Genomic DNA, 275426 nt, shown 5'->3' on the forward strand with positions numbered 1-275426 from the left:
GCAGGACAGGAAGGGAATCATAGAATCACTGAATTGTTATGGTACAGAATGAACCACTCAGCCTATCATGCTTGCACAAGCCCTCTGAGCATTTTGACTTAGTGACAAACTCCTGCCTTTTCCCCATAACCCTGCACGTCATTTTGTTTAAATAATCATTTACAATCCTCTTTATTGTCTCAATTGAACCTACTACCACCACAGGTAGTGTAAAGATGGTTTATGTTTTATCCATCTGCATTTTTGGTTGTGAACTGAAGTAGAAAAATGACTGTTTTAAAATCAAGACTTGTGAAAGGGATTACTGCACTTTGTAAAAAGAAAGTCTGCTGCCAACATATTTGTAAGCTATGTATACATTTTGCTTGTTCAAGAAGCGGAAGGGAAGTTACTATAGTTAGGCTGGAACCAGGTTGGGGACATGGGGTGGTATATATGAAGAGAAATTCAGCGGGCAACAAGTACCTGATTGGTCTGTGATGTGGTGACTAATTGTAAGTGTCAAAGACCTTCTGTCTATCAACAACTATATGATTAGCTCCCAGGTGGTGAACAGTTTGTAGGTGGGAACAATAGGATAAGAAGTCTTTGAACCTTCAGAAAGGGAGGCGCTATCTGTTTCTCTGCAGTAAAAAAAATTCTTGAAGAAAGCCAAGTTATTTTCCCTTACCAGTGGCTGTAAGCTGTTGCTTTTATTCAATAAGTCAGAGACTTTATAAGTTGTGAACCAATCAATCACTCTGTGACTCCTGTAAGCAAATGAAAAGACTTAGAGAAAAGGGACCAGAAAGCAGCAGTTCTCTGCATACCATATAGTATGGGACTATTGAACTGCCTTTCCAGTTTTCCCTCCACCCATACAGCCAATTTGTTTTTGTCTGCATGTGTGTGTCAGGAGAGTTTTGTAGAGTTGGCTTTACCTAGTAGAATTATATATTGACAGCTCATAATTATTTCCCTTGTAGGTAAAATCTATTCATTTCTATTAAACAGTGCTTCTTAAGTACAGAAAACTGGTCCATATTTTCCACCAACATGGGTCTACAAGGATAGGTAAATTGGGGAATTTTGTATACTTTTGTAAAACCTTTAAATTTTGTGTTAACTCTAGAAACAGCAGGACTTTTTTCCATCATGCTACACCAGTGAGGTGTGACAATGCTTGGGGACTTGTCTGGGACCAAATTTGAAACAGAGGGAATAAGGTTTTGGATATGATATTAGTAAATAACACATATAAAGGAAAATGTCAGGGTCTGCACTGCATTTAAGATATGACATTAGAAACTGCAAAGGAATTCCTGCAATAATTTAAAACAAAGAACTGTGGTTGCTGGAAATCTAAAACAAAATGGAAATTACTGGGGAAACTCAGCAGGTACGGCAGAATTAGTCGCCAAGGGAAAATAGTTATTGTTGAGTCCAGTGAGCCATCTGCAAAGCTGATACAGAACATAACAGGAATTCTTGCACGTGGCAGTCTTCAACAAAGTTTCAAAACCCAGGTTTTCTGAAGTCAGGGGTAAACTGGAAGCAGAAATGCCCAACAGAGCTATGAAGGCAGATATAATCAAGATATTGGCGTAGCATTTAGGTAAGGAAAAGCAGAGAGACTGGGTACTCCAGGAAAGGGAACGTCAGAATCAAGTCATACTCATTTAGGTCTAAAATAGCCCAAAAATGAGGAGAAAATGAAATAACTGGAAATAGAATTCCAAAGGGAATAAAGAAAGAACAGAAAAAGGAAAGGGGAGTGGAATTGAAAAAAATTGACATGAGATAATTAGTATTAGAGTTGCAAAATGAAAGAAAAGAAAGAAAGACAAGTGAAAGAGAAAGAGAGAACACATGAATGTCAGTATAAAATTAGGCAGTTGAAACAGGAGAAATCAGACTCTGGTTGGGTCATTATTTGAAGGCCAGTAAGGAAATGTTCAACTTCAGAGTGCTGAAGAAGAGTCATACTGAACTTGAAACATTAATTCTGTTTCTCTCTCCATAGCTGCTGCCAAATCTGCTGAGTTTAGAGCCATAGATCCGGAGACAGCATTGAAACAGGTCCTTTAGCCCGCCATGTCTATGCTGACCAACAAACACCAAACTACCTAATCCCATTTACCCGCATTTGGTCCATAGCCTACTAGCTGTGGCATTTTAAGTGTTCATCCAAAAGTTTCTTTAATGTTGTGAGAGTATCTGCCTCCACCACTCTCTCAGACAGTATGTAGCATATTTCTAACACCATCTAGGTGAAAGAAATTTTCCTCAGATCCCCTCTAAACCACTTACTCCTCACATTAAACTTATGGCCTCTCTCCTTTGACATGTCTGCTATATGGACAAGATTCTTACGATCTACCTTATCTATGTCTGTCATAATTTTGCATCCATTGTGGTCTCTGTACTTTGGGAAGACAGAACGCCAACTCATGGAGCGGTTCATGGAACATCTCTGGGACACACACCAAACAAACCCACCGCCCTGTGGCCAACCACTTCAACTTCCCCTCCCACTCCCCCAGGACATGAAACCCCTTCTCCACCACCAAATCAAAGCACCCCCCCGACTGGAAGAAAAATGCCTCATATTCCTCCATGGGACCCTTCAACCTCACCTTCACCAGTTTCTAAATCTCCCCTCCTACCACCTCATCTTAGATCCAATCTTGCAGCTCAGCACTGCTCTCTTGACCTGTACATTTTCCTTCCCACCTATCCATTCCACCCTCCCCACTGACCTATTACAATTACCTCCCAGATGCATCCACTTATTGCCTTCCTACCTACCTTCCACCCAGCTCTAGCCCCACCCCCACATTTATTTCTCAGCCCCTTTCCCCTTCTACTTTCCTAATGAAGGGATTATGCCCAAAACATTGATTCTCATTCTCCTCAGATGCTGCCTGAACTGCAGTGCTTTTCCAGTGCCACACGTTTGCACTCTGACTCTTCAGCATCTGCAGTCCTCACTTTCTCATAATTTTGTATACCACAATCAGATCTCACCACCCCCTCAGCCTCCTATGTTTTGGGGAAAACAAACCCAGTCTATCCAGTCTCTTTTCATAACTGAGGCCTTCTATCCCAGGCAGTATTCTGATGAATCTCCTCTGTATCCTGTCAAGTGCAGTTCTGATAGTGTGGCAAACACAACTGCACAAGGTATTCCATCTGTGGCTGAACTAATGCTTTATTAAGTTGTAACAGGACTTCCTCACTGCTATCTTCTACACCCTGGTTAAAGACAGCAAGCACCCATATGCCTTCTCCACCACCCTGTTTATCTGTGCTGATAATTTTAGGGATTGATGGATTTGTGTCCCTTTATTGCTCAGTATTCCCTAGGCATCTGCCATCAGTCTATGTCCTTCCCTTACTAAACCTCCCAAAATGCATTACTTCATACTTACAAGGATGACATTCAATATGCCATTGCCACCCAGAGAGTGGTGGCTGTGTGGACTGCTCTGCCCCAGAGGGCATTGGAGGCCCAGTCTCTGGATTCATTTAAGAAAGAGTTGGATAGAGCTCTCAAGGATAGTGGAATCAAGGGTTATGGAGATAAGGCAGGAACAGGATACTGATTAAGGATGATCAGCCATGATCATATTGAATGGTAGTGCAGGCTCGAAGGGCAGAATGGCCTACTCCTACACCTATTGTCTATTGTCTATTGTTCTGCCCAGCTGATCAATTTCAGTCTGTAACATGAGACCACCCTCCTCAACCCCACAAATTTTTGTGTCATCTGAAAACTTAGTAATTACACCTACTAATTCACACACAAGGTGTTAACGTACTTAGCAAACAGCAAGGGTCCTAGCACTGATGCCTGTGGTACACCACTTATCACAGGCTTCCAAACATAAAAATATTCCTCCACTATCACCTTTTGTCTCCTATTTGTAAGGCAATTTTGGGTCCAGTTTGCCAATTTTCTCTGGATCCTATGGGTTCTTTTCTTTTGGACTAGCCTTCCATGTAGGACATTTTCAAAGGCTTCACTGAAGTCCATGTAAACCACATCAATGATAGTACCTCATTAATATATTTAGTCACCTTTCAAAAACTCAATTAAATTAGTCATACAGGATCTTCCTCCAATGAATCTGTGCTATCTCTGATCAATCCTTTCCTTTCTAAGTGTGGATTAATCCTGTCCCTCAGTATATTTTCCAATAATTTCCCACTAACTTGTCTGTAACTATCTGGCCAATCCTTGTTGCCCTTCTTGAACAAAGGAACCACATTCGCTATCCTCCAGTCATCTGGCACTTGTGGCCAGCAAAATATTAACTATCTCTGCCAGAGGCCCAGCACTCTCCTCCCTTGCCTCTCATACAGCCTGATATACATCTCATCAGGTCTTGGGGATTTGTGCACCTGACATACACTTCCTTTTTTGTTAATATATATCCTTTTTATATCCCTTGACGTCCAGTGTTCCGTGGACTTGCTGCCCTTGCTCTTCACTGTTAAGAGAAACAAGCTGGCACTGAACCCTCACAAGTCTATTTGTAAAATTCTCCCACTTTCCAAATATAGAGACTTACCTGCAAGAGGCTGCTCACAGTCTATGTTTACCAGCTACTACCTAATGATATTGAAATTGGCCTTTCCGCACTTTAGATACAACTTTTGCACTATCGTTATCCATTCCACAATGACTTTGAAACTGGGAGTTATAGTCACTATCTCCAAAATGCTCGCTGACTGAAACTTCAACCACTTCACCAGCTTCATTCCCTTGTATAAAGTCTGCGATTGCCCCATGTCTGGGAGGACTAACTATATACTGACACAAAAAGCTCACAAGGATGCATTTTTAGAAAATCCAACTTGTCTAATCCATTCACACTAAGTCGACTCAAGTGAATGTTGAACTCCCCCTGCAATTATAACACTATTCCTCTTGTATCTCTCTGTGACTTGCCTTCATACCTGTTCCTCTATCTTCCTCTGACTGTTGGAAGACCTGCAGTATAATCCGAGCAAAGTGATCATCCTTTTTTTTATTTCTAAGTTCTACTCAGATGACTTCATTTGAGGAGCCTTCTAAGACAACCTCCTACATTACTTTCCTTCATCAATAATGCAGCGCCCCCACTTCTGTTACATCACCCACCCATCATGTCTGAACCTTCTATCGCCTGCAATATTGAACTGTTAGTCCTGCCCTTCCTTCAAACATGTCTCAGTGATTGCAACACTATATTCCCATATGCTGATCAATGCTCTCAGTTCATCCACCTGATCAGTCAAGCTCCTTGTATTAAAATGGAAATAATGCAGCTTTCCTGTCTTTCCATGTGCCTTATCACGTTCATGTCTTCTCCACCTGCTGGATTGTCCTAGTATTCCTTCCATATTTTATTGACCTTGTCCCCATTTGGCATCTAGTCTTGCCTGTCTCCTGCCACATTAGTTTAAAACCTCCCCAGCAGCACTAGCAAATCTCCCAGCAAGGATATTGCATCCATTCTGGTTCAGGTACAATCTTTACAGCTTGTACAGATGCGAATTATGCAAGAAACTGTCTCCATGATCCAAACATCTAAAGGCCTCCCTCCTTCACCATCTCTTTAGCCACATATTCATCTGACCCATCTTCCTACACATACACACAGTAACATGTACCTCTAGAAGTAATATGAAGATTATATCCTTAGTAGTCCTCCAATTTAATCTACTACCTAACTCTATAAACTCCTGTCGCAGACCTCAATTCTTGTTTTTATCCATGTCATTGTTCCTAACATGAAATGGCAGCATGGTGGCTCAGTGGTTAGCACTACTGCCTCACAGCACCAGGGTCCCAGGTTCGATTCCAGCCTTGGGTGACTGTCTGTGTGGAGTTTGCATATTCTCCCGTGTCTGCTTGGGTCCCCTCCAGGTGCTCCAGTTTCCTCCCATAATCTAAAGATGTGCAGGTTAGGTGAGTTAGCCATGCTAAACTGCCCATAGTGTGAGGTGCGTTAGTCAGCGGGAAATGGGTCTGGGTAGGTTACTCTTCAGAGGGTCAGTGTGGACTTGTTGGGCTGAAGGATGTGTTTCCACACTGTAGGGAATCTCATCTAAAAAAAATTACTACTGACTGTTTAACCTCCCCCTTCAGAATGTCCTGCAGCCGCTCTGAGACATCCCTGATCCTGATGCAAGTGAGGCAACATGCCATTCCAGAAGCTTGTTTGCAGCTACAGAATCACCTGTCAACTCCCTGTACAATTGATTTCTTTATCACTAAACCATTCACAGTCTTTTTCCTCCCCTACTGTACAGCAGAACCAACCATGGTGCCTCAAACTTGGCTGTTTTCCTTCTCCTGAGAGGGCATTCTCCACTCACCCCTACCCCTAGCTAACAGTATCCGTATTAGGTGTATCTGTTTGAGAGGGGACTCCTGCATTACCTGTCCACACCTACTAGTCTTCGTGGTTGTCCCAAACCTTTTCTGCCCAAATAGCCTTACTTGTGGTGTGACCAACCACTAAATATGCTGTCCATGACCTCCTCAGCATCATGTATTCTGCACAGTAAGTCCATTCACAGTTCCAGTGGCCAATCAGGAGCTACAGGTGAACGGACTTCCTGCATACATGGTCATCATGGATGCTGGAAGTCCCATGGGGTTGAATTCTCTCCCTATTGTGATCATTGCCAGCTACAAACAATTCTCCAGCACATTGTTTTAATTTCAGATTTCCAGTATACACAGTATTTTGCTTTTATTAAGGGCATGTTTATAAGGATGCACATGGCCCATGCTAACTTTACTCATGCAATCTTTTACTTTTCTCATTAATTATGTAACTGAACTCTTTAACTCTCGCAGAATTATGTGGAGGAGACAGGGAAGTGTTTGCCACTACTGAGTGTTTACTATCCAGACCATGACCATATTTAAATCCCAGCTGACACCACTTCAGATGCTGCAAGCCAAGAACTGTGATGGAAAAGGATAGACCAGATCTAAAAGTTGAAGTTCTAAATTGGAGAAAGGCCAATTTTGACGGTATTAGGCAAGAGCTTTTGAAAGCTGATTGGAGGCAGATGTTCGCAGGTAAAGGGATGGCTGGAAAATGGGAAGCCTTCAGAAATGAGATAACAAGAATCCAGAGAAAGTATATTCCTGTCAGGGTGAAAGGAAAGGCTGGTAGGTATAGGAAATGCTGGATGACTGAAGAAATTGAGGGTTTGGTTAAGAAAAAGAAAGAAGCATATGTGAGGTATAGACAGGATAGATCGAGTGAATCCTTAGAAGACTATAAAGGCTGTAGGAGTATCGTGAAGAGGGAAATCAGGAGGGCAAAAAGAGGACATGAGATAGCTTTGGCAAATAGAATTAAGGATAATCCAAAGGGTTTTTACAAATATATTAAGGACAAAAGGGTAACTAGGGAGAGAACAGGGCCCCTCAAAGATCAGCAAGGCGGCCTTTGTGTGGAGCCACAGAAAATGGGGGAGATACTAAATGAATATTTTGCATCAGTATTTACTGTGGAAAAGGATATGGAAAATATAGACTGTAGGGAAATAGATGGTGACATCTTGCAAAATGTCCATATTACAGACAAGGAAGTGCTGGATGTCTTGAAACGGTTAAAGGTGGATAAATCCCCAGGACCTGATCAGGTGTACCCGAGAACTCTGTGGGAAGCTAGAGAAGTGATTGCTGGGCCTCTTGCTGAGATATTTGTATCATTGATAGTCACAGGTGAGGTGCCGTAAGATTGGAGGTTGGCAAACATGGTGCCACTGTTTAAGAAGGGCGGTAAAGACAAGCCAGGGAACTATAGACCGGTGAGCCTGACCTCAGTGGTGGGCAAGTTGTTGGAGGGAATCCTGAGGGACAGGATGTACATGTATTTGCAAAGGCAAGGACTGATTAGGGATAGTCAACATGACTTTGTGCATGGGAAATCATGTCTCACAAACTTGACTGAGTTTTTTGAAGAAGTAACAAAGAAGATTGATGAGGGCAGAGCAGTAGATATGATCTATATGGACTTCAGCAAGACGTTCGACAAGGTTCCCCATGAGAGACTGATTTGCAAGGTTAGATCTCATGGAATACAGGGAGAACTAGCCATTTGGATTCGGAACTGGCTCAAAGGTAGGAGACAGAAGGTGGTGGTGGAAGGTTGTTTTTCAGACTGGAGGCCTGTGACCAGTGGAGTGGCACAAGGATTGGTGCTGGGCCCTCTACTTTTTGTCATTTATATAAATGATTTAGATGCGAGCATAAAAGGTACAGTTAGTAAGTTTGCAGATGACACCAAAATTGGAGATGTAGTGCACAGCGAAGAGGGTTACCTCAGATTACAACAGGATCTGGACCAGATGGGCCATTGGGCAGAGAAGTGGCAGATGGAGTTCAATTTAGATAAATGCGAGGTGCTGCATTTTGGGAAAGCAAATCTTAGCAGGACTTATACACTTAATGGTAAGGTCCTAGGGAGTGTTGCTGAATAAAGAGACCTTGGAGTGCAGGTACATAGCTCCTTGAAAGTGGAGTCTCAGGTAGATAGGATAGTGAAGAAGGCATTTGGTATGCTTTCCTTTATTGGTCAGAGTATTGAGTACAGGAGTTGGGAGGTCATGTTGTGGCTGTACAGGATATTGGTTAGGCCACTGTTGGAATATTGCGTGCAATTCTGGTCTCCTTCCTATCAGAAAGATGTTGTGAAACTTGAAAGGGTTCAGAAAAGATTTACAAGGATGTTGCCAGGGTTGGAGGATTTGAGCTAGAGGGAGAGGCTGAACAGGCTGGGGCTGTTTTCCCTGCAGCATCGGAGGCTAAGGGATGACCTTATAGAGGTTTATAAAATTATGAGGGGCATGGATAGGATAAATAGACAAATTCTTTTCCCTGGGGTCAGGAGTCCAGAACTAGAGGATATAGGTTTAGGGTGAGAGGGGAAAGATATAAAAGAGACCTAAGGGGCAACGTTTTCACGCAGAGGGTGGTACGTGTATGGGATGAGATGCCAGAGGATGTGGTGAAGGCTGGTACAGTTGCAACATGTAAGAGGCATTAGGATGGGTATAGGAATAGGAAGGATTTGGATGGATATAGGCTGGGTGCTGGCAGGTGGGACTAGATTGGGTTGGGATATCTGGTCAGCATGGACAGGTTGGACCGAAGAAGGGTCTGTTTCCATGCTGTACATCTCTATGACTCTATGACTCTAGGTGTACCCTAGGATTATGTGGGAAGCTAGAGAAGTGACTACTGGGCCTCTTGCTGAAATATTTGTATCATCGATAGTTACAGGTGAGGTGCCAGAAGACTGGAGGTTGGCTAACGTGGTGTCACTGTTTAAGAAAGGTGGTTAGGACAAGCCAGGGAACTATAGACCGGTGAGCCTGACCTTGGTGGTGGGCAAGTTGTTGGAGGGAATCCTGATGGACAAGATGAACATGTATTTGGAAAGGCAAAGACTGATTTGGGATAGTCAACATAGCTTTGTACGTGGGAAATCATGTCTCACAAACTTGATTGAGTTTTTTGAAGAAGTAACAAAGAAGATTGATGAGGACAGAGCAGTAGATGTGATCTATATGGACTTCAGTAAGGCATTCAACAAGGTTCCCCATGGGAGACTGATTAGCAAGGTTAGATCTCATGGAATACAGGGAGAACTAGCCATTTGGATACAGAACTGGTTCAAAGGTAGAAGACAGAGGGTGGTGATGGAGTGTTGTTTTTCAGACTGGAGGCCTGTGACCAGTGGAGTGCCACAAAGATCGGTGCTGGGCCCTCTACTTTTTGTCATTTATATAAATGATTTAGATGCGAGCATAAAAGGTACAGTTAGTAAGTTTGCAGATGACACCAAAATTGGAGATGTAGTGCACAGCGAAGAGGGTTACCTCAGATTACAACAGGATCTGGACCAGATGGGCCATTGGGCAGAGAAGTGGCAGATGGAGTTCAATTTAGATAAATGCGAGGTGCTGCATTTTGGGAAAGCAAATCTTAGCAGGACTTATACACTTAATGGTAAGGTCCTAGGGAGTGTTGCTGAATAAAGAGACCTTGGAGTGCAGGTACATAGCTCCTTGAAAGTGGAGTCTCAGGTAGATAGGATAGTGAAGAAGGCATTTGGTATGCTTTCCTTTATTGGTCAGAGTATTGAGTACAGGAGTTGGGAGGTCATGTTGCAGCTGTACAGGACATCAGTTAGGCCACTGTTGGAATATTGTGTGCAATTCTGGTCTCTTTCCTATCGGAAAAATGTTGTGAAACTTGAAAGGGTTCAGAAAAGATTTACAAGGATGTTGCCAGGGTTGGAGGATCTGAGCTACAGGGAGAGGCTGAATAGGCTGGGGCTGTTTTCCCTGGAGGGTCGGAGGCTGAGGGGTGATCTTATGGAGGTTTACAAAATTATGAGGGGCATGGATAGGATAAATAGACAAAGTCTTTTCCCTGGGGTTGGGGAGTCCAGAATTAGAGGGCATAGGTCTAGGATGAGAGGGGAAAGATATAAAGGAGACCTAAGGGGTGACATTTTCACACAGAGGGTGGTACGTGTATGGAATGAGCTGCCAGAGGATGTGGTGGAGGCTGGTACAATTGCAACATTTAAGAGGCATTTGGATGGGTATATGAATATGAAGGGTTTGGAGGGATATGGGCTGGGTGGGAACTAGATTGGGTTGGGATAGCTGGTCGGCATGGACAGGTTGGACCGAAGGGTCTATTTCCATGCTGTACATCTCTATGACTCTATGACAAAGCAGCCCACTTAATAGGTAGCAATAATCACCTTAAATATTCACGTCCCCCAACAGTTGCATAATTAAAGAATGTCTGCCATTTACAAGATGCATTGCATCACCAACAGAGCACTTTTCAAACCTGCAACTTCTATCATCCAGAAGCACAGAGTAGTAGATGCATACGGACTCCACCATCAGCAAATTCCCCTCCAAGCTACAAAGCATTCTGACTTGGAATTCCTTTATTGCCACTCAGTCAAAATCCTGGAACTTCATTTTTAAGTGCACTGTCGGCATAGCTACACTACATGAACTTTCAAGAAGGCACCCTTTCGCACAATGAATTCTGGGCAAATTACTGCCTCTGCCAGTCCTCACTCACTTAATGAACAAAAAAAATCCAGCAGTCTTTTAATATACAACAGCAATAATATATTCAAAATTCTAATTGTTTAAAATTATTTATTGTTGACCAAGTACAAGTAATTGTGACAACCCTATTAAGATTTAGGGACCTAAAGCCCTTCAGTTCACAAATCTGGCTTTGTTAGAATAGAGACAAACATGCCATCTAAAATTTCAATGTTTCTTCCCTAACTTTTAGTATGTAATACGTGTTAAAGGAATACTGTATTGATTTTGAATATAGGAACAGGGATATCTTGCTGTAATTACACAGGGCATTAGTGAGTTGACACTTGGATGGCACGGTGGCACAGTGGTTAGCACTGCTGCCTCACAGCGCCAGAGACCTGGGTTTAATTCCCAACTCAGGCGACTGACTGTGTGGAGTTTGCACATTCTCCCTGTGTCTGTGTGGGTTTCCTCCCACAGTCCAAAGATGTGCAGGCCAGGTGAATTGGCCATGCTAAATTGCCCGTAGTGTTAGGTAAAAGGGGTAAATGTGGGGGAATGGGTGGGTCGCGCTTCGGTGGGTTGGTGTCGACTTGTTGGGCCAAACGGCCTGTTTCCACATTGTAAGTAATCTAATATTGTGTGCAGTTTTGGTCTCCTTGTTTGAGGTGGGGGTTGTGGGGGAGTGATCTTTCACTTTTGTGAGTGCAAGCTTACCAAATTGATTCCTGAAACGTCATATGAGGAAAGTCAGTCAGGATTATGTTCACTGGAGTTTAGAAGAATGGGGAGGAATCTCAAAAACATAAAATTCTAACAGGACTGGTAGGAACAATGTTCTTGATGGTTGGGGAACCACAACCCAGGAGTCATAGTTTAAGTATAAGTGGCAAACTTTTTAGGAACTTATGTCAGGTGATCTTGTGGAACTCACCACCACTGGTAGTGTTTGAGGACAAAACAGTGTGTTTTCAAGGAGAAAGTAGATATAACTAAAAGTATCAACAGAATGGGGGTGGAATTAGGTTTTGGAGCTGAATGAGCAACCATCGAGTACCCATCCAAATGTCTTTTAAATGTTGTAACTGTACTTGTGTCTACCACGTCCTCTGGCAGTTCATTCACTACCCTCTCTGTGAAAAAGTTGCCCCTCAGTTCTCTTTTAAATCTTTCTCCTCACCTTAGAAATATACCTCTTAGTTCCGAACTTCCTCACCTTAGGGAAAAGAAATTTCTAACTATGGTCATATTGAATAATGGAGCAGCTTCAGGGGTCGAATAGCCTATTCCTGTCTATGTTTCTATTTTTAAAAAATCACCTTAACATAAATCACATCAGTAAAGCTAACAGCATTGTTTTTGTTTTAATCCCAAACTACAATACTGCATTCACAGAGTTTTAACTCAGACTAATTTTTCTTCAAATTGCTCTGGACTTAAACTATTTGCATCAGAATGATTCGTTTTCAGGTTAAACTTTTAAAAAAATTCTGATCTTTAAATAAGGAAGAGTGAACACATAATCTGTTTGTTGTATTCAGATTTGTAAAGTTCCCTGATTATCCGGAACAGTGTGTCATGATAGCAGTTTCCCCTGAGTCGAGCTGTTACACATCCTGTTGTTGCTCTAGTTTCATTGGTTTGTCTGAGGGACCATCACTTCCGATAATTAATCTGTTTTGACCAAATTTAAGTCAGGCGTCATTTCTGAAAATGACGGAGATTGAGGATGAGAGAAGCCCGCTATTACAGACGGAGTCCCGTAGGTGAGCGATATTTAACAAGGGGCTGATTAATTAATGCGCCTCCTCTCCTCTCTTTCCATTTCCCCACCTTTCCTAAATGCTTTGAACCAGAAATAAAGATCTAAATCTTCATCTTTTTTGAGACAGTTTTCTACTTATTAGTCTGTAATAGCAATTACTGTCTGTGGCTAAGCAACTTAAATTTATCACACTTGAACACAAATTAAGTTCACGTGTTTAGATTATGAGCCACAAATGATATTGTGGAAAATCAAACTTGCTAGTAATTGAGATCTTATGTGGTTTCAAGACAAATTGATTAAAGTCAAAAGTAGAGTATTTAATTCTTTTTACTTTCAATTTATTCCTTATCTGCCTTCACAATAGGATCCTAGAATGGTATATGTTTGTTGTTTGCAATCATTCTCTTCTTCATCCAATCCATAGCAGTGCTGATATGTCTCTCAACTTTTGTCATTTCTGCTGTATCAGTATGTTTATAGTTTTCATCCTAAATGTAATAGCATCGATAACATGCAACAGCCAGTGCTGAAGAGATAGCAACTAGTTTTACTGATTTTTCATCTTCTATATCAACACACTCAACACATACATGTAAGGCTGTGTAAACACCTGATATTAAATCAGAAAATAGTCGTACACAGCAACATCTGAAAGGGAAGAATGGTATGGCCTTGCAGACCTATCACCCAGTTTGCAATTATTTTAACCAAGAGTCAAAAAGTGTAGTGCTGGAAAAACGCAACCAGTCAGGCAGCATCCGAGGAGCCGGACAGTCGATGTTTCGAGCATAAGTTATTCCCTACGTTCCTGGTGAAGAGCTTATGTTTGAAATGTCGACTCTCCTGTTCCTTGGATACTGCCTGACCGGTTGTGCTTTTCCAGCACTGCACTTTTTGACTCTGATCTCCAGCATCTGCAGTCCTCACTTTCCCCTCTTTATTTTAACCAACCTGTTGACACACATCTGTAGAAGGTGGGTCTTGAGCCTGCTTGCATTTCTGTTTTTAATCAACCTATTCAGACATGTTATAAGATATATCCATGAAAGGTGAGACTAAAATCCAGAACTTCTGAACCAGAGGTACCAATTGCACCACAAGACCCTTCTCCCCCAGTTTGGACACTGACCATGTTTACCATTTTTCCATCCTCTGCAAACTTGAGCTTATCTGAAGCACTGCTGTCCCTGTCCTGGCTCCTGTACACACTGATCTGCAATGGCTGGCAGTCTAACATTAGCTCAATTTCAAAGTTCTTGCCTTTACTTTGAAATTCCACCTGCTCTCCTCATTAACTCTTTGTTCTTCCAAAACTGACCTACATGTATCCATGATTTGTACCTCTATTAGCAACCATATGTCCAACTGTTCCTAGTTCCCAAATTCTAGAATTCCCAGCTAAACCACTTCTTCCTTACAATTATCCGTAAAACCTGCCTTGTTGGCCCAAGTTTTAGTCACTGTTTTTAATATTTTCTTAGGTGGTTTACTGTCAAATTTCGTTTGATAATGATCTTGTGAAATGCATTGGGCATGTTTCACTATGCTATTTGTCGATATGTTAAAAGAGGCTGTTGGTGTATGAGTTGTGCTTGAGTCCCAGAGATTGTGCACAGACTAGGCTTCCCTTCTATCCTTTGCAAATGCATAGGCCAAGTGGTCATCCAGGTTTTCAGGTTCTGATTGCCTTAGTGACACCTCAATGTTACCTCTTGCCATAAGATGCACTCTCTTTGTAACTGTACCTCTATCTTTACGTGGCTCAACTTGGTTGAAGTGAAAAGAAAATATTTCTCCTTTTCTCCATGTTTGCTGTGAGGCTAATGTACCAAAATAAAGTCTACTGGAACAGATTTGCTATTTAAACTAGTTTAAAATATTCTGATAGGAATTGACACATAACTGGAATAACTTTGAAGTTGAAATATGATCTTCTACTTCATATATCCATGGTGATAGACAGCACTGGCTTTGTTTCCCATCAATGCAGAAGTATGCAAATGTATTCTTAAAATTAATTCTTGGGAAACTGGCATCGTTGGTGTGGCTGGCATTTGTTGTCCATTCCTAATTTCCTGAAGAAAAATATGGCATGCTCTCTTTTTGAATCATGTGATAGTTTTCATAATGGTTTGATACAACTGTGTGGCTTTGCTGATCCACTTCAAAGGGTAGGCAGTCAAATATCAATTACATTCTTTTGGATTTAAAGTGTGTTATTTTAAAATTATATTTCACATTATCCTGTACATCGTTAACAGGTTTTAAAAAAAATGTCTGATTAGAGGCTTAACAAAGTGGCTGTTCACAAAAGAAATCTTAAATCGTCATACTCACTTAATTTTTAAAATTTTGTTGTCTAAAATTTAACGGATTACCCTGGAAGGCTGAGTTATCTCAAAAATTAGAGCAAGCTGTTTCACTCTGCGATGCTGCAGTAGCAAGATGAGTAGATTTTTGCCACGAACAGACTGCTGTCATCAAGCCAAAAAGGTATTTACCTATCCTACAAATGAGAAATATGGGTGTGAATTTCAGTACTGGTGTGATGCCAGTTGTGCTGGTGACTTGGCCACATGGATTCAGAATTGAATTGCCCATAGAAGACAGAGAGTAGTGGCAGAAGGGTGTTTTTCAGGCTGAAGGTCCATGATCCATATATATAAATGACTTGGATGAAAATGTAGATGTGTGGGTTAGTAATTTTGCAGAGGCATAAAGATTGGTGGAGTTGTAGATAGTGTAGAAGGTTGTCAAAGGATACAGCAGATAAAGATCAGTTGCATATATAAGCAGAGAAATGGTAGATGGACCTTAATCCAGATAAGTGTGAGGTGCTGCACTTCGGGAGATCAAATGTTAAGGAAAACTATAGTTATAGAGTCATAGAGATGTACAGCACCGAAACAGACCCTTTGGTCCAACCTACCCATGCCGACCAGATATCCCAACTCAATCTAGTCCCACCTGCCAGCGCCCGGCCCATATCCCTCTAAACCCTTTGTATTCATATACCCATCCAGATGCCTTTTTAAATGTTGCAATTGTACCAGCCTCCACCACTTCCTCAGGCAGCTCAAACCATACACACCACCCTTTGTGTGAAAAAGTTGCCACTTAGGTCTCTTTTATATCTTTCTCCTCTCACTTTAAACCTATGCCCTCTAGTTCTGGACTCCCCCACACCAGGGAAGAAACTTTGCCTATTTATCCTATCCATGCCCCTCATGATTTTATCAACCTCTATAAGATCACCCCTCAGCCTCCGCGCTCCAGGGAAAACAGCCCCAGCCTATTCAACCTCTCCCTATAGCTCAAATCCTCCAATCCTGGCAACATCCTTGTAAATCTTTTCTGAACCTTTTCAAGTTTCACAACATTTTTCCGATAGGAAGGAGATCAGTCACAGACAGTTGAAGAGATGCGAGGCAACATGGGCTGGATTTTATGCAACCCAGAACTGTAGGCACCATGGTTGCTCAGTCGATTTAAATAGAGGAGAAACCCTGCATCAGTTTCCTATCTGCAGGAAATCTTCATTGATCAAACTGGAGGGTGAAAAGGATTGACCCAGAATTCCCAGTGTTGGTGCTAGCATGTTAGTAAGGCTCAGTGGTCTAAATGACATCTATTATTTCTGTGCCACTGCAATTTAGTGATACCTGGAGTCTAAAATGGACACCATCATAGCTGCCAACAAAACAGAAAGGTGGAACAAAGTCAGACTTTTCCTACAGGACTTGATGACAACTTCAACTGCAGCAAAGTCAGAAAGCTACAATTGCAAAGGGTAAAATACTCCAAATTTGTTTCCAGAAGTTTCTAACCTCCATTCCCTCAGTGGGACAAAAGAGAATCAATAGGTCTACAACGTTTCAAACTTTTATCTTGACAGACTTGAGAATTAATAGTGGCTTCTCAGACTTTTGTTTAAAAAAAAGTATGTGCATCCTCTTCTAATCGCCTTTGTTTGTTTGTCTATGTTATAGTGGTGCCATTGTGATGATATTTTGGATTGAGAATTAAATACTTGTCTTTTCCTTTTTCTAAACTTATGAAAATTGGCAAGACTCTGAACAGTATTGATGTACAGAAGGATTTTGGGGTTCAAAGCCATAGCTCCCTGAAGGTGTCCATGCAAGTAGGTAAAGAAAGTATATGGCATGCTTGTCTTTATTGGTCAGGGAGTTGAGTACAAGAGTAAGGATGTAATGTTGCAGCTTTATTAGACTTAATGGTTCTGTTAGGTTCTATTCCCGAGGTTTCACACACAAGATGCAATTTGCACACACCAACTTCTACAAACCGTTAAGGTTTATTAAAGCCTGTGTAAGCGAGGTGACCCCATTTGACCCTCTTCGCTGGAGTGCGAAGTTGAGTCAAAAGAGGCCCCGAACAAAGAAAACACGTCCCCTTTATACAGGTCAGTTGGTAATGTTCACAGCTACTCTGGCCATTTCCCCCCCACCATAACTACATGTTACCCCAGGTACAATGGTAGGATGAGATCATCCTCTGAAATAATGCAAATATAAATGCCCTAATCCTGGGGAATCGTTTTGCAGATGATTTCCTGACTCCGTGATTTCCCAAGACAATGTAGGTGTGATAGGCTTCAGCACTGGGGATGATCACACAAGTGAACCTGATTGGCTGTGGGATGACTATGAAAGTATTTCTGGATGGAAGGGGCTGAATGGTAGTTTAATTTGATAATAGGAGTAGAGTATTAGCAAATGACTTTCTAAATGGAGTGGGGATGACATTCATGCAGGAATGCGGATGACTCCCACTCCATTTAGAAAGTCATTTGCTAATACTCCTCTACTATTATCAAATTAAACTACCATTCAGCCCCTTCCGTCCAGAAATACTTTCATAGTCATCCCACAGCCAATCAGGTTCACTTCAGAATGTTCAGTCAGTTCTGTTTAATCCTTTAATATTACGTTAATGTCCAGAGAGAGAGTCCAATTTAATCTTTTATCATTCCATGATAACCCCTCTAAATGGAGGCTGAGAAGGGTCTGAGTAGCTTATTCATAATGATCCTGCAGCATACAATGAGTAAAACAGCAAAACTTACTGGTCCCTGAAGCAAATAGGATTCCCAGGATCCCCCGAGCCAGTCTTTACATTCCCAGGGCCCCTGTCTGAAATCATCTAACTGGTGCTGAATGGCCTGTGTTACGTTGTATGATTCATCCATAACATGGACAATGCATTTATTTTCCATAATTGTACAGACACCTCTTTGTTGGGCCAGTAAATAGTCAATGGCAAATCTGGCCTGTGTGCATAGAGCCTTAGTTCTGCCAATTCATGATTAACTGCGTTTAGTCCCCGTACGGTACTGTTTCCGAGGATGGTCGACCCATAAATAAGGTAATTTCTGTTCTTTGCTGTGATCATCCCTGCCAATGCCCCTAGGGACAGCGCTCCCAGGAACTCCCAGTCCAGGGATGATCCCAGAGTTACTGGTCCCTTTAGTCCACACAGAATCTCTCACGAACCGATCAGGCTACTATCCTACTATCCTACTTTTTGTGGGCACGGGACAGTGAGTGGTCCTACTGTTCCTACAGTGAATAGGAGGGAGTGTTTCGGGGTGGCCATTGTGAAGGTCCCATTGAGAAGGAACACAAACCTGCTGTTGGCCCGTTAGCACTTAATTGCTTTGTGGCTGTCAGTCGTGAACTGAGTATATCACCAGCTCCTGTCCTGGTTGGAATATCCCCCTGATCCGATCAGCTGGTAATCTGAAAAAGGGTATGACCAAAAGGCTGAGCTGACATGGATACTGTGGCGATGCCCGCAAATGAACTGCTATCCTGCAGTGATATTTAAGCACCTTTGTTCATCAGTGTTTCTGGGCACAAGAGGCATTCGTGGGGACCAAGGCACAACCCCGGAGAAGCAAAGTGGATAGCTTGTGGGGTTGTGGGAAGCAGGAAGTTCTCTTTCCCGGGTTCCTGTGTAGTTGGGGGACTGAGTGTTATCTGGATCTATTAGTTCTACGCACCGACCCAAAGCCATCCTTCTGAGCCTCCTGCTCTGGCCTACACAGGGGGCATCAGATGTATCTGCCGTATATAGGTTAAGAGGGTCCCACCTGGGGATGGCAAGAAACAACGCATCTACTGACTGAGGAAGTGGGTAATGTACTGTCCGATTACTGTGCAAACGCTTATGAGTCTTATAAAACAAATTGTCCTCTTGGCTGAATGCTACAACGGTGGCTATGGTACCATAGTCTGCGAGTACAGTTGTCAGGCTGTTAGAGGGGACCAATGTTTGCAGTCACTTAAGCAGTCAGCTGCATTGTCCTTGAATTTTGAATGCAGTCGGCGTTCATAGGAATATCTGGTCCTTTCCACCTGTGTCCGTGCCTGGGGCGGTCCCAGTTTTTGGGCAGCGTGAGCTCTCCTGTCTGCAGGTTAGAAAGTTCACTGCTTGTGGTGGTGATCCAAAGGCATTCCTGACCTGTGAGTGTAGGAACTTTAGATATGAGGTTAGCTGCTGAAAGTATGCCTGCATTTCCTCTCCCATAATATTTAGGTCTGTGCGGGTGGGTGGGTTTGTGTCTGCATCCCAAAGGGTCCTACTGGGTCTGCCGTAGATTATCTCAGATGTTGACAGCCCAGTGGTCGAGTATTGGGTAATCTTCATGTGATACAGGGCCAAAGGCAAGTCCTTCAACCAATTCAGGCCCATTTCACATGTTAGTTTAATTAATTTGGTTTTAAGGGTCCTGTTTTGCCCTCTCCACTATGCCTGACACCTGGGGGTGGTGGGCACAATGGAATTGCTGCTGGATATGCAGCACTTCACACAGCTCTATGTTAACTTTCCCGGCAAAGTGGCTGCCATTGTCTGAACTAAGCTGCCAGGGCAGCCCAAACCTCGGTACGATCTCCGTTAGGAGTAATCGTATCACCGTTGAGGCTGTGTTATTAGTGGTGGGAAAAGCCTCAATCCATCATCTAAAGACATCAATAACAACAAGGCAATATTTATAGCAATGTACACATGTTAGTTCAATAAAATTAAGCTGAATACATTCAAATGGACTTGCTGGCAAGGGTGTTTTTCCTGTTACACACCACACCTGCATTATTTTGCTGACATATCAAACATGATCTGATGCGCTTCTGAACTGCTCTGGCCAGTCGGGCGTGCCACCAGGTCCACAACATGATACTAGTCATTCCCCCCTCGCCAAAGTGTGTATCGGTATGAAGGCATTGGTAACAAGCTATCAGGTTTACTTGACTGGAGTGATTCAGAGGCCTCTTGATGCAGAGTGTGAGCCCACATGTGTCTTCCATATCGGCTTTTCTGAATCTGGGGCATCCCCCTGTAAATGCTGCACTGTGACAATGTCTGGAATGCCTTTTGTTTTTGAGGCAGGTTTTTGGTTGGGTGCCTGCCGGTTAATAGTGGACACAATTGAATTGTGAACCCTTGCCATGTCTTTGGCAGCTTGGTCAGCTCTGGCATTGCCATGTCTGACGTCTGTATTGTCCGTGACATGAGAAGCACATTCGATTGTGGCCAATTGCTTGGGGAGGAGAATGGCCTTAGGGAGGTTTTGGACATAGTGTGTTATGAATAGGGGTGTTTGGAGAGGACAGGAATCCTCACTGGGACCAAAGCTGGCCAAAGTTGTGGGCACTAAAGGCGTACTGTGAATCTGTGTATAGATTGACCGTCGTCCCTGTGGCCAGGTTACAGACTTGTGTCGGCGCAAAGAGTTCTGCTTTCTGGGTGGAACCTGGGAGGGGGGTGGGAGAGTGGTGGTGGTGGTTGAGGGAGCTGCTTCTAATGTGTCCGTGAGGGTTATGATTGCATGTCGTGAAAGGGGCACTCCTAAGGGTGATATTGACCATCTGCAAAGAGGGTTAAATCTGGTGTGGGCAATGGTGCGTCTGAGAAGTCTGGTCAGGGGGATGTCAAGATGTGGTTGCGCAAAAGGCAGTCATGGGAAATTTCGGAAAGCTCCTCTGGAGGGACACTGATGAAAGTTGCCGGGTTAATGGTTGAGCAGTAGGAGGTCAGAAGAGGGTTGTTCAGAAGGCCTGCCTCATAACGGCTAAGTCAAGCCTGTGTAAGGTGTTGAGTCTGGTGGGAAATCAGTAGTGCTACGATTTCTGGAGGGTTATATTGGACGTGGCTGTCACAAAGGAGTAGATACCGGCAGAATTTGTGAACAAGGCAGGAGTCCCCTGGCGACAGCGTCAAGGCGAGTTGAGTAATAGGCCACAGGCCTCTGGTGATTTCTGCAGGTCTGGGTTAAAACAGCGGTTGTGCAGTCCTCTAGGATACTGGCATACAGCTGGAAGGGTCTGTCATACAGTGGTCTCCCAAGGGCCGGGGCACCGGCAAGGCTGCTTTTAATTCGTTGAAAGCTGACTTCTGGTCTTCCGAGAGGGTGAAGGTCCTTGAGACCTTATTGGAGGCTAAAGTGATTAGCTGCTTGGTAAGTAACGTAACATTGGGGACCCACTGCCGGCAGTAGTTAACCAAGCCTAAAACGGCGCGCATCTGCTTACCGCTCATGGGTGGAGGGGTTGCCAGGTTGGGCGCAATGCAGTCCGGGGTCAACTGCCATTTTGATGCGCTGAGCAATGTCCCCAGGAATGTAACTTGCTGGGTGTGCTGAACCTTGTTGGATGGTATTCCCAAGAGTGGAGGGCGTTCAGGAGACGGTTGGCATCTGCAAGGGTCTAGCTAAGAGTAAGTTGCCCATATACTGGACAACTGTGGAGCTGTCCGAGAGCTAAAACTCAGAGAGCTGCTGGTGCAATACCTGGGAGAATAAATTAGGCGAGTGGACAAATCCCTGGGGGAGGCACATCCAAGTGTGCTGCTGACTCTTGAAGATGAAAACGAACAAATACTGAGACTCCACTGCCAGGAGGAGAGCAAAGAAAGCGTGTTGCAGATCAACTATGGTGAAAACACAAGCGCTGGCAGGGATATTGCTGAGAATGGTTGCATGGTTTGGCATGACCGGGTGTAATGGCTGTACAGTTTTGTTGATCTGTTGGAGATCTTGTACTAACCTCCACTCTGGGCGTCCTGGCTTCAGGACTGGTAGAATAGGGGTGTTTCAGGGCGATTGGCAGGGAACTAGAACCCCTTGTTGGAGGAACAAGTCTATCAAAGCTGGTAACCCTTATGTGGCTTCTGGTCTTGGGGGTATTGAGTATTGAAGGCAGTTCTGCTCCTGGTGTAATTTGGATTTTGATAGGATCCACAGGACTGCACCCCACTTCATGCTTAGAGGCTGACCAGAGATCGGGAAAGGGTTTTTCTGAGGGGTTGTGTCGGGACTGGTCGTGACGAAGTAAACCTGTCATAGTGTAAGGAGTAGAGAAATAAGTTAACTTCCCATTGGTCAGCACTTGGGTCTGGTCAGGGATACCAGGGTCTGACTGTTGCTGTAACTGATGTGTTTAAATTCCCAGGGCCTTTGCTTTGTCACCATTCACAGACAAGGTAATGTGGGGGGAATCCAATCCTGGTTGGTTCCAGAGGTGGGCAGGAATGTCCACTTAAAAGGGTGGATCCGTGTTTACCTTCAATATGCTCCATTATGGTAACAGTGAGGGTGGACTGTAGGAAGAGGACAAAGATGGCTGCTAGCTCAGTGGAAGCCCCAGTGGAATCGTAACCAAGGGTTACATAGGGATCAGGGACCTGTAGAGAAAGCGGAAAATCCTTTTGGCTGCAATTCGACAGCCCACCATCGGGGGGGGGGGGGGGGGGGAAGGTGGCGCAATCGGTCCAGAACTGTCTCTTGTTAGAGTTACTGGATGAGTGGTGCTGGAAGAGCACAGCAGTTTAGGCAGCATCCGAGGAGCAGTAAAATCGACGTTTCGGGCAAAAGCCCTTCATCAGGAATAAAGGCAGAGAGCCTGAAGTGTGGTGAGATAAGCTAGAGGAGGGTGGGGGTGGGGAGAGAGTAGCATAGAGTACAATAGGTGAGTGGGGGAGGGGATGAAGGTAATAGGTCGGGGGTGGGGGGAGGGTGGAGTGGATAGGTGGAAAAGAAGATAGGCAGGTAGGACAAGTCATGGGGACAGTGCTGAGCTGGAAGTTTGGAACTAGGGTGAGGTGGGGGAAGGGGAAATGAGGAAACTGTTGAAGTCTACATTGATGCCCTGGGGTCGAAGTTTTCTGAGGTGTTCCTCCAGGCATCTGGTGATGAGGGAGTGGCGGTAAAGGAGACCCAGGACCTCCATGTCCTCGGCAGAGTGGGAGGGGGAGTTGAAATGTTGGGCCACGGGGCGGTGTGGTTGATTGGTGCAGGTGTCCCAGTGATGTTCCCTAAAGCGCTCTGCTAGGAGGTGTCCAGTCTCCCCAATGTAGAAGAGACTGCATTGGGGGCAACGGATACAATAAATGATATTTGTGGATGTGCAGGTAAAACTTTGATGGATGTGGAAGGCTCCTTTAGGGCCTTGGATGGAGGTGAGGGAGGAGGTGTGAGTGCAGGTTTTCCAGTTCCTGCGGTGGCAGGGGAAGATGGGAGGATGGGTTGTAGGGGGGCGTGGACCTGACCAGGTAGTCACGGAGGGAATGGTCTTTGCGGAAGGCGGAAAGGGGTGGGGAGGGAAATATGGTGGGGTCTTTTTGGAAGTGGTGGAAATGTTGGCGGATGATTTGGTTTATGTGAAGGTTGGTAGGTGGAAGGTGAGCACCAGGGGTGTTCTGTCCTTGTTACGGTGCGGTCTGAGGGTGGAGGTGCGGGATGTGGATGAGATATGTTGGAGGGCATCTTTAACCACGTGGGAAGGGAAATTGCCGTCTCTAAAGAAGGAGGCCATCTGGTATGTTCTGTGATGGAACTGGTCCTCCTGGGAGCAGATACGGCGGAGGCGGAGAAATTGGGAATACGGGATAGCATTTTTGCAAGAGGTAGGGTGGGAAGAGGTGTAATCCAGGTAGCTGTGGGAGTCGGTGGGTTTGTAAAAAATGTCAGTGTCAAGTCGGTCGTCATTAATGGAGATGGAGAGGTCCAGGAAGGGGAGGGAGGTGTCAGAGATGGTCCAGGTAAATTTAAGGTCAGGGTGGAATGTGTTGGTGAAGTTGATGAATTGCTCAACCTCCTCGCGGGAGCACGAGGTGGCGCCAATGCAGACATCAATATAGCGGAGCAAGAGGTGGGGAGTGGTGCTGGTGTAATTTCGGAAGATCAACTGCTCTACGTAGCCAACAAAGAGACAGGCATTGCTGGGGCCCATACGTGTGCCCATGGCTACCCCTTTGGCGTGGAGGAAGTGGGAGGATTCGAAGGAGAAATTGTTACGGGTGAGGACCAGTTCAGCCAAACAAATGAGAGTGTCGGTGGAAGGGTACTGTTGGGGACGTCGGGAGAGGAAAGAACGGAGTGCTTGGAGGCCCTGGTCATGACAGATGGAGGTGTAGAGGGATTGGATATCCATGGTGAAGATGAGGCGTTGGGGGCCGGGGAAACGGAAGTGTTGGAGGAGGTGGAGGGCGTGGGTGGTGTCTCGAACGTATGTGGGGAGTTCCTGGACTAGGGGGGATAGGACAGTGTTAAGGTAGGTAGACATGAGTTCAGTGGGGCAGGAGCATGCTGAGACAATGGGTCGGCCAGGGTGGTCAGGCTTGTGGATCTTGGGAAGGAGGTAGAACCGGGCAGTTCGGGGTTCCTGGACTATGAGGTTGGGAACTGTGGGTGAGAGATCTCCTGAGGTGGTGAGGTTCTGTATGGTCTGGGAGATGATGGTTTGGTGATGGGGGGTGGGGTCATGGTCGAGGGGGCGGTAGGAAGAGGTGTCCTCGAGATGGCGTTTCGTCCCAGCAATGCCTGTCTCTGTTGGCTATGTAGAACAGTCGATCTTCAATTTCCCTTCCCACGTGGTTAAAGATGCCCTCCAATGCATCTCGTCCACATTCTGCACCTCCACCCTCAGACCCCACCCCTCCAACCGTAACAAGGACAGAACGCCCCTGGTGCTCACCTTCCACTCTACCAACCTTCGCATAAACCAAATCATCCGCCGACATTTCCGCCACCTCCAAAAAGACCCCACCACCAGGGATATATTTCCCTCCCCACCCCTTTCTGCCTTCTGCAAAGACTGTTCCCTCCGTGACTACCTGGTCAGGTCCACGCCCCCCTACAACCCACCCTCCCATCGTGGCACCTTCCCCTGCCACCGCAGGAACTGCAAAACCTGAATCTCAACCCACAGGGCACACAACAAATTACAGGTTTGAGCGAATTGGACAGTACAGGTTTGTGGGCCAAACTGAACCATGAATGGTTCTGTTAGGGGATACTGCCTCTCCTGCCCAGTTAGACCACTAAGGCGCAGAGAGCTGGGTGAGACCCCAACCCGTGTTGGCGCACACAGGAGGTTTCACATGTTGAGGCAGTGGCACCGGTATCAGTCATGAAGGGGATTTCTTTACCCTCAACAGTCAAGTGGACTACCAGTTCAGCCTCGGGGTCTTTAGTCAGAACAAGCTAAAGTGGAAGGGAGGTTAGTTAGGCTGGGAAGGGGTCTTCAGGTGGTGAGCTTGCCCCGTGCCTGTGGCTCTGTATTGCGGGTGCAATCTTGCTGCCGTTGACCATCTGTACCACAGTGAAAACAGTTCTGCATTGGTCATGTCAATGTCCGTGGTGGGGGGGTAGTGGACCACCATGGGACCAAGGGCGGCCATGATAGTGGTGGAAAGGGGGTGGAGGGGTGTAAGGGGAACGATGAAAAGGTGGACTGGGGCCATTCGGGGAGCGGCATATGCATAATCCTATCCATCGACCCACCCCTGCGGACAGTGCTGGGGTTCAATCGGATGGTTCCTGTATTGGGGTGGAGGATGCTGGTGTTGTATCACTTCATGTTTGAAAGTAGCCTGTTTAGGGTATTTAAGACTATGCCAGTAATAAGTGAGCACTCTTCTCATTAATGGACAGGTGTTATCCGGCCAATCCATATTGTTGGTTCTAATAAAGCAGCTACTCCCTCTGGGATACATTGTAATAGTACGGTATTAAACTGGGGCGAGGGAGTTCCTGCATTATAAGCAGTATCCCCTGCATAAGTGGAGTATGTGGAGCCAAACCGGCCTGCTCCTGCTTTGGGCGGCACTCCAATACCCTAATTATATCTAGTGGTTGTTGCAGGGTTCTCTGGAGAGCTCCCTAATTGCCTGGATTTGGTCCCTGAGCTGGTAAACGGCTCTGGTACAGGCCTCCCATCATTGTGACCCCCTAAGTGGGTTTTCCACCTAGAACCTCGCTTGGCATCAAAGCCATGCAACATAGGTTTAAGAGGTCTTGAGGTGTGGCTTGATACATTAGAATTGTACCAGTAACATAAGCAACAAAATCCTCTGGACTCGTCCTTCGATTGGGGGCATGGGACATAACTAAGCACATCTCTTGGTTTCCAGCAGGTGTAAAATTGTATAGTGGCCTCTTCCCCCTGCGCCAGGGTTTGGCTTAGGAACTGTCCAGGTAGGGAACTGTCTCTGTTTGCGTTTATGGGCAGCGTTGCCATTTCTGTTTTGGTTAGGTGGGATGGGGTTAGCTGTTCCATTTGTGAGCTCTCTGGGCCAGTCCTTGCTCTCAGGATTGTAATAGTGGGGCCTGTCACCTTCGCTACCGCTGTCTGTGTTGGAGTTATAGGACGATGTACCCTGTTTTCTGTGCGTCTGAAAAGGGCCTGTCTCTTTGTCTTTTATAGTGTTTGATCGCGTCCTGAAAGTCAGTGGGTCAGCGATGCTGTCAGGAGCCTGGGTCTGGTCAGGATGTGGGGGGGTCAGGATGTGGCTGAGAGTTAGAGCATGGAGGACGGGCAGCAGTGAAGGAGATGGTGAAGGTGGTAGTCGCGGGTCGGTGGATTGAGGTTGGGGTCTCACAGCACTAGCAGGGTTAGTAGGGTGCAGTGGCCGATGTGGGGTTGGGGCGCTATCTGGGATTTGCCAGTCCTCCTGCTGCTCATTTGTGTCATCCATTTGGAACAATATCGGCAGACCAGACATGTCCAGGGTACCTTCATTTTCCTCTCGACTGGCAGCTGGATTTGGCGTTTTAATCCTGGTTTGTTAGTCTGTCTAGTGCCTCTTAGCTTTTCTTGGTTTCTCTCATTTTAGATCATTGTTCTCGCACTGACTCTTCAGCACTGCCCAAGGCTGAGGGTTACCCTTGTTATCACATAATCCAATCCCTCTCTGGTGCGCGCTGTTCTCCCAGCTGCTCTGCTTAGAGTTGTCTCTCAATTCCTCAGCCGTTTTTTGCCACGCAGTTATTAAAGTTTTCCACTGAGTGCCCACATTGCACTTCCAGATTGCCTCTTCAGCCTTTAAACATTTCTCTATGTCCCACATGCCTCCTGGTGGGCAGATTTCATTGCCCAATTTCTTATTTAAACCTCCTGAGCCGTTCTTTGTTCTGGGGGTCATCCCAGCTTAATCGATACAAAGGGGTTCCAGCCCCTGACTTATCTAATGCTTGCCCCATGTTATTATGTTTTTTTCTTTCTCTTGCTGACTTCTTTGGAACAGTACTGGCAGTCTCTGCACTCACTTTCAGGTTCCTGACCCTCGCGTGGGGGATTTCCCCTCTTAACAACCAGTCTAAGGCAGGGTGCTGAGACAGACACAGTGACTCCACTTTATATGGTGTACTGTATCCCAGGGCTCTGAACTTTTGGCTTCCTAGGAGACTCCAACCCTGATTTAAAACCCTGGGGACTCTAACCCCGATTTAACCCTGGTTCATGCAAAGTGACCCATTGGTGTGCAAGTATGCGGGTTACCTCAAAGGTTCCGTCGCCACCCAGTTCCAGGAGAGGGGGCAACTGAGTGTTAAATTTAGAGAGAGAAATCAAGGTGAAGTTTACCTTTGTGGGCCCATCCATTTCACGTAACCAATACTCAGACGATCGCTATTTCAGTCTGCCTGGAAGCTCAGGGAGTGTTGGAATCCCACTGCTGTCACCATGTGTTAGGTTCTTTTTCCGAGGTTTCACACACGAGATGCAATTTGCACACACCAACTTCTGCAAACAGTTAAAGTTTATTAAAGCCTGTGCAAGCCAGATGATTCCCTTTGACCCTCCTCACTTGCATGCAAAGTAGAGTCAAAAGAGGCCCCGAACAAAGAAAACACATCCCCTTTTTACAGGTCAGTTGGTAATGCTCACAAATATGTTGGCCATTTCCCCCCCCCCTCATAACCACATGTTACCCCAGGTACAATATTAGGATGAGATCATCGGAGATAATGCAAATGTCCTGGGAAATTGTTATGCAGATGATTTCCTGGCTCAGTGATTCCCCAAGACAATGTAGGTGTGATATGTCCTAGCTTCGGGGCAGCCCTGCAAATGAATTCTGACACCGCTATTTCCCCAGACAACGTAGGTAAGATAGGCCTCAGCATTGGGGATGATCACACAAGTGAACCTGATTGGCTGTGGGATAGCTGTGAAAGTATTTCTGAATGGAAGGGGCTGAATGATAGTTTAAACTGATAATAGTAGGGGAGTAGTGAGAAATGACTTTCTAAATGGAGTGGGAGTCATTTGCATTCTTGCACGAATGTCGTCCCCACCCACTTCCAGAATATTCAGTCAGATTCTAAAAAGAGACAGTGCAAGATAGCAGACGATGACATATCCCTCCCAGATCGTCTCAACGCCTTCTATGCTTGCTTTCAGCAGAATTTCAGTTAACACCTAGGTAGGTAACACAATAGGCAACACACATTCTGACAAGTCTGACAAACCTATCCCAACAGTCACTGCATCAGACGTCAGATCAGTTTTCTTTCGTGTGAATCCAAGGAAAGCGATGGGACCAGACGGAGTACCAGGCGGTACACTCAGAGCATGCACAGATCAACTGCCAGTGGTCTTCACAGACATCTTCAACCTCTCCCTGCTGCAGGCCCCTGTCCCTGCCTGTTTCAAGAGGGCCAACATCACTCTCCTGCCTAAGAAGGCTCATGCAGCATGTCTCAATGACTACTGCCCAGTGGCCCTAACTTCGGTGGTTATGAATTGCTTTGAAAGGCTGGTCAGGGCATTAGCTGAAAATGTGTTGCTGGAAAAGCGCAGCAGGTCAGGCAGCATCCAAGGAGCAGGCGAATCGATGTTTCGGGCATGAGCCCTTCTTCAGGGCATTAATCAACTCCAGCCTCCCCACTACTCTTGACCTACTCTAATTTGCCTATTGGACCAACAGATCCACATCAGATACCATATCACATGCCCTTTACTCCTCCCTAGAATATCTTGACACCAAGAATAGCTACGTAAAAATTCTACTCATTGACTTACAGTTCAGCCTTCAACACTATTATCCCCTTGAGACTGATTACTAAACTCAGTGATCTCGGACTAAGCCCCACTCTCTGCAACTAGGTCCTCCGTTTCCTGACCCACAGGCCACAATCAGTGAAGATTGGGGACAATATTTCATCCTCACTAACACTCAACAATGGAGCCCCGAGGGGTGTATACTCAGCCCCCTACTGTATTCACTGTCCACCCATGACTGCGTCGCCAAATACCAGACTAATGCCACTTACAAGTTCGCTGATGACATCACCATAGTCGGTCAAATCTCAGATAGTGACGAAACAGACTACAGACGGGAGGTTGAAGACCTGGAAAAATGGTGCATGGAGAACAACCGAGCTCTCAATGCCGGCAAAACCAAGGAACTCATTATTGACTTTCGGCAGGATGTTACTCATGCCCCCCCTACACAGTATTAGCACAGAGGTGGAACGAGTGGAGAGTTTCAAGCTCCTGGGAGTAGTCATCTACAACAGACTTTCTTGGCCTCTTCATGTGGACGCACTGGTTACAAAGGCCCAACAACGTCTCTTCTTCCTCAGGCAGCTGAGGAAATTTGGCATGACGATGAATACCCTTGCAAATTTTTATAGGCGTGTCATCAAGAGCATTCTGTCTGGACGTATCACTATCTGGTACGGCAACTATACCATTCAAGATCGGAGACGGTTACAGAGGGTGGTGAACTCAGCCCGGACAATCACAAAGGCCAACCTCCCATCTATAGAATCCATCTACCAGGCCCACTGTCCAGGAAAGGCTGCTTGCATTCTTAAAGATCCATCCCACCCTGGCAATGTTTTTCTACAATTCCTACCATCGGGGAGAAGGTACAGAAGTCTGAATACGCACCAGCTGGTTTTGCAACAGTTTCTACCCTACCTTTGTTAGAATACTGAATGGACTCACAAACTCTTAGCATTTGCCCGTACCTGTGTTTTTGTTTTTGCTGCTGTTTAACTATTATTTACTGTCTATGCTACTTAACTCTATGATTTGCCTGTATTGCTCGAAAGACAAAGCTTTTCACTCTGCCTCGGTACACATGACAATAAATTCAATTCAGTTCAATTCAATTCAGTGCAGTTTGACCTTTTGATATTACATTAATGTCCAGAGAGATAGTCCAATTTAATCTTTTAACATTACAGTTCTGCCACATGTGGATTATTGCATTCAATTCTCACATTACTGGAAGGACATGGAGACGGTGCAGAATAGATTTACCAGGATGCTGCCTGGATTAGAGGGTATGAGCTATAAGGAGAGGCTAGAAGAACTGTGTTTTTTCTCTGGGGCTGAGGGGAAACTTGATAGAAGTCTATTAAATTGAGGTGCATGGATAGAGTTGATGGTCAAAATCTTTTTCCCCAGAGTTGAAATGTTTCGTACTAGTGGGCATGCATTTAAGGTGAGAGAAGTTTTTTTACACAGTGTGGTAGGAGTCTGGAATGCTAAAGGGGTGGTGGTGGAGGCAGACCCAATAGGGGCATTTAAAGGACTCTTAGATAAACACGTGAATAGGCAAGGAATGGAGGGAAATGTACCAAAGGCAGAAGGGATTAGTTTAATTTGGCACTATTCTGGTCTTCAAGGGCCTGTTCTTGTGTTATTACAGTTCTATGTAGGACATGCTGGCGGATCATATCAAACAGCATGTCCCTTCAGTTGTAGGCTGTTGTGACGTAGTGACTTCTGTGTCAAACGTTCAGGAACAAACCTCGCCAGAGATGTGTTGTGACATGCCTGATTTTAAAAATGTCTATCCCTTCGGTTGTTCAGAACAAGTACTGACCATATCCAACCAGCTGGCTTTTGCAAAGTGCCCAATGTTAGATTAGATTCTGCAAATGGGCGAGACTTGCTGGAGAATATTGGACAACCAATTCAGGATTGTCAGTTATGGTGTCATAAGAGCTGTACAGCATGGAAACAAACCCTTCGATGCCAACCATCCATGCAAACCAGATATCCTAAATTGATCTAGTTCCATTTTCTAGCATTTGGCCCATATTCCTCTAAACCCTTCTATTCGTATACCCATCCAGATGCCTTTTAAATGTTGTAATTGTACCAGCCTCCACCACTTCCTCTTGCAGCTCATTCTGTACATGCACCACCCAAAACTCGAGGGTATAAGTTTAAGGTGAGAGGGAAAGATTTCAAAGGGACCTAATGGGCAACTTTTTCATGCAGAGGGTGGTGCGAATATGGAACGAGCCAGAGGAAGTGATAGAGACTGGTACAATTTAAAAGACATTTGGGCAAGTACATCTATAGCAAAGCTTTTGTGTGATATGGGCGGCACGGTGGCACAGTGGTTAGCACTGCTGCCTCACAGAGCCAGAGACCCGGGTTCAATTCCCGCCTCAGGAGTGTGGAGTTTGCACGTTCTCCCCGTGTCTGCGTGGGTTTCCTCCGGGTTCTCCGGTTTCCTCCCACAATCCAAAGATGTGCAGGGCAGGTGAATTGGCCACGCTAAATTGCCCGTAGTGTTAGGTAAGGGGTAGATGTAGGGGTATGGGTGGGTTGCGCTTCGGCGGGTCGGTGTGGACTTGTTGGGCCGAAGGGCCTGTTTCCACACTGTAAGTAATCTAATCTAAAAAAAAATGCGGGCAAATGGATTGTTCAGTTTCGGAAACCTGATCAGCATTGGTGAGTTAGGCCAAAAGGCCTGTTTCTGTGCTGTATGACTCTATGACTTGATGATGCTATGACTTACTGGATTTGCCATGTCTAGAACCACCTCATTGCCATGATGGCTGAATTCCTTCTTCCACAGCATCTACTTTCCCCTGCTTTACTTCACCTCTAGTGTAGCTGAATTTTAGAGTCATTTACCACTCACATTGAGAAGATTTCCCAGATAGAGGCAGTTTTCTGAAGAGCACTCCTCTGTCTTTTTGTTTTCTCTCTCCTCCTCATCCCATCCTTTGACCCATCTCCTCCTCCGCTCCACTAAATGCTTTTCCCACTCTTTTCTGCTTCCAACATCTCTGCTATTTCATCCTTCCCCACTTCTGCATCTTTTTTCCTTCTTTGTACTTCACATTGTCCGTTATTCCCTTGTAACCACCCCTGCTTACTTTCCTTTTCACTCCTCTCATTTCAGTCCCCCACCCCCAGAACATAGACTATTTTACCTCGGTACTCTTTGCAGTTATGAAGACTTCTTATTACCCTGCCATGAACACAAGACCGATTCCGCCACAATCCAATCAATTCTTTCATTTTTGAGCCCAGGTTACCTCGCCAAATCAATTGCTGGGCTGATTTAAATAATTGAGTATTTTTAGGGCTGCCTGTTGGATGATGAACAGTGGCCAATGTCTTATTTAAGGCTCCAGAAAGTTTTCGCAGGTTTTCAGACTTTACCGGACACTTCCAATGAAGAAGGCAGATCTTCCGTCTTATCTATATTATCACCCATCTTAAAACAACCTTCCTTTTATAATCCTGACTTACGACCTTCACTAGTCAATAACCTGACAACAAACAATAAAACTAATGATTTACGCAAACCCGTCTTGACTTTCCAAAATCCCTAAGGTAAAAACAATGACTGCAGATGCTGAAAATCAAATACTGGATTAGTGGTGCTGGAAGAGCACAGCAGTTCAGGCAGCATCCAACGAGTAGGCCTGATGAAGGGCTTTTGCCCGAAACGTTGATTTCGCTGCTCGTTGGATGCTGCCTGAACTGCTGTGCTCTTCCAGCACCACTAATTCAGTATTTCCAAAATCCCTGACAGTCTCGTTATAATGAGCACAGCAGGTTAGGCGACATCCTTGGATGCTGCCTGACCTGCTGCGTTTTTCCACCAACACATTTTTCAGCTCTGATCTCCAGCATCTGCAGTCCTCACATTATAACAAGACTAGGAGAAAGTATCACGAACAATTTGGGAATCAATTTAGACACCAATTCAACCGAATCTGAGTCCCCGACTCATTTGAAGTACTTCCTTATTCAGGTCCCCGACCTGTTAGTGGAGTCCCTGACTCTTTTTTTTTAAAAGAGTCCCCAACACTATTTCGGATGCCCGATCCGCAGGTCCCCGACCTGGTAATGGAGTCCCTGACTCCCTTTTTTTTCAATGAATTCTTACCAGGACCGATCCCTTTTGGGCTAAAATTAGACGATAGACAGTGAGGAGTCGAGTCAAACGCGACTTGAATGCAAGGAAAACCAAACGGAGAAAATACTCAATCTGGCTGGCCGATTCCTCTGCACTCAATAGTGGAGGAGTCAAGGCTCTTGCATCACTGTCCAAAATCTGTCCATACCGATCCGAGTCATGGCACCAGATGAACATCTGGACCCCGACGGGGTCTCTCGGTTCTGCGAGCGGTCAATAAACACTCTCTTCGTACAACCGGGCACAGAGTGTCCAGAAACATAGAGGTTGTGCACTTCTGTGTTCCTTGGAGGAGCTGCGCACTTGTTTCAAAACAAAGACATTTTAATACTTTTTTTAAAGAAGAATACAGGCCATGATTACATGTACATTCAAACAATTACCAGTCAATACACAATATTGCTTTATTTGACAGTTACTTGGTCCAATGATATTTCCTGGGAACCAACTTTATTTTCTAATACTTAGGCCACCCTTATCTCACTAACTGAGCCATTGCATCTGCATCTGAAGGTCAGTTAGAATGTCTTATCCAGTAGAGTTATTTCTATGCTTTAAAAGTGTGCATTGTCTGCTAATCTCTATTGAAGCAGACTATGGTTAATCACTTATACAGCTATAGCAGAATTAGTAGTTAGTAACTTAAAAGCCATTTTATGCAGCTTTAGCAGAATTGTCAGTTTGCAGCCTAGAAACCATTTTGTCAGTTATTTGCATCAAGAAGCCATCTTGTTGCTGCCTGAGTTATTAAGAGCGTCTGTTAAGTGATTGCCCCTGACAACCACTAGTTACCTCAGCCTATATTCAGGTTTCAGATCCTCATGGACGCCTGTTTTTTTTAAAAAAGAGATCACTGAAAGGACTTTGATACATTATTTTTACCAAAGCATTTCTTGTAAGTTACATCTTTTTTACTGGAGATCATGTGCTTGGAGCTATGACAGTCAGGTTCCAGTTCCTGCTTTGGATATTATTTGGAGTAGTTTGATACTCCCTGACAGAAGTGTCTAAGCCTGGCTCTACCATTTCTAGAGTAGAATCCTTGCTGTGGTTCCACTGTAAATCTGGAGATATGGTCTGACTGGTCTCAAATAAAAAGCCTCCAGAAGCCTCAACTGGTATTTCTTGAATGACTGATTCTCACAGCTACCCATACACAACCACGTGTTCAGCAACATCTATTTTTGTCTACCAGAATGTCAGACCAACAGCCATCTGAGCATTTAAAACAAGGTTTTTATGGGCAATGTGGCTGAGCCTGCATTTATTACCAATCCCTAGTTACCTTTTGATATCAAAGTCATTGGCAGAAAAAGGGATGAGGTCCTGGAGAGTGAATATAGGAAATTAGGCAAGAGGTTAAAAAGTAGGACATCAAGGGGGCAATGATTCAGATTTTTGAACCATTGGAATCTTCCAGGGCAGAGATGACCTGTACGAGACGGGGGAACTAATATCCTTGGGCTACTAGTCTGGCACTGGGAAGGGACCCTGAACAGCAGTGAGACAAAAGAGAAAATTAAGGTTAGTTTAGAAGTTAAAGAAAGTAAGTTAAATAGACAAGGTAGGCAGAGCACAGCAGGAACGAGGGAAGATTGATTAATTAAACTGCATTTATTTCTATACAAGATACCTCACATTAGAATGTGTATAGGGTATAAGCAGGCAGGGAAAGAGTTAAGTTCTGAGTTTTGTGAAACAAGAGGTTCAGCTGAGCATGACTCAGATCAGATAAGAGCTTACAGTTAACAATGGGGTGCTGCGGGTTATGGGTTAACAAGGTGGGAAAGCAGTTATTATGTAGAGCCATTTAACAATATTGGAAGCATTCAGTATGCAAGGTCAGCGACAAGGGGAAAAGTATTCATTGTATGAATCCAGTTAACATTCATTGTATAACACTAAACGGCTTGATCACTGCTTTTGATACTCATTAATTGTAACGGTCCACCAATTAATATGTATGTTGCCTTATCTGGATGCTCCTCCCCGTGATATGACTATATAGTTCATTGAGAAACTGCTGTTCCAGAGAAGACTGTGACTTCATGTCTCTGCGCACATGGGTGATCGTTCCTTCTCCCTCTAGGGCCTGGGATAAAGATGAAGGACGTAAAACTACACAATGTCTCTGATCATTTTGCTTCGACTAAGGAGTGGGGGGGGGGGGGGGGGGAGGAAATGGGACAACAGACAGGTAAAGCAAATGCATTCAGGGCATGAGTGGGTATATGCGAGTGGGATATCATAAGTAGTACAGAAACATGGCTGAGGGAGGAACAGGACTGAGAGCTCAATGAACTGCAGTACAGATGCTTTAGGAAGAATAGAGAGGAGGCAAGAGAGGATGAGGAGTGGCGGTTTTGATTAGGGAAAACATCAGGGCAGTACTTAGAATATTTCTAAGGGATCATCCAATGAGGCTAAATGGGAGGAATCTGAGAAATACGAAGGGGGTGATCACTTTGATAGGATTGTACTATAGACTCCTCAAGTTGTCAGCAGAACATTGAGGAGCAAATATATAGGGGGATTGCAGATATCTGTAAAAATGATGGGGTTGTGATACTAGGGGATTTTAACTTTGCAAACATAGACTGGAACTGCCATAGTGTAAAGGGCTTGGATGGGGAGGAATTTAAATGTGTCAGGAAAAAATTATCAGTCAATACGTAAATGGCCCCTAACAGAGAAGGGGCAAAACTCAACCTCCTCTTGTGTTCTGAGGCAAGGCAAGTGACTTGCGTGTTAGCGGGTGAGCACTTTGTGACCATAATTCTAGTAATTTTAAAATAGCTATGGATAAAGATAGGCCTGGTCCACAAGTTAAATTTCTAAATTGGGGCAAGGCCAATTTTGATGGCATCAAACAGGAACTTACAAAAGTTGAGTAGGGGAGGCTATTTGCAGGTTTGGCAAGTGGGAGGCTTTCAAAAGCAAGATAACGAGAATTCAGAGACAGCATGTTCCATTAGAGAGAAGGACAAGGCCAACAGGATTGGAAACACTGGATGACTAGAGATATTGATGTTCTGGGAAAGAAAAAAAAGGAGGCATATGTCAGGTGTCGTCAGCTGAGATCAAATTAATCCCTTGAGGACTATAAGGAGTGTAGGATCACACTTAAAAGAGAAATTAGGAAGGCAGAAAAGGAAAATGAGATCGCTTTGGCAGATAAGATAAAGGAAAATCCAAAGAGATTCTACAAATACATTAAGGACAAAAGAGTAACTAGGGGGAGAATAGGGCATCTTAAAGATCAATGCAGCCATCTATGTGTGGAATTGTAGGCTATGGGTGAGATCCTATTTCTCATTAGTATTTACCCTGAAAAAACACATTGAAGTAAGGGAACTTTGGGAAGTAAATAGGAACGTCTTGAAAAGAGTCCACATTACAGAAGAGAGGGGACTGGAGATCTTAAAACATATAAAGGTAGATAAATCTCCCAGGGCTGATCAAGTGTATTGGAGAACATTTTAGGGAGCCAGAGAAGAAAGTGCAGGGACCCTAGTGGATTTATTTGTGTTTTGACAGCCATGGGTGAGGTCCAGAAGACTGGAAGTTGATGAGTGTTGTGCCATTATTTAAGAAAGGCTGCACGGAAGAACCAAGGAACTCCAGACCAGGAAGCCTAACATCAGCGTTAGGTAAGTTGTTGGAGGAGTTTCTGAGATACAGGATCGACATGCATTCGGAAAGGCAAGGGCTGATTAGGGATCATCAGAATGGTTTTGTGTGGGAAGTCGTGTCTCACTAACTTGATTGAGTTTTTTGAAGAGGTGAACAAGAAGATAGATGAGGGCAGTGTGGCAGATGTTGTCTACACTGACTTTAAATTGGCCTTTGACAAGGTCCTGCATGCTTGTTTGGCTAGCAAGGTTAGATCACATGGCATCCAGGGACAGCTATCCAATTGGATTCAAAATTGGCTTGATGGTAGGAGACAGAGGATTATGGTACAGGGTTGTTTTTCAGATTGGAGGCTTGTGACCAGTGGTGTGTCACAAGGATCCATTCTGTTGTTCATCATTTAAATTAAAAATTTGGATGGGAATGTACAAGGCACAGTTAGTAAGTTTGCGGATGACTCCAAAAGTGTTGGTAAAGTTGACAGTAAGGAAAGTTATCTAAGAGTATAAGGGGATATTGATCAACTGGACCAGTGGGCAGAAGAATGGCAGATGGAGTTTAATGCAGATAAATGCCAGATTTCGCATTTTGTTAAGACAAACCAGGACAGGACTTACAAAGTTAATGTAGGGCCCTGGGAATGTTGTCAAACAGAGAGACCTAGGAGTGCAGGTACATAGTTCCTTGAAAGTGGCATCACAGGTAGACAGGGTGGTGAAGAAGGCATTTGGCATGCATACCTTCATCTGTCAGAGAATTGAGCACCGGAGTTGGGACAGCATGTTACAGCTGTACAAGACATTGGTGAGGCCACATTCTGGTCATCCTGCTGTAAGAAAGATGTTGTTAGACTTGCCAGGATGCAAAAAGGGCTTACAAGGATATTACTAAGACTGGAAGGTATGAGTTATAAGGAGAGGCTGGATAGACTTTGACTTTCTTTCTTGGAGCATTGGAGACTAAGGGGAGACCTTAGAGATTTTTAAAATCATAACGGTCATAGATAAAGTGAATATCTAAAGTCTTTTCACCAGGGTGGGAGAGTCCAAAACTAGAGGGCATAGGGTTAAGGTGAGAGGGGAAAACTTTAAAAGGGACCTAGGGGCAACTTTTAAGTTGGTGGAGTGTATATGGAACATGGTGTCAGAGGAAGAGGTAGAGGCAGGTACAGTAACAAAATTTAAATGACATTTGGATAGGAAAGGTTTAGAGGGATATGGGCTAAACCCAGGTGAATGAGACCAGTTCAGTTTAGGAAACTGGTTGGCATAGATGAGTTGGGCCAAAGGGCCTGTTTCCATGCTGTAGACTTCTGACTCTAACCAGGAAGCCCTTCAGTCCAACTAGTTCACACCAACCATGTTCCTAAACTAAACTAGTCCTACTTGCCTATGTTTGGCCCATATCCCTCCAAGCCTTTCCTATTCATGTACTTATCTTTGAACATAACTTCATACCTTCTAGAAAATATTCTTTTACTGTCCAAAATAGATAGCCTCACACTTTCTTACATTGAAATCCATCTGCCAGTTTTGCCCATTCACCTAGTCTATCAATATGCCTTTGTAATTTCATGTGATCATCTACACTGTCCATAATGCTGCCTAATGGCTGATCTGATTATGGCCTTAACCTCACTTTCCAGCTGGTCACTATCACCATGACTGCTTTTTTGATCAAGAATCTGTCCAACTCAGCTTTGCATATACTCCAAGACCTGATACTCTCTGGGGAAGAGAAGTCCAAACATTTGTGACCACGTCAGAGGGAGTAAAAACGGCCCTCCTCATTTCAGTTTTTAATGGTAGATATTTCATCCTCATCTATTCCCCTGGTTGCAGAAAAAATATTCTCACATTTCCTCTTTTGTCTGCCCTTACAATTCTGTATCTTTCCTTACACCTTAAAATTCCATTGAATACACAGCCAATGTGTTCCAACTTTCTACAAAAGATAAACTTCTGAGACCATAACTTCAACACTTATTTAACTACTACCAAGAAGCATGACATAAGATAGAAACTTTGGAAATTGCAGGGCTTCAGCAGAGACAGGGTCTTGTTAGTCTTTTAAGATTAAAGGGAGTAGGGATCATGAACAGCTAATGAGCATTTCTAAATGGATACAAGGCCAATGCATTTCATGTTGCCATGAGAGAAACGTATTTTTGAGATCAGGTTGCAGGCTTCCCTGTAAATCAATGAATATCACATGCAGAGAGCAGAAGCTGCTTGGCTCTCCTAATTACCTCAGGTAGATGTGAGAGGAAGACATCTCTAGTTATAAGAGATACATCCTGCAGCTATCTAAAGATTCTGGATAATTTTTACCTGATAATGGCCATCAGGGGAGAATTGTCAGGAGAGGGTTAACTACTGGTGGTAGACTTAGGAAACAGTCCAAAAAGCTAAAGTAACTTTGAAGAAGTTCACATGAAATTACTACTTTGTAAATGAGAAAGATGTGAGCTAATTTGAAGCAGGATGCATTTGTGGACTTTTTAAGGACTGTAATTTGAAGGAGAGTGTGATGGTGTGATAAGTATAGTACAGAAGAATTCTGTGCTTTTAAAGTAGAAGTTGTCTATAAAAATAATGCAGATTTGTAATGTTTTTAGTAATTTGTTGCAGTAAGAATCTTAATCTTTATGATATCCTTTTCAGCTACTAACTGGAACTTCAAATCTCTTTTTAAACATTTTCAGTCTCTTTGGAGATCACAACAAATAAAACACAAGAATAAGTCTTAATTGGTTTATTTTGCAGTGAAGACACATTAGTTGAGACACTGCAGGAAAGTCGAAGCCGCTGGAGATCAATCCGGATCATGTATATCACCATGTTCCTCAGTAGTATAGGTAGGTACCTTTCTCAGAGTTAATCACTGAAGCCCATCTTCATTTTAGATGTAAAGATTAATTGTAACTGGACCACTCTTTATTGAGTACAAAGATTTAACTGACATTGCAGCGTAGTAATGAGGGAGTTCTCAGTCAGAGATATTATCTTTTGGATGAGACATTAAACCAAAGCCTTATTTGTCTTTCACTTGGATATAAAAAAATTGACACATTTCAAAGAAGACCAGGGGAATTATCACTTGTGTCAATTATCTATCATCCAACCTCACTGAAAATCACAATGCATTTGGTTACTGCTGTTGCTGTAGTTGTGAGGTTATATGTAACTTGGCTGCTACTTTTCCTATACTACAACAGTGACTACAGTTCAAAAGTACTTAATTGGTTGCAAAGAGCTTTGGGATATTCTGAAGTTATGAAAAATACCACATAAATGTAAGATTTTTCTGTAATCTTAGGACAGCAAACATATTTAAGAATGTACTTCCATATTCATTCCATTCTATTACTTTTTTTACATCATTGACCTATTCTTCTTTCTGGAACTCGATTAAGTTGACAGTTTTCATTAGCATTTAGTTTTTTTCTTCCTCCTGCTCTGTTTATTTTCAAAACCTTCTGTTCTTATGCAACCCAGGGAAAAGACGGAGTTTTTAATCCCCTGCTTTTCAGGTGATCGTATTTAAGGCAGGTCTGCCATCTAATATATTTAACTTTATAAAGTCCCTGATTGCTGAAAAATTATCATTGTTGCTCTCTAACATTCCAAACACTTTGTGGGCGGCACAGTTCCTCAGTGATTAGCACTGCTGCCTCACAGCGCCAGATACCTGGGTTTGATTCCACCCTTGGGTGACTGTCTGTCTGTGTGGACTTTGCGCATTCTCCCTATGTCAGCGTGCGTTTCTGCTGGGCGCTCCAGTTTCCTCTCACAGTCCAAAGGTGTGTAGGCTAGGTGAATTAGCCAAGCTAAATTACCCCATAGTGTTCAGGAATGTATAAGTTAGGTGCAGTAGCCATAGGAAATGCAGGGTTAAAGGGATAAGGTAGGGAATTGGTCTAGGTGGAATACTCTTCGGAGGATCGGTGTGGACTTATTGGGCCGAATAGCCTGTTTCCCCACTGTGGGAATTCTGTGATTCAATGTAGATTGCACTGTATTTTGTAATGTACCATGTATCCTTAATTCTTGATGCATCTTAAAATGAGTGACTTGCACTGGAGCACCAATGAGATCTCCGCACTTAGACAGAAGTAGCCATTAGGGGCAGTTGGAAAGGAAATGTTGGACCAGGATCACTGTAAAATACTTCCTCAGAGTCTTTGAGTCATACAGCACAGAAATAGACACTCCAATCATCCACGTTGACCAAGTTTCCCAAACTAAACTAGTCCCACTTGTCTCCATTTGGCCCATATCCTCTAAACCTTTCCAATTCATGTTCCTGCCCAAATGTCTTTTAAATGCTGTAACTACCTGTATTTACCACTTCGTCTGGTAGTTTATTCCATCCTCTGTCTGTAAAAGATACCCCTTTGGTCCCTTTTAAACCTTTCTCCTCTCACCTTAAAAATATTGAACTCACACACCCCAGGGAAAAGATCTTTGCTATTCACCTTATCTATGACCCTCATAATTTTATATCCGACTGGTCTCTTATCCAAGGCAGCATTGCTATCGTGCAGGATTGCTGAGCTATCACCACAAAGACATGTGTTTCTTTACCCCCCCCCCCCCCCCCCAAATACAGAGGATGGTATTTTAAAGACCTGGATTTTTATGATATTGAGAACACCTCACAGATGTCTGAAAATGGTAAGCAGGACCTGGATATGGAGATCCCGCCTCCTTTTCTGACATTCAAGTTTTGGTTGCAGAGAGAAAGCGACACACTGTGATTCAAACATAGGAGGGAAATCTATATTCAGCAGGGCCATTTGAATTTTGTGCTAAGTTCAAATAGAACCTAAATTTTCCAAGGGTCTTAACCTGCAACTTGGAAATTACAAATTAATGGAGTGCCCATAACTATTCTTGAAGGACAGATTACGCCACCTCTTTTTAAACAACCCCTGCTCTTTAAAGTTGAACTAAAACAGGATTAATCTGCCAGTGAAAGTTTTTAAAGTTGTCTGCAGACTGCTTTGATTGACAGACCATTGGTGTAGCATAGAAAAAAAATTACTATGCATGTCTGCAGTTCCAGAAGGGTTTTTTTGTTAACAGTTTTGAAGGCCTATCATTATGGATGCTGGTTGAGTTTCAAAATCTACAGTTATCTTGGCAGGGGCTAAGATCACATTTTGATTGACACTTTAAAGAGACTATTAAAGGAATAGCTGTCTTTGTGAATTAAAATTTGTTTTTAAGATCGATTGAATACTAGAGGAAATCTGAAAGCTTTGACTGGATTTCATAGTTCAGGATGTTTTGTCACTGTCCAGTGTGTAAGAATGCAAGCTCTGTTAGACTGTTATAAGTTTATTATTTTTTCATCTCTGCGTAGCTCATGAGGTCTGATCATAAGTGATACTGGATAGGTGGCTATGGAGGCACCTTGGGGATATGAGGGAGTATAGGGGGTGGGTGGAAGGGGTCAAAGTCCTAGACACCCAAGACAGGCCTTATTGCCTGCTCACCCCTGCATTTGCAAGCCCAGGATCAGCTTCTGGGGTCAGTAGGCTTGATTTGAGCTTGCCCTGGCCACTCTGGAATGAAAATCAGGCCTGATGGGGGCCATTTTAAACCATGGTGGATCTGCCATGTGGATGAATTTCCCTCCTTGAGTTACCTGTCTCGGTAATGAAAATCTGGTTGGTGATCTTAAGATACTGTTGCAATCTTGTTTAGTACCATTTAGATTTAACTTTCCCCTATAGTTGACAACTTTATATATTATGAACTCAGGTTAATCTTTATTACTTACCACCAAAACTCTTGAAGGTTCATTCTACATCTGTAAGGTCCAACCCAAGGTTATCCATAGTTTTCTGAAATTAGTTTAATTTTCCTCTGTATTCCAACTTCCTTCATGTTGGAAGATTTATGGGAATCCTACGATTAGACTTTGTTATGTGACCTTAAAGTTTGCCAAAAAAACCTCATGTGAACTCTTCAGTCCTTGCCCTTGCTTTGAACATATGGAGATTGCATTTTCCCCTCTCTATTCCCACATCTTCTGTATAGCTCCTTCCAAGTTAACTATTAAAGTTAACTGCTTTCTGCCTTAAGGCGTTGAGGATTTCTGTAGATTTCCTCCTCCATCATCCACCTGCCTTCTCCCTCTCAAATTCCAAATTCAACTTGCTTCTCCCAGGCAAATTCTATGCTGTAGGTGATTAAGTTAGTATGTTGTCTGCTTAAATGTAGATCTGACTCTGTAATTGGCAACATACACCAAGACCAAAACTACAACTGCCTCTCTGTCCCCAAATTGAACTATTTTCTTCTGTCAGGGTGAATACACACAAGCAAGTTAAACAAAACAGCCTTCTATCCCTATGCATCATCTCCATGATTACATGGCAAGGTTTGGGATATTCTTAAGGGAAATGTAAACATATGATGTTAATTTCAACACAGCGCTCTCTGACTCTGTAACTCATACGAGTAATTTATATTGCTCATGGAGTTTTATGACCATTTCTTCAGCATCCATGGATCCATACAAGCTCAGAGATGGATTAGTCATTTTTTAAGTTTTTCCAATATCAATTGTGACACTATGAGCAAACGCAAGCTACCTTTAAAGTGAAATAAACCCAGACTTGCATTTACACTGGAGTTGATTTTACCAGTTTCTCAACTGGGTACCCAGAGATTCAGTGATGGTAATGCCATTGAATTTCGAGTAGCAATGATTAAAATCTCTCTTGTTGGGGATAGTCAATGCCTGGCAGTTGTGTGGCACAAATAGTACTTGCCATTTATCAGCCCAAATCTAAATATTGTCCCGGTCTTGCTGCATTTGGACATGGACTGCTTCACTATCTGAGAGTTACAAACAATGCTGAACATTGTATATCATCAGCAAACATCGCCACCTCTTGCCTTTTATGATGAAGGGAAGATGATTGTCAATTGACGTAGGCCACTGATTTCTGAGATGGTAGGACTGACGTATGAAGAAGGTCCTAACCAATCCAGGCTATGTTCACAGGAGTTTAGAAGAATGAGGATGCATCTCATAGAAGCCTATAAAATTCTAACAGGACCAGACCAGGTAAATGGAGGATGTTCTTAATGACCAGGGAGTCCAGTATCTGATTCACTGTCTAAGGATAAAGAGTAAGCCATTTAGGACTGAGATAAGGGGAAATGTCTTCACCCAGAGAATGGGGAGTCTTTGGAATTCTCTAACACAGAAAGCAGTTATAGAGTTATAGAGACGTACAGCATGGAAACAGACACTTCGGTCCAATCTGTCCATGCCAACCAGATATCCCAATCCAATCTAGTCCCACCTGCCAGCACCAGGCCCATATCTCGCCAAACCCTTCCTATTCATATACCCATCCAAATGCCTCTTAAATGTTGCAATTGTACCAGCCTCCACCGCAGCTCATTCCATACGCTTACCACCCTCTGCGTGAAAAAGTTGCCCCTTAGGTCTTTTTTATATCTTTTCCCTCTCGCCCTAAACCTATGCCCTAGTTCTGGAGTCTCCGATCCCAGGGAAAAGACTTTGTCTATTCATCCTATCCATGCCCCTCATAATTTTGTAAACCTCTATAAGGTCATCCCTCAGCCTACGACGCTCCAGGGAAAACATCCCCAGCCTGTTCAGCCTCTCTCTATAGCTCATGTTTTCAAAAAGAGGTTAAATATGTTTATTAGAACTAAGGGATCAAAGGTAGATGGTTGCTTTTCGGACTGCAGGCCTGTGACCAGTGGTCTGCCACAAGGATCGGTGCTAAGACTATTACTTTTCATCATGTATGCAAATGATTTGGATATGAATACAGGAGGTCTGGTTAGTAAGTTTGCAGCTGACAGCAAAATAGGTGGTGTAGTGGACGGTAAAGAAGATTATCTCAGTACAACGGAACCTTGATCAGATGGGCCAATGGGCTGAGGATTGGCAGATGGAGTTTAATTTTGATAAATGTGAGATGTTGCATTTTGGTAAGGCAAACCAAGGTAGGACTTGTCCAGTTACTGTTAGAACCATGGCCTTTGTTACCAAACAAAGTGACATAGAGTGTAGGTGCACAGTTCCTTGAAAGTGGAATTGCAGGGAGACAGGATGGTGAAGAAGGCGTTTGGCACACTTAACTTCATTGGTCAGAATGTTGAGTATAGGAGTTGGGATGTCATGTTACAGCTGTATTGGACATTGGTGAGGCCACTTTTAGAATACTGCATACAATTCTGGTCGCCCTTCTATAGGAAGGATGTTGTTACACTTAAAAGGGTGCAGAAAGGATTTACAAGGATGTTGCTGGGATTGGAGGGTTTGAGTTAGAGAGAGGCTGAATAGGCTGGGGCTATTTTCCCTGGAGCGCGGAAGCTGCTGGGTGACTTTGTAGAGGTTATAAAATCATGGGAGGCATGGATAGAGTGGGGAGAGTCCAAAACTAGAGGGTATCGGTTTAAGTTGAGAGAGGAAAGATTTAAAAGGATCTAAAGAGCATGTGTATGGAACAAGCTGTCAGAGGAAGTGGTGGGGGTGGGTACAATTACAAAATTTAAAAGGTTTTTGGATTTGTATGTGAATAGGAAGGGTTTTACAGGGATATTGGCCAAATGCTGACAAATGGGACAAGGTCTGATTGGGATATTGGGTCGAGCAGGACCAAAGAGTTTGTTTCCGTGCTGTATAACTCTGACTCAATGACTCTTTTCTTTCCGTTTAAATTTTAATTCCTAAAACAAAAGTTATATTCTAAAAGATATGAATTATAAACTAGATTTGCCCAAATGTAAAATGTAACTGTATTAATTTGAATTATATATTTAAGAAACATTAATTTTAATATAAATGCGTTTGTTATTTTAAAAAAAGGCTGTTCTGCTAGATCTAGTAAATGATCTCTTTTCCTGCAGGTTTCTCGATTGTAATATCTTCAATCTGGCCATTTCTTCAAAAGGTTTGTTACTTTTAGGCATTTCTTATAATGGAGCTCTCTGTGAATTATAGTTTTCAGTAAGTTTTTAATGTTGAACCTATTTAAGCTGTCCACCTCGCTTCTGAATATATCTTTGCCTGTACGTCAGAATATTATAGGTGCTGATGTCCATTGCAGAGTAGCTGTTATGAATTCATGTGGTACAACAGTGACTACAGTTCAAAATATACTTAACTGGCTGTTAAGTGCTTTGGGAAATCCTAAGATTGTGAAAGGTGCTCTTAACTGTCCGTGCTTTTCATTTTTTTCTCTCTTGAATTTCTGATATATATCTTTATTCGAAAACTATGTTACACCATATGAATGCTTCCTTTTTATTGAAATCCTTGATTATCTGGAGGAGGCAGGGCTGTTTAAAACACATCATGTTGACTTTCCTTTATACCATAGTGCTGCCACTAGCCTGTGCTTTGAAGATTGCTGTTTGAAAGTGAGCCTGATTGGCTGTCACACAGTTAGTAATGATACTAACATTATGCCTAAACTGGACACCCATTGCTGCCAAAATTAGAAAAATGTCATTAAATATGAAGTGGTAAATTTGTACTGAAGTGTTCAATTAGAGTGAAAATAGATGAAAAAATGTTTAATAGCGAACCTGATAAGACATCATTTTGATAAGGCATGAAATTGAGTTACTTTCAGAAAGTTGCTTTAATGTTGTCAAATTCTTCTTTACTACAGGTGGATAAAACTGCAGACACTAGTTTCCTTGGATGGGTTATTGCTACTTACAGTCTGGGGCAGATGGTTGCTTCTCCATTGTTTGGTGCATGGTCGAATTACAGACCAAGAAAGGAACCACTTATCGTATCAATTTTTATTAACGTTGCTGCAAATGTACTTTATGGCTATGTACACACCTTTCCATCGCATAATAAGTACTATATGCTGCTTAGTCGGGCATTTATTGGATTTGGAGCAGGTAAGACCAAGCTTGTGAAAGAAAAACAAATAATGCTACTAGGAAATTTAACAAAATGGACAAATTCCAGTGTAAAGACTAAATTTATTGGGATGAAATATAGGTTATGTTAGTTCTGTGGGTTTTGATGTACAATACAAATAAACAAGTACTCTGAAAGCTCGTTAGGCTTTAGTTAGAGGCTTGACTATTTGGGTTTGATTTATATATCCTTCCCTGGAATTATTATTATCCACTTGTTTTTCTCAGTGTTTTTGTGTATCATCAGAACCATTTCAGCTCCAAAAATAGTTTTAATTGGTTGCTTTGCTTATGATTTCCACAGGCAATTCTGCACACAGCTTAGGTTAGTAGTGTGAGATTTTGTAAATCATTTGGGCGGCGGCACGGTGGCACAGTGGTTAGCACTGCTGCCTCATAGCACCAGAGACCTGGGTTCAATTCCCGCCTCAGGCGACTCTGTGTGGAGTTTGCATATTGTCTGCGTGAATTTCCTCCCACAATTCAAAAATGTGCAGGCCAGATGAATTGGCTATGCTAAATTGCCTGTAGTGTTAGGTGAAGAGGTAAATGTAGGAGAATGGATCTGGGTGGGTTACACTTCAGTGGGTCGGTGTGGACTTGTTGGGCTGAAGAGCCTGTTTCCACACTGTAGGGAATATAATCTTTTCTCCTGGGTGATCAGACTCTGAACATGATGCTAATAGGTCTTTTCTGATTTTTAGTCATTGAGTTTAACATATATCATGAGGCCTCAGAGCCAGGAGCAATATTTAAATTTCTTTATTCCAGGAACTTTTACAAAGAGAATGTAATGCCTACATGAACTCATTAACAATTTTATAATCATATGATGGTGTAGTGTTAGCATAAGATAAAATTAAACTCATTATTTCAGATTTTCTAATTCAGTTGCAATTCAATGCAGGAGGGCTACTTTTGAAAAAAAATTGAATTTGTGCATTTTGGGCCCACTCAGGCATATTTGTGTATAGATATTAGACTAAGTGTTAAAACACATTTCTGTTTCTTGATATATTGTTTTTTGTTTTAGGAAATGTGGCTGTTGTACGATCATATGTTGCTGGTGCAACTTCACTTCAGGAAAGGACCACTGCCATGGCAAATATCAGTGCTAGTCAAGCACTGGGTTTTATACTCGGGCCAGGTACAAACCTTGAATTTGGCTGTTAGCAAGTAGGTACTGATAAAGTTCTCAAGTGGATACATTACCATCAACACTTCCCTTTCCTCTTTTTATCTTGCTATTTGTTTCCTTCTAATCCATCCAATGTACTCGAGTTATGATTTCCAGTCAATGTTGGGGAAGTTAAAATACCCCATAATGGCCAGCCTGTTCCTTTCACTCCTACCCAGAATCTTTTGCCAATCCTCTCCTGCACATCCCTGGAACTTTGTGGAGGTCTATAAAATGCTCCCAGCAGTGTGACCTCTCCTCTCCTGTTTCTAACCTCAGACCATATCACCTCAGGAGACGAGTCCTCGTCAAAAGTTCTTTCAGCCACTGTTGTGCTATCCTTGACTAACAAAGCCACACCTCCCCCTCTTTTACCACCTACCCTGATCTTAATGAAAGATCTAAACCCTGGAACCTGCAACATCCATTCCTGACCCTACTCTATCCATGCCTCTAAAATAGCCACAACATCAAAGTCCAGGTGCATCCATGCAGCAAGTTCACCTGCATTATTCCAGATACTCCTGGCGTTGAAATAGACACACTTCAAACCAGCTTGCTGTCTGCCAGGACACTCCTGTGACCGTGAAATCCTGTCCTTGTCCTCCCTACTGTCATCCTCCTGTGTACTGGAACTACACCACAGGTTCCCACCCCCTTGCTGAGCTAGTTTAAACCAACCTGAATAGCACTAGCAAATTTCCCAGACTGTCCTGTTTGTAGAGGATGGAAGGATGAAGCCAAATTTCTGGAGGCAATGTTAAAATTTAGGAATTGCAAACGATCCAGTGGAGATAATGAGGCAGTCAGAAGAGGTATATACTGCATGATAATGGCAGGGTGAACAACTATAAAAGGCGATTGTTTTTATACCATTGGCTAATTCCAATATGGAGTGTTCCAAATAATTTGGAGATTCAGACTTAACCTATGGATTATTTTATTGCTTTTGAGTACTGAACTAGAGGGCATAGGTTTAGATTGATCGGGGAAAGATATAAAAGGGACCTAAGGGGCAAACTTTTCATGCACAGCGTTGTGCGTGTATGGAAAGAATTGCCAGAGGAAGTAGTGGAGGCTGGTACGATTGCAGCATTTAAAAGGCATCTGGGTGGGTATATGAATAGGAAGGGTTTGGAGGGATATGGGCCAAGTGCTGGCAGGTGGGACTAGATTCGGTTGGGATATCTGGTCGGCATAGACAAATTGGACCAAAGGGGCTGTTTCTGTGCTGTACATCTCTATGACTCGATGACTACATGACTGTTTGAAGGCTCAAAGGTGAATTATTGTTTATTTGTGGTGGGTTTTCACTTTCAGAGAAAGTTATGTTCACTTGTGCAATCCATTTTTAATAATTGTGCACCATTTCGCATTATATGTTAAGTAAATTTTTTTTATGTTGATGGTCAGCAACAGGAGAACCAGTGTTCATTACCTTTATATGCTAATGATTATGAAGATATTTAAATAGCTTTTCTAAACTTATTTTGGTTTAGCTCTACAGGCTGCTTTGACAAGCATTGGACAGACAGGAGTATCTTGGCATTTAATTGACCTTGAGTTGAACATGTATACTGCCCCGGCATTCCTTGGAGCTTTCCTGGGTGTGGCGAATATTGTACTTATTGTTGCTTTATTCAGGTAAATATTAATGAATCCTTTGTTTTACCAATTTCCATGATATTCATAACAAGGTGGTGGTAATAATTATATTCTGGGCTTGTGTCTGCAATTTTTTCTTATATAATGCTTTCCTATAATTGTTGTTAAAATTTTATTAGAGGATTTTATGAGCAGAGACTTTATAGCAAAACCTGTTTTTATATATATATATCCCCTCTTCAGAGAGTCTCTTCCCTTGGGTGAGATTTATCATGGTGTGTGCTCCTTTCAGAGATCTGTTAATTCTCACCTGTGTTCCTTTGTGACCAGTTACCTGATGTGTAGATGTGTAATAATAATCTTTCCTCTCCAACCCCTCTTAATACGATTATGTTCCATCAAAAGGATGTGGGATTGTATCCAAGACTCCTCTGCTTTTTGAATCCTTTTGGAGAAGAAAATACATTAAATGGAATTGTATTTCATTGCCTGGTGTTTGAAACAAGGGTAGAATCCAAGAGTAAATAATCTGCAGACAGTCTGGTTGGGAAAAGGAGGATGAAATGGTCTGGTGCAAAATAAGATAGACATGTGAAACAAGTAAAGCTGTTGAGACTTAAGATTGTGGCTGTGGCAAGGCAGCACAGTTAATGTCGGAGATTAAATTTAGTTCGCACTGGTGTAAAGAAGCCTTTTTCACCTTACTTCTTGCCTGTGAATTGTGTTTGAGTCATTATCAGCTAACAGGAAGGGATCCACATCACAAAATTAGTAACCTTGTTAAGGATGCCACATCAGTAGAGTTCAGTGTTTTTACATCCAGAGGAGACGTGCCAGGATGTTATCCAGGATGGAAAGTCAGTTATGTGGAGAGACAGAACAGGCAGGATTTGTTTTCTCAGGAGCAGATGACATTGGGTGGGAGTGAGGGGATATGAGAGGCATAGATAGGGTAGGTTGTGAAAATCTTTTGCCTGGAGGACATAAATTTAAAGTAAGGTTAAGTGGCTTAGAGGGGATGTACGGAAAGATTTTTTTCACCCAGAGAGTGGTAGAAATTTTGAATATACAAGCCTGAGAGGGTGGTGGAGGTACTCTTGGAACATTGAAGAAGTATCTGGATGAGTACTTAAAATGTCAGGGCCCAGTAGGCTATGGACCAAATACAGGTAAATGGGATTAGTATAGTTTGGTGTTTGTTGGTTGGCATAGACATGGTGGGCAGAAGGGCCTGTTTCTATGCTGTATTACTTTGACTCTACAATTGATAAGGAATGCTCAATGCTAATGTAGAGTCTAAAATATGTTCCATTTACCACCTCTAACACTTTTCACCTTGAATATAAAAGTACAAAGATCTTACACACATATGCACACACAAATGCGCACGCACACACAATCGTGAAAGTTGGCATTGTTGTATCCAATTTATCTCTTAAAAGAAGAGATTTCATGGGATTTAAATATTTTAAAATTCTAAAAAATAACTTATAATCTCGGTGTCATTACCTCTGAGGCTTTCCATTCTCTCATTATGTTGAAGCCTGTCCTATAATGTTATGGTCATTAAAAAATTGTGAATTTCATTTTAATACAAAACAATCCATCTTTGCTCTTCACAGAAGCAGCTGCTTTGTTCCCCCACAGTCTGTTTCCGTGTCTCAAAGTAGAGTTGTTTCAGATGTGAAAACTGTTTGTTGGTATTTCAATAAGTTTCTCGTCCATGTCAACCATGCTACAAATGTTTATCTCGGAGCTAGAATGCTTCTGCAATTCTTTGTTACACATTAAGTGAAAGAAAACTTTTTAAAGCGTAACTCTCTCTTGTCAAGTCCAGCATTGAAAACATATTAGTTCAGTATTCATTGTTGAAATGGAGAAGATTTGACAGAAATGTGTGGAGTACACACAAGTAGAATTAAATGCAGTAACCCAAAAGCTGTTGTCAGAGATGCTTGAATTTCTCCTCACAGTGTGATGTTGTTGTTCTTGCAAATGGACTAGATATTGATATAACTTTAATTGTGCAAATTTGAAATACTTGTACTAGTAGCCTGTTAATGCATTTGCAGGTTTTTGAATTTTTAGCAGCCTGATAATTACTACTGAAGTGCATTCCTGCATTTCAAAATTACTGTGGTGTCTCATTTCCTCAGAGGAGAATTAATGTTATAGTGTCAAACATGTTAGGAATCTTTTTCAGGCTTCTTCTTTTATCTCTTTGCTAATCTACTTTATATTTTCTGCTTGATATCATCTCATTTGGATGCTGTGTGGTTCATTGAAGGTATTTCTATCCACTTGGTTTAAAAGCCTTGCTAATGCTTGTCCTGTTCATACAAACATCCTATAACTGTGCTGGAAAAGATGTGTGATGGGACAGATTTTCTACCGATGAGCCCACAAAACATGTGGCACCTGTCAGCGAGGTGAATGGCGAGTGACATTCCTTTGCTGGGGAGTGCAAAATCCCGACCTTGTAGCAAATTGGCCATAATAGACTTTTAATTTCAAAGGTGTCTGTACCAGTTTTCAATTTTAAAATGTCCTTCAATCCAAATTACAATCCTTCAAACCTCTTCAAGAAAACAAGCTTTTATTTAGAACAAAGGTTAAACTTTAAATATTTGTTTTTCTCCCCAGGGAGCATTGTGTTGTCGATTTAGATAGAATGAAAAGTATAAATGGCAATATCCAAGGTAACTCATTCACATTTCCCTGAGGTTTTTGCACTGTCAAATTATTAATGTATGGCTAGTGTCTACTGGAGTGATTCTTTGTTTTTCTTTGTAGGCAGTTCTGAGGTACTTGAAAATTCCTACGATGGAATTGATCTGATTGCAGTGGTGTCATTCAACATTCTGTTCTTCATCATCCTATTTGTATTTGCTATCTTTGAAACGTAAGTGTTATCTGTCCTATTTTCAGCTAGCTAATTAGTTTCTGTTTAGCCTGGAATCTTTTCTATTAATTCCTGGGATGTAGGTGGTGGTGGTGGAAAGAATAGCATGTATTGCCCAACTCTCTGTTTGCCCTTGAGAAGGTAGTGATGACCTCTGTGATAGTCCATCGACTACAGATAAACTCACTGCTGTTAGCAAGAGTTTCCAGGCCTTTGAGGTAGCAACAGTGATGGAAAGGTAAAATTGTTCAAAGACAGAATGAGATGTTTGGAGGGGTATTTGTGTATAATTTTGATCCCATGCGTCTGCTGTGTTTACTCTTCCAGATGTTAGAGGTTTTGGGTTTGAAAGGTAGTACTGAAAAGGGGCTTGGTGAGTGGCTTGCACAAACCTCAAGGGTTGTACTCAGGTTTTCCTCAAGTTTTCTCGAGGCTTCATTTACATTCTCATTAACACAATCAATTAATAACTGTACCTTTTGTGTTTGTATTTGGATGCTATCAAAAACAGAATTAGAAGAATTAATCAATTTTCTCAATAATTATCAACCCTCTATTAAACTTAATGCTTTCCTTAAGCGTTAAGACTTTAATTCACAACACAGCGCAGTACACAAGACAATAGAGAGGAGTTAACAACACTTGTTTTGAAAATAGATGATGCACATTTCTGCAGACAAAATAAACCATCACCTCGAACATACCTTCTGTAGACCGGTGAGGTAATAGCTAGTGCATTTCCATCAACAGTACACAAAAGAGGAACTTTTTAACCAGGCAGTCATCACCCATTTTACTGCCTCCCTAACCTTAATCTTAGATTAAAAGTTAGCAATTGATACACAGGCCCAGATTTGCACCATGTCTGTAGAGTGTCATAGGGTGGCATATTAGGTCTCATGGGTATGGGGCATTGTGGTGTGTGTGGGGTGAGGGGATATGAAGGATGTGAAATGGAGGAATATTTTCTTTATTCAAAATCTAAAATATAAGTGTTGAAGCCTACAGGCAAGCTTTCCACCCAGCCCACCACAGAAATTGGTAGCATCCTTCGCATTACCTTGACATACCAATCCTGACTTCCATTCGAATCACCAACTCCCACACCCCCATGGGATCATATCCACGACAACTTTTCCCCACATATTAGCTCCTGAACCTATTCAACTTAATTTAGAGATTCCATATCGATTTGTTTGCAAAGATTTTATTTCCTCATGATTACAAGTTTTCCTGCTCCAAGTTAGCTGAGTATTTCATTGTTGATGGCTTTAAAACTTTTATCCTCTCTCCTTTGTGGCTTTTGTTTTCACCTTCTTGCAGCCTCCCTGTCCAGCCAGTTGCAGCATCCATTCCCCTGCTTCTCTTGCAGCCTCCTCCCTCATCTCCATCCCTGTGTCACTCCTTTCTCATTTTCCTCCCCCCAACACCCTCACACCCTTGGAGCTTGCTATTTTCACTTACTGCTCTTGTAGCTGCCTTCTCGCCCTCATCCTGACAGATGCCTCATCCCCTGCATCACAGATCTGGCGGATGCCGCCCCTTAGAGCCTGGCAAAAGACCAGGTCCCTGGAAAAAGGAATGGCTCCAGGTAAAGGGAGGACCGTTGGTAAAAGGCACAGCTCACAAATCTATAAACCGTAGGAGCAGAAGTAGTCCATTCAGCCCATTGAGTCTATTCCACATTCAGTGAGATCATGGCTGATCTGATAAACCTCAATTCCATTTTCCTGCCTTTTCTCCATAATTCCTGATGAAGAGCTTATGCCTGAAATGTCAATTCTCCTGCACCTCGGATGCTGCCTGATCTGCTGTGCTTTTCCAGCACCACACTCTCGACTCTGATCTCCAAAATCTGCAGTCCTCACTTTCTCCGAAATTTTCTCCATAACCCTTGATCCTGTCACTGATTCAAAATCTGTCTGTCTATTTTCAGTCTTGAATATACATAATGATCCAGCCTTAACAAATCTCTGTGGCAAAGAATTCCACCAATTCACTAAACTGAGATTATCCCCGCTGGTTCTAGATTCTTCCCTCAAGGCAAAACAACCTTTCGGCATCTATTCTGTTAAGTCCCCTAAGAATCTTGTACATTGCAATTAAAGTCACCTTTCGTTATTCTATATTCCAACAATTGTAGGCCCATTCTACTTAAAGTCCTCTCATAAGACAGTCCCTTCATTCCTGGTACCCTCCATTCCTAGTTAACCTTCTGTAGACTTCCTCCGTTATCAGTTTATCCCTCCTTCGATAGGGGACCCAAACCTGTTCTCAGTATTCCATCTGTGGTTTGGATAGTGCCTTATATAGTTATAGCAAATCCTCTCTACTTTTATTTCAAAGGGAATGGAGTATAAAAAGATGACCATTCTATTTGGCTTCCTAATGCCAACTGAACGTAGATGCTAGATTCATGAGGACTCCCAAATACCTCTGTTCCATAGCGTTTTTCCTCTTAATTTTTTCATTCCTTGCTGTTCCTTCAGTCACAGATTGTTCTCTTCCACATTTGCTCATGAGAGACTCACTAATCATGGCCTTCAATTATGTGAATGTGGGGATCAAATATATTATATTTTTCCAGGTGGATGGATAGCAGAGAGCAGGCTGGGAATATGTGCTCTGAGGAAGATACAAAGCACCCTCTGGAGGCTTTTGGCCAGATTCTGTGAATGGGCAAGAGCATAGCAAATGGAATAAAAATGTGAGGTTATCACTTTGGTAGGAGGAACAAATGTGCAGACTATTTCTAATCTCTTAAAGTGTAGATGCACAGAAGGATTCTAGGTATCCTTCTCAATAAGTCACTGAAGGCTAATATGCAGGTGTAGTGAGCAATATTGGAAGGCAATTGATATGTTAACCTTTATCACAAGAGGATTTGACTTTGGAAGTAGTGAAGACTTACTTCACTGGAATGCACTTGGAGCACTGTAGTTTTTGTCCCTTTGGCTTAGGAAGGATATTATTGTCATAAAAGTAGTACAAAGGTTTCTGGGATGAAAGCGAGAATGGGGAACCTTGCCTACGTACTCGAGAATGATCTAATTGAAACCTACAAAATACTTAGAAGATTCAATGCAAGCAAGATCTTTGTTCTGGTTGAGGAGTCTAAAACCAGAGGACAAATTAAAAACAAAAGGAGGAAGCCATTTAGGACTGAGATGGTGCAATTTTCTTTTTACTTGGAGGGTTGTGAAACTTTGGAATTCCCCACCCCAGAGGTCTTTTGGCAAATCAGTCATCGACTAATTGTGAAGTAGAGATTGAGTGACAGATTTTTAAATACCAGTGACAGAAAGGCATATGGGGTCATTGTGGGAGAAAAAGGCATTGAAGTGGATGATCAGCTATGATGGTATTGAATGGTAGTACAGACTTGATGGGCTGAATAGCCTAATTCTGCTCCTGTGTTCCTATGTTCATCCAAGGGTCTTAAACAAGGTGGCTTCTGAGATAGTAAATATTACAGGCTTTAATTTTTCCAAAATTCCTTAGATTCTTGAAAGGTTCCACCAAATTGGAAAATAATGAATGTGACTCCTCTGTTCAAGAAAAGGAGATCAGAAGCAAGAAGTTATAGGCAGTCATCTGAAGATCTCTCCTATGGAAAAAGATGGAGTATGTTAATAACTGGGGACTTGGAAAATGTTTATGTAATCGAGCAGTGTTAACATGGTTTTATGAAAGGGAAGTTATTTGACTAATGGCTAAATTTTATTGGAGGTCTTCAAGGGGAAAAAAAAGAGTAGACAAAAGAGAACAAGTGAACGTACAACTCTTAGATTTCAAGAACTTTTGGGAAGGTGCCATATTAAAAGTTAGTATCAAAAGTAACGACTCATGGTGTTGAGAGTAACATATTAGCATGGACAAAAGGATCGGATAGCTAACGGGAATAGAGTTGGCAAAATGTGACAAGTGGAGTGCCACAGGGATCAGTGCTGGGACCTCAACTGATTACAGTTTCTATCAATGACTTGGTCAAAGGGATCAAATGTATGATTGTTAAATTTGCTGATGTCACAAAGATAGGTAGGAAATCAAATTGTGAAGAAGGCACAAGGAGGCTACCAAGGATATGGATATGTTAGGTGAGTGGGGAAAGATATAGCGAATAGAAGAAATGTGAAATGTCCTATTTTGTCAGGAAGAATTAGGAGCATTTTATCCGATTGGTGGGAAATTGCAAAAAAACTTTCAGCTGCAGGAGGATATGATGGCAAAGTGCATGAAATGTAAAAGTTTCATGTGCAGATACAGCAAGTAATTAGGAAATTTAATAGAATGTTATTTTTTATTACAAGGAGAATTGAATACAAGTAGGCAGGCAATGCTTCAATTACACAGGGCATAGGAGAGACCATATCTTGAGGTCTCCATACATTACAGCCTTTTTATTTTTGAGCTTTTTAAAAAAAAAATTGGGTACCAAAATGAGAGACAACAGTTTGAAAAACCAAGTAAATCTGTTACCCATGTGCCAAAAAGAACTAATTGTAATAAAATTTCTATAGATCTGTTATGTTCAAAGCTGCCTGGGACTCTGATATGAATCTGGAAGGAACAGACTAAAAACCAACAAGCAGCGTGAAAACATAGTTAAAGCAAAATACTGTGGAGATCTGTAAATAAAAAGAGGAAGTGCTCTCTGGTGGCATTCGAGGAGTGGGGAAACTGTTACAATGGAGTCCAATTTGACTACTTGTCATAAGTACAGAACTGAAGAGATTCACTGAATAAGTTACATATTTTAAGAGATGTTTCTAATTATACAGTAAGATTTTTCAGGTTTTATATGGCTAAATATTTCAATATGTTTGTAAAATGATTTCCTTTTTGAATTCTTTACAGGATAGCCACCCCATTAACCATGGATATGTATGCATGGACTGCAAAGCAGGCAGTCCTGTACAATGGAATTCTACTGGTGGGTGTTGGTGTAGAATCCATTGTTGCTTTTATGATAACAAAGCTTCTTTCGAAAAGGTAGCTATATAATGATTTTTTTGAAAATAATGAAACTATTTTAAAATTTTGGTTTATTGTAATATCTGTTTGCTTTGTCTGCTTTACAGATTCAAAGATCATTTGTTGCTGCTTGGAGGATTTGTTATCATTTTCCTTGGGTTCTTTGTTTTGCTGCCTTGGGGAAATCAGTACCCTCCAATCCAGTGGACAGGTACCATTTGATTTGTCTTCAACTGCTGAAGGACCTAGTATTTCCTTTTTAGTATTAGTGTATGTGCAATATGCCTTCATGGTTATTTCTGTTAAATGTGCTGATTGTTTTCAGGTCTTTTTGGTGTATTTTATATGTTTTACTTGGCTCTTTGGCCAGTAAAACATTTTTCAAATTGCTGGAAATTTTCAGGATAGTAAATACCAGTAAAGCTGATTATCTTTTGACTAATTTCTATTCAAGAACATTTTCTGAAAATAACTCAAAGTACTTCTGAATTCAGTCAAATTGGCACAACATTTAAATTCACATATCTAGGGGAACGCAGGCAAAATAATTTAACCACACTGTTGTTGAGGAAGGAGATCACCTTGCTAGCAAAAAAAAAATGGTACTTGTTTCATTTGTTTGAAAGGGGATGGGCTTTTGATTTTCAGCTAGATTCCTCACTATACAATGATTATGCATTTGTTGGAGTTAAAAGGTGAATTACTCTGATTACTGTTTAGAAGGACATTATTTTGTTAAGTGCCAAAAGTGCGCTGAATTGTTAATTTGCACAAGTGATTTCTTTTTGTGAACAGCCATGATTCCAGCTTCTCTCGATTATCTTTTGGCTCATCTGGATATGTAGTCATGAAAATATGATTTATAGGGTAATTTAAATAACCATTAATTTTAATTTGCATGGTAAAATGCACCAGCAACACTTGTTTGAGATCTCTACAAGCAATTTCCATTGCAGAAGGCTGCTTTTCTTTTTGTGATATGGTTTGGGAGTCTGTTTGAGGCCTCAGTTGCTTATGTGAAAAGTTCACTAAGCCTTGGGTACAACCACCTGGTGAAGGAACAGCGCTCCAAAAGCTCATCTCTCCAAATAAACCTGTTGGATTATAACCTGGTGATGTGTGATTTTTAAATTTTGTCCACCCCAGTCCAACACCAGCTCCTCCAAATCATGACTTGGGCGTAACAAATTTTGAACTGTTGTAGAGTAGAATTTCCCAGTGTTTGAATAAGCAGGATGATGGCTATAGTCAAACAGGTTTATTTGGAAGCACTAGCTTTCCAATTACTGCTTTTTCATCAGGTGGCTGAGGAAGCAGTACTTCCAAATAAACTTGTTGGACTATATTAGCGTTGTGCGATTTTTAAACTTTGTCCACCCCAGTCCAACACCAGCATCTCCAAATCAAGGATAATGGTGAGAGAGTTGGGAAAATAGTGGAAGAATGAGAAAAGAAGTCTTGAAGTTGAGAAAAAAAATACAATTTTCTGCGTAAGAGTTCAATGGCCTGTATTCACAATAAAAGAGGAGGATAGCTAGCCGGAAGTCACAAAGAAATCAATTAGATCGGGGGACAGGGACTGAATAAAACTAAATTTTTTTCCGAAGAAATTATTGGAATTAGAGTGACAAGTCCTAGGATTTGACTACTTCGACTCAAGGGTGTTAATGAAAATAGAGGAGCACACATTGTAGGTACCCGAAGTATAATCTTTCTAAGTTCCCAGATCCAGGAGTTATCCCTCTGGATTGAAATTTGCACATACCACTCTGCTTTTTAAGAGCAGAGGAATATCAGGGAATTACTGACCAGTTAGGCTAACACCTGCAGTAGGGAGATTGTTGGAGTCTATAACCAAGGATTCAGGGTAACTGAACACCTCAAATTTTCAACTAATTAGGGAAAGCCAGCATGGATTCATAACAGGTAAGTCATCCCTATAAAACCTCTTTGAATTTTTTGAACAGGTCACTAATGTATTGATCTTACCCTGTCCACTACATTATATTTATCAAATGCTTTCTGGAAGTTTAACAGTCTGTTAAAAGGTAGAAGCCCACAGAACTGAGGACCAATTGCTGACATGGCTGGGAAATTGGTTGAGTGGAAGGTGACAAAGTAGATATAAAGGGTAGATACTCAAAATTGGCAAGCTGTCAATTATGGTGTCCCACAAGGAATTGGTTAGGGCCTTAATTATTCACTATTTATTAATGACTTGAACTAGAAGTAGAATCCTTAGTGTGGAAACCGACCCTCGGGAGAGTAACCCACCCAGACCCCTTTCCCTACCCTAGATTTACCCCTGACTAATGCACCTAGCCTATACATCCCTGGACACTATAGGCAATTTAGCATGTTCTATTCACCTAACCTGCACATCTTTGCGATTGTGGGAGGAAACCCACACAGGTAGTTGCCAGAGGCTGGAATCGAACCCAGGCACCTGGCGCTGTGAGGCAGTAGTGCTAACCACTGAGCCACCATGTGACTTGGGTAATGGCATTGAAAGTCATATAGTAAATTTTGCTGAGGACACACAGTTCATGGTGGTATTGCCAATGTAAATGATAGCATAACTTTACAAAAAGGGGTATTAATCAACTAAGTGAATTGGCAAAACTGGCTGATGGAATTCAATGTAACCAAGTTAAATTTATCTATATTGGATCAAAAACAGATCAGGGTGCTTTGTAGATGGTATGACATTAACTACAGTGGCCGTCTGAAGTGATTTTAGCATGGTGGCAGTGGTTAGCACTGCTGCCTCAGCAGCAGGGACCCAGGTTCGATTGCAGCCTTGGGCGACTGTGTGGAGTTTGCACATTCTCCCGGTGTCTGCATGGGTTTCCTCCACGTGCTTCAGTTTCTTCCCACAGTCAGAAGTTGTGTAGGTCAAGTGAATTGGCCAGACTAAATTGCCCAGTGTTAGGTGCATTAGGCAGGAGTAAAAGGGGGTCTAGATAGGTTACTCTTTGGAGGGTCGGTGTGGACTTATTGGGCCAAATAGCCTGTTTTCACACTGTAGGGAATCTAATCTAACCAGAGATTTAGGGATTCAAGCACACAAATCTTTAAAATACCACACACAGGTGCAGAAAATGAGTAAGGTTAATGGGATGCTGGCCCTTAAATCTAGGAGACTATAATAAGAAAGCAGAAGTTATGTTGCAGTTACCTCATTTGGAGGACTAAGCAGATCAGGCACCACATTTCAGGAAGAATATATTGGCCTTGGAGGGAGTTCAGTGGAGGCTTACAAGAATGATATCTAGACTTCAGGTATTAATTATGAGGAGAGATTATGCAAATTATGCCTGTTTTCTCAAGTAGTTTGAAGATTAAGAACTGATCTGAAAAAGTGTGCCTTCAAGATATTATTATGAAAAGACATGATAGATAAAAGATAACTCTTTCCACTGGTTGTGGATTCTAGAATTGGGCTGCATAGCCTGAGAATTTGGGCCCGATCGATGTAGAAGTGCTTCCAAACACAGTGATAAAGATTTGGAACTCCCTTCCACAAACAGCAGTGAACGCTTGCTCAATTGTTAATTTTAAGTTAAAGATAGTTTAAATTTTTGCATGGGCCAAAATAGACAAATGGACTTAGGCCACAGAATGGCAGGTCAGGCTTGATGGGCTTACTCCTGCTCCTTTATTCCTGACTGAGAATCTTGCTGGTAAATGGCAGGGAACTGATTAGCTAATTATTTGATATCAAAGCATGCAAATCTCACCTCATTTACACGTGGGTTGAAATTTTCCCAGGTAGCAGATACAGCTCACTGGCATCTTTTGTAGGCTTGCATTTTGGTCATGGTCCTCAATATCTCAGAGGCATGTTGCATGAGCAGTTAATGCCTCTAGCCTACCTGCAGAGGTTGGCAACAGCAAAGCACCAATCTCATCACATCTATATTCTATGCTCTTCACAGTCATGGCACATCTTTGACTCACGTTTATAAAAGTTTAGTACATTAATACTGAACTTTAAAGCCTGCTGATATATTACATTGCAGTGCTGCTGCCAGCCCACTTTGCAAGTAGGGACACTAACCCCTCTCACCCTGTGCATCGGAGATGTTAGCTTGCTTTCTTCATGCTCACTGCATTTTGTCCACACACATAGGTAGGCAGGTTGTCATGGTTATCAGCAGTCATGCTTTTAGTGTTGTATTGTGTCAGTTTGGCACTGCACCACATATCAGCTTGACAAACATATACTTCAAAAGAGTACTCATTTTGTACACGCACAAAGATCTAAGAAATATTCTACACAAACAATCTGCCATTGTGCAAGGGGTGTCAAATCCTGCGCAGTATTCAATTTATCAAAAGAAAAAGTTAGAGGTGGGGAAATACTGGATCAAGCTGGTGAACAGAACATTATTTAAACAGAGAAAAACTGCAGAAAGCTGTAACACAAAGGGACTTGGGAGAATTTGTTATGAAACATGAAAGCTAATGGAATATTGACCCTTATTTCAAGAGTTGAAATATAAGAGTAAGGAAGTCTGACTGCAACTGTACAACTTGGTGAGGCCACACGAACAGTATTAGGAGTATCTGGGATGTAACCATTGAAGCCTCCTTATTCTGCACATGTCTTTTTTCCATAAATTAACAGGTTACCCATTATAAGCATGAAGCTTACATGGTGAGAAAATGACTAGGGCTGTAATCACAACGTTGCCAATAAGATTGATATTTAGCATGTGGAACAATGTATATGTTGACAAAAGAACCCATTGGCAGATTTCTCAACTAAGACATTGAAGAAACATGGTCCATACATACATGAAAGCAGTGAGCCATGAGAATGAATCCCATCAATCATGTTTGTCACCACTCTTACACAAGTCCCACACACCTCTGCAATGTGGCTTTGCAGTCATGTACAGTGGCAGGTCGTTTAGATATAAAATCTGGAATTGTCATTGAGCACAGAATACATTTTGTTCATATAGTCCTTAAGATTGTAAGATGTAAGAACAGAAATAAGCCACTCAACCTATCAAGAGATAGTGGCTGACTGATTATCCTCAACCCCACATTCCTGCCTTTCTTCTGGAACCCGATTCTCTTACAGTTTAAAATAAAATCTCTCCATTTCAGCTTTGAAAAATACTTAACAACTCAGCCTCAACAGTCGTCTACAGTAAAGAATTCCACAACTTACTATGCTCAGAAAAGAAATTGCCCTCTGATTTAAATGGCCTCTTAGTCTGGGATTATGCCCTGTGGTCCTGGATTCTCTTAAAAGGTGAAACAACCCTTTCTACCTACCTTGAAAAGTCTTGACAGAATCTTGTATACTTCAGTTGGTTGCCTCATTTTTCTACACTAATGAATATAGACCCAAGCTACTCAGCCTCTCTTCATAGGATATTTCCTCCATACCCAGGATCAACTTGGTGAACCTTCCCTAGTTACCTCCAATACCTACATTGGTTCTTGAATAAACAAGGAGCCAAACTGTGCAAAAGGTTCTAGCTGATATCTAACTAGTACCTGGTGTTTTTAGCAAGACTTTCCTATTTTTATACTTCATTTTCTTTGAAATAAAGGCCAACTTTCCCTACGACCCACTGAACAATCTAATGCACAAGGGCTCTAAATCCATCTGTACTGCAGCTTTCTTCATTTAAATAGTTGCTCCCTCAATTCTTCCTGCCCAACGCCTAACTTCAAATTTGCCCTAATTATATTCCATCTATCACTTGTCTACTTGCTTAACCTATGTATATATCCCTTTGTAGATTGGGTCACCTTTAATCAAGCAAATTTGGAAAAAACAGCAAATCTAATTAATGTTTATGATTTATACCCAGTCGTCTTTGAATCTAGCCCCCACTCTCACATAGACAAACAAAAGTAAGTAGCCACTTCACTTGTCCAGTCTTTATGATTCATAATGTCACATGCACACAGGATTGTATCTTGATTTATTGCTGAAGACACTGCTGAATGTAGATAGCTTCCAGTGGGTGCAGAATATTCAATTAATTTTTAAAACAGACTCAATAAATTGATAATGAGCAGATAATCAGGGAGAAATTAAATCTATGTCCTGAGCTTTAACAGCCATAATCCTTCTGACAGAAAACACTTCAAACTTTGACTCTGATTGCCACCAATATCCCTGCATGGCACCAGTTAATATCCAGACATTAGTCAACTGTTTTGAGCAGAATGCATCACATCTGAAACACCTACAGTTTTCTTTGAACAAGAATTAACCTACAGGCTTGGCTTCAAAGAAAGCAGATTTTTTTAAAAAAAGAAAGCTGTTGTTTACAGCTCAAAAGGTAAACTTCAGCTTCTAGCTCCAAGCCAAACAGTGATAAAAAAAAAGGTCTCGATATATGATAAATAACTGTGGCCCTACCACTGAACCCTGTGACACTCCACCAATTACAGCTTGCAATCCTGAAAATGACCCCTTTTATCCCAATTCTCTATCCATTTCAGTATACTACTACTATTTATACTATTGTTAAATAGACTAACATATAGTACCTTACCAAACAACTTCAATAAACCCAAACATGTCACATGTACTGGTTTCCCTTTATCTATTCTACTTGTTACCTCTTCAAAAGAATTTTAAAATGATTTTTATCTTCTTGAATATATGCTAGCTTTGCTAGTTTTTCACTTATTTCAAAACACTGTACTATTACATCGATTATAACAGCTTAAAATGTTAGTCTAACTGGCCTATAGTTACCTGCTTTTTCCTCTGATTTTTGAATCAAAGTGTTACATTGATAGTTTTCCAGAATCTAAAAGGTTTTTTTTGGAAGATTATAACCAGTGCATCCACTATCTCTGTAGCTACTTCCTTTAACTTGTCTAGGATGCATCCCATCAGGTCCAGAGCCCTATCAACTTTTAACACCATTGGTTTTTAATTTTCTCTCCCCCTTCATTAAAAACTATTGATTGCAAAAGCACTAAATAGTGCCCTCTACTGGGAAAAATACAAAGTATTTATTCAACTCCTGAACTCTTCAGAAACTTTACTATTTTCCCATTATTTCCCTGGCTTCATTCTACAGAAGCCTACATTCACACTGACCTTACTCTTCAATGTATTTGTAAAGAGTTCTTGCTGTCATTACCCTCAAATTCCGCCCCCCCTTCCCTGTTTGCTTTAAACTTGACCCAATTGTCCAGATTACTAATCTTTGCCTTTTTATATTTTTCTTCTTTCAAACTTGAAGCAATCCTTACCTTCCTCTATTGGAATACCTGGGTTCGCATATCCCTTTCTTAGAACCCTTCTTTCTCACTGGTATATCTTTGTTATTTTCTTCAATGTTTGCCAAGTACAACTATCCCAATAGGATGTTGAGGATACAAATGCAGTTTCTCAAAACAAAAGGTAAATTTAGGCATTTACATGCACAAAAATTACTGAAAAGTGCATCAGATGTAAGCTACTTTAGTATGGTATTTCATTTTTGTTTGCCTTCTTGATGTAGCTGATGGCAATCAATTGCATGTTAAAAAATAACCCAATTGTTTTTCTCATTTACAGATATTAAGAACACTTCCAATTACAATTCTACTGAACTAAAGTATGAGTCTTTAACACAACCTTCACTATACCTCAGTGCTGAGAGAGTAGGTTGTCCTGTGCAGCAAGTGTGGTGTCAGCATATTCCCAGCATCCATCTGGTTCAGTACATTCTTTCCGCTGTACTGATTGGCGTGGGGTACCCAGTCTGTAATGTTATGACTTATACGTTGTATTCAAAAATTCTTGGACCAAAGCCTCAGGTAACAGATGTTTAATTAGGTTACAATGTCAACAGGCAATGAATAAAATGTGACACTAGATTTCTCAATAACGTGCTCTTCTAGCATGTGCTTGGTTGTATTATCATATGTTTTCTAAGTGTAGTGGTGATCGTTTGCTTTCCAGCTTATATTCTTGCATCTTATTTTAAATTTGTGTAATCCAAGACTATAGTCAGAGAAAGTACACTAACTGCTACTTCAGTCTTGTCATTTGAAAATTAGTGTCCTCAATTTCACAGTTCATCATTTAATTTTGAATGAAAGTATTCAAACATTCAGCATCAATATACTGCCTTCCTTTGACCAAGTAGCATTGAAGTAGTTTGCATTTGGAGTCTTTAACAACTGGTTTAATAAAATGACAGATGTTCCACCTGACTGACCAATTAAAACAAAATCTAGATGAGAATCAGAGTAAAGCCAAGCTCATGCTAACTAGTCTCAAGAACTAAACATGTACCTGGCATTGGTTTGCTCACCAATAGAGTATATATTGAATTGAATTGAAGGCTTACTCACAGTCAGATCAACTATGACAGAAACCAGGCTGAAAGGTATTTCATTTGTTAGCTATGTAGTGGAAGGTAGCCTACTAGAAGGAGTTGGAATAAAACTTCTGGGCAAAAATAAGTCTCCTACATATGCTTAATTTGACAAATTTAAAAGCTAAAATTATTTTAACAATACTTGCTATTTATTTTTCAACTTAATTAAATTGAAGCAGATGCTGTGGTTAAATACTTACTTGATCAAGAGTGTATGACATCGAAATTTTGTTCTCACTTTTAATCTTATAGGGTGTTTATATGGGCTGGCTAACAGCCTCTGGAAGTGGAGCACGCACACTTGGACCTGTATTTGTTAGTCAAGTTTACACTCATTATGGACCTCGATGGACATTTGGCCCCATTTGTGGGATTGTGATGGCAGCTATAATACTTATGGGTCTGATATACAAGAGACTCTCACAATTCTCAATCCAGTATCAGAGACTGCAGTAAAGATGCGCTAAAGAGAATAACCATTTTGTATCCAGCCTTGGGAAAAAAGCACACTGATGAAACCTAATTGATTGCACTTTACATTTTATATGGGCTGCTTCAAATAAGTGGTAGGGGAAAAACCGCAAGTGTTATTTTTTGCTTTGTATCTTGTTGTATATTAAATAAAATCAAGTAAGTTACAACTTACCTAATGGATTAACAACTTTTACAGTAAAATTGATGCATTGATAGTGAGATTTTGTGATAGCTTTAAATAAAGAATTTTAGTGCGAAGTCTGAAATTATGAATAAAGTATTATGAACATTTGATATTGTATGAAATAGATTAATATAATTTTGTCCATATACAGGGCATTCAAATCATTGTTATAGACAGAAAGGAGACCCAATTTTAAAAAAGGTTTAAGTAACTAGCATCTCATCTTTTATCATAAAATTGTTTTAAATATATGGACATGAAAGGAAAATTGAGAGAAAGTATTCTAAGTGGTGCATATTTACCTCAGTGCATTTATTTGTACATACTTCACCAATGCTCAGACCATTCCTCCACTCAAAAAAAAACCAAGTGTCTAAAATGACTTATTGTCGATGCAAAGTGCTATTTGAAATCACTGAGTGTAGCAAGTTGGTTTAGAACTGGAGGAAATTGCATGGCAACCATGGGTTCCAATCCACTACACAAACACAACCATTTTGAAATTCAGGGCTTGTGCAATAACAGAAATAGTGCATGTCCCACAATTATCCCTAATTGACAGGTTTCACTATGTTACACATTCATATTTACAAGCATGTGAAGTGGTTACTTGAGTTTATGCAAATATTCCATGTCATGGAAATACTTTACAGCCAAAACAGCATAGAAGTCCCTGGAAGTTTAAATGAGAGAGAGTTTCCCCAATCTATATTCCTATCTTTTTATTGAGAAAAAGTGTGCAGGAAGCCTCCTGTTCTATCAGACTGGTGTTTAAATACATTAAAGCATCAGGATAGCTCATTAATCTAGGTAACTGCTACTAATTAAAAATTTGGATTCACCATAGGTAACTTCTGTGGCTCACTGGTAATATTCATCTGGGTATACATTAATGAATGTTCAGTACGCATACACATTTGACTTCTGCAACATTGTGCAAATCTTGATTGCATTAGGAATCACAGACCATATATATGATCTAAGTCCATCAGATAAGAGGGAAACCATATCTTTCTGATCTGGATTGAATATTTGTGGGTATTATGTATTTCAGTCTTTAAGAATGTGAACCAAATACATATTTTCCTTTAGTCTCACCAAATACTGCACAAGCCAAAAAACCTTGAACAAAAACACCAATATCCATTAAACCCAATTCAAATATATCCAAAGATGCTGCCAGACTTAAACATTTGGAGAGATTAGGCCAGATACAAAATGTTAAGCTGCTTTAATTCTCAGTAAGGAGAGCATACAGAATAGCTGTAAAACTTTAAGAATCCAATCTGTATGGTTGGTAGAAGTTTGAAAATAACTGATTTTAATTGGGTCACTTAAAATAGTGGTTTTTAAACTTATCCTCCAACAATAAAATTCACTTCTGTAAAACCTCTCATCTTTTCTGACCCAGCTATTCTTTTTTGACACAGTCTTCAACATCTGTTTTCTATTTCATGGTTCATAACAGAATAGGATTCCTGAAGAAGGGCTCATGCCCGAAACGTCGATTCTCCTGCTCCTTGGATGCTGCCTGACCTGCTGCGCTTTTCCAGCAACACATTTTCAGCTCATAACAGAATAGGGAAGTGAAAACTATCCAGTGGAATGGATGGGTGATTGGATTGTTGAGATAGTTACAAGTTAGAAAACATCATGAATGCCAACTCTTAAACTACCTTCAGTTCAGCCTCTTTGTATTTAAAAAAATGATACAACACCTACAGTAAATTTTTAAAATTGCAAAAAAGGGCAAAAGATCCTGAAATGTGAGTTTAAGGGGAATTCAGTCAAACTATTTTTTTATATATAGCAGAAAACTAGAACAAAAGTACAAAACAATTGTATTAAAATAGTCAACTATATACAAAGCAATATAGTACAAATATATGCACAATATACATAATTTACAGTAATGACAGGGAATGATGGCAAAGTCTAGACTTGTTTCTGTAAGACAATCATCAATATCACAATATAGAAACAATTCATGCTATTTCAGCAATGGATGCTAGTTTCATTCACTTCAGCAAATCATTACTTTTCAGGCGTGTACTCAAGGTTGGACCCCAGATATTAAAACCAAATTAGTAAATACTTATTGACTTTAAAACCAGTCAAAATGCATAAGTACTGCAGCCAAATTTTCATAACATTTTCCACATTAGCATGTAATGTTATATTTTCTGGTATTTTGCAAATTGCTTTGTTTCACCATTTCAAGATTTCAAAATGTGTTAAAAATCCAGGATTAAAAAGGTTCCATGATGCTGATGTTGTGTAACAGGATAGAGTACAATTCTGAATTTCATTTTGGAAGAGGAATAGAAAGAAGTGTTCTACTTACAATAGATGAAAAAGTGTGAAGCTAGAACATGCCTCAAATAGATTAATGCTAAAGTGGTTGAAATCAAAACAGTAACAGAAGTATATATAATGCCTATATAAAATTGTCTTTCAAAACCAAAGTTCATGAACAAGTTTATATAGTTTGTATAAATCCCTTTTATACATAAAGCAGACAAATACAATTCAACAATCTACCACTTCAACATTTTAAAAAACTGTTTTAACATGACATTGATGTTCATTCAAAATACACTTAAATGAGCAATAGAAAAATAAAAGTCTTCAATGTACATTAACAAGCATTACAAAATATACAGACTATTTATAGCATATTTACACTTTGTTTTATAAACTTCAGCTTGAACTTGGTTAGTTGTTAATCAAATTTCATACTTTTTAGAAAAAGCTCAGTTTTTCTCTGAAAACATACTGTATGACAGTATACGAGTAGAAAATGTTGTTAAACTTCTGACTTCACATTATAGCAGGTGAGCTTGCTTACTGAATTGTATGTTGGTTTGTTTGATTTGCCAGTAATCCTAGGATTGAAGAGAGGCACTGTAGTTTCCCTTTCACATGGTCTGGAATCTTCTCATTTTGCCCATACCTATTAAAACATAATGTATGTTTTTCATGAAGGGGAGGATGATGTGGTCAGTTCTACTTAAAATCAAAATGAAACAAACAACAAAAAAAAACTTGTAGATAATGGACACCTGAAATAAGTACAGAAATGTCTGGAGAAACTCAGTAGGTCTGGCAGCATCTACAGAAACAAAACAGTTAAATGTTGAGTCCAATGTCCAGTTCTGAAAAAGGGTCACTCGAATCAAACTGTTCACAGTTTTCTTCCCACAAATGTTGCCAGGTCATAGTTTCTTTAGCAAATTCTGGTTCTATTTAAAATCATTACACTTGACAGCTTTAAAAAAAAAGTTAGTATACATTCCAAAATGTATATGACATGGGAGGACAAAAAAAGTGTTGAGACAAAAATTAAAGACAGGTGGTACCAATAAAAAAAGATGCGATACTCAGTTGTTTGCATCAATAGCAAGATACTGGAGCAAGAAAGGAATTTAGAGGCAGATTATAAATGCAGCATGACTACATAATTTGAATTATGACAAAACCATAAAATGAAAAAAGGTATAGATCAAAAAGTCTCTTTTCACTAATGCATTTATAATTCCAATCTTTTACTTAAGCAGATAGTTTAAAACAGATTTATAATGGTGCAAGTGTTGTTCAGCTCTGGATGAGCATCATTGACTTGGTGCCATTCTTCTACCTTTGCCTATAATCCCAAATAATGTTTCTATATAAATAATTATCCAATGCCCGCTTGAATGTATCAGTTCAGCATATCTCCATCTCAGGCAGTGCATCCCATGCCTCAATTATCATGAGTCTCTCTCACCACATTTACTACTTTTGCAAATTACCTTCATTTGTGCAATTTCATTGTTCATCCTTTTGAAAAGGGGTATGGTTTCTCACCATGTACTCTAACCAGCCCCCTCATTTTGAAATCTTCCATCTTACAGCATGGAAAGAGACAGTTTGGTCCATACTGACAAGAAGCCCAAATTAAACTCGTTCCACCTGCCTGCACTTGGCCTATATTCCTCCAAACATTCATCTACCAATCCAAAATGTCTTTTAATCATTGTAACTGTACCCACATCCATCATTTCCTCTGGAAGTTCATTCCACACATGAACCACATGTATAAAAAACATTGCCCCTCATGTCTTTTATAAAATCTTTCAGCTTAGCTTCTCTCCAAGGAAAAACAGTCCCAACTTTCAAGTTTATGTTCATAACTGAAGTTACCACTCTAGAGAGGGTGAAAGAGGTTTATTAATGTGTTCACATCCTTCTAAAAAGAGTGCAGCAGTCAGACAAAAAAAAAGTGTAATATCATCCACATTGAGGTTTATAGAAATGTCAAACATTTTACTATTTAGCACAACAAAATTCAAGTTTTGTAAAAAAATGCTAGTTCCATGATAGAGTTCTACATATACAACTTGCATAACAGCCGTTTGCAGTTTGAAGTTCATTTTCACTAGGTCTATTTAACTTCAGCCTTTTTAAAGATTTATTCAGTCACAGAGCAGAGTTTTTAGCAGTTTCATGACCACTCATACGGAGTATAGAGAACTCTGCTACAGAGATTTTGCACAAATCCATCTGTTGAAACACTTAAGATAGCAACTGTTACCTTTGAAGAGACCCATTGACAGAAGAAAATATTCTAAAATGTATGTTCCATACAAGGATTAGTTTGATGAATCTTTAGATCCTCAGGTGATTTGTTTTCTTCAAAACTGCTAGCCCATATATAAAAAAGGAGCTGTAGCATGATAATCAGTTCATTGCTGGGATGCTGAATTTGCTGAAATGTTGTAAATAGATGCTTGTAGTCAGGAAAAGATAAATTGTTATCACGCCATTACGTAAGCTAACCTTTGAAAATATCCTTCCTGGGATGGCTGTGCTACTGGCTGGGCCTACATTTAATGCCGAGCTGTCCATGTGTTAGAGGTAGACCCACAATGCTATTAGGGAGGGAGCTTTGAAAGGCGAACTTGCAGGTGGTGGTGCTCTTACCACCTATCTGCTGCCTTGGTTCTTCTGTTTGGAAGTGTTGTCTAAAGGAATCTTGGTTAATATCTCCAGTATATCTTGTAGCTGTTACACAATACTGCTGAGCACTGGGAGCAGAGTGAGCAGGTGTGATGCCAAAAAGGGGGCTGCTTTGTCTTGAATAGTGTCAAGCTTCAAGGGTTGTTGGAGCTTTTTCCAAGTAAGTACTTCTGACTTGTGCAAACTTTTGACCGGGTTTGGTGAGTTAGGAGGGGACTACAGGATTCCTTACCTCTTATCTGTTCTTGTAGCCACAGTATTTGAATCCAGTTCAGCTTCTGGTCAATGCTAACATCCAGAATATTTATAGTGGGAGAGTCAGTGCTGGTAATGCCTTTGAATGAGAAGGGACAATGGCTACATTCTCTTGTTAGAGATGGTCATTGCTTGGCATGTGTGTGGCGTGAACTTTATTTTGCTACTTTTCAGCCAAATCCTGCAACTGAAATTGGCAGATCTTCTCCAAACAATCTTCCTTTGTGCCTGGTAGCACGTCAACCAGTGTCTGGGACATTGTAAGGTGCAGTCACATGCATGGAATCATATCAGGCTCCTGTTCAATTAATCCGAGATAGCTCCCTCAATTTTGGGACTTGCTCCCAGATGGTACGAAGGAGGATTCTGCAGCATAGACATAGCTATTTACCATTGTAATTTCTAGTTTTTCGTTGATGCTGTCCATTCGGTTTCATTACTTTTGAGACTTTCTACTGATTATTACAAATAAGTACCTTGCTCAGCTATTTGAGAGGACAGTTAAAAGACAACCATGTTGCCGAGATTGGAGTCAAATGTAGGCCAGACCAGGTTAGGATGGCAGTTTCCTTCCTGAAAAGGGCATGAGTGAATCAATTGGGTTTTTCTGACAAAAAAAATGGTTTCATGGTAGTCATTTGACTCTTAAAATTTCAAATATTTTAAAAATTGATTTCAAATTCCAACTGCCATGGTGGAATTTAAACCTGGATCCTCAGAACATTCTAGGCCATTACCTCCCCATACCCATTTGGGGTATATCATCTGATAAATAGAGTTTTTTTTTATTAGGTTAGATTACTTAGTGTGGAAACAGACCCTTCAGCCCAAAAGGTCTATGCCGACCTGCTAAAGTGCAACTCACCCAGACCTATTCCCCTACATTTACTCCTTCACCTAACATTACGGGCAATTTAGCATGGCCAATTCACCTCACCTGCACATTTTTGGATTGTGGGAGGAAACTGGAGCACCCAGAGGAAACCCACGCAGACACCGGGAGAATGTGCAAACTCCACACACACACACACACACACACACACACACACACAGAGTCAGTCACCTGAGGAGGGAATTGAACCCAGGTCTCTGGTGCTGTGAGGCAGCAGTGCTAACCACTGTGCCAAAACTTGTTCCACACCTGTTTTTTTAAAATCATGGAATACAGTTCTAACTAATCCATATAAGTGAGCATGTGTTTGTCATACATAACTTTACAACATTAAAAATAATTACCTGATTGCTTGGCCCTGAGGAGACGTGTAAATAACAGATGCGACTCCAGCTTGCACCAGGAGCTGGGAACCATCGTTAAATTGAACCCAGACTTCACCACTGATTAACTATCAAGTAATAACAAACATTTATAGGGTTAGCATTTTATCCCATTATTTCAAAATACAATTCAATAATTGAAACTGTGCCCTCAACTTCTATTTTGATTCAAGGCCAAAAATCAAAATCTTTAACTTTCTGATACTTGGTGCTAGAAGTGCTCATTTCACTCTTTACAGGGGACTGCATATGAGCAACTAATACTTTCAACAATTGCTTTTCAAAATAAACTCATCTACTAGTATAGTAACTCTCCAGAGACACCTGCCATTCCAGTTCATAGCTTATTGTGCTTTGGCCTGTCAGCCTCTTTTCACTGTAAAGAACTACAAAACAGTAAACTACAAAACAAAAGTCCAATAAAAAAACATCCCTGGCTTTTTGTTGACACCCAATGTTAAACAAAGGCACTCACTAGAGAACTAAGACAGTTCTTGGAGATAAAACACATATGATCTAACTGGCCACACGCTAGTAGACCAAAATCATAAAATAATGTGAAGCTGGCAGTACAGAAAGAGGCCATTCATTACACCATGCCTATGCTGACTGAACAGCAGACAGGTGTCATTCCTGATTCCAGCAGTGTGTCTGTAGGTCAGCTCTTTATCCTCAGTTACCTGTCCAATTCCTTTCCAAAAAAAAAAGGACTTTGTGGCCTACTTAATTTCTTAAGAAACATGCCTACTTAAAAAGTTACCTTTACACAGGCATCTGTAGAAAACTAATGCACAGAAAAAATGATTCTATATTCATGATTGTGATACAATAAACTTCAGAACTTTAATAACTGGTCATGGTTTGAAAGAAACAAAGATAAACTGCTTCACCTGGAAAGCAGCAGCAATAATGGTGTCTGGAATAACCTATTCCAGGACAAGGACAAACTTGTACAGGAATTGAAAGCAATTGGCAGTGTCTGGGAAAAGGTGGTGTGAAGATTACATGAAAAAGTGTTTTGGCACTTGCTTGATAACTGGATGCCTCATGCCACAGTGACAGATGATTCCCCTGCAGAGCAATTTAAGGAGTTAACTGCAGAAAAGCTATGTCTTCAAATAGTTAAAGCCAAATGTAATAAGGATCAAAGAGCCTACTTCTAATAAGGCAAGCTGCAGACTTGCAATATTTTGGATGAAAGGACCTTAAAGAATTAATAATATTACATCATAGACCTGAAGAACAAAAAGAACTGTACAAGAATCCAACACCAGAACAATACAGAAGTAGAATTTTGAACAGTACTGCAGGAGGGTCAAAATCTGGATACTTGTAGAGACAGACATTGTTGGTTGGAATTGTAGCGAAATTCCACCATTAATCAGGTAATAGCAAGTTGACTTGGGAGATAAACTTGCTTCCTGGAAGGATCTTATTTTGGTTGCTACATGCAATAAAGTTTAAACAATTATTTCAATATTTGATTGAGAGATTTCTTAATAAGTAGCTGAATTAAAAAGTAACAATAATTTAACCACAACACTATTGACAGCTCATGTATTAACATCCATTCTTACAAAAGTTAAAAATACCACCAATCTTAAATTTCAGATTTCAAAGCAAGTATCAGGACAAGTTATCTGTAAAACGGAAGTTTAGCTGGACATCCTTGCTACTATGGGGGAGCACAAGGCTTTCAAGTTTTGCCTTCTCCTACCACCTTGTGCTTTGGAAAATCATGGCTACAGACCCAGTGTTGCGAGTCATAAATAAATATCGACCTGATTGCAAATTCTGTAAGTTTTTGACATTTCAAATGAACTTTGAAACATTGTATAGCCAAAATGTCCTCATCGTAATAGCACTGACACACAGCACACCTTTAAGTCTAGACACTTTAACCTCACAATGCTATTGCATCTTTCTGCTAATTGCCAACACAAACATCTATGTATAAATTTCAGAGCTAAAAGGAAGACTAGAAGTGTTCTAAATTTAATGTTTAGAGTCTAATTAATTTTAATCAATTTTCTGCAAAAAAATTAACATGACATTTTCAAAATTCAAGAGTTTACTAATGGAAAACCGATGAACAAATAAAACTTCAAAATTTCACTATGTTGTATTTGCTTCCAATATAATGTGAATACTTTACAATGCTGGGATGAATGTTTTACCAGTTTTGACATTCTAATTAGAAAGCTATCCTTAAGAAATTGTCAACTGCTAAGAATACAAGTAGTCAGTTGAGAGAACACATCCTGGATTTCCTATCTTTGTGATTAGTCAGGAGTTGGATAAGTAACATTGAATACTGGATTAGTGGTGCTGGAAGAGCACAGCAGTTCAGGCAGCATCCAACGAGCAGCGAAATCGACGTTTTGGGCAAAAGCCCTTCATGCCCGAAACGTCGATTTCGCTGCTCGTTGGATGCTGCCTGAACTGCTGTGCTCTTCCAGCACCACTAATCCAGTATTTGCTTTCCAGCATCTGCAGTTATTGTTTTTACCTAAGTAATACTGAATATCCTTTTCAAAATTCCTTCATTTTTCACCTTCTTCTGGTAGGCATGTTTCCTGCCTTTGCACAAACATGGAGAAAGTGAGGACTGCAGATACTGGAGATCAGAGTCGAGTGTATGTTGCTGGGAAAGCACAGCAGGTCAGGCAGCATCAGAGGAGCAGGAGAAATGACATTTCAGGCATAATCAGGAATGAGGCTGTGGGCCAGAGCTGAGAGATAATTGGGGGATGGGTGGGATGGGTAGCTGAGACATAGATAGGAGAATGAAGGGGAGGGAGAAGGTTATACGTCGGGGGGGTGGGGGGGTGGAAAGATCTAGAGGGCGCTGCTGAGTTGGGGTAATGGTGGGGTGGGGGTGGGGGGTCACAAATGAGGAAGCTGTTGAAATCCAATTTATTCCGTGTGGTTGCAGGGTCCAAAGGCAGAATGAGGCATTCTTCCTCTCGGCATTAGGTGGTAACGGTTTGGCGATGAAGGAGGCCCAGGACCTGCATGTCCTTGACTGAGTGGGAGGGAGAGTTGAAGTGTTCAGCCACAGGGCAGTGGGGTTGGTGGGTGCAGGTATCCCAGAGATGTTCTCTGAAATGATCCACAAGAAGGCGTCCTGTCTCCCTGATGTAGAGGAGACTACACTGGGTGTAATGGAAGCAGTAGATGACATTGGTAGAGGTACAAGTGAATTTCTGACTGATGCGGAAGGATCCCTTGGGGCCTTGGACAGAGCTGAGGGGAGTAGCGTGGGTGCTGGTTTTGCACTTCCCACTTGGTGAGGGGCAGGGAAAGGTGTTGGGAGTGGGGTGCGTGCTGGTGGGGCGCGTGGACCTGACGAGGGAGTTGCAGAGGGAATGGTCTCTCCAGAATGCCGAATAGGGGTAGGAGGGAAATATATCTTTGGTGGTGGAGTCTGTTTAGAGGGGGCGGAAGATGATGCAATGTATGCAGACATTGGTGGGGTGTAAGGTGAGGACAGGTCCTGTTTTTGTTACCTTGGGAAGGGTGGGGCTCAAGGGTGGTGGTGTGTGAAGTGAAGAAGTTGCGCTGGAGGGCATAGTCAACCAGGTGGGAAGGGAAGTTGCGATCATGGAAGGAGGCAGCCATCTGGGACTTTGCAGTGGAATTTGTCATCCTGGGAACAGATGCGGCGGAGGAACTGGGAACAAGAGATGGCATTTTTACAGAAGGTAGGGGGGCAGGAGATGTCATCTAGGTAGCTGTGGAAATCAGTGGGCTTGTAGTAGATGTCTGTGGTTAGTCAGTCGCCAGAGATGGTGATGGAGGGGTCCAGGAAGGGGAGGGAGCCGTCTGAGATGGTCCAGGTGAATTGAGGTCAGGGTGGAAGGTGGTGGTAAAGTTGATGAACTGTTCAACCTTATGGGAACACAAGGCAGCACCAATACAGTCAGTCATCGATGTAGTGGAGGAACATGTGGGGGGGATGGAGCCGGTGTAACTGCAGAAGATAGACAAACAGGCAGATATAGCTGGGTCCCATGTATGTGCCCATGGCTACGCCTTTGGTTTGGAGGAAGTGGGGGGATTAGAAGAAGTTGCTGAGGTTAAGGACCAGTTCAGCCAGGCGGATGAGGGTGTCAGTGGAAGGGTACTGGCTGGGACAGCGTGAGTGGAAAAAACAGAGGGTGGTGGTGAAGGGCTTGGGTGGTGTCATGAACGTAGGTGGGGAGTTCCTGGACTAAGGTGTCGAGGTAGGAAGAGATAGGAGTTCAGTGGGACAGGTGCAGGCTGAGGCAATGGATCGACCGGGGCGGTCAGGTTTGGTGAATCTTAGGAAGGAGGTAGAATCGGGCAGGGCAGGGTTCATGGAAAATGAGGTTGAGTCCATCTTCCGCAGTTACACTAGCACTACCCTCCATCTGTTTGTCCACTAGATCGATGACTGTATCGGTACTGCCTCGTGCTCCCATGAGAAGGTTGAACAGTTCATCAATTTTACCAACACCTTCCACCTGGACCATTTCAGGACATCTTCCCTCACCTTCCTGGACCTCTCCATCACCATCTCCGGTGACTGACTAACCACAGACAACTACAACAAGCCCACAGATTGGGGGAGGGGTGGGTGCGGGATTTGCTACAAAAGTTCACTAAACTGGTTTCTCAAGAGAGGGATTATCCAATGATGAGTGATTTAAATCCTGGTATGTTCAAACATGGGACAGCTGGAGAAATTGCCAAAAATATCACAAGTAGTCCACACAAAAAAAACAGACAGGAAAGTTTGTCAGTAATAATTAATGTTGGCTCCTGAATAACTGCAGAAATATTTTCACCAAGAAAACATGCAAAATGTGAATGGAAGAGCACAGACATGGAAGAACTGGAATCGGAGGTGGGGCTCCTTCAATCTCCTATTATATCACTGTCTCAATGTCTCCTGCCTAATTGCTCCAGCTCCTAATTCTTCGACACTTGCTCTCCTTTAGAGAGACAATTTAAAATTGGGTGAGTGAAGGGTGGAAAGGAAGTAATTTATCAGAGGAACTGGAACAGCAGCATGAAAATGACAAGAAATTTGAAAGCAAATGAAAACAAACAATTTGAGTTGAGTCAGGGCGAGGGGGAGAAAGAAATGAACAGTAATAAGATTCTCCAGATGAAATGCTCAGACGTTTAGAGTTAAATGAATAAGTTAAAAACATACACAATAGGAATAGCACACTCAGACCCTCAAGCCTGACCCAAGTACACAGCTAATAATTACTCCACATTTCCAAATATCCCAGATAACCTTTCATCCTCTTTCTTATGCTAAATCTGCATACCTCTTCCTTAAACAATGTTCAAAGACCCTGCTCAAACACTTGAAGAGCATTTCAAAGATTCATACACCCTGAAAAAGACTCATCTGCCTTATATATCTGATCCCTAAATTCTAACAGTGATGCCTAATTTTAAAATTTGCCCACTACATAAGCATACCTTTCACACTCAAGAACACTCAGGATCTTTTGTTTCAATCACGTTGTTTCTTAATCCAAACTTCAGCAAATACAACCCTAGCCTGTCCAACCATCCCTCATTAAACAACCCATCCATTCCAGATATTAATCAACAAATCTTTTCTGAACTGCTTCCAATGCATTTACATCTTTCCTTCAACAAGGCAACCACTTTTGCACACACTACTCCCACATGAAGCATACCCACCTTACTTTTACAGTCATTTTTCCTCCTAAATGATAACAGCCTATTAGCTTTCCTAATCACCATAGCAGCTTTTTGCAATTCATGTGCTAGGGCCACCCAGATCCATCTGCATCTTTCACCACTTAGCGTGCAAAAGGACACTTCCTAAGAGCCAAAATGGACAATTTCACATTTTTCCAAAGTGATGTCCATTGGGCAGATTTTTGCCCATTCACACTCCCTCTTCACAACTTAAGCTATGTCTCAAAAGGCCATCAGCATATCTCCAAATCATACCTTTGGTCCCTGCATCACATTTTATACTTGGTACTAGGTAATGATTTGGGTCAGGTATTAGATTTAGAGGTAAGAGAGCACTTTGGTGATCGCGACCACAATTCAGTTAAGTTTACTTTAGCGATGAAAGGGACAGGTTTATACTGCAGGTCAAGATTCTGTTTTGGGGCCACTGTCGTTTGTCATTTTAATAAATGACCTGGATGACTGCATAGAAGGATAGGTTAATAACTTTGTGGACAACACCAAAGTCGATGGAGTTGTGGACAGTGCAGAAGGATGTTGCAGGTAACAGAGGGACAAAGTCAAGAGTGTGGTGCTGGAAAAGCATAGGTCAGGCAGATTCAGAGGAGCAGGAAAATTGACGTTTCGTGCAAACCCCCCTCATCAGGAATCTCGAGGGATTTTGCCCAGACATTTCCTGCTGCTCGGATGCTGCTTGACTTGCACCTAAGAGAGCTGCAGAATTGGGCTGAGAGGTGGCAAATAGAGTTTAATGTGGAAACGTGAGGTGATTCACTTTGAAAGAAGTAACAGGAATGCCAAGTACTGGGCTAATGGTAAGATTCTTGAAAGTGTGGTTGAGCAGAGAGATCTCGGTGCCCATATGCATAAATCCCGGAAAGTTGCCACCCAGGTTGATAGGGTAGTTAGGGAGACATACAGTGTGTTAGTTAAGTGTTTCAGTGTCTGAGGTAAGTGTTGCAGCGGTACAAAACTCTGGTGTGGCTGCACTTGGAGTATTGCATATAGTCCTGGTTGCCGCATTATAGGAAGGACGTGGAAGCATTGGAAAGGGTGCAGAGGAGATTTACCACGATGTGAGGGAACGGAGGCGGTTTTTGTTAGACAGAAGGTTAAGAGGTGAGACTTAGAGACATACAAGCTGATCAGAGGATTAGATAGGGTGGACAGAGAGAGCCTTTTTCCTTGGATAGTGATGGCTAGCACGAGGGGACAGCTTTAAACTGAGGAGTGATAGATATACAGATGTCAGAGGTAGGTTCTTTACTCAGTAAGAAGGGTGTAGCATGCTCTGTCTGTAACAGTAGTAGACTCACCAGCTTTAAGTGGATTTAAATGGTCATTGGATAAATACAGAGGAACCTTGATTATCTGAATGAGATGGGCAGGCACTATTTCATTCGGATAATCGATTTCCTCTGGGGCTCGGAGTTTTCTGTGAAGTCTGGTCCCCATTCAGGAGACTAGGCAGCAGCACACCACGCGTGAGCCCTCACCCCAACCCCTGCCCACCTGCCCCCGGGGCAGCCAGACTGGACACCAACAGTAAGACTGCTGCTGCCTTTGTGGGGTAAGTCTCCAAATAACTAACCAACTACCACACATTTTTTGACAGGTTCCACCTCTGCTCTGTACAGGACAGTGTTGGAGAGATTATCTGGGGAATGGGGTGGGGAGTTCACCCCTATGTAGAACTCCAGGAAAAAAGAAGTATGTGTGTATGTGTGCATGTGTGCATGTAAAAAAAAAAAAGAGAGAGAGAGCGAGCAAGAGGTCAGTCATTTAGAGACGGTGCCTGGACTGGCCAGGACTGTTCTCGGCAGCATTTCAGTGAGCCAAGTTAGTTTTTAAATCATTGTACTTGTAAACAAAAGACTGAATCAGGGTTAAAAACAGATCTGTGATGTAATGTTTCTATCGGGACCTTGAGATTCCCTTCGGATAAATGATATTCGGGTTATCGAGGTCCCTCTGTACATGGATGATAATGAAACAGTGTAGGTTAGAGGGTTTGCAGATTGGTTTCAAAGGTTGGTGCAATATAGAGGGCTGAAGGGCCTGTACTGTGCTGTATTGTTCTATGTTCTATATAAATTATGAAAAAAAAAAGAGACACCCCAGAACAGATCCCTGTGGCACATTGCCTTGGAAGGCAAGATCAGTTCCAGATTCCAATTTGCCTTGTTGTTTCATCCTTTGTATCTTCAAAGGTCTTATTTAAAGAAAAACTTTTAGAATTATGCTATAGAGTGTGGAGGTGGACCAGAAGTTCTAGTAACTGCCAGGATGCAGCATCTCTTGCATTTTGTTTCCAAATACTAAGTCCCTGTCTCACTCTTCTTCCAGTTACTAACTTATCTTGTATATTCAAATAGGCAAAAGAATTGGAAATCTCAGCAGTACTATGGACAGATCAGGAGGAGGGATGGATGAGGGGGCAGAGGGGCAGAGGGGGATAGAGGGGGAGGGGAAGGCAGTGGAGGGGGAAAAGGAACATTTTTCTCCTGCCATTATGCCATTTCAATTTCTCAAAGTGTAATGATAATGAAATTAAATCCTAAAAAGATTACATTAGACTTCTTCCTTTTATCAGCTTCCAAGAAATAGCGGTTATAATTATAGGCAAGAGAATTTTTCTTTACATAATAAAAATAAAGGATGTCCTACTATTTTACTGAATGATATGGAGACATATCACAAAATTCTACTTGCCTAACCATTACAAAACCATTTGTCCACAGGCACACAGTTATAAAACAAAAACCTTAGCATTGAGATGATTTGATCATTATGCATACATACCTGAGAAGCCCAACCAACATTAGGTACAAACACAGATTTCAGCACCTGCCCAGGACTTGGAGATACCACAGTTTGAGTTGAAGGTGCCGATTTATTTTTTTCAACAGTGATTGTTGTTAAACTGGAGCTTTCACATGAACAAATCTGCAAGATAAGCAAAATTTATCTTATGATTTGAAAATCATTTTTCCATAACTCAATAAATACAGTGTGTACAAAGCATGCCAGAAAAACACAAGCACTTATGGAAGTGTATCTCAGCATTGATTGGCAGCTTTTGAAAGGTGAAAATTTGAGTTGAGTAGAGGTTTATTTTAAAGCATTAAGTAGCAGCAATTATAGCATATAAAAGAATTTGCAATATATAGACATCACATATAATACACATCAAATCAGATTTGGAGATACTACCAACACGAGAAACCATTGGACCCATACACTTATGTCAAATTTGAGCCAATTCCAGATTGGGTCAAGAGCAGTATTATTTAATTTTTCCTTCTGAAATCAGTTTCCTCTAATATAATGTACAAAGGTACATCCTTTGTGTGAGGCTAGACCACAAAGACCAACCAACCAAACAGTGGACAACATTGGTGGCGTGATTGCCTGGAGTTTCTGGATGATAGCCAGGGAATACAATTTTTGATAATTTCCACTTTCTAAGCTAAGAACCTTCATATCTTTTTGATAAAGAGCATATAATTTTTTTTTAAAAAAAGGAGTTGTTTCCAATTACTGGAAGGCATAGATTTAAAGTAATTAATGAACCAGAAGCAATACAAGAAAATGTTCTTTGAAGAGATGAGTTTTCTGAAACCAAGGAGCATGCATAGTAGCAGCTAAATCTGAAATGAAAGAAACCTTACAAAACCCCTAAAAATAAACAAAACAAAACAGATGAAAGAAAAACCACTTAAAATAGATGTTTTTAGAAGTAGACTTTATATTGCAAATGCATGTTTACAATAAAAATCAGGAGGTGAGCAGTCAGAATTTATAATAGATGGTGTCAGATGACATTCTTTTTGAAGCACAAGTAGGTAGGATTTGGAATGCCAAAGGACTGGAGTTCCAGTCAAGGGTTTTTAAGACTGGAAATGTCAACTACTACTTGCTCTTCCAGACAGAATACTCTCACTTGGAAGAAGTTAAATTTATTTTTTTTAAAATGAAATTGCATTGCTACAACTGTAGTGCTTAACATTAGAGATCATTTCTGCTTCATTTGGAAAGTTATGTAAACTGCCAGCCCAATTAAGTGAGATTCCTGACTTTATACTCTGAAGTTCTCCTCATGAATCAATTCCAAGATTAATAATAGTTTCAAACACTAAACATCTTTTAGAACAGTTAGATACAGGTGGCAAAAAAATAAAAACCAGACAAAGAGAAACTAACTCCAAACTAGCAAGAGCCAGAGAAAGTACAGGCCATTGTGTTATGAATTACCAATTATCCTTACGAATTTGGAAGACTGGAGAATAGTTTGTTTTCCAAATACTTTACTTGCTGAAGAATTTAACTTGTGCTAAGTTGAGTAAATAGACACTTCAGCTGGACTAGTGATCTCAATAGCCATTCATATAGCATTTATAAAATGTTACTTTACCAAGTAGTGTAGCTTTTTATACAAGACAAAATCCAGAATGTATCTGTGCTCTTTGACCTTTTGTGTCCTTTACTCCTTAATTGACAATTATCAGCTAAATTAGCATGGGACACAAACAAGATTGCTGGATGATTTTCTTTTTGAAGATTTGTAGCTCAGGTTGAGGTTCAGGTTGTAAGTTTGCTCGCTGAGCGAGAAGGTTTGGCTTCAGATGTTTCATCACCATGCTAAGTAACATCAGTGAGCCTCCGGTGAGGCACTGGTGTTATGTCCTGCTTTCTATTTATGTCTCTTGATCTCTTAAAGAAGGTGGGTGATATCCTTTCCGGTCCTTTTTCTCAAGAGGTTGGTAAATGGGGTCCAAATTGGTGTTTATTGATGGATTTCTGGTTTGAATGCCAGGCCTCGAGGAATTCCTGTGCGTGTCTCTGATTAGCTGGTCCTGGGATGAATGTGTTGTCCTAGTCAAAAGTGGTGTACTTCTTCATCTCGATGTAAGGATACTAGTGATAGTGGGTCATGTCTTTTGGTGGCTAGTTGGTGTATCCTGGTGGCTAGTTTTCTACTGTCTGTCCGATTTTGTTTGTTACAGTTCTTGCATGGAGTTTTGTAAATGACATTTTGCTGGTTTATATAGGGACCTTTAGTTCATCAGCTGCTGTTTAAGTGTGTTGGTGGGTTTGTGGGCTACCATGATGCAAAGGGGTCAGAGTAGTCTGGTAGTCATTTCAAAGATGTCTGGTGTATGGTAACGTGGCTAGAGTTTCTGGGCACGTTGTGTCTGCTTGTTTGGGTTTGTTGTTTAGGAATCAGTGGACTGTGTTTATTGGGTACCTGTTCTTCTGGAATATCTGTACAAGTATTTTTCTTTTGCTGCCCACAACAAACCCTATACCACAAAACAAATGTCATTACAAAATACCATGCAAGGACTGTAACAACTATTACATTGGACAGACAGGCAGAAAACTAGCGACCAAAAGACAATGACCCACTATCACGAGTATCTTTACATACAGATGAATGAGGACACCACTTTGCCTGGGACAACACATCTATCCTAGGACAGGCTAAACAAATATTCACAGGAATTCCTAGAGGTCTGGCATTCAAACCAGAACTCCAAGAAACACATCAATTTGGACCCCATTTACCAACCTGAGAAAAAGAACAGAAATGATATCACCCGTCACAACAGACGAGGCACAAATAGAAAGCAGGACATAACACCAGTGCTTCACCAAAGGCTCACTGATGTTACTAGCATAGTGACGAAATGTCCGAAAACAACCCTTCTAGCTCAGCGAGCAAACTTAAACTGACGATCACTGGACTTCCACAATATTTTGGTGGGAGGGTTTGTAACAATAGAGAAATCAAAATTTAGCACTGAATGATGGCGGATGTTTGAGTAAAAAATACAAAGTGCATTATAAAATATTTGTTACCCAAGATCCTACACAACTAGAATGGAGAAACCATAACTACATATGATAAATCAGTAATTTCTAAAACAAGCCAGCTTTAATTGCACGAGAGAAAAAAAAGATTCAGTCATGCAGAAAAGCATGAAGCAGGAAGAGGCAGTATGTGCACAAGTATGACAATCAAGGAGAGAGGCTAATTGCGCAGATCACAGCGAGGGGCGGGGTGGGGGATCATTAACAGCATGGAACCTACCTACAACAATTCAAAGAGTCACAATGGAACACTTTATACCTGAAGCATAGTAATTCATGATGTCTACAGAGCAACCTTCAGTCAAAAATGACATTGTCCAAATCTCAAATCTGTACCAAACTAATTACATTGACTTGCTTTAATTCTTTGAATGCATTTTATTCAGCATCCTAAATTAGATTAGCTATTTATTTACTCTGAAGGGTTAAAAGATCATTCAGGCAAACAGCACACACCTTATGCTGCACCAAAGAAAAATAGCTAGGACATTTTTACAGATGAGGTATATAGTAAGTGATTGAAGTATTGTGCTCCCAATTTAAAACCATGTATCAACTCTTTAAAACACAAACACCACATTAGGAAGTGAATTACTGGTAAACAAATTAGCTTCAAGGAAGTAATGACTATATCAGAAGCATCCAAAATGACCTATGTTCAAAATGCCATTGCTGTGATAATTCAGAACAAAAAGATACAGCATTGGCAAAAAGGGTCGTTGCTTTATTAGATCCAAAATATTTGAATTGACTACTTACAGAAGGAGTAATGCTTGTAGCCTGGCTAGAAAAGATATGTTGGATCTGTGGTTGCTCCCCTACTGCAGATTTTGAGCCGACTGAAGGAGCTGGAGACAGCATCGGGTCTGTGCTGGATGGCCGTCTACAACAAGAAAGCATAAAGAATCATCAGGCAGTCACCAAATGACCACATCCTGTTGGCCTGGTCAAACTTCAATAGTCGTTCTACATATGTACTCAAATTGCAAAACAACTTGGAAATAATAATCCCTAAATCAATGTTTTACCTTCCAATGATAATTGGAAAAAATGACACCTGCATTTCCTTCCTCTCATCTTGTACAGCAATAATCGATTCCAGTTCAAGGCAAGTCTGATGAGCCTGTTAAATACAAATAGCTATTAACAATCAGGTCAGTAAGCTATTTTAAAAATATAGTTTAATAGTCATTTGTAGTACAGCAGTTGAGTACTTCTGAAGAAGAGATTGTCAAAGCTTTTTGTTTTGCAATTAATCAGAAAAATTGGCAAAAAAAATGCCAATATAAAAAGGGAAAACATTTATGCTGTGCAGTGTGCCAAATGGTTGATAAATAGTCTGACTAGTACGCATTAAATAGTAGATTCTCCATATAATTAATGGCAAGATTTGGTAAGAATTAAAAACACCATGGCTGGGCAGCAAGGTGGCTCAGTTCTTAGCACTACTGACTCACAGCAACATGGACCCAGGTCAATTCCAGCCTCATTTGCACATTTTCCCTGTGCGTCCCTAGATTTCTTCCTCTTTCCTCCCACAATCCAAAGATGTGCAAGTTAGGTGGATTGGCCATGCTAAATTGCCCACAGCAGTGAGGGATGTGCAGGTTAGGTGGACTAGCTATGGGAATAGCCATGGAAAATGCAGGGTTATAGCAAAAGGAGGAATGAGATGAGATGCTCTTCACAGAGTCGGAGAAAGGTCTGAATGGCCTGCTTCCACACTGTAGGGATTCTTGACTGACAATGCTGGTTTAAATTGCAAACCAGGCAAGTTGCCTCTGACTAGTCAAGACGTTACTGTGAGCAAGACTATTACAGATTTTGCCAAGTTGAAACATGCACAATGTGTATTCTGTCTGCAAAGAACAAGATCTTGTATATTCATAAACGTACCACACTGCGGGGCGACTGACAATGCCAAATTATTTTACAAAATAATTCTTAGCTCATTCAGGGTTATTTATTAAGTGCTATCCAATTTCAGAATCTCATTGATCATTGAATGCTGTTGTTGAGTTTGCAAACCTATGCTGGCCATTAAGCTAAAAAATATGTTCTGTGTAGTCAAGTATATGAATCCAGTTCTAATATTATGCTAGGTTTGTAGGTTGTATGTGCAAGACCAGTAAATTTTATCAACCAAGTTGACTGATCATTTGTTTGTAACAGGGTAGTGTCTATCCAAACGCATGCATTTTGGGAACTCAGAGCATTAATATACAGGACCCTGGACAGAAATGGGTCAGGAAGAACATACATATATATTCAACTGTTTCAACTCAACAAAGTGACAGTTATTTTTTGATTCATTCTTCTTAAGGCATTGTCTGGTTTTAAAATTTAAACAAGGCTTGGTCGTTAACTGTCAATCAGCATTGATTGACGCAGTGTCCATGGTAATCTCAACCAGAGTCCATGTTTCAACAATCAGCATTGTTCTCATGCAATATTTTCTCACAAATTTTCCTGATCAATGAAAAATTAAAAACTTCAATAACATTTAAAAAATACTCAATTGATGAGATTTCATTTTTGAACTTTCCAAAAGCAATTTAAAAAGGTTACTTTATATACCACTATATACTTTGCTCAATTCTTCTGGTTGTTTTGCATTAAGGAATTAGAATCCTAAAAATTATTCAAACACCCCGCATGCACATTATCCTCAAATGCAAGTTGATGAATTTGTCCAACCCATCAAGTGTTTCCCTATCCTCAGCAGAGTTTCTGAATTGACTGTCAAAGTAGGCACTCAAAAAAAAAAAATTAGTAATGCAATGCCCAGAGCACACAAGGGAGAACCCAAAGTGTCAGGAGCTATTAAACAAAAAGTGATTTCCGACCTGCAGGAAACCAATTGCACTGATGTGGAATTTAATAATTACTATTGCCCCATTTTGTTTAGGTATTGGCTTCTATCACTATTTCACTGTTTTAAACCAACTTTTTTGACTGGAGTAGCATTTAATCTTACTAATGAGGATGTGGCTGCACTTGCTGTCACTGCAAAGGGCACATTCACCACTCATTAATACTTGTGACTTCACTGCTGGTTTTTATGCAGGCCCTGCAGTATTGACTTCAATTTTTTCAGGGCTCAAGGTTGTTAAAAGAAAATCATCTAGGAAAACATTCAGAAAGCACCCTTAGGGGCCACAACCAAAATGTTTCACTAGCTACCCAACTTCCCTGGTGAAATGGCAAAGCCAAGCAGTGAACAGAGCAGAGCAGAGATCAGGGTGGCCATAGGATAAGCACTTCAGATTCCACCATTCCAGTTCCATGCAGCGTAGGTGCACAATGATGAGGAAGTGCATTAGAAGGCTCAACTGCAAATGGAGTATGTCTTCCATTTTTAGGGCAAGGCTAAATTTTCAAGAGTAACTGAAAACTTGTTTTGTGTATTTGTTTCTTACAGCAGATATCTTTTAAGAATGTGTTAACAACCCGGATTCACAAGATTAAGTTATTGTGTATTTTCTGATGCGCATCAGTAATTGGAATTGCTTTTCAAAATTACAGTTTTAAATGGAATAAATCTTCAACACATTTTAGATCAAATTAGCATAGCGTCAATTTTCCAGTGACATCTTACAAGACACTAAAGTGAATTATCCCAGTTACAAATATCCTAACTAGGTTAGAATTTCTAAATAATAAAGTCTTTGATCAATTTTTTTTTAATCAGTATAGACAGTTATAACATTTCACAAGTTACAAATAATGATTTTTTAACATGTAAACTGACCAGCAACATTACAAATAACACTTTTACCTCATGTGCATGTTCCATATAAGAATTTATTTCTTCGCTTGGCCCATTTATTTTGGTTCCTTTGTAAGTATGTGATTTTCCAGATTTCTCTATGATTCGAAGAAACTCTGATGATTTGTTAATTTTGGCTCCTGTTAAAAAGGAATTATCAAAGTAGTAAAAACCCACTTGTTACTGTCAGTATCATATTGTAAATCACATTTAAGTGCTTCAGACTCACCATCATAAAAGCAGACTTCAACATCAGCTTGTGGACTGTTCTCCATCAGCATGCATTTGGCATATTTAGTGTACAGTGTGACCTTTGGAGTTTTGGATCTCACCAAATGGACAAACTTGGATGCATATTGATATTTTTTCCAGTACTTTTCTGAAATCAAATAAGATACAAATGAAATAAGTGTAAGGCCAATCATTTCAGCATTTTAAAAACTCAGCATAGTCAGTGAATAGAAAACAGTACATCTTAAGGAAATCAAATTAAAACAAAATGCTCAGCAAGTCAGGTAACATCTGGAGACAGAAACAAGTTAGTGGACAGAATTTTAGTTACTAATGGGAGGCAGATTCAAGGCAGGAGCTAAACTTGAAAAAAATGGCATCAGATTGGAAGCATTTAACATATTCTGCCTTTAACAGCCAGCATTCAAATTTCTGGATCTGAATGGAACTCGCTATGGTCAACCAGGCAACAAGACAGTGAGGAGACCTTAATTTCATTGATAGATTGGGAAAGAATAAAACTGAATAGCCCTGCTTAAAAGCTGGGATCATATCACTTTGGAGTGCACTTTCACTACTTGATAAGTTTGACAATTTCTTGAAAGTAATCCCATTAGCTTAGGTTTCACTCATTTCGAGTTGTTCTTCAGAAGACTAATGTTTAGGAAAGTACAAGAGGAGCAGCATCAGCAAAAGGCATCAAGAACTAGGACAGCAGTAGCTGCCTTCTCAGGCACAGGCTGTGCCAGAAGACAGACAGATCCAGCAAGGACTCCCCAGTGGATCTACAAATGGAAAATCTACTTTTGACAAATGAGCAGTAGTGCCTCAGAATGCAGAAGCTTTCTTCTAAACTCATTGCTGCTGTATGCAGCCCCCTGGAATAAGGAAGTCTTTCCAATGGGCCAATAAAGCAAGGGTTGCTATGGCTGAGGCTCCAAAAATGGACAGTTCAGTTATTTCAATCCTTATCTGGGGTCCCTTTAAGTTGCAATCCTATCTTTGAAAGATGTGCCACATGAGAATGCCTGCTTGTGTGTTGTGTTATCACTGGAGAAAGCAGGCAACATAGCGATAACAAAAGCTGCTTCAATTATAAATATATTTGAACCATTACAGCAGATTCCTTTACTCAACCCTCTCCCATCCCTTTCATAGGTGACTTTTCTCTAAGGATTCTGCTCTGAAGTTTTAGGTTGATGACCATTCAACAGAATGTAAGGGTGTTAAGATGAATAACTTGCAATCAGATCTTTTTAAATGCTTTCACTTAAAAAGTGGTTTATTTCTAATAGTTAGTTCTGATGGAATGTCAAAATATTAAATCTCACCACAGATACTACGTGAACACTAAGGTCTAGACTTTCCTTTATGTTAGAGACACTTATCCTAATGTTTTTCAGAAAAAAAATAAGCTTTTTACATTGTGGTATTTATTTAAAATGATTTTATTTTTCTAGAACTCAGTTAATACACAGTCACATAAATCCAATTTGTCTGTTATTTGCAATTAGGAAAAGCAAATGATAAATTAGAAAATCAAAAAAAACACCAAATTTGAACAACTATAACAGTAAGCTATATTTAAAGTCAGTATGCAGTACACATCAACATAATAAAACTACTCAATTAAGCCAATTAAAATTATGCTCCAAATAATTTCTTATAAACAAAGCTGATTTCATATTTTTTTAAAATTATAGACTGCCAATGTAGGTTAAAGAAAAATTCACAACATTGTCTATTAATATTAGATACCTGGCAAGTTGTCAAAACGATAAACAAATACATCCTCAGGTGGAGACGGAGGCCTGTCATCCAGTGGGAAACCTTTTCCCTCATTTGGGTAATAAATATGGATCTAAGGAAAGTAAAATTTCAAATACCTATGATTTTGCAGATAATGTATTATCTGGACAGTAATCATAACATTAGCTTCATTTGAAAGAAACACCATGAAATCAAGCTACAACGAGTTAGATTTGTGAATGCCTGACTTACAACCCTATATGAATATGGTTGAGGTGGGAAAAAAAAAAAAGGGTCAAATGGGACTAGATTAATTTAGGATATCTGGTTAGCATAGATGAGATAAGGATAAGATGAACTGACCGGTCTGTTTCCACGCTGGACAACCTATGATGTGACAAATGCTTGTACTTACAAATTGATCTCATACAAGGTTGCATTGATAATTTATGATAAAACATTTCCTTGTACGTTTGAACAATATCTTATAATTTCCCACAGTGTTCTGCCTGGAGTACAAAATTGACTTGCTAAAGGGCTCAAGAACAGAATCCGCTCGCAACCCGGGGATTACACATGCTGGTTGCTTGTAAGTGATTTTAAGAAAAAAGATTTCTTGTAGATTAGTGGACAAATTTAAATATAGTTACTAGAAGATATTAGATTAGAACATCAGAACCACCAAAATTGACAAAGGTTTGATTAAAAACTGCCTGGGGTTTGTTAAGAAAGACATCCTACACTCCATATTAATACAAACATTGAACGTCCGAAAAAGGAAGATGTACTAATGTAAATTCTCACATTCAAAAATAACTTACCATGCTTCCATCTGAGGATATTCTAAGTACCTCCTTCACACGCTCTTGAGTGCCACTCCCTTTTAGAAGTTCCATACATACTTCTTCAGAGTCGAGAATGCTCACCTGAACAAGGATTTCAATTTTGTTTAACAGTAGGTCAAAAAGGCATATTCAAATTCATGCAGAATATTTTTTAATAGAAAAATTCAGATCAACTAGTGTTTATACTCACCTGCCAATTCACCTCATTTCCACTTTTTAATGTATCTTAAGTCCTATCATATACTCATTTTGTTTTATTTTGAAATCAAATCTATTTGACTCCACTTTGTGGTGATAAGCTTCAAACAATAACCACTTACCAGGTGAAGAATTTTCTGATTAGACTTAGTTGTAAGCTACCTTCTATATACGGACAAAATCCAAAACTTGGGGACCATGAGTGCAAAGCCTCTCCTCAGTGCAAACCATCCATAGAAAAATTCTGTCAGATCACAGTCAAGATAAACATCTTTGACCTGCTTCCCTTTTGGCAACAGCTGTAATCTCAGTCTCAGCACAAATTTTGAACACTTGTGCTTACTTCAAGGCTTCTTCGCCTTTCTTAAAAAGCCCCCACAAAAAACTAGACCAAAACAGTGCACTGAATTGTGGATCGCCTGACCAAAGTCTTATACAAGCATAAACATAACTTTACTAGTTTTAAATTCTAAACTCAAACACTTCAGTCGAGATACTGAAAAGTATAGGGTACACAGGATGATCAGTGTGTTAATTTTATCATACAAGTAAGCCTTTGACAACCATATTTTGGCCTAATGCATTGTGCTAATCAGATCAGTGGATGACAGCTGACATGCTCTCAGCTGATTAATATTGGACAGTTCAAATCCAATGAAGTGAAACTTGGATTGACAGATCATAAGTTTTGCTCTTGCTATCTTGTTACTGCGAGTCAGTCACCAGCAGCCTCTTCTTGCAAAGACAAAGACATTCAACATACTTTTAACAAAAGGAAAGAAAAATACTTATCACATACAAGAGGGCGGGGACTATTTTACCCTATACAAGAATTATTTGCAGTGAAACTATTTCAATGTTAAAAACAAAATTCAATCATTTAACCTTAAATTATTCCAGATGCTCAAACCACAGCGAAGGATTACCCATCTCCATTCAAGTTCTTTGTTGAGTTGACACAGCTGCAATTGAATATCTTCATGCAATTTTTTTTCCTTCATTTGTCTCTTTTATGGATTCTTAAACCAACAATCATTTATTTCTTAACAGGGCTCCCTTAAACTCATCTTCCTGGACCTTTTCTTATGCTGACTATAAGATACCCAGGACTTGATTTCTTCTGCCAGATTGTGATCAGACGGCCTGTTGTAAGGATTGGTGCGGAGTTCACTGTTGCATTTCACTTATTTAAAGGATTTAGATGAGAATACAGGAGGCATAATTATTAAGATTGTTGATGACATCAAAAGTGGTGGTACAGTGGACATTGAAAAATCATTTCAGGGTGCAACAGGACCTTGATCTGGATGTACTGACTAGAGAAGGTGCAAAACTTGTAGGAGAAAGTGAGGACTGCAGATGCTGGAGATCAGAGGTGAAAATGTGTTGCTGCAAAAGCACAGGTCAGGCAGCATCCAAGGAGCAGGAGAATCGACGTTTCAGGCATGAGCCCTTCTTCAGCAAGGTGCAAAACTTGACCTACTCTGGGAAATAAGGCAGGGCAGATGCCTGAGGTGTCAGTTGGGAAGCACTTTGTGGCCAGCGACCATAATTCTATTAGATTTACCATAGTGATGGTAGAGGATAGACCGGATCGAAAAAGTTAAATTAGAGGAAGGTCAATTTTGATGATTTCAGGCAAGAACTTTGAAAGAGTTGATTGGGGCAGATATTTTCAGGTAAATGGAAAGCATTCAAAAAGAAAAAGGAGATAACGTGAGTCCAGAGACAGTATGTTCCTGTTGGGGTGAAGGGAAAGGGTGGGAGGTGGAAGGATTGCTGGTTTACTACAGAAATTGAGATTTTGGTCAAGAAAAAGAACATATGTCAGGAATGGACAGCAGAGATCGAGAGACTCCCTAGATGAGTATAAAGGCAGTATGAGTGTACTTAAGAGGGAAATCAGGAGAGCAAAAAAAAAGGGGACAAGAGATAGCTTTGGCAAATAGGGTGAAGGAGAATCCAAAGGGTTTTTACAAATATATTAAGGGGCAGCACAGTGGTTAGCACTGCTGCCTCACAGCACCAGGGTCCCAGGTTAGATTCCAGCCTCAGGCGAATGTCTGTGTGGAGTTTGCACATTCTCCCAGTGTCCCACAGTCCAAAGATGTGCAGGTTAGGGGAATTGGCCATGCTAAATTGCCCATAGTGTTAGGTGCATTAGTCAGAGGGAAATGGGTCTGGGTGGGTTACTCTTCAGAGGGTTGGCGTGGACTGGTTGGGCTGAAGGACCTGTTTCCATACTGTAGGGAATCTAGTCTAAGCTAAAAGGGTAACTAGGGAGTGAAGAGATCCCCTTAAAGTTCAGCAAAGCAGTCTGTGTGGAACTGCAGGATACGTGGCAAGATACTAAAGGAGGATTTTTCATCACTGTTTACTTTGGGGAAAATAATAGTGACATCTTGAAAAATGTCCATATTGCAGAGGTGGTGGTGCTGGATGACTTAAAACGCATAAGCCTGACATCAGTGGTGGCTAAGTTGCTGAAGGGAATCAGGAGGGACAAGATTTACATGCATTTGGAAAGGCCAGAACTGATTAGGGATAGTCCACATGTCTCACTACCTTGACTGAGTTTTTTGTTCTAGTAACGAAGAGGACTGATTACAGCAGAGAGGTGGACGTGATCTATATGGACTTCAGCATGGCATTCGATAAGGTTCCTCATAGTAGACTTGTTAGCAGTTAGTTCACATGGAATACAGGGAGAATTAGCTATTTGGATATAGAGCTGGCTTAAAGGTAGGTGGTGGTGTGCTTTTCAGACTAGAGGCCTGTAATCAGTGGTGTGTCATAAGACTTGGTGCTAGGTCCACTGCTTTTTGTAATTTACATAAATGATTTGTACTTGAAAATAGGAGATATAGTTAGTAAATTTGTAGGTGACACCAAAAGTGGAGATGCAGTGGTCAAAGTAGGTCACTTGAGTACAAAGAGATTTCGGTCAGATGGGCCAATAGGCCAAAAAGTGGCATATAAAGTTTAATTTAGATCAATGTGAGGTGCTGCATTTGGAAAGACAAATCTTAGCAGGACTTATACTCTTAATGGTAAGGTTCTTGGAGTGTTGCTGAACAAAGGGACCTTGGAGTACAGGTTCCTTGAAAGAAGAGCCAAAGGTAGATCGAATAGTGAAGGCAGTGTTTGGTATGCTTGTCGTTAGTCAGAGTAATGAGTATAGGGGTTGGGAGGTCATGGACATTGGTTAGGCCACTTCTCGAATACTGCATGCAATTCTGATCTCCGCTATAAAAAGCATATTGTGAAACTTGAAAAAGGTTCCAGAAAAGATTTAAGGATGTTGCCAGGGTTGGAGGGTTTGAGCTAGAGGGAGAGGCTGAATAGGGTTATTTTCCCTGGAGTCTCGGAGGCTGAGAGGTAACCTTATAGAAGTTTATACAATGATAAGGGGCACAGATAGCCAAGATCTTTCCTCCAGGTTGGGGGTAAAGATTTAAAAAAGGAACCATAGGGGCAACTTTTTCATGCAGAGGATGGTGTGTGAAGGGAATGAGCTGCCAGACGAAGTGGTAGAGGCTGATACAATTATAACATTTAAAAGGCATCTGGATGGGTATATGAATAGGGAGGGTTTAGAGGGTCATGACCAAAAGCTGACAAATGGGACTAGCTTTGTGTACGACATTTGGTTGGCATAGACAAGTTGGATTGATGGGTCTGCTTCTGTGCTGTACATCTATGACTATGATTGCATCAATGGGCTGAGGGGCAGATGGAATTTCAGTTAGATAAGTGAGAGATGTTACATTTTGGGAAGACAAACTAGAGCAGGTCTTACAGTTAATGGAAGGGCCCTAGGAGGTGTTGTCAAATAGAAAGTCCTAGGGGTGCAAGTGCATAATGCCTTGAAAGTGGCATCACAAGTAGTCAGTGGTGTAGGGCCAGAGAATTGAGAGAGAGTTAGGAGCCAAGTTAAAAAGTAGGATCTCAGAGGTAGTAATCTCAGAACTGTTACTAGTGCCACGTGCTAGTCAGAATAGAAATGAAAGAATAGGCAGAATAAATGCGTAGCTTGAGAGGTGCAGGAGGGAGGGGTTCAGATTTTTGGGACATTGGGACCGGTTCTGGGGGAGGTGGGACAAATTGGACCTTCTACACCTGGGCTGGACCGGAACCAATGTCCTTGGGGATGTTGTTGCTTACTATTAGGGAGGGTTTAAACTAACGTGGCAGGGGGATAGGAACCAAATGAGGTGGTTAGTGGACAGTGAAACTAAAGCCTGTAACTAGATCATGAAGTCAGCATGACTAAGGGGAAAAAAAAAGTAGACAGGGAGCAGATAAACACAAAAGAAGGGACTGGTGGTCTGAGGTGCATTTGTTTAATGCAAGAAGTGTGGTAGCTAAGGCAGATGAAGTTAGGGCATGGATTAGTACCTGGGAGTATGATGTTATTGCTATTATTGAGACTTGGTTGAGGGAAGGGCATGATTGGCAACTAAATATCCCAGGATATTGATGCTTCAGGCAGGATAGAGGGGGAGGTAAGAGGGCTGGAGCAGTTGCATTACTGATCAAAAGAGGATATCACAGCTGTGATAAAGGAGGGCACTATGGAGGACTCAAGCAGTAAGGCAATATAGACAGAGCTCAGAAATAGAGGGGGTGCGGTAACAACGCTGGGGCTGTACTACAGGCCTCCCAACATAGAGCGTGAGGTAAAAGTACAAATATGTAAACAGGTCATTGTAGGGTGTAAGAGCAACAAGGTGGTGGTGATGGGAAAATTAAAATTTCCTGACATTAGCACTGTGAATTCCAGTCAGAGGTCTAGATGGAGCAGAATTTGTAAGAAGCATTCAGGAGGGTTTTCTAGATTAGTATGTAAAGAGTCCATCTCAGGAAGGGGCCATACAGGACCCAGTGTTGGGGAATGAGTCCAGCCAGGCAGTTGAAGTTTTAGTAAGGGATTACTTTGGGAAATAGTGATCACATTTTCGTAAGTTTTAGAATACTCAGGGACAAAGACTGGTCCTAATGGAAAAGTGCTAAATTGGGGGAAGGCCAACCATACCAAAATTCGACAGGAGCTGGGGAATGTGGATTGAGAGCAGCTGTTTGAAGGTAAATCCACATTTGATATGTTGGAGGCTTTTAAAGAGACGTTGATTACAGACATGTCCCTGAGAAAATGTGGGATAGAAATGGCAAGATTAGGGAATCGTGGATGACAGAGGAAATGGAGACTAGCCAAGAGGAGAAAGGAAGCATACACAATGTCTAGGTGACTGAAAAGACAAAGCTTTGGAAGAATATTGGGCATGTAGGACCAACCTGAAACAAGGAATTAAAGGAGGGCGAAAAGGGGTCATGAAATATCTTTCATTCATATATAAAGATGCAAGACGGTACCTAGAGGAAGAGTTGGCCCACTCAAGGACAAAAGAGGAAAAAGTCACACGTGCAGTCAGAGAAGAGTACTTTGCATCGGTATTCACTGAGGAGAGGGACATGACGGATGTTGAGGTTAGGGATGATGCTGACTTGACCAAGAGTAATCCAACATGAGAAAGTAAGTGTTGGGTATTCTAAAAGACATTAAGTTGGACAAGTCGCCAAGTCTGGATGGGATCTATTCCAGGTTTATGAGGGAAGCAAGAGGAAATAGCTGGGGCCTTAACACAAATCATTGCAGCATCCTTGAACACGGATGAGGTCCCAGAGGACTGGAGAATTGCTAACATTGTCCCCTTGTTTGAGGCGGGTAGCAGGGATAATCCAGGTAATTATAGGCCAGTGAGCTTGACGTCATCAAGTGGTAGGGAAGCTATTGGAGAAAAATACAAGAGATAGGATCTTTTCCCAGTTGGAAGAAAACAGGCTCATCTGTGATAGATAACATGTTTTGTGCAGGAAAGGTCATGTCTTACCAACTTAGAATTCTTTGAGGAAGTGACAAAGTTGATTGATGAGGGAAGGGCTGCAGATGTCATAGACATGGACTAGTAAGGCATTTGATAAGGTTCGCCATGGTAGGCTGATGGAGAAAGCGAAGTCCCATGGGGTCCAGGAAGAACTAACTAATTGAATAAAGAACTGGCTGGGCAACAGGAAACAGGAAGGGAGCTTCTCAAAATGGAGGAGAATTGTGACCAGTGGTGTTCCACAGGGATGCAGGCTAGCTACGAAGAGAGGTTGAGTAGATAAGGATTATTTTCATTGGAAAGACTGGAGGTTGGGGGGTGGGGGCCTGATTGAGGTCAATAAAATCATGACAGCTAATAGACAGAGTGGATAGCAAGAAGCTTTTTTCTGGCAGAGTTGGGACTCAATTAGTACAGGTCACAAGTTCAAGGCGAGAGGGGAAAAGTTTAAGGGAGATCTGCGTGGAAAGTTCTTTATACAGAGGGTGGCGAATATCTGAAATGCATTGCCAGCAGAAGTGGTAGAAGCAGGCACGATAGAGTCATTTAAGATGTATCTAGACAGATACATGAATGGGGAGGGAACAGAGGAATACAGACCCTTAGAAAAAAGGTGACAGGTTTAGATGGAGGATCTGGATTGATGCAGGTTTGGAGGGCCAAAAGACCTGTTCCTGTGGTGTAATTTTATTTGCTCTTTGTTCAGGAAATTATAGGCCAGTGAGCCTGAGGTCGATGGTGAAGCGAGTTCTTAGAGAAGATAATGAGAGACAAGATATATGCACACTTGGGAGAAAATGGACTAGCTAGCAACAGACAGCATGGTTTTGTATGGCGAAGATCATGTCTCATGAATCTGCCAACTCTAAAAAAACTTCAAAGATAATTGATGAGGGAAGGGCTGTGGATGTAACGTATGAACTTCAGTGAGGCATTTGGTAGTGTCCAACATGGCAGATAGGGGCAAAAACTAAAATCACATGGGATTCAGGGTGGACTGGCTAGATGGATACAAAACAGGCTAGGTCATGTAAGATAGACTAGTGGTGGAAGGGTATTTCTCAGATTGGAGACCAGGACCTGGTGGTGTTCCACGGGGAACAGTCTTAGGTGCTCTGTTGTTTGTAGTATATAGAAGTGATCTGGAGGAAAATGAGGGTTGTCTGTTTAGGAAGGTTGCAGGTGACACTAAGATTGGTGGAGACGGTGATAGTGCCGACAATTGTGAAAGGATACAACTGGATAAATAGATTGACAACTTGGGGATAGAAATGGTGGATGGAATTTAATCAAGACACAAGAGAGATGCATTTTGGAGGATCAAATTTAGGCGTGAATTACACTAGAAGAAATGGCAACATGCAGGTCCACAGTTCCCAAAAAGTGGCAACACAGGTGGCCAAGGTATGTAAGGAGGCATATGGCATTCTTGCCTTCATTGGCCAGTGCACAATTGTCAATTGCTGGAAAAACCCCATCTGGTTAAATAATGTCCTTCATGGAAGGACACTGCCATCCTTACCCGGTCTGGTATACATGGGACTCCAGACTTACAGGGTTCTTAAGCAGACTCTGGGTAATTAGGGGTGGTCAATGCACATTGGCTGAGCAGTGACATCCTTATCCCATGAATGAATTTTTTAAAAAAGTGAGTGATGACCCTGGATAATCCAAAATAAAAAAAGTACTAAATTTCTGTTCACTGTAACAAGTAAGGGTATTTGCCTCATATGACAAAGTGTATCAATAAGTTAAAACAAAAAGGGGAATTTGGATAATACCACAAAATTGCACAATATTCAAAGGATTTTTTTCCCCTTCAACAGCATGCTTTATATAATGAAGTTGACAAGCTCAACAGTCAAATCTTTTTCTAAACCAGAAGCGAAAGTCAAGCCCTGCACCTGAAGTATCATTTCACATTTGCCATCTTCTGGTAAAACAAGAAATGACTCAGATGGCAAAGTAGTTAAAAGCAGCAATAATTGACTGCTGACTCATTATTAGGAGACTTTTGAGTAAAAGAAGAAATGACAAAAGCATTAACCCAGTGAATGTCACTCAGTGCTTTCACAGTGGTCTACAACAAATTGAAAAAGTATGCGGTGAAGAAAAACATTCCAATAAAGAAACTGGTTTCCATCACAACTGATGGTGCACCAGCCACACACACAACATAAACAAGGGCTTTGTTGCTTTTTGGACAAATGGTCCTGGCTTCCTCCCTTTGTATAGTGGCATGTAACAATCAACCAGTGAGTATAGCAGGTAAAGTCACGGACTTGTCAATGAAAATTGTTAAAACTGTAAACTTGATTAGAGCAAGAGCACTTCAGCACCATTTATTTAAAACCTTATTTGTTAAACTCAGGTGCCACCTGCAAAGATCGAACACCTGAAATTACCATTTCTTCGAAGAAAAATCAAGAATGGAGTCTGCAGACTGATCAGACAGATCAGTTGCAGATCACAAATCTGCTCAGTATCCAAGCTGTTACAAATTAGTAAACTGCCCGAGACAGTCAACCGAATGCAAATGAAGGTGACTAACTCTGAATATCTTTAATTAGAAGTGTTCTGACAGTCTAACATCTAACTCAGAAAACATAACCCAAAAGGTGTAGTGATAGAATCTTTTATGAACAGCATGGGACATACTGCATGTATGTTCCTTCGATCACACCAAAATACAAGTTTCCAATATTTAGTTTTGAAAAGAACCCAACTAAAAGATCAATTCAGGTTTCCCCAGTCTAGCTCAGTGATGCAGGGACTAATTTGTGTGACATGGGTTGTCTTTAAGGTCAGTTAACAATACAGAGGATTCTCTCATGTGGATAGTATTTTAAAAAAGCAGCAGTACCCTTATCCAATATTAATTTTTACTATCAAAAGAAATATCCTGACGTTTTTGTTTTAAACTTTATACAGTTAAGAAGAATTTGAAGCTGCAATTCTTACCACTGCATTTTTGGTTTTCTGACGGATCGGTTTAAGTCTGTGGGCCCTCAGTGGTGACACCAACTCTTGCAACATCTTCGACCGATTCTCAGAAGGCTGTCTTTCCTGTTGGATGAAGCCTTGTGGTTTCAAAACTTGACGACAGTTGTACGGGACGTCTGCTTGCTCATTACCTGCTTTGGCAGAATGTGGTCGAAGAACCCCATCATATTTCCGAATTCCCATCTGTACTTTGAAACAGCTTTCTTGATAAAAACTATCATTTTTCACTTGGTTGCTAGGATGTTTTCCCCATGTACTTGCTGATATTACTTCTTTCATAACCTGTTGTTTTCTTCCACACTGGAAACTTCCACTAGTGCTGCTTTCGGCACTAACATCCATAACTGTTTTGAATGGAGCTAGAAGATAAAATGATTCATGTATTAAAGAATAAAACTTGGCAATCAAACATTTGCCTAAATATGGTCCAAATTTTATCTACATTACCAGAGATATCCTTGGGGATGCTCTTCAGAAAATCAGACACTGCTACAGGAACTGAAAAATGTTCAGAAGAGGATGCTCAAACACTATTGCAGTGCCAAGTGGCTATGTTACAAGAAGGCCTAACCTGCACGCAATTTTATGGGAGGAGGTAAAAGGCAGCCATTTTATCCTAAGTCAGGGAAGGCTGCATGGGTCCTTACACCCATGTAAGGAACTAGACCAGCCATGTAAATATGATAGCTAAAAGAACAGGACAACTGTTGGTAACGTCGTGGCCAACACCATCTGCAACAAATCACATTCACTGGTATCACATTCACTAATAAAAAAAACATTCACACTCTTTGGCACCACTGCAGTGCAAGACATATTGCTGCAACTTATCAAGACTCATTCATTAGCAGCTACGCCCAATTACCTCTATCACTAAGGACAGTGGCAGCAAGCCTACGCCATCGTGGCTTGGAATGATATCACCATTTCTTCTGTCTAGTGGGATTAAAATACTTGAAGCCCCACCCAGCAGCACTGGTTATACCTGCACCAGGTGGATGACAGTGGGTCATGAATGCAGCTCGCCAGCATCTTCAAAAGAGACAGACAACAGATACTGGTCTCGTCAAAAGCACAAGTAGGACTAGCAGTAGAATATGCTGGCAGTACCTTAGCCATCATCTCATCTTAAAAGGGGTGGCTCACACAAATATGGTACAAAAATTTTAGCAAAACATGAAGAATAATTTTTGAAATGTCTAAATTTTGTTGCATACCATTATGTGCCTGACCATCTTCAAACCAGCGATGCGTCATGCCAATCTGAGACAACTGCTCCAAGAATGGCCCATTGGACTCAGCCTCCTGAGTAACTTTTGATCTGTGAGTAAAATTTGGAAACCAAGTGCATTATTAGCAAGATGTTGAGCTGACATATGGTGAACTGCTGATGATCCTGGGATTGTATTCATTAGAGTTTAGAAGATTGAGGGAGATCTAATAGAAACTTACAAGACAGTTCATGGCTTAGAAGGAGTGGACGCTGGGAAATTGTTTCCAAAAGGCAGGGATACTAAGACCCATGGGCACAGCCTTAGAATTAGAGGGGGCCAATTTAGAATGGAAATGGGGAGAACATTTCTTCAGCCAGAGTGTGGTTGGCATGTGGAATTCATTGCTATGGAGTGCAGTGGAAGCCAGGACATTAAATGTCTCCAAGGCAGAGATTGATAAATTCTAAATCTCACTAGGAATTAAGGGACACGGGGAGAGTATGGGAAAGTGGCATCGAAATGCCCATCAGCCATGATTGAATGGCAGAGTGGACTTGGTGGGCTGAATAGCCTTACTTCCACTCCCATTTCTTATGGTTTTAATTAACAAACTTTAAGTGCAAAAATTGAAGAAAGCATCTTTTAATTTCACATAGATAAACTTTTACAGAAACAAATGTGCAGTGGAAAAGGCAAGAGATCAGCACTAACTAAAAATGCTCACAGCATGCCTGCAGTCATGATAAGTCAGATGTCCTTCTTCTGCACTTTAACAATTAAGAGATTAGAGTGATAACTGCAAAAATCCCATATGTGATCTTAAATTTCACGATACGTTTATTCAAAAAAAACTATCAATACATTATTTTGCCACAGATGGAGACAAGATAATGTGCTTGCAAAATGCTTTTTGACAAATTACCATCTGAAGAAAAATTATGCAGAGTTTACTCTAAGATTTTGTCTACAGTGCTGTCTACCTTCTTTTATCAAGTCAGGTGCTCAGCTATACCCTGATTCACTGCAACTATATTTTGTAACTGTCTTACTTCATAGCTACTGTCTTTCATAGTCACCTAGAGCTTAGGCTTGATCCTACCAGCACCAGTGTTATAATTGCATACATATCCCAAGAGTTTCCAATCCTCATTTTCAATTTAATAACCAAATAATTTAAATCTTATTTTCCTTTTAAAAAAGGTCAGCAGCTGATTTGTTAATAACTGTTCTAAGATTTGTGTTTTATTACAAAAATAACTTGCTATCAATTCTATTCAAGCTTTCACCATCTTGCATCCTACAGCAGCTACATTTAGTTTATAACAGAAGACATACCATTTTGAAGAAATACAAAATACTTGTACTTACTTTGCTGCCTGCTTGACAGGTGGCGATATGGTGGATTTATCATGTGAGCCACCAATATCTGAACTGTCTTTATTGACTTGCTGATTATCTATATAACCATCTCCATACAGATTTGCAGGACTGTACATTCTAGGTCTGGCAGAAATAGTCAGCGCGTCAACAGAGTGACATCTCTCCAAAGTACTACCGGGCTTTTCTGTAATCTGACTTTGAAAGGTACCAGATCTATCAGTGGAGTGTGCCCTGCGAAGCCAACGAGAGTGAGGTCGTTCTTCTTCTGCAATTTGTACAATTCTTCCTCTGTCAGCTCGGATAATTTCAGAGTTTTGTATACTTTTGTCACTAAAGACTGCGCTGCCTTCCATGGATGAATTATTAAGTCTATTGTGAGAGGTGATGACTGCCATTTTGTTAGGAAGAAACTGTCCTATAACTTGTTTAGTCTTTAGTTGCAAGCGTCCCATTGTACTTGCACCAGAAGATCCTGTTCCTGTGGTATATCCTGTTGAAATCGTGGCATGCCCACTATCCATTGAATCCTCCACAGTTTCTGAACTTTTACTTCTGGATGAAGGGCATTTTAACATGAATGAATGATCTAATACACTAGAAAGACTGATACGGTCTTCTGGATTTTTTCGAAGCAGTTGGTAAATGAGATCTTGAGCCTCATTAGAGATAAATGTTGGCATTTTATAATCTGCCAGCATTACCTTATTAAGTGTATGTTTAACTGTGTCAGTATCAAATGGCGGCTTTCCCACCAGAAAGGTATAAAACATGCAACCAAGAGACCAGACATCAGATTCAAGGCCATGAGCACTGTGGGTTGCAATCTCTGGTGCAATGTAATTGGGGGTCCCACACATAGTAAAATGTTTTTCATTTGGCATTTTCAGTTGTGTTGCCAATCCAAAATCAGCAATCTTTATGTTCATATCACTTGTTAGGAGGAGGTTGGAAAGGGTGAGGTCCCGATGCAGTATACCATGCGAGTGGAGGTAGAGCATTCCAGTAACAATATGATGCATGAAGTGTCGAGCTGTTCAAACAAATAAAATGCACACAGGATTATATCAATTAGCTTATTGAGAAAATGCTCTTCAAGTTACTTCTATCCCCTTCCTTCATCACTGGTGTGCTTCATCTTAACTCTACTTTCCTGCCTTCTCCCTCTAATCCTAGACTCACTTGCTAATTAAAAATCTATTTCAGCCTTGAAGATCTTTAGCATAGCCTTCACAGCCTTTTGCAGTAAAGAATCCCATAGATTGACTGCCTCAGAGAAGACATTCAGCCTAATCAATTTTAATTGAGCAACACCTTATTCTGAGATTATACCCTCTGGTCCCAATTCTCCCACACGGGAGAAACGACCTTTCCAGATTTACCCTGCCAAGTCCCAAGAATCTTGCATGTTTCACTAAAATGTTTCTCATTCTTCTAAACTCTATCAAGTACAAGCCCAACCTACACAACTTCTTGTAAGAATAGTCCTTCCATACCAAGCATCAGCTCTGATGAACCTTTGTTGGACTGCCCCCAATGCTCGTCTATCATTCCTTTGATACAAGGATCCAAAACTGCTCATAGCATTTGAGCTGTAGTCAGACTGGTACCTCTTACAATTTTTGCAAGATTTCCCTAAATGTTATATTCCACTCCCTTTGAAATAAAAGGCCAACATTCCATATGCTGCTTGCAGTCTTTCTCCATTTAAGTAATATTTAGTCCCTCTTTCTTCTTGCCAAAAAGTGTAACATTACATTTTATTACATTATATTTCATTTGAGGTCTTTTCACATAACTCATTACCTGCCTTTACCCTTCTGTAGTCTCTAATCTTCACCACTTGCACAAAAATAGAAGGCACTCCCCTCATCCAAATCAGAGTCACAGATGTACAGCACTGAAACAGACCCTTTGGTCCAACTCATCCACACTGACCAGATATCCCAACCTACACTAGCCCCATTTGCCAGCAATTGGCCTAAATCCCTTTAAATTCTTCCTATTCATATACCCACCCAGATGTCTTTGGAATGTTATAAATGGTACCAGCCTCCACCAATTCCTCTGGCAGCTCATTCCATGTACGTACCACCTTCTGTGTCATAATGTTGCCCCTCCAGTCTCTCATATCTTTTCCCTCTCACCCTAAACCTATGCCCTCTAGTTCTGGACTCCCTGACCTCGGGGAAAAGACTGTCTATTTACCCTATCCATGCCCCTCATGATTTTATAAAACCTCTATAAAAGGTCACTCCTCAGCCTCCGAGGCTCCACGGAAAACAGACCCAGCCTACTCAGCCTCTCCCTATAGCTCAAATTCTCCAACCCTGGCAACATTCTTGTAAATCTTTTCTGAACCCTCTCAAGTTTCACAACATCCTTCTGATAAAAAAGGAGACCAGAATTGCACACAATATTCTAACAGTGGCCTAACCAATATCCTGTACAGCTGCAATATGACCACCCAACCTCTGTACTCAATACTCTGACCAATAAAGAAAAGCATACCAAACACAGTCTTCACTATCCTATCTACCTGTGATTCCACTTTCAAGGAGCTATGAACCTGCACTCCAAGGTCTTTGTTCAGCAACACTCCCTAGGACCTTACCATTAAGTGTACAAGTCCTGCTAAGATTTGCTTTCCCAAAACACAGCACCTAGTCATTAATACATTGTAATTAATTGTGGCCCAGTACAGATTCTTTTGCTATGCAACTAGTTATAGGTTGCCATCCTGAAACATCCCCTCCATTCCAACTCTTATTGGCATCTATTAATTAGCCAATCATCTAGCCACACAATATACTACCTCCAACACCATGGACTCTTAAGTAGCCTCATATGTGGCGTCTGATCAAATACCTTCTGAACATTCAAATATCTTATATTCATTGCTCCCCATTTATCTATCTTGCTGGTTATCTCAAAAGAATTTTAATACATTTTTCAGGAGTGAATTCCTCTTTATGGCTCTGCTTGATCGTACGTATTTCTATCAGTCAGTCAGTCTTCTAATACATCCTGAATAATAGACTCTGATATTTTCCAAACACAAGAAATTAAGCAAACTTGTCTACAGTTACTTTCTTCCCTCCTGCTCATTCCCTTTTTAATGGAGGTGTTACATTTGCAGTTTTCCAATCAGCTATGACTTTTCCAGATTCTAAGGATTCAAACAACGAATCATTCAGATTTCTGTTTTAAAATGGAGATTTTCATGTATAACATAGCCCTCTTAAAATGTTTTCAGCTGGCTGTTACCTTCATCTTCAGAAAATGTAGCTTTCCTGTTCTTCAGATATCTGCTCATCTCTCCATTATGACACATTTCCAAGACTAAATAGACATAATTGTCATCTTCAAAATAGTTGTAAAGCTGAAAGAAAACAAGAACCATCGTCAAAGTATTTTAACAGGTAAACTAAGTCTTTCACTTATCTGAAAAGTAGCTTTACCTCCAATATAGAAGGATGCTTCAACTGACAGTGAATCTCCACCTCATTACGGACTCTCTGTACCATTCCTACTTTGTGCATTGCCTTTTTGTCAATCTGGCAACAGAAAACATTTGAAAACATCAGAAAACATCTTTGCATCAAATTACGCAGAAATTAGATCAATTATGCCAAAGGCCATCTATGCTCAGTAGCTATTATTAAGTTACCAGCATTGCTGGGGGAAAAAAAAATTAACTGCTTACAGACTTAATGCAACAAAAATTATTACAACCTCGTAACTTCTATCAAATTGAAGTAGACAAAGTTACGTCATGCTCACTCCAGGAATATTTCACAACTATTTTAAAATTTCAATGGAAAACAAAATTATATAGTTGGCCTGGCAAAGTGGTTATTCATTCTTATTGTGCATAAATTCAGTTGATCGGAGTGGATCTTATGTGACTAACATAGTAGGGCAGGAAGCTGGAGTAAGAGAGCACATATTGGCAATTCCTCTTGTGCCACCCACAAAATCCCCCCCTTCAAATCAAGGAGACATCTACATGCAAAAGCTTCAGATATGATGTACTGGCTTCTCATATTCCAAGGCAAATCAATAACGAATGGCAAAGGATTTTTCTTTTTAAGGCAAATATCTAGCTCATCTTAAGATTAGTTGGAGATGGGTAGAGGTAATGGCAAAGACTGAAGACAGTAGCTTCTCAATATTGAGTTGGTGAAAATGATCAATCATACAATTAGCTGAGCACCATTTTGACTTGATCCTTAATCTAGAAACCAAGTAGTGGAGCTGGGTGGTCATTACCATTTGTGTGAAATTTACAAAGATGTTGCCAGGGTTGGAGGAATTGAGCTATAAACGAGATGCTGAACAGGCTGTTTTCCCTGAAGCGTCAGAGGCTGAGGGGTGACTTTGTAGAGGTTTACAAAATTATGAGGGGCATGGATAGGATAAATAGACAAAGTTTTTTTCCCTAGGATCGGGGACTCCAGAACTAGAGGGCATAGGTTTAGAGGGACAGGGGAAAGATAAGAGACCTAAGGGGCAACTTTTGCCACACAAAGGGTGAGGCACGTATGGAATGAGCTGCCAGAGGAAGTGGTGGAGGCTGGTACAATTGCAACATTTAAGAGGCATTTGGATGGGTATATGAATAGGAAGGGTTTGGAGGGATAAGGGCCGAGTGCTGGCAGGTGGGACTAGATTGGGTTGGGATATCTGGTCGGCATGGATGGGTTGGACCGAAGAGTCTGTTTCAATAGACAAGAGGTGCAGGAGTAGGCCGTTGTGCCCTTTGAGCCTGCACCACTATTCATTATGATCATGGCTGATCATCCTCAATCAGTATCCTGTTCCTGCCTTATCTCCAGAACCCTAGATTCCACTATCCTTGAGAGCTCTATCCAACTCTTTCTTAAACGAATCCAGAGACTGGGCCTCCACTGCCTTCTGGGACAGAGCATTCCACACACCCACCACTCTCTGGGTGAAGTTTCTCCTCATCTCTGTCCTAAATTGCCTACTCCTTATTTTTAAGCTGTGTCCTCTGGTTTGGGACTGACCCATCAGTGGAAACGTGTTTCCTGCCTCCAGAGTGTCCAGTCCAGTAATAATCTTATACGTCTCAATCAGATCCCCTCTCAGTCTTCTAAACTCAAGGGTATACAAGCCCAGTGGCTCCAATCTTTCAACATAAGATAGTCCTGCCATTCCAGGAATTGACCTCGTGAACGTACGCTACACTCCCTCAATAGCCAGAATGTCTTCCCTCAAATTTGGAGACCAGAACTGCACACAATATTCCAGGTGTGGCCCCACCAGGGCCCTGTACAGCTGCAGAAGAACCTCTTTACTTCTATACTCAATCCCTCTTGTTATGAAGGCCAGCATGCTATTAGCCTTCTTCACTACCTGCTGTACCTGCATGCTTGCCTTCATTGACTGTGTACAAGAACACTCAGATCGCTTTGTACTTCCCCTTTACCTAAATTGATTCCATTTAGGTAGTAATCTGCCTTCCTGCTCTTGCCACCAAAGTGGATAACCATACAGCTATCGACATTAAACTGCATCTGCCATGCATCTGACCACTCACCTAAATTGTCCAGGTCACCCTGTAATCTCCTAACATCCTCCTCACGTTTCACCCTGTCACCCAGCTTTGTATCATCAGCAAATTTGCTAATGTTACTATTAATACCATCTTCTATAAATCATTAATATATATATTGTAAAAAGCTGCGGTCCCAGCACTGATCCCTGCAGTACCCCACTGGTCACTGCCTGCCATTCATCACTACTCTTTGTTTCCCGTCAGCCAACCAATTTTCAATCCAAGTCAGTACTTTGCCCCCAATACCACGCGCCCTAATTTTGCTCACTAACCTCCTATGTGGTACTATATCAACAGCTTTCTGAAAGTCCAGGTACACTATATCTACTGGATCTCCCTCGTCCATCTTCAGAGTTACTTCCTCAAAAGATTCCAGAAGATTAGTCAAGCATGATTTCCCCTTCATAAATCCATGCTGACTCTGACCTATCCTGTTACGGCTATCCAGATGTGTCGTAATTTCATACTTTATAATAGACTCCAGCATCTTTCCCACCACTGAGGTCAGACTAACTGATCTATAATTTCCTGCTTTCTCTCTCCCTCCTTTCTTAAAAAGTGGTACAACATTAGCCACCCTCCAATCCGCAGGAACTGATCCCAAATCTATTGAACTCTGCAAAATAATCACCAATGCATCCATGATTTCTCGAGCCACCTCCTTCAGTACCCTGGAATGTAGACCATCAGGCACTGGGGACTTATCAGCCTTCAGACCTAACAGTCTCTCCAACACCAATTCCTGGCAAATATAAATTCCCTTTCGTTCAGGTCCTTCAGCTACTGTTACCTCAGGGAGATTGTTTGTGTCTTCCCCAGTGAACACAAATCTGAAGTAACAATTCGACTCTTCTGCCATTTCTTTGTTCCTCGCAATATATTCCCCTGTTTCTGTCTTCAAGGGCCCAATTTTAGTCTTAACCATTTTTTCGCCTTTCACATACCTAAAAAAGCTTTTACTATCCTCCTTTATATTTTTGGCCAGTTTGCCTTCGTACCTCATTTTCCCTCTGCGTATTTCCTTCTTAGTAATCCTCTGTTGTTCTTTAAAAAGCTTCTCAGTCCTCCGTTTTCCCACTCATCTTTGCTATGTTATACTTTTTCTCTTAATTTTATATGTTTTTAACTTCCCTCGTCAGCCACGGCCACCCCTGCCTCCTCATAGGATCTTTCTTCCTTTTTGGAATGAACTGATCCTGCATCTTCTGCATTATACCCAGAAATATCTGCCATTGTTCCTCCACTGTCAGCCCTGCTAAAGTATTACACCATTGAAATTTGGCCAGCTCCTCCCTCATTGCTCCATAGTTCCCTTTATTCAACTGAAATATTGTCACTATCGATTGTACCCTCTCCCTTTCAAATTGCAGATTGAAGCTTATTGAATTATGGTCACTACCTCCTAAAGGCTCCTTCACTTCGAGGTCCCTGATCAATTCTGGTTCGTTGCACAATACCAGATCCAGAATTGCCTTCTCCCTGGTAGGCTCCAGCACCAGCTGTTTGCAGAATCCATCTCGGAGTCTCTTTCTTGAGGTCCAATACCATCCTGATTCTCCCAGTCTACCCGCATGTTGAAATCCCCCTTAACAACTGTAGTAACATCTTTGCGACAGGCCAATTCCAGCTCCTTATTCAACTTACACCCTACATCCATACTACTGTTTGGGGGCCTGTAGATAACTCCCAAGAGGGAGATTCTACCCTTAGAATTTCTCAGCTCCACCCATACTGATTCTACATCACCTGATTCTAGGTCGCCCCGCGCAAGGGACTGAATATCATCCTTTACCAGCAGGGCCACGCCACCCCCTCTGCCAGTCAGTCTGTCCTTACGATAGCACGTATAGCCTTGAATATTCATTTCCCAGGCCCTGTCCACTTGAAGCCACGTCTCAGTTATCCCCACAATATTGTAGCTGCCAATTTCCAAAAGAGCCTCAAGCTCATCCATCTTATTTCTAATACTTTGTGCATTCATATATAGTATTTTTAATTTGGTACTGCCCTCACCCTTCCTATCAACCTCTATTTCACTCAACCTTAAGGCATGATCCCTTCAAGTTTTCTGCTTCACTGACTTCCCTTGTTCTAACTTTCCCTTCAATTTCCTTCTTAAACTTCCAGTTTGTCCGCTCCCCCCTATTTAGTTTAAAACGCAGCTGTGTTGCACTAGCAAACCTACCTGCCAGAATGCTGGTCCCCAACCTATTAAGGTGCAAACCGGCTCTTTTATGCTGTACATCTCAAATGACAATGACAGCTGACCCATGCCTTATACCTCAAAAAGGGATAGCACGCAAGTTGGCAGGAGCAGAACAAATGATGGATTCTTTCAGGATTTAGGTGACAATGGTGGAGAAGAGGCAAGACAAACTATTGCCTGAAATGAGTTGACTATGGGGGGTCATGAGCATCGGGGTAGAAAGATATGGTTGTGGTGGGGGTGCAAAACGGAGGTGACGGTGAAGGGCCTGTGCTTTAATACAAATAGTGATAAGTTGTTGTGAAGGACATCACAAACTGCAAAGCGAAGAATCGGAACTGATCTTAGCCAGAAAATCATTCCTCTAAAGAGGAAACAGAGGTTAACGAATGAGCAGTTTGGAGTATGGACCATTGCTTTACAAAGCAAACCTATGACAGTTGCAGACAGCATTGCCCAGGAAGATGACAAGTTATGATGGTTATATAGTTTCAAGCTGAAAGCTCAAAACAATTTCTGTTTATACAAGATTACTATATTTTAAGAAAATATATTTCAATGAGTATAATTGCTTCTTGCTGTTCAGGTATTGGTTTCAAATCATGATATCTATAACAATTTTCAAAAATCAATCTTTACCTCGCCGGTTTAAAAATCAATACTTAATTTTCAACGCAGTAAGTACTCCATTATCATTGATAGACGATAAGATTACATTAGGCAAATTTAAAAATCATTGTAAATTTACCATTTTTATCGCTACTTCCAGACCTGTACTGACAGATTTTGCTCTGTAAACACATGCAAACGAACCCTTCCCCAAGAGCGTTAAAACCTTGAAGTCCTGTAAAAGAAACATTTAAGATTAATTGAGTGTCGATTTTAGCAGCACCTTTTCCCTCAACGATTACAGCACTCCGACGCGGTGGGACGATGAAACTAACAGTTAGTTTAAACAGCTCCGTAAGTGCTCCAACCTGCTCACCTCGATTGTGTTCTCGCCATCTGTAACTGACATCCTCACATCGCCCGAGACCCCATACTTGCACTTTAAGAAAACGTAATTCAACACTCGATCGAACATTTTAAAACTACCGGCAGGAACTCTGACAATTCGTTTGACTGCATTAGCAGCCAGCTGACGATTAAACTGAACCAAAGGCAATCTGAGTGTCACTCAAACGCAAGCCCGGCTTTATTCCCGCGTTACAACCTAAATAACGGCTTGTCATCACCCAGCAACAGCGTTAAGTCTAGTTACAAGCTCTTCAAGCAAAACATCAACTGTCGTTATTTAGTATTTACTACCAAATATAAACTGCCACCTTAACTAAAAAGGTCAATTATAAAAGGATAATCATGTGGCTCTCATTGGAATTTGAATTGCCTTTTTTTTCGTAACTTGATCCTTTTATTTGCAGATTTTCAAAAGTGCTAAAGTTTTTTGTTAATAATTGGAACTACCTAGTCTCCTATCTGCTGTCTCGCATTAGGCTCCACCGTACGCACGCAATCCTATATACTGGTAAATAATTTCCTTCATTTTAAATTTTAAAAAATTATCCAGGGTTTCCGAACACATTGGCCATTCAATAAGAAAATCTAAATTTCTTCACAACTTTTGTCACAAAGGACCCGAATGACTTCTAGTGCATTTTTAAATGTGATCTCTCAGGAATCAAATTAAGATATGTCCTACTCATTGTATATTAATTTGATCGTCTATTCACCTCATAGTTCCTATATTCAACAGAATGTGGCATTGAAAGTAATCTACAGACCAACACCTTTTGGAGGTCTTGCTCTTTAAATAAACCCTGCCTTCATGATCTTCAATCTCTTTCCTACATTAGCTTAAACATAGTGCAGAAGTGCTGTATTCCAACTCTACCCTGAAAGTTCTGCACCCATTGTGTTACCTTCTGTCCTTGGACTGCAGTTAAAAATGCATTCTGAAAGGTCAGTGGTCACCCAGCATGATGAGAAGCAGCAAGCAGACCAGGGGTCCTTTAAAAGTTTAGTATTTTTAGAGACATTAAAATATACAAGAACAGGCAACAAGCGGAAGGAAGCTTGGAAAAGTGTTGTTGGACTGTGATCGTTGTCAAGGTATTTTGTAAGTTGAGGAAATTGAAAAATACATCTGAAATTGTTAGTAGAATTTGCTAATGTAGGAATGTGTGGACAAGGAAAAAGTAGTCAAATTTATATTTGGCTTTTGACAAGAAAGCTGAAGGAAGCTTACTTAAGGTTGAGGAGGCAAGGATCAGACAGGGCTTTAAAAAGAGTTGCAAGGTAGCCAGGAAGGAACTGAACGGACTTAGAAGAGCTAGACAGAGGGGGGGGGGGGGGGGGGGGGATGAAAAAGTTTTCAGGTAGGATTAAGGAAAATAAAAGGTGTTCTACACTTTAGTGAGGAAAAAGAGGATAGTCAGAGTGAGGGTAGGACTGACAAGGGATAGTGCAGCCTGGAGTCAGAGGATGTAGGGGGAAGGGTCTTAATGAATACTTTGCTTCAGTATTCACTACTGAGAGGGACTTTGACATTTCTAGAGGACAATGTGAAACATACCAATTAGGTTAATGTTAGGAAGGAGATGTGCTGAAAAATTTCCAACAACAAAAAGATAAATCCTCAGAGGTGATATACCCTAGGTTACTACAGGAAGCGAGGGAAGAGATTGCTATACCTTTGATAATGATTTTTGCATCCTCACGGTCTACTGGAATAGTGCCAGATGATTGGAGGATGGCAAATGTTATTCCCTTGTTCAAGAAAAGGGAATAGCGATAATTCGGGAATTACAGACCAGTCAGTTTTATGTCAGTGGTGGGCAAAGTATTGGAGTGGATTCCGAGAGACAGGCTTTACAATTACTTGGAAAACTATATAGCTTGATTAGAGATATTCAGCATGGCTTTGTGAAGGGCAGTTCATGCCTCACAAAATCTTATTGAATTCTTTCAGAATGTCACAAAACACGAAGGTAGATCAGTGGATGTAACGTACATGGATTTCAGCAAGGCATTTGATAAGGTTCCTCGTGGTAGGCTCATTGAGAAAGTGAGGAGGCATGGGATATAGGGAAATCTGGCTGTCTGGGTACAGAATTGGCTGGCCTATAGAAAGCAGAGGTTGGTGGTAGATGGAAGGTATTTAGCCTGGAGCTGAGTGACCAATGGCGTTCACAGGGATCGGTTCTGGGACCTCTGCTTTTTGTGATTTTTGTAAATGACCTGGATGAGAAAGTGGGTTAGTAAGTTCACCAATGACAAAGGTTGGAGGAGTTGTGGATAGTGTGGAGGGCTGCTTTAGGCCACAAGGAAATATTAACAGGATGCAGAACTGGGCAGATAAGTGGCAGATGGAGTTCAACCTGGAAAGTATGAAGTCATTCACTTTGGACAATTAAATTTGAATGTAGAATACAAGGTTAAAAGGAGGATTCTTGGCAGTGTGGGGAACAGAGGGATCTTGGGGTCCACGTCGATTGATCTGTCAAGTTGATTGGGTTGTTAAGAAGGTATATGTTGTGTTAGCTTTCATTAGCAGAGGTATTGAGTTTAAGAGCTGCAAGGTTATGCTGCAACTCTACACAGTCCTGGTTAGACCACACCTGGAATATTGTGTTCAGTTATGGTCGCCTTGTTGTAGGAAGGATGTGGAAGCTTTAGAGGGTGCAGAGGAGATTTACCAGAATGCTGCCTGGACTGGGGGACATGTCTTATGAAGCAAGGTTGAGTGAGCTAGGGCTTTTCTCATTGGAGTTAAGAAGGATGAGAGGCGACTTGAAAGAGAAGAAAATAAGGACTGCAGATTCTAGAGATCGGAGTCAAAAAAAAAGTGTGGCACTAGAAAAACACAGCCTGTCAAGCAGCATCCGAGGATTAGGACAGTCGACATTTCAAGCATAAACTTTTCATTGGGAACGTGACTCTCCTGCTTCTCGGACACTGTTTTTCCAGCGCCACACGTTTTGACTGAGGTGACTTGATAGAGGTGTACAAGACGTTGAGAGGCATAGATAGAGTGGATAGCCAGAGACTTTTGCCTGTGGCTGAAATGTCTATCATGACGAGACATAATTTTAAGGTAATTGGAGCAAGGTTTAGGGGAGATGTTAGAGGTAGGTTCGTTACACAGAGTGGTGGGTGCATGGAATGCACTGCCAGCAATCAGAGTCAGATACATTAGGGACATTTAAGTGATTCTTGGATAGGCACATGGAAGGTAGAACAATAAGGGTATGTGGGTTAGTCTGATCTTAAGAGTTGGATAGAAGGCCAGCACAGAGGGCTGAAGGGCTTGTAATGTTCAAAGATAGTTAACTGGAAGAGGGTCAAAATTCAGTTTCAAAACTGAATGACATAGATGGATTGAAAGCAAAAATGAGTAATTAATTCAGTAAGTGACCAACGTAAAAAACTTTGAGAAATAAATTTATCTACTTTAGCTTTAAAGTGCGACTTTAGTATGTGAAATAAATCCAAGTGATTTTAAAGAAAGATTAAAATGAAACAGGGAAAGGAAAGTTTTTGATTAACAACATCTGAGTTGAGCTATACAATATGATAAAAATGCATAGGCATTACCATTTGGACTTTAAAGTAGAAATATGTTGGATGCGTGCTTTCAGTTCGATAAAAAGATATTTTAAATAAAATAAAAGTTGGAATAGTGAACTAAAGATAAAAAAAGTGCTTAGCGGGATATCCACCATGTTAAATGAAAACAGACTAGGAGCATGAGTTTTTCTTTTGAGTTTAGTTTAATAAAACCAGTAGAATTTACTGGGCTCATTGCAGAAGAACAGCATCATCCCAGAAGAGCAACATGTTATTCTGTTTAAAACAAAAATCTCCAGAGTGGGGGAAGCTTAGTTTTTGGAATCTCCAAATTGGGACAGAGTTTGAGAAGTCTTGAAGCTGTGAATTTGTGTACAAGTTTTCAAGCTGTTAGAGCTCAAGGGAAGTTCAAGCCACAGGAGCAGGAAAGAAACTATCAATGAGAGATAGGCAAGTTAGGAATTGAACAATTAAGATAGGAGTATTACTTCACTGGACTGAGCATCAATAAAAAAAAAAGGTAAAAATAATGACTGCAGATGCTGAAAACCAAATACTGGATTAGTGGTGCTGGAAGAGCAAGCAGTTCAGGCAGCATCCAACGATCAGCAATCAGGATACTGCTGGGGAAGGTTTGAAACGGTTTTAAAAAAACGTTTACGTTAAGATCTTCCTAAACAGTTTCCAGCTTGGTTTCTTTTTCGTACAATAAACTTACATTCTTTTGTTAAAAGTGTGTAAACATGTTCAACGACCAACTACAATAGTTAAAAATTTATAGAAGCAGTGAACTATAGAAGTGATATAGGACAGAAGGGGGCTATTCAGTTCATCTTGAGCATGCTGACCTAGACACCCTGCCTTTTCTAATCCGATCTTCATGCACACTGCATTGGAGGTCCAGATCCAGTACATTTAAAAAAAAAGGCCTCTATCTCCACCACAAGTTAAGGTAGCAAATTCCAGACACCTATCACTTTCTGCATAAAACAATGTAGTCTTTCTACCACTTAGATTCAAGTCAAGACACACAGTTTTTGAACTCTGCCAAGGGAAACTAGTTCCTCCCATCTACTACTCTACTCCTCACAATGTTGTATACTCAATCATGTCACTACCTCAGCCTTTGCTACAACCCCAATTCTCCAGCCCTGGTTCCATTCTAGTCAATTGTCTCTGCATTCTCTCCAGAGCAAATTATGTCCTTCCTGTAGTGTGGTGACCAGAACTGCACACAATACTCCACTTGTGGCCTCACTAGTATCTTGTAGAGTTCCATCATTCTACCACTTTTCTTTTATATTCTATGCCTCTGCCAGTGAAGGAGAGCATTCCCACTGCCTTTATCTACCACTCAGTATATTCTCATTTATTGCTTTCCATTAACTTTGACCTCCCTAAATGCATTACCTCACTTATCAGTTGAACTCCATCTACTATAGAGTCAGAGATATACAGCACAAAAACTCATCCATGCCAACCAAAAATGCTCAACTAATTGAGTCCCATATGTCAGCACTTGGCTCATGTCCCTCTAAACCATTCCTATTTGCGTACCCATCCAGATGGCTTTTAAAATGTTGCAATTGTCCCAACCTCCAATTCCTTTGGCACCTCATTCCATACACATACCATTCTCTGCATTAAAGATTTGTTCCTTAGGAGCCTTTTAAATTTCCCCTCCTTCTAAACCATTGCCTTCTAGTTCTGGATTCCCCCACCCCAGGGAAAGACCCTGTCCATTTACCCTATCCATGCCCCTCTTTAAACCTTGATAAAAAGGTCACACCTCTGCCTCAGATGGTCCAGGTAAAACAGCCCCAGGGCATTCAACCTCTCCCTACAGCTGAAACCCTGCAATCCTAGCAACATCCTTGTAAATCTTTTCTGAACCCTTTCAAGTTTCAAAAACATCCCTCCTATATGAGGGAGACCAGAATTGCACACGATATTCCAAAAGTAGCCTAACCAATGACCTCCCACTCCTATACTCAATACTCTGACCAATAAAGGAAAGCATACCAAACACCTTCTTCATTATCCCATCTACCTGCGACTCCACTCTCAAGTAACTATGAACCTGTACTCCAAGGACTTTGGTCAGCAACACTTGCCAGGACCTCACCATTAATTGTACAAGTTCTGCCCTGACTTGCCTTTCCAAAATACAGCACCTCACACTTATTTAAATTAAACTCTGCCATTCATGGACACATTGATCAGATGGGCCAAGATCCTGTTGTATGGAGGTAGTGGACAGCGAAAAAGGTTGCACCTCCAAATTTTGATGTCGTCATTTGCAAACTTATTAACTGTACCTCCTATGTTCACATCCAAATCATTTATGTTAATGACAAAAAGCAATGGACCCAGCACTGATCCTTGTGTCACACCACTGGTCACAGACCTTCAGTCTGAAAAGCAGCCCTCCACCACCATCCTGTATTCTACTTTCGAGCCAGTTCTGTATCCAAATAGCTAGTTCTCCCTGTATTCTATGAGGTCTAACCTTGCGGATCAGTCTACCTTAAAAGAACTTAGCCGAACACCTTACTGAAGCCAAAACAGATTACATTCACCTATATCATTTGGGAGCTGAATTATCCTCTATATGGCCAATTTGTGTCATCTGCAAATGTCTCCAATTGCACCACTGCACACATTCAATTCCAGATTATTGTATACAATAAACAGATGTCCTAACACCAAGCTCTGTGGAACTTGAAACAGCTTTCCATTCACATTCCTTTTTTTGTTCCCTGCTACTAAGCCAACTTTGAATCCAATTTGACACATTCTCCTGTATCTATCGGTTTTTACATTTTTGATCTAGTTCACCATGGGGCACCTTGTCAAGTTCCTCACTGAACTCCATGTAGACAAAAATCCACTGCGCTACCCTTGACAATTCTCCTTGTTGTCACATCCTCAAAGATGTTCATCAAATTTCCAAGGCATGACCTGCTCTTAAAGCCATGTTGACTATCCCATGTCTTTCTAAGTGACACAGTTTAGCCAACCTCTGAGGATTGATTCTAACTTTGGCCCACTAAAGTCAGACTAGGAGGCCTATAATTGTTCAGCATTTTCTTTGTACCCTTTTTGAATATATGAACCACAGTTGCATTGCTCAAGTGCTTCACCTGTGTCTGGTGAAAATTGGAAATCAATTTCTCATCGCTTCTCAACTATCATTGATTCTTTAACCAATACTCGCTACGCCACCTCCTTTTGTCACTCCTTGTCTGAAAATGTCATATCCAGGGATACTGAGCTGCCATTTTTGCCCCTCCTTTAGCCAGCTTTCCATCATAGCTGGAATGTCATGTGGCCATGTGCCTATCTGTGCCCTTAGCACATCTGCCTTGTTTGCAACACTCCCAAATTGAAGTAGAAAAACAGGTCAACCCCAGTTTTCTTGGTTGAAATGCTTACTAATTTTGTCTTTCTGAGTCACTGGCTACATTAACTAATGCTCTACCTCCAATTTCCTGATCTGAATCTGACCCAAAGCAGTCACTTTGGTTCCCATTTCCCTCTCATACTACTAAAACCTCACCAATGGAACTGGCAGCAGCAATGAAGATATTTATCCCCGTTTTATCCAGGTATAACTAGTCAGGCTTCTACAGGTCCCATCTTCCCCAAAAATGGTTCCAATGCCTCAAGAATCTAAACCCCTCCTTAGTTCACTTTTTCCCGAAGTGTTACACCCAAAATGTTGACTTCACCTCCGGATGCTAACCTGGCTTGCTGTGTTCTTCCAGCCTCCTGCTTGTTTACCATTTCTCCAGCCATACATACATTCATCTGATCTATCCTTATTCCTGCTCTTGCTAGAACATGGCACTATAGAATTATGAAATTACTACATTTGAAGTCTTGCGTGTTAGTTTCTCTCAACTTCTGATACTCCGCTTTCAAGTCTTCATCCTCCCACTCCAAAATATCTCGAAACTGCTTGGTGGAATCCTCCACTCTGGCACTCAGGAGGCAACATACGTTCTTGGATTCATGTCTGCAAACACAGAAGCACCTGTACGTATCCCTTAATATTGAATTCCCTATGACGATAGCCCTGTTGCTTGTTTTCCTCCCATTCCATATAGCACCCGTGGTGCCACGAATTCCATTGATGCTACTCTTTCCCCAGAGAGGCCTTCCCCTGGAACAGTATCAACAGTGGTATATCTATCTGTTTGATGGGGGATAACCACAGGGAATTCCTGCAATTCCTTCCTGAGCCTTTTATTTTGCCTCACGGTCACCCATTCAATTTCAGTATGTGTATTCCCTCAATTGTGTGACCAGCTCACTAAGTTGTGTTCTCTACGATATTCTCAGCACTGCAGATACTCCAGTGAGTCTAACTGCAGCTCCAGCTCCAAAACGTGGTTAGCCAGTAGCTGCAGATGGACAATTATTGCACATGTAGTTGTCAGGGACACTGAAAAAGTGTCTCTTACTTGCAAATTGTGCAAAAAGAGAATACCACAGGTCTGAGGGGTCCTGTCATGAATTCTCTCTAGAAGCAGCTACTTACTCCCTTGAAGGCACAAAGCTAGCTAAGGATCTTCCTTCACTTCCAAACACCTCTATTATAATCAAAAGTTCCTACCATTATTTAAGTTAATACATTATGCTTTAAAAACTGTAAGAAAATACTCAGAGGTAAGATTTACCAGTTGGCTGTTTCTGTTGGGACTATCATTTTCTGAAGTGCCTAGACTGAAACGGAGCACCACACTCAGGCTTTCAGCTTTGCCCAGGCAATATCTCACCCAACTCTCAAACACTTGTTTAGCCAAGCAACGTTCACAGAAACCTTATAAAGCCAAGTTTTACTCTGGGATCAGATTTGTTCAGTATTAGCATCAGCTGTGATCATAAGTAGAGAAAGCCAGCAGAATACAAGAGCAGAAGAAATTAAAAAAGGGAAAAAAAGCATGCTAAAGAATGTGCTGAATACTAGAACAGAAACTGAAGTCTTCTACATACATTACAAAAAGATAGATTAAAATAAAAAAAGGTTAAAAACTGAAAAAGGAAACTCACCATGGAGACAGGGCATGGCTGAAGTTCTGAATGAACATTTTGCACCCCAACCCAGAAAGGGTCCACTTTCAGAACTGGAAGTAACTTATAGCACCCTAAATGCCATGAACAAATCGATGAAGATCAAACATTAAACCCCTGGGACTGCCAAGTCCTTGTGTCTTAATACATAAGATTTTTCTGCATGCTGGGTCATTTTCTGGACTGGCATGGGGCTTTCCTACTTGCAACCACAGGATCAAATGCCAGGTTTCCATTCAGGCATTCTGTGCATTTCTTTCCAGTTTGTTTTGCATGTAATTTCTTAATACCCATTATTCTTCAGCTCCGTCAAAAAAGGTACAACTGAGTTGAGTTCATTTTGAGTCATTGTGAAGTTATTTGGAACTACTGTTTCCCAATTTTAACATTCTGCATTACTTTTATTGCTCTGACCAAGCGTCCAATCTGCAAGTGAATTACAGAATTAAGTACCTTTTCATTTGTGTAAACAAAGCAATAGCAATTTCAGCAAATTATCAATCCATGAACTCATTAGACTTTCAACTTTTAAAAAAATCATTGATCTTACTTTGACATTTTGTACCTTAGTCCATGTACAATTATTGCAAAACATGCTTCCCCATGTGGTTCAAGAGCAAGGGACAATTATTTGATCACCTTAATCTTGAGATCATGATTACAAGATTCAAGGGACAAAGTAACAAATTGGAAAAAAGTAATGATAACTTTAAAGATGAGAATGAAATTAGGGAAAACAAACTGGAAAAAAGAGAATTGATAGAACAGCAATGGAAAACAATAAAGAAGTAGGATTCAGGAGAAAATCCAACAATTAGACATAATTAGTAATAGATTTTAAATGTGGCAAGAATGCAAAAAACAAAACAAGTAGTAAATCAAAAAGGCAGACAAAAATAAAAAGACAGCCGAGTCAAAAACGTTAAAGACTACAAAACTGTGTCACTAAGCAATGTAAAAGTTATCTTGTCGAGACAGAAAAGTCAAGATAGCAATACTAAAGGGATAGAAACAAACTTGTGCATAATGACATGAAAGATTAGTTACATTATTTTAGTTTCCATGGTAAACTGAAATAATGTGAGGAAAAGAAAACAAAAAAATTAAAACACATTCAAGATTCAAAGTGAGGAAATAATTAAAGTATTAAAAGATCGCATCCTCCGTTTCAGAGTTCATATACATTCAGAGTTTAAAGAGATGTGAAAGGCACTATTACATGCATATTAAAATATGAAATGGTGGTAGAGGGCTGACAAAAAGCCAATGTAATTCTTATATTTAAAAAGAACAAAGTTCCAGTAAACAATACACCAATTAGATTTGCATGATGGTAGGAAAGGAATCCTTACTAAGCTTTGATTTATTGTGGTCAGGATGTGATGTTAGCACACAAGATTTGCATTGCTCAGTAAACACTTCAATTTCTGCACTTGAGCTGTTTGCTCAAGTCTCTGCATTACTGCCTCTGCTAAGAACCCTGATATCGGAGATCCCATGGGTGTTCCATTGGTTTGTCTGTAGGTTGTTGTTCATAGCAGAGGCAGTAATGCAGAGACTTGAGCAAACAGCGCTGCCAACCATCCAACCCAAACTCTGGGTCTGCTACATGGATGACACCTTTGTCATCACTAAACGAAACAAGTTAGAGGAAACCTTTAAGACCATCAATAATACCTTTTTACTGGCATAAGATTCACTAAAGAGGAGGAAAACAACATTCCGAGATGTCACAGTAGAGCGAACAGCCAATGGGGAACTTAAAACCAGCATCAACAGAAAAACAACACATACTGACCAAATATTGAACTACAGAAGCAATCATCCCAACACCCACAACTGAAGCTGCATCAGAACATTATTTCAACAAGCCAACACATTGCAGCACAGAGGAAAATCACCTATATAGTGTGTGTGTGTGTGTGTTGATTTTAATAAGATGGATCTGGCCAAATTGAAAAGATAGCAGCTACTTCCAGGAAAAGCCAGAGCAGTGAGACATTCATTAAAAAAAAATTTTTTTAAAAAGGGACAGAGTACATACAGGGCCAATATCTTCCCTTAAAAGGTGATGGGTGGGTCAGAACCGTGAATGTGAAGTGATGAGCAGAATTGGACAAAGGGAAAACAAAAAGGAGTCTCATGGTATATACCAGAGGCTCAAAACAGTAAGTGCTCTAGTGTATAGAAATGCATGGGCTTACTTAAAATAAAAATTAGGAGAGCAAAAAGTGGACATGCAAAATTACTGACAGGCAACTTTTAAGAAAGTCCAAGAGCTTTTTAAAAATCAAAATTTTTAGGGACAAGAGAACATTCAGGGAAAAAGTAGGGCTGTTGGGGACCAATGTGGTAATTTGTGTGGATCTTTGTCTTGAAGGAGATACTTTGCATCTGTATTCATTGTAAAGAGGGACAGCGTAGGTATTAAGAAATTGGGGAAGGAGAGACAGGATGTATTAGTGACTTCAGCTGGCTTAAAAACAGGTAATCTTCAGGCACAGATGAAATGTATTCCAAACTACTATGGAAGACAAAGAAGCAGATTGCAGGGGCTTTGGCATTAATTTTCAAAATCATCTTTGGCCACATGATGTGTAGAGGACAGCTAATGTGATACCATTGTTCAAGAAAGGTGGCAGGGATAAGTCACGAAAATATAGGTCCATGAATTGAACATCTGTGGTAGAGAAACTATTGGAAAAATTTCTGACAAAGAAAGAATTAATCCCCACTTTGAAAGCTAAGGATTAATCAGGTTTAGTCAGCATGTCTTTGCAGGATGAGCTCATGTCTAATAAATTGACTGAATTTTGAGTTGAAACAAACATCAAAACTAGGTGCAAAACAGGTCAGCTTTTTATTCCTGATGAAGGGCTTTTGCCCAAAACGTCAATTTTGAAGCTATTTGGATGCTGCCTGAACTGCTGTGCTCTTCCAGCACCACTAATCCAGAATCTGGTTTCCAGCATCTGCAGTCATTGTTTTTACCTAGTTGATTCTTCAAGCCTGGTCCACCATTCAATATGAAGATGATAAGGATAGTGCATTTCTATATGGACTTCAGCATAGCTTTACATAATAGCAGACTGGTTAAGAAGTTACAAGCCCATGGGATCCAAGGTAATTTGGTAAATCGGATCAAAAATTGGCTGAGTTGCAAGAAGCAGAGAATAGTGGCTGTTTTATTTTATGAACATTAGCCTGTGTTCAGTGGCATATCACAGTGTTCTGTGCTCAGTTCCTTTTGTTTGTTGTGTACAGTAATAATCAGGATAGGAATCAAATCAGTAAGTCTGCAAGTGACATGGTAAACAATGAGGAGGAAACTTCAGACTACAGTGGTCAGCACTGCTGCCTCAGTGCCAGGAATCTGGGTTCGACTCCAGCCTTGGGCAACTATGTGCACACTCTCCCAGAGTCTGTTTCCTCCAGGTGCTCCAGTTTCTCTCCCACAGTCCAAGGATGCGCAGGTTAGGTGAATGCCTATGGTAAATGCGGGATTACAGGGGTAGTTGGATAGGTGGAGTGTGAGCAGAATGCTCTTTGGAAGACATTGCGGACTTGATGGGCCAATCGGTTTCTTTCTGCACTGTAGGGATTCTATGATATAGATAGGTTAAACAGTATCAAATGGAATTTAATCCTGAAAAGCGAAGCGATGCATTTTGGGAGAACTAAAGGAAAGGGAGTACACATCGAATGGTCAGGTGCTAGGAAGTACAGAGGATCGGAGAGATGTTGGAATGCATATTCACAGATTCTTTAAGGCAAGAGAACAGAATAAGGGGTCTACTGTGGTAGATGGGATACTTGCCTTTAGTAATTGCTGTATTGAATACAAGAGCAAAGAGGCCATGAAGAAGCTTCATATACCATTAGTTAGGCCAGATCTGGAGTACAGGGAACAAATGTGGGGACCAGAATATGGAAAGGTTGTGATTGTATGAGGGATGGTGCAGAGGAGATTCACTAGGACATCACTTAGGCTGGAGCGATTTAGCTGTTGACGGAGACAAGTCAGGCAGAGTAGTTTTCCTTAGAGCAGGAAGTCTGGGGGGAGGGGGGGAATTGATTAAGGTGTACAAAGTTTTGATGGACATAGGACAGACAGGGGAGAAATGTTTCCCCTCAGGGCCAATAAGCAGGGAGCAGAGTTTTAAGATAAGAATAATAATAATAATAAGAATAAGAATAGGAATTTGAGGAAAGTATCTTTCACCCAGAGGGTTGAGTATTTTGAACTCGCTGCCTAAAAGGGTTATTGAGGCAGGAACTCTCAGATATTTATGGATTACTTAAATGAACACTTGAAACATCATAGCATATAAAGCCATGAACCAAGTGCTGGAAAATGGGATTTACAATGGATGGATTTTGATCACCAGTGCTGACAATGGGCCAAAGGGCCTCTTTCTGCACTGTAAAACTACAAGGCGAAGTCTCTGAAACCCTGCTTCTAACTTCTTGATCAGAGACTCCCCCATCATACAAATAGAAATAGCAGATGAGCAGTTTTGCTTTGTTCCTTGAAAAAGAGTACAATAAACTACTTGTGCTCAAAACGATCAGTGAAATGAGAATAAGTGGGAAGCCCAGTTTCTGCTCATGTTGTTGGACCATTTTAAAAAAGAAACTTTCAACAATGGCCAGCATGATGTTTTCTGGAAACAACAGACTTTTGCAGACCCAAACTTCTTGCATGCCAAATACAGGAGCTAGATAAGAATGCTTCAGGAAAGAGTTGGTGATGGGCATACAAGCTAATTCCAGGTTAAAAAAAGGAAATCAAGCAGGCGAGCGTTGTAGCTTCCATGTTACTAACACTCTCAGGAGAACATACAGAGGATGGCGATACAGAAAAATGTTGTTGCATCATACGTCTAGAAAAATGTAATTAAGTGTGCACAGATGATTGCACACTCAGGGCTACAGTTTAAAAACAATGGTCAGGCCAGTCAAAGATAGTGAGCCTTCTGAACAGAGCATAAATTAAATATTAGACTCTAAACAATAATGGGAAAAGGAGTGGGGAAGTGAATGTTTCGGAGTAACCCTTGTTTTGGACCAGAAGGGTGACACCCGAAACCTTGACACTCCTGCTCCTCAGATGCTGCCTGACCTGCTGTGCTTTTCTAGCACCACACTTTTGGACTCTAAACACAGTCAGAGTAATAAAGCATGGAAACAGACCTTTTGGTCTAACTTGTCCATGCCTAACCTAATCTCCTAACCTAATCTAAGCCCATTTGCCAGCGCTTGCCCCATATCCCTCCAAACCCTTCCTATTCATATACCCATCCAGATGCCTTTTAAATGCTGCAATTGTACCAGCTTCCACCATTTCCTCTGGCAGCTCATTTCATACCTGTACCACCCTCTGCGTGAAAATATTGCTCCTTAGGTCTCTTATGTCTTTCCCCTCTCACCTGAAACCTATGCCCTCTAGTTCTGAACTCCCTGACCCCAGGAAAAAGACTTTGCCTATTTACCCTATCCATGCCCCTCATAATTTTGTAACCCTCTATAAAGGTCACCCCTCAGCATCCGACACTCCAGGGAAAACCTAGCCTGTTCAGCCTCTCCCTGTAGCTCAAATCCTCCAACCCTGGCAACATCCTTGTAAATCTTTTCTGAACCCTTTCAAGTTTCACAACACCTTTCCGAATAGGAAGGAGACCAGAATTGCATGCAATATTCCAACAGTGGCCTAACCAAAGTCCTGTACAGCTGCAACATGATCTCCCAACACCTGTACTCTGACCAATAAAGGAAAGCATACCAAACACCTTCTTCACTATCCTATCTACCTGCGACTCCACTTTCAAGGAGCTATGAACCTGCACTCCAAGGTCTCTCTGTTCAGCAACACTCCCTAGGACCTTACCATTAAGTGTATAAGTCCTGCTAAGATTTGCTTTCCCAAAATGCAGCACCTCCCATTTATCTAAATTACACTCCATCTGCCACTTCTCAGCCCATTGGCCCATCTGGTCCAGATCCTGTTGTAATCTGAGGTAACCCTCTTCGCTGTCCACTACACCTCCAATTTTGGTGTCATCTGCAAAAATTACTAACTGTACCTCTTATGCTAGCATCCAAATCATTTATGTAAATGACAAAAGGTAGAGGTCCCAGCACCGATCCTTGTGGCACTCCACTGGTCACAGGCCTCCAGTCTGTGAAACAACCCTCCATCACCACCCTCCGTCTTCTACCTTTGAACCAGTTCTGTATCCAAATGGCTAGTTCTCCCTGTATTTCGTGAGATCTAACCTTGCTGATCAGTCTCCCATGGGGAACCTTGTCGAAAGCCTTACTGAAGTCCAAATAGATCATATCTACTCCTCTGCCCTCAATCTTCTTTGTTACTTCTTCAAAAAACTCAATCAAGTTTGTGAGACATGATTTCCCACGCACAAAGCCATGTTGACTATCCCTAATCAGCCCTTGCCTTTCCAAATACATGTACATCCTGTCCCTCAGGATTCCCTCCAACAACTTGCCTACCACGGAGGTCAGGCTCACCAGCCTATAGTTCCCTGGCTTGTCCTTACCACCCTTCTTAAACAGTGGCACCACTTATGCCAACCTCCAATCTTTCAGCACCTCACCTGTGACGATCGATGATACAAGTATCTCAGCAAGAGGCCCAGCAGTCACTTCTCTAGCTTCCCACAGAATTCTTGGGTACACCTGATCAGGTCCTGGGGACTAATCCACCTTTAACCGTTGAGACATCCAGCAGTTCCTCTGTAATCTGGACATTTTGCAAGATACGCTATCTATTTCCCTACTTTCTATATATTCCATATCCTTTTCCACAGTAAATATTAATGCAAAATACTCATTTAGTATCACCCCCATTTTCTGTAGCTTCACACAAAGGCCACCTTGCTGATCTTTGAGGGGCCCTATTCTCTCCCTAGTTACTCTTTTGTCCTTAATGTATTTGTAAAGACCCTTTGGATTCACCTTAATTCTATTTGCCAAAGCTATATCATGTCCCCTTTTTACCCTCCTGATTTCCCTCTTAAGCATACTCCTACTTCCTTTATACTCTTCAGGATTCACTCAATCTATCCTGTCTATACCTTACAAATGCTTCCTTCTTTTTCTTAACCAAACCCTCAATTTCTTTAATCATCCAGCATTTCCTACACCTACCAGCCTTTCCTTTCACCCTGACAGGAATGTACTTTCTCTGGATTTTTGTTATCTTCTTCTCTGGCACTTCCATAGACACACCACCCTTTGCGCGAAAATGTTGCCCTTAGGTCCCTTTTAAAAGGTTTCCCCTCACCTGAAACCCAAGTCCTCTAGTTCTGGACATCACCACCCCAGGAAAAAGACTTCATCTATTTATCCTATCATGTCCCTCGTGATTTTACAACCCTCTATAAGGTCACCCCTCAGCCTCCAACGCAGCAGGGAAAAACAGCACCCAACCGATTCACCCTCTCACTATAGCTCAAATCCTCCAACCCTGGCAACATCCTTGTAAATCTTTTCTGAACCCTTTCAAGGGTCACAACACCTTCCTATAGGAAGGAGACCAAAATTGTATGCAATTCTATGATTATGACTCTATACAGCCGCAACGTGACCTCCCAACTCCTATACTCAATGCTCTGACCAATAAAGGAAAGCACACCAAATGCCTTCTTCACTATCCTACTTGTGTGACTCTACTTTCAAGGAGCTATGAACCTGCCCTCCAAGGTTTCTTTGTTCAGCACCACTCCCTAGGACCTTACTATTAAGCAAACAAGTCCTGCTAAGATTTGCTTTCCCAAAATGCAGCACCTCACATTTATCTAAAATCTATTCCATCTGCCACTCTTCAGCCCATTGGTCCATCTGATCAAGATCCTGCTGTAATCTGAGGTAACCTTCTTTGCTTCCACTACTTTGCATCATCTATATCAGTGATTTGGATGTGAGCATAAGAGGTACAGTTAATAAGTTTGCAGATGACACCAAAATTGGAGGTGTGGTGGACAGTGAAGAAGGTTATCTCTGATTACAAAGGGATCTTGATTAGATGGGCCAATGGGCTGAAGAGTGGCAGATGGAATAGATTTTAGATAAACGTAAGGTGCTGCATTTTGGGAAAGCAAATCTTTGCAGGACTTGTACACTTCATGGTAAGGTCCTAAGGAATGTTGCTGAACAAAGAGACCTTGGAGTGCAGGTTCATAGCTCCTTGAAAGTGGAGTCGCAGCTCCTTGAAAGTGGAGTCGCAGGTAGATAGGATAGTGAAGGTGGTGTTTGGTATGCTTTCCTTTATTGGTCAGAGTATTGAGTACAGGAGTTGGGAGGTCATGTTGCGGCTGTACAGGACATTGGTTAGGCCACTGTTGGAATATTGCATGCAATTCTGGTCTCCTTCCTATCGGAAAGACGTTGTGAAACTTGAAAGGGTTCAGAAAAGATTTACAAGGATGTTGCCACGGTTGGAGGAGAGGTTGAATAGGCTATGGCCGTTTTCCCTGGATCAGAGGCTGAGGGGTGACCTTATAGAGGTTTATAAAATCATTAGGGGTATGGATAGGATAAATAGACAACATCTTTTCCTTGGGGTGAGGGAATCCAGAACTAGAGGGCATAGGTTTAGGGTGAGGGGAATAATTTAAAAGGAACCTAAGGGGCAACTTTTTTTGCTTACAGGGTGGTGCATGTACAGAATGAGCTGCCAGAGGAAATGATGGAGGCTGGTGCAATTGCAACACTTAAAAGACATCTGGATGGGTATATGAATAGGAAGGGTTTGGGGGGATATGGGCAAGGTGCTGGCAGGTGGGACTAGATTGGGTTGGGATATTTGGTCGGCATGGACGAGTTGGACTGAAAGGTCTGTTTCTGTACATCTCTATGACTATGATCTCCAATTTTGGTGTCACCTACAAACTTACTAACTATACCTCCTATGTTCACATCTAAAATCATTTTTATAAATAAGTGGACCCAGCACCAATCCTCTGGCACACCACTGGTCACAGGCCTCCAGTCTGAAAAGTAACCCTCCACCATCCTCTATTTTATCTTTAAGCCAGTTGTATCCAAATGGCTAGTTTGCCCTGTATTCCAGGAGATACAACCTTGCTAACCAGTCTCCCATGGGGAACCTTGTCAAAACACCTTACTGAAGTTTATAGAGATCACATTCACTGCTCTGCCCTCAATCCTGACTTTTTTGAAATAGTAACAAATCAAGTCCATGAGACATGAATTCCCATTCACAAAGCCATGCTGACTATCCCTAATTAGTCCTTGCCTTTCCAAATACATGCAAAGTAATGGGCAAGTCATGACTGAAAGTACCAAGTCAGAGGCAGCGTACAATTTCAAGTACCTTTCCACATTCATAAACACCAAAGTTACATCCAGGAACAAAATCCAGGTCAGAGTAGGAGCAAGAGACACAACTAAATAGCAGCTGTATACCAAAAAAAAATCCGTATGGAACTTAAAAATACTAAATACAGTAATTAGTGCAGAGTGTGCACTCTAAGAGGGAAAACGTTAGACTCTTGAGAGAGGATTGGAAGACACCACGTTTTGGAATGCAGGAATTCCAACACCTGATCAGAACCAGTCAGATGGATAACAAGACAAATGGAGTGAACTTTACATTCCTGACCTACGATTTGACAGACAGGGAGCGGAAAAAAGTTAGCCAAGTGCAAATCTCTAAGAAACAAAAATTCAGCAACCTCACCCTACGAAAATTAAATTGGCTTAAAAGCAATATTTTAAAAAGGAGAAATGTCAGCTGCGTGGATAAAATTGACGCATGGACTGAGAGAGGAAGGACAATCCCAATGCTCTCATTATCGCTGAAGTGACCTAGGCTGGCTAAGTTGATAGCAATTTATTAATGTCTCACACTTGGCATATATGGAGTTTTATCACATACAATAGTATCATTTTGACATTTCATCGGCAAGCAAGCGATCTCAGTTTGTATCACATATTTAATGCAAAGCATAACCAACTCTGGCATTAATACCCAGAAACTGCTAGCTTATCATCAAAACCAAACTCACCGGTTCATTGATGTCTAAGAATTTGCACTAATGGCCTAAATCTTAACTCAGTCCACACAAGCTGGTTGACTATCTCCCCAAAATAGCATAAATAAGGTATTCAGACAAAAAAAAAGGACAAATCACCGTCACGAACAAGACAACGAGCATCCGACAAGTGCCAATTCTTCTGACAAATTTTCTAGAGTTAACGGAGATAGTGATTACTTCTTACAGAGAAACAGAACGAGCAAGTTGCGTGATTTGCTCGCGAGCTTGATAACTTAAGCTTCCGGAGACATCAGGCACACGGCCCAGCCCAACTCCTGGGGATAACAAAACAAACCTCCGCGGAGCATGGTCAGAGAGAGAGAGAGAGAATTATGTGACCCGTTACCAGAACACGATGTTACAAACAAGCCCGGGACACGGAACAGAACCTGCCGCCAACAATCGATGAAGGGAAAGCCCAAGGGATGAACTGCCCGAGGTCCAGGCCGGGGCTGCTGACGCTAATCCGAAATATGACTCTCACTGATACATTGAAACGAACCAACAACGACGGTCACTACCTTTATCGTATCGCCGATGCAGACGGTCGCCATACCATTAACCGCCGCCCCTCCCCAGGGCACGGAATAACTAGTCAAAACACGGGCCACTTCACGCCATCCGCCTCGAAACACAATCCCCCCATTTTCAAAAAATCCGCCGTTTACACCCACAACGAGGCTCTGCTGACGTCATCGATGGGCGGAGACGCCGAGGGACAACAAACAAAAGTATACAATTTCTAAAATAATAAGTGACGATAAAAGAGATTAGGATGCATGAAGGTATATGTTCGACTCGGATTTTGGACTTTTCAAGAAGTATTTATGATGGTATTGTATCATGTGACTCGTTCCGTCGACAACGGCGCATGCGCAGATCGACAGCACCGAAAATAGTTTTGAGGGACATTTATAGAAATGGTTCTTGGGAAAGAGGACGTACATTCTTATAGCTCCATGTTGGCTTTGGGGTTGATCTTTATATAAGAAGAGTAACATAGTTGTGCTTGATATTTAAAAGCTTAGTAAGGCAGATATGGTTGTAACTTTTTTTCCCCCAATCAATAAAATTATTTGGTGTAGATATCGTGTTGTTGAGGTAGAGTGAGGTTTTGTTGGAGCAGGTCTTTATGCTTTGGTGGGCTGATTCTCGTTTCTGTATTATTGTTGGAAGACTTATTGTTTAAGTTGTTAAATCGAAATGTCATTTTCTTCTACCAACACTTCCTTTTCAGATTGCAACGGCATTTGTCTTCAGTAATCTTTTAGCAGTTTATAGATTTATAGAAGCTCTTGCAGTCTACTTTTATGTTCCTTGCAAGTTTATATTTCCCCATTTAATTCAATGTATTGACCCTCTTTTTACTGAATTCTAAATTGTTTACTCCTCAGGCTTGCTACATTTTCTTGCAACATTAAATGACTCCTGTTTGGATCCACTGTTATCCTTGATTTCTCTTGTTAACCATGGTGTCCACTTTTGCTGTGTTTTCTCACCCATATGCATAACTGTAATGATGCATTTGTTCTTTAAATGCTAACTAGTGCTTGTCCACTGCCAGGTCTTTTAATGAAGATTCTCAGTCTATAACAGCCAACTCATTCTCATACATTTGATGTTTCCTTTGTTTAGATGTAGGATCCCAGTTTTGGGTTTGATTACTTTTCATCCCAATGAAGAATTATATCATGTTAAGGTCACTTTTTACTCCTCAAAGATATGGCATAACACTCCTATGTACATTATGAAATCTTGGTTGACTAGACCACTCTGGCAGCAGTACCAATTGCTGGCTGCTGTGTCCTCTAAGCCCAATTCCAGCCCCAGCTGTTTGAATTCTTCATCCAGACTTTCTCAAATAAAAGTCTGACAGTCCATGAGTTCTTATCAAATTCTTCTCGCAGGCACTATGAGGCTTTTAGACATTGCAGTGCAGAGGCTGTTCATTCATCCCTTTAGTGTTTCCCACCTATCATCCATCAAGGTATACTGTCCATGAAGCAAACTGCATCAGTTAACTCTGCACCATAGTTTGACCACCTCAAATTTCCATCATTGTGGCTTGTAGTTTTAAGGTCATTGAATAGAACAACTTTATTTTGGTAAATTTAACAAGAAGAGGGAAGAACAACAGGTCAGAAAAACCAAAACTACAGAGGAGGCATTGAACAGGGAAAGTCCACAATTAAAATTAATACTGATTATGTAATTGATTAGAAGTTCAAAGTCTGCAAAGCGACTTTTTAAAATTTTCAAGATGAAAGAAAACAACACAGGGAAACCCATTCCAAAAGCACAAGCTTTTGATAAGTTGCTTGCTTTTTCATCCTTTCAGATAGTTTTTAGTTCTTTGCTGTTGACTCAAGGTTTTTTGTATACCAATGCTCTCTGTTGAAAATTTATCCTTTCACTTTCTTTAGAGGCATTTTATTTCCTCCTTCAATGGGAGATTTGCAAAGTTAGTGAATGTACGACAGTTAGCTGTTACAGGAGGTTTTCTGGTACCTGTACATAAGAGAGTGTGTTGGAGAGTGTTTTTTTTTATGCTTTTGTTTTGCGGACTAGGTGATGTTATACTAAACTACATGCAAGCCATGATCACCTGATCAGGAGTCATTGAAAATAATGTTGTTGAGCAGCCTTCCCTTAGTTCGGAAGCCATTGACTCCATTTGCTTTCACTGTTCCAGAAAAATACAACACTGTACACTGCTAACAACTTGATCCAGTAAACTGATTTTTCTTTTAAACTGCAGCCACTCCTTTGTACAGTGTCCTTGCTTTAAAACAGTATCCTCTTTTTAGTCCACAGTCCAAAAATAAAGAAAATAAAAGATGTGGTCTTTACGTGCTCGCTAGCTTTAGGAAAGGTGAGACTTCATTTCAAAAATCTGTTTTATCACAAGACATGTGACAGAGACAGCAAAGTTCCTAAGACTTAAGTCCTGTTATGACACTGATACAGACAGCTGAACCAAATCAACCTTTCTGCATCTGTATTTGCAACACAGGAGCATTAAAGCCTTCAAAGACTCTCAAAATTGACCACAATCATTCGGAAACATTTAAATAATGAATTCCAGTTTGTATCTTAAACAAAAGCAATTTGTTAACAATAGAATAACTATAGTTGAGCAGAATTACGCAACAAAGTAATCTAACTGGTCTGTACTATAAACCTAACAATGTTTGTTTTCAGCCCTGTTCACACAAACAACGGACAATCAAACACAGTTAAGGAATAAATAATAGAAAACAGCAAACCTAGCCAGATTACTGAAATGGTTTTTCACGACATGTTGTTCCACAACATGATGGTTTCTCACCCAATTGAAGATGTCGATCAGAGTTACCTTTACATTTGCTCAGATAAAGGCAGTAATACTTTAAACTTAGTTTTCTATTTTCTGAACTTCCAAAAGCTGTTAAAGGAGGTTAGGCAGGAATCTTTCAAAGCTTCATACAGTAGAATCAACAGCGAGATTCCTTTTCTGAGAAATCCCAGGCTAAAACCCATTTTACACTCTAAACACTTCCTGACAGACTGATCGTTTCCTAAACCAGGTCCCAGACCCCATACAACACCTGCCATCTACGTGAACATAAATGTTTTTTGATGTTCTGGAACCAGACCTTGTTAATAGACAACTTCTGCTGTTTGTTTAAAAGTAATGCTCTTTCCCAGTCTATGAAGCATCTGCAGAACGTTTTGATCAGGAACCAACCTACGTTTAGTTTCCAGGCTTGGCCTCCTGAGTAAACAAAAGCTTGTGTCTGTTTTCCTTTTAACACAATTTAAAAGTCAACTTTAGCTCACTGTTCCCAGTTCACAGCTCCAAACCAAATCTGATAAAAGAATAAAATAAAAATAATTAAAAATCAGCGAGGGTTCTAGCAATCCATTCATCCTTTCTCTCCCCTTCGACAAGTGTTGTAAAATATTTTATCATCTTTAAATCCTTAATTGATTTCATTTTACATTCAGGATAAGGCATCTGCAATCACATTATCTTTATCAGCAATGTGGACAATCTTTACATTGAATGGTTGAATCAATGGACTCCATTTGATCAGTGTTGCATTTTGAGTTTTAAATTTTGTGACAAGAAATCTTTCTCAGAAATAGGAAATTCTGTTAGCTCTGTGCATGCAGTCTTTTATTGCAAATAGAAATGTTAAACTAGGATAATAACACTCAATATCTGTATCCCAAATCTTCACTCAAAACAGAAAAATATCCACTTCATTTGGTTCCACTGTGAAATAATATTTCAGATTATATTGATTTAACCTTGTATTGATTTGACATTCTTGGCTTAGAGGCCAGAGTTTTCCCACAATTCTGACTTAAATAAATATTTTGAATTAATATGCTTTAATATGTTCATCGACATATGACCTTGAAATATTTTCCCACATATCTGCCTTCAAGACCACTTCCCTACTGCTAACTACACTTGTTGGTTTTGTCATAGTTACTTCATTAATGTCCACTTCTTCAGAAGAAAAAGCTACTTGCTTCAAGTAATTGATCTGTATTTGTGTTAAACAAATGTACTTGAAGGAACATGGCTTGTTTTTAACTGTCATATCAGACTGAGAATTCACCTTTGGAAAACTTACTTTGTAACTGCTGTTCTGAGCTATACATATATCTGTTGTTTCTGAAGCAACACCATATAAACATTCCGATTCTTTCATTTTATTCAAAGCTATCAAATGTTTTTGCTCATTGAAGTGAAAATCATTGCAAAATCAATATGAGGAATTTGAATCTGAGTTGCTGCAGGACCTACATCTGAATTTGCTGATTCTCATTCAATGTTAATTTCTTAATCTCAAATTCAATTAAATTCCTACTTTATATGAATGGAGGCCCTGCTTCTCTTCAGTGTTCACAAGAGAATTTCCTCATTTCAAAGCCTATATTGAACACCCTGGGAAATATTGATACATCCTGATAATATTTTGACAAATCCATATTGGATTCTAAATGAGAATTTGCAGCTGGAACCTCAAACATTTTAAATTTTTTTAGTTGTACAGGGAATGTCTTTATATCCTTAGTTTACATTGCCATTTTAAGAACATAGTATGAAATACTTGGACCTTTGGAGATTGTTAATGGATGTTCAATAATATTATGTTGACCTAACTGCATAGAATTTACCTGTATTTTCTTCTCTACATTGAACAAAATTACTAATTTGTTAGCAATACAATCAAAATTTAAACCTGATGGTATTAGATGAATCTGCTGTAAGACACCAAACCATTGTTTAATATACAGCACTTCTAACTGAACAGTCATGTGTTGTCCATCTTTTGTTATGATAGTGTTATGCAATCAACATTCCTGAATTGGGATCAGATTCTGTAATTTATTTCTTGTTTCAAGCAAAACAATGCTTTCTTCATCACAGTTCAAGTTTTCCTACAGAATAAATACTTCAAAACCTGGTATGGGTATTAAAGATGCAGCTTTGATTACATATTGAAGTTTTTCTACTACCTGATGTGTATGACATTTTTTGCAGAATTGCACGAAGCTATTTATGAAGTCTGGGTCAGGTAAAACATTACTTGATACTTGCATTTTTCGTATATCTACTCACAATATTTCTGTACAATATCTTGGCGAGACCACTGCCTGATGAATAACTGGAGTCGAGTGGTGCTGGAAAAGCACAGCAGTTCAGGCAGCATCCGACGAGCGGGAAAATCGACGTTTCGGGCAAAAGCCCTTCATCAGGCATCTGCAGTCATTGTTTTTACCTCTGATGAATAACTGTCTGTTCTGAGCGAGTCTGTATGCGTGTCTCTACTTCCTCATCAAGGCATCATTCTTAATGTAATGGCACTCTGGAATTCCTTCAGTCTCTGCCTCTGTGTGAGCTGCCTGTGCTAACTTCTTTAACCCTGGATCTGGTTTGTGATCTCAATTAATGAAGACATGCCAAATGCATCTTTTGAGGTATTATCTCATGAACAAGGACAGCTACTCTAACGTCTGCCTGTTGTATTACTTGTCTGTCATTACTATGCTTGCCTAGCAGTTCCAACCATTATTTCTACTTACAAAAGGTAGTGAAGTTTTAAATTCTTCCAAGAGAAAGATCTCTATGGGAACTTCAAACATGCTTTCAAATCCTAATGCGTGTACATCCACCTGTCCAAATTAATTTACGTAATGCTTTGAAAATTTCATTTAGGTTTGCCCAGGCTGCTTTCCTAAATTTCAGCACCTTTGCTTGTATGCTCTGGAGCTAACTTATATGTATGCAGTAAATGTTTTGTTTTAAAGCTTCATAATCCCTACAAACCTCCCTTTAGACTGAAGGGTAAATGTTTGCTGCTTTACCAGTGAATTTGTTTTGCGTGTTCAGTGTTTTCCTTGGGTCAAATCATTTGTCTCACTATTTTCTCAAATGACACGAAGACTGCCTCCATATTGTTTTTCTCAAATTTTGACAGGGCTCATACAGAGATCAGTATTTCTTTATGGAGTTTAGATTGTGACTATGATTTTCCCCATCAGAGACTGCTTCATTGTCTGACTGCTATTTTTTGAAATGCGTCATTCTGAGCTTAAATCATTTTTATATTCCTCTCTTTTGCGCTCTCTACAAACTCAAGCATTATTTTATTCTAATTCTCTTTTTATTTGCATTTCAATTTCTGTCAATTCCATGTCCAACTTTTAAAATCTTGCCTCATGCTCAAACTGCTTTAACTGTAACTCAATATGTGCTGATTCTAATGTCTCACTATTCGGAGTACCTGGTCTCACTTGCAATTTTATTGACCCCAAATGATGTGCCGATCTTTCAATTATCTTTGTGTTCCTAGCTCTGGCAGGGAATTCCACTTGTAGTTCACTTGTCAGCCTGGCTTTTGTGATCTCTTATAAGTTTGACAGGGGCATCTCTTGCACCTGCAGGAAGGCTTTGGCATTTTCTAATGTGATCTTATTTTTGACAGTCCAACACCTAGTGATTCCTTTTGTCACTTAGCATCCTACACCTAATCTTACATTTTCTTTGCTGCAAAATTTCCTAAAGGTATCCCCAAAATTTGTCATGACTTGCTGGGATGGTACACTGGAAATTAAGCACTGCTATTCCCAGAATCATCACAAATGTGAAAAGATTTAGTCAAAGAGACTCCAGTTAATCTGAGTGATGAACTCAGGTTAAAACAACTCACCAGGCTGTTGTATTTAACAGGAAAATAACTTTTTTATAAACAAGATGCCCTCAACCAATAAAAATTAGGAAATAAATATTACTAACTTGACAGCATCAGTGTGGACTATAGCATTCAATGGGTTGTTTGATTTCTTTTACTTGCAAATCATTTTCGGACCTTACTGTTGACACTAGTTTTTTGCTCAGCCAAGCTCTCTCTAATTCAGTGGCTGAAAATTTGTTCTTTCTTTAAAGACATTCTATTCCTTCTTCAACAGAAGATTTGCAGGAAAAGTGAGTGAAAGACAGCCAGTGGTGACTGGAAACTTCCCAATACCTCCACATAGAAGAGGGAGATTTTTAAAGGCTTTCTCATTGCAGATTTGGTGGTTCCCCACTGCACTGTCAATACAGTTAAAAATCACATAACACCAGCCTATAGTCCAACAGGTTTATTTGAAAGCACTAGCTTTTGGAGCGCTGGTCCTTCATCAGGCAGCTTCATAGGCATGGTCACCTGACGAGAAGCCAATTATTGCTGTTGTCAAGTAGTTCTGATTGTGTTCTACCAAGCCCATCAGTTCCAGTCCTCATTGTAGCCTTGGCTCAAACATGGACACATTGTTGGAATGAGATTAAAAGGACTGTCCTTGATATTAAGGCAGTATTTGATAAAGCAACCTTAAAAAAAAGTAGTGGGAATCAGAAGTAAACTTGCCACTGCTTGCGGTCGTACAAAAGGGAGATGGTTATCATTAATGGTTGTTGCCTAATCATCTCAGTCTCAGTACATTGCTGAAAAGATTCCTCAAGATAGTGTCTTAAGGACAACTATCTTCAGCTGTTTCATCAAAGACATTTCCCCCATCATAATGTTAGAAATAGGGTTGTTTGCTGATGATGGTATTATGTTTAATACAATTTACAATTACTTAGATTTTATTTAGTAAGTGTCCATAGTAAAGCCTGGTCAACATTCATGTTTAGGTTAAAAATTGGTAAATGACATCAGCTTCACGCAATGACCATCTCCAATCAAAGCAGAATATGATCATCTCCCCTTGACATTGAACTGCATTGTAATTACTAGATCTCCCATAATCCACATTCTGGGGGTTAACATTCACCAGAAACCTCACTGCTACAGTCACATTAATACCACGACTTAAACTTAAAATATGAGCCAGAATAATTAAGCTGGGGCAGTGTTTTGCAGAGGAATAAGGCAGTATTATTTTCTGGGTCTGTAGATTGTGAAGGAGCAAAAATGACCTTTAGTACAGTGATATGTACTTCTTGTCAGATGTGGGAGTTTAAAGAGAGTTTAAGGGTTACTGCGCATTATATCAGCCATAAATGCTGTTGGATGCGAATCTTATCAGATCGAATGGATCGGTTGGAGAGACAGTTAGAAGCGATGAGGAATTTGCAGCAGCAACAGCATGTGATGGATGGCAGTTATAGGAAGGGGGGAAAGTCTCAGATACAGTCACATAGATGGGTTAACTCCAGGAAGGGTAAGAAAGGTAGGCAGCTAGTGCAGGTGTCTTTTGTGGATATACACATTTCAAACAGGTATGCTGTTTTGGAAAATGTAGGGGTGATGGATTCTCAGGGGAACGTAGCATGAACAGCCAAGTTTCTGGTATTGAGACTGGCTCTAATGCAACAAAGAGAATCATCTCTTGGCTTCCAAGAGATCAATTGTGTTAGGGGATTCTGTAGTCCGAGGTACAGGCAGATGTTTCTGTGGCCAGCAGCGAAAAAGCAGAATGGTGGGTTGTTTCCCTGGTGCCAGGATCAAGGATGTCTCAGAGATAATGCAGAATATTCTCACGGGGGAGAGGGGCCAGCAAGAGGTCATTGTCCACATTGGAACCAATGACCTAGGAAGGGAAAAGATTGAGATTCTGAAGGGAGATTACAGAGAGGCAGAAATTTAAAAAGGAGGACCTCAAGAGTAGTAATATCTGGATTACTCCCAGTGCTATGAGCTAGTGAGGGCAAGAATAGGAGGATAGAGCAGATGACTACATGGCTGAGGAGCTGGTGTCTGGGAGAAGGATTCACATTTTTGGATCATTGGAATCTCTTTTGGGGTAGAAGTGATCTATACAAGAGGGAGGGATTGCACCTAAATTGGAAGGGGACGAATATACTGGCAGGGAAATTTGCTAGAGCTGCTCAGGAGGATTTAAACTAGTAAGGTGGGGGACCCAGGGAGATAGTGAGGAAAGAGATCAATCTGAGACTGGTACAGTTGAGAATAGAAGTAAGTCACAGTCAGGGCAAGCAGGGACAAGGTAGGACTAATAAATTAAACTGCATTTATTTCAATGCAAGAGGCCTAACCGGGAAGGCAGCTGAACTCAGAGCATGGTTAGGAACATGGGACTGGGATGTCATAGCAATTACAGAAACATGGCTCAGGGATGGGCAGGACTGGCAGCTTAATGCTCCAGGATACAAATGCTACAGGAAGAATAGAAAGGGAGGCAAAAGAGAAGGGGGAGTGGCAATTTTGATAAGGGATAGCATTACAGCTGTGCTGAGGGAGGATATTCCCAGAAATACATCCAGGGAAGTTATTTGGGTGGAACTGAGAAATAAGAAAGGGATGATCACCTTATTGGGATTGTATTATAGACCCCCTAATAGTCAGAGAGAAATTGAGAAACAAGCTTGTAAGGAGATCTCAGCTATCTGTAAGAATAATAGTGTGGTTATGGTAGGGGATTTTAACTTTCCAAACATAGACTGGGCATAGTGTTAAGGGTTTAGATGGAGAGGAATTTGTTAAGTGTGTACAAGACAATTTTCTGATTCAGTATGTGGGTGTACCTACTAGAGAAGGTGCAAAACTTGACCTACTCTTGGGAAATAAGGCAGGGCAGGTGACTGAGGTGTCAGTGGGGGAGGACTTTGGGGCCAGTGACCATAACTCGATGAGATTTAAAATAGTGATGGAAAAGGACAGACCAGATCTAAAAGTTGAAGTTGTAAATTAGAGAAAGACCAATTTTGACTGTATTAGTCAAGAACTTTCGAAAGCTTATTGGGGACAGATGTTCGCAGTAAAGGGATGGCTGGAAAATGGGAAGCCTTCAGAAATGAGATAACGAGAATCCAGAGAAAGAATATTCCTGTCAGGGTGAAAGGAAAGGCTTGTAGGTGTAGGGAATGCTGGATGACTAAAGAAATTGAGGGTTTGGTTAAGAAAAAAAAGGAAGCATATGTAAGGTATAGACAGGATGGAACGAGTGAATCCTTAGAAGAGTATAAAGGAAGTAGAAGTATACTTAAGAGGGAAATCAGGAGGGCAAAAAAGGGGACATGAGATAACTTTGGCAAATAGAATTAAGGATAATTCAAAGGGTTTTTACAAATACATTAAGGACAAAAGGGTAACTAGGGAGAGAATAGGGCCCCTCAAAGATCAGCAAGGTGGCCTTTGTGTGGAGCTACAGAAAATGGGGGAGAGACTAAATGAATATTTTGCATCAGTATTTACTGTGGAAAAGGATATGGAATATATAGAAAGTAGGGAAATAGATGGCGCATCTTGCAAAATGTCCAGATTACAGAGGAGGAAGTGCAGGATGTCTTGAAACGGGTAAAGGTGGATAAATGCCCAGGACCTGATCAGGCGTACCTGAGAACTCTGTGGGAAGCTAGAGAAGTGATTGCTAGGCCTCTTGCTGAGATATTTGTATCATCGATAGTCACAAGTGAGGTGCTGGAAGACTGGAGATTGGCTAACATGGTGCCACTGTTTAAGAAGGGCGGTAAGGACAAGCCAGGAAACTATAGACCAGTGAGCATGACCTTGGTGGTGGGCAAGTTGTTGGAGGGAATCCTGAGGGACAGGATGTACATGCATTTGGAAAGGCAAGGACTGATTTGGGATAGTCAACATGGGTTTGTGCGTGGGAAATCATGTCTCACAAACTTGAGTTAGTTTTTTGAAGAAGTAACAAAGATGATTGATGAGGGCAGAGTGATAGATGTGATCTATATGGACTTCAGTAAGGTGTTCGACAAGGTTCCCCATGGGAGGCTGATTAGCAAGGTTAGATCTCATGGAATACGGGGCCATTTGGATACAGAACTGGCTCAAAGGTAGAAGACAGAGGGTAGTGGTGGAGGGTTGTTTTTCAGACTGGAGGCCTGTGACCAGTGGAGTTCCAGAAGGATCAGTGCTGGTATTCTACTTTTTGTCATTTACATAAATGATTTGGATGCGAACATAAGAGGTACAGTTAGTAATTTTGCAGATGACACCAAAATTGGAGGTGTAGTGGTCAGCGAAGAGGGTTACCTCAGATTACAACGGGATCTTGACCAGATGGGCCAATGGGCTGAGAAGTGGCAGATGGAGTTTAATTCAGATAAATTTGAGGTGCTGCATTTTGGGTAAGTAAATCTTAGCAGGACTTATATACTTAATGGTAAGGTCCTAGGGAGTGTTGCTGAACAAAGAGACCTTGGAGTGCAGGTTCATAGCTCCTTGAAAGTGGAGTCGTGGGTAGATAGGACAGTGAAGAAGGCATTTGGTATGCTTTCCTTTATTGGTCAGAGTATTGAGTACAGGAGTTGGGAGGTCATGTTGCAGCTATACAGGACATTGGTTAGGCCACTGTTGGAATATTGTGTGCAATTCTGGTCTCCTTCCTATCGGAAAAATAGTGTGAAACCTGAAAGGGTTTAGAAAAAATTTACAAGGATGTTGCCAGGGTTGGAGGATTTGAGCTATAGAGGGAGGCTGAACAGGCTAAGGCTGTTTTCCCTGGAGCATCGGAGGCTGAGGGGTGACCTTATAGAGGTTTACAAAATTATGAGGGGCATGGATAAGGTAAGTAGGCAAAGTTTTTTCCCTGGGGTCGGGGAGTCCAGAACCAGAAGGCATAGGTTTAGGATGAGAAGGGAAAGACATAAAAGTGACCTAAGGGGCAACTTTTTCACACAGAGGGTGGTATGGGTATGGAATGAGCTGCCAGAAGAAGTGGTGGAGGCTGGTACAATTGCAACATTTGAGAGGCATTTGGGTGGGTGTATGAATAGGAAGGGTGTGGAGGGATATGGGCTGGGTGCTGGCAGGTAGGACTAGATTGGGTTGGGATATCTGGTCGGCATGGATGGGTTGGACCGAAGGGTCTGTTTCCATGCTGTACATCTCTATGACTCTATCACTCTAAGAGCAGGTCAAAGGCCAGGCACCTTGCATTCTGTAATTTATTTCCTGTATATCTGAAAGGTACAAATCTAGAGTGTAATGTGATACTCTCCTTTTTCCTGGTTGACTGTGGATCCAACAAAACTCAAGGAACTCCATCATCCAGGACAAAGTATCCCATTTGATTTGCATCCATCTGCAACCTTTAAAACATTACTCCTTCTATCAGTGTCTGGCCTTGCCAACCCAGTATGTATCATGTATAAGTTGCATTTCAGCAATAGTATCTTCAAAACCCAGTACTTTTGCTTCCTAGAAGAAAAAGAAACAGATGAATGGGAACATCGTCATCTTCTAGTTCCCCTCCAAGTGTGTACACTCTCAACTTCAACTCTGTAGCTGCTCCTTTTCTGTTATGGAGTTAAAATCTTGCAGCTTCTTCCTTGAGACCATTGAACTGTAGCAGCTTCCCATTACCTTTACAAATCCCAGTAGAAATAGGAAAGAAATGGTGCGTTCTCAGAAACTGTCATATGCAATAAATGATTTTATGGTATAAATCTATGCCTAACCTTCCTGTTTGCATCTCTCCAACATGTTTCTGTCTCTGCTGCAGGTCTGAAATGGCTGTTGGCAGGGTCACAAAGCATCCTAAGTGACTGACCTGTTTGCATTTTTAACGTAGCCCTAACCCAATCCTTCTCGAACCTCTCCCGATCATCAAGCTGGTTGGGATAGCCTTCACTTATTTCCATTCCTACTTGTATAGTCATGACCAGAGTCAATTGCTTTTTTTTTCCCTTTCTGCTCTCCCATCCTTACTTTTAGACCTCTCTTAAAAAGGCATCCTTTGTCAGTTCTTCCGACTCATCTATAAGCTGTCCCTTGGCTAAAGATATCATATTCTACATAAATGATAAGAAACAGGAGCAGAAGTATTTCAGCCCTTTGACCCTCTTCCATCATTCAATAAGGTCATGGCTGAATGGAGATAACCTTAATTCCATTGTCATACCTTTCTGAAGATGCCGATCTACAGATCAGGCAAGGCATGCAGGCTATTCTGCTGGTCTTAGAACCATTCCAGGCAATTAAGGGACCATGCCAGGCCCAGCATTGGGGGACTTGGAAGAGGAGATGAAATTTCGAACAGCTTTAGGATTTGTTAAGAAAAGTCAAAAGAATTATGTCAGTACTTTTAGCGATGGGGACAATGTTGGAGTATTGATTGATTAGCCAGAAAAGGCTGTGATGAAAATGCATCATCATGTGAAGAAGTATTAAGGGTATTTGATATTCACTTAAGTGTGTATAGAATTTCAGTCATAGATCATGCAAAGCTTAATAGAAGAAATCTGAAGCTGGGGAAAGCACAGATTTGATCATAAACCATCTTTTCTGATTAGAAGAGAATTGCACAGGGCTGAAGGCAAAGTTAATTTATTAAAAGTCATTGTTGGAGCATTGAATAATGCCTTGTCAGATGCATTACAAGCTAGGACCTAATGGTGGAGAAAACAGTGCAGATCACTCGGCTAAAAAAAACATTGGAGGCAGACCAGGATATTCAAGGGGAAAATAAGATGCCATGAAAAAGAAAGTGAGGCAATACGGAAGAAAGCACAGAAGAACAGAAATGAGGTTCCATTTAGTCAACTTTGCCATTTTGAATTGTCTGAGATGTAGAGGAGGCAAGCCACATAGTCTGGGATAACGCAGTGCTGCAGTTGTGGAAAAATGTTTCATTTTTAAAAAAAGAGCATGGAGCTTCAAATGCAAAGTAAAGTAGAAGGGAAAATCTGAAATGCTGAGACAGATTCAAGAGGTGGAAACAATACAAACCAGAAAAAGAATCTTTTTGGTAGAGTCCAACAATTCTGAAAATCAATACTGTAGTGTCTAATTGGAAATAAGTAGACAGCGTACAAAGTTTAAATTTGATACTAGAACCAATGTCATCTCAGTGTTATCGTATTAATTTAAATGGTGTAACAAGTTTAATTTATAGCCATCTTTAATGAAGTTGCAGAGTGAAAGAAGAGATACAGGACAATATAAGTCTTCTCATAATCACAATTAGGTACTGTATTTAGAGTTAGAAGCTGTGAACACGTTATGATTTGATGGATAATATAATCAGATGTATTAGTTTGAGTATGATAGTACACATGACTATAGTGTCTGAACCTAGAATACAGACAGTATGAAACTGTTGTACAGAGATATGGTTGAGTAAATTGGTTGGAAACTTATTATTTGTAGAAGTAGTTAAATGGAAACTGTTATCTGTACAAATAGTATAAAACCATTGCTGGAGTAACAAAGTTTTATAACAACCCCATGCATGCATGAATAAATTTTCAAACAAAAGAAAATCTATGTTTCACCTGCTCTGTAAGAGAATAAAGGTTAAAATCACTCTTTCAGTGGCAACATGAACAGAATTAGCTTAGATCGCATTAAAAGCAGACAATGATTTAGTGAGTATTTGTTTTAATATCGTCATTAGTAATTGCTATGCTGGAACACTGGCTCAATAGGGTGGCCTGGAGGGGTGGTTGTTGCTGTGTGGGCTAAATAAGGGATTGATCCACTGGGATGTTAGGAAAAGGGCAGGGACCCAGCATGTATTGGGGCAAGTAGCACCAGTTTGGAGGCAGAGGGCAGGAGGCAGAATGGTATTTGGGGCCAAGTTGAAGACTCCGACCCATTGAGGTGGCGGAATGACAATAAATGTATGATGAGTAGAGTGCACTACGATGATATGGATGGATTATTTGTACTCTTTATGTATCCACAATGTTTTCAAAGTTTGTGAGAAGATTTGTAGCTTGGGTGCTCGTTGTTGTGGTTCTGTTCGCCGAGCTGGGAATTTGTGTTGCAGGCGTTTCGTCCCCTGTCTAGGTAACATCCTCAGTGCATGGGAGCCTCCTGTGAAGCACTTCTGTGATGTTTCCTCCAGCATTTATAGTGGTATACCACTATACCACTAATGCCGGAGGAAACATCACAGAAGCGCTTCACAGGAGGCTCCCAAGCACTGAGGATGTTACCTAGACAGGGGACGAAACATCTGCAACACAAATTCCCAGCTCGGCGAAAAGAACCACAACATCCACAATGTTTATTTGCTTGTTTTGTGACTTAATTGCAGTTTTTGAATCAGACAAATTTAATTGGCATGTGAGAGAGATTGAAGAGACAGTGAAAATGTGATGCATTAAGAATGGATCTATATGAAACTTCTACATAGTTTAAAAACAATCTAAATTTACTTGGATAAGATTACTTTTTATAAGTTTAGCTTAGGGAGTTTCGCTCTCAATTGTGTTGGAGAATAAAAATGGATCATATTTCACAGTAATTCTATATAGGTCTTAACTTCATTGGTATGGGCATATGGTAAAGCAAGATTTTAGCTCTGTGCTTAATCTGAAAGGGACTTCAAGCTCATGACTGAGCTCAGCAGGATTTTTCTCTGTTTAGTTGTTGCTGAGATATGTTGCCATAGTTGCATGTAAGTTATCAAGAAGTCTCATTATAAGTGATGTTTTAAGTGCCAGTAACACTGTGCTTGAAGTGGATGTGTTTCTTTATACTTTCTAAGTACTAAAATTAACCAAACTTGCAATGGAGGAAATAACAGACAGAACATCTTACATAAATCAAGATGAACCTGTAAGTATTGTTGTTGTGTTAAAATGTGGTAGCCAGAAAGCCCTGTACCTGAATTATTACAAATATGTATGTTCTGTCATAACTTTTTCTATAGATCTCCATTATTTTGACAGTGTATAGCAATAATAGACTGCAATAAACTGATCAGAGGATTGGAGAGACATAAACAACTGTGGAGGTTTTTGGTTTCATGTAGTTGAAGGCAGATACTAGAATTGATCTATTAGGAAAAATTGAACATGCACGGGCGCTTTTCTAGAAGAGAGAAGGAGATAAGACAGAGCACTTTAAAATTATGAAAGTATTTGATACACTAGAGATAGAGAAAGAGAAACCAGAGCCAAAGACCATAAAACTAAAATAGTCACTAATAAATCTAATAGGGAATTTGGAGAAATGTTTTAACCAGAGAGTAAAATCTAATTCAACAAGTGTGAGGTGATGCACTTGGAAGAAGTAACAAGACAAGGAAGTATTCAATGAATGGCAGGATTCTAGGAAGCTTAGAGGAACAGACGGATCTGCGGTGCTAGTCCACAGATCCCTGAAGCTGGCAGGACCTATTAACAGTTAAGAAGTGTGATGCTGGAAAAGCACAGTTGGTCAGGAAGCATCCGAGGAGCAGGAAAGTCAATGTTTTGAACATAAACTCTTCAGGAAATGTTGACCCACTTCTGCTGAAGAGCTTATGTTTGAAACGTCAACTCTCCTACTCCTTGGATGCTGCCTGACCAACTGTGCTTTTCCAGCATCACATGTTTTGACTCTGATCTCTAGCATCTGCAGTCCTCACTTTCTCCTAGGATGTATTCACAAATTATAAGTGCAAGGACATTATGTTGGAGCTGTATAAAACTTTGGTTGGGCCACAGCTGAAGTACTGTATCACTAACCAATAAGAAGGATGTTGCTTGGGGTGGAACTATAATTTAGCAATGAAGAGAGGCTGGATAAACTCAGATTGCTTACTGTAGAGCAGAGATGGCTGAGAGGGGATCTGTATAGGATTTTCAGGGACATGGACATGATGATGAGAAAGTAACTGTTCTCCTTAATTGAAGGGTCAGTAACAAGGGATTATAATTTTAAGGTGGGAGGTATGAGATTTAAAGAGGATTTGAGGAAGAATGTTTTCATTCAGAGGTTGGTGGGGATGTAGAATGCATTGACTTGGAAGGTAGGTAAGCTAATACTACCCCGAAGCCTTATAAGGAAGCATTGTATGTCAATATCAGCTCTCGCTTGGGATCATAGTGTGCCAACAACACAGGGGATGATAGCTGCTTCTTCACTTCCCTGGCTTGGCTTGGCTATGTGACCAGTTCCAAGGTTGACAGGTTTTTAAAAGCTGATGAAAAGTTGCCAGGGTAGAGGCCTCAGGTTATGTGTGACATTTCCTTAATAATTCACCAGCCCAAGGAAAGACCTAACTTCCAGTACAGACATGGGAACTGGGGCACCTTTGATTACCCTTACTTTGTTTTCCAACAGGTGTAACCCAAACGCATTGATGCTGTAGCCCAAGTAGGTCATTTAGGATACCTGGAACACACATTTTTTCCCTTCTACGGCATACACCGGTCTGGGAGAAACATCTGAGGACCATGTCTAAGTTCTATGAGTGCTTCTTACCTGGTCTTCATTGTTAGTAGCATGTTTTCTACATAAATAGTGACCTGGAGTAGACCTTGTAAAATGTTCTCTTTTATCCATTGAAAAATTGCTCAGACTGATGACCCAATGTGGCAATCTAGTAGATTGGTACAAATTAATGGGTACCTTATGGGTATTAATTGTAACATACTTCTGGTAATCCTCAACTAACCACAATTACAAGTACACATAGTTTATGTCCAGCTTCATGACGGATAGCCTCCCTGCCAGCTTTGTGTATAAATCCTTTATGTGATGGATTGGGTTTCTATCCAGCTGTGAGAGGCAGTCTACCATTTGTTTAAAATCCCCACAGAGGCAAAGCTACCGGTCACACTTGATGTGACTGGTGATGTCTATTCCACAAACTAGACTGGTTTGTTGATTCCTTTGCTTTCCAGCCTTCTGATTTATGCCTCTACTTTTGTCCATAAGGCAAATGGCACTGGGCAGGCCTTGCAGAATCATGGAATTGCTTCCTGGTCAACATGTAAGATGGCCTTGGCACCTTTGATAGTTCCTAGACCTTCCTGAAAAACATCTGAGTATTAAACTAGGACTTCACTCAGGCAGCCATTTTCTAACCAAAAAGTGCTGAGCCAATCTAGGTCAATCTTTCTCAACCGGTTTCACCCCATCAAACTTTGGCCGGAGCCTTTTACTATAATCAATGGTAACTGACCCAGCAGTTTCTCATAAAAGACAGGGACCAATGTTGTACTCTTAATCTGTAAATGTTCTGCAGTATAGGTTCTCAATCTAGCTGTGGTCTTGCGTAAACTTCACGGTTGGAGTTCAGAGTGAATTTTGTTAAACTCTGGTTGTGCAATCACTGAAATAGCCGTGCCGGTATCAACCTCCATTAGAACTGGGTGACCATTCTGATGTGGATGTTGCTAAGCAATTTAACTGTTCCAAACCAAATGTAGGCAGATTTTCCAGGGTGTGCATTCTCCTATGAATTCCGAAAGTCAATTTAGGTCTCGTGCGATTCTTTTGCAGTGTTGAATCTGCATACTACAAGCAAGTAAGAAGCTATGGCAGCATACTATAATGGCTTTCTGGCCGGATCCTGAAGAAAATTTTAACCGTTTGGCTGAGGATTTGTTTTGTTTTGGGATTTTGCTATGGGCTGACCTACATTTCCTTTGCTCAGGATATGTCCTGAGCAAAGCTATGCAATTGCGTTCACTCAAGTGTTGTTCTGACTGGCAAGGGTGTTCATTTCTGTTGGAATACTCTGCAACTCGTGTGCTCCACATGCTGCATTTTCTAATGATAAAGCCAGTTGTAGTACCTGTTTAAAGTCTAGTTGGACTTTAGCTAGTAGGTGTTTTTATATGATTACATCATTAATTCCACATACCAAACAGTCTCTTAGCATTTCATTAAGAGTTAAACCAAACTCTGCCAGTGGTTTTAACCTAGTCAAAAACCCTGATATAATTACCCTGTTTCTTGAATTGCTGAGTAAAACTGAAAGCATCTCAGAATTAGAGGAGGCTTGGTGTCGTAAAATTCCTTAACTAAATCCGTCAACCCTTGAAAGGTTTTAGTTTCTAATGGTAAAAACAAAGACTGCAGATGCTGGAAACCAGATTCTGGATAGTGGTGCTGGAAGAGCACAGCAGTTCAGGCAGCATCCAAGGAGCAGTAAAATCAATGCCTCAGGGAAAGTTAGGCTTGTAACAACTAAAAAAAAGCTGCAGTCCACAAGCTGTTAAGAGAATTACTTTTTGCTTTTCATCTGCCCTAATGTGATTGGCCTGGAAAAAAATAACACATTCTTTCCACATAGTGGGCCCAGTCTTTGGTTGCAGGATCAAACAAGTCAAGCTTCCCAAATAGGAGCGTGATACCAGAAATGCTTACCCCAATTCAAAGATGATTGTTGGGAGTGAATTTCTTGAGGAGCATGCTTTTCTCTTGTTGCTATTGAAATAACTCCACACAGGTCAGTATCCCGTCACCAAGTCATCCTTTATTTACATGTGGACATCCTTGACACTGATCCAGCTTCCTCAAAGCCAGCTCTCAACATGACCAGAACCTTTGACACTCCTGTTTATATCTGGTCTGAATTGGTCCTGAACTTTATTTTAAAATAACAACGAGGCTGATAGTGTATATTGTTACTCACGGGCGAATCACATGACAACTTATGGTGATGCCAGATTTTCAGGTAAACACAATAATCTGAAAGCTGGTGTCTGAGATACTCCATCACTAGTTTTGTGATCTCCCTGTCTGACTTAACATTTAAATGAATTGAATGGCATGACATTTCAATACTTGATCAGCAAATACAAATTAAACCGATCGCAAAAAGTTGATGATTGTCCTTTTCAGTTTAAGTGTCCTTTCAGTGGTAAGGTAAGTGTTAGGTACAGTCAACCTCTCTTGAACTGAAAATGTACCTCGTACATTTGTTGACTCTTTTCTTCTTTTTAAATTTTTTTTATTAATTTTATCTTTACTTTCTTTACTCTCCCTTTATTCTCACTTGATGAAATTCTCTTTATTCCTCTTTCTGTATTTTATTTAACATTGAATTTGCTATTCAAACTTACACTTACATATTCAAACCATGTGATGTTGGTTGCTGTCTGCTCTTACTCAGATCCCACATGCTTTATGTCATGCTATTTTTATCATACTGTTCCAGCAACTCGGCAAATTATCATGGAGATTAAAAGAATTGGTAAATCTCATGGATGTCTAATGAAAGTCCAAATTATGTATTTATTTTGCTAGGCATGGCAATATTTGGATCATTAAATCTTAAATCAAATTTTCTATCTGTCACTTTAATTAAAATATTAAATGGATTAACAAATACAGGAATTTGATACGTGTAAAATCTGAGAGAAGCTTTGTGTCTGAAGACGTAGTGTTTAAAATCTGGGAATACTATTAAATTGTACATTATATATGATTTATGACAGTAATTCACTTTCCACAACTGATTTAATTTTAACTCATCAGCTCTAATTCAGTTTTCTGCTCTGTTGTTGTGCTGTGTCTTTCTCAAAGCTTTAATCTCATTGATTAACTGTTGGTCCTGTTTATTAATGTCCCAGGTTTCTTTGCTGCAGTTATCCACTCACATTTTCAGAAAGTTATGTTTGAGGATGTCAACCATGGTAATAGGTTCAGATTCCATTCCAGGATTTGAGCACAAAAAAAATCAATGTTGATGGTTCAGTGTAGTTCCAAGGGATTGCTGCATTGTTGGAGGTGCTGTCTTTTAGATGAGATATTAAACCCTCAGAAGTGGATTTAAGAGACCACATATGGCACGACTTAAAGCAGCACAGAGAAATTATCCCTTGGGTCCTAGACATTTTTTATTGCATATCAATATCACAAAGATATATTATCGTTTGCTTTTATGAATTTGCTGTGCACAAATTTCATTATTACGCTAGTAACAAAGCGCTGAATTTTATTGTTACCTTGGTCCTTGCTCCTTTCCTCATCTAAAAAGAAGACGGCAGCTCGCACACAATCCCGACAGCTGCTCTGCATTGGTTTCCCACTGGGAGTAGTGAATACAGCTTTAAAGCAGATTTCTCTTTGGAGGAAATTGCACTTTTGAGAGATTCTGGATATTCTGATTCTCTGGTGGCTCCATCATTCCTGCAGCATCACTGCTGGGACTACAGGCTTGCTGAAGAGTTCATGAAAGTCTGGCATTGGGGAATCTCAGAAAGGGGTATGGGGGTAATGTTCAAGAGGCTCAATCTGAGGGAACTGTTGTAGGAAGTTTTGACCTTGGGTGCGAAATAGGTGTATACCTCTGGACTCAAGGGCCCCCCAAATAAGGCTCCACTGTCTCTTAATCCAACACCAACCTCTAAAGCTCATGGGCTTCCTGAATGGTCTATGCCCTACACTCTCCCTCACTGAAGATAAAATACTGGTGATTTGAGATTCTTGGCCTCATTTAGCTTGAGGGCAGTTAGATCCCTGACATGTCCCCACCTCTGTAACACTTCAGACACACTTCAGGTCAGCTGAGTAGGCAGTGACAAGGTGACCCACTGAATTTTATGTGCCTCCTACCAGGGCTTGATCTTGTGTTCCAGAGGGTGAGCGTAAAATTCAGTGTTATGCTTCAAAAAGGAATATGTAAAGCATTTTGAGATGCCCGGCTACCAGGAAATCAACTGCATAACTGCAAGTTATTTTCCTTTTTGCAGAGTTCAGAAAGTCTCACTTTTGTGTATACAGTGTAGATTTAAAGCCAGATAATTGATTGGGTAACAAGAAACAAAATGCTTATCATTAGCAATTCTGTTTTGGCAAGTAAGACCAGTAGAATCACCAGTGGATTGATTCTCTGATTTGATTTTCTCTTGGCCCAAATGAAAATGGAATATTATAAGGAAAAGGAGCATACACAAAAGCCATTAGAGGCAAAATAATTGAGAAGATACCTCTCCTCCTTATCTCTGTAAACAGTTACATTTACATGAAATCTCCACACTCTTATCAATCCTTTTCATCGTTGCACCATCGACTGATCTATCTTTGGTTGCTCTCTCTCAATATTCTGGAATTAAATTCCTAAGCTTCCATCTCTCTTCCTTTAAGGCCCTGCTTAAAACCTCATTATTTGACTTAGGCTTTGCTTACTTGCCCTAATATCTCTTTATATAGTTCAGTGTTAAATCTCCTCAGAAAATGTTCCTTGAATGTTTAAAGTACATTGAAAATGCGTGTCATTGTTGTTTTCAACATATTTAACATTGGAAAGTATAAAGTGATGTGTAATATACATATATTTAACTAATAATACTTTTATTCGAGTTTCAAGGTTATACAGGTGGTTACTGAGGACAGGAGCCTCTCTTAGGCTGACCATGATATATGCACAAAAGGAGACATGAACCAGGAAATTATAGGCCATGTAGTCTGACACTACTTATGCTCGTAAAGCAGTTGAGAATGTTTTTTCTCTAATTTTTCTTTTTCGCACAGGGTGATGACTATGATGTCACAAAGCTGGAGTTTTCAAGTACGAATGAACCAAATCAGAAACCCGATGATGTTATTTTCCATCTTCCAGCCATTCTCAAAGAAACTCCTCACAGGGAATCAATCCTTCGCATATGCCCCACTGCAGACAGTAACTTTATGCTAATGGGGCAAGATGGCCTGATTTCCTTCTGGTCATCAGACCTGATGTTTGTGAAAAGCAGGTCTCTTTTTGTGAGTATTCAGAGAAAAACTTCATGGGAGAGGTTGGTGGAGGAGGTGATCAGAGATTAGCAAAGGCAATTTAGCTTTGTAATAAAACATTCAGTATATTGACAGAAATTGTTTAATGTATATGTTTAAATGTCATATATCATTCCTTCAAAAAATATGACATTTTGGGAATTTAATTTCAGAATTGTATAGGGTAAACCACAATCAAGTACCATCCTATTCTACTGTTAGACGGAGTAAACCTTTGCTAAAAACATTAATTGCTCACCTTGCAGAATTTTTAAAAATATAACATTCTACTAAGTTTGAAAGCTCACTTTCACAATTCCATCTATTACAGAATTACAGAATCACAAACCCAACTGAACTGAGATAAATTAATTCAAATGTGCTACGCAATTTTTGGTTTATGAACCAAAGGTTTTGGTCAATTTGTTTGATGACCAGGTGACTTCCCCTGAAGAAATTATATCAGTTGCATAGTGTCTTTAAGACGGAAATTGAACATGGTGGGAAGAAGAAGGAAAATGGGGAGAGGAAGAGTTCATTACAGGTGCAATGTCCAAAATGTTGAATCTTATATGTAGTTAACTATGCAAAAGTGAGGACTGCAGATACTGGAGACCAGAGATTAGATCAGCCACCCTGGAGGCTTCCTACCTCTATTCCTGATAAAGTGCTTTTGCCCGAAACGTCGATTTTCCTGTTCCTCGGATGCTGCCCGACCTGCTGTGCTTTTCCAGCACCACTCTGATCCAAACACTATGTAGTTAACTATACTTAGTGCTGGTTCTTGGTAACATGCTGCTATGATGGCTTCGTTTGCTCGTCTCATTCCTATGTTCTGAGTCACTAGCACTCAGCACGAACTGATCTGCCCAATTTGCATCACTTTCCTTACAGGGTAATATCCTGTAAAATAAAACAAAGTAAGCTTTAATTCAATAGCGATAACAAAGTTCTGCCACTGGAATTATGCCAAAATTGTAGCAGTTAGCCCCTTGGGTTGCTCTGTATAAAGGAAGCATAATTTCTTGTATATGACCTAGAAAGTAGAATTATTGCAGAAATTAGAGGTGTTTCAGAGAATGAAAACTAAGTGAGGAAGTTTCATGGTGAATGTGATGTTTAGAAATCTTCAGAACTAAATAATCTGAAAACTATACGTAAACATAAAAGTGATGATTTAGACAATGTTGATAGAGTGTAAGTGAAAGAAGAATGGAATGATATAATTGACTGTGCCCCTGTTGATTAAGCAAGCCAAGGTTTTCCATAGTGAATGGTGTGTTTCAACTGCAGCAACTGGGTTGATAAGCGAAATTTGACTTGTGTCATAAATAATGGATATCATAGAATAAGGCAGTTAAGGATGTAACATCTCAGATTGTCATGAGGCTGTCGAAAATTACACAGATGAGGGCACCAAATGAATTGCTCATGAAAAGCTGTTGCATAAATCTCTGATGTTAATGAAACATCCCTATTTTGGCATTATACTGGATAACAGCTGATGAGAAAGGCACCAATAGGTGTGAAAGTTGCAAAAGTTTACTGTGTGTGGTTGTGCACCTACATCGGGTACACATAAGTGTAAGTTGAGATAAGTTAAGATCATGGACAACCAGACAAATTTGTTTGTAATAATTGAAGAAGCACTTTATTCCCAAGGTTTGTATTCACTGTAAATTGAAGGAGATGATGGCCTATTGTGGGGGGTGTGATCAGAGAACCCATCTGGTTAACAAATACCTTTGAGAAGGTGGCAGCCACCCTTACCTGGTCTGGCCTACATGTGGCTCCAGATCCACAGTGATGTGGTTGACTCTTAACTGACCTCTGAGTAATAAGGGATGGACAACGATGCCCACATCGCTTGAATGTGTAAATTTGAAAAAGGTCAGGCTTGTAAGAGATTGCTGCTTGACAACTGCTCAACTCATCCTGATACCGAACACTTTCTGAAAGACAATATGTTTGGTATATATTTACCATAAATGTAATATCACTGAGACAGCAAAGAATTTTAAGATCCAAGTACTTGAAATATAAAGATAAATTTATGAGGTGTATGCTTAATACTATGAACTGATGAATAGGAATAGCAGGATTCCAAAAACATTTTCAGTGATGGATGCCATTTGAGTTGTTGCATACGCCTGAAACCAAGAGACTAAATACACAATGGCCTGGCTATTCTGCTAGTTTAGCTATGAGTTCTGCTTGGGGATCCTGTGGAATCCCTAACCTTAACCGTAACTCTGACCTTAACCCAGTCAAAGCACATTCCAAAGAATTTGTCCAGAAAATTGAATTTTACACTGGAGAATTCCTCTCAGCCTAGAACCTTCCAAATTTTAATTGGTCACTTCTGAGGGTTCAGATGAAATTAAGTAAAATAGTTACTCAAGGAAAGTTAGACTATTAAATACTTATACAGTTTTACTGAGTAACTTAATTCCTGACTAACTTAAACTGATCGCATACGTATCTCAGAAACCTCAAGTTGTGCCTCTGCAGACTTGAGTTGAATTAGCTTTGTTGTCACATACTCAAATGAGTATAATGAAAAGTTTATAAGTCGTCACTTACAGTGCCATCTTAGGTGCAATGGTACCCAGGTACAATCCTTAATTACAGAATAGAGACTTGAAGAAAAGTTACATTACTGTTATGCACAGTATGACCATAGGACAGAAAAAACAGGAAGCAAAGTTAAAAGACAAATATCATAATCTGTCTCCAATAACTCTCTACAGCAGACCAGTGCAGGAGGCTTTCTCATGGTTTGACCACTGACTGCCACCATGCTCCTGCACCAGGCTACTACTCCCACTCCTCACTGGGTCACTGGTCATTAGCGTCCCTGCTTCGGGCCATTGACATCCTCACTCCGGCTGCTGGTGTCTCCACCAACCCTGCTTTGGAGGCTGGGGCCGGGTGTCCAAGGCTGAGAGGAGAGAGGGAAGAAAGACTTTACACCCACCAACCCCTGACCCGGGACCCCTTGAGACTGGTCTCCTCCTTCCTGATGGACTCCTCTACTGTGCTTTGGACCCAAAAGCCCCTCATCCCCTGTGGGACTGGACCAGACTCACTGCTGTCAGACTTGACTCGATACTACTATTTTCCCCACCCAAGTCCAGCCCTGACCCATATCCCTCCCCTCCACCACCCAGTGGACCCAACAATGGAGTTGACTTGACAGTCACCCCACTCCCCTGTCAGACCCTGGCAGATCCCACTCCCCACCCCTGCAGCCCTATCTGACCTGACAGCCCCACACCATCAGATCCAACTCCCTACCACAAGATTCAACTGGACTCACTAGCACAGTCTGCCCCTTCTCCCCAACATTTCCCTCCAAACCCACTCAATGCCCCAGATGGATACTGTTTTCCCATCTGGACATATCCTAAACACTCCATTACTTAACATGCCACCTAGCACCCTGGTTCTCTACCCACTTGCCACCTTACACCCTTCCCACAGCATCCCACCAGCCTGACATTCTACTCTCTACTCATTTAGCATCCTATCCCTGGTACCCCTGTTCACCTGGCACCCTATTTACCTGATACCCTGCTTAACTGGCATCTACCCTTTCTTCATCTGGCATTCTACTTACCTGATACCTTGCTACTCTACTCAGCCAGGAACCTACTTATCCCGTGCCCTTGCCTCTTACCCATCTGTACCCTACCTTCCTGGCATCCCAAAATCAGGCTTAACTTATGTACTTACAGTTTGACAGGACCTTTAAATGTCAGACTGCTGACTAAAGGGTTGTATTTATCTTCATAGGAATTGAGATAGTTCCTTTAGCTTCTCAAGTCTGTGGACATTCAATATGGTTTTGGCACTTCACTGCGTTCTACTCACCCATTCTCATAACCCTGCACTCTGGTAGTCAGAAATCTATCAATCTCTCCTCTAAATGTACCCAAAGACTGAGCCTCCAAAGCCCTCAGGTAGAGAATTCCAAAGGTTAACAACACTCTGATTAAAATAATTTCTCTTCATCTCAGCCCAAAGTGGAATTTCCGTTATTTTAAAATTGTGTCCCGGGTTTTAACTTCCCCAACCTTGGTAGTTTCAATTTGATCACTTCTTATTCTTTGAAACTCTAACAGGTCTGTGTATGAAAGAACTGTCAGAATGGAAGTATAGTTCTGCATTTCTGAGAGTACCCTGATTAGAATCTCCCCTCAGGAGTGCAGAGCTTCTCTCTTTCATTTTTGAAAAAAGGAGGACCAGAATGGCAATCTATCATTGTCACTCCTCAGCAAGTCTGTCCTAGGACTGATGCTTGATACAACTTGTGACAGTAACTATATTTAATCATGATGAAAATTATATTGCTAATTTTGAAGGACAAGAAAATTATTCTGCAATTGTTAGGGTACACGAGAGGGCTGACTTCTCACGTTGCGCAATTTTTGGATGACTATGATATCGAAGTTAAGAATGTGAACACTGATGTTCTCAATCTCGCATACAGCTTGTGTAATTGTGGAAATAGTTTAACCTCCAGAGGAGAAGGATAACAATGATGATGACTTTGATGATTAAGTAAAGAAAGTATCCTTAGAAAAATGTGCAAATATGTATGAAGGTTAAGTCCATATCCTTGAGTAATGCAACTTCATGACAAAACAAGAGATAAAAGACAAAAAAAAACTGCAGATGCTGGAGTCCAAGCAGGAGGCTGGAAGAACATAGCAAGCCAGGCAGCATCAGGAGGTGGAGAAGTCAACGTTTCAGGTGTACCCCTTCTTCAGGTCTGGGGGGGTGGGTGTAAGGGGAGCTGCAGGTAAAGGGGGTGGGGTGGGGTTCAGGGTGGTGAGATGGGGATAGATAAACACAGACAGAGGGTACGCCCTGGTCGGTCGAGGGGAGGAATGAATCTGGTCAATGGCTAGAAGGAAGGGTCGATGAGAAAAATGGAAGGAAGGGAGGTGATTGGTGGGGAGAGTGGTCACAGGATGCAGGATGCCAACTTGCAGAACGTTTCAGAGAACATCTCTGAGACATAAGCATGAAACAACCCCACCACCTTGTGGCCGAACACTTCAACTCTCCCTTCCACTACGACAAGGGCATGCAACTCCTGGGCCTCCTCCACCGCCAGATTCTAGCCACCTGACACCTGGAGGAAGAATGCCTCATCTTCTGCCTTGGGACCCTCCAACTACACGGGATCAATATTGATTTTACCAGTTTCCTCATCTCCCCTCTCCCCACCTTATACCAGATCCAACCCTCCAATTCAGCACTATCCTCTTGAACTGTCCTACCTGTCCATCTTTCCCACTTATCTGCTCCACCCTCTGCTCTGACATATCAGAATCAATCCCCACCTTCATCTACCTATTGCATTCCCAGCTACCTTCCCTGCAGCCCCGTCCACCTCCCATTTATCTCTCAGCTCCCTTGGGCCTCCCCCACATTCCTGATGAAGAGCTCATGCTCGAAACATCGCCTTTCCTGCTCATCGAATGCTGCCTGACCAGCTGTGCTTTTCCAGCACCACACTTTTTGACAGTAGAAGCTTTTGCTTTATTGCCAGATTTTAGGCATCATACTTAGAATCATAGAATCCCTACAGTGTGGACGCAAGCCATTCGGCCAGTCGATTCCATGTTTACGCTTCAAAGAGCATCCCACTCAGACCCACCCCCTAACCCTATCCCTGTTATCCTGTATTTCCCATGCCTAATCCACCTAGCCTGCACATTACTGGACACTATATTACCTGAATAGTTTTTTATTACTCTGCATTATTCTTGTCTCTTCATACTAATCAATCAATGAGGTGAATTAGCAAACCAGCCAAATGAAAATATACAGCATGTAATTAATAAATGTTATTAGAAACAGACACATGTACTGATTACAGAACTGTTATGCTATTCCAGGTGCAGGAAAAAAGCAGAAAGGTCAAATGGATTACTGATTTCATCCTCATTAATCAGTACAACAAATTCCTGATTGGAACATGGTATGAACATTTCAAAAATCTAAACAGAATGTATAGAATGTTTCATCTTTGTGTTAATATATCTTTCTTGTGATGCTTCCTTCAATGTACCTTCAGTACACAAACCTTTTTCTTTACAAATCTTTACAAATGCTCATTAGTAAAACTGGGATTTTCAAAAAATCTGTCTCTTACTATCAAGGTGGAAAAAATAAGTAGATTACTTCAGCAAACTTGTGCATATCTCTGAGCTGTCCATCAAGGATCTCATTGAGTAGACAAGTGCTAAGCCTCTTGGTGCAGAAGTTATTTGTCTTATTAAAGATGAAAATAGGGTTATACCCTCATAAATTGGTACATGGCCACTAAAGACCAGAAATAAATAAATAAAGATCTATGGGTTAACACAAATTCTAACACTAGAATAATAATCATTTTGAGAACTCCAGAAGTAGTGATGTAATTTTTTGATCTAATTGAAATCTTTGGTTTAAATCATTATAATCTATTGTTACAACCAGTCCAACACTGAAGTTCTCAAATTAATTGTGGTTCCTGGCGAGTTACCTCAAAGTTTCGGTTTGGGAATGAGCTAACTGGCTCTGCTTGGTTACTTGCTGGCTCTATCAAGTAATGGGAAGGATAATTTTAAAAGGATCCATAATGGACAACTTTCTCCCAAACGCAAATGAACTTACGAGTTAAAAGGAATCAATTTAACCTGCCATTCTTTAATACACAAAAATAATGTTTGTTAAAGCATGAGAAGAAATAGTAATGTAACACACAGATTACGAATAAGAGTTGAAAAAAGAAATATGGATCAATCTCTGAATTATTAAAGAGAAATACTTGAACTTGGTGGTCGCTGCAGTGAATGCTACCAGTAGCATTGAGGTTGATAATTGAATAGTCGATTATGAGATTTTTGTATTTGTAGGTTGATGGAAATTCTTGATTCCTATGACAGTGGTTGACAGCGCTTAGAGTGAAAGAATCTTTCCACTTTATCTGCAATGCACCACCCCCCCACCCCCGCTCTACTTTTTATTTGAATAAATCCACCACCATTTCATTGTGTCAACCAATCAACAATTAATGAACACTGCTCACAAAGGTAGGGAAAGAGAAGTTGAATCAAAAGCAACAGATACCTGGGAACACCTGCACATTCCCCTTCAAGCCACTCACCATCCTGACTTGGAAATATAATGCTGTTACTTCATTGTCACTGGGTCAAAATTCTGGAATTCCTTTCCTAAAGGCATTGTGGGTCAACCTCCAGCAAGTGGACTGCCTAAGTTCAAGAAGGCAGCTCCCCATCACCACCTTTTCAAGGGCAATTAAAAAACAGGCAATAGACACTGGTCAGGCAGTGATGTCCACATCCCATGACTGAATAAAACAAAATGATTTTGGAGGTAGAGATAATGTAACTCTCATCCAATTTGGGAAGTGCAACAATAACAAAAAGAAGAAGGAAGGATAAATCATGGAGTTAAATCAAAATGGTACTGGAGGTGAGATAATGCACTCTAGCCTTCACTGTGCTGAAGGCAGCATCCAGTCCTTTTTTTAAAAGTCACATGCAAATCACCCATTTGACACAGAATAGATTACAAGCACAGCCCACCAAGACAGTGTAATGATAATAAAAACCAAAAGGGAAAGGCCCAGCTGTGAACCACAAAGACAATGACCTCTCAACTCTGGAGCTGTTCTGGAGCTTGACTTAAATGGAACTGCATTTCTATCCATGACAGTGTGGTATGTGGTAGGTGAGTAAGATTGTAGTTAAGTTGATGAATGCTTAAGCTATGTATGCTGGGGGAGGGATATGCAAAATGAAAGGGCATGTTGGGGGTTAATTGTAGACTCTAAGGGTGGGTCTTGGGGTGGGGTGTTACGTCATGATTGTGGAGGAATTGGGGGCGAGATGAGGTGGGTGTTCATGTCTGTTGGCAGGGTTTCTGGGATTCAAGGTGACAGGGATATAGGTCAGGGGTGGAGGGTGGTGGGTTCCTTGAAGGAGGTCAGGAGGTAATTGGATTGAAAGTGGAAGAGTCATGGGAATTGTGATCATTGGTGTGGATCTTTTGGGTCCATGGAGTGCAGTTTAGGTTATCGGGGGGATGGTGTTGGTGGTGGGGGGTGGGCCATTGGGGTTGGTGCATTAGTAAGTGGCAGAGTGGATGCTCATTGCTGAGTCAGTTGCAAGTTGAATGGTTACCAGCATGAATAAATTTTAAATGCTCTTCTCAAACTTTAACCCAAAGTTGGGGACATTTTCAGAGGGCAGCTGACTTTGAGGTAATTGCCCATTACAAGTTTCAACATCGTAGCCAGTTCTCACAGAGTCAATTGCCTCAGGATTTCTGCGTGGTCCAACATACATCTCCTGTTTGTACTTGAGCAATGTACTTCCAACTGCAAAATCTGGGCCATTGAGTCTAGAGATACACTTGAATGGAAAGACCAAGGTTCTTCAGATATTGGCTTCTTGCTTCACTTCAGGGCTGGTGGGGAATCACAAAATCCCTGAGAGAAATCCAAGACAGCTAATTATTATTTGGACAGGACCACAATTCAATTGGTGTTCAGCATTAGTAGAGGAGGCTGGATAAGAAGAGAAGTATTATCATATAGTGGAGAAGGAGTTTCTGCTCTTTCCAGTTTCCACATTCAAGATAGTGATTTAATTTAATTTTGCTTTAGTTTCATTTTTTTTCTCTAAGGTGAGCACTGACTTAAAGTGGAGAAGTTTAAAATAATAACTACAACATCAATAAAATATATAATTGAAAAGCAAAACAAATCATAATAAACTGTAGTAGATTAATAATAATCAATTTCTCTGAACTGTATGGTAATTAGTAGCCATAATATCCTGAATACTTTACTTTTAAGAACGTCAATAGTTAAAATTTTAAAGCAGGTTATATTTTCTTCCTAGTGATAGAGAAATCCGCCTGTATGAACTGTCCAATTTTGAACCATATTGTCAAATAATTGGCCTTCAGTCTGTGCCTCTTCGACTAGACTACAGGTAATATTATTTATTGCTACTTAATATAAATGTAGATATGGATTTGCTTAATTTATTCCATTCTTTACAGGCTACCATCACAGTGATTGCAAACCTCATTAAATCCTAGAATAGTGTGAGTAGAGTCAAAGAGATGTACAGCATGGAAACAGACCCTTTTGGTCCAACTTGTCCATGCCGACCAGATATCCTAAATTAATCTAGTCCCATTGGCTGGCATTTGGTCCATATCCGTCTAAACATTTCCTATTCATATACCCATCCAGATGCCTTTTAACTGTTGTAATTGTACCAGCCTCTACCACTTCCTCTAGCAGTTCATTCCACGCATGCACCATCCTCTGTATGAAAAAGTTACCTCTTAGGTCCCTTTTAAATCTTTCCCCCTCACTTTAAACCTATGCCCTCTAGTTCTGGACCTGGGGAAAAGACCTTAGCTTTTCACGCTATTCATGCCCCTTGTGATTTTATAAACCTCTATGAGGTCATCCTTCAGCCTTCAACACTCCAGGGAAGATGGCCTCAGTCTCTCCCTTCAGCCTCTCCATGTAGCTCAAACCCTCCAAACCTGGCAACATTCTTTTAATTTTTTCTACACCTCTTCAAGTTTAGCAACATCTTTTATAAAGCAGGGAGACCAGAATTGAGTGCAGTATTCCAAAAGTGGTCTAACCAATGTCCTGTACAGCTACAACATGACCTGTCAACTCCTACGTTTAATGGGAGACAATGAGGTTTGCAGATTCTGGAGATCAGAGTTGAGAGTGTGTTGCTGGAAAAGCACAGCAGGTCAGGTAGCATCCGAGTCATTCCTCATGAAGGACTCCGGCTCAAAACGTTGATTTTCCTACTGTTTGGATGTTGCCTAACCTGGTGGACTTTTCCAACATCACACTCTCAACTACTGCGTTTAACGCACTGAACAATAAAAGCAAATGATATCTACTGCCTTCTCCACCACTCTGTCTACCTGGGACTCCACTTTCAAGGAACTATGAAGATCATAAGACATGGCAGAAATGAGGCCATTCAGCCCATTGAGTCTGCTCTGTCATTCAATCACAGTAGATAGGTTTCTCAACCCCTTTTCCCATATACTCTCCGTAACCTTTGATCCGCTTAGCAATCAAGAACTTACCTATCTTTGTTTTAACTATACTCAATAACCTGGGCTCTACAACCGTCTGTGGCAATGAATTCCACAGATTCACCACTCTCTGGCTAAGAAGTTTCTCCTTATCTCCATACTAAAAGGCTTTCCCTTTACACTAAGGCTGTGTCCTCAGGTCCTCATCAATGGAAACCTCTTCCGAATGTCCACTCATCCAGGCCAGTATTATGAAGCTATACTCCAAGGTCTCTTTGTTCAGCAACACTTCTCAGGAATTTAGCATTAAGTGATTTGCCCTATCCAAATATAGTATCTCACATTTATCTGGATTAAACTCCAGCTGCTGCTCCTTGGCCAATTTGTCCATCTCTTTAAAGTCCCATTGTACTCTGAGGTAACCTTCTTTGCTGTCCACTGCACCACCTATTTTGCTGATATCTGGAAATTTACTAACAATACCTCCCATAATGACATCCAGATCATTTATATAAATGACAGGCCTGCAGTCCGAAAAGCAACCCTTCACCACCAGCCTCTGCCTCCTACCTTCTAGCCAATTTTGTATCAAAATGGCTAGTTGTCCTTGTATTCTGTTTAATCTAACCTTGTTAACCAGTCGAATCATGTGTACCTTATTGAACACCTTACAATGTCCACCAATTTGGCTTCATCAACCTTCGTCATTTCTTTAAAAAGTTCATTCAAGTTAGTGAGACATGATTTCCTACCCACAAAGCCATGTTGACTTTCTGTAATCAGTCCTTACCTTTCCAAATACATGTAAATCCTGTCTCTCAGAATCCCTTCCAACAACTTGCCCACCATTGATGTTAGGCTCACAGGCCTATAGTTTCCCGGCTTTTCCTTAACCTGTTTTCTTAAATATTGGCACCACGTTAGCCAACCTCCAGTTTTCTGCACCTCACCTGTGGCTATTGATGATACCAATATCTCAGCAAGGGCCCCAGCGATCACTTCCCGAGCTTCTCACAAAGTTCTAGGGTACACCCGATCTGATCCCAGGGATTTATCCACCTTTACGCATTTTAAGATGTTTAGCACGTTCTCCTCTATATTATGGCCACTTTTCAAGATATCGCAATTTATTTACCCAAGTTCTCTCACTTCTATATCCTTCTCCACAATAAGCACTGATGCAAAATAGTCTTAGTATCTCACCCATCTCCTGCTGTTCCACATATAGGTAGCCCTGTTGATCTTTAAGGGACCCTATTCTCTCCCTAGTTACTCTTTTGTCCTTAATGAAGTAATATTCAGATTTTTAGGGAATGTACTGTGTCAGAAGGATAACAAAATATGATGGTTTATATTGGTACTGTACTCTGAAAATAACCATAAAAGCACAACACAAATATTATAAACAGATAATTAAATTAAAATGTTAAATATGTTCTGTTCTGCTTTAAGAAATATTTGAAGGTCACCACTAACTTCTCACATGTACAGTCATGCCTTGTGAGTGATGCTCATGTGAGAACACAGAACAGAACACAGAATGTTACAGTATAGGCCCTTCGGCCCTCAACAACTACTTGCATTTATATAACACCCTAAATAAAATACAGCAAGGTGCTCCACAGGAGTGATATAAAAATAATTGAAACAAAGCCAAATAATGTATTCGGACAGGGAATCAAGACTTTGGTTTCACTATGGAGGATAGTCAACATGGCTTTGTGCGTGGGAAATCATCTCACTAACTTCATTGACTTTTTTGACGAAGTAACAAAGAGAATTGATGAGGGCAGAGCAGTGAATGTGATCTGTAGGACTTCAGTAAGACATTTGACAAAGTTCCTTATGGTACACTGATTAGCAAGGTTAGATCACATGGAATACAGGGAGAAATAGCAATTTGAATACAAAACTGGCTCAGAGGTAGAAGACAGGATGGGGGTGGAGGGTTGCCTTTCAGACTTGTGGTTTACCACAAGCATTGGTGCTGGGTTCACTGCTTTTTGTCACTTATATAAATGATTTGGATGTGAAGGTAGGAGGTATAGTTAGTAAGTTTGCAGATTACACCAAAATTGGAGGTGTTGTGGACAGCAAAGAAGGTTAGAGCTGAAAATGTGTTGCTGGAAAAGCGCAGCAGGTCAGGCAGCATCCAAGGAGCAGGAGAATCGACGTTTCGGGCATGAGCCCTTCTTCAGGAATGAGGGAAGTGAGCCAAGCAGGCTAAGATAAAAGGTATGGAGGAGGGACTGGGGGAGGGGCATTGGAAATGTGATAGGTGGAAGGAGGTTAAGGTGAGGGTGATATGCTGGAATGGGGGTGGGGGTGGAGAGTTCAGGAAGAAGATTTCAGGTTAGGAAGGTGGTGCTGAGTTCGAGGGTTGGGACTGAGACAAGGTGGGGGGAGGGAAAATGAGGAAACTGGAGAAATCTGAGTTCATCTTTTGTGGTGGCAGGGTTCCTAGGCAGAAGATGAGGCGCTCTTCCTCCAACCATCGTGTTGCTATGGTCTGGTGATGGAGGAGTCCAAGGACCTGAATGTCCTTGGTGGAGTGGGAGGGGGAGTTGAAGTGTTGAGCCACAGGGTGGTTGGGTTGCTTGGTCAGGTGTCCCAGAGGTGTTCTCTGAAACGTTCCACAAGTAGGCGGCCTGTCTCCCCAATATAGAGGAGGCCACATCGGGTGCAGCGGATGCAGTAAATGATGTGTGTGGAGGTACAGGTGAATTTGTGGTGGATATGGAAGGATCCCTTGGGGCATTGGAGGGAAGTAAGGGGGGATGTGTGGGCGCAAGGTTTGCATTTCCTGTGGTTGCAGGGGAAGGTGCCGGGAGTGGAGGTTGGGTTGGTGGGGGGTGTGGACCTGACGAGGGAGTCACGGAGGGAGTGGTCTTTTCGGAACGCTGATGGTGGCAGGGGGGAGGGAAATATATCCCTGGTGGTGGGGTCCGCTTGGAGGTGGCAGAAATGACGACGGATGATACAATGTATATGGAGGTTGGTGGGGTGGTAGGTGAGGACCAGTGGGGTTCTGTCCTGGTGGCGATTGGAGGGGCGGGGCTTAAGGGCAGAGGAGCGGGAAGTGGAGGAGATGTGGTGGAGAGCATCATCGATCACATCTGGGGGGAAATTGCGGTCTTTGCGGTCTTTGGGTTGTTCGGTATTGGAACTGGTCCTCCTGGGAGCAGATGCGGCGGAGACGAAGGAATTGGGAATATGGGATGGCATTTTTACAGGGGGCAGGATGGGGGGAGGTGTAGTCTAGGTAGCTGTGGGAGTCGGTCGGTTTATAGTAAATGTCCGTGTTGATTCGGTTGCCCGAGATAGAAATGGAGAGGTCTAGGAAGGGGAGGGAGGAGTCTGAGACAGTCCCGGTAAATTTGAGGTCGGGGTGGAAGGTGTTGGTAAAGTGGATGAACTGTTCAACCTCCTCGTGGGAGCACGAGGCAGCACTGATACAGTCATCGATGTAGCGGAGGAAAAGGTGGGGTTGGTGCCAGTGTAGCTGCGGAAGATGGACTGTTCCACATATCCTACGAAGAGGCAGGCATAGCTGGGGCCCATGCGGGTCCCCATGGCTACTCCTTTGGTTTGGAGGAAGTGGGAGGATTGGAAAGAGAAGTTGTTCAGAGTGAGGACCAGTTCAGTCAGTTGAAGGAGGGTATCAGTGGAAGGGTACTGGTTGATACGGCGGGAAAGGGAGAAGCGGAGGGTTTTGATCCTTCATAACGGGGATGGAGGTGTACAGGGACTGGATGTCCATGGTGAAGATAAGGCGTTGGGGACCGGGGAAGCGAAACTCATGGAGGAGGTGGAGGGCGTGGGTGGTGTCCCGAACATAGGTGGGGAGTTCTTGGACTAAGGGGGACAGGACAGTGTCGAGGCATGCAAGATGAGTTCGGTGGGGCAGGAGCAGGCTGAGACAATGGGTCAGCCGGGGCAGTCAGGCAGACAAGGGAGGCACGGTAGTAGTTTGGCTCACTGACCTTTTACACCGCTGAGGCTAAACGCCAGCTCGCGGACACCTCCTCCTACTGCCCCCTTGACCATGACCCCACCTCCCACCACCAAACCATCATCTCCCAGACCATCCATAACCTCATCACCTCAGGGGATCTCCCATCCACCGCCTCCAACCTCAGTCCCACAACTCCGCATGGCCCATTTCTACCTCCTGCCCAAAATCCACAAACCTGACTGTCCTGGCTCATGCCCGAAACGTCGATTCTCCTGCTCCTTGGATGCTGCCTGACCTGCTGCATTTTTCCAGCAACACATTTTCAGCTCTGATCTCCAGCATCTGTAGTCCTCACTTTCTCCCAGCAAAGAAGGTTACCTCAGAGTACAACGGGATCTTAATCAGATGGGCCAATGGGCCGATGAGTGGCAGATGAAGTTTAATTTAGATAAATGTGAGGTGCTGCATTTTGGAAAGGAAAATCAAGGCAGGATTTATACAATTAATGGTAAAGTCCTAGGGAGTGTTGCTATACAAAAAGACCTTGGAATGCAGGGTCACAGTTCCTTGAAAGTGGAGTCACAGGTGGATAGGATAGTGAGGAAGGCATTTAATATGCTTTCCTTTATTGGTCAGTGTTTTGAGTATAGGAGTTGGGAGGTCATTTGGCTGTACAGGACATTGGTTAGGTCACTTTTGGAATGTGTGCAATTCTGGTCTACCTCCTATCAGAAGGATGTTGTGAAATTTGAAACAGTTCAGAAAACATTTACAAGGATGTTGCCAGGGTTCGAAGGTTTGAGCTATAGGGAGAGGCTGAATAGGCTGGGTGCTGTTTTTCCTGAAGTGTCAGAGGCTGAGGGGTGACCTTATTTAGATAGGGTAGATAGACAAGATCTTTTTTCCTGTGGTGGGGAGTCCAGAACTGGTGGACATAGGTTTAGGGTGAGAGGGGAAAGATTTTAAAAGGATCTAAGGGGCAACCTTTTCATGCAAAGGGTGCTGCATGTGTGGAATAAACTTTCAGAGGAAGTGGTAGAGGCTGGTACAAATACAACGTTTAAAAGGCACCTGGATGGGTACATGAATAAGAAAGGTTTAGAGAGATAGGGGCCAACTGCTAGCAAATGGGACTAAATTAATTAAGGATATCTGGTCGGCTTGGACTGAAGAATCTGTTTCCGTGCTGTACATCTCCTAACTCTATGAGGTGTTAGTAAAGTCTCAGAAGAAAGATAAAGGACCAGAGAGTTTTAGAGAGGAAATTCCAGCGTTTAAGGCCAAGGCAGCTCAAAGCATGGCCTTGATTGTTGCAAAACTAAACTTGGGGATTCACGTGAGGCCAGAACTGACAAGAGTTCAAATGACATCAGAGGGCGGGGGTTGGTGGCATAGGGCTGAAGAGGTGCCAAGGAGTGACAGATGAAATAATGGAAAAGGGAAAATGATTTTAAAATGAGGCTGGGAATTTGAAAATTAAGGTCTTGCAGATCTAGGAACTCTAAATCATCAATTAGATAGACAATGGATGGCTGGGTCATGATTGAACCTAGGATTCAGATAGTGATATTTTGTAAGTTCAAGTTCATGAAAGGTACAAAATGGAACATTAACTATGAGAACACTGAAGTAGTCAAGTCCAAAATGATCAAAGGCACAGATAAAGGGTTCACATCCCAAAAGACAAGGCAGTGTTGTAATGGTGATGCTACTGATGTAGAATAAGATATATGTCTGTAAGTGATATGTTGGTGATTAAAAATTCACCATCTGTCAAATGTGACACCATGTATCATGTTTATGAACAGTCTGACTGAATACAGAAAATGAGAGCTTTAGATATTCAGTAACTATCTAATCAGCGGGGAAGCAAGTTTGTGACAGGGATCAAGGACAATGGTGTTAGTCTTCTCAATGCTACGTTTGAGGAAATTTCTACTTATTTAGTGTTAGATATTTGACAAAGAGTATGATGTATCAGACAGTGAAGGAGTTAAAAACACGTGACAGGGTCCCACATGGCAGACTGCTAAGAAAAGTTAAAACACGTGGGCCATTGGGAAATGTGTTGAGTTGGCTCCAAAATTGGTGCAGTGACAGGAAATGAAGCATAATGGTTAATGAATGTTTTAGTGAACACCAGTTTTGTTCCACAGAGTTCAGCTTTGAGTCCTTGCTTTTTATGATACTCAATGATTTAGCCTTAAATATGGGAGGAGTAACTGTGATGACACAAAAATTTGCCTTGTACTTGATAGTTGGGAGGATTGTTGCTGATTGCAGAGAGATATTAATGTATCTGGTTGAGCGGAGCAGTCATAAATGGAATTCAATCCACAGAACTGAGAGATTGCATGTTTGGGGAGGGCAAACAAAGCAAGAAATATGTGAGAAACAGGAGGATATTGAGAGGAGTAGGGGACATGGGAAATGTTGAAATGTATACCTAACTTGTCCAGGACAGGTAGAAAATGTGGTAAAGAAGGCATATGGGATACTGTCCTTTATCGGGTGTGGTAGTAAATGCAAGAGCAGGGATACAATGCTGGAACTATGCAAGAGACTGGTTGGGCCAAAGCTGGAGTTTGTATACAATCCTAGTCACACCATTGCAGGGAGCACAAAGTTGATCTAGAGAGAGAAAACAGAGAAGATCTACAATAATATTATTCGGGCTTGAAAATTGCATGTACGAGGAAAGATTGGATATGCTGTAGTTATTTTCTTTCGAGCACAGGAGACTGAGGGGTGACTTAACCCAAGGTGTAGAAAATTGCAAAGCTTGGATGGACTGATAGAGAAGACCTGTTTCCCCTGGCAGAAATGTTAGTTATCAGGGTCACAGATTTGAAGTGATTGGTAAAAGTGTTAGAGGACTCATGAAATCAAATAGTAATGAAACCAAATGGTGGTGACGTCTGGAATTCATTGCTCAGTTTGATGGCTGAGACCCAACTCATTTAAAAGAAACCTGGGTTTGTACCTAAGTGCTACAATCTTTAAGGCTATAGATGAGACGCTCGTCAGTGGCATTAGAATGGGTGGCTAATTTATTCAGCCAACACAGACACAATGAATTGAATGGCTTCTTTTTTGCTGTATCCTTTCTATGGTTCTGTGGAACCAGGTGGGAGCAGTCCTACTAAAATAAATGTTGCTGGAGGATGTAGGCAAATATGTCAAAGGCTGCAGCAATGTCAAGAAGATGTTGGGTGGTAGATGATTGTTGTTTACCACAGTCAACTAGGCTTCCCCTTCCCAAGAATTAATTTTTAATAAGTTATCTGGTATGGCTATTATGTAATATATAGTGTTATATATGTTACTGTGGATTGGAAATAAATGAATACATGAAGTGGTTCACTTACAACCTTTATATATATTGTTACAATACAAAGACAGACAAATCAAAATTAAATCTGTCACTCTATCCTTGTTTTTGCAAAATAGTAAAATTAAACTATTCAGTGGCCCACAAAATTTATCCAGTGGTACCAATCCTACCAGACCTTTTGAATAACCATTACCAGGTTTAGAGTCTAATTGATACCAGACACCAGGTTTATACTTTGAATGAAAGATTTAATTATTTATTAATAGCTTTAGCAGATCAAAGCTAAGCAGCAAGGCAGTCTCATTAATATTTTTAGATTAGGTTCCCTACAGTGTGGAAACAGGCCCTTCAGCCCAACCTAGACCCATTTCCCTTTGACTAATGCACCTCACACTATGGGCAAATTAGCATGACCAATTCACCTGACATGCATATCTTTGGACTATGGGAGGAAACCAGAGCACCTGGAGGAAACCCACGCAGACGCGGGGAGAATGTGCAAACCCCACACAGTCGCCCGAGGCTAGAATTGAACCTGGTGCTGTGAAGCAGCAGTGCTAACCACTGAGCCATCATGATATAATTTAACCCAAACTTACTTTTAATCTATCCCCCAGTCTTACAAAAATTTACACCAGACACAGTTAAGGGATAAATCACAAGGAAAAACATATAAATGAGATGTAACTAGCCAGTTACTTAAGCAGTCTCCATGATTCGTAATCTCACAGGCAAATAGGATTGTATTTTGCTTGGTTTCATGAGGGCACTGGTGCATGCAGACAGCTTCCAGTAGGTACCAAGCAATATTGATTTAATACTTATAACTAAGATTCTATTTTTTTAACTTTCAATGAGTTGATATGGGAAGATAAACAGGGAGCAATCAAATCTCCATCCTGTAGCTTATACAGACACAGTCCTTCTGAGTTAAATGCAATTCAAAACATGTTCAAACTCTGGGTTTTTTTAAAAACTGACTGGCACCATAACTTCTTCTGAGGCCCCAGTTCATATTCAAATATCTTCCATCTGATTCAGCATAACATTTCTCTAGAACTGAAATGCCTGTAGAGCATTTTTAACAAGGATTAATTGCAAAGAACATTCAGACCTGATCTTATAAACAAATATCAATTGTTTGTTCTCTTTTAAAACCAACAGCTGGTTAAAGCCCAAAGGTCACCTTCAGCTCACAATTCACAGCTGCAAACCAAATAATGAAACAAAATAATGAAAAATCAGACAGTGTTCTAACAATATATTGCTTTCTTTAGTTCCACAGGTAATGATGAAAGTGTGATTCTCTATGGTGATGATCAGGTATGTCTTTAACATTTAAATATTTCAAGTTTTGCTTTTGAAGATTTATTCTTCATTGCCCAATATTTCAAATGCAGTGCTTGGTATGATCAGTTGAGTTGATCAAACACAATGGGGCCAAAACCTTGCTCTGCATTAGTGGCATAATATGTTGGAGATTTCCACTTTGACCGTACTGAAGTATTTGGGGTCAGGATAGGACCACAATAATATTGGCAAGGCTTACTTATAAGGCTCTATGGAAAAGAAGAGGCATGCAAAATAAAATGCTATATGGCTGATGCTGGCTCTAGGAAATAAGACTAATTGGTCTGTCCTTTACAGCAAATTATATCCAGGTAGTAGCATATCTATAGAGCTGTATTTTTCCATGCTGTGATTACAACCTGGAAATCCTGTTGAGCTCCATTTCTAATGCTGACGTGTCCTGTGTGTCAATCTCAAATTGACATATCGGTCAATGAACAGTAGAGAGACAGGGCTCAGGGAATTCTGTACCGAATTTGTTCCTCTTGATTGCACCTACTTCTCATATTATCTGAGATCGATGGACACCCTCCCAAACACCATCACAAATTGAAAAGCAGTGAGATTTTGTGTGAGTGCTCATTTCCAGACTCTAACAACATCCCCATTACCATTAGGCCTCCTAAGTTCAACCTGAGTCTCAGGATACTAATGGAGCCAAGCATTTTTGGCCCCAGACTTTTTATGGATGCACATAGTTTTGTTTTATTCAATCATGTAAATGTAGAAAATCCTTCTGCAAGATACTTCATTTCTAATATTTTGAAGCTTTATGTCTTTACACTTTTCCAATTTTCTGTTCTTGCCTTTGCTAAGCCTAAAAATGGCAATTCTTGCTGAGACACACTTATAGGATCCCAGCAGGATTTTGTCCTCTGTAACCGATGACAGTTCATTATTGGTCATTTGATCACTGATAGACTATTTGATTATGAGGACATCACCAAGCTATTAATGTCCTCAATGTAATATACATAGCATAGTAATGCCTATCCATATTGAAATAATAGTGAAAGGGGCGGGAATCATATTGTTTTTTTTGACAATTTTCTGTTTTGGAATATTATGACATCATGGAGGTCCAGTAGGTAGGAGCTCTTAAAGGGACAGTGAAGTTTTGCCTGAATTTCAATTTTTTTTTAGTTTATTAGGTGGGTTGGTAGTTGGTGGCAGACGAGCTGGGTGGAAACAATCATTAGAATTTGCAAAACATCAACATGACAAATAGCCCAGCAATTTGTTGGAACCATGCCTGCTTTTCAGTAAACTGAATGCCTAAATGCACAGTGTGTCAGGCTGACTACATGCAAACATTCCATGTTGGAAGTGTGTTGTTTATTATACCATTAAAGGCTTCTTTAGGATTCACTCCTTGGCTTGTAAATAAGACTCAAACATCAATGTCAGAGTCTCTTCACAAAATATGCTAGTAACCAATCACAGCATACAACTGGCCTATTGCTCTGCATTCTCAGTTGTTTGGTAGCTAAGCCTGAAAGGGACTGCTGGGAAGAAAAGTCATCTAGAAAGGTAAATTTCAGATATTTTTCTTACCTTATTGTGGAACTGGCAAGAGGAGGGGGTCCATATTGCTTTCACCGCTATCATTTGAGATTACTGGGAGCAGAACACTCAGTCATTTCTTGTCACATGGAGCAAATCAAGTTGGCTGAAGATTGGCATCTATATGGTCTAAGAAGGTCTCAGGTGGAAGCCAAGAAGAAACATTTTCTCAGTTGGCTAAACAGGCCAAAATGTACTTACATCAGATTCGGCAGATCTGTACAGCTTTGACATGATTTATGATAAGATCATTTCAATCTGCATGTGGTATGCTATCTCTGCTACTTGGCATGCGTACTGGTCTATGCTGGAACTTCACCACATTGGTATCTCATTTTTTAGATACATCTGGAGGTGTACCTGCATGTTTTTCTATACTCCTCAGTGATCCAGAATTAGCTATCTAACTTAATGGTGATAAAGCAACAAAGAATTTCCAGGCAATAAGTTTACAGATTATGGTGAGATGTAATTTTACTCCTAATTGTAAACCTCATGCATGCAAACATGCATGAATTGCCAGATCTGATCTTTATCACTTAGCACAATGATTGTGCCATGTGACACAATTCTGAAAACAAGAACTTGACTCCATAAGATCTGTGTGACGATTGCTCTTAGCAAAACTGTCATGTTGGGATGCATCTACAGCAAGTAGATACAAGTAACAATCATTACAAGGACTGTGGTCATGTTGGCTATTCCCTTGTTTTAGTTTTCTCCTATCGCCTGCTGAAAGCTCAGCCTGACAACAATATGATTCAGATTTTGGCCAGCTCAGTCAGGAACAGTGTTCACTCTTGGTGACAAACACTGAAGTTCCCTATCTGGAGGACATTTATGCTTTATTACCTCATCGAAGTGATGTTCAGCATAGAGGAGTGCTGATTCATCAGCTGAGGGAAGGTAGTCATTGGTAATCATTGGATTCATGCTCTGTGTCTAAATTGAAACTACAAGCCACCAGTGGGTTTGGAGATAATGGTGAGGGTTCCTTTAAACTGTTTAACCTTAAACAGAACAGCAAGTCCTGTGTTTTAAGATTCTAGGCTAAACTGTTCAATTTTCAAGAAAATGAACTCTATTTTGACTATTGCAACCATTGTGAAAGCTATTATAAAATTGTTATTTATGATTGGTACTTATAGAGTGTGATAGGAGGCTAGTGTGTTACAAGAAATATAAAATCTATTTTTCACAGGGATGTGTCAATATCTTGCTCATGTCAATGATGGGGGAAAGCCTGAGGTAAGAGAAACAATTTGTTATCTGAAACAATAGGCTGAATTTTCCCATATTTTTGCTAAGTGTAAATTTCAGGGAGTTTCATGGAAGGATTCCCTTCGTGCACTCTGGTGGCTTTTCTCACATGATTCTCCACTGCTTGCTTTATTAAGTATGTTTCTCATATTTATAATACCACTGCCATGCAATTTTTTGCTCAGTAGAGGTGGAAGTAGTTGCTAGTATTGGGACCTTCTGGCATTCAAACTGTGGGCACCATGTTTAAATGCCACTTGTGTACCACTTCAAATATTGCATGCCAGGAACTTTCCTTCATGTGTTGGTGTACAATTTGAATTCAGCTCTTTTGTTCACATTTTCATCAGAGCTGAGTTAAGGTCTGGATGTGTGGCACCTTTATGGAACCCAAATGGAGCCATGGTAAGCAGGTTATTATTGAGTAATTGCTGTTTAGTGGCACCTTCTATCATTTTGATGATTGACAGTAGACTGATTAGCTGATAATAAATGTATTTGATCTGTTCCACCTTCCATGGAGAGAACACACTTGCCAGATAGAGTCATAGAGATGTACAGCATGGAAACAGATCCTTCGGTCCAACCCGTCCATGCCGACCAGATATCCCAACCCAATCTAGTCCCACCTGCCAGCACCCGGCCCATATCTCTCCAAACCCTTCCTATTCATATACTCATCCAAATGCCTCTTAAATGTTGCAGTTGTACCAGCCTCCACCACATCCTCTGGCAGTTCATTCCATACTGCGTGAAAATGTTGCTCCTTAGGTCTCTTTTATATCTTTCCCCTCTCATCCTAAATCTATGCCCTCTAGTTCTGGACTCCCCGACCCCAGGGAAAAGACTTTGTCTATTTATCCTATCCATGCCCCTCATAATTTTGTAAACCTCTAGAAGGTCACCCCTCAGCCTCTGATGCTCCAGGGAAAACAGCCCCAGCCTGTTCAGCCTCTCCCTGTAGCTCAGATCCTCCAACCTTGGCAACATCCTTGTAAATCATTTCTGAACCCTTTCAAGTTTCACAACATCTTTCTGATAGGAAGGAGACCAGAATTGCACACAATATTCCAACAGTGGCCTAACCAATGTCCTGTACAGCCGCAACATGACCTCGCAACTCCTGTACTCAATACTCTGACCAATAAAGGAAAGCATACCAAACACCTTCTTCACTATCCTATCTACCTGCGACTCCACTTTCAAGGAGCTATCAACCTGCACTCCAAGGTCTCTTTGTTCAGCAACACTCCCTAGGGCCTTACCATTAAGTGTATAAGTCCTGCTGAAATTTGCTTTCCCAAAATGCAGCACCTCGCATTTATCTGAATTAAACTCCATCTGCCACTTCTCAGCCCATTGGCCCATTTGGTCCAGATCCTGTTGTAATGTGAGGTAACCCTCTTTGCTGTCCACTACACCTTCAATTTTGGTGTCATCTGCAAACTTACTAACTGTACCTCTTATGCTCGCATCCAAATCATTTATGTAAATGACAAAAAGTAGATGTTCCGTGTTTTTTGGTGGCTGCCAATGTTGCAATTATTGGCTTGAAATGTGTGGTTGGTTTGGAGCACAGGTCTTCAGTGTGAAAGTCAGGGTATGATCGGATCCACAGAAGAAGGCTATTTGGCTTATGGTGTCTGTGATGGCTCTCTGCTAAACTAACTCACACAGTCCGAATCTCCACTTTTTGCCCGTAGCCATGCAATTTTTTTCTCTTCAGATAATTATCCAAATTTTTTTGTAGGCCTCAACTGAATCTGCCTCGACCACAATCTCAGGTAGTTACTAATCTCTCTCACCTTTTCTAAAGAGAGTTTTACTTTTGTTCTTCTACATTTTGTGCAAACTGTTTCTGCTCAAAGAGACATTGGACTGGATTTTCACATAGTCAGGAAGACTCCACCGGACCTTTTGAAAATGAGCTGTGGGACTGGATTTGGAAATCTTGTCAATCTTTCTTATTGTGTGCAGTTCTGGAATCCACATTATAGGCTGGATGTGGTTACATTAGAGAGGTTGCATTAGAGATATTGCCGAGTCTGGAGGTTCTTAGCTATGAAGAGAGATTGGATAGACCAGTGTTGGTTTCCGTGGAGCAGAGGAAACTGAAAGGGATGGGGAGGTAGTGGTGGACATGGGACATGATTGACATATATAAAATTATGAGGGTGTAGAACAGAAAGGGATATTTCCCTTGAAAGAAGGATCATTGACCAGGAGGCATAGATTCAACATGACAAGCAGGAGATTTAGATGGGGTGTGAGGAAAACACTGTCACCCAGAGGGTGTTGGAAATCTGGAACTCACTGCCTGTAATGATGGTAGAGGCAGAAACCCTCACAACATTGACGGCGTACTTAGTTGGGCACTTGTGATGCCTAGGCATACAAGGCTTTGGGCCAAATGCTGATAAAGGGATTGGAATACTTGAGTGCTTGTTTTGATCAGTGCAGACTCAATTGGCCAAAGGGCCTTTTTCTGTGCGGTAGATCTCTATAACTCTGTAACTGGAAAGGACATGGCTGACAGAGGCAAATTGGCAATCTGTTTCGCCAACAGATACTTGGAGATCCTGGTGGTTGCCAACAGGTGTTAGGAGAGCCTGGTGGTGGTGGTAGTGGAGAAGAGGACCATCCTCTTTTCACAGGATCACAAGCAGAGACTATGGCACCAGACACTGCCCAATGTAGTCAGAGATAGCAACCTGGGTCAGTGAGGTGTCATCATCCTGAATGAAAGCACAGCAAAGCCACAGGTGAATCAACTTCTGCACTCTGTAAGTATATGTCCTCCCAACTTTTCTCTCTCTCACATTCACTGTAATTCTTCTATGGTACCTGTCTTCTACCAAGATACATGGTCTATCATTTTCACTATTGCATGCAGCATCTTTCCTCAGTGACTAAAACACATGTGAAACTACTAACCTTTCCTGCGTTCAGCTCTTCAGTAAATTGATAATGGGAGGATAACCAGAAAGCAGACAAGAGTTCCTTCCTATAGCTTTAGCAGCCACAATCCTTCTGACAAAAAACACTGACCAAAAATTAGTTCAAAGTTTGGTCTTTTTTTTTACAGTATATTCTTTGTTAAACTAATTTGTATATGTTAGCATTCAAACAAACACCTCTCTGGAGTCAAAACATCTGTAGAGTATTTGTTACAAGAATCAACTTGCAATTAACTATTTTAGATTGTTATGTAATGTGTAATGAGGTAGGATTAATAAAATATCTCAGAGGTGATGATCCTCTAGCAATGGCGATTATAATATAGTAGAATTTCAGTTTCATGTGATGGGGACCAATATGGGTCTCAAACCAGTATTCACAACTTAAGTAAGAGCAATTACAGGTTATAAATATTGTGTTGTTTAAAACAAGCTGGGAAAAATTCAGTGAATGAGCAGTGGCAGTCATTTAAGCAAATATTTCACAGTGCTCAGCAAAAATTCATTCCAATCATAAAGGACTCAATGAGGCGGTTGAATCATCCAAGGGTAACAAGGGAATATCCAACCAAAAACTAAGTCACACAAAGTGGCAAAAAAATTAGTTGTAGACCAGAGGATTGGTATTTTTAAAGGATCCAGCGCTGACTGTCTAAAAAGTGATTAAAAAGGGAGAAAATTGATTATGAAAATAAATTGACAAGAAATATAAAAACAAACAGTGTGAGCTGCTGCAGGTATATAAAAGCAAAGGGAGTAGCTAAAATAACTCATGGAGAACGCAACTGGGGAATTGATAATAGGAAACAGGGTAATTGCAGATAATTTAATCCAATATTTTGCATTGATCGTAATTGTGGAGCATCCCAAAGATGTCAGATAAGAAAGGCTTTAGTGAAAGTAAAGCAACAGCTTGTATCACAAAGGATAAAGTATTTGATAAACTTATGAGACTAAATGCAGACAAGTTGTCAGGACCTAATGGGCAGTGACCAAGGGTTTTCAATAAAGTAGCTGCAGGGATATTGGAGACATTTATCAAAATATTCCGTAATTTACTGAATTCCAGGAAACTTCTAATGGATTGGAAAACTGCTAATGTGATACCCCTATTCAAGAAGAGAAGGAAACAGAAAGGAAGAAACTTTTGGCCAGTAAGCCGAACATATGTTCTTGGGAAAGTGTTAAGAATCAGTTATTAAGGAAGAAATAGCAGGACATGTAAAAAGCTTAATGCAATCAAAGTCAACATTGTTTTTTTGAAAGGGAAATCATATTTGACAAACTCGCTAGAGTTCTTTGGGGATATAGCAGATGGTTGATAAAGGGGAATGAGTACATATAGTGTATTTGGATTTTCAGAAGGTATTCAATAAAGTGCCAACTTAAAGGTTATTGAACAAAATAGGAGCTCGTGGTATTGGGAGTCATGTATTAAATGGATTAAGCATTAATTGACATACAGAAGACCATGAATTTGGATTAATGGTTCTTTTTCAGGTTGCAAAGACATAACTAGTGCTCTGTCTCAAGGATCATTCCTATGGCCTCTTTTCTTTACTGTCTATATTACTGATGTGGAGGAGGGGGCAGAATGTAATGCATCCAAATTTGTTGATGATATAAAAATAGGTGGGAGGACATGAAGTGATGAGAACATAAGGAATCTGCAATGGGATATAGTTTGGTTGAAGTGAGTGGGCACAACCTTGATAGGTATAGGAAAATACATGTGTTTGTGCATTTTGGTTAGAAGAATCAAAAGGCAGACTGTTATTTAAATGGAGAGAGACTATAAAACGTACAACACAGAGGAGTCTGGATGTTTTTGTATATGAAATATAAAAAGCCAGGATGCAGGTGTAGCAATAAGATGACAAATGCAATTTTGACCTTTATTGCTAGACATTGGTGCTTAAAAACTGGGAAGTCTTGTCACATTGCATAGGGTGCTGGTGAGATCACACCTGGGGTACTGCATACACTGTTGGTCCACTTATTTAAGGAAGGATATACTGGCATTGGAGACTGTTCAAAAGAGATTCATGAAAGTGATTCTTGGGATGATGTTATTTTATGGAGAATGCCTAAACAGGTCAGGCCATTATTCATTAGAATTTAGAAGAATGAGGGATGATCTTATGATATGCTTAAGATTCTGAGAAGAGTTTCCAGTAGCAGGAGAGTCTCAAACTAGGGACATAATTGCTGAATAAAGGGACACTCATAAAACTGAGATGCAAAGGAATGTCTTCTCCTAGAGGGTAGCGACTGTCTAAAATTTTAAACCCTGGAGAGTTGAGGCGTCTGAATCACTGAAAGCATTTAAAAAAAAGGTAAATAAGTTTTTCAAATTTTAGGGAGTCGACAACCATGCTGAACTGGCACAAAAGAGAAGTTATGGCTAGGAACATTTCAGGCATGATCTTTTTGAATAGCAGGGAAGCCTAGATGGGCCGAATATCCTACTGTTGCTCCTGTTTCTTATAGCTTTACGTTCAATGTCCTTATTTTTCCCCTTGGAAGATTACTGCCACTCTCTCAGCTCCTCAGTGCTCATCACATCCCCTTGTCACCTGTTCATATTACAAGCATTTTGGGATTATATAACACAGTCTGGGATGCACTGAAAGCCTGCCCTAACTTCCCACCAAGATTGATTCAAGCATCAGAACTTCATTTTGAGGAGGTCCGTAATCTCGGGGAGGAATGTGTTGTATCTAAACTCAGCCTCAGTCAGGGGCTTCTGTCATGTAGTCATCACAGAGGATACACCTCAGTTCCTAGCAGCCATCCCTGTGAGACATCCAGCTGTTGGGATGAAGTAAGATTAATCTTCATTGTGGAGCACACTATAATCATCCCAAAGATGTCAGATAAGAAAGGCTTTAGTGAAAGTAAAGATCATGCAACAACCTCTATCACAAGGGGCAAAGTATTTGACAAACTTATGAGGCTAAAAGCAGAGTTATCGGGAATCTGCTATGGCAGGATCCATTGGTGATGGATCCATTGATCCAAGTGGTATTATCAGAAATAAAAGAGCTTCTTAGCAGTGTGACTGGTTAGCAGTTCAGTATACGTAAATGATACTTCATGATATCACTTCATATAGTCGGACATTGATATCTGCAACAAGGAGGAGCACGGTTATCTCTAAATGGAATTCAGACATGTTAGACCATATTTAGATATATGTAGCTCAAGCCAGATCACATAATTGTAGTAGAAAATTAAAGTATGATAAGACTAATGAATAACGCCCCACAACCTCCAACTACTGAAGCACCTAAGAAAAAGTGTTTCAAATAAAAGTAAGATCTGAGGTCCTTAGAGTTCAATATGACAAAAAAGCAGATCTGTACCGTTGTGTAGCCTGTGAGACATTTGGGATGTGTTTGGGAATTGTGATTCAAAGGTGAGACTTTAAAGGATGCATGTGAGATTTCTGCTTCACAGAGATTACTAGGATTCATTTGTAATTATCAGTGACATAATTAGGATTGCTTGTGGCCAGAATTCTAATCTGCTTAGTTTGTCAATTAATCATGTGCCCATGCAGAGTTTTGTGATTGCAGACGTCTTTCACCTTAAATTTGAATGTCTGATTAATACAATTTCCCTTGAAGGGTCAATTGGATCTCACTCCCATTGTCAAAATAAACATACACTGCCCAATCTGGGTATACTGGCAACCATTTTTCATATTTGTCATGCAGTTGAGATCTGATTGAAGATGGAGAACTTTCCAGATGATACTCAAAAAAGTGAGCTGCAGACTCAGCATATTATTCTGGGTCCCCCCACCCATAAGCCCCACTAACATCCCTCTTCCTTTCTGCACTGTCAACCATGTTAGCTTTGAGCCTCCCTACTTTCCTACCCAACCATTTTATTTAATTATTCATTTCTCCATTATTACGCATTGGGTCCTAGGACTACTGCATAGCCATACCTAATATAGTGGTCCACTGTGCACTCCCATCAAAACTAATGCACTAGTGATTGTTGATGGCCCTTCCCTTCTGAAGTAGTCCATGCCTACCCATGCTATAGTGACTCCTATTCTCACATCTAGATTGATCGATTGATTGATTGATTGTCCCCTCTGCATTCCAGCAAAATAGCTCCAAACTCCATACTCGACTTACCTAATTTCCCCAAACAGCGCTGTTCTCCAATAGGTCCCCTTCATGTTTACTGCTCAGAAACTTTAGGACTGACCCGGGTCCACATCCCAGCTCAACTTGAAGGATAGTCCCGACTGAGGATGGTCTAGCCCCTGACTGATTTGTATGCAGCTTCCTGTCTGAACTTCAGGTAATCTTGGTTTGGTTGGATTTGACCTGAAGGACTGACGGTGGCTAAAACCAGGAAAATAAGGATATGGATCCCAAGATATTGATGGCACCATGTGGCTGACTGACCATTTTAATACCCCTGGATTTAGATTGGAAAGTGGCTTTGACTGGATAATTTGACATCTCTTAACTGACCTTAATCCCCATTGGTTGGACTAAGAGCTGTTCTCCATAGTCTTTCAGATATGGTTGAAGTATTTTGGTTGAGACTTATGCTTTGTGTTTACAGCATAAGCTGTTGACATATGCTGTAAAGTGTCACTGATGTGCACAGTGATGTAAACCAATGTTTGCCCCCTTAATCATTCAGTGCTGGCAAATGTGACAGGCTGACTGGACTTCTGTTTACACTAAGCAGCACGTAAGACAGAATCGCTGTTAGTCTGTAAATTCTGAATGTCTTGGCAATGAGCTAAAAGGAGAAGGCCAAGACAGAGATGCTGTAAGCATCCAATTAAGCTCAGAATGAATGTGTTATTGAGTGCCAGGAAACAAATTAAGATCGCTGAGGTCCACCCTGTACTCCATCATCTCAGCCATTGCTCCTCAGGAACTAAGGCATGGTGGCGAGGGGGTTGGGGAACTGGCCTGCACTTTAGGCACCCCATCCTTACAAGGAGAGAAGGTGTTGCCAGAAGGCACCCAGTCAGAGGAGGAAGCACACCTTGATCCTTCAGAACACTCCAGATATGCAGAAGTGGGTACTGCCGATACTGGAGATTAGAGTCAAGATTAGAGTGGTGTTGGAAAAGCACAGCAGGTCGGTCAGCATTCGAGGAGCAGGAAAATTGACGTTTCGGGCAAAAGCCCTTCATCAGGATTCCTGATGAAGGGTTTTTGCCCAAAAAGTCAATTTTCCTCACTCCAGATATGGTCAGACCTCCACTTCTACACTATCTGCAATCATCTGACACTTGGAATTTGCAGCTGTGTAGGGTTCACTAGTCTCTGGCATGAAGCATCTATGGACCATCCATACACAAACATCCCTCAGAGTTGTTCAGTCAAACTCTAGGGCTAATAGGCTTCATGCTGAGCAGGCTCCCTCCAGCTGTGGAATTAAGGACTACACCAAGACATAGTGGAAGGCAGAGAAAGAAGAAAGGTTATTTGAGGGACCTTGGTGGCACTGGTAACAACGCATTGTACAGTATTTGCTATGTTTCTAGAAATTTCATGTTTTCAACCTTACATCTGTGTAGACCAAAATGTATTTGTGCCATCATAATGCCTATCCTCATGACCACACAAGAAGAATCATGGATTGATGCTGGTTTTTGAGAGACTTTGAGAGCATGTGAAAACAAGGTTAACAACGTATATAAAAAAAACAGTAGGTACTGCTGTGACACCATCACCCCATATCCTCCAACATCCTTAATCTTTTCCTAGCTTCTGTGTTCAAATGTGTTGATGTGAATGAGCTAGTCTACAATGTCTGAGACAGGGAAGTGCAGGGAAAACAGGGTGTAATTGCATTAGGCTAAGCAGGGATAGGGATGCTGCAGGTCATTGTCCTGCAGGGTGCATGGGTCTATGTGAAATGTTTTTCTTTAAAAGGGCTCATATCATAGGGTCCTGTATCTTGTCCTTTACAGATCATTACATTTATGCTACCACTCCAAATGTGGTTACAGCCATTTTTTTGCAATCACAGACTTTCAATTTCCAGCTTAATAGAAGGTTACTGTGAATGCACTTCAACCAGAGACTTCCATTTTCTACCTCCACATGCCAGTGAACCCCCCCAAACATCCAGGTCATCTTTCTGGCAGCCCTTCAGGTGCAGCCTATATGATTTGCATCTCCTCAGGTCCCTACCAAAGCTGACTACTTCAGCCTCACTTTCTCACCTCCCCCTAACCCTCTCAAGTCATATAAGGTGGCAAAGCAAGATGTGGTCACTCACTGTCCCCCCTTAAAGTCTGGTGCTCCTGATCTTGGATAACAACCCCCTTCCCATCCATGCTTTACTATGCTACACTCCCCACCCTTTCCCCCCACTCCCATTTTAAATTCTTTTGCTTGCTTTGCAATTGTCACCCCATCTTTCCCCAGGCTGAAATCCTGAAGAATAGCCTGTTAATTCTCCTTCTAGCAGATCCCTTGTCCCCTCAGCATTCCCAACTGTCCTTTCCCCTTTGTGTCACTGGATGGTCTCAGAAGACAGACCATGGCCCACACCCATGAGGGACCTAACTACATTAGCCCTCCCATTGTGGACCAGCTTTTATGGAGCCACTGTTATATACTCCCCAGACTGCTGAGACTTTAAGCCCCTGATTGAGAACACCCTGACCAGATGCCTGACTATGGCCAGTCCCCTGGGGTGGTATCAGAGGCTGCCCTTAACTTATAGTGCCAGGACCCCCTGAGTGATAGTTGTCTCCAGTTATTTCAGTGAGACCTATTGCCCCAAGACATTGAATTGTGGCTACTTGCTTGCTGCACATGCAGTATGTTTGTCATATAAGCTGCTGGCACATGGAACAGCTGTAGACACTGATGTAGCGTGCCACTGTGCAGCAAGATATCCACCCCCATCCCATGACTGAGGATTGCTGACTGGCAAGTCAAGCTGCTGGTTGAGTGACACATTAATTGGCATGGCCAAACAAGGTAAGTATGCAGGCATACACTGACTAAATAGCACTAGGAAAGCACCATAGTAGCCCTGAGATGCAGCCTGGTCAAGTCTATGAGCTGGGTGCCGGTTCATGCGTCAAAATGTCCTTGTGGCAGTCTTTCAATGCTTGTTGTGGGTGCACTTTGAAATGCATAAAAGAATCAGTGAGCTGCTCCCAACTTTGAGTTGGGTCTTGCCGGACCTATTGTCCAGTCCTGCCACAAATCTCACTATGGCCCACACCGCTAATATTTCGTAAGATTCTGCCCTGTACATCTATGCACTTTATCAGTAACTCTTTAGGCATAAACTGTCTCTGCAATATTTCCCACAACTTGTTTGTCACATTTAATATATGTATACAGTTAAAAATAATCACAGAAACTCAATGTTTTTACAAAGTCCTTTAGGGCTTTGGCCACTAGATCACCATCTATCAAACTATATAGTCAGAAGATAATACACAAGTTCTAAAAATAAGTTAGATTAAACTAGTCACATTGCTCCCCATTGTTTTGCTTTTGAGCAGTGAATGCAGATATGAAAAGACATCCATTTTAACTTGTGCGTATATTTCTGAAAAAAAAAATGTTACTGCTTCAGCAAATCAATATTTCTTATTCCTGAGCCTACTTTAATCTGCAGGAACTGGACAAAGGGTCCGTTAGTGGATGGAATTCCAAGCATTACCATTGAGAAACTTGCAAGTCATGGAGCAATCTCCTACGTACGCTGGAAGGCTCATAATGATTGGGTGTCAGAGGTAATGTGTTGCAGGGTAAATGAGCTGTCAAGAATTCTGACCGATTAATTGAAAATTAAATCTAGTTTTTTCTTTTCACAGATTAAATACATCCACTCTATCAATAAAGTTATATCAAGTTGCAATGAGGAAACGACTGCTCTAGTCATAGGTAGGATGTACAGATGAATTAATGTGGTAGCATGTCAGAACCATTAGTGGGCGGCACGGTGGCACAGTGGTTAGCACTGTTGCCTCACAGCGCCAGAGACCCGGGTTCAATTCCCACCTCAGGCGACTGACTGTGTGGAGTTTGCATGTTCTCCCCGTGTCTGCGTGGGTTTCCTCCGGGTGCTCCGGTTTCCTCCCACAGTCCAAAGATGTACAGGTCAGGTGAATTGACCATGCCAAATTGCCCATAGTGTTAGGTAAGGGGTAAATGTAAGGGTATGGATGGGTTGCGCTTCGGTGGGTCAGTGTGGACTTGTTGGGCCAAAGGGCATGTTTCCACACTGTAATATAATGTAATGTAATCTAATCTAATTCATAACTCCCTTGAGCTCCTCAGGGCAGTATCAGAGTCCAATCATTTTCAACTGCTTCACCAATGTTTCTGATGTGAAGTCAGGAGTGGAGCTGTTGGTTAACTCTTCCACTGTATTCAGCTTCATTCATAACTTCTCAGATAGTGAAAAAAACCATACTAGCCACAGTAGGACCTGGGTAACATCCAGGAATGAGGGAGCAAATGGTAGGAACCAGTTGTAAGACCCAAATGTTGAGTATTGACTGCTTCACACAAGAGTTTGCTTCATCACTATTCCTGATTTTCTGAAGTATGTGTGAAAATTGAAGTTTTAATAATTTTGTATTTACAAATGATGGAAGCAAACTGCAAGTGAGTTGTGAAAGCATCGTACATCAAGTTGCCAAATATTCATGTTATTATGCTATTTTAATAATGCTGAAACAAGATATTAATTGTAGGTGAACTGTTAGAAAACTGGATTGGCCAAGGTACTGAAAAATATGTACTTATATTGCAATTTGAACATTTGAACTTGATTCTGTTAAAACATTGAGTTGTGCTTTCAAATGCTGTTAGCACATGTACATCAAAAGTTATTGAAGTGAAGTTTTGCAAGGATGATATAAACCTCCATAATGTGATAGATCTTTCATGTTGCCAGATCAATTGCTTAAAATTCCATTTCTAAAACCAGTTTGAGAGCACCATTACTTGGAGAACATCAGCAATTTAAGGTCTGTCACAACCATCTGAAAAATGGGTAATAAATGTATCCTTCCAACTCATCAATGTCCTTACAACTAAAATAAAAACTAAGAATATTGCACAGCAGTTGCAAAATTGAAAATTTACATTGTCTAGATCCTTTCTTGACATTGTACTTATAAATATGCATTATAGGTTGTGTCATTGGCACAAAGTCCATTCAGCAGAGGATGAAAGAAATTCAAGATGAAGTCTATAATAAGGACAGGCACCCCCAGACAGGAGTGACTGTTCTACAGAGAAGACAGAGTTGTGATGAAGCAGTATTTTTAATCTCCAAAGGAGCAAAAACCTTTGACTTCTGCAAAGAAAAGAATGTGCTTGTCACAGGAGGATTAGACAGAATAATTCGAATGTGGAATCCAAACTTCACAGGGTAAGGAAATAAACGTAAAATCTAAAGCCTTGAAAGCATTATGTCAGTGACTGTTAGGCTCCATGTTCCTGTATGAATTAATAATAATTTCTACACATTACGTTCAAGTTCAAACTACTGGCATTCTTCAATAGGTTCAGTCACTGAATTTCACAATCTCCCAAGAATTTAAAAAATCAAACAATAAGCATATTGCACAGCAATTGCAAGAATGAAAATTACCATTGTTTACTTTCTAGACATTGTCCCTCCAAATGTACATTGTAGGTTGTAATATAGGTTGTTTATGCTATCGATTATACATATTTGATAATCTAAATAGATGGGCCCTAAAATTCTGCAATTGTACTCTGCATTTCTTTTGGAGTTTGCATCTCCCAGTGAAGTTATGTTAAGAGATTTGAACAATCCCTATGGAATTCAGAGCATTAAGTATTACAAGAAGAGACAAAGCTGTCAAGATGGATGAATGTTTCAATGTTCAAATTAACTGCTCAGTATTGTCAGGTATGGATAACATTTCCATGGACTTTCAGACGTGTTGGTACAGAGGGATATTGCATATATCCCATGAAATGAACAATATGGTATTTCTGATTTCCATGGTTTTCCTACACACCAAGAACAGCAGGTTCAAGAAGCTCACCATTACCTTCTCGAGAGAAATTAGGTTTCAGAAATAGATGCATCCTACCTAGTGATGCCCACATCTCATGAATGATTAAAAGAAAAAGTCTGTTTTTAAACTGGTTATAATCTTTCTGAGTTAGAAATCGGGTGCATTAGCACTGCAAGTGCTCTTACATCTCAAAATAAACACAGTATTGTTCTGACTGTTGTAGTGGAACCATTCAGTGCAAGATGGGGCAGTTGTCAAAGTTTGTGATCGTCGTTTTCATGTTGCCCAAGCTCAGCTGTAGCTGCAAACTGTGCACCTGAGGAACACAAGGAGGAAAAGTAAACTTAGACATCTCCTTTCTGCTAATACAGTGAGTGGAGAAATCATCTGAGTGCAAAGCTGACAAGTGCATCCCTGATTCGTCCTTCATCCATCACTTAGGCTTCCCTCTGTCATTGACCATCAAAACACTCATTGAACAAAAAAAACTTTACTGAAAACTAGCACAAAATAACCCCTCCCAACCAAATTTATAAATGAAGTAATGACAAATTTCAAGCAAAAGTCAAATAATCAATCCTTGGCCCTGCCCAACTTGTGTTTTTGCCTGTCTTTGCCCTGCTGTGCAGTGCTATCCCATTGACTGCAGCACAGCAGGTGAAAAGCAGCTGACAGTTGATGGAGGAGACTACCTTATTAAACTACTTTTAGTAGTTCTGAATCTAGAAACTGCAATCTGTAGCCAGCCCGTCTCTGATGATGATGAAATCAAAGCTCATGTTTTTTGAGGCATATGTATACAGAAACTGAGATTGGAAATCCATCCTCTTAGGAAAAGTGAAACTGGTTAGAGCTGTATAAAGGGACACATAGCCGTCCAAAATCAGTAGTAACAGTTGCGGAGTCCAGTGGCGCAGTATAGGAAAGTTGAAGAAGACAGAGGCCAGGTTTAGAATTAAATAGATTGCTGCAATTCCTGTTGTTACTTGAAAATTACACCAGTGTTTCAATGTCATCTAGATCAAGTTGAGGAGATTTTCTAGACATCTGTTAGTTTTTGGTGAAGACCATATGTGTGGAACTTGGATTGGTCATATGTAACTCTCAGCTGTGGATCAGGCCACATTGTAAAAGGAGATGACCTATAAGTAGTGGACTTACAAGTCACTTCATAAGATCAGTATCAGTTGTATATGCCATTTAATGCTTAATTGATTGTTTATAATTGACTGCAATTTTCTTGTTAATTCATGTTTAATTTGTACAGATTTCCAGATATTAGGGTGTTAACTTTGTTTGACTCTTGTATAGTAAATTCTTTTCTGTTCTTAAACCATGGAATCTTGTGGGTTCATTCTCTTCGTAAATAACTGGGATTTCAAATCTCTTCTGCAGGTAAATTACCTGAAATCTGGCTACCTGAAAACAGCCAGGTATTTGAAAACCGGAAGTGTTTATGATTTTCCAAGCATATATTTTAATAAATTAAAAAAGAACTTATCTGGACAGTTTGGTTGGGGCTGCATTGGCACAGTGTGAGTCCACATTAACGTCTGGCTTTGCTGCTTGATGCATGTGAAGGTATAGTGCATGTGAGAATAAGGGCTTACACATTTAAGACAAGATGAGGAAGAATTTCTTTTCTCAGAAGATTGTAAGTCTATGAAATTCTTTACCATAGAGGGCTGTTGAGGCTGGGCCATTAAATATATTCAAGGCTGCAATATACAGATTATTAACATGTATTGGAATCAAAGGCAGAAAAGTGGAATTGAGGATTATCAGGTAAGCCACAATCTTGTTGAATGGTGGAGCAGACTCGATGGGCTCGATGACGTACTTTTGCTCCTATGTCTTAGACACTGCTGTGTCATTGAGTCATAGAGATGTACAGCATGGAAACAGACCCTTCGGTCCAACCCGTCCATGCCGACTAGATATCCCAACCCAATCTAGTCTAACGTGCCAGCACTCGGCCCATATCCCTCCAAACCCTTCCTATTCATATACCCATCCAAATGCCTCTTAAATGTTGCAATTGTACCAGTCTCCACCACATCCTCTGGCAGCTCATTCTATACACGTACCACTCTCTGCATGAAAAGGTTGCCCCTTAGGTCTCTTTTATATCTTTCCCCTCTCATCCTAAACCTATGCCCTCTAGTTCTGGACTCCCGACCCCAGGGAAAAGACTTTGCCTATTTATCCTATCCATGCACCTCATGATTTTTGTAAACCTCTATAAGGTCACCCCTCAGCCTCTGACGCTCCATGGAAAACAGCCCTAGCTTATTCAACCTCTCGCTATAGCTCAAATCCTCCAACCGTGGCAACATCCTTGTAAATCTTTTCTGAACCCTTTCAAGTTTCACAACATCTTTCCGATAGGAAGGAGACCAGAATTGCACACAATATTCCAACAGTGGTCTAACCAATGTCCTGTGCAGCCACAACATGATCTCCCAACTCCTGTAGTCAATACTCTGACCAATAAAGGAAAGTATACCAAACACCTTCTTCACTATCCTATCTACCTGCAACTCCACTTTCAAGGAACTTTGAACCTGCACTCCAAGGTCTCTTTGTTCAGGAACTCTCCCTAGGACCTTACTATTAAGTGTATAAGTCCTACTAAGATTTGCTTTCCCAAAAAAGCAGAACTTCACATTTATCTAAATTAAACTCCATCTGCCACTTCTCAGCCCATTGGCCCATCTGATCAAAATCCTCTTGTAATCAGAGGTAACCTTCTTTGCTATCCACTACACCTCCAATTTTGGTGTCATCTGCAAACTTCTTAAACAGTGGCACCACGTTTGCCAACCTCCAGTCTTCCAGCACCTCACCGTGACTATCGATGATACAAATATCTCAGCAAGAGGCCCAGCAATCACTTCTCTAGTTTCCCACAGAGTTCTAGGGTGCACCTGATCAGGTCCTGGGATTTTGCCCACTTTGATGCATTTCAAGACATCCAGTACTTCCTCCTCTGTAATATGGACATTTTTCAAAATGCCACTATCTATTTCCCTACATTCTATATCTTCCATATCCTTTCCCACAGTAAATACTGATGTAAAATATTCATTTAGTATTTGCCCCATCTCCTGCGGCTCCACACAAAGGCCACCTTGCTGATCTTTGAGGCACCCTACTCTCTCCCTAGTTAACCTTTTGTCCTTAATGTATTTGTAAAAACCCTTTGGATTCTCCTTAACTCTATTTGCCAAAGCTATCTCATGTCCCCTTTTTGTCCTCCTGATTCCTCTCTTAAGTATACTCCTACTGCCTTTATACTTTTCAAAGGATTCACTCGATCTATCCTGTCTATACCTGACATATGCTTCCTTCTTTTTCTTAACCAAACCCTCAATTTCTTTAGTCATCCAGCATTCCCTATACCTACCAGCCTTCCCTTTCACCCTGACAGGAATATACTTTCTCTGGATTCTTCTTATCTCATTTCTGAAGGCTTCCCATTTTCCAGCCATCCCTTTACCTGCGAACATCTGCACCCAAACAGACTTTGAAAGATCTTGCTTAATACTGTCAAAATTGGCCTTTCTCCAATTTAGAACTTCAACTTTTAGATCTGGTCTATCCTTTTTCATCACTATTTTAAAAGTAATAGAATTGTGGTCACTGGCCCCAAAGTGCTCCCCCACTGACACTCAGTCACCTGCCGTGCCTTATTTCACAAGAGTAGGTCAAGTTTTGCACCTTCTCTAGTAGGTACATCCACATACTGAATCAGAAAATTGTCTTGTACACACTTAACAAATTCCTTTCCATCTCTATGTTTGCAAAGTTAAAATCCCTGACCATAACCACCCTATTATTCTTACAAGTTTCTTTCTCAATTTCCCTCTGATTATTAGTGTTAGAAACAAAATTCAATAAAATTTAGATGAGATCACCAAAGCTGGAAACAAGACAATTTATTCTACGATCTTGCAAGAAAGGACCCCAACTGCAGAAAGCAATTGAAGTGATGATTATTCAAACTATTACACAGTTATACTTTTGAGCTACGTGAGGTCACCTCTTCCGATCCCTACATTACCCAATCTTTCTTAATATTTCGCCTCTGCCCATCTATGCTCCACGCCCATTTCCCCCTTCTTTACAAGTTGGCAAATTTCCCCCTTTGCACGTGCTGTCATAAGGCTAAACTCTTATTTCAATGTTCCCTTTGTAACTTCTTTCATTGTCCACAGGTACATTCCACTCTTGTACATTCATCTTAATAATGTATCTTTTTCGTGCTTCGCTTATATGTTTCAGTAATCTTAGCTTTTTGCTGAAGCTGTTATTTTAAACATTATGGTAAAAGGAATTATTTTCTTTAATAGCTCTACATTAAAGTTAGTTCTTAATTATGCACTGAAAAGTAGAGATACTTTTCCCTAAAACCTGCAGAGTTAATAGTTCTCTTGTTGTACCCCTTTTCTGTATGCTTTTTCTATATCTGCAAAAGCAACACTTTTCCCCATTTCTAACAACTTCCCCATTTCTTTTCTTTTACCATTTGTTGTTTTTGCAATTTTATTTTCTGCCCTCTTTTCACTCTATGATGCAGAGGTTCACAATTTTGCCATTTCTGTCCTTCTAAGTCTGTCTTTTTCAAACTCCAGGAGTAATCTGCTACTCTGTCTTTCTTGCGCTTGTATTGTTGTCCTCCCAATGACATTACCAGCTTAGTCATTATCCATTTTAACACATTGAATCCTATCAGTAAACCTACAATTATTAGTAATACATGTATGCCTAAATTAGCTAACCATTTTCCCCAACCAGTCAGTCTCCAATCACCCCATCCCCATCTTTCATCTTTTCGGAGTTCATCCGCAATTTCTCTTATATTGTATTATTTCTGCCTTATCTTCCACTATGGAAGAGGTGTCTGGGATGAAGGTGCAGCATCCCTTACCAATCAGCGCACAAGTTCCCCTTTTTTCAGCCAAGAGATAGTCTAAAGCCATTCGATTCTGTAAAGCTGTTAGTCTTGTTGCTATCATTTCGGTGGTTATGGCTGATATCTGGGACTGAGTTTCTCCCATCGCACCGGTGGTATCATTAATTAATTTTCAAGAGCAGCCGCCAGTTTCTGTATTTCCACCCCTGCCCTTGTAGTGCTGTAGTTTGGGAGTAGTGCCCACAGCAGATGGTCTCCTTCAGAGACTCTCGCGTATAATTCCCCCCCCCTCCTTTCTTAGGTTGGGCTGATGTTTTTCTATTCGGAGTTGAGGGACTATATAAGCAAGGTAACAGCAACCACTCTCGCCTTTCTTGTTTTAAGGCAATACTTCATCAATTTCATTACATGCATTTATTTCCACACATTCGGTCACACAAATGTATTTTTCCTTGGGAATAAATGGAAAGGCCTTCAGACCACATACCCAATATGTCCCATTCAATACATGGGGAGTGTTCGTGGCAGAGGCTTGATTGGTATGGACGCAAGATGATTTTCCTAATTGGAAGGGTGCAGCATCATTCTGATTACAGAAACAGGTGGTATTTACTGCTCCTTTTGGTGGGGAAATTCTAAGGCTCTCGATAACACCTTGGGTTTTCAGGGCTGGCCTTGGGAACCATCCCGCAAAGTTATATTTCCCACTTTGTATTATTTAAGCCCGAGTCAAATTGTTGTACATCGTACATTTCTCTTTTGGTGAGCGGTATTACTGAGGTGGGGATCCCAGATTCGCCATGGTGTGGGCCCTCTGCACAGACCCAACAGTTGGCAAGTCCCTCTTGTTTGGCATAATTTTGGCATAGTGTAGTGAAGTGATTATTCCCGCTTCCTTGAACAGTTAGTACTACTAACGTGATAATACTATACCAGTACCACCCATCTCTGAGCCCTGCCTATCACCCTACCTTAATCTTTTAGGCGCCAGGGAGAGGTGAGTTCACGCAACCCTTACAATTAATACAATATATATATCATCAAACATTAAAAGAGTCTTTTATCTTAGTTCATTCCCTCTTTCTCAGCTTAGCTTTCAGAGGGTTGTCTGTAGGATGAGCGTGCCACTCCGCCAGTGGGCGTTCACAGGACCTTTGACGCAAGTGTGATGACTCCACCCTTTCTCAGCAGTCTGATAGCTGTCTCAGTAGTCAGGAGGGTTAGGAATGGTCCCTCCCAGCTCGGGTGGAGTTTGGTATCTTTCCAGGTCTTGATCAGGACCCAATCACCCGGTTGTCGAACTTAAGTGGAAGTATCTGGGTCAACAGACCCTTCTTCCTAAGGATAGACAAGGAAGAGCCAAGCGCCACAATATAGTTCTTTTAAAAACTTATCATTGAACTCTACAGTTGGTAATTCCCCTCTTCCACCCAAAAAAGGTAATCCAAAATGCCACCTTATAAGGAGAGAGGCCTATATCACATCTAGGAACAGTCCTAATGCGTCACAATGCGATAGGTAAATATTTTATCCATGGTAATCGAGTCTCTAGGACTAGCTTAGATAATTGCTTCTTTCAGATTTGATTCATTCGTTCCACCCGCCCAGAGGAGGATGGGTGCCAAAGGGGTGTGGAATTCTTGCCATTACTTCTTGTAAGATCTTGGAAGTAAAATGGCTATCTTGGTCTGAATCTATACTTTCCACTATTCTATATCGTGGGATGATATGTTCAAGGAGGGTTTTCACCACTCCTTTTGAGGTGGCTAATGACATTGGGAAAGCTTCCACCCACCCGGTTAAGTGGTCTACTAAGACCAACAGGTACTTCTGTTTTCCCACTGGGGGTAGTTCAGTGTAATTCACCTGTATACTTTGGAAGAGTCTCACTCCTGGGTTCCTTCCTCCTTTGAACCCTTCCCTTGTTATTTTATACATACTTAGTATCAGTGTAAATTGTCCCATCCTGACTCTCTAAGTGTTTTAAAGCTTGATTTAATGCGTACAATTCACAGGTCTGGGCTGACCATGTGTTTGGCAGCCGGTCTCCTCCACTGTTCGGTTTTTGTTACCGTCCACTACTGCATATCCATTGTGTCTTTTTCCTTCCACTACTCTCGATGATCCATCTATCTCCGTCATGTAAAGGTAGATTTCTCAGGTCCTGTCTAATTTTGGTTTGATACTCTATGATATCTAAACAGTCATGTTCTAATTCTAGTTTGTCTAGAGGTTCTCCCTTCCATAAGAAGGTAGCTGGGTTTAGACAGGAGTCTGTTCCTAACACCAGGTCATCTTCTTCCATCAGGATGGCCTTGTCAACCATCTCCCTGCCTTTTGGTTTAACACAGTTCTGACTTGATGGGGGGGATACTAACTACTATAAGGCTGCTCCATCTGCTGTCTTTGCAGCTCCTAAATCTTTTAGTCCCTTTTCCCCCTTTGCAGTAAAGAAATTTGATTCAGGCTAATACAATTGATTTATTATAAATATTAATTATTAATTATATATATTATATAATTCAGGGTGCAAACACAACAAGTGACTAAAACATTTTAAAAACTGTAATCGCGCAGTTCTGTTTGTTTACCAGTCACTTGCGACTTCTCACCCTGTTTCTGTAATTGTTTTGTTTTCGAGCACATTCATTTTTAAGAACCTCAACAGATTCCATAGCACCATTTGCAGTTAATTCAATCCCCAATTTGGTGACAATATCTTGTCATGAGCGCAAAACTGACTCTTCATGCCTCATCACAAAACTGTCGCCATAATCCAATTAACTTTTTCATTCCCACTCCCTTTGGCTTAAACTTTAAGGATGACCTTGCTGCCCCCGTTTCCTAGTCGTATCGACTAGGAAAATTATGTCCTCTTTGTAAGGTCCCACCTTTAAATTTATCAAGGGTTCCTGGTGGGTCCCTAGGAGCAGGAACTCCTGACACCCCTATTTTTCATCAAGGTTCATAAATGGCACTGCCTTTACTTCCTCTTTCGGATCTGGACACTCTCTCTTAAAGTGACCTGTCTTTCCACAGTAATAACATCCCGCCTGTGGGGATTTCCACTTTGATCCTTGTTCCTGTCTACCAGACCCCTTAACATCTCTCCCTTTATTTTCAACATGCTGCCCACCACCATTCCGGTTTCCTTCTCTTTTTAGTTTTGTGATTTTCTTTATTACCCAATGTTTTGTTTAGACTTTGATTTTTAAAGAAATATTGCAATCTAATCTAATCTAATTTCTTGCTCCCTGTAATCTCAAATATAATTTATCAATTTATGCTTGTCTAACTTTAAAACCTGTTCCTAAATATACATTTAGGAATCTTCCTTGTATATATTACAAATTCATTTATTCAGTGCATACAGTTCCCAACTTTGAAATCCACTATAATTACCCGGTTTTAGTCCCTTGATCCAAAATTAGTTTTCTTAAGTAGCCCTGACCAGTCATTGCTCAATTACAATGCTATAGGTTGTTTTAAAAAAAACTTCTAATGCATGAATAATGGCCAAATCCAAGGTCACTGATTTTAACCATAGGATTTTCTTTTTTTTTTGATTTATTACAATCTAATGTTGAACTGAGACTTCAACTGTCCTCCACAAATTGCTTTTATGTAAGGACAAAAGACATTAGTTAGAAACTAATAGTAAGGTAGTCATGACCTGTAAAAAGAACAAGAGTTAACATTTTATTTCATAATCTTGCAAAATCCTTAACCTTAAAATAAATCATATTAAAATTTCCATAATAGAAATCAGATTCAAAACAGTCCCAGATTTCAAGTTCCAGGGAACATTCAATCACCAACAAACAAATGTGCATTCAGACTGAATCACAAAGGGTTAAACTTTCTACTAGCTGTACAGCTCTTTTCTCTCTCTCTCTCTCTCACACACACACACTTTGAGCTTCCCGCATTGACTCCTCTAGGTTTTGAATATTTTTCTGGATGCCTGGCTATAAATTAGTTACGAAATGTACCCTCAGTAGCCCTTCAGCTACTAACCCATCTAACACGAAGCATAATCTGATTCCTCCTGACTGTAAGGCTGTTTTCAATTGACATTTTATCATTTTTTTATCATTTCCTCGCCTCCGAGGATTATACTTCCAATCTCTTAAAGGACTGTCTGTTGGGATGTGGTCCTCGGATGTCCCTCTCATGTCTCCTTCGATACTTAAACAACTAATACTCGGCTGTTTCTTTATGTAATTTAATTAGCCTTACTGAGATCCGGTGTCACCTTCTTCCACACCCACTTCAGGGTCCTGACCTTTGCATGGGGGATTTCCCCTCTTAACAACCGGTCTAAGGCTGGGTGGTCGAATCAGGTAGACATCTCACTCATCAGGTTAATTTGGCCAATTAAATACCTTAATTTCTGTGTTGCCGATCCCCGTACTTCTCGTACGTGCCCGACCACCAAGGCAATACTTAAAGGTCCATTTTCATACTTGGTCTGTGCACAAGAGTTACCTGGTCGAATGTGCCCAGTCCCGCGGCAATACCTGGCAGCAACCACCCAGTTGCTTGCCCTAGACAACTATCACTACCTACCCCGGCTGCCCGCATACCCAGGTCTTGTATACACAAGAGTTGATCTGACCAAGCCGCTGTGTGTCAGCGCGCCCTGTCCCACGGAAATGGTGGCAGCTACAACCGTTGTTTGCCCCGGTCGCCCGAAGATATACAGATATATCTTCCGCCGTACGCCAGCCCACGGCAATGGCAGCAACAACCGTTGCTTGCCCCGGTCGCCCGGAGATATATATCTTATCTGGGTTTTGTGTATAAAAGGGTTACCCGACCAAACCCGCTGCGTGTCAGCGCGCTCCACCCCGCGGTGGTGGCAGCAAATACCGTTGCCTACCCCGGTCACCTGGATAATACTTATTCAAGACCTTTTTTTTTATCCGATTCCTGTGCACAAGAGTTACCAGACCGAACCCGCCGTGTCTCAACCCGTCTTGTTTCCAGGGTCTCTCAGTCCGGATCTCGCTTGCGGCAAAGAGGGAAACTAAAGACCGCCGAAATCAGCGTGGTGCACCTTCTCCATTTTCCCAGCAATTGCCAAGCGACCGGAGCTTGGGATCCCAGGACGAGCACCCAAATCGGTTAGAAACAAAATTCAATAAAATTTAGAGACCACCAAAGCTGGAAACAAGACAATTTATTCTACGATCTTGCAAGAAAGGACCCCAATTTCAGAAAGCAATTGAAGTGATGATTATTCAAACTATTACACAGTTATACTTTTGAGCTACGTGAGGTCACCTCTTCCGATCCCTACATTACCCAATCTTTCTTACTATTTCACCTCTGCCCATCTATGCTCCACACCCATTTCCCCTTTCTTTCCAGGTTGGCAATTTTCCCCCTTTGCACGTGCTGTCATAAGGCTAAACTCTTATTTCGATGTTCCCTTTGTAAATTCTTTCATTGTCCACAGGTACATTCCACTCTTGTACATTCATCTTAACAATGTATCTTTTTCATGCTTCGCTTATATGTTTCAGTAATCTTAGCTTTTTGCTGAAACTATTATTTTAAACATTATGGTAAAATGAATTATTTTCTTTAATAAATCTACATTAAAGTTAGTACTTAATTATCCATAATTATGCACTGAAAAGTAGAGATACTTTTCCCTAAATACCTGCAGAGTTAATAGTTCTCTTGTTGTACCCCTTTTCTGTATGCTTTTTCTATATCGACAAAAACAACACTTTTCCCCATTTCTAACATTAGGAGGTCTCTAATACAATCCCAGTAAAGTGAACATCCCTTTCTTATTTCTCTGTATATACTGGAGGGGGCAGCTTGGAACTTGGTTTGTCTCAACTGTCATTTCTAATAACTTGCAGATTTCTAACTAAATTCTCCAGGTTTGGAAATTCACAAACTGATCCCTTTTGGAAAGGTCACTTTTCTCTGAACTGTAATAAACTCTTTCTAGGAGATAAATCAAACTGTGTTCTATCATCAGTACTGGTGTCTTCTGAGCTGAATTAAAAACTTCCTTAGTCCTAGATTCTTCTGAACTGAAAACAAACCTAATGGCCTTAAATATTTCCCTACCTGTATTAAATTCAAGAGTATAAACAGCTTTCCATCAATACCATAGGCAATTGCAAACACCTGCTTTCTGACAAAATTCTAGATTTAGCCACTATTTTGGAATTTTTAAAAGAAACCCCTTTACAGAAATAACAACCACCATCTGCCTGTATTTTAAAATTCAATGTCAAAAGTATAAATTATACACCTTTCATCACCAGCACCAAGAAGGTAGTTGTGACATTGAGGTAAATAATGGATCGGTTGAGAGTGGGTCTTATCGCCATGTATGATGAAAGTAACGCTTTGCCTATTGATGACATCACAAAGGGGCAAAATTTAAATTAAGAAAAGGAAGGGGATGTGGTTTGATCTTTATTTGAAACCTAAAGATCATCTGGCAATGAGTGAAGTCGATGCTGGAGGTGCATTGGATCTGTTGGTATCAATTGAACTATTGAAGGAATAGTCCTGTTCATGGAGCTGGCTGTCACTACAAGTTTATGAAAAACAGTTGGAGTTTTATTTGGTTGAGTACTGATAATTAGGTAAAACTTTTGATTGTTATGTATTTGAAGCCTCTAAACCTTAGTTCTTTGTGTTTAAATTCCCGGAGGTTGAATTTGTGATGGATGCCTATTCCATATGTGGCAAACAGAAAATCAATTTTCATACCTTTCTTCGTAGCTTGGATTGGCTCTTTAACTTATCGATGGGATTCCATTTGTGTCCATTCTGTGTACAAAACTTGTTTTTTGCTATTGCTTTCTTTGCTTCTCTTAATCAATTAACTTATCTCTATGGTACAAATTCAGTAAAGCTTTCCTTCTGGCACCATGTTAGTTGAAGTGTCTGTCATGGAAGCAGATTAAGATGCATTATAACTATAACTTCGACTTCTGCTGTGCATTGAGAACAGTTTTTCCATATTTGTATCTAGTGTCCTTTTTCCATTTCCATTTCATTCTCTCCCCATCTACCAACAGGACTGATTATTTAACTAGAGTCAAGGAATACCACTGGGAGGCAGAGCAGGCCCTGCAATGTTAAAACCCGAAGGTGTTTATGGAGACACACTGGAAGAGAGGATGGTTTTATGACACTTTTTGAACAACTCTTGTTCTTCCAGCTGCTGCAAGTTCTACATGGATTGTGTCAGACTGACTCATTTCTGAGTCACTTAATTAGTTTGCTGTTGATCTTTTTACAGACGACCAATTGGGAGGCTGACTGGCCATAATTCACCCATCGTCTTCCTCAGTATTGCTGCAGGGGACAGGAGGATATTTTCAATCTCGGTAGACAAGATAATTAAGGTTTGAAAGTGACATTCATCAATGTTTTTTTAATACTGTATAATTTTATTCAATCTTGCAGAAAACATCCTGTAAGAATATAGAGTGTACAAAGAACATATGTGTCATTGGGAGGGAGATTAACTAGAGCCTTTTTATAATATTTTCATTACCATCATGGCATATGTGACATGATGGTACTTTCAATATGGATCACAAAGTTTTAGTATGATTTGTTGAGATATGTATTTGACAAGCTAAGACATTGTTAAGCACATTTTTTGTGATGATGATTCATTCGGAGACCTACCCATACTTATGTGGAGTTGTGATAGCTGCTTCACAGCACTAGGTAAAAATCTAGGGCTTTTAGTTTCTTTTCATTTTTCCTTCGAACCTCTGTTAGGAATGGAACAAATCTAGTTTATTCACCTTGGTTGATTTTAATAGCTGAGTTTTAGGCTCTTGCTGGGAAGCAGTTGCTAGACATTAAGGTCACCTACTACCAGACAAACAGATGGAATGGTCCCTAGCAGTCAGAAATGAATATAAGTGAAAGGGAGAGCAATTCATGATTGATTGAGGTAGAATGAATCCTGAGGCGGGGAAGCCAAGATTTTCTTGCAATGTCTCTTCAAGAATTGAAATAATAACTTCCTTAACTGAGTCTCTGTGCACTTCTTGGGGTTTTGGTCAGGCATAGAAGCCATCTCTGAAGTGTCAGGTTAAAATTACAGATCCGGCACCAATATAGTCATATTCAAAAATGACCTACAGTTTCAGTTTCTAAGCTTATATGATATTTTTTCATGATAGGTATTTATATAAAAGTAAACTAAATTGGCTAAAATAGTGATATAGTACTTAACTCCAGCATAAATTTAAATGTTTCCTGAAAAAAAAATCAATTTGCAGTTTAGTGATGTCCCCAACCTGATGGTTACAACTGAGGTTGAAGGGTTTAGCAATTCCTTTCTTAATCACACTCTTTCAATTACTAATCAAATAAGTATCTGGCTGAATCTGGTTCAGTTTTGGAAACAATTCAAGCAGTTTTTCCAGTCTATAAAGGACAATTATTTGACTACAACTTTAACAAACTTTCAATTATTATTGAAAATAAACCTGCAGCTATACATAGACATATATAGCCTTTATTCTGAATTGAATTGAATTGAATTTATTGTCACGTGTACCAAGGCACAGTGAAAAGCTTTGTCTTGCGAGCAATACAGGCAGATCACATCGTTAAATAGCATAGATAGTAAATAACAGCAAAAGCAAAAACACAGGTACAGGCGAATGTTAACAGTTTGTGAGTCCATTCAGTATTCTAACAACAGTAGGGTAGAAACTGTTATGAAATCAGCTGGTGTGTGTTCAGGCTTCTGTACCTTCTCCCCAATGGTAGAGGTTGTAGAAAAACATTGCCAGGTTGGAATGGATCTTTAAGAATGCTGACGGCCTTTCCTTGACAGCGAGCCTGGTAGATAGATTCTGTAGATGGGAGGTTAGCCTTTGTGATTGTCTGGGCTGAGTTCACTGTTCTCTGGAACCGGCTCTGATCTTGAATGGTACAGTTGCCACACCAGGTAGTCATAAATCCAGACAGAATGCTCTCGATAGCATACCTATAAAAATTTGCAAGGGTATTCGCTATCATGCCAAATTTCCTTAGCTGCCTGAGGAAGAAGAGAAGTTATTGGGCCTTTGTAACCAGTGCATCCACATGAAGAGCCCAAGAAAGCTTGTTGTGGATAACCACAACCCAGGAGCTTGACACTCTCCACTTGTTCCATCTCTGTGCTGTTAATGTGTAGGGGGGGCATGAGTAACATCCTGCCAAAAGTCAATAATGTGTTCCTTGGTTTTGCCGGCATTGAGAGCTAGGTTGTTCTCAGTGCAGCATTTTTCCAGGTCTTCCACCTCCCATCTGTAGTCTGTTTCATCTCCATCTGAGATTCGACAGACTATGGTGGTGTCATCAGCAAACTTGTCAAGATGTTCTAGGGAGGAGTGAAGAGCAAGTGATATGGCATCTGACATGGACCTGTTGGCCCGATAGGCAAATTGGAGTGGGTCAAGAGTAGTGGGGAGGCTGGAGTTGCTTAATACCATGACCAGCCTTTCAAAGCACTTCATGACCATCAAAGTTAGGGCCACTGAGTCATTGAGACATGCTGCATGAGCCTTCTTAGGCACAGGAATGATGTTGGCCCTCTTGAAACAGGCAGGGACAGGGGCCTGCTGCAGGGAGAGGTTGAAGATGTCCGAGAAGACTTCTGTCAGTTGATCTGCGCATGCTTGGAGAGCACGGCCTGGTACTCCGTCTGGTCCCATCGCTTTCCTTGAATTCACACGAAGAAAAACTGATCTGACCTCTGATAGAGTAATAGAGATGTACAGCACGGAAACAGACCCTTCGGTCCAACCCGTCCATGCCGACCAAATATCCCAACCCAATCTAGTCCCACCTGCCAGCGCCCAGCCCATATCCCTCCAAACCCTTCCTATTCATGTACCCATCCAAATGCCTCTTAAATGTTGCAATTGTACCAGCCTCCACCACTTCCTCTGGAAGCTCATTCTATACCCGTACCTCCATCTGTGTGAAAAAATTGCCCCTTAGGTCTCTTTTATATCATTCCACCTCTCATCCTAAACCTATACCCTCTAGTTTTGGACTGCCCGACCCCAGGGAAAAGACTTTGCCTATTTACCCTATCCATGCCCCTCATAATTTTGTAAACCTCTATAAATTCACCCCTCAACCTCCGACGCTCCTGGGAAAACAGCCCCAACCTGTTCAGCCTCTCCCTATAGCTCAAATCCTCTAACCCTGGCAACATCCTTGTAAATCTTTGCAGTGACTGTTGGGATAGGTCCCATTCTAGCGTTCCAAAATTAACATGAAACAAAATTCAGTAACAACTTAGGGCAGCATGTTAGCTCGGTGGTTAGCACTGCTGCCTCACAGTGCCTGGGATCTGGGTTTGATTCCCATCTCGGGCGCCTTTCTGTATGGAGTCTGCACAATCTCTCTGTGTCTGTGGGGGTTTCCCATCATGATTTTCTAAACCTCTATAAGGTCACCCCTCAGCCTCTTGACGCTGCAGGGAAAACAGCCCTAGCCTATTCACCCTTTCCCTATAGCTCAAATCCTCCAAACCTGGCAACATCCTTGTAAATGTTTTCTGAATCTTTTCAAGTTTCACAACACCCTTCTGATAGGAAGGAGACCAGAATTGCACACAATATTCCAAAAGTGGCCTAACCAATGTCCTGTACAGCCACAACGTGACCTCCCAAATCCTATACTCAATACTCTGACCAATAAAGAAAACATACCAAACGCCGCCTTCACTATCCTATCTACCTGCGACGCCACTTTTGAGGAGCTATGAACTTGCACTCCAAGGTCTTTTTGTTCAGCAACACTCCCTAGGACCTTACCATTTAGTGTATAAGACCTGCTAAAATCTGCCTTCCCAAAATGCAGCACCTCATCTGCCTCTAATGAGAGAACAGCCCTTTGGCCTGGTAAGACTATGGCAACTTTACCTTAACTTAGCATTATCAGGATTTAAATATCATAGCATTAAGATAATGCATCATCAACATGTTTTCTTACAACTGTCCTTTAACTCGCAAATAACTTTTAGGTTAAGTCAACAGTCAACTTGTTTATCTTTTCATCAGCTGTCGGCATTTCTGAATCTAAACCTGGTAAGTTATTACTTTTAGTCAATAAGGTCAAAATGTCTTCTTTGTGTGCTAACAAGTCATCTCTGTTCTGAACGAAATCTCATTTAGCCATTTCGAGATTATTATTGAGGGGCTTTTTTACGCTTAGATAAAAGTGTTTTGCACTATCATTGGTTCTGATCTCCGCACACTGTGAAGTCTTATGCTTTCTCTTGATCGGATTCCAAAAGTATCTTATTTAATAATTTCCCAGCAGTAGCAACATCATTCTGGTATATTACTTCCTTACCAACACTTTGGTTTAAAACTTTCCATATTTTGGCTGTGTCAATTTCAGTGAGTTTCATGGACCATTTTCCTCCATAAGACCATAAGAAATAAGAAAAGAGGTAGGCCCGGACTCCAAACTTAAATTGGAGTTTCTTTATTCTGATACTATGCCATCTGGTCCGAGACTTTCCATGAGGGGAATCATAGAGTTCCTCTTTCCAAAGGACTACCAGGGGACACCATTACACCTGATACTGAGCTTAGTCTGAAGTAGTCACCCAAGTCAGGGGAACAAGCTGCAATGGCAGAACAGAGTTAATGATTATATGCTCTCCCCAAAGCTAAGAGCCAGAATCTTCTGTTTGCTCCCTCTAACTCTGCAATCACACCCACATATGATCTGAAGGTGTACCTGAATCCTAATAGAATGAGGGAAGTGGGTGATTTGTTAATTTAGGGTTAATTAGGTGTGAATTTGCCATATACTTATGGGGAGTTTGTTAATATGTGGGATGTGTGGATTTTATGGAATGTAATTAATTGAAGTAAAACTCTCACTAAAAGTATGAACTTGCACTTTGCACATCCTAATTGCAAAAGCCCTGGGGTCATCCACCAAAACATTCATAGAAAAATAAATCTTCTGAGGAGACACATAGGTGGTACATATGTGATATGGGTGAAACTTCATTATAAACATACCACCCCATTTTTGATCCCCTTCCTTAGCGCCATATAATGTTAGCAACCTGTCTGAAGTGGTGGTAATCTTTCCTTAATGGTAATCATTAACTAAAATGTTGTCATTCTTGAAAATAAAATGTTGTCATTGTTGAAACTAGAATAATCAGATATTGTGAGCCTTCAAACTTCTGTTAACAATAACTTCTATAAATCATCAGGAAAAGTGAAGAAAGAACAAACAGTAAAACTGCATTTGTCTTTGGCACTAAATGGCTTCTTGCTTCTGTATAAAACCCACCCCTTTCCCACCATAAGTTCTGAAGATGGCCCTGAAATGTTCACTCAGATGTCTCTCCAAAGATGCTACCAGACCTGCTAAGATTTTCCAGCAATTTCTGTTTGTGTTTCAGATTTTCAACATCCACAGTTATTTCATTTTTTTTCCACATGGGTCCTCAGTGAATACTTGGAATAATAACAACTTACAGTCAATGAATGATATCTTCACCCCACTCAGATGTATTAGAGCCAGGTGGCAATTCAATTCTGTCTAGTTTGTTGTGTCTGACACTACACCATTCTGTCATAATGAAGGTGATGTTCCTTTGGTTCAATGACTTCATCTTATTCCTCAGAAGAGTGCTGTCATTTTCCCATCCATCACATCCTGTCTTTGCCTGCTCCAGTTGTACAAAGCATAACTTGTTAGGTTGATACAGTACAATTGGTCTGGAGTGTATTGCAAAGATCCTCCAGACTGATCCAAGTATTGAGGAGAACTGTCATCTATCTATGCTGGCTCTGGTGGAAGAAAGGGTTGCACTGTGATTATGTTCGGCCTCAGTCAGGGATTGCAATGTGGCCATGGTTGGACAGTTTAGCCCTGGTCTCCCAGCAACTGTCCTCATAAGGAATTCAGACCTTGGAATGAAGCAGGAACCTATGAGTTATCAAGGATATATATGTCATATTAGCTTTCAGTGTTCCTGGTGCAGACTTCTAAGATGTGGTACTGATAATTAAAGATGATACGAAATTGACTGAATGGAATCCTTTTCTATTAATGAACTTAACTGTGTTATCAAATTGAGTTCTCAACATGACATATTTCAAGTCTATCATGCACTGCACCTGAGAAACTCAGCTAAATTGGCAAAGCCTATTGCCTAGGCTGTAGCACGGATGTTGTCATAGGCTAAGATATAAAATTGTTTGATCTTGCACAAATTGCATCAGTAACAACCTTGTTACATTTGTGGGTTGAGGATTAGGAGATCCCACACAGGTCTTCTGAAACAAAAGCAGAAATTGCTGGAAAATCTCAGTAGGTCTGGCAACATCCGTGGAGAGTCACTTCAGAACTGATGGTAGCTAGGAAAAGGATGGTTTTTGGACAGAAGATGGGAGGGGAATGGCAGAAATGGCAGCTAATGATCCTCTGCATGTGGATGTTGATAGGATGGTAGGTGAGGACAAGGGGTCCCTATTGCTGTCATGTGAGGGAACAGAGGGAGAATGTGCTGAAGTGCGGGAAATGGGTCAGATCCAGGTGAGGGCCCTGTCAACTACAGTGCTGGGGAATCCTCGGTTGAGGAAGAAGGTGGACTTTTCAGAAGCCTCTTGTCAAGTTGACATCATCAGAAGAGATGCAATGGAGATGGAGGAACTGGGAGAATGGAATAGAGTCTTTATGTGAAGAATGGTATGAGGATATATACATATATATATATATATATATATAGTATTGGCTGCCATTTTCAACTAATGTTGCCACCCTTCATAGTAATTGTCCGATCTGCATCCCAGCAAGCTGGCTCCAATCCTCACCTTTCCCCAGTTTGTTCAACATAGCCCTTGATAACCATTTTGACATTTCCTTCTCAAATTCCAAGATTGACCAGGTCTCTTACCCCCTGGACTGACTTGAGAGGACATCCTCACTAAGAATGGACTGGACCTCTGACTGATTTCTGTGCAGCTCCACAAATTAGACATAATCCCCTAACTGTTTGCTCTGACTGATTTTTGCTCAAATCCCAGACTCTCAACATCAGGTATCCCTGGCCCCTGATTGCATCAAGTGACGAATTGACCATGGTCAATCCCCTCGACTGAAAATAAATGATGCCCTTGACTTCCCATGGTGGCACCCTCTTGACTGACCATAGACCGTCTTGACTGGTCAAGGGACTATTTCACTTAGATGTTCAGACATGGGCATTTATTTGAAGGACATGCAATGCGTTTGCCGTACAAGCTGCTAGCACATGCTGTGTGTGAGACATTAATGTAGCACAGTGCCATACACCAAAAGTTCTGTGCCCTAGTCTGTTCAGTGCTGACAGGTATAATGAGCTGCTTGGATTTATGCCTCCAGTAGAAGATGACATAATTTAGGACTACTGTGAGCCAATAGTTCTGAATAAAGCAGCATTATGCAAAAGGCTTGGAGAAGAAGAAATGTTGTGGGCATTTAATAGGACACAAAGTTGGAGGGGTGTACTGTTTCCTTTCCTAGTCCCACTCCTCCACTTCAGAGCAAAGTTTGAAGTTAAAAAGGGCAGTGATATTATTAAGCATAGAGGGATTCCATTGAATATCATAACCAAATCGACCTGTCAACTAGGAATAACTAATTTATTACAAATGAAACTTATTCAAACAAACATGCAGCAATTATTAACAAATGAAGGTTCAGACATGCAAAGATGCAGTCATTCTTTCGTATCCATGAGGATTCCATTCCTGAGAATCCCCACGAATGCTGAAATTTGTGAACGTGGAGCTCATTAAAAATAGGTTAAAAATCGTAAATATCCGAGTTTGCCCACAGATGTTGAATTTTGTTGTTATTTATTTTTTTAATGCATATCGGTGAATTCGTGATTTTGTGGGTACAGAGGATTTGTTGTAAATAGAACCTGTATTCTAACAACCAGCAATTGCCATGAGGCAAATATTATAATAGACAAATTGTGGTTGAAAAACACACAATATGTCAAATAGCAAATGCAATCAATCAGTCCCCATCGATTTCTCAGCAATCCCGCTAGACATCAGTGACACTGCAGTACCAAAATATCTTAAAACTTTAGAAGGGATTGAAATTCTTCACTTTCAGACTTAACTTCTGACCTTTCTCAAAAGGCATCTATCATAGAATGCCTGAATGACTTCTCATATTCTGGTATAGAACATCTATTATCTATCATAATGAATGGAATCTTTAGAAAGTTGTATCTCCAATTCTGGTTTATAAATACTATCCAAAATGAAATATAAATGCACTGCAAATAATGAGAAATGTTGTATCACCTTTTTTGATCTAGACAAGGAAATGAATTGCATGTTTAACAAAATGTACAATGGAGTGATTTGTTGAGAAAGTTTTCGACCTGAGAAATTTTCATTGATAATAGGAACATTGATTACGTAGATGAAAAAAAGTATCTTATGTATAATGTAGATAAGAAAGTATCTTATATTGAAACTGTTCTTGTCATCATTATTCTCTCCTGTAAACCATCACTGGCATACATGTCTTTAGGGCAGTGATATTTCATTGGTTATATTATATTAAGTTTTGTCTTTTAGGTTTGGGATATTGAAGACCAAATGTGCCTCATTACTGTGAAACCTAAAGCTAGTCAGATTAATGGAGACTTGGCCACTTGTTATTATTCTGAGGAATCAAAGGCACTCTACATTGCAACTGATTCATTGGCACAGCTACTGCTGCAGAACAGGTAAGCAGTGTAAAGTAGCTTGCCTAAATGTTCATTCATGGCATCAGTCACCTGTAATCAAACAGTTGTAAGAAACTGAAATAGATTTATCCAAAACTTACGAAGAAGAGTAATAAAATTGATCATGTGGTTTGAGGCCTCTGAACAGAATATTTTTGTATGGTTTATAATATAAATTTTGGTGATATAGGGCAATTTTTTTTCTAATTTTAGGAGAAATTATTGTGGATAGCATGACTGATTCATGTTTGAAGTGGGTTTAGGACAGGTAATATTGATTAAATTTAATGAATCTAATGATACTTTATCAGCAGAGAGGAGCTGAATAAAGGTGTGTCTCACAAGAAACCCGTTCTGTGTTGTCAATACAACAAGTTAATGAGACAAGTCGTTACTTGCTGTGAAGGATCTGTAAGTAAGCAAACTGTTAAAAAAAACCACATCTTTTTATTGTGAATATGATGGTGCAGCAGTACTTGTAATTAGAAATAGATTCAAGAAAGAGCTTTTTGTTTTTCTTTAAATGTTTATGACTTTAAACCCAACCATGACTGTAACTAACTTTTATATAATCTTCACCATTGGGACTATTACATAGTTTGACTTATTGACTTTGACAGTGCTGCTGTTGATTCTGCTACAAAGATGTGCTTTGTTAGTTCATGTAGGTCCCTCCTTTATGACTTTCCTAATTCTTGTTTGCCTGAATTGCTTGTTCACACTTGATCCTGTGTTTGATGGTCTGATTAAGATTGTCTGAGAACAGGACTGAAAATGAATCTTCTATTCTTTGCACTACTGATTTTACTTTGTACTAGATCACTTGCTTTCGCTTGAATTCAATTTCTCTGATACTATTTGACTTTGAATAATATACTTCTGATGAATAATACCATTGTCAAAATTTAATTAACTTTTGTGTGGGTTTGGTGAGATACTTTCACTTGCACATTGCAAGCCACAAGAATACATTCAGATTCAGTATTAAGGTTTTTTTTTAGATTACTTACAGTGTGGAAACAGGCCCTTCGGCCCAACAAGTCCACACCGCCCCGCCGAAGCGCAACCCACCCATACCCCTACATCTACCCCTTACCTAACACTAGGGGCAATTTTAGCATGGCCAATTCACCTGACCTGACCTGCACATCTTTGTGACTGTGGGAGGAAACCGGAGCACCCGGAGGAAACCCACACAGACACGGGGAGAACGTGCAAACTCCACACAGTTAGTTGCCTGAGGCGGGAATTGAACCCGGGTCTCAGGCGCTGTGAGGCAGCAGTGCTAACCACTGTGCCACTCATTTCCCCAGAACATTTCCCCAGAGAGGAGAGAGGTCAGTGGCAAAAAAGAGTGAAAGAGGAGATTCAGGTATTCCACACTGCAATGCTAACAACATTGTAATTGGCTTGGACTTGATCACACAAATCTGAGCTAGCACTCCAGTGCATCACTAAAGTGGTTCTTCACCATTAAATGTGCCATCTTTCCAATAAGACATTAACTTCCTGTCTGTCCTCTCAAACACAAGTAAAAGAAACCACAGGCTGAATTATATCAAAAATCACTTAAGAGTCAATTTCAGGGTGCTCTTTGACCTCTAGCAAGCATTCTCATATGATTCTCCACAGCTCGCTTCATTAGCTATGCACCACACTTTTATGGCACCCTGCTTGTACTGTTGTGCACTCAGCTATGGTGAAAGTACTCACTACTGTTGGGACTTACTGCGATTCTCAGCACTGGCTCTGTATTTACAATCCAACTATTCACCTAGTCAATTCACCCAGCCAAGATCTGTCCTTTAAATTGCACATAGTGGAAGAGGAAGGAAAAAGAAAAGATCCTGAGGACACAGAAACTGGTGACACTTCATTGCAAATACAAGTTTACATTTGTAAATGTATTGCTCTTTATATCATCACCTGTCTAATTTACTGTAAATGCAGTGAGAAGAATCAAACCATGCAGGTTACCTTTCCTTAGCATCATATCCTCTTAAGACCTTGTTTAATTAAGTGCTATACTCTCCTCAATGCCGACTATAGCATAATATTTACTCATCGTTCAATGTAAGAGCATTAAATATTGGCGGCTGTGGCATTGTGATAATGTCACTAGACTAATAATCCATAGTCGCTAATGTTCTGGGGAAATGAGTGTGAATCCCACCATAGCAGATGGTGAAATTTGAAATCAATATTAACTTTTCAATGTTGAATTCAATAAAACTCTGGAAATAAAAAGCTAGTCTATTGGCAGTTGTATAATCATTGTCAATATTATAAACACCTATCTAATTCATTAATGTCCTTTTGGGAAGGAAATCTTTCATTCTTATTTGGTCTGGGCTAAATGTGACACCAGAACTACAGCTAAGTGCTTCACTCCTAAAATCCCTCTGAAATGGCCGAACAAACTATTCAGTTCAAGGGAAATCTTTACAGGATTTACAAGAATTGTTCCATGAATGAGACACTTCAGTTCTGAGGATAGATTGAGGAAGTTGGGACTGTTCTCTTCTGAAGAGAAGAAAGTTGAGAGATTAGATAAGGGTTTTCAAAATCATGAGTGTGCTGGATGGAGAAGTTCAGGAGAAACTGTTCCTGCTCAGAAAGGAACAAGAACAAGAGTGCAGATTTGAAGTGATGTACAAGCGAAGCAAGGGATTTAAGAAACAAAAGCAGATATTGCTAGAAAATCTCAGTAGGACTGGCATCACCTGTGGAGAGAAAGCAGTGTTAAGTCCAGTTTCTGTCCAACTGTTTTTCTCCCTGCTGACCTCTGTCACAACCTGTCATTTACTCTCCCCCACACTCCATCTTCTGCATGAAAAGCATCCTTTTCCAAGCTAATCATTTCAAAACGTGGGTCACTGGATCCGAAACATTAAGAATCTAGAACATAGAATTGTATAGCACAGGAACGGGCCCTTTAGTCCACGATACTGTGCCGAACATGATGCCAAATGAAACTATACCCTTCTGCCTACCATTGCTTCATATCCTCCCATTCCTTGCATACTCTTGTGCTTATCTAAATGTCCCTTAAATGCCCTTATTGTGTCCGCCTCCACCACCAGTGCATTCCAGATCCCTACCACTCTGAGTAAAGAAATCTGCCTCTCATGTTTCCTTTGAACTTTCCCCCTCTTACCTTAAATCCATGTTCCCTAGTATTAGACATTTCAACTCTTCGGGGAGAAAGATTCTGACCATCAACCATATCTATGCATCTCATAATTTTATAAACTTCTATCAAGTCTCCCCTCAGCCTCTGCTGCTCAAGAGAAAACAACCTGAGTTTTTCTAGCTTTTCCTTATAGGTAATAACCTCTAATCCAGACAACACTGTGGTGAACCTTTTCTGCAGTTGACAAGTAAGGCGCTGGGGAAGCAGGAGAATCAATGTTTTGGGCATGCACCTTTCATCAGAAATGTGTTGAGGGAAGGGGGCTGAGAGATAAATAGGAGGATCCGGTGGGGCTGGGGGAAAGGTAGATGGAGGTGATGGTGATAGGTTGGAGGGGAGAGTGGAGCAGATAACTGGGAAGGAAGATGGATAGGTAGGACAGTTCAAGAGGGTGGTGCTATGTTGGAAGGTTTGATCTGGGATAAGGTGGGGCAAGGGAAGATGAGTAAACTGGTGAAATCAATGTTGATGTCATGTGGTTGGAAGAACCAAGGCGGAAGGTGAGGTGTTCAGGTGGCTAGGATTTGGAGGGAGGAGGCCAGGACTTGCATGTCATTGGCAGAGTGGGAGGGGAAGTTGAAGTGGTCAGCCACAGGGTGGTGATGTTGTTTGATGCGTGTGTCTCAGAGATGTTCCCTGAAACATTGCGCAAGTTGGTGCCCTCCCGCCAAATCTAAGTCATCTGATGCTTGAAGGAAGAACACCTCATCTTTAGCCTTGGGACCCTCCAACCACACAGCATCAACATTGATTTCACCAGTTTCCTCATCTCCCTTCCCCCCCACCTCATCCAAGATCTAACCCTCCAACTTGGCACCGCCCTCTTGAATGTCCTACCTGTCCATCCTCCTTCCCACCTATCTGCTCCACTTTCCCCTCTGACCTATCACCTCCATCTACCTATTGCCTTCCCAGCTACCTTTCCCCATAGCCCCACCCCCCAACCTCCTATTTATCTCTCAGCTCCCTTCCCACCCCCAACATTCCTGATGCAGGGCTTATGCCTGAAACATCGATTCTCCTGCTCATCAGATGCTACCTGACTTACTGTGCTTTTCCAGCACCACACTTTTCGACTGATTTCCAGCATCTGGAGTCCTTACTTTCTCCGAGTCTTTTCTGCACTGTCTCCAAAGCCTCCACATTCTTTCTATAATGTGGTGACCAGAACTGAATACGATACTGGTATGTGTGATCTAACCAAAGTCTTATACAGCTGCAACATGACATAATGACTCATGCACTCAAGTCCCCAAGCAATAATGGCAAACATGCCGTATGCCTTTTTTACCACCTTATCTATTTGTGTGACCTCTTTCAGGGCACTATAGACTTGAACTGAAGATCCTTTTGTACATCAATGCTGTTCAGTGTTCCTGCCATTAACTGTATACCTTTCCTTAATGTTTGATCTCCCAAAGTGCAGCATCTGATACTTACCCGGGATAAACTCCATCTGCCATTTGTCCACCCATATCTGCAACTGATCTAAATCCCACTGTATTCTTTGACAATCTTCTACACTAGCCACAATTCCACTGATCTTTGCATTGTCTACAAACTTGCTAACCCACCCATCTACATTTTCATCTAAGTAATTTATCAGAAATGGCAAAGGTCTCAGTACGGTTCTCTGCGGAACACTACTGGTCATGAACCTCCAGCCTGTAAAACACCATTCCACCACCATCCTCTGTCTTCTATGGGCAAGCCAATTCTGAATTCATGGAGCTAAATGACTGTGCATCCCATGCATCTTAATCTTCTGGATGGGCCTACCATGAGGGACCTTGTCGAAAGCCTTACTAAAATCCGTGTAAACAACATCCACTGCTATACTCTCGTCAATTGATTTTGTCACCTCCTCCGAACATTCAATCAAGTTAGTAAGACATGACCTTCCCTGCACAAAGCTGGGCTGATTGTCTCTAATTAGGCCAGGCTTTTCCAAATGTGCATAAATCCAATCCCTAAGAATTCTTTCCAAAAGCTTCCCAACCACCAATGTGAGACTCACTGGTTTATAGTTTCCTGGATTATCCTTGTTTCTCGTCTTGAACAGAGAAACAACATTAGCCACTCGCCAGTCATCTAGGACCTCTCCAGTGGCTAGTGAGGGTACATAGATCTAGGTGAAGGCCCCAGCAATCTCCTCTTTTGCCTCCCTGAGTAACCTGAAGTAAATACCATTGGCCCCGGGGACTTAGCTAATTTAATGCTCTTCAAGAGATCAAGCACCCTTTCTTTCTTGATCTCAAAATGCCCTAGCATATAAGCATACTCCACATAAATCTCATTATCCTCCATATCCTTTTCCTGGGTGAATACTGATGCAAAGTACTCATTTAGGATCTCATCCACATCCTCCACCTCCAAGCACAAGTTTCCCCCTTTATCCCACCTTCTCCCTAGTTATTGCCCTGTTTTTAAGGTATCTATAGAATGCCTTGGGATTCTTTTTAACCTTACTTGCCAAGGTCATTTCATGGCCCCTTCTTGCTCTCCTAATTCCCTGCTTGAGTACTTTCCTGCCTTCCTTATATTCCTCACAGGCCATGGTCAATTTTAGCTTCCTAAATGTTGCATATGCTTCTTCTTTCCTTTTGACTGAATTTACAACCTCTCTCGTTATCCAAGAGTTTCTTACCTTGCCATCCTTGTCCTTTTTCCTTACTGAAACATGCCAGTCTTGAACTCTCCCCAGCAGGTCTTTAAACAGTTCCGCATATCGAATGTGGACTTGCCTGATAACAATTAACACTTCCTAGCTCCTACCTAATACTGATGTAATTTACCACCCCTACCTTCCCACAAGGTCCTGACTTATCCTTGTTCATAACCATCTTAAAACGTAAGGAGTTGTGATCACTGTTTCCAAAATGCTCTCCCATTGAAAGGTCAGTCACCTGGCCAGGCTCATTAGCCAATACAAGGTCCAGTATGGCCCCCTCCTCTAGATGGACTATCCACATACAGTTTCAAGAAACCCTTTTGGATGCACTTAAAAAATTCCACCCCGTCTAAGCCCCTTGCTGTAAGGGAGTTCCAGTCAATATTGGAGAAGTTAAACCCACAATGAGAATTCTGTTTTTATTGCATCTTTCTTTAACCTCCCTACATATTTGTTCTTCATGTTGGGCGGTCTATAGTATAATCCTATCAGAATAATTGCACCCATCTTATTTTTGAGCTGTACCCATATTGCCTCTGGATGAGCTCTTCAGCATGTCCTCTCTGAGTGGAGATGTAACATTCTCATTGATTAGTAATGCAACTCGTCCAACCTTTTTTACCTTCCTCTCTATTTCATCTAAAACAATGAAACCTTGGAACATTGAGCAGCTAGTCCTGTCCCTGTCTCAGCCAAGTCTCTGTAATGGCTACACCATCATAGTCCCATGTACTGATCTAGGCTCTAATCTCATCTGCCTTACCTTTACTACTCCTTGCATTGAAATAAACACACTTCAGCCCATTAGTACCATCATGTTCATTTACCTGTCTCTGACTGTCCTTCCTTTCTGACTTACTGATCGTAACATCTACCTTCCCCTCAAACCCTCCACTTGCTGACCTGTTACTCTGATTCCCAGTCCCCTGCCACTGTAGTTTAAACCCTTCCAAGTCATACTAGTGAACCTCCCTGCAAGGATATTGGTTCCTCCTCAGTTTAGGTGCAACCTGCCCTTCTTGTACAGGTCAACCCTGCACCAGAAGAGCTCCCAATGATCCAAGACCCTGAAACCCTGCCCCCTGCACCAGTTCCTTAGCCACACATTCATTACTCCTATCTTTCTATTCCTTGCCTCGCTAGCACTTAGTACTGGTAGTAATCCAGAGATTACTACCCTCGAGGTCTTGTTGTTTAACCTCTTTTCTAACTTCCTGTACTCACTGTGCAGGACCTCATCCCTCTTCCTACCCATGTTATTGGTACCACTGTGCACCAGAACCTCTGGCTGCTCACCCTCCTCCTGAAGAATTTTGTGCAGCTGCTCAAAGACATCCTTAACCTTGGCACCAGGGAGGCAACAAACCATCCTGGAGTTCGAACACAGCCACAGAAATGTCTGACCGTGTCCCTAACTAGCAAGTCTCTGACCACTATTGCTCACTTGGATCTTGCTTGATGGTTGTGGTGCCACAGGCCTGGCTGCTGCTGTTATACTCCCATGAGAGGCTATTCCCCCTACAACAGTATGTCAGAGAGGGGAATAGCCACAGGAGACTCCTGCACTATCGACTTACCTCTCCACCCATCTACCTGACTGAACCTCTGGTGTGACCATCTCCCTGTCACTAGTGTCTATCACACTCTCTGCCTCTTGTATGCTCCTCAGTGTGTCCAACTGCTGCTCCAACTAAACAACGCAGTCTGTGAGGAGCTGCAGCCGTTCATACTTCCTGCAGACATAGACTGCTCCCTGATCTCCCACATCTGGCAGGACAACCATAGTCTTTTAATTCTAATTTCTTTCTACAGATGCTGCCACTCCCGCTGAGATGTTCCAGCAATTTCTGTTTTTGTTCAGATTTCCAGCATCCGCAGTTCAGTTTTTTGTGTTGTGAGAAAAAACATGGAATCACTGCTTAAAAGTATGGTGGAGGCAGGTACTTTCGGTGCATTCAAGAGGGCATTGGATGATTATTTAGATGGAAATAGAACACAAGGGTACGGGGGCAAAAGCAAGAGATTGGCACTGGGTAATGAGAGTCTTTGGAGACATGATAGACTGAATGGCCTCCTTCTGTGTGCGGTAATGATTCTGTGATAAGGGATAGGCAATAAATGCTGACTCAGCCAGTGGTGCCGACATCCCGTGAAGCTTCAAAAGAAGACTGAAAATATTCACGCTAACTCAGCAAAAGCAAAACATAACTCAAAGGAAAGTTCCATTTGCTTCTGGGAACAAATAAGGACAATTTGCTTTTTGAGCAGCAACAAATTTACAGTGATTGAATGACACTTCACCCATTGCTTCTATTAGAACTAGGTGTCAGTTAAGTCTTGTCTGGCTTTTTGTGTCCAATGCTGCACTGCTCAGTCAAATTGAACGTGCTCGTCTTGCTCAATTCCTCATCTTCCTCCTCAGAAGATTGTTACTGATCTTTGAGCTCTTAAGCATCCATTATCCTCTTGTTGCCTGCTCCAGTTATGCACAGCACAGCATGCGGCACATTCTATTTGGAGTGTACTGCAAGTCGACCCCAGATCGTTGAAGTGTCAGAGCCTCATGTTGAAGAGGCTTATCATCTGCTCCTTGATAGCCCTTGTGGAAAAATGAACTGCATTGTATCTATGCTCAGCCTTGTTTGAAGAGACAGCCCTTATCTGTTAGTAAGTTTCCTTGTAAGGCATTGGACCTTTGAAATGAAGCAGGAAAGTGAGAGCTATCAAAGATATAGTTAAAAATCACACAACACCAGGTTATAGTTTAACAGGGTTTAATTGGAAGCACACTAGCTTTCAGAGTGCTGCTCCTTCATCAGGCTCCTTGATGACCTGATGAAGGGACGGCGCTCTGAAAGCTAGTGTGCTTCCAATTAAACCCTGTTGGACTATAACCTGGTGTTGTGTGATTTTTAACTTTGTACACCCCAGTCCAACACCGGCATCTCCAAGTCAAGGATATAAGCATCCAGGGTATCTGGCAGACTTCTAAAATGTGGTGCCAGTGGTGACAGATGGCTTAAACTTTAATGAAACAGAAAGGTGTGCAAGTTATGTGAACTGGCCATGCAGAATTGCACATACTATTCACGGATGTGTAGGTTGGGTGCAGTAGCCATGGGAAATACAGGGTTACAGGGATAGGGTAGGGGAATGGGTCTGGGTGGGATGTCTTCAGAGGGTGGGTGTGGACTAGTCAGATTGAATGGCCTTTTTGCACACTATAGGGATTCCAAGTTTTGATCTTGATGAAGTTTGCTGTGTTATTATGTGGCACTCTCAATGTGACACGTGTAACATATTATCCATAACTTTGGTAACAGCCTTGATACATGTAACTGTCGGTAATGGATACCACAGTGATCGCCAGTGGCTCCTTAGAAACAGCCATTTGCATAGAAGTAAAGTATTGCTCTTACATTGACCATTGATAGGATGACCACCCTTCATGTAGCATGTTCTACTCCAGCATATGGCAAAGTCACAGGACATCAGCAGTTTGTGGTTGACAGCAGACATGAGTCATCTAGAGGAAATGTGATTGAGAGCAGTACACTCTGGGCATTCTGTACTTCCTCTGTGTTCTGAGGGGACCCTCAACTGCAACTTCTTCATGTGGAGGGTGTTAGCTAGCAACTAGAAGTTGCTGCTGACCCAAGGCTTAGTGTCGAATTTGTTTCTCCTTATTATTTTTAGGCTTCATAGTATGGTGGCCACAGCAATGACAATGCCCGCTGTGGGTTGGTCATGATTTCAATGAAAGTATTTGGGGAATATCAGAAACAGAACAGGTTCTTAGTAGTGTGAGCAGTAAGCATTCACATCACACATATATGCTGGTTTAAATTAATTCTCCAGACAGTGCAACATGGATGACACTGACAAGGAAGGCCATGAATTATCTCAACATGGACCTTTGACATAGCAGATTGTATTCCAATGTATGCAGTATGGATAATGTTGCAAATTACAGTAGGGGATTGTACATGTTGTTTGATTACTGATACCTTGTAGCTCCACCCCCACATAATCCAAGAAAGGCATCATTGCAAATAAGAGCATGTTGTCAAATACTTGGAGTTCAAGGTGAGATAAAATTGATTCCTTGCCCTTGTTAGTCTATGGGATCTTGGATTGTCTTTGTGAATTATGGACTGCAGGTAAGACGTTTTAAATCATGTATTGATGACTAGGGAAATGCTCACGTTTGTTTGTGGCCAAGATGTGTATCCCACACAGTTAGACCCTGCATGCAGGGTACCATGCTTCTCAATGTCTTCAACCTGTACAGTGTAAGTGCCTGATTAATGCAATTGTCCCCTGAAGGGCCTCACATTATTTACAAGTACAGCCTCCGTGCTCAGACAGACAAAACCACTCCACCTAATTTGGGTGTGATGGAAACCATTTTCCATTTTCATCTCTTTCAGTTACATCTTCACCATCAAACCAGGATGCTTGTGACCATCAATGTCCTTCCCACAGTAACCATGTCCTCTAATGCACCTTTGTCTTTCATCTCTATATTTTGATTTGGCCCCTTTCATAATTATTGTCCCCTCTGCATTCCAGCATGTTGCTTCCAATCCTCACAATTGATTTCCCTAGCTTCCCTGATAACTCATGACCACATTCACCAGTTCAAAACCAGTTCTATCTGGGTAGAGGTTTGCTCCTGACTTGTCTTTCTGGGAAAAGTACATAATTTTCAGGTTGCAGTCGGGAACATCTGAATCTCCTAGTGGTGGCAGCTTAGACAGGGCATCTGCATTGCTGTCCTCTGCACGTCAGTATCTGATTTCACCTGAGTCGGCTGATAGAGCCAGCGTCCATCTTCCCAGGTGTGCTGCTGCTATTGATGGTATTCCCTGATGGAACTCCCTGAAGAGTTCTGCGGAAGGGTCACTGGACCCAAAGCGTTAACTCTGATTTGCCAAACCTGCTGGATTTTTCCAGCAATATCCGTTTTTGTTTCTGATTTCCAGCATCCACAATTCTTTCACATTTTCATTCTGTACAAACTTGAACCAGCAGCAGTTTATTATATGTCTTTGCAGCTAATCTGTTGGACAGACCTCCGATCTCCCCTCTCCTGATTATCCCTCCCACTATGTTAAAGTGACAGCACAACTACAAACGTAACAGTTATCACTTTCTCAAAGATACTTGGTCATGTAGAATCCTTCTATTCAGGATCTATGTTTATAACTGTTTATTAATTTATTATCAAATTTTCTTATGATAACCAATTTTGTTTTGCCATACAAACCATAGTGTAGCTGCTTCTGTTCATCCCTCTTTTTGAACCTATCTACCAATTTAGTCTTTTTCCAGTCTATTGTACCTTGCCAGTATCTAAAAACTCCCTTACAACGATTGTGAGTGGTTCCATATTTCACTCAGTATTGACTCAGATTATTCACTCAGATAAAACCATAAACCCCTGGAAATTTTTAGTTTGAGTTCTTTGAGTTTATACAAAATTGACATTTAATTTTTATTAAAGTAGATGAATTGTTTCCACTTAGATAGTGTGTGTTACACAGAATACCTTCCCTTATTTTACTGCATGAAGTAATTGATCAGAAGATTAGTTATCTTGTGTTTGTCCTCAGTTTTAAGTTCATTTACATCTTTTTTGAATTTCATTTCTTTGATCTCTCACTCACTGCTGGAGAACTGATTGCAATTTTTGATTTGGCCATTTTTAAAACGTGTTAAAAAGTATTTTCTTATTATCATCCCAGTGAATTTCTTAAAGGTAATTTTTCCACTTTATTTCTCTTTTAATTTGTTTGTCAATCCAAATAGGATCACATTGGCTTGTTTACTCTTATTGATTTTGGGAATCCTGTTTAGTATTTGACTCAGTTGATAATTACACACAATCTACAGTTCACAAGGCATCAACCCATAAGGCATAACTAAGCAATGTTCTGATTGGAGAAATGCAACTAACTTAGTGGATGACCGGCTTATTATTATTATGTGACTGTTTCCTCAGCTGTAAGTGCCATTATGTGCAGTCTGTGTTTACTATTAAACACAGATCATTTGAAACAGCTACTTTTCTACTTTAACTTACTGCTATAACTCCCCACCATCTTAGTGTGGGGCGGCACAGTGGCTCAGTGGTTAGGGACCTGGGTTTGATTTCAGCCTTGGGCTACTGTCTGTATGGAGTTTGCACATTCTCCCCGTGTCTGCGTGGGTTTCCTTTGGGTGCTCCGGTTTCCTCCCACCATCCAAAGATGTGCAGGTGAGGTGAATTGGCCATGCTAAATTGCACATGCTAAATTGCCCATAGTGTTAGGTGCATTAGTCAGAGGTGAATGTCGGGTTGGGGAATGGGTCTGGGTGGGTTACTCTTTGGAGGGTCGGTGTGGACTTCCTGGGCTGAAGGGCCACTTTCCATCTGTAGGGAATCTAAACTTGTTGCATCCCTAAGTTGTAGAAGACGTTTTCTTTGTATGCATTAGCATATAATGTACATTAAAGGCACTATATATTAGGTAAAGGCCATGTTGAATGCAAATGTTTACTTATTGTACCAGCTAATAAATAATGGGACAGTGAGGAAATCAGCTTAAAGGCCATAATCTTTGGAAGCAGACTTACTTTGCTTTATTAAATGTTTTCTTGTTGGCAAAACAACAGAAAAGAACTTTGTAATATAACTACTATGTAACATACATTTGTTTTGTAAATTACTTCTATTGCATAGCAAACAGATTGACCAGTGTTTAATGAAGGTCAAAGTACTTCCTAAATTCCAATGTCTTAAATGTTCTTCTTTTTGTTCAATAAGGATATTAAAGTGTGGGATCTGGACACTGGCCACCTTGTCTTTGAATTAACCAGAGCTCATGGAGATGCTGCTATAACGTGCATGACCTTTGACATTGATGAAAGAAGGTGTGGTATGATGGATCTAAATATTACTTGGCTTGCTTGTAATGATTTTGGCTATAATGCAGTTACATTTGTAAGAAAAGTATCAATTCACTTATAAAAGAATTGAATTGAGTAACACTTTAACTATGATGAGCTTTCAGAGATAGCTCATCCAGGCCAAGGGAGGCAGTAAAAACATTCTAAGGTGAGTACAAGAACAGCAAGACTTGTATAAATGTGCACAATTCATTGAAAGTGGCAGAGCAAGCTTAAAATAAAACATTTAAAAGATATACCAGCTTCTGAGCTTTATAAATTGTGGCATAGATCCAAATTTTCTTCATGTCAGAGAGCCTATGTGAAGTGGCAGGAATAGCCTGAAAATTGCAAGACTCAACTAGGTCACAACACTTGCCATTTCTGTCACAGTGGGAGTAGAGTTAGCTTGGGCTTCATGGTTTCCAAAGGTAGCTGCCTATGTAAGTGATTAGCCGACTTATTTAAATCCCATTTTGGTTACTTACTGCTTGGAACTCTGCGTGCACCAGGTGGACCAGCTCAGAATATGTCTTTTTTTAAAACTTCATTCATTTTTGTGGGATGTGGCCATCGCTGGCTGGCCAGCATTTATTGCCCATTCCTAGTTGTGCTCGAGAGCTGCCTTCTTCATCCTCTGCAGTCCCACAATGCCATTAGGGAGGAAATTCCAGGATTTTGACCCAGTGACAATGAAGGAACGGCACTATATTTCCAAGTCAGGAAGGACTTGGAGGGGATCTTGAAGGTGGTGGTGTTCCCATATAGCTGCTGCTCTTGTCCTTCTACATGAAAGTGGTTGTGGGTTTAGAAGGTGCTGTCCAAGGATCTTTTGTGAATTTGTGCTATGCATCTTGTAGATAGTACACACGGTTGTTACTGAGTATCGCTGGTGGATGGATTGGATACAGAGCCGATCAAATGAGTTGCTTTGTCTTGCAGGGTATCAAGCTTGTTGCTGGGGCTGCACTGTGGGGAGTATTTCATCACGCTCCTGACTTGTGCCTTGTAGATGATGGACAGGCCTAGGGGAGTCAGGAGGTGAGTTGCTCACCACAGTATTCCTACCCTCTGGCTTGTTTTTGCAGCCATTGCATTTATGTAGTGAGTCCTGTTGAGTTTCTGATCAATGATAACTCCCAGGATGTTGACAGTGGGGGATTCAGTGATGGTAACACCACTGAATGTCAAGGGGTGGTGGTGGTTAGATTTCTCTTGTTGGTGATGGTCATATCCTGGCATTTATGTGACGCAAATGTTACTTTGTGTATTCTAAGTACATTCCTTTTGCATTGCCAGGGTGCCCCTTTGGAGATCTGGGGTACTTCTTGGGGTGTGGTACCAAGACACCTTAGGGTTGGATTCAGCCATCACTTGAATAGGGGAAGAGTGGTGATCAGGTAACCTTTGGGGAGAGGAATTCAGATCCCCTTTTGGTCAGGTGTCTGATAGACTTTGATATGGTTAATTGTGGTGATAGTTATAAGCAAAATATGCATAACTCCTTTGTAAATGTAGAGACCTGTCAAGGAGTGACAAACATCAGGATATGCCAAGATTACCAAAACATGTCAAAGTGTTTTATGGGAATGCGACTGCTTTTATCCATAGAGTGTAGTCTGCAATATAGAACTTTAATATAAATCAATTTTTCCTCTGTGTTTGGGATTTGTGGATACTAGGTGAGTTGGTATATGAAGGGAGAAAGGTGGTGTGTGAAAGTAGGCAGTAAGTTTGGCAAGCGGGTATAAATGGTCATGAGAATATAGGAGAAAGTGAGGACTGCAGATGCTGGAGATCAGAGCTGAAAATGTGTTGCTGGAAAAGTGCAGCAGGTCAGGCAGCATCCAAGGAGCAGGAGAATTGACGTTTCGGGCATGAGCCTGAAGAAGGGGCTGATGCCCAAAACGTCGATTCTCCTGTTCCTTGGATGCTGCCTGACCTGCTGAGCTTTTCCAGCAACACATTTTCAACACATGAGGTAACAGTGGCACGAGGCAATTATTTATGCTAGAATGCACATCTTGAGAGTGTTGCAGAGGCAGATTCAATTATGATTTTCAGAAGAGAATTGGATAAATATCTGAAAGAGAAAACGTTCGGGACTGCAGGGAAAGGGTGAGAGTGGGGTGGACGATCTGATTTCCTTTTGCAGAAAGCTGGTATGGACATAAAAGCTGAATGTCTTCCTCTTGTGTGTATTCTATCCATGATTCTCATGTAAAACCATTTAATTTATAAAGTTATTTCAGTATGGAGAGAAAAAGATAGCTATTTGAAATAATAGTATATGGAGAAGAAGGAAACATGATATATGAATCCCGCTCAGCTGGATGGCCGGGAAAAGATTATGCCTCTTACCCTTTACATACACTTTTCTTGATTCGGAGTTTGGGATGAAGTTTAATGAGCAGAATCTAGGAGGAGGCCTTTTTATTTATGATATTTGTGCTACCCAACTTCTCCTGAAAATCGTACTTGCACAAATAGACATAAAAATTCTAGTAGAAAAATGCAATTTTGCAGAGGTTCTGTTCTTCAAAGAGCTATACCTTAGGCTGAATCAGAGCTGGACCTCACCCTGGCACCCCTCCCCCCCCCGCCCACTCTCACTCTCACTCCCCCCGCCCACTCTCACTCTCACTCCCCCCCGCACACTCTCACTCTCACTCCCCCCCGCCCACTCTCACTCTCACTCCCACTCCCACTCTCTAATCTGCATGCCAACTCCTAATGCTTTGAAATTTTTCATACAGTGAACAGGTTTCATGTCATCAATATTTCACATTCAAGGCGACCAGTCTGATACTTGAGCATTGAGGTGTTCAACTTCCAGTTTAAATGGATTGATTCCTGGGGAATTATCTAAATGAGTTCTCTTTGCCAGAAAATCATAGTATCTTAAAGAATAACCAGTACCTAAAAATATATGGATATGAGCACCACAAAACATTGTAGCAGTTCCTGAGGATTATTGGTATGTATTTCAATCACTTTTAGATGACCTAATTAAAGCATTAATTTAGTGTTACTAATTTGATTGATGGCTGGTGCCCAGTGCAAATATTCTGTGAATGAAATGTCTCTTGAGTTAAATTAACGGGTTGGTGACAATTCGTCACCGATGATTAGCCACTACCGGTTCTCCGCCAGCGTTTCTCCACTGGGGTCATTTGACCTCTGGAGACTATTCGCTACCGGAAATATATATATGTACTGATTGTTTTCCCTCCCGCCTGTTCTTTCATACTTCTCAGTCCCCTTTATTTATACAACTACATATTGATTAAAAAAAGGTAAAATAAATATCGTTTTATTGGTTTAGATGTAAAAATTAGTTACAAACTTTAAATCAGAAAAAAGGAAATATATTGTAAAAATCTTTATAATGGCAGTAAAATCTCACATTAACATTAAACAATGAAATTTTTTAGTTCAATTGATAGTTATGCGCTTATTCCATTTTTGCACTTTCATTAATGTTCCAATAAATTTCCATCTGGTTTGGGTGGTGAGCTGAGTTCAAAAGCAATTCCCACTGAATGGCTTCAGCCTGATTATTTGTGCAATCTTCATCATTTATTGTTGTCTCACAGACCGACCACATATCATCAGCCCCTTTGTTCACATCGCCAAAACGTAATACTTGAATCACTCTTGGATAGTTTATCAAAAACATGTATAAAACCATCCTGGTAAAACTTCTTATTTCCATGTTTACCAATAATTTCTGATTCCATTTTGAAGACTTGAGGGTAAATGGAAAAAAAACTCTCCTGTAATGAAAATAAGTTGTTACTGAAACAGCACAAACATTACCTTAACCAATATAACGACAATTTAAATAGTTTAGATATGCTTGTTCTCTAACATTTTAAACGTTGTTAAATAAAAAAAATCTATCAACAAAAATAAATGGTTATTAAAACAAGTAAACACTACCACCAATATTAAAAATATACGACTTATTTGCGGTGGCTAAGCGTTCTCGGCGGTCAAAGGGCAGAGGCTAATCTTTGGCAGTGGATCTGCTGTGGCGAATGGTCCCATCCCGGAATTAACTTATAAAATTGAACCAATTGATGTATTTGAATTGTCCTTAACATAGCTTACTGGTCACACAACTGTTTTGTTTCTAGGCTGATCACGGGTGGCAGAGATGGATGTGTGAAGAAATGGGACTATCAAAATAGGCAATGTATACAGACCCTGAGACAAGGTAAAGCGCCTAATCAATATTGTAATTGTTTGTCTAGTTTTATGCAATAGGAAACCGTTAACTGTTTTAATAACCTGACATTCCAGCTGGAGAAAGAACTGAAGAAATCAGTGACTGTATTTATGCTGAAATATACAAAAATAGGTAAGTGCTTGATAAATCCTAAACTCTGTTTGAGAAAGTGTAGTAAGCTTTCTTTTCCTAATGAGGATGTTTCTACTTGTCTGTTTCTGATTTTTCGAAGCTTTATCATCTCGGTTGGCTGGGACAAAAGGATCAATGTTTACTCGGTACGTGCAAACAAGAACATGGAGTCATTTATGTCACAGAGAAAGTTGACTAAACCTATTGAGACCATGCTGGCAGTAATGTAATAGTGTTCTTTTCTCAATGTGTAATATATATATATATATATATATATATTTGTGCAGTCAAGTTATAAGAAAAATAAAGTGCATGATCAAATGAAAAGACGATTGCAGGAGATTTGATGTGGCTTGATCATGACTTCTGCTCACAAAGTTATTTGAACTATTTATTTTCTGACCTAGTTGATGCTTTCTTTTACAGGACGTTCAGGATGACCTATGTGATACTCAGTATCCATCCCACCATTGGGCAGATGATGCAGTAAGAACTGGCTGAGCAACATCATAGTGTTATGAGTTTCATTTATTGTGTCTTCTATGTGAGCACCTGTAAAATATTTTGCAGTATTAACAGAGATGCAAACTGCTGTAACCAAATCAACACATTTAACTTGAGTTGTGATCCTAAATTTACAAAGGAAAATAACATTTTGATACACAGCACACCATTGAAATATTGCCTAAATATCTGGTGGTTAACTTTAATAGAATATAATAATTGATTATAATAAGAATAAGTTTGTTGAATTACTGTAAAGTGACCATCCCCCTAGAGGATTATAAGGCTGCTGTCTCATTAGACAGAGACAACTGATGGTGGTTTAACCTGAGGATTAAGATGTTGGCAAGGAGAGACCTTCATGGGGACCTCAGCCAGTGCAGGAATTGAACCCACCCTTTTGGTGTCACTGTGCATCAGGAACCATTTGTCCAGCCAACTGAACTAACCAACCCCCCCCCCCCCCCACTTTGTTAAATACTACACTGGTATAAAATTAGAAAACTCTGATATTCCATGAGAACAATCAGATTACAATTATGATTCTGTTAAAATATTGACAGCACACAACAGTCACATTTTAATTTTTTGATGAAAATAATTTAGTTACCAAATTACGTTTGTGTTTTATTTCGGTGCAAACTGAATTCTTCAGATTTAAAGAAAAATGAAACCATATCAGACAATGAACACCTGTCCAGTAAAAAAGACAAATAGATGGATTAGATTTTAGAATATTGTAGGATAATTTTCTCATTTAGGTTCTTCCTGTCAGGATATCCCCTTCATCATGCATTTGAAGAATGTTCTTAAACTCACCCAAAATGAAATGAAAAGCATTCGGTTTTGTTGACAGGTTGATAAGCCTGTTAGTGAATCATTTGCCACAGAAAATATGTAGACTGCCCTTGTCTGGTCACAAAAAGACAAAGATATCTTGGGGAGTCAGTTGTTAATCAAGGAATCGTGAAATAGAGACCAGAAGTCCAGAGCTGGGAGCTAAAGGGGCAGCAGTCAACAAATGCAGTTAGAAATGGTCTGAAAGTAAAATAGCAACAAAGCTGAGTGTTTAAAACTACACAAAGGTCTCGTTGCATGACTTATTATTTTTCTACATATTGTTTAGACAGAACTGTAAATGATTTAGGTCACAAGCATTTGTTTTGACTGTTCTCTGAAATTATTTTTCATGTTATGACACATCTCCACGACAGGTAGGACTTAAACCCAGACCACCTTCTCTGAATGTTTACACCCTATTTGAAATATCATAGCTTGATAATTCTCATCTTGTTTCTGTGTTTTTGAGTCTAATTTTGATTGGACTGTAGAAGGTCAAGTGTGAAAAATAATATGCAATACAAATCACAAGCTGGTTGCTCCTAAGCTTCTTGGACACTTAAGAAGGAACCAATATCCATTTAATTATCTGAGAAAGTAAAGTAGAACAAATATTGAGTTCATTGCAACAAATATATTAGGGATATCTGAGATATCACATTAAGTCATCTAATGAGCTTTGACTTGCACACCAAACAAAGTAGTTACAGTATTTGCCAGCTAGTGATATGTCCACTTATAGGAGGAGTTAATGCAGAAGCCATAGTAATTTATCCTGTAATGAATATGGAAAATAGTTTATAAATTGCTTATACATTTGTCAAAAGGATAATTGACAATTCAGCTTTAATGAAATGGATTTTAATTTAACTATTAAAGTTTTCAACCTATAAGAGTACTTTAAATGATTTTAATTTTTTTCATTCTTTAAAAATAGATGCAGAAAAATGGCCACAAGGATGATATTTTGTCTGTTGTCCTATGTGCTCCAAATCTGCTGGCTACTTCAAGTTATGATGGTGCAGTCATTATCTGGAACTTCACATCCGGTCTCATCTTCTGTCATCTTCATTCTCCATTCAGTGCAGTGCCTCAGGAATTGTCAGGTGGTGTTTTAATTCTTTTAGTTTGTATTTCATGTTTCAATTTCTCATTTGCTTTAAAGTTGCATACTTTCCTTTGTTTAGACAGTCAAAAGACTTATTAATCCATTGGAGGAGCTGAACACAACTCCCTGAATATTACGTTTGGGAAAGTGAAAATATTTCCATCTCAAATTAATCAGCAATGTAAAGGTGTGAAGCATAAACATTTTTAGCACAAATCGAAGCAGGAAATAGATTCTTAATATGGAAGAGAAAATATAAGGGTCGTATTGTGTGTAAGAATGAAATAGCAGAGTACGTGAAGAAATGGTACTGGAGCAACTAATGAGATAAAGTATTTATAAATTTCCTAAATTTCACAAACTTCTTTCTAGAAATTTTAAAGAGGTGTGGAAGTAGTGAATGCTTTAATTTTGATCTTCCATAATTTCTTAGATTCAGGAACAATTCCTGTCAACTTGGGAGATAGTAAACATAACAGCACTATTAAAAAGCAAAAAGAGAATAACTTTTGTTAGGTTGCTATGAGTGAGTCAAAATGCCAGATCTATAATTAGGTAGGTAGTAGAAGGATACTGAGGAATACACAAATAAGAAGAGTCAACAAATACCATGACAAGGAAATTATATTTAACAGATTGTTCTGAGGACATAACTGGTATATTTTTGGAAGTCAGTTCTGGTGTTTATTTTGTGGTCAGAAGGCATCTGAGATTCCTTGGGTAGATTCACTGCCACCAGGAGAATCCCTTCTTATTCCTTTCTTTTTGTTGGTATTAGTCTGCATTACTGATAACAATTGGGAGAGGATGCCCACATGAAGTGCTCAATAGCAGTTTCAATAATTTGAATGCATGTAAGCTTCCATTCTCAGCTTCCCTCATCCATTGGGTTTACTCTGGTTATCAATAACCCAAAGCAATTCTAGTAATAGAATATACCAAATGTTACTTATTAAGCAAAGTACACTACAAAAAATCTTAAAAAGATGTTTCCTATACAATGCTTACAATCACAAGTGAATCCTTTTGTATGGACTTGTCTGAAGAGCAGACTCGAACAGGTGATTAGCCCACTCTCTCCTGATTTCCAGTGACTGATCAGTCCACCTCTTCCCTGAGCTAGCTAATTGTGCGGGAAGACAAAGTGCTTTTATACACTTTCCATACAAAGAAGTTGTACATTCAAACCTTTTACACTGTCCAGTCTTCAGCTAATCAGTTTGACCATTGGCAAACATTTCAAATGTGTCATATTTACCATGCCAGTTTAATCAATTAACTCATTGGATTTGCTTGTGTCTCCTTGGAAAAAAAGCTTTATTTCTTAACGTTGACCTCATACTTTCAAAATTTCAGCTTTTCCAGAGTTACTGTGACAGTTCAGTCCATTACTGTCAAGTTACAATGCAAGCTGGATGCAAACACATTCACATTCCTTCAGCAAAATACAGAAACCTTTCTAATTGTTAGGTCATCACCTGGCTTCATATATTTTCACCTCATTTAATTTGCTTTTATTTTGGAAAATCCAGCAAATTTTAGATTAATGTTTACATATATTTACTACATAGTGTTTAATAGCTAGTTCATTTACATCTGAGTAACATGACAGTCCTTTGTAAGACCTCTGGTTCTCCTTAAGAGTAATTACACTTTACATAGAGTGACATAGACTTACCACTTAACTGGAATTTTTTTTTATTTCAAAAATATATTTTATTCATAAAATGATTTGATGGTCTGTACATTTGGTCATGCCATACATATGTCAACATTTACATACACAGATCAGAATTTATCATTGCTATATACAGGTCTGTGCATTTCTCAATCTAATGCACATATATTTGGCTGAGGCATCAGCAGAGCCCAAAAAAACGTCCGCATGGGCCCCCTGTTCTTCTTTAGGCAGGCCGATGTTACACGGTGGTCTTTCCCCACCGCGCCTTGGCGGCAGCTGCCCCAAGCTTCAGCGGGTCCCTCAACACGTAGTCTTGGACCTTGGAATGTGCCAGTCTGCAACACTCAGTCAGGGTCAACTCATTCAACTGGAAGATTAACAGGTTTCGGACCGCCCAGAGAGCGTCCTTCACCGAGTTGATGATCCTTCAGGCGCAGTTAATGTTCGTCTCGGTGTGAGTCCCGGGGAACAGGCCGTAGAGCACGGAGTCCCGCGTCATGGCGCTGCTCGGGACGAACCTCGACAAGCACCACTGCATTCCTCTCCAGACTTCCTCTGCATAGGCACATTCCAGAAGGAGGTGTGTGACAGTCTCGTCCCCACCGCAGCCACTTCGAGGGCAGCGTGCGGTGCGGCAGAGAGTCCGGGCGTGCATGAAGGATCTCACAGGCAGAGCCCTTCTCACCATCAGCCAAGCCATGTCTTGGTGCTTGTTGGAAAGTTCTGGCGATGAGGCATTCTGCCAAATGGCTTTACAGTCTGCTCAGGGAACCGCTCGATAGGATCCGCCCTCTCCTTTTCCCAAAGGGTCTCAAGAACACTACGTGCTGACCACTTCCTGATGGACTTGTGGTCAAAGGTGTTTTTCTTCTCCACGAAGGACAGGTGATACGGAGCGGTCCAACTACTCGGAGCGTTCCGCGGCAGCGAGGCCAGGCCCATCCTTCGCAACACCGGGGACAGGTAGAACCTCAGTACGTAGTGATACTTGGTGTTTGCGTACTGGGGATCCACGCACAGCTTGATGCAGCCACACACAAAGGTGGCCATCAGGGTGAGGGTGGCATTGGGCGTGTTTTTTCCCCCATTGCACCAGTCTTTGTACATTGTGTCACTTCGGACCCGGTCCATCTTTGATCTCCAAATGAAGTGGAAGATGGCCCGGGTGACTGTGGCGGCACAGTTTCTGGGGATAGGCCAGACCTGTGCCACATATAGCAATACTGAGAGTACCTCACACCTGATGACCAGGTTTTTTCCCGCGATGGAGAGCGACCGTTGCCCCCATCTGCCTAGTTTCTGTCTCATCTTCCTGATCCGCTCCGCCCAGGTCTTAGCGCACGCCCCAGCCCCCCCGAACCAAATACCCAGCACCTTCAGGTGGTCAGTCCTGACGGTGAAGGGGATAGAGGATTGGTCGGCCCAGTTCCCGAAGAGCATGGCCTCGCTCTTGCCTTGGTTTACCTTGGCCCCCGAGGCCCACTCGAACTGGTCACATATGCACATGAGTCTGTGCACGGACAGCGGATCCGAGCAGAAAACAGCGACGTCATCCATGTACAGGGAGGCTTTAACCTGTAGGCCCCCGCTGCCAGGAATAGTCACCCCTCTCAGGCTCGCATCCTTCCTGATGGACTCGGCAAATGGCTCTATGCAACACACAAACAAGGCAGGAGAGAGAGGGCAGCCCTGCCTGACTCCAGATCTGACTGGGAAGCTATCTGATTCCCACCCATTGATTGAGACTGCACTGACAATGTTGGTGTAGAGCAGTCTGATCCAATTTCCGATTCCCTCCCCAAAGCCCATTTTGGAGAGGACATCCCTCATATATGTATGCGATATCCTGTCAAAGGCTTTCTCCTGGTCCAGGCTGATCAGGAAGGTGTCCACCCCCCTGTCCTGCACGTAGGCGATCGTATCCCTGAGGAGTGCAAGACTCTCAGAGATCTTCCTGCCCGGTACAGCACAGGTTTGGTCTGGGTGGATCACCCATCCCAGAGCAGACCTGACCCGGTTGGCGATGACCTTTGACCTTTGACAAGATTTTGTAGTCTGTATTTAACAGTGAGATCGGTCTCCAATTTCTAATTTCCTCCCTCTCCCCCTTCCGCTTGTAGATGAGGGTGGGTGATGATGCCTTTCCTCATGGATTCACTTAACTGGAAATGAGCAAGAATACTAGCTAACACCAATCAGTAGCAATATTTTATACCCTGATTAATGGAGCTTATCTTGAGGTGTCAGATGAACCTTTGGATAATAGTTGCCGTAAAGAACATTCCCCAAGCTTTTCTTTTGGTTATTAGTATTTTTGTACAACTATAAAATGTTAGCAATTTTCCTAATCAAGGTCCTTTTCTAAAAGTTTTTTGCAGCTTTTCCTGATAATTTTAAACAATTATATTGGGGATCATTTGCGAAATATAATTTAAGCCTTCTTTTAGCTTTTCAGCCTAGGAGTTTTCTTGAATTGAGCCTTTCCTTTAAGGGACATAACTTACTTTGGGTGTTCAATCTCTACTATTGAATCCAAGCTTTATGATTTAGATTTTTCTCTTTGTGGCTCTGGCAGTATTTGACATGTTAGTAGTTTGCTGACCTAAAAGACCCCCTATTTCTATTCACAACAAAAACTGATGCTGCTGGAGAAACTCAGCAGGTCCGGCAGTATCTGTGGAGAGAAGCCAGAGATAAGGTTTTGGGTCGGGTGACCCTTCTTCAGAAGTGATGATAGCTATGCTGTACATGCTGAAGACAGTGAATGGGGGTGGGGATAAAGGAGTAAGTCATAGGTGGAGATGGAATCCAGACAGAGAGGAAGACAGTTGGGTAGACAGAGGGATTAATATTGGTAAGCCAGGGAAAAACAAGGGCTGCTGATGGGTGACTATTAGTAGGCAAAAATGGGTTGGCTGTGCTGAAAGCGGCCCACGTGATGACAGTACCCTGGGTGTGGGACTCGGAAAAGGAGGAAAAATGTTCAGTCCCTAAAATTATTGAAGTCAATATTGTGTCCTGAAGGCTGCAGGGTCACCAAGTGGAAACTGAGATATTGTTCTTCCAGCTTGTGCTAAGCCTTGTTGGAGCAATACAGCAGGCATGAGACAGAAATATTGGCCAGGGAGCATGATGATGTATTGAAGTGGTAGGCAGCTAGAAGCTTGGGGTCATTTTTGTGGACAGGATGTAGGTGTTTGGCAAATCGGTCACAGAGTCTGGCTTTCATCTCCCCACTCTAGAGAAGACCATGATCTGAGTGGCTAATAAAGTAAATCAGATTGAGAGAAATACAATTAAATCAATGCTTAACCTGGAAGGTGTGCCTGGAGTCTTGGATAATGAGGAAGGAGAAAATAAATGGGCAGGTGTTGAATTTTCTGCGATTCTGTGGGAAGATACTTTTGGGAGGTGTTGGGAGTGGAGGTGGTCCCGCTGAAATGCTGACAAGTCAGGGGAGGGGAATATATGTCTGATGGTGGTATCACTCTGGAGATGGTGGAATTGGTGGCTTATGATCCTTTGGATGCAGGTTCTGGTGGGCTGGAAAGTGAGGCCCAGGGACACCCTTCTGGTGTTATGGGAGGGAAGAGCAGGGGTGGGGATCAGAAGTGTGGGAAATGGGCTGAATATAGTGAGGGTCCTGTCAACCACAGTGGTGGGGAAATCCTTTGTTGAGGTAAAAGTTAGACATTTCTGTGCATTCCTGTGGAAGACAGCATAATCAGAATAGATGCAATGAAGTCAGAGAAATTGGGGGCAAAAAGGAGAATCGCTGACTTAAATGGACAAGGGGGGGGGGGGAAATCAATCAAGTTAAATTTAGAAGAGAGAAATTCCGTTGGGCAGAAATAGGCAGAAGCAATGTGTCTACCCGGGCTATCCCATTTGTAGATTTTGGGAAGAAAGTAGAAGTGGGCTATACAGGATTGAGAGACCATGAGCTTGGGGGCTGTGGGGGTTAAGGGGGAAATCCCCAGAAAGGATGAAACTGTTGACCATCGGGAATACAATAACCTGATGTTCAATGGTGGGATTATGATCCATGGGAGACAGGAGGTGTCTGAGAGCTGAAGCTCCGATTCCACAATGTAGAGGTCAGTATGCCAGACAACAACAGCACCACCCTTGTCAGCTGGCTCTCTATTTCTATTCTTTTTCCAATTTTGTTTTTATCCATATTAAGCCATATTTTATTTAGCAACCTTTCATGTTACATCTTATTGAATTCGTTTTGCAATTCTAAAATACTCCATCCATCTATCCCTTATTTATCCCCTTAATTGTGTTAGACAAACTAGTCTTTTTTAGGATAATGATAATATCACTAGATAGTAATGCAGAATCCCAGGTTAAATTTCTGGGGATGTGAGCTTGTCACCACCATGACAGATGGTGAAACTTGGGTTTAATAAAAATCTGAACTAAAAAGTTGGCGACCATGTAACCACTGTTGACAGTCACAAAAACACATCTGGCTCACTAATATCCTTCAAGGAAAGAAATCTGTTGTCCTTAGCTGCTGTAGCCTACATATGATTTTCAGACCCACGCAATGCAGTTGACTGTTAGCTGTCCTCGATGCAATTAAGGATAGTCAATAAGTGCTGACCTAGCCACACTCATTCTTTATTAAAATCATGTTGCTTCTGCCCAACCATATTATGATTTTCTATGTACCCTCATTAATTCATTCACAACACAACCCACCATTTTACTGATGATTTATATCAGGCTGTCTGTGCTGTAGTTCTCTTTCTTCAACTTCACTTTTTTGATTCATATGTATCTTCTAATTCACTGAGACTATTCAAAATCTAGGACATTCTTGGATGATCAAGAACCACTAGATGGACTGTCTGTGCAGCTATGTCTAATTCTAGAATATAGGCCTCAGACCAAGGTAATTTGTTGATATTTGAATCTATTAATAGCTTCAGTATCTTTAAACAATGAAATCTTGATTCCCCAGTGTTTCTGCTTTGTTTTGTGTCTCTACTGAGAAGACAAATATAAAATGGATGACTAATACCGGCTGCTTCCCCATTTTCCAATATAATCTCTCTCATCTCAGTTTGCCCAGTTTGTCATCATTTATGAGGCGGTAAATAAATAATGCCACATTCTATGTTCTATATGAAAATGGAGTAGTGTAGGACAGATCGGCTTCAGGTTGGTTCCACAGGTCGGCACAACGTCGAGGGCCGAAGGGCCTGTACTGCGCTGTAATGTTCTATGTTCTAATTAAATATTTCATTCTTCCTTCCACTTTACATAGCAGTCAGTGCTCTTTCAATCTGTCTTTATATTTCAGGCTAACTTATACTCATTTTTTTTTCTCCCTCTTTATGAATGGTTTGGTAACCTTTTCTAGTTTCTAAAACTTCCATAGGTTGCTACTGTTCTCAACATCATTACAATACCATAACATCTAAAACTCTTCTGAACCTCGTCAGTTAGCACTTTTCCTTTTGAGTTTTACTTTCTCAACAAATCAACGTTTGTTGTAAATTCAGAAATATATATCTATATATTCATCATTCCTATCTACTATCATATCTTTTACTCTAATTTTCCAACCCTTAGCCAATCAATCTTTTAAGTTTTAGACTCTAGTTTTGAACATAAATACACTCCTCTTGAATTCAATGTGAAATTCACCATAATATGATTGCAGTTTCCCAGTGGATTATTGACCATGAGATTACTAATTAATCGCCTCATGCCAGCAGGCAAGATATAAAATAAATAAATTTGGTTAGTTAAGGTTTTGTTTTCCTCCTTTATTGTATGATTGATGATCTTGTGACAGTCACAAGAATATAAACAAATATATTGAATACAAATGTTATTTATTGGAACTGGAGAAGCTATATACACCACAAGTGCAGGAGCACATTCCATCGCTTTCTTATTCTGTTAGTCTACATTTACAATTCATAGAGCATGTGGGACATGACATCACTTCCTCAATTAATATTCAATTGTAATCTCTTAAAGGGATCTCTCACAAGTTTCACAACCAGTTCTAAGAAAATGTCTTGGATGCTTGTCCTTCAAACTTCTTTTGACAATCTGATTTGTCATGTCTATATGAAGCTGAGTTATTGCATGCACAACCCCCCACCCCCCATTTCCTATTAATAATCTGTTCAACATAATAGTTGCTTCTCTAACAAGTGATTTCTTTCTCTTGTTATTTGTTATCACTACCTATGCTGTTTCTATTTCCTGATATTTCGACCAAAGATCTTTCCTCATTGAATTAGACCATTACTCTTTTCCTTTTTCATTTTATTAGTCTTTTATAATATTAGGCATTTCAAATATTTAGTTCCCAACTTTCAATACTATCTAGTCATGCCTTTGCAAAGGTTAATTGAACAAACCAATTTATTCCATTTAGTGCCAATTAATTTGCCAGTCTTGTTATAAATTACTTATAGGGCGCTTGTGGTACAGCAGTAGTGGCCCTACCACAGGATCAAGAGACCGGTTCAAGTCCCATCTGCTCCAGAGGTGTGTAATAACATCTCTGAAAAGGTTGATTAATAAAATAGGTGAAATAAAAAAAACCTTTTTACTAAGGTTTTAACCATTCTTCCTGACTTGACCTAATTCATTGAGGCACTATGGTTATTAAACTCCTTGTCCTGCACTGCTTATCTTTATTCAAATAACTACACTGCTCAATGACTTTCGGATGTAGGGTTTGCATCCAGCAGGTGGAGAGCTGCCAAGGGTCGCACACTGCCTCGTTTGGGAAAGATCTATCACATTAAGTGTTAACCGGCATCTCTTCCCAAGGGTCAAAGATCATGGGTGGAAATCCAGACTCTTCAGAGCTATTGACCACAGCCAAGTAGCTCCTGATTGCTCTCATGTGAGGAAGGCCTCTTGTGTTTGGGGGAGGCCTATAGTGGGAGTGAGCAGGTGGAGGGGTGTTCTGCACCAAGACATAACTTTGTTTTTGCTTGGGAGTGATTGAAAGGCTAGGGAAGATTTGTGAGGCTAGAATTCGAGTGAAGTTTAGGACTAGTAGAGAGAGAGAGAGAGAGGCTCCTGGGGTAAAATAAACTATTTTTTATATTGCACAGGCTGCTTTATTTTGCGTTCAGGCAACATTATCTTTAGACCTGCGGGTGTGGTGTTGCAAAAGCACAGCAGGTCATGCAGCATCTGAGGAGCAGGAGAGTCAATGTTTCGAGCAAAAGCCCACACTCCAGCACCACACTCTCAATTCTAATCTCCAGCACCTGAAGTCCTCACTTTTGCCTAGTTACATCCTGCGGCTTGAGAATGGCATTTGTTTTCTTTCTGCTTTGCACCACCTAGAGGTGGGAATCCCATAGGATACTCAGCTATGATTGAATTGGCTCTCCCTACAATCTTCATTCTCGTCCTTACAGATAGCAAGTACTTCATTTCTTCAAGGTTAAGGCTGATGTTCCTTCATCATTGCATCCTGTATTCTCATATCCACCAACTCGCATTCACATCTTATTTCAACTTGTCCCTGATTATTTTGACCAAATCTAAAAGTCCTGAAGAAGGATTCCCCCCCCCCACCCCCCGAAACGTCAACTCTCTTGCTTCTTGGATGCTGCCTGACCTGCTGTGCCATTTCCAGCACCACACCTCATCAACTCTGATTCCTTCAGCATCTGCAGTCCCCAATGTCTCCAAATCTAAAATGTTACCAAATGTAACTGGTGTGTCCAAATAACTTTCACTCCTATGTTTGCAGCTTGAACTCCAGGTCAGCAACTTGGAGCTGAAATTCCTCAACACTCTACAGATGTGATACATCTTTTTAAATTGACCTGTGTCTGAGCAATATTCCTTAATGTTCACTTTGTTTCCTGATCAATCTACACTCAATGCTTGGTGTTATATTTCCTCATGGCATACGCCTGAATGTTGCCAGTAAGCCTCTTATAAGACATAGTATAAATTGCCTGCTGAAAAACTGTATGCACTGCACCTTTTGCAATTCTTTATCAGTGCAACTAGTAACTTTTTCAGAGAACCCCAATGAAATTTGTTAAAACACATTATTAGATTAGATTACTTACAGTGTGGAAACAGGCCCTTCGGCCCAACAAGTCCACACCGACCCGCCGAAGCGCACCCACCCAGACCCATTCCCCTACACCTAACACTACGGGTAACTTACCATGGTCAATTCACCTAACATGCATATTTTTGGTTTGTGGGAGGAAACTGGAGCACCCGGAGGAAACCCACGCAGACACGGGGAGAATGTGCAAACTCCACACAGTCAGTTGCCTGAGATGGGAATTGAACGCGGGTCTCTAGTGCTGTGAGGCAGCAATGCTAACCACTGTGCCACCGTGCCGCCCAAAATTTATCTTAGTAAATTTATTGGAGGTCCAAGATGGCGGCGGTCTGAGAGGTCTGCTATGCTGAGCTCTGTGCCATATCCGGGGCAAGGTGGACCTTTAAATCCTGCCCACCTGCTAACCACCCCGAGGAGAAAACTGATAATATAGAGTTGATGACTATCTAGAGCTTCTAAAACTGTGATTTGAAAGCTCTAAGATCAGGATGAAATCGAATAAAGGAAAAGGGCTGAAAGGAGTAGAGTAGGCAGGACACTCCCGTACTATGTCAGGGGTACCTGCAGCCATTGTTCAAACTCCCATGGCAGCCTCTTTGGATTCAACAGGGCAGCAGCATTTGCATGCGGAGTTTGCTAAACTCTGAGGAAAAACCGAGGCAGTGCTGGAGCCGATATCTGCAACGCAGAAGCATGAGCAGGAGATCCAAACACTGAACTGACAAGTGGAAGCAGTTGGGCAGAGGACCACAGCATTGGAGACCACGACTGAAGACTCGGGAGGGCGGATCTGAATGCTGGAAGGCCAGGTTCGGGTCCTTCAAGAACAAGTGGATGACCTTGAAAATAAAAGTAGAAGGAAAACTTACATTTGTGGGTCTCCCAGAGCGCGAAGAAGGCAAGGATCCTGTTGGATTCCAGGAGAAATGGCTCCCAATGCTCCTGGGGCTGGAGGTAGAGTTGGGCTGGTGAGTGTGGAGCGGGCCCACTGGATCACAACACGCAGGTATGGGTTGGTCCCGCACCCCTGGCTAGTCCTAGTGCAAATCCAGCAGTTAATTATTGAAACAGCAAGAAGACTGGGAAAAGATCTACAAGCTTTAACATACAAAGGCTCAACAAGTCCTTTCAAGACTTACCTGGAGCCATAATTAAGAAGAGAAGGCATTTGATTAAGTCAAGAGGAAATTAAAGGACCTAAACATTCAATATTCCTTGAGGTACCCGGTGGTGTGGCATTTCGCTTCGAGAAGGACCGTCTATAATTTCAGTTGGACAGAAAAGACAAAGAACTTTGTGAACTCCTTGAAATAAAGGACTTGGGTCAAGAGGTGGAGGGGGGTGGAAGGTGGAAGGGGCACCATTTATGGACAATGGTATAGTTTTTCTTTGCTTTCTCTGCCCTTTTTTTTCCTCCCCTTTTTTTGTGGTTATCGCTCTGATAGATTCTGTACTACCTTGGTGTAAAACCTGATTTATTTAACATTTCGGTTGGTTGGTTATTATCTGGGGGTTTTTTTTTGCTGTTCTTTTCTGGATTGGGGGTGGCCTTATCGGTGGTTAAGATGTATGGAGAAGAGGTGTGGAGGGGGGAGGGTGGGTGTCCATTGTTAACTCTCAGGGATGTAATAACATGTTCTGTTTATCTGTGAATTGCCTGGGACTAGGGCGTGGCCTCAGCTGAAAGGAGCCAGGAAGGTTGCAAGGATTGAGAGGCTAGGGGGGAGATCTCTAGTGAATTGGGTTTATTTGGGTGTTTGTTTCAATTAAATGTAGTGGTTAGTTTTTTTTTTAGTTACAGGAGTTCTCCTAGGAGTAATTTTAGATTTTATAGAGTTAATGTTTTCTTCGCTCGCTGCACCTAAGGTCAGCTTCCTCCCCTTGGGAAACCATGGGCTGCTCTGGATGACCATGGCTAGTGATTTGTTCAGGTGGTGCACCCGGAATGTAAAAGGGAGCCATTCCCTCATTAAGAGAAAGAAGATGCTGTCAAGTCTTCGGAAGGAAAAGGTTGACAATGCCCTGCTACAGGAGACGCATTTAACGGCTAAAAAACATCTAAAACTGCAGCAGGTGGTTATGACAGGGTAGTCTTCTCCTCCTTTAGCTCTAAAAGTAGAGGAGTGGCTATACTGGTAAGAAGGAACCTCCCATTCCAGGTAACGGAGCAAATTTAGGATGAACATGGATGGTCCATCATTCTTAAAGCTCTAATACACGAGTATTAGAGCTTTAAGAGTATGGCGTCCTGAATGTTTATTGTACCCTGGCGCACTCTCGTAAATTTCTAATTGATGTCGTGCTACATTAATGAATCTTGGGGTGCGCGTGCATCTACCCCAATCCTAGGACGGGATTTTAACTGCCTAATGGATCCCAGGGTAGACAGGATGCCAAGGAGCCCGGCGGGCGTAGCTGCGCAATCTAGACAGTTGGTGGACTTGTGTGAGGAGTTGGGACTAGTGGATGTGTGAAGGTATCTCCACCGTAATGGTAGAGACTTTACTTTCTATTCCAACCCACACAAGTGCTTCATACAAATTGACATGTTATTTATGCTCTTGGTCTGTTTGGACAGAATATTGGCTTGCAAAATTGAGAATATAACTATCTCAGACCATGTGGCAGTGTATTTAGATGTTACAATCAAGGGGGCATGGAATAGATGCACAGCACTGGCGCATGGACCCATTCCTGTTAAGGGATAGCAAATGTGCTGAGTATGTTACAAGAGAATTCCGGGCCTTCTGGCATATCAACTTGGGTATGGCCAGGAATCCGTCTGTATTTTGGGAGACCACTAAGGCATATTTACTACGCCTGACCATTTCATATTTAACGACTAGAAAGAGGCAGAGGGGGAACAGTAACAGATGCTGGAGGCCGAGCTGAAGAAGCATATTATAATAGCCTTTAGTGGTCAAGCTGCAGCAGGTCACGCCTCTCCAGGCTGCTCTTGACTCAGTGCACACACAGGTGGCAAACAAAGAGATCTCCTTTGCTAAACAAAGATTGCTTGAATTTGAAGATAAGCCAAGTAGATATCTGTCTGGAAAGAAAAGAATTTTGCAATCCATTTTATCTATCAGAGACAGGGCTGGCACAGTTACCCATGAGTTGAAGAAGATGAATGCTAGATTTCAGGAATACTTTGCAGAGTTATACCAGTTGGAGGGTGGTGAAGACCATGCAGCAGTCCTTTTTTGAGAACCTGGGCCTCCCCAGGTCTCCCTATTAAATGCACCTATGACAATACAAGAGGTGGAGGAAGCAATAAAGCATCTCCAGGGTGGCAAAGCACCTGGGCCAGATGGATTCCCGAGTGTGTTTTGTAAGGAATTCATAAATTTGTTGGTGGAGCCATTTTTCTGGATGTACAGTCATTCATATACTCAGGATTGTCTCCCACTCTCTCTTCGGGAAGCTAATAGCTCCCTCATTTTTAAAGAAGGGGAAAGACCCCGAAGAACATGCTTTATACAGACCAATTTTGTTGTTGAATGTGGACTTTAAAATTCTGTCAAAGGTGCTGGCCCTGAGGTTGGAAAAGGCATTGCCTGATATTATAGAAGAAGATAAGATGGGTTTCATCAAGGACCGTAGCTCTTCCAAAAATATCAGGAGGGTACTGAACATAGTATGCCAGCAAAGATTGATCCCGGATGTGGTGGTCTCCCTAGATGCGGAAAAGGCGTTTGATCGGGTAGAATAGCCATACCTGTTTAGGGTCCTAGCTCGCTTTGGTCTGGGGTGAGCCTTTGTTAGGTTGGTGGCAGCGTTGTACAATGATCCTAAGGCAGCAGTCATTACAAATGGTAGGTACTAAATCAGATAACTTTAGTATTGGGGGAGGTAGCCAACAAAGATGTCCTCTTTCACAGTTGTTATTTACCTTGGTAATTGAGCTGTTAGCCGAGGCTATCAGGAGGGATCCTAAAATAGTGGCGACAAGGGTGGGCATGGGGGAGCATAAGATCACCCTATACGGTCACAATGTCCTTTGTTTTTGCCCAATCCGGAGAAATCCATACTCCAATTGATACAAAAAAATTAATTATTTGGCAATTTTTCAGGATACAGGATCAACTTCACAAAATCGGAAGCCATGCCGGTGGGGGGGTGAGTGGAGGTGCCTGATCTGAAGGATGGAATGCAGTTCCTGTTTAGATGGTATTTGGGAATTTTTATTACCCTTGCCTTGTGGATTTGGGGTTGATTTGGCTTGACATTGAAGCCTCACAGTCAAGATATCCCCGAGTTAATCTATTATTCATGGATAAGATGAAATCTGTGACCGAGCAGTGGAAGAGCCCAATCATTTTGAATACGGTGAAAGCTTGGAGGATGATGAGGCAATATGAAGACAATTGGCTTAAGACCTCGCCGTTATCCCATTGGTGGGAGCCCAAGGATTTAACCCTGGGGCAATGGACTCTGGCTTTTGCACATTCTCCCTGTGTCTGAGTGGGTTTCCTCCAGGTGCTCCGGTTTCCTCCCACAGTCCAAAGATGTGCAGGTCAGGTGAATTGGCCATGCTAAATTGCCCATAGGGTTAGGTGCATTAGTCAGAGGGAAATGGGTTTGGGTGGGCTCCTCTTCAGATGGTTGGTTGGGCTGAAGGGCCTGTTCCTATAATGTAGGGAATCTAATTTCATCTAATCATAGTAAGGGAGCTGAAGGAAATCCTGGGAATTGAAGTCATCTGGTATTTCTTCTCCTGGGATTGCCAAACCTTCTCTCTCTGGCAGAACAGGGGAAGAGGTTGTGTAATATTCTTACCTCCTGTGCAAGGAAGAACATTCTAATGAGTTGGACGTCGGAAACCCCCCCCCCCTTATGGGATGGCGCAGGCTGTTGAGGGAGCATTTCCCCAAGACTACCTTACAAATATGGTGCACCATAAAATGGAGCAGTTTTAATAGACATGGCGGCCCTTTCTAACATATATAGATGCAGACTTACTGGCAATATTAATCAGGGCCATGGTATAGCCATGGGAGTCGCATTGGGCGGCCCATGGGGTCCTGGGAGGGGGAAGCTGGGAGGGGTGGGAGCTTCAGTGGAGGTGTAGTGAGTAAAATAGAATAAAGTAATGTGATGTAACTTAATTTAATTTAACTTGAATTCAAGTTAAATTAACTTTTATTTAACTAGTAGTTTAGTTTAAGTAGATACATTTGTCCTGGTAGAATATTAAGTAGTTTATTATTAATAGCATTGTGATATGACTCTGCCTTTATCTGTTTGTATTTCATTTCATTTATATATAAAATATTGTTTTTGTACAAGATTTGTAAATTTTTTTAATAAGAATAATAAAAATAAATTTCTCGAACAGTCCTTGCTTAACCCATGTATTTGTAAACGCTTACTAATTTTGTCTCAAATTATGCATTTTAGGAGTTTGTCCACAACTTTAAAAGTAATTAATTTCTCATTATCCAGTTTCTTTATCTTCTTTCTTGAATAGAGGTGTTTTGTTGGATTAAGACAGACCTGGAGCACAATTTGCGTGTGTTAGCAAGTTTAAAACTTGTGATCAGAGCCTGTGCTATTTTTCTTGGCTTTTTTCCACAGTTTAATGAACATACCACATTATTAAATGACTTTCTCAACTTGTTTTGTTCTTTTTGTTTTCAAATAATCGACTCCTTTAAATCGTTAAATCAGTTGTTGCATGGTACTCTGTAGTAGAGTTTGTTCTAATTTCCACCACTGTTATAAAATAGGATGCAAAAGTTTTATTTAATGTCTGTGATACCTGCATTGTTTGGTTGTCTGTTGGTTTCTCCCAAACAGGAATTTTCAACAATCTCAATGACCACATTGTTCCCTAGATATATTTTTAAAATAGGATTGTAGCATTACCAGATATCTGTTCATATTAAAGCAATACTTGCATGGGGAGAAATACTTTATACATAGTTCATACTATTCTGATCTGGGGTGTTGATATTTCGATTATTTTGGTGCTTCTGAAGCTGATCACAGAAATGATATCACTTTTCTCTTGTCACTTCCTTCAGTGCAGCAACAGATCGCTCATTCAAATCAACAAATTTCCTTTTGCATTATTCATGAACAGACCTAAGCCGAGAATGCATCATCTGACATTTAATGCATGATTTTAGTCACTGAGTTAATCCAAATAATTGTTGTCGTGCATGTGATTTAGTTACTGGCTGTCATAGATCCCCACCAAAACTTTCAAACAAAATAGAAAGAGAAATAATATTTCATGGGGAATAAAGTGGCATATGGGATAATGTGAGTATCTTGTTTGGTAACTGGAGATGAGGTTATGAGTGGGCACACGAGATGGGTAGAGGATATTAGTTGGATGAGTTGGCATGGGAAGTGTGTGGGAGTAAAAAGGGTATGAGGAGCTTTTTATGTTTTATTCTTTTACTTCATCTTTTAGACACAGATCTGAAGTCCTGAGGTGGTCTGCCTCCGAACCCTACAGCTCCTTCAGGTCTTGCAGGAACACCTGGCACAATTTTAATTCAAAATACTCTTCCAGTTTAAAACCAGGGAGTGCAGGTGGTTATTTTTAAATCTCTGATCCATGGAGCTAGGAATTCATCCTCTCTCCATACCCAATCCTAGAGTGAAAATCTGGGCCTAAGTTTCTAATCATTCTTTTCCCTTGACCTATCAAAATACATGAGCCCAAATATATAAGTGCAGAATCATGTTTTCAGAAAAATTATCTTTTCTAATTTCCGCATCTCGTAAAATCTTCATATCAACTTTGCAACCAAAAGTGAAACTTAACTCATCTTGAAATAATTAGGAACAGGTTGTGAGGTGAGAAACAGACCTATGAAAGTAGTGGAGTTATTGAATTCATTGGAATTACTTGACCAAAGAACTCACATATAACTGATGACCCCTTCCCAATTTTTAAATTTCAATGGTTCTATTAGAAAATTCTGCCTTGAGCATTATTGAAAGTTAGGTCTTGCTTTGTCTAAGATCCAAATATCCATGAATCCTCTGAAAATCCTAACTGAGTTCAGATTTAACTTTGACTACAAATGTCTTATTATAATTTTCTTTCCAGGAACTTCAAATCTGCAGAACTCCTATGTTCCTTAATCTGTCTTTCCTCCTACATTATAAAACTCGCACTACTGTCATCAATTTCTTGCTTCCTGAGCCCATGACTACCTTGTCTTCTTTCATTTATACTCAAACTTACTGATATTTAATACCATGAAATAAAATTACATAATTTGTTATCCTCTGCCACGGCAGGTGAGAATTTGAGTATCAATAAACTACTATGCATCAGATCCCGAACATCTTGTGAAAAAACATCAGCTACGGTGATTGCTAGCGGTCCTAGAGGTAAAGTATTTAATCTGCAAAACTGCTACAGCTATTCATTATTAATTCCTGCAACTAATTAGTTCAGATATTGAAGTCTTCCTTTTAGGTGCTTTGGATCTTCATTGAAGCATTTAAATAATGAAATTTATATGCATATCAGTGCCTGGACTATGGAATGAGTGTATTTGTTTGTAATTTTAAAAGATGCTTCACTGCTTCTTCAAAATACTGCCCAAGTATTCCCTGTTATATATTAAATATATTTGTCCATTTTTTGTGATTTCATGATTCTTTTAAACCCCTGATTTCTTAGTTTATGTCTTTTTTTTTCCCAATGTAAATCACAGTGCAATTCAGCCTTCAAGCTCAGAATATCTTTCTTGGTTAAAATACATTTTTCAAAAAAAATGTTTGTTTAAGTAGATATGATCTATAATCCCTTCAAGCAATGGTATTTAATCCTTAACTCAAAATATAAACCTGAAAAAACAGGCCCATGTACAATTTTGTTTGCTAGTTGAAATTTTATTTTTAAAATAAAACCATCACGATGTTAATATTTTCCTATTAGCAGTCAATTTTTCTACATTTCTCAGGCTGGTAGCTAAAATGTGACATTTCTTCTCTTGTGCTTGACCCACACCTCTTAACCATAATTGATAATGGAGAAAGTTGAGAAATTAGGAGGATTGTTTTAAACAGCACTACAATATGTCAAAAATCACGCAACATGGTCATAGTCCAACAGGTTTATTTGGAAGCACTAGCTTTTGGAGCAGTGCTCCTTCAGCAGGTGGTTGTGGAGTCCTACACTGGCACCTCCCAATCATGACTACAAAATGTCATTATCCACTTGGGAAAGTGCACTAATACACAAGTCCCTCTACTCCTTAGATCATCAAATTATTTAAAATCCCCAATTTTCCTGCTTGATGAACTCAGGTTAACACAAAACATTGACTAGGATTCTGGATGTAGGTATGCTTGCTGAGTTGAAAGGTTTAGTTTCAGACGTTTCGTCACCATAGTAGGTAACATCATTAGTGAGCCTCCGGATGAAGTACTGGTCATATGGCCCACTTTTTATTTGTGTATTTAGGTTTCCTTGGGTTGGTGATGTCATTTCCTGTTCTTTTCCTCAGGGGGTGGTAAATGGGATCCAAATCAATGTGTTTGTTGATAAAGTTCTGGTTGGAATGCCATGCTTCTAGGAATTCTCGCGCATCTCACTGTTTAGCTTCTCCTAGGATGGGGATGTGTTGGCCCAGTCAAAGTGGTGTCCTTCCTCATCTGTATGTAAAAATACTAGTGAGAGTGGGACATGGTTGTGCATAGTTGATGTTCATGTATCCTGGTGGCTAGTTTTCTGCCTGTTTATCCAAAATAGTGTTTGTTACAGTTCTTGCAAGGTATTTTGTAAATGACATCAGTTTTGTTTGCTGTCTGTATAGGGTATTTCAAGTTCATTAGCTACTGTTTTAGTGTGTTGTTGGGTTTGTGGGCTACCTTGATGCCAAGGGGTCTGAGTAGTCTGGCAGTCATTTCTGAGATATCTTTGATGTAGGGGAGAGTGGCTAGGGTATCTGGACGTGTTTTGTCTGTTTGAGTTTGTTGCTGAGAAATTGGAAGACTGTGTTAATTGAGTACCCGTTCTTTTTGAATACATCGTATAGGTGATTTTCCTCTCTCTTCGTAGTTCCTCTGTGCTGCAGTGTGTGGTGGCTCATTGAAATAATGTTCGAATGCAGCTTCGTTTATGGATGTTGGGATGATTGCTTCTGTAGTTCAGTATTTGGTCTGTCTATGTTGTTTTCCTGTAGATGTTGGTTTGAAGTTCCCCATTGACTGTTCGATCTACTGCGACATCTAAGAACGGCAATTTGTTGTTGTTTTCCTCCTCTTGAGTGGATTTTATGCCAGTAAGGGTATTATTGATGGTCTTGAAGGTTTCCTCTAATTTGTTTCATTTAGTGATGACAAAGGTGTCATCCACGTTGTGGACCCAAAGTTTGAGTTGGCTGGTTGGCAGAACTGTTTGTTTGAGTCTCTGCATTACTGCCTCTGCTAAGAACCCTGATATTGGAGATCCTAAGGGTGTTCTGTTGGTTTGTCTGTAGGTGTGGAACCCTACATAGACTTTTTAATACTTTTTGCCTCCCCAATCCTTCTAATCTGTGAACTACTTCTTCGTCCCAAGCTTTCAACTTTTTTTTTACTGCAGACATAGGGAAATCAACAATTAATTGTTCAGTCTCTCAGTCACCACTTAGAGGCAACAACTTAAGTAAATGGCGGGAGAGAAGAGCTAACTTCCAGGCTATGGTTAGATCAATGGACAGAGAGACAGACAGCTACCCTTTCTCAACTACAATCTGGAGACATGCATCTGTATTGTTTGCGAACCCCTTGTTCACCTGCCCAGGAGCTAGTTGGAGAGCTAATATCATACTGATGAGTTCTGGCCTCCACAACAGGTCCTGATTGCACCATCTGATCAGTGATCTGTCTCTGGACAAAGCTTGCCCTTCATACACCCAGAGCAGCATGATGTCTAAGACATCTTCGCCGATTGCTTGAACGAAACAACACAACTCTCACTGTGAGTTCCAGCAGCAACTCCTTCCACAGTGCTTGGTTTAAAGTAGTTCTCTCCCCATTTTGATCCATAATCCAAAACAAAGAAAGATTTTTTAAAAATATGACCTTTACATGCATCCACCTTTATTAGAGATGAAATACTATTTAAAAATGTATTTCATCACAAGGTATGTGACATATAAAAAACAAAGCATAAGACCTCCATCCATTCATCCTTCCTCTTGTATAACTTTATAGCATCTTTCAGCACCTATCTTCCCTCTCAGCCATGTGCATGCGCAGCTGTTTTGAAGGACTGTGCACATTAATCGTTGTTCACAACATTGACCTCTTGTTCTGAAAGTTCCTGCTGTGCCTGGACCTCAGATCTGCAGAGAAAAAACGTTAATGAGTATTTATTAAATCTTTAACTCATTCCATCATTTTACACTTGGCACAATGCATCTGTGATCACATTATCTTTTCCAGCAAAGTGGATAATCTTAACATTAAATCAGGGAGGAGAAAGTGAGGACTGCAAACGCTGGAGATCAGAGTTGAGAGGGTGGCACTGGAAAAGCACAGCTGGTCAGACAACATCCGAGGAGCAGGAGAATCGATGTTTCGGGCATAAGCCTTTCATCAGGAAACATTGATTCTCCTGCTCCTCGGATGCTGACTGGCCTGCTGTGCTTTTCCAGTGCCACCCTCTCGACCCTTAACATTAAATCATTCAAATGATACAATCCTCATCTGAATAGTCGTACATTTTGAGTTTCACTCTTATCAACAAATGCCAGCAGATTATGGTCAGTATAGGTTAATGTTTCATGTTTATCAATTTGGACATAAACTTCAAAATGTTGAATTAGAGTACTTCCTCTGACATTGGTTTAGGTACTTATAAGAGTTCTCGTTAGCTTCTGTATTCTCAACTCCTCATCTTGTAACAAGACTACACCCAAGTCACTAATGTCAACTGCCATTTTAAAAGGTTTGGAAAAATCATGGTGGCCAAAAACTGGTTGATTTTTAATTCAGCATCTCAAAGGCTACATGGCATTCTGCTTACTATACCACTTTTACTTCTTTATAAGTGATTAAAAGTGTAGCTGTCATGCTGAAATTAAACTCAAAGTTCTGGTAAAACTAACACATTCCCTACAACCTCATGATTTCTTGTTTAGTTTTAAGAACAAGGAATTCTATTACAGCCTTCATTTCAGCCGTCCTTGGCAATACTTATCATTGTCCTAAGATGTGTCCTGGCTAAGTTACACTTGCTTTTGTAAGTTCACTTTTGGTTAAATTTATTACTAAGCTATCAACTGCAATTGCTTAAACAGGTATTTTAATGACCTTACATGCGCTTCCCATCTGTTACTGTATATTTCAACAGCATTTAAATAAATAAAAAGTTAGGTACATCAGCTATGACATGATTCATAAGGCTGGGTATTTTTGAACCTAAATGGCATGACTCAAATTTGGTATAATCGATTTGTTGGAACAAAAGTGTGTTGCAGCCAAATTGTCTGAGATTCACTTTGGGAAATGTTTACCTCTTCTTCAACCTCACTCTCCTTGTCTCTGATATTCTGTACTACTCTTACACCAGACAAACTTGCTCCTCCTTATTCTCTTCCCTATGATGATACTCTTTCAATGTATTTAAGTGACATAACCAATTCTTTTTCATATGATCAGGAGCAACTACAAATTAAGTCATTTGACTGACCCTCCTAACTACATGAATAGACCGTTGAATTTCACTTTACCTTGTAAAGACAATAATAAAAGACTTCATCACCTACTTGAAATGTTCTAACTGTAATATGTTTACCTGCCCATTCTTTCTATTTTTGTCTGTGAAATGTTAAGAGCTCTTCTGCTCTGAGTCTTTTCTAGAAACATGGACAGCTAATCCAACATTTGATTTGTCTTGACAATATTCCTTTAATGTTAATGCATCTCTTATCTCATGGCCAGAGATTAATTCAAGTGGATTAAACCCAGAAGATTCATTCGGAGAATCTCTGGCAGCTAATAAACCTAACCCTTTGTCCCAATCATGAAACTAATCATGAAAATATGCCTTAATCATGGTATTGAGAGTCTGATGGTATTTCTACGAAGCTTCCTATATTGTGGCTGATATGCAGTTGACTTCAACTTTTTATATTCAAACTGCTGATGCAATACTAGAAAACTTTAGACATAAAGTTAAAACCCCAATCAGATTGAATTGGTAAACCTGTAAACATCAGAGCTAACTTTCCTACTACTACCCCAGCTATAACTTCCTTAAAGGGAGAGCTTCTGGAAATCGGTAAGGAAATTGTAAGCATATACTTGTGTCCTGCGTTAATTTTGGTAATGGTCCGACATAATCTATTGACACCCAGTTGAATGATTCCTTAAAAATTAAGGTGCTGGTTTAATTACATGTTGAGGCTTACCTATTATCTGGTATGTATGACATGCTTCACAGAATTGCAAAACATCCTTATGAAGTCTTGGCCAGGTTATTGATGCTTGCATTTTTCATATTTCTCTGTGTCCAGCTTTTGGAGTTTTATGAGCTCCTGAAAATATCTCCTTAAAATATGAGTAGTTTTACCATTTAATGAACAACCATCCATTCTCCATCTCAAGATATGTGGGGGTGTCTCCACTTTCTCAGCAGAACTCTGCTTTCAATATAATAGCATTCTAAAACTTCTTCAGCCTCAACTTCAGTGCGAGCTGACTGTGCTAACCACTTTAACTCTGGATCTGATTAATGCCCTCAATTGATAAAGGCACACCAAGCATTTCTCCTGAATTTTCATCATCCTTAGAGAGTTTCAGCTACCATAACATCTGCTTGTAGTATTACTTTGATCTCTGATGATTGACTTTGTTTAGCCATTCTTATGGTCACTGCACAAGATGGAAAAATACTGGGGATCTTTTTGTGTAACTGTTGCGTCTCTTTAGCCTTACTGTATAGACAGTGAAGCTAGGACTTTCATGCCAACTAACTCATTTCACAGGTGTAAATAAACTCCACACATGGGTAATTTCTTTAGCTAACCCCGTTATCAGAGCTGCAGACAAGAGGTCACACATCAATTGAAGTTTGTACAATGAAACTGGGATACGTTCTCCACTGATCCTGTTTGCGAACACTTTAGCTTTCATTGAACTCTCTGAAGGAAAGACTAAATCCTTCTCCAGTGACAGAGTTTGAGGAGCCCTTGTGGCCCTTAATATAGTAATGGACTACTGTATCATTTGAAATAGAAAATGGTTATTTTCACTTTTGATAAAACCCTTAATATCTTTCATCTGTCCTATTGACATCTTCTACACTCATTGCAATGTTTACCTCCGGTTTCATAGCTGTAGTTAAGGCTAATATGTGATCTGTGGCATTTTCCTCTTTCTCAACAAGACAATCAACGCCCTAAGTGTTCAATCTTTCAATCACTGTGACAGACACAGCTCATGACAGATGGTAGGAGAGATTAGCGAACTATCATTCAATTTTTGGTTACTTCACTGTAGAGAGAAAGGGACAGGGACTGTTTCTCTGTTGTAATCTGGAGCTTCTGCACCTGTATTGTTCACACAGTCTCTGTTCAGCTGTCCAGGATCCAATCAGAGAGTTGTTATCATGCTAATGACACTGGTCTCCACAACCAGTCCTGATTTCAGAAATCAATCAGTGATCTGACTCTGGGCAAAACTTGCCCTGCACACCTCTATGGTGGCATACCCTCTTAGAAATCCTACCCCACTGCTTGAGTTTTAGTCACCTTTAAAAGGTTTTTAAAAAGTGCAGCAACTCCTTTCACAGTCTTTGGTTTAAAGTAGTTCTTTTCCTGTTTTTGTCCACAATACAAAATAAAACTTTGGTTAATTGTTCTCAGCAGTGTTAAATTTAATGATCTGTGTATCTCAATCCCAAAGTTTTATGGAGATGTTGAATTGGAAACATACCCAGTGCAGATTTCTTCATGTGACAGTGATTGATGCTTAAGTCTTTTTGTGTAATTTGTTGCAGCTACTGTCAATCAAGTGATAAATAAATACTTTTCTACGTGATTGGTTATCATCTCGCTGAATTGTTTATTTAAACACGAAGGGATAGAGTTCTCTGGGATTACTTCCAGTTTTTCACTAACGTTGGTGCAAGTTCTGGACAAATGATCTTAATGGCTGTATGCAGCAGTACATCTTCATTGTGTTTGGTGATCTACCAATTAAGTTCAAAATGTGATCGGGTGGACCTCATAGATACTTGAATTCTCCCTTTGAGATAAAAGATGCGGGAAGAATTGAAATAACCATGTCATTTTCATTGACATGATGTCAATTGCAAGAGATGGAGTGCTGAATTTGTGCTGAAGAAATGTATAAATTGCATTGTTTTATTGCAATTTCTAATTATGATATGTCTACCTTAGGTCACGTTCATTTTTGGAACATATTTCATGGTGGAAAACTGCTAGCTCACTTTCTTTGTGTAAGTTTCAAATATTGCTGAATTTGGGATATTAACTGATTAGTGTTGTTTTCTCCTTGATGAGCAAAAGGTAGGGAGCTGTTTCAAAATTTTGGAACTCTCTTCCTAAAAGCTAACAGGGGTCCCTTCACCACAAATCATCCAATAAGGTGATTTACCATCACTTACTCCAGTATGGACGGGCAATAAATGCTGGCTTGTCTAGCAATGACCAACTCCCATGATTGAATAATAAAACAAGGTAAACACGTGAGATGAAAAGGGGTCTGTAAGGATATGTTTATAGGGTTAGTTGAATTAAGGTGGCGGGTTACTTTATATGAAACAGAAACAGCATGAAACTATTTGTTGAAATGGCCTCATGTACAGTTGCATTAAACTGATGCCATCCAGCTACCATGTGGCTAGAATTTAATGTGCATGAGGATAGCATCAATTTTTAAGAGTACTGACCTCTATTATGTCCCACTATGGATTATTGTCGAAGCTCACACAAAGAGGTAAATCAATTGTGATATAGGTAGATTCTTAACATCATATCAGTGTGATTCAATGAAAGGAATATAGAGTCATAGAGACATCGAGATGTACAGCATGGAAACAGACCCTTCGGTCCAACCCGTCCATGCCAACCAGATATCCCAACCCAATCTAGTCCCACCTGCAAGCACCCGGCCCATATCCCTCCAAACCCTTCCTATTCATATACCCATCCAAATGCCTTTTAAATGTTGCAATTGTACCAGCCTCCACTACTTCCTCTGGCAGCTCATTCCGTGCGTGTACCACCCTCTGTGTGAAAAAGTTGCCTCTTAGGTCTCTTTTATATCTTTCCCCGCTCACCCTAAACCTATGCCCTCTAGTTCTGGACTCCCCCACCCCAGGGAAAATACTTTGTCTATTTATCCTATCCATGCCCCTCATAATTTTGTAAACCTCTATAAGGTCACCCTTCAGCCTCCGACGTTCCAGGGAAAACAGCCCCAGCCTGTTCAGCCTCTCCCTGTAGCTCAAATCCTCCAACCTTGGCAACATCCTTGTAAATCTTTTCTGAACCCTTTCAAGTTTCACAACAAATTGAGAGGTCAGAAGAAAACAACAAAACTACAGTAATTGCTGAATCTGACTCTTTATGCTTGGTAGTCAGATACTTGGTAGTGTGGATGAGCAGAGGGATCTTGGTGTCCTTGTACACAGATCTCTGAAAGTTGCCACCCAGGTAAATAGTGTGGTGAAGAAGGCATATGGCGTACTGGCTTTTATTGGTAGAGGAATTGAGTTCCGGAGTCCTGAGGTCATGTTGCAGTTGTATAAGACTCTGGTGCGGCCGCATCTGGAGTATTGTGTGCAGTTTTGGTTGCCATACTATAGGAAGGATGTGGAGGCACTGGAACGGGTGCAGAGGAGCTTTACCAGGATGTTGCCTGGTATGGGAGGAAGATCGTATGAGGAAAGGCTGAGGCACTTGGGGCTGTTTTCATTGGAGAAAAGGAGGTTTAGGGGTGACTTGATAGAGGTGTAAAAGATGATTAGGGGTTTAGAAAGAGTTGACAGTGAGAACCTTTTTCCGCGTATGGAGTCAGCTGTTACTAGGGGACACAGCTTTAAATTAAAGGGTGGTAGGTATTGGACAGATGTTAGGGGTAGATTTTTTACTCAGCGAGTCGTGAGTTCATGGAATGCCCTGCCAGTAGCAGTGGTGGACTCTCCCTCTTTATGGGCATTTAAACGGGCATTGGATAGGCATATGGAGGATAGTGGGCTAGTGTAGGTTAGGTGGGCTTGGATCAGCGCAAACATCGAGGGCCAAGGAGCCTATACTGCACTGTATTTTTCTATGTTTCTATGTTTCTATGTTCTATGTTCTATGCACAATTACAACTCAGCATAAAATGCAGTGAAATATTTTAACATGTTGTACATTTTGATCAGTCACCTCATGAGGTTACCGTAACTAGCATGACAATTAGCGAGGACAGTGCGATGCTTTATGCTGCTGATCACTGTGGGTATATCTACGTCTTTCACATTCTTCATTATGCACTTCATGGACCTGAAACACACCCTCCACAAAGTAAGTGTGACATTTAATCAAATATTTCATGCATTTTGAACAAATGACTGAAACTTATTGTACTGTAACTAATCTTTTGAATAAATTAATTTCTTGCAAAGCATTTGCCTGTTGGAGGGCTCATGAATGCAGTGTTACAAGGTAAGTTGCGAGTTTTAGAAATGGCTCTGATAATGAATAGTTTAATTTTGAACATTCTGTGTACACCTTAGAAAGAAATATTTTATTGAACTTGTCTTTCTGATTTTCAATTTTTAAAGAGCTTAAAATTATCTAAGAGTACCTAATCACAAGTCCGGAAACAAGAAAATACTGTAAATATAAATTAATGTAATACAAATTGATTTACTTATCTAAATGCTACATTTTCCATGTTTCCACTCCCAAGATATTGGAGTAAAATAATGCTAACGATGTTTAGCAAACAGATGATTCCGTACAGGAAAGAAACTGATAAAGAGACACATGACTTGGAGGTGCTGGTGTTGGACTGGGGTGGACAAAATTAAAAATTACACAACACCAGGTTACAGTCCAACAGGTTTATTTGGAAGCACTAGAGAAAGAGAGACAGATGCCATCAAGAGTGAGATGCTGGAAAAGCACAGCAGGTCAGGCAGCATCCAAGGAGCAGGAGAACTGACGTTTCGGTCAGGAGCCCACAGATACTGACAGAGAGTGACAAATGAAGAGTTTGAGAGATGACCTAAGATTAGGCACAGGGAGAGATGGAGAAGTAGACTCATGAAGGGAGACAGGATCAGTGTAGAGAGAGAAATGGAGTAGCATTGTAATGTCACACTGCACTTTCCCATGCTAAACAGTCACTGGTGCCTTCAGTCGCCTACCATTGTCTACCAACTGTCTCAACATCGGGTGAGCTCATTCCTTCCCAGTTTGTTACAGTGCCTGAACAGCCAAGCGGCTTGGGTCTGTTCAAAGAATTAGCATTTCCAAACTGGATTTCTGGTGTGGGGAGCTGATGGTGTATTAATGCTCATAATTAAGTTAATCATTTTCCACCAGTTTCTTCAGAAACAATTAAGATCAACTGTTTTCACTCCTGATGGTATGAACGCGATTTTACATTAGCTTAGAAGATGAGCCTTTCCTGCTCATTGTGATAATGATAATCATTGATATTCCTATTTTTAAATACTGGGGTGAAACAGCAAATGCCAAAAATACTGGAATAACAATGCCTTCTTGTGTTTGTTTCGGAAATGTTTCCTAGACTTAGTTGTTTGTGTAATTTTGTGGATTTATTCAAAAACATATGACCAAGTGTTTTTTTGTTTGATAGAAAATGATTCATGTTGCTGCTCCTGTTTGTTTCTTTGTATGACACCAACAAGTTATGCTAAACAGCTCATGTGAGGACATGTTTGGTAATGTAGAGAGTCAAGATATTTTATCCAATCAAGGCTCATTTTTCTCTATTATGGTTACAGTGTTGCATTAGTGGAAGAACATCAGTTGGTGCTTACATCTTCTGTGGATTGTAGTGTGAAGCTTTGGAATGTCAGAGGGGAGTTTATAGGTAGGTTCCTAAAAGCCACTAAAACAGGGTCGGTTTTGTTGCATGTTACTGAGCAGATGGATTCTGTGGTGTATTGCTTCATGAGTGGCATTGAGGGCAGTAGTTTGGATGTATCATTTCCAAAGCTTGACCCAGTGATGACATTTCCCCACCCAAATTTGGATGCATCATAGGTTTATTAATGAAGTTTATTTCATTTTATAAAAACCTTATACTCTCAAATAAATAGTCAAATTATATGACATTCTGAATCACAGAACAGAGAAGTATTGAACTCCAAAGTGGCAGTCGACGGGAGAACTAGAAGAAATTAGCTATTCGTTGTCTGCTTAAAGTGGTTCTGCCAATTGGTAGTGGCCTTCCTAAAATGCACAGCAGAAAATTTATGTCTGACCATGGGAACTGATATTATCCATCCTGTGATAATTAGAGGGCACATCAGTGCCACCAAACATTCAAAAGAAGAAAAACACTGTATTGAATGAGGTGCCACAATTGGAGTATCTGAATCATATCTGCAACTTTGATTCTGAACAAAATAGTCAATTTTCAACATTGAGTGTCAATTCAAATATTTAAAAAAAGCATTAGAAAAGTATGACAATGGCTTGCATTTATTTAGCACTTCTAATATTGTAAAATACCCCAAGGTGCTTTATAGAAGGTAGATCAAACAAAATAGCTTTTGTCACACTGGAGCATTTAACAGCACCCTGTATTGTCACTTAAGGTGTGGTGCTCTTTTCTCTTACAACACAGTTAATTTAGTGTTGACTGGAAAAGTAACTTCCTTGGAAGCTTGGTAAAAATTGGTATACTTTAATTGAATAATAGTACCACATCAATTGCTCTCCAATTTTCTGGCCTTTCTCTCGTGGTAGGCTGGGATATATGTCATCTCAACCTAGGGGTTTACCTACTTTCAAACCCACTAAAACTGCTAATACCCTTTTGTTGCCCAATGTTAATTTGTTCGAGTATATATAGTCACCTTCTCTGATTTCAATAACAACATTGATGTACCCTATAGTGAATACAGATAAAAAGTACTCTTTTAAAACAGCGGCTATGTCTTCTGGCTCCACACAAACATTGCCATTTTAAGCCTTAGTGATCCCTGCTCTTTCCCCAGTCATTCTCTTACTCTTACTATACTTAGAAAATACATTTGAAATTTCCTTAATGTTACCAAGCAGTATTTTTCATTGCCAGTTTTATTCTTCTCATTTATTTTTGAAGTAACCCCTTGCATTTTCTATTCTCTTGGAGGACATTTGTTTTTTTGAGCCCTTGGCATTTGCTGTAAGCTTCCTTGTTTTTCCCACGTGCAATCCTATGTGTGATTTCACAACTGTGCTTCTGTGGACATGCTGATCTCCCTGGTCTCCTTTATGGGAGTAGGTTAGCCTTGCTGCCTCACTGTTACCCTTTTGATGATTCCCACTGCTCTGATGTGGATTTTCTTGCAAAAAAGAGGCTCCCACTTCACTTTAGCCAGATCTTGTCTTACTGTATTAAAATTTGCCTTCCACCAATTCAGAACTTTTTTTATCTCTGGCCTGTCTTTATTCACAGTTATCTTAAATCTTCCTGAATTGTTATCAAATTGTTGTCACTGTTATCAAATTGCTCCTCCAATGACACATCAGCTACTTTCCTGGCTTTGTTCGCTAAAATTGGGTCTCAAGACACCCCCTCCCTTGTAGAACCTTTCGTCTGCTGGCTTAAAAAGCTCTCCTGGACACATTTTAGGAATCCTGCCCCTTCCAAGCCTTTCATACTGTAGTTAATATTGGGCTGTTGAAATTCTTTATTATTATTATTATTATTATTATTATTATTATTATCCTTTATTTTCACACTTCTCTAAAATTTGCCTTCATATCTATCTTTCTATCTCTCTTGACCTGGGGATCTATAGTATAGTTTTCATTTTGAAGTTCCACTTATTGGCCTCATTTGGGGAACGTTCTCAAATTTCATCCCTCCTTACTGTAATAATTGACTTCTTGATCAATATTGTGACACCACCTTTTTTACAACTGCATGCCTGCCTCCCTTCTTCTGACTGATGGTCACTCATTCTCCTTGCACTTTCTCAAACTGTAGGGTGGCTACATCTAAAACCATGTTCTCCACATAACACTTGGCCTTGTGGGTGTACTGCAGGCCCTCCAGCCAATGCCCAAGCTCCCCTTCAGACCTAGTCTTAGTCATAAATTTACTTTCCTTCAATGACCTTTACTCTCCTTCCAATATGTACTTTGACTTACTATATTGACCATGACTTTCAGTATTTTCTGGTTTCTGAGTTAATCCTTTGTTTCAAAAACAATAATAGTTTTCTAATCTATAGCAACTTAGACAGTCCTGAACAACTGTCTCTTACCAGCAAATTAACTTATACATTTTCTGTAATGTCACTCATTTTTTAAAAGTTAAGTGCGGGCCATTTCCAGCAACTAAAAGGTGTTCCTTTGTTCCTCCCAGGTAAGCTGTTGTTTTTCAGTAATTCCTTTCTTCAAAACAAAACATTTAAAAAAACCCCAATAATCAATCATCCCATCACTGACACCACTGTTTAATCTTGTTTTAAAAATTGGGTTTTCTCCCAAAGCTGTTAAACCAGGGTCTTCTCTATTCTGAAGTTCTGAAGAATAGTCACTGGACTTGAAAGGTTAACGCTGCTTTCTCTCCAGGGATGCTGTCAAACCTGCTGAGTTTTTCCAGCACTTCTGTTTTATCCCCTCTCTTGCCACTGTGTTAAAGCTGAAGTGCTAGGCCCCTGATCCTGAGTCTCATGATATATCCTTAACTGATCTATCCTTATCATCTGATTTTTACAGCATATATGAAGGTTAAGTCTGATGAGCTCTCATTGTTTCTTCTCTGATACTCTGTCCTACCATGTGGTTATGCTAAGTGGTATGGATACCAATCCCATATTCTGATGTCTTTATCATTCCTCATCTCTATAGAAACCACTTCTACATCCTAGCTTCCCGAACTTTGGACATCCATCTCTTTTACTCATATGTAGCTTTAACCCACAAAAACATCCCTCCACATTTTCTCAGTAGATGTTGAATGATTTTGATATCTGGGTCTGGGATAGAAAGGGGATCAAGAGCATAGCAGACAGTCTCTTATGATATAATGTGCTGGTGACTCAGCTGCCACAGCACCTTCGCCAAGTTGCTGCACAGACTGAGGCTGAAGCTGAATGAATGATGGAGCTATGTCGCACCCGATCAGGTTGCTCTATATCTCATGGTAGGGAGAAATGTGCTCCGCCCTCAACTGCAGGAATGTATGCTACCTAAGATTTTCTGAGACCGTGCCTTTAAGTAAAATTATGGCAAAAATCATAAAGGAAAAGTTGGTTTAATTTTTTACAAGATATGGATTACCCAAAGAAATGCAATCCGATCGAGGTTTAAATTTTAAGTCACAAATATTAAATAAAAGAACAATTAATTTTGAAGAATAATCAATTTTCATCTTCACCTTAACATCAACAATCTCAAAGACCATTAGAAAGTAAACATCAAAGTTTAAAGAGCTTTTTTCTCGGAATGCCCAAATGATTGGGGTGGAGGAATATCCTTATGTGGTTTGCTGAGAAGCATACTGCTAATGAATCCACCATAATTAATCCTTTTTAAATTGAAATATGGACATCTCAATATGAGATGATCCCTTAAACTAATTAATGATAGATTTATAATTGAGTGCAACATTGAAGTCTTTAAAGATTGCTTGACAAACAATAAAAACTAAGGACATAAAAAGACAGAAGCTCAAAATTCTGGTGCTGAAGATAAAAATTGTTACCTGCCCCTGGAGAATTATTAAAAATGAGATTCACTGGAGCTTATCAAATCAAAATGGAACTCAATGATGTGACCTTTGTCCTGAGCAGTCCAGACAAGAAAAAAAATCAGAGTGTGTGTCATGTTAATATGTTAAAGTGAACCGGTGACATAGAAGATAGTCAGGAAAGAATGTATTTGCAGTGGTTAAAGAAGTATGGCTTTGTGCATGGGAAATCATGTCTCACTAACTTGATTGGGTTTTCTGAAGAAGTGACAAAGAAGATCGATGAAAGCAGATTGGTAGTCATTGTCTATTTGGACTTCAGCAAAGTATTTGACAAGGTCACACATGGTACATTGGTTAGTAAGGTTAGCTCACATGGGATCCAGAGGAGCTAGCCAATTGGATACAAAATTGGCTTGAAGGTAAGAGACAGAGGGTGGTGGTAGAATATTATTTTTTGGACTGGAAGCCTGAGCCCAGTGGTGTGCCACAAAGATCAGTGCTGGCTCCTCTGCTTTGCAGCATTTATTTAAATGATTTGGATGTGAATATAGGTGATATGGTTAATAAGTTTACAAAAGTCACCAAAATAGGTGGTATAGTGGACAGTGAAGATGTTTATCTCAGATTACAATGGGACCTTGATCAAATGGGGCAATGGGCCAATGAGTGGCAGATGGAGTTTAATTTAGATAAATGTGAGGTGTTGAATTTTGGTAAGGCAGTTAATAGTAGGGCCCCGGGAAGTGTTGCCAAACAGAGGCTTAAGGGTACAGGCGTATGGGTCCTTAAAAGTGGAGTTGCAAGTAGGCAAGGTTTGGCACATTTGCATACATTGGTCATAACCTTTAGTATAGGAGTTGGGATGTCATGTTGCAGCTGTATAGGACATTGCTGAGGTCACTTTGTGAATAGAGCATATAATTCTGGTTGCCCTTCTATCGGAAGGATGTTGTTAAACTTGAGAAGGTGCAGAAAAGATTTACATTATTAATGGGATTGGGGGGGTTTAAGCCATAGGGAGAGGCTGAATAGGCTCGGGCTTTTTTCCCTGGAGCATTGGAGACTGAGGGGGTGACCTGGATAGAGATTTACAAGATCATGAGGGGCATGGATAGGGTAAATGGCCAACGCCTTTTTCCTAAGGTGGATGGGTCCAAAACTAGAGGACATAGATTTAAGGTGAGAAGGGAAGGTTTTGAAAAGGACCTGAAGGTTAACCTTTTCACACAGAGGGTGGTACGTGTTTGGAATGAGTTGCCAGAGGAAGTTGCAGATGTGGGTACAATTACAATATTTTAAAGGCATCTGGATGGGTATATGAATAGGCAGGGTTTAAAGTGATATAGGTCAAATGTTGGCAAATGGAACGAAGTCAGATTAGGATGTCTGGTTGGTATAGATGAGTTAGACTAAATACCATATGTTTCCATATGGTATGACTCTATAACTAGGGACTAAAGTTAAAATGTCAGTGTGTTTTGAGAATCAATGAGAAATTGTAAATTCTAAAGGTAACCTTCAAAAGTAATCAGATAGGATAATTTGGAGGTGATTGATAGGGATAAGACAATAGATATAATATTGTGTGCTTGCATTTCAATAATGTATTTAATACTTTCATCTAGAAAGGCAAGTATTAAAAATAAATAACGGATAAAAGCAAATTACTGCGGATGCTGGAATCTGAAACCAAAAGAGAAAATGCTGGAAAGTCTCAGCAGGTCTGGCAGCATCTGTAAGGAGAGAAAAGAGCTGACGTTTCAAGACTAACTGACCCTTTGTCAAAGCTTAAAAAAAAGGGGGGAGGAATAGGGAGGTATTTATACAAGGCTGAGAGAAGGTGAGTCATAGCTCCAGAAGCAAAGGTAGCAATAAAGAGATGATAATGACAGTGCATAGAGAGATTAAAGGGAGATTAGGAGCTGTGAATGACCAAGGCTGAAGCCAGTGCTGTGTGACAAAATATGTGGGGGATGGGGGGGAGGGGTGAAGCAGAGGCAAAATGGAAAACAGGGGAGAAGGGTAGCAAAGGGGGAAGAGGAGAGAAAAAGCTGGTGAAGGAGATTTTTAAAAAAACTAGTTTGTTTTTGCTTCAGGATTCCCGAAAGAATTTCTCTTTTTAGCTCAAGTTCTTGATGAATCTAAGATTCAAATATAAAAATAAGGAGCTAAATCAAGTACTGATCAAATCTGCATTCGTGCCTTTGCTCCCCCTGGACTCAATCATTTGAGTTATTTTAATGACTGGTCTTCTATTTCACACCATCTCAATTTAAATTTTTTCAAGGTTTCCATCTCTCTGTGTCTTCTGTCCTTCTTACTTCCATAACCTCCTTTCATCCTACAAAATTTTAAATCTTAAATACTTTTAATTTTGATTTGATTGTCCCACCATTGCCTCCAGTTGACTAGACTATCAAACTGTGGAATGTCATCATTAAACCTCCCAATTCTCTCTCCTCCTTATAACCTATTTCATCAAGATTTTAATCACTTGCTCTAATATCCCTTTATGCAATTTAATGCCAAACTACGTCCGATGTGTTGTTGGAAAGTGCCATGGGATATTAAATTAAGTATGTAAGTGCAAGTTGTTTTTGTTATAGTTGTAAAACAAAATTGCCTTGCATGACATTAGTTTAGCTGTTTCTGAGAAAAGTCCTTATGAATAGGTGCTTTAGAGGGTTAAAGTGTTTCTTTCTATGGAGTACCTGTTTTGGAGAGGGAAGCAATAAATGAATGTTAAAATCACTCACCTTCAAGGAGAAATTACAGTATTTCTGAAATTGGTATCCTTTTTTAAAATTTCAAATATGCATCACCAGTAAATAAAATCCAGTAACATGACATTATTCCTAGCTCTAATAATTGCTATTCTGGTTTTATCAAAGATATGTTTTAGTTGTATGATAATTAAGGTTTAATAATACAATAAACATTAAAACTGTGCTTATTTTGGTTTACATTTACATAGGCTATTTGCAAGTAATCTGTGACCCCATACAGCTCTGTTTTTACATTCATTCATAGATTTAGCCTCATGTTCATAGGTTCCTCATGACAAAAAGGAAAGACTTGGATTTTGTAGAATGACAGCATTATTTCAAAACAGAAGGTTGTGCTGGCTCTACTATCTAGTCTAGCTCTGTTAAAAATAGCAGCTGGACTCAACAAGCCTGACTGGGGGGATTGTTGTGACATCAGTAAAACCAGTTAGTGTGCACAGTAAGGAACCAGAATGTTAATGAACTGAAAACAGAAAATAGTGGAAATACTTAGCAGGTCAGGCAGCATCTGTGACAAACAGCAAAGTTAACATTTTTTGATCAGCTGTGTATTTGCAGCATTTTCTCTGTTTAGTTCAGAATTCCAGAATCTGTAGCATTTTGCTTCAGTAGTAGTAATTAACTGAGTGAATATATCTTTGTTTGCTGCTTGACCAGGCCATTGGAATTTCATTACTCAGACAAGCACTATGAAATCTTAAACTGTTCACCCAAATAGAACCTCAATTTATTTTATAACAAAGTTAGCATCATAACATTATTCATTCTCATTGTGAATCTGAATTAGATTACTATAAGTAAACTAAAGTTAATATGAGATTAGTTGGGTATTAGTCAGGTTTTTAAGCCTGATACTTTACACTGACGGTATATTTACATTGTCAAAGATTAATTTGGATTAAGTGTTGGACAGCGATGCCCAGACACTGAGGCTGTAGTTTGAATTTTTCTGCCTGAAACACAAAAAAAACCTTTTCCTGTAGGTATTTTTGGCCAAAGCATATCATGGAATATTCACAGCTTCAAATCAGAAGAACATCAGAAAGTATTAATGGAACAGGTTCCACCAGAATCCAGGCAGAGCCTGCAAAGTGATACTAAGACAAATGAAAAGGTAAGTGTGAATGTTTTGAATGTAATTCAATTGCAGTATCAAAACAGGCCTGATACTTTATGCTGATTATTTAAATTACGGCAGCAGCCGAGTAGGTCAGGAACAAAATATTAACTAGTTTGATGTGGAGACAAAGGAATCATTTCCTTCAGCCAGTTGGGGAGAAGGCTGTGCGTGTGGCTCTGTATGTGGGGTCATTGAGAATTAGAGTCATAGAGCTATACAGCACAGAAGCAGACCCTTCGGTCCAACTCGTCCATGCCGACCAGATGTCAAAACCTAATCTAGTACTATTTGCCGGCACTGGGCCCATATCCCTCTAAACCCTTCCTATTCATATACCCATCCAGATGCTTTTTAAATGTTGTAATTGTACCAGCCTTCACAACTTCCTCTGGCACCTCATTCCATACATGCACCACCCCGTGCGTGAAAAAGTTGCCCCTTTGGTTCCTTTTAAATCTTTCCCCCTCACCCTAAACCTATGCCCTCTAGTTCTAGATGAAACATGAAGGCAGTTTTATAGAAGTCCCCACTGCCATGTGCTCTTTCCCTATCTTCCCTGTCAGGGCCCATTTGCAGTTCCCTGATAGCCAAAATAGGTGAGCACTTGGCTGCACAGCAGTGTGATATTGAGCCACTGAGGCTCTGCATTTTAGAGGATGGTATCAAGTGTGCTAGTCATTTATCTGGGTGGCCTCCTGCCCAGTAAAGCCTCGTGTATTACTGTGTTGACTCTTTCAATTATCATTGACATTAGCACTAATATTTGACACTCATGCTCCAGATCTAATCTCTTTCCTTGTGAATAGGATGTGAATTGCCTCTGGAAATATTGACAATCACACAAATTTCCTGGTGTTGTCCTAAATTACCCTTTTAGCGAGTGACCTCTGAGGCTCAGCATCTAGATTCAGCTGAGCAGAGCTTGGCGTGCCAGTGTTCTCCAATTAACAATAATTAAAAGCAGGAGTCCTCACCTGGCCATCACTGCTTTCATCCTCAAGAGTAGAAGAGCTGAATATAACTTCAAAAGACTATAGAAAGTTGTAGCACAGAATGATTTGATGGTCTTTGTTCATGCATCCCAAAAAGGCTAGCGTCCAGGTTCAGTGGGTAATAGGGAAGGCAAATGAAATGTTGGCTTTTATTTTGGAGCTTAAAAATAGTGTCTTGCTAAAACTATACAGAGCAGTAATCATATTACAGCTGGAATATTGTGAACCGCTTTGGTTCCCTTATGTAAGGAAGGATATATTGGCATTGGGAGAAAGTGAGGACTGCAGATGCTGGAGATCAGAGTCAAGAGTGTAGTGCTGGAAAAGCACACCAGGACAGGCAACGTCCAAGGAACGTTTTGGGTATAAGCCCTTCATCAGGAATCATTGACATTGTTGCCAGACTAGAGAAGGATCACTAGGTTGATGCCTGGGAATGAAGGAATTTTCTAATTAGGAGAGGTGGAGTAGGTTAGATAATCTGAGAGGTAATCTAATTGAAACTCAGAAATTGAACTCAGACAAATTCTTAGGATACAGGATACATGGACATCAACTAGCCACAAAATGACATGACCGTCTCTCACTAGTATCCTTACATACAGACAAGGAAGGACACCACTTTGACTAGGACAACATATCCATCCTAGGACAAGTCAAACAGGAACATGCATGAGAATTCCGAGAAGCATGGCATTCCAACCGGAACTCTATCAACAAATACATTGACTTGGACCCCATTTGCCACCCCCTGAGAAAAAGAACAGGAAATTACATTACCAAAGGAAATGATGTCACCGCAGGAAATGACATCACCAACCCAAGGAAACCCAAACATATAAATAGAAAGCAGGAATCACCAGCAGTGCTTCGTCTGGAAGCTCACTGAAGATGTTATCTAGTATGGTGCTGAAACGTCTGAAAATGAACCTTCCAGCTCAGCGAGCAAGTCTATATCCAGATTCTTAGGAAGCTTGATAGTGTAAGATGCTGAGAGATTATTTCCCTGTGCTAGAAAGTTTATGACCAAAGGACATAATCTCAAGAGTCACTATTTAAGACAGAAGTCAGAAGGACGTTTTTCTTTACTGCACAGGCTGTCAAGGATGCATCATTAATTATATTCAAGGCTAAGAGAGACTCGCAGACATGAAGGGAATTAGAGGTTAAGGGATAGATCAAGAGCACAGATTTGAGAATCATCAGATCATATGTGATCTCATTGAATGGTAGGATGGACTTGATGGGCTAGATGGTCTATTTCTAATCAATCTAATCTTATAGTTTTATAACATCTCCAAAGACAAGGCTGGCAGATGTTTAAGGTCTGGCTTCCATTCAGACATGGAGACTGCAAGAGTTTCCGCTGTTTTTGCCATCTCTGCCAGAGACCTATTAAATGGAGATGTTTAAGTAACAGATCCAACAATCTCATACATCCACCCTGGTTAGAGAATGAGATGCTAATTTTAATGAAAGACTGAGTTATTGTCAAACAGTGAAAAATATTAATATAAAACTCAGTATAGTCTATATCTTGAGAGTTTGATTATTATGGGCAAAATTGAATGTTATATGCCAAGTGGAAGTGCATCATAATACTCTCACTATGTCTCTGGCCCATTTCCTCCCTCTCATCATAGAATCACAATGACAGTCCTACCTTGATCCCATTTTGGTATACTCATGTCTGTTGCCATGAGCAAAAGCAGATGAGTATGTGTGATAAATGGACTGTGTGTTGAGAATGGAAAGAACATCTTTGAGGAGCAACTGCTGGGGATAAGGTGTATTTGCAATAGGATATGTGTGAATGATGTGCATTGAAATGGAAAATTGATGGATAAAGTGACTTTAGAGAAAGGAATGTATACTTGCAAAATGTGTCAGTTAGAAAACATTATGGTTCTGAGAGAGCAATAGCCAATATGGCCAATTTGCTTGACCTAATGAGGTAATTTAACCTGTATGGCACTGTAGCTAGCACCTTGGCAAATTTTTCAACTGTTACCAGCCTCAGTGATCCAACCACAACTGCTTTGACAGAATGGTTGTTTTTTTTCCCCTTTTGTCCTTCAACAAGAGATTTCTCATCTGTTTTGGAAATTGGGGTTCCTCAAAAAATGACTTTTTTTCATGTTTACTGTGTAGCACAAGATTTAATTTAACAACTATTTCAGCAGTCAGTAAATTTCCAAACTTCTGACATGAGAAAACAAAAGGGAAGAACTATGAGAAACACTGAAGTCTCATTGTGCATTGAATTAGGATCAACAATATATCTGGCACCAAACCAATTATTAGTGTGTTGCTTGTGAAAATAAGAAGTATTTGTTCTTAGAAATAATGGTAAGCAAACCCTCAGATGTAGCTGGGTAAGACAACAGCAGTTACCCAATGTCTTAAAAAGCTGTCCCCTGGTTATTGGCTGAAAGGGTTCAGATAATTGATTGATGCAGCAGAGATGGTCAGACCCCAAAATATTTTTTATTAATGGGAATTAGTAGGGAGAGGGGTGTATAAGCTAGAGCAGAGGGACAAGCCGCCATCTTCTTGAAGGAAGACTAGGAGTTGCTCTACATCACCCTGAGAGAACTCTGCCACCAAAGACCACCAGAAAAGGCCAGCTGTCACAGACATGGGAATGCACTGCCTTTACTCATTCATTGTCAGGTACAGTTTAGGGATCAGCAAAGCATTCTCATTTGTCACAGGTTGTAAATTTTCCTTCTTTAACCAAATAACTAACGTACTGTATCTAAACTACTTCAGAATAAACTATGAGAAAATTACTACCAATTGTTGACTGCCTATATTAGGTAATCCCAATATATTAGGTAGTGCCTTAGTTTGCACCATCACCTCCACAGATGTGACTTGGAACCAGGTTGGTAGCCATTCAATATCTGGCTCCACAGAATGTCACTTTGCACACTGTCCCTGTTTGGACAGGGAATGAGAGGCTATTAATGAGTATCAATTTAAATGCTACATTTCAACAGGCACCTATTCTGCTAATGGGCCCACTGTTTTGCTGAACATTAAGTGCTGAACATTCAGCTAAAGTTCTGTCATGGACACATTTTGATTTAATTAGTTAGTGAACAGAAAATATTATTGAGATACAACTGTAAATCTAAACTAAACTAAACTAAACTTAAGATATATGTAAATACATAATGGTAACAAGCATATATGTTCTGGGAAGTTATCAAAATTTATATCCACAATATATTGCAATTGGAGCAGACTGGATAGTTTATAAATGATAGAAAAAAGACAGCAACAGATTTCAATCATCAAATCAGTGAGTTTGGTGTGAAGAATTAAAGAAATCTACTTATTAATAGTGGGGATTCAAAACTTTCAGGTCTGATGGCCACCTTTTGTATTCAACTGTTCTGATACTCTTCTCTCTTTTCATCTCAACTTTTTGATTGTAAACAGGTTTTTGCATAGTTACAGTTTAGTTTTGCATTTAAAATGTTGGGTTTGTATAGATTTGATTTGGAGGTGCTAGCGTACAAAGTTAACAATCACTCACACCAGCTTATGGACCAACAGGTTTATTTGGAAGCACTGGTTTTTGGAATGTTGCTCATACTTCATCAGGTTAGCATAGGTTCTACAAAAAAAAATTCTATAATATTACAGGAAGGAAATGCTGAAAAATGATATATTATTTCAATCAATTTTATAGATAAAGCCAAATTTTAAGTTTGTTGAAACAGTTATATAATTGAATCTAATCCACCAACATTTGTCATCCACAAAAATCTCACAGTCCTCAAGCTCAGCAACTGCTACTGTTTTATAAATGCATTTAACACTTCTTCTGGAAATATAACTACCCATTCCTATCAACAATGTGATGAAGAACAGTAACTTAGAAAAAGATCAAATCAAACCAGCACATAAGTTTTTAATAAATTGGAGATATGCCTGAAGATACAATTTAATGTAAAATGACATCAAACACTATCTCATTTGAATGATGCTTTTACCCGATCTAGGTTAAAAATAGAGCTGAAGATGCACTATCCCTACTCGAACTGAAATATCAAGAAGTCACAAAGGAGTTAGAACCGCTAGATTCGGTTGTGAAAATGAGGTAATTGTGTACAAGTACCATTCTCTTCTTCAAAGTGTCTCAAGAAATATGATCACTGTGGATCTGCCCTATTGTGTAAAAATAAAGTAGGAGTAATTGTTAGCTGATTTGTCTTTTAGGTTACATGAACATAAACAGAAACACATTGAAAAACAACAAATTTATGGAAAACTGACTGCTTATCAATCATTGCATTGTCATGAGTTGGCTGACATTTCCTTCGACGTTCACAAGCCTGATCCAGCAGCTGAGCTTAATGATCTATTTGACATAATTTAGAGATCTGAAGCACCGGATCAAAAATGGGAAATGCTGCACATCTAATTTGCACTTGTAAGCTGCAGCAGTACTCTATAGTTAGTGTAAATAATTGTAATTTCCCAGCTTTATAGCTTCACTAATTTGAATTTCTCGATGGAATCTTAAATCATTATGGATAAAAAAAGGCAATATTGATAGTCATGATGTTAAATCTTTTATAATCTTTGGGATTATGACAATGTGCACGCTATTTATATTCATTGCTCACTGAAAGTCTGATTTTCCATCTAATCAATGTTCTAGTTTTACTGGTTTATCATTCCATGGTATCTTCATTGTGCCTCAGTTTTTCATTTGATTATTCCAAAATACCCATTTTATAAATTTTATGTCTGTGCTAGATATTCCCTCATCTCTAATCATTACTGTAAGCATATTTTGTTTATATTTACTTCCCCAAATCTGCTTAACAGTACTGTAATAGTTGATACTGTAATTAAACATGTACCACCCTGTGCATCTCATGCCACTTTGAAAACAGAGTTTAAAATACTTTAGTGATTACAGACACCAGCCATTTAGCAGAAATAACCTGTTCCAGTTAATGCTTTACTTTCTTTAAGCAAATTCCTTTTTCTCTTGTGCATGTCTAGTTAGCTTTTGCAAGCATCAAAGCAATTTGCTATAAAGTTAGCCAAAAAGATAAGAAAAAATAGGAAAAGTTTCTTCAGATATTTAAAAATAAAGAGTTGACAAAGTAACTGTGGGTCCGAGAGAAAATGAACCTAGGAAATTAGTAACAGAAGATATCAATAGCATAGTTGAAATTGCTATGAATCAGGAATTGAAAGGGAACGAGGAACTCAAAAGAAATACAATTACTAGTGAAATAGTACTGAGTAAAATGTTGGAACTGTGAATTGACACATCCTCAGGTCCTGATTAATTTTATCATAGGGTCTTAAAAGGATAGTTACCATGTGGTACTTATTTTCCAAATCCCAATACATTTACAAAAGTTTCCTTTAGTTTAGAAACTGATTGTAACTCCTTTATTCAAAGAGGGAGGGAGGCAGTAAAAGGAAATTACAGGCCAGTTAGCTTAACTTGTTTCATAGGGAAAATGAAGCTATTCTTAAAAATGTTATAACAGGGCACTTCACTAAGTTCAAAATAATTGGAGAGAGCCAGCATGGTTTTGTCAAAGAAAAATCATGTTTAACTAATTTATTGGAGTTCTTTGAAGAAATAATTTTGTGCTGTAGATAAAGGGGAACCAGTGGATATATTATATTCAGATTTCCACAAAACATTTGATAAGGTACCACATCAAAGGTTATTGCACAAAATAAAAGCTTGTGGTGTAAAGAGTAACATATTGGCATGGATAGGTTGGCTTGCTAACAGGAAGCAGAGAGCAGGAATAAGAGTCTTTTTCAGCTGGCAGGATGTCACAAGTGGTGTGCCACTGGATTGGTGCTGTTAGTATGCAGATATAGCAAATAATGAGGAAAGTTAATAGAATGTTAAGGCTTATCGTGGAGAATTAAAAGCAAAAGTAAGTTATGCAAGGCAATGGTAAGACAGCATTTGGTGTACTGTGTACAGTACTGGTCATTGTATTTACAGAATATAAATGCATTTGAAGCAGTTCAGTGAACGTTTTGTAGACTAATAGCTGGAATGAGTGGATTGTTTATAAGAAAATGTGCAGCATGTTATTCTCTAGAGTTTCCTAAGTCAGAAGTCACTGAATGAAAATGCAAGTTCCTAAGTGGATTTGACAAGGTTGAAAGGCTGTTTCTTGATGGAGAATTTTGAATTAGAGGTCATGGTCTAAAAATAATACAGAATTGATGTTCTTTTCTCTCAAAACACTGTGTTTGTAATTTCCTTCCTCAAAAAATATTGGATGAAAGATAGGTCTACAGGATACCTTTCAGCCCACTGAGTTTGTGCTGGTCAAAAAGCACTGAACTATTTGAATCCCATTTTCCAGCACTTGATCTACAACTTTTATGCACGTCTAAATACTTTGTTATAATGTTATCAAGGATATACAGGAATGTCGAGGTGAGCTTATTGCCATGATCATCTTTAATGGCAGAGTGGGTCAACTGGCTTAAATTTGTTCCTTGCTCGTAAAATAGTTGAGATAAATGAACAAAATCTTAATTTGCTTTTGTATTAGTAACTATTTGATTTCTGGATTTCTATTTATTGGATTCTCCCATAACTCTGCTAAATTTAGAAGATACCTTCTCATCTCATTTGATGATCCCTGGTGAAGAGGGATTGTCTTATGAGCAAAGGCCAAACTGGAGTTGAGAAGAATGAGCGGTGATCTCATTGAAATATATAGGATTTTTAAAGCACTTGACAGGGTAAATGCTGAGGATGTTTCTCCTCATGGAAGATTCTAAAACCAGAGGGCATGCTCTCAAAATAAAGGGGCACCAATCTGAGACTGAGACGAGAAGGAATTTATTCTCTCATGGCTAATAGTCTTTGGAACACCTTGCCATCTGTGGCAGCAGACTCCTTGTGTCTATTTAAGGCTGAGATCGATTTTTGATTAGTAGGGGAAAGTCTTTCCCTAGCTACATCAGCCTCTTGCTGTACAACCTCCTGCATGTATTTAGTGATGACCTCATTTCCTGATTTCCATTTTTCCCAATGGTAGTTGTGCTGTCCAGACCTAACACTAGTATTTCCCTATCTCCTAACCATCCAAGTCCTTTTCTATACAATTCTAACTTTGTTTCAGTAATTATGTAGCATTATTGTGAGTGAAGCACTATTGGTGCTATGCAAATACAAGTTATTTACATCAAGTTCCAAATTATTTTACCTCCGTCCAAACCAAAAAACAATAAACCTTCTATCAGTGTGGGCAAAATTCCCTGGTTAGTTAAACTCCTTAAATGCTTCCTGCACATACAGAAGATTGCCCCAAGATCAAACAACTGTAGAATGTGTACCAGCTGTAAAGCAACATTGATAACCATGTTCAACTTATACAGACTTCTCTCATCTCAAAGAAGTTTGGGCCTTTGAAGTTTGTTTATGTCCATGATTAGAGCAGTTAGTGCTATGAAAAAGGGGGCACAGATTTTCTGTGCAATCCCCAGTGAGGACTGCTGTACTGCAACAATGTGGAAGGATCCTCCATTAGATATCAGGGCTTTTAAAAAAAAAGTAACTTAATGTTCTTTCTATTAACTAATTATGGTACGAGGTAAATAGAAAAGAACAACAGTTCAGCAAATGTAGATGGAGAAGTGATTTGATAAAGTATTGATAACAAAGTTGTTTGAGGTTTGTAGCAGCAACACAGCCAGAAATGGAATAAATAATGGGAGCTTGTCTGAAAGATGAAGCAATAATCATGAGGCATTTTAATTTACACACACTTAAAAAAAAAATCAATGGGCAACAGGTAGCCAAGATGAGGAATTCATAGAATGTTTCCAGGAGCAGCTGCAACACTTTTATAATGCGGTTTAAAAAGATTTGAAGCCAACCGAAGTAGTTTATACCAGATCTGCTATTGTGCAATAAGATAGCATTAATAACCTCAGGGAATGCTTTAAAGGTAGTAAGGATCATGATTGTAAAATTCACCCATTTTGAAGGCCAGAATGGATCTAAAACTAGTATTTGAAATTAAATAAAAACAATCGAGGAATGAGTTAACAGAGAGTGGCAGACATTTAAGAAGTTATTTAAGAACAAACAGAATAGATACATTTCAAATGATGATGAAAAATTCCAAGGAGGATCTACCATCCATGGTTTACTTAAAAAGTATGTAATCACATTAAGATAGGTCACAGATGAGATTGGATGAATATAAAATGACTAAAAGATTAAGGAGATACAAATTAAAGAGTGTGCTAAAAATATAAAGATAGGCATTTAAAAATGTTAAGCTGAGCATTGTTTAAACAAAGCAAGAATAACGGAGAGGAGCTGGCAGTAAACTGAAGTTATTTTGCATTGGTCATCACAATGGAGACCAGAAGTAACATGCCAGAAATAGCTGTAAATCAGGAAATGGAAAGAAGAACTCAAGGAAATTGCAATCAGGGGCCTTATTGTGCTAATTGTTGGAACTGCTGGCTAGGAAGGTCCCTGGGTCCTTACTGATAGGTTTTTAAAGAAGTGACTCATGATATTTGATATGTTGCTTTTAACTTTCCAAAACTCCTTAGATTTGGTGAAAGTTTCATTAGATTGGAAAACAAGAAAGTGTAACTCCTTTGTTAACAAAGGGACAAGACTATAAACAGGCCAGTTAGCTTAATATTTATTGTAGGAATAGTGTTAGGTAATGTTATTAAATACATTATAGCAGGCCACAGAAAAGTTTGAGCATTCTAGAAGAGTCAACATGGATTTTTTCAATTCTTTGAGAAAATAATGGGCTGTGGATAAGGAACAGGTGAATATGTAGTGTTCTTGAATTCAAGAAATATAGGAGTAGGCCATGCAGCCTGCCCTGCCATTCAATATAGTCACTGAACTCTTCAATCCTTTTTAGCTATCCCACCACCTAACCTTTTATGTACCGAAAGTTTACTAGACTAATACTAGAAATGGACAGGTTATCTGACAAGGAAAGATGGAGTAAAAGACAGCTTGATTGTAACATTCACATACTCAAGTGCAAAAAGGTAGATTCCTCATGTCAAAGGATTTAGAACGAGGGAGTAATTGCTCCAAAATATGGGGTTGACCATTTTTGTTTACACTAGCCTTTGAAGGAAGAATGCTTTAATGTTCTTAAGACAAGAGCTTAATAAGCAGAAGGATAAAATGTTGAAATCAAATATCAGTCCTCATTTTAGACTTGTGGGACTCCCTCCTAGTTTGCATTTGTTTGTAATCTTTCAGCCCTCACACTTCAATCTGTTTTCTTTGTCCTTGCCTGGGAAGTTCATTGTATTGAGATCAGAACATGACAGGAAAGCTCATTTGCAGCCATCCAGAATATTTAGACACTTTCAATATTTGGCTTCGAGTGTTGGGAGAGGCAATTAAGGGTGAAAGATAACCACATTACTATTTATAATCTCTGGTATGGGGCATTCATCTTAAAAAAAAGTCTCATACCAAACTCACTTGCTTCCATACAAAAGTACACCATTGATGAACTGGTAGATCAGGTTTTATAACAGATAACTGCAAATGATATCGGGCAGATGTGGTTACTGCAAATACTGAAGATTAGAGTCTAAATTAGAGTGGTACTGGAAAAGAATAGCAGGTCAGGCATCATCAGAGGAGCAGAAAAATTGACATTTCAGGCAAAAGCCCTTCAGAAATTCCTGTTATGAAGGGCTTTTGCACAAAATGTTGATTTTCCTGCTCTTCAGATACTACCTGGCCTGCTGTGCTTTTCCAGCACCACTGTAATCTGCAACTTTTACCACCTACTCTGCATCAGATTTGCAAACCACTTCTGAGCTGCTCAGTTTTGCACAGGTGTAGGTTGAATATTGCCAGACCAATCTCATTAATCCATAGCAATCAAATATTGCAACTTGCCAAATATGCTGATAGGGAGACCCTAGAATACACTGGACACTTTCCAGGTCTCAGCAGCCAACTCTTTCAAAAGGACACCATTGACAGAAGGAACTTGCTCAGCCTGCTACAAACTATGATAGCAAGTGTTTGACCAAAATAAACCTCAAAATGTTCTAGTTGAAGTCAGCATCCTGCTGTACAACAGTGAGATACAATTATACATCAACAATAAGTACAAGAAATGCCATCAACAAATGTATCCACCATATTCTCCAAGAGCAATGAAGACCACTGAACAAATCCCAAAATCATTATTGATGTAGCTTCATGAGCATTTTTTTCCCAGCATTTCTTTGTCTTTCTGATTCGACTTTGGGCACCAACATAGTGTAGATGAAAAGATGCTTTCTTGAGCTTTGTATTTGGAACTTTGTTCAGATAGATAATACTGGTTCATTTTTATTCCAACAAGTTGCATATTTAGGCATCATTTTCAAACTTGATCCTTATGATGACAATGTACACAAGTCAATGTACACAACTGCAGTCAAATTCTGAACTATAGCTCTTACTATAATCAGTTGGATCCAAAAGTTTTGCTCCAGCTCTACCTTGGTGTGACGTACATGTGTCAAAATCCTGAACTATTTTTTCATTTACTTCCTTTACATCATCTATTGAAAGCCACACACCTGATTTCTATTTACCCCACCCAATGATACTCCTGTACACTGCAACTTGCTGTTTCAGGGTACCATTTCTCTCAGTGACCATATAGGGAGGGGTGGCAAAGGTAGACACT

At 40.6% G+C, this 275426-nt stretch overlaps 2 protein-coding genes across 6 annotated transcripts; one reads left to right on the top strand and one right to left on the bottom strand.

Annotated features, from left to right (window-relative positions):
• Positions 1–12716: 12716 nt before the first annotated feature.
• Positions 12717–66671, top strand: mfsd8 (major facilitator superfamily domain containing 8). Of its 5 annotated transcripts, XM_072584168.1 has the most exons (13): positions 12751–12842; positions 16914–16985; positions 39724–39815; positions 45865–45908; positions 46632–46872; positions 47927–48040; positions 49570–49714; positions 52319–52374; positions 52469–52577; positions 57435–57569; positions 57659–57762; positions 65098–65339; positions 66158–66671. In XM_072584168.1, the coding sequence occupies exons 3-13, from the start codon at positions 39785–39787 to the stop codon at positions 66359–66361; spliced, it is 1425 nt and encodes a 474-aa protein (XP_072440269.1). In that variant the 5' UTR covers positions 12751–12842; positions 16914–16985; positions 39724–39784; the 3' UTR covers positions 66362–66671. The 5 variants fall into 5 exon arrangements, with proteins under 5 accessions (XP_072440267.1, XP_072440268.1, XP_072440269.1 ...); XM_072584166.1 differs by lacking the exon at positions 16914–16985 and having other exon boundaries at positions 12717–12842; XM_072584169.1 differs by lacking the exon at positions 16914–16985 and having other exon boundaries at positions 12818–12838.
• Positions 66672–67306: 635 nt separating this feature from the next.
• Positions 67307–131136, bottom strand: plk4 (polo-like kinase 4 (Drosophila)). The gene is made up of 16 exons (XM_072584164.1): positions 130975–131136; positions 111481–111576; positions 106407–106502; positions 106213–106327; positions 102937–103978; positions 101572–101675; positions 100313–100713; positions 91245–91349; positions 90433–90535; positions 88673–88822; positions 88453–88583; positions 85703–85797; positions 85434–85557; positions 81603–81746; positions 73053–73159; positions 67307–69516 (listed from the first exon to the last, which is right to left on the bottom strand). Exons 1-16 carry the CDS (start codon positions 131005–131007, stop codon positions 69408–69410), a joined length of 2955 nt encoding a protein of 984 aa, XP_072440265.1. The 5' UTR covers positions 131008–131136; the 3' UTR covers positions 67307–69407.
• Positions 131137–275426: the final 144290 nt, after the last annotated feature.

The sequence above is a fragment of the Chiloscyllium punctatum genome, chromosome 14 (genome assembly GCF_047496795.1).
Source record: "Chiloscyllium punctatum isolate Juve2018m chromosome 14, sChiPun1.3, whole genome shotgun sequence".
NCBI classification, from domain to species: Eukaryota; Metazoa; Chordata; class Chondrichthyes; order Orectolobiformes; family Hemiscylliidae; genus Chiloscyllium; species Chiloscyllium punctatum.

Excerpts from the sequence above, each read along its gene's own strand:
- mfsd8 (XM_072584166.1), top strand. The coding sequence starts at position 12,790 with ATGACGGAGATTGAGGATGAGAGAAGCCCGCTATTACAGACGGAGTCC. Across the intron at positions 46,873-47,926 it reads ATTTATTGGATTTGGAGCAG|GAAATGTGGCTGTTGTACGA; the intron begins GTAAGACCAAGC and ends TTTTTGTTTTAG. Across the intron at positions 57,763-65,097 it reads CCCTCCAATCCAGTGGACAG|ATATTAAGAACACTTCCAAT; the intron begins GTACCATTTGAT and ends TCTCATTTACAG.
- plk4 (XM_072584164.1), bottom strand. The coding sequence starts at position 131,007 with ATGGCGACCGTCTGCATCGGCGATACGATAAAG. Across the intron at positions 101,676-102,936 it reads CCTGTCAAGCAGGCAGCAAA|ATCAAAAGTTACTCAGGAGG; the intron begins GTAAGTACAAGT and ends TTTTACTCACAG. Across the intron at positions 69,517-73,052 it reads CCTCAGGGCCAAGCAATCAG|GTATGGGCAAAATGAGAAGA; the intron begins GTAATTATTTTT and ends ATGTTTTAATAG.